This window comes from Podarcis filfolensis (genome assembly GCF_964270895.1).
Source record: "Podarcis filfolensis genome assembly, chromosome: 4".
Lineage (NCBI taxonomy): Eukaryota > Metazoa > Chordata > Lepidosauria > Squamata > Lacertidae > Podarcis > Podarcis filfolensis.
In genome coordinates, this window is record NC_139607.1 from 66,947,200 (window position 1) to 67,235,557 (window position 288,358).

Consider the following 288,358-nt stretch of genomic DNA (forward strand, 5'->3'; position numbering starts at 1 on the left):
TGACCCTCAGCATCTCTTCCAACTCTACGATACTACGATATTCCACAACCGGCTGCTACCACCAAGAGCATCTTCTTCCCGGTAGTCACCTGCCTCACTTCACTTGCCAGAAGCATCTGAAGAAGCACCTCTGAAGAGGATCTCAAGACTCAGGTAGGTATATATGGGAGAAGGTGGCTGGTCTCAAATGGTTTAGAGCTTTTAAGGTCATCTCCAGCTTAGAACCACCCTTTGGTGTATTTTTAAAAGCATCCTAGCATCTTTCCAAAAGGCAAAGCAGAAGCGTTCTACCAGGTTTAGATACCAGAAAATAGGGAGCAGCCCTGGTCACTAGCAAAGGTGGGAGTGAATGAGAATCATCTATTTTTTCTTTTCTTATTATGATTCACCAATATAACATATACACCCAAGCTTTCTCAATATTTAGTGAGCTGTTTTATTGTGACTGCCTCACATATATACACATGATGTAAAAAGGTTCAATGAGTTTCCTTTTTCCCTTAATGGTCTTGAAGTATTTTGATATGTGTTTTCCATACATGTCACCTCCCTTAACCCAGCAACAGAATCAGAACTTTATCTTCAAGCCAGTCATGTCTGTCTCACTTTTATCAGATGGACTGAGTCATTTTTCATTTGAATTTCCACTGCATTTTTAAGTGTCACAACAGCAAACTGGCCCTCGGAGTTCACAGTTTCAGAATTCCAGTGGCCACAATGCATAAAATATGTAGCAAATAAATATGTTCTGTTTTTATTATTCTAGTCTATATAAACAGATTTTTCAAATAAATAATCATAATATTGGGCAACGTAGCTTAATTCCTGAAGATCCTACTGAAGATTTTATATGAACGTAATATAGAATCCAGCAGGCAATTCTCTGTTCACACAGAAACATTCTGAGTTCACATTCTAAAAAGTCTGGTGTTGTTTGTCCAAAATATATTTCATCTGTTCAGAGGGCTTTCTTCAGGAAATGGTTCCACTACAACGTGTTCCTGAGTATAGGAATATCTTGCACCCATCGTGCATCCAGGACATACAGGAAGAACCTATCAACAGAGACATATTTTACTTTAAAGATGGTGAACTAGATGGGCAGTTCTAGAATGCTGACTTTTGCACGTAAATGTGTTTTCTTCAGAACCTGCAGCTGAGAAATATCTTCTCACATTGACCATATATTGGCTTCAAGCCATGGGCAAGTATGATGACTTCTAAAGATGCAAAGGAGTTTAGTTTTTGCAGCAGGGTCATCCCTACTGTTACACAGAGGACCTCAGAGAGCAGGTGCTGGTAAGAACTGGTGGCCTGCTTCAATGTTCCCCTTTTTTGGAGTTGCATGTACTACATAGTCTACCCTTCAGCCCCTAAGCTAGTCTGCTGTTCCATCACCAGTTCTGAAATCAGATTCAACTGCGAGTCCAGTAGACTTCTATACACGGAATGGAGAAAGGGCACCATCTAGTATTGCAGTTTAGGATGGAAAGTTTATGAACTATTCCTGCTGTAAAGCTTGTACCAATTTTTCTCTTCCTTCTCTGTCACTTCTACAGAATGTTGCAGCATCACAAACATTCTGAGGGGCCAAGTTACTAGTGAACTTTATGATGGTTGCCACCTAAGGATGCTCTGTAGGACAGCAAAATCAATTGCCTCAATATCTAGACCATAAAAGAGGCTGGATGGTAAACTTTTGCTACTAAAGTAGGCATTACTGTGCCCAGATAGGCAGTATAAGCTAGTTTAGAGGTTTTTAAAACAAAACAAACAAAATGCAGCAATATTTCAGAATTCAAATTCAACTTTTGAATCTTATTTTTTGAAATTGAGTTTTCTGGCTGTCTAGAAGCCTGAAATCTTAAGTCTTGTGGATATATATTTTTTTTTTTAAAAAAAACTTTTTTGTACAACTTTGTCAAATTCTTTCTTACTTTCTCAATCAGTCAATATATTTACCATGCATAGAAGGCCTTGCTTCTCATTGGCTGGGTGTAGCCTCCTCCAACGGTACCAGATAAAAAAGAGCAATAGACCAAGGGAAAACATGGCCACCAAAATGCAAATTGCAATAGTGGCAGAAGTTCCTGGCAGCAGATCTTCATTTTGAACTGCAGAAATAAATGAATAAATAAATAAGAATTGCTACTGAAACAGCATCAGAAAAAGTAGTGGAAAATAGCTTGATGTCTATACATAATAAGCTCAGCAGATGTATACCAATAGGGAGGAATTTCAATTCACTTAGTAGTTTCAAAACAATACATGAACCAAAACACAGCCACCCTTCAAAAATTACACTTATCTGAATTTTGCAATGTCGTTCTCCAGCCAAGTAGCATGTGCAAAGGTACATATGTTGGGGAAATGTGTGCATAAAAATGCATATATAAGTGAAAATAGCATACTAAAACACATTATTTTGGGGGAACTTGCCTTGTAAAATGTGTATATCATGCAAATGTGCATACAGACATTTGTACATTACGAGACATTAGCACTAAAATGCTGTTGAAATGTCACGAGGACTTAAAAACTGATGTGGAAAAATGTATCTCAGACTGGGAAAATGAGAAACTGAGAGAAACTGAAACTGATAGATTTGTCCCTCCATTTCTTTAACTGATCCCCAAGATCTACACTGTGTGTCATGAAAGGTGTGCATTTTGGCAGCACTATAACATCTGTGCTGTAGGCAGGTGTGGATGCTGGACATACAAGTTGTTGTTGCTGTTGTTGTTACCACTGGCATATGCACAGTATCTGAGGAAGTGCCATGGCATAAGTACCACCTTGTTTCCTAACATGTCATTTCTTTATAAACGCACAGTGGTACCTCGGGTTAAGTACTTAATTCATTCTGGAGGTCTGCTCTTAACCTGAAACTGTTCTTAACTTGAAGCACCACTTTAGCTAATGGGGCCTCCTGCTGCTGCCGCGCCGCCGGAGCTCAATTTCTGTTCTTATCCTAAAGCAAAGTTCTTAACCTGAAGCACTATTTCTGGGTTAGCAGAGTCTGTAACCTGAAGCGTCTGTAACCTGAAGCGTATGTAACCCGAGGTATCACTGTATGTATTTTATCATGGAAAGATTCAAGATTATATAAACAACACAGCCAGAACCACAGTCAACAGCCAAGGACATCATTTTATTTTCACTCCCCATCTTCTGTCCTGGATTTTAACACATGTAAGATAATGATTTGTGAAGCTGCCTTTCTTTCAACCAACCAGGAAACAATGTCTCATTTTTAGCTATTCCAAAAGTGTAGTACGGTCTTCAAAATCTCTTTCGTACACCCCACCTCCCAAAAAATCCATGGTTTGTGGGATTGGTGGTGCATTTAGAAGATGCATATTCTACAGGGTGCTAAAAAATATTGGGAGTGCCAAGTAAAAGAAATGTTATAGAACTACTGATTTGGCCAGTTGCAGGACCCTCCACTCATGGGGAAACCTGTGCCCAACAATGCGGATCACAACAGGCCACAAAATTGCAAGCACCCTGAAGAAAGGTGGCTAAAAGACGAGAGGTGATGGGCACACCCTGCAATCAAGTTGTCTTCTTCTTTTTTAATGTTCTATGCAATCAGCTTTTTTAAAAAAGTAAGTAAGTTAAACCCAGAATCATCAAACTCACCATGTATAATCCCAGGTATAATCCCAGGCAAAGTCACCTCTTGTTCAGTGTTTAAAGATGGATGATGAACAACGCAGCTTATTGTGTTGTCCCAGACATCTTTGAGGAAGACATAAGAAAAATTGCTGACAACAGTCACTGTCTGGTTTAGGTGCTGGGTGACATACTGCTTTGGCTCCACCAGAAGAGGTTTGGTGCCCTTCCAGGTGATCTCTGGAGCTGGTCTCCCTGTTGCTGTGCAGCTTATCTCCAGCACTTCTTCTTCAGGGTTGCCTGGATCCAATACACTCCTCACCATCACTTGGGGTTGTGTTAGAGCTTTAAAACAAAAGAAGCTAGTTAAAATGTCTTTGTAACTGCTAATTAAAAACTAAGAAGCCTGAGAAAGCAGGTACATCTTTCACTTGGTGCTGAAATGGCAAGAGGTCTTGGTATACTCATAAGTATAAGGCACCACCAAGGGAAGGCTGTATCTGTCATTGCCACTGGATGTAAGAAAGAGAGGGCCCCCTCTGCTGATCTGAGAGCATGGGAAGGGTTGATGTAGGAAACGTTGCCCTTTCAAGTACAAATGTGCTTGCTGAAAAGAAATAATATGGCATTGTTGGCCTTCCTCTAAGATCATACGACTCTTACCATAGACCTTGAGACATGTCCTGCCTGTGATGGGTCCTATGGGAAATACATTGAAGATGCACTTGTAACAGCCTTCATCCTTGAGTGTAACAGCATGGAAGGTGATAGCAGAAACCATCAGTCCACTTTGGGACATGTGGACATTTCTTTTGAATTTACTCAGTATTGTAGTGCCACCAGCCTCACTGTAAGTAGCCATGTTGGTCTCTTGTTCCCCCTGCTCCTGCTGCCAGGTAATCTGAACAACGTCGTGCTTTTTGGCCAGACGACATTGCAAAGTGACATTTTCTCCTGCTGTGATGTTCCGAAACCGCTCGTGAATCACCTGTGTTGCACCTGCAAAAGAAGCCAAGACTGCTTAAATCCTTGGGAGCTCAACAAATGCTTAGAACATAAGAAAAATTCTGCAAGGTCCATCTGTTCTCACAACATCCTGTTCTCACAATGGCCAACCAGATGCCTACGGTATTTTCATAAATAAGGATGGTCAAATTTGGCAATCTCAGATTCTCATTTCTCCTATCTTAAGCTCAGTTCTCCAAATTTCCACATCTGTTTTTTATAGCCCTCAAGAATAGCACCTACATTTCCGTGCTCACATAATGTACCTGTTTCTATGCAGATTTTGCCTAATACACCAATTTTTGCAAAATAATTTCCCCAAATGCATTTTTATATCTTCCTTTCACTAATATATGCATATGTACACACACTATACCCTAGTATGTGCATTTTTGTACACACTACTTGGCTGCAAAACTGCACTGCAAAATTAAACTGATTTCCGTTGCTGTTCATGTCCTGTTTTGGTAAGAGCAAATATAGTAGGTCCAACTTTAAATGTGAACTGGATCTTAAATGTGAACTCTTCCATCCCTAAAAAATAATAAACAAAGCATCTATCATCAGCTTTAGCAACACACTGCAAACTTCCCACCTTCTCGATAGTCATGTGGAAACTCAAGGCTGTGTTGATGTAACATTCTGTGATCTGGAAATATTTCTCCATAATCACTGATGTAAGAAATGCACACTTCACCTGCTCAGAGGTACTTTTTTCATTAAATCAGAGAATCAAAGAACTGGAAGTGACTTCGAAATATGTTAAGCTTCATTTTAAAGCTACACTCTCAGCAAGCAACATGTATAAGAGTGACAGAACAGGTACAATAACAAAAGAATAGATGCATCATATGATAAGTGATAAGCTGCTCTGGAGACACAACCTATGGTCAGAAACAGCTGAAGGCAGCTGTATAGAGAACAGCATTCAGGGCCCACCTGAATGACACAGAGATGATGCATTAGTCCCTAGAGTTCATCTCTAGCCCAGACATATAGTTCTGTTATGTAGACTTGTTTTAAAAGTGTTTCTGATTTCATCTGAGTCTTTATTGATCATTATTTTATAATCATTTTCTGTACACCACTTATGATATTTACCTTTTGTATTTAGCAATTCATACATTTTCCTGAATGAATGAATGAATAAAGCAGCCCAACCACCTTCTCAGTGCAGGATCTGAAATGTGAGATGCCTTGTCCCATATGTTCTACTATGTTCCAAATTTGAACCTTGAATAAAAAGTAGGTGGCAGGACTCAGCCCTGTTGCTCCGTGGCACAGATAATTTTCATTCACTACAGGGTCTAGTTCACTACATTTATATTACATTTTTGTTACACGTCAAATGGTAGTCTTTGGAGCACCAGTGGTCCATGGGCTTCGATCAGGTTGTCTGTGGTGTGTCTATGGATTTGCGGTTGAAGATGAGAGATGGCACATCCATCACATTAAATATCCATATGGATTTTCAGTTGTAATTTGTAATGCTTCTTCTATTTCTTCTGTTGTGTTTTATTAGATTACAAGTGGAACTCAATGGAATTCAAATTGTTATATAATAAAAGTACAATACATGAGAAATAATAGAATGAATAAAAATACAACAAAATTGATGTGGTGTTGCAATGGCTACAAAAGGCAGAAAGATCATTAAATGGTCTTCCAAGACTCACAGCCATTTTCAAGTGGGGGAAGGTTTAGGAACAGCTGTGCTAGAGAATCAGTGGCATTTTCACAGGGATTTTGCAAATACAGTAATTAAACTACAGTACAGTGGTAACTCGGGTAAAGAACTTAATTCGTTCTGGAGGTCCGTTCTTAACCTGAAACTGTTCTTAACCTGAGGTACCACTTTAGCTAATGGGGCTTCCCACTGCTGCCGCACCGCTACTGCGCAATTTCTGTTCTCACCCTGAAGCAAAGTTCTTAACCCGAGGTACTATTTCTGGGTTAGTGGAGTCTGTAACCTGAAGCATCTGTAACCTGAAGCATCTGTAACTAGAGGTACCACTGTATGTGCATTTATCTGTAAATAAAAACAGCATACAGTAAGGGTAAAACCAGGTCTGAGCTACCTTCCACCGCACTACACTGCACTGCTCTCGACAAACAAAGACAGCAGTGGCTGCTGCAGGCACTTCAGCTGATGTTTCTGGGCTGAGCACCAACACCCATTCCTGCAACCACTCCCTGCATAAGCTAATGAGCAGCAGTGGAGATGGGCTAGCTGCACTTTGAAAACAGCTGCTGTTGCAGCAACCGCTATATTACCTTAAAATACCTCCAGGAGCAATGGACAGCTGCCGTATAGCAGCAAAACCACAAGTTTTCACTTGGAGTCCTGACCAAAAAATGTAAAAGGGGATGGTAGCATCAGACCTAGTGGGACCAACAGTTGCCCTACCACTCCAGGCACTGACATCCCAGGGCCTGAATTAAACTAGCTTGCCATGGTGCAGTACTCACCAGATAGCACCATCATGCAGAATACGAAGGTGAGCCGAAACGCAGAGTACATCTTGCCTCTGTTGTCTGCTGTCCACTGATCAGTTCTGCATTGTGTATTCAGAAATATAGCTACTTCTGCTTTGGATACTCCCAGGAGGAACGGCTTTCGTAACAGCTACACTTTGATGGTAATTGAACACACACACACCCTGGCCCATTTTAACTATAAACAAATTAAATTAATCGGTCTTATCTTTTTCCATTTCAAAAGAGTCTGATATTTTCATATCTCAGGACTTTGGATAGTGAGAAGAGAAACATTTCCATATTAAAGCTAAAGGAAGCTTTGCATTCCTGAATGTTATTGTCCCTGTTTTGAATGTGGGACACATTCTAGCCAGGCAAAAGCACTCAAAAAGGGCCTGGCCTAGAGAGAGAGAGGCTTAAGCACCAAATAGAGAGCCCTGGAGTGCCATAATTGGCCTTTGGGTCTGAGATTCCTCACACTTGAGACAGTAAATAAAACCACTGAGCACACTACAACTTTGACCCATGACAACACTTATTTCTCTAAATCTTCTTTCCCCCCAAACTTTGTGCTCTCAGGCAAGGCCGCCACATGTGCCTATATGCACCTATTTCTTTCACATCTTCTCCAATAGTAGGTAGCAGGGCAGTGCTGCTTACCTCACTTCTCCACTGTCTATAACCAAGAAGGAGAGGCGGAGGGGTGAAATGGCAAAGGAATCAAATTTCTAGTCTGCTTATCTTCCCAAAAGAGCACAAGGCATCAAACAACAAAGTAGTAGAAACAGGATAATTAAAAATAAAAAAACCTATTTAAAACCTTCAGAAATAATAAAGGACATCTAAAAATCATTTTTTAAAATACCAACTAAAATCTTTTAAAGCTATCCTCAGGCAACGCATTGGCTCAAGACTTTAGCCCAAGGATAGCCAGGTGATGCTCTCTCGATATTCTTGGACTCCAGCACCCATCAACCGCAGCTTGCATGGCCAATGGCCAGGGGTGATGGGAACTGTAGTTCAGCAGCATCTGGAGGGCACCGTGTTGGCTACCCCTGCTTGGCCCCTTTCACCATGAGTGCTCACATATTTAATTGTGGGGACAGATGCCCAGCCAATTAGCCTTGCACTTTCTTAGCCTTTATACGCCCAAGTTAGTGTGAGATTCTACCAGGGAAGGGCCATATCTCAGGTAGAGCACCTGCTTTGTATGCAGAAGGTCTCAGGTTCAACTCCAACATTTCCAGGTAGGGCTGGAAGAAAACCTTGCCTGAAGAGCAGCTTCCAGTGTAGACAGTACTGAGCTATATAGACTAATGTTCTGACTCTGTATAAGGGAGCTTCCTATGTTCCTACAACAGCATAAGCTCCTCGTAGGCCAGACACCAAAAGACTAGTAAGACCAAATACTGTTTATTGCACTGAATTTAATCATGTTTTACCCTGAGCTTCTATGGACTCCAATGCTCAGCTGGTTCTACAGACCCAAGATGTCTCATACATAGCAGACAAGGTCAATGGTAGTGTTGCCATATTTCAAGGGGTAAAAATCCGGACACAAAAAGTTGTTGAGCTTTTTTAGAGCCAAGCCAGAGCCAGAACCTGAACCAGAGCTGCCCTTGCACACACCCCAAAAAATTAAAAACCAAAAATCCTGAACATTTGCTTTAAAATGTAAAATTCTCTCCATGTGGGCATGTAGGACCCCCAAAAAGAAGACATGTCCTGGAATTCCTAAACGTATGACAACCCTGTCAATAGTGTTACATCCATGACACAGAATTCTAAAGAAGAAACATTTTACTAATCACTTTGGCTGCATAATTCATCATACTTCAAAACCACATGTTGTCAGTTTACAATATGTGCTATAAAAGGAAAACACCCAGAAACCACTAGATAGCAAAAAGTTTACTGCACACACAGTTCTTTATCCCCAAGAAACCAACTTCTTCTTATTTATTTCCTTAAAACACAGTTTTTGTAAGATGATTGTTTAAACCTTCTTCCAGGATTTATTTCTATTTTTGTGCTTGGGGACACTGGATGAAAAATGAGGAGGTGGACATCAGGCTGCTTTGCAAACGAAAGAGGAACAACATTGTGTGGTATGTTTTATGAGCAAACTTCTCTTATGCTATTTTATCACGTGGGCAAAATGTTTAGCCGGAGATAAGGTGATGCACATTGAAAGTCAGATGATGAATCATGACGATCCCCCAAAAAGAATCCCAGCCATATCACCTGGGTCTTTCCTCTCTCGTTACTAGAAAGCCACAATTAGCCTGTTCTGACATATCACTTTGAAGAAGTGACATCATTTATCTCTTGGGCAGCTACACACCTACCTGTGATGTAAAAGGGGAATTTCTTTGCTGTGTCATTTTACTCTATTGATTTTGGTTACGGAAACCATGTGAAAGAACGTTTATACCGTCTGACGGGATTTCACTCTTCTCACGTTATTGGCAGAGCAATTACTATAACACACTCAAAAAAGGAAGGAAAGGGAAGTTGAAAACTCTCACAGAAGAGATGGGGAATAAAGGAACCAAAGAAAGGTATGTCTAGTGTTACTTCAAGTGGGAGGGAGTCAGGTTATCCCAGCTCCAGATTTAACCTTGGACTTTCCCAGTTCAAGCAGATAATGGACCAAACTTCTTCAATGGTTTAATAAAAGCTGTACTTATAAAATGATGTCGGGAGACAAGGCTTCTTGTATACTTGGCATCCTATGTCTGCATGCTTTTAATCTATAATATATAGCTATAGATATGTAGATATAGTTTTAATTCTATTAATATTTAAATGTTTTTTTTAATTATTCTTTTTCTATGTTTTAACTGTTCTTATTTTATCTGTAAGCCACCTTTTTTCCCTGCCAGGGAAAAAGGCTGGGTTAAATAATGCTTGAGGATCTCAAACCTAGATGTACAGAAGAGGGATCCTAAACCTGAAGGATTGTGATGTTCTACCATCTTAAGGCTGGACTTCCTTGGGATGAGGCTGAGGTGTTGGGGATAAGCCCTCCATCCACTAGATGATGCCGTCCAATTTGGCTTTCATGAACTCTATGCATTTTTCTATTAATTTCTATTTATTAATTTCTATTAATAATAGTTATTTCTATTAATTCATTATCATAAGGTAGCTTCCTATGTTAAGTTGTGGGCTCTCCTCATTATACTGAAACTTTCCCTTTTCCCTATTAGCAGGACCATTTCATATCCAGATGGGGTGTGGGCATTATTTCATATAAAAATGGACACCAATGCAAAGAAAGACAATTCCAATGTCTTGTGTTTGCTACTGTGCCGCGAATCACTTCACACACCCATTCATGTAAGAGTTTCTGTATGTAAGATCAGTTTATCTCTCTTTGACATGCCTCTGCCTTAGTAAGACACCCAGATGAAACAAGGAGTTGGAGAAATGGGTGCTAAGGGAAATAGGAAGCTGCCTTGTACTGATCCGGACCATCTAGCTCAGAATTACCTACAATGAATAGCAGCGGCCTTCCAAGAGTTTTAGGCAGAGTACTCTCCCAGCCCTTATTGGAGATGTTTGGGATTGAACCTGAAACCTTCTGCATGCAAAGCAGATGCTCTACCACTCAGCTATTACCCTGACCTGGGAGAGGTCTTCCCATCTCAGGTAGGGAACAGATATTCAGAAGGGGAAAGCATTTACAGTACTTGTACACTGTGGCTGAACTCCATTCTCAAACAGCTTCTCTGGCTTTTATGTTGCAGCAGAAAGCCTTTGCCCTGCCCGAGGAGAAAGAAATGCTTTCACATCAGAAGTGAGTGAGTAGTTACGTCTTTAAGCCGATTGCAGAGCCTGGCTAGGGGGGCTTCTGGAGCATCGCTAGTTTGGGGCGGCATTCAATCACACACTGGCAAAGGCAGGTTGTGCAATTAAATTTGGTTTGGAGGTCTTGCACAACAAACCCATTTCCCCCCAATGACTGGCCTTTCCCCACATGATGGGAAATTGCACAGGAAAGTGTGGATCACAACTCGCTTGACGCAACGAAGGAAACCAGAATGAAATATTGATAAACAGGCTGTGTAGAAGTGACCTCCGTCTCCAGAAAATGACAGCACTGCAGCAGAACTTCGGGCTTTACAGATCTACCAGAACCCCAAGATCTACAAACTAGAGCCTACCATAACTGATCAAATTAAAGGACAGGGTGCCTCTGAGCAAAGGGCTTTGGGGTTTTTTCAGTATTAGAAATGAGGTGATCTTTCACAAAAAAGCCCACTCCTAGTTACCATAAGCTTTTCTTATATCTGCTGCCTAATTTAGGTGGGGAAAGGTAATTTTGTTGTTGCTATTGAAAGTCAGGAAGCCTTGCCCACTGGATCCTGATCTACCTTCTGCACACTCCTGCAGTAGGGATTTGATCAAGTGAATAGTTTGAAGATGCTTGATGTTTCCATGCAGCTGAGCAGAGCAGGATCTATGATATTTGTAGTTTCTCATGCCTACCTCAATGTCGTCGTCGTTATTTTTACACTCAAATCTTATTTCTGCTTCTTCTTCCAGTACAAGCTGAGGACGTTTCATCAGTTCATGATGAGGTACTGAAAGATTTTTCCTGTCCTCTTCAAGATTGTGTTTATTATTTATATTTATATCCTGTTTTTTCCTCTGTGGCAATAGTTATTTCCCTTCCCATTTTACGTTCCTAGTAAGCAAACCCCTCTTCGCAGGAAACCTGAGTATTGTAGCTTTGTAAAGGGAACGGGGTCTCCTAGCAACTCTCATTACCCTTAATGAACTACAGGATGCCTTGGGGGAAGCCATGATTGTTTAAAGTGGAGCAATGCTGCTTTAAACATAGCACAGGTCAAGGCCGTATTGTATTTATTAATTGGTAAAAGCTGCCTCTTTTGCTGTTTACTCTAGAAGGCAAGATATAAATGCATGAGTTAAATAATTAAAAATCATATTTTTAAAAAGACAACAAATTCTTTAGGTTTACAAAATGTTGCTTCAATATCTTTTAAGGCATATATGAAAACTGACAGATTGTAATACCTAAGGTCAAGCTGATAAATGAAAAAGAGGCTAGAGCATAATTGTGTTACACTAACACTAATTATGCTAGAGCATAATTGTGTTACACTAACAAGGGATTATTTATTTACTTGCGTTCTGAACTCTCTTGTCCCATTTGGTTCCTATTCTGGTGTCATGCTCTGAGGCAAAGGAGTGTAAAGAGAAGTTTGGGTTTTGCATAAGGATGAGTCATAAATTCTGTGTGAACTTGATGGCCTCATACGAACTGGGAAAATTTACAGTGTTCGACAGAGGTAACCACTGAGAGAATTTTTTGTTGTTATAGGAATGGCTGAGTTATTCTGGGAGACTCATATCTCATTATGCTCAGGTGAATGCCAAGCACAAACCAACAAAATATATTTGTGACTGAGCCCTGCTGAAATCCATGATACTGAAGTGTGGATTTAAATACTTACAGGGACTCCAGATGTTACAGGACTCCAACTCCAGCCAGTCACTCCTGGCTACTGGTCATGTATATAGTTGCTGGGAGTCCAATAATACCTCAAAAAGAGTGGCTAAATGAAGTTGGGAGTAAATAATTAATGGCACCCCTCCCATCAAACAATTTTGTGACTGGGGTAGGGGAGTAAACTCTTCAAGGGAGGGCGAAGCCAAATTATTTTGCATTAAAAACAAACAAACATGACTAAGTGTGGAAACCTGGAAAACTGAAGTTAATATAGATAAAATGATAAACGGGGGGGACGGGACCAAAATTGACAGATTATCCAGTTCCTAGCTGCACTACCAATGATTGGTAACAGTATTAGGCAGAATAATTTCATTTACAGACTCCACACACAATTGAAAGCTGCATTTTTTTTGTTAAAGTTGATTTCTTTCTTCCCAGGAGAACACTGATGACAAAGTCTCTGCAGAGCCCTCTGAAATATGCTACGCTACCCTTGACCATATTATTAGAGGAAATGACATTAAAGGACACAAAACAAGCACTACCACCATCTATGAAGATGTCATCATTATTCCAAAAAGAGTGAGCTCTTCCAGCTTCCAGTACAACAGTGACTATGATGATGTTGTGAAAGATTAGTTCTCCTCTTTGGGATAAGAAAACATTACATTTCGTAGCATAATGACGAAAATTTCATTGCCATAAATATTTCCCACTACATCAGCTATAGTGCCTCAAGTTATTTGGGGTGGTGGTGACACATGCATTGCATAAGCACCTGCGCTCAGAGATCTGCACTGGTTGCCAATTTGCTACTGGGCCAAGTTCAAGGTGTTGCTATTAGTATATAAAGCCCTTAACAACTTCAGTTTACCTATGAGATTTCCTCCCCTCATATATGACCACTCAACTGCAGTGGAACTGACATGGCTGCAGGTGTCAAATGATACTTGTTCTGCACTTGTAAGAACTCGATCTTTTCATGTGGCAGCACCTCCACTTTGGAACTCCCTGTCTATTGATATCAGGAAGGACCCCTTCACTGTACTCCTTTTTGCACCTGCTAAGAGCATTTTTGTCCAGACCAGCCTACCAAGATGTTTAGAAAGCTGGGGTGGGTTTTAATTGAATTTTGGTCTATTGTTATTTTAACTTTTCCAGTATCTTAAATGATTGTTGTTAGTTTTATTGTGATAAATTTACTGTTTACTGTGCTAGTGATAATTTTATTTTAGCAATTTATTTATCACTAATTATTATTGTAGTTAGTGATAATTGAGGTTTTTTAAGAATAATAATAAAGTGGTGTATAAATTTTACAAAATAGATAACAATAAACATCCCTCTCAACCAAGCATGGCTGTTGTAGTCATTAGGACCTTAAGACCTTCATAGTGCAGTACAGTGGTACCTCGGTTTAAGAACAGCCCTGTTTATGAACTATTTGGTTTACAAACTCCGCAAAACCAGAAGTAGTGTTCTGGTTAGCAAACTTTACCTTGGTCTATGAATGGAAGCCGAACGGTGGAAGGGCACCGGTGGTGGAAGGCCCCATTAGGGAAAGTGTGCCTCGGTTTAAGAACGGCTTTGGTTTAAGAACGGATGTCCGGAATGGATTAAGTTCATAAACTGAGGTACCACTGTATAATGACATCCACACAGATCCAGAGGCACCAGAGAAAGGTTCATAGGGAATAGGGAGAGAATCTAAATCAATGCCTTCAAAAGATATATACCATATTTTTTGCCCTATAGGACGCACTTTTCCCCCTCCAAAAATGAAGGGGAAATGTGTGTGTGTCCTATGGGGCGAATGCAGGCTTTCGCTGAAGCCTGGAGAGTGAGAGGGGTCGGTGCGCACCGACCCCTCTCACTCTCCAGGCTTCAGGAAGCTCTCCGCAAGCCTTGGGAACTCTGCGGGAGTTCCCGTTGGGCTCCCAAGGCTTGCGGATAGCAGCCTGCATCCCGAAGCCCCGGGCTTCATGCAGATATCGGGCAGCCCCACAAGCTCGGGGGACAGCGGGGAGGCGGAGCACCGCCATCCCGCTGCTCCCCGACCTGGTTTGGATTCCCTGACCTGGTTTTGGGGGGGAAATAAAGGGGGGAAATTTCCTTTATTTCCCCCCCCAAAAAAAAAACTAGGTGCGCCCTATGGGCCGGTGTGCCCTATGGGGCGAAAAATACGGTATATATATTGGGTTAGGATTCTTTCTGCTCTTTTGATTGTAAATTGTTTTACCTGGTTTTCTTGTTGCATTTTTATATTGTTATCTGGCAGTTATGGTGAATGTAGGTCATCAACAATAACAGCAGCAGCAGCAGCAGCAGCAGCAGCAATAAAGCTCAAGGTGATGAGTGGAAAGGAAAGAAAGCTTTGGTCAGCGTGGCTGGTGTCCACTGCCACAGTCTGTCAGTCAAAGGCTGGATCTGATCACATCCCAGATCCCAAATGGAATTGGGCTGATTTAGGTCAGTCTGGGATTTGGTTGGCTTCAGTGGACACAGCAGAGTTTTAATGCATGGGAGAGAAGTAGCCAAGTTTTATTTTATTTGACATATTTATCTGCTGCTTAATTACCTAAGTATCTAGTAGTGTACACCAAAATTATTAAAATTTATACATTGGATGAAAGCAATCAAAAGTAATCATAAAAGCAGAAAGCTCCCTGAAAAATGCCTGCTGAAAAAGAAAGGTATTTGTCAGGCTCCTGAAGTTGAATGGTGAGGGCCCCTGCTTAATCTTAACTGGGAGGAAGTTCCACAGAATCATGGAAACCTATCTAAGAGTTTGCTTGCCCATGATGGTCTGTCTCCTGGGCTTCTCCTAATTTGGGGTACTTCCTCATCTGAAATAAACTTTGAAGAAATAAAAAAAAGGTGTTTTCTCTCTTTAAATGTCACAGTGTAATGACTGATGATTGTGATGGGCCTAGAGCTGTCACTGTAAACCACCCTGGAAATTATTCACATTGAACGATGAGCTACAAATCTATTGAATAAAGAAACTAACACCTACTGATTCCTCTCCTGGGATCCCTTCATAAGAATTCCTTGTTGGTTTTCTTTAATACTGTGATTTGTTAATTATGAACATATCCTTGTTAAGGTGGCTCTAGTCATTCTCAGAAGGGTAGTTTCAGAAAGGAATACTGGGGAAACTCCTGTTGCCTATGATCCATCTTGTCCCTCATGATATTTAACACATACATGAAATTTCTGGGTGAGGTCATTGGAGGTTTGAAGTTCATTGGGTTGGCTCCAACACAGCCATCCCACTTGCACAATGAAGGTTCATTCTGCTCTCTATCCCTACAGTTCCTTGTACACCCTCATAATCTGCCCCAGAGGGAGCAGATTGGGGGGAGGCAGGAAAGGAGAGGAAGGGTAAGCCCTGTTCCATGAGTAGAACACCAAACACACTATGTTGGATACAACCCAGAACCATCTCCTTCTCTTTCCATCTAAATCCAAGGGAGCTGTTCAAGTTCTGAATCAAACTCCAGTTATGCATGACATTAAATATGGCTTTGCATTGAAAATGTAGGGGTTTCTTTAAAAAAAATGCAAATAGCATAATTATCGCCATACAGCAGGTAGAGAAGAGTGATTTAACTCCTTAGCCACCTGTTGCAGTTCTGAGGGAAAACCCTCCACTGAAGCAAACATTTGTATTGGTAGGAAATCCCCCATTGGAGCTAATGGGGCTTTTCCTACCAAAGCATTACTGATACCAGAAGAGGGGTTTTCCTCAGGAGGAAAGAGTTAAATCCTTCCCCACATGAAAGCTCTGATACCATTAATTATCAACACCACTGATATAATTTGCATTTTGAAAAAGCCAGCACAGTAAATACAAACATGTATTTAGTGTCATGTGAAGTCCTCAGTGTCTGATCTTATGGATGTGAATGAACAAACTGAAGCTTTATCTAGGAGAGTTAGAAGTGCTTCTGGTCAGTAATAAGGCAGATCAGAGAAGAGGGGCTCAGCCTATCTTGAATAGGGTTGCACTTCCTCTGAAGACTCAGGTTTGTAGTTTGGGCGCACTCCTGGATTCAGCCCTGAAACTGGCTACCCAGGTATCAGAAGTTGCCTGGAGTCAGTGGCAAAGCTGTATGCTCTGGCACCGGGGGCGGAGAGCAGGCAAGGGAATGGCTGGTGCATATCCCAGGGGTGTGATGCGCATCCTGGGGGCGTGGCACACCACCCTGTGGGGAGGGGCGCATGGCACAGTGGCATAGCACGTCGCCCGTGAGGAGCGTGACGTGCGTCCTGGGGGCAATGTATGTCACCTGTGGGGGCGTGGTACCCGGTGCAGTGGGGGGTGCATGGTGCATGTCTGGAGGGCGGCCGCGATGGTAACCCCCTCCCCGATGGTGCCAGGGATGGTGCACTCCCCCCACCCCACCCCTGTTCCTCCTCCAGTGCCTGAAGTGATTTTATACAGGTATCTGCCACTGCTTCTGTTCCTCAAAATGTCAGATCTGGATTCAGTGAGACCTGCCTTAGTTATATCTCTGGGCTTGCCATTCAAGAGTGTTCAGGAACTCCAGCTGTATCAGAATATTACACTCAGACTATTGACCAAGGCCAGTGATAGGAAGCATATACCTCTCATGTCATGTTGTAGCAGCTTCAGTGACCACCAACCTGTTTACAGGCACAATTCAAAGTGCTGATTATGATCTATCAAAATTAAGATATCTGACTAACTATTCCCTGATATGAGTTTCCTTGCATCTTAATATCTTAAAGATATTATACATTTCAACTTCTCAAGCATGTTTGGTGGGAATTTGAGTGGACCTTCTCAGCGTCAGCTCCCAGGGTTTGCAACCTCTTGCCATTAGATGCAACGGAGGAGAATTCAGATTTCAGAAAACAAAACTATCCTTGCAGGGCCAATATGGTTTGCTTTGCCCATTCACTAAACACACAGATTCTCACTCCAGGGTTTTGAAACAAGCATACTGTACTGATGGCACATTTCATCCACCATAAGAGGAAAATGAAGCAATCAACATTAAAAAAAATTGGTTAATTAATAAAATAGAACTTTGTTACTTAACATTTAAGGCATTTTAGCACAATCATTTTATTATACAACAACTGAGCTTTTGTTTCTATTTGTGTCCCTCTAGATGTCCCTTTCATTGCACATTCATGATAATTTATGCCTCTGATGCTATTGGATCACACATGATCCTGCTTACCATACTATTTATGCCTGCACATGTTTTGGGGTGGTCATACTACTTCATTGCCAACCAGAGTTTATCCTGTAACTTTTCATACCACACAAATGTCTGGGGTTTTTTGTCCTGATTTTGTCGCATCATAGACCCCTCCAGGCAGCAGTAATGTGGATGCAAGAATAACAGAACAACTAACAAATCAGAATATATGCACCACTAAAACACTCTTATAGTGTCATAACACACCCACAATAAAACATGAGTCTGGACATCTTAATACACACAGTCCAGCAGTCTGCTGAGAAACTTGGAAAGACTTTCATAAGTAACTTTGGGTTCATGATACTAAGGAGCAGCTCAAGCTTGAATGAAGCCTTATGTGTCTATGTTCTGGAACTCTCCTTTCATCAAGCTTCAAACAACCAGATTTGGTTGTGGTCAGATAGCAGTCCAACAAACTCATATGTTCTTCTAAACGGGCATCTATAACATTGCCAGGGGCCACCATCTTATCCACTTGACTGATGCAGTCATATTCTCCTGAAGTTCTTGATTTCAGTAAGAGGACTGAAGACATGCTGGAAATGATCCATAGTTCTTTGAACAAGATGTCATTGTTTCCATATATGACCCTTCCTCTGATGACATTTTGGAGCTCCACCAGTCTGCTTACTATTCACGCTTCCTCGTACTATTCGCCAGTCTGTATTTCTTTAGAAACAAGAATATTATTACTTTTAAAAAGAAGAAAGAAAGCCATTGCTAAAACTAATAACTGATTGGCACATCTCCCCTAATTTATATTCTCTAATTTTCACTCATCCACAAATATACAAACATATAACCAACTGTTATATATGTGCCATACACACAAACACACACAAACACACACACACACACACACACACACACACACACACACCACATAACCCAACACATACACACACAGCCTATTTCTGGATCATAAAGTTATTATCTATGCAATATTTGATCAGACATAAAGGCCACATCCACACTGTACATTTAAAGCACTATTATACCACTTAAACAGCCATGCCTTCCCTCAAAAGAATCTTAGGGGCTGCACTTGTTTGAGCAGGTTAAGCAAGTGGTTATTAACTCCATTATGTAAAACCAATGACAATACAGTCGTACCTTGGAAGTCAAATGGAATCCGTTCCGGAAATCCATTCAACTTCCAAAATGTTTGGAAACCAAAGTGCAGCTTCCTGCAGCCAATCGTAAGCCGTGGAAGCCCCATTGGGCATTCGGCTTCCAAAAATAGTTTGCAAACCAGAACAGTCACTTCCGGGTTTGCGGTGTTCAGGAGCCAAAACGTTCGAGAACTTAGCTATTCGAAAACCAAGGTGTGACTGTACTGTTGTTTTCTACTCTGGGAATTATACAACAGTAAGGGAATCAGAATATTCACAGAATCTGCATATAAGGTTGCATAGAGCAAAGTTGTTCCATTGGCACAAGAATGCATGCCAGCACAACAGGTCTTCCTTTCCCTGCATCCCCACCTTCAAATTTTCTCCAGAAGCTTGGAAGACACCCCAGAACAGATTAGGGTTGGAGGAGGCACATGAGGAAAGGGAGTCCCATTGTGCAGGTGTAAGTTATTGTGCTAATCAGATAACTTCCCTGGGTATATGCTACGGGAGTGAAATATTACAGAGAGGTTCATTCACTAAATACCCTTTCTAGAAAATTCACACTTTTAAAAATAAAGAGTACAGTTCTTCATTGCATGAGGTACTTACGCGTTACTGAAAGGGAAGTTGGATCAAGCGTCATGTTTGTGCAATCAGGTATATTCAGCCCATCCATTTCTTCCTTGTCATAAATATTTTGCCTTAAAATATTCATCACAAACCCTTCACTCATTCTAGACTTCATAAACTCTTCAGTCTCAGGCGGCACTGTGAACCATAAAAGGTAGGATGCGGAGTTGTTTTCTTTACTGTAAGAAGGAAAGAAACATTGTGGAGATGAGAAGTCATTGGGTTATACTGCTATTCTTCCCTCTACTTTTGATACACTTCATGAGGTAATGTGATAAATGCACATTTGGGAGCAAAAAACAAAGAAAGACTGGAGTGTTCTCCTCTGCATCAAAGGAATGTAAGCTGGCAGTATAAGAATAAGAAAGAAGAAGAAGAAGAAGAAGAAGAAGAAGAAGAAGAAGAAGAAGAAGAAGAAGAATTTAAACCCTGCCCGTCTGGCTGGGTGTCCCCAGCCACTCTGGGCAACTTCCAACAGAATATTAAAAACGTGATAAAACATCAAACATTAAAAGCTTCACTGAACAGGGTTCCTTCAGGTGTCTTTTAAAAGTCAGATAGTTGTTTATTTCCTTGACATCTGATGGGAAGGTGTTCCACAGGGCGGGTGCCACCACCGAAAAGGCCCTCTGCCTGGTTCCCTGTAACCTCACTTCTCACAGTGAAGGAACCACCAGAAGGTCCTCAGCGCTGGACCTCAGTGTCTGGGCTGAATGATGGGGGTGTAGACACTCCTTCAGGTATACTGGGCCAAGGCTGTTTCATGTTGGAGTGGCTTTTTTTAAAAAAAATCTCACTGGGAATGTGTACCAACAACTTCTTAAAGCCCCAAAGCTATATTGTAGGGCTCCTGCACCCTTAATCATTGTGGAGAGGAATGAATGTAGCTTGCTGGGCAGACTGATATTGCATCGGCCATCCTTAATACAGTGATACCTCGGGTTAAGTACCGTACTTAATTCGTTCTGGAGGTTCTTAACCTGAAACTGTTCTTAACCTGAAGCACCACTTTAGCTAATGGGGCCTCCTGCTGCTGCTGCGCTGCCGGAGCATGATTTCTGTTCTCATCCTGAAGCAAAGTTCTTAACCTGAGGTACTATTTCTGGGTTAGTGGAGTCTGTAACCTGAAGTGTAAATAATGTGAAGCATATGTAACCCGAGGTACCACTGTACTTTAATAGCAACAGGTTAGGGCTGTCATACAGCCGGGTTTTCTCAGACACGTACAGGAATCACTGAGAAAAATGGCGTCCTGGCAGATTTTTGCTGAACTGGCAAGTGGGGCTAACAAAAAAATGAGGGGTGTTCCCCAAAAAAGCTCAACAACTTCAACAAAAAAAAGCCTCCGTCCGGATTTTCACTTTGGGGGAAATGGTAACCCTACAACGTTGGTGAGTGCTGAACGAAGTAGAGCCAAAACAGGGCCACCAAGAAACAATTAAAAAGGGGGGGGGGACTGAACATTTTAAGAAATCAAATATGGACTGTGTTAAAATTTTCTCAACACACTTTCCCCCCATTCAGTTTCAGGTGTTCTAAATCACATAATTGAATCCTTGGAGCTGACTCCCCTTTCCTACCTGAAGGAAACAACTTCAGCCATGACGAAATACCGTCCAAGTGCAGGTGAATGACTGTATACATCTGTAAGCTTGAGAGAGAAGGCATTAATTACGGACACATGTTATTCACTTATCTATTTATTTATTGCATTCATGTCTCTCTAAGGAGCTCCGTGTGGTGTACATGGTTCTCATCCTCTTAGTTTATTCCCCACATCAACCTTGTAAAATAAGTTAGGTTGGGAGACAGGGACTGGCCCAAGGTCAAGCATTGGGCTTCATGTGTTTTCATTTTGTATTTTTATGATGTGAACTGTCCTGTGATCTTTGGATGAAGGGTGGTATGCAAATTTAACAAACAAACAAACAAAGGCTATGAACTCAGGTCTCTTCCAGGTCTTAGACCAACACACTAACCACTGCACCACACTGGTTCCTGATATTGCACATTGCATTGATATTATTTAGCTATTCTCCATGACACTCAGTGACATTATGGGTTATAACATTTCAGAAATGTCCGCTACAGAGTTACAAATTACTTTAGATAAATAGTAAGTCTCCTTCTGACATTTTGCTGGCATCCTGCCTTCCTTCCTTGAAGGCAAAAGTACACCTTCCTATCACTTTTGTTTCCCAACTAGTTCCCAAGTAGCGATCCTTCCTGCTTTTCTAAGGGGGGAAATGTTGTCTTAACAGGGATGCACAATAAAAATACCACCATCAGTTGGACCAGGCTTTGTGTAGCTTAGAAGGCCCTGGTGCAATTGTCACTGCATCATATTATTCCCAGGGACATTCCTGGAAGGGGGGGGGGTGCAGCTGACCTGTTTGGGCAATGAGAGGAGTCATCTTCTTCCCCCAAGAATGATCCTGGGAACTACAACACCAGAGATGCTGACTTGCACCCAGGATTGAGGGGCCCCAGTGCACGGCGCCCTTGTGCGCAACAAGCATCATTGGGAGGAGGCTGAGTGTGGACCCCAGCACGACACAGCTTCAATGGCTGGTGGCTCCTCCTCTCTCGCACTCAGGAGCCAGCCACTGAAACTGTGCCATGCTCAATTCAGCACTGGGTCTCCTCCATCCCCTCAACACTGAGGGGCTCCTAGCAGATATGGGGGGGGGCAAAAACACCTTGGCCCCATAGAGCTGGTGCTTCTGGACAACACATCATGACATAAGAATGATCTCATTGGAATATTCTATTCAAAATGGAGACCTTGTTTGGCTCATTGTTGCCACCTCAAGCAACAGTAAGGATGGATGGCTCACCACAGAGCCATTCTGAACAGATTTCATTGCCCCCAGAACTGGCTCCATGTTCGCTTGTTGATGGATGGACAAATCCACCCACTTTTACAAAGAGGGAGGGAGGTGCTTAGGGATTGGTCCTAAAGCTGCCTCCTTATTTCTTCAACCTTTTAAATATTTTGGTTTGTTTAGAGCAGCTTTGTGGCTGCACAGTCTGTGTGTGTGTGTGTGTGTAAACAAACTTCCAAGAAATGACTGCACATGATAATTTCCTACCTGGAGATTGTATGTGGTGGAGGAGATGACTGTCCCATCTTTCCCTCCTTATATTGACTGGCAGTAACTCTCCAGGCTTTCAGACAGAGGGCCATTCTCTTCCCTATCTGGAGATGCCTGGGATTGAACCTGGGACTTTCCACATGCATGACAGATGCTCTGTTATTGACCTATGGCCCATCTCCTAAGGATGAGGCTCTTGTGCCTTATAAGAATGGGACAGAAAATATGTTCATGTGTGAGATCATGTGATCATTTGAGTTAGAAGGACCTTGAAGGTCATCCAGTCCAATATACTGCTCAATGCAGGATGAAGTAGCAGAATGAATAAATACAGGAGGAGATGTAAAGGAAATTCTATTGCACTGCCAGAAACTGTTCAGTTTGTGCAATGATGTCATTGGATACCACCATGGGACTTTAGCTGGAAAACTTACCCTTTTACTAAGATTTTCAAAAATCAACTTAAATGCTGATTCTGAGAGCTCCAGGTCAGGATTAGTACAGTGAATTTTTAATATCCCTGTGAAATTATGAAGACTGCCATTTGCTATTGATTCAGGGTCCCAGTAGTCATCTTCATCTATGTAAACTGCTAGAATAATAATAAAAAGTATTTGTAGTAACTCTCACAAGCTAGCCAATATATTTTTCATCATATAGTGATTCTAAATAATAACAACAATAACAATGACAACAGTAGCAATAACAATAACACCTTCCTCTCAATGAGATGAAACGTATGTCTATATTTCAATTTCATTAAACCAAGATCAGTGGTTTGGGCTGTGGGCTGTTGCAAAATCATAGGAGATTAGAGTTGGAGGACATCTAGACAAACTTCTTGCTCAGTGCAGGAACCTTGCAAATACAGCCCATTCTATCCCATGTACCTGTGGACAGCAGTGGGTGGGCAGAGAGTAGAATGATGGCTTTATGCCCAGTCATATACCTGCATTCAAGCACAGATGACTCTATCTGCATACAAACTGCACATGGAAAATTCAATTCACATGATCAAGATTCTTGAAAAAGAGGCATGGAAAAAATGTGAAGCAAATAAATAAAACCAGTGACCTTGTCTTTGAAAAGTTTTCTAAGTATATGTACAGTCTGTACACATTTAGGCTCTTTCATGCTCTCCCCCTTTTACATTTTTAGTTGAATGTTCAGTGAATGTTCAATACACATGCAGATGACATGTTTACATTTACTCCCAGGGCCAATTTCAAAGCAGAAGTAATGCTAGCATACCCAGACACTGGTGGTGCCTCTTTTTCACAGCATACAGACACAGCTATCTCTTGGGACCTAACTAGACACAGTGCATAGGATGAATAGCATAATGTGCTCTGTATAAATAAAGCGGCTGTGGTGAATGTTCAGACTGGGATCACAGTGCTCAGGAGGGGAATTTAAATTAACACTTATCCGTTTTATGCAAACACACACACTTTATGTGTAATAAACATGTTTCACTCTTAGTGTTGATCTATAACCCCCCAAAAAATAAAAATGTGTTGAAAACTGAATAAGTCTGAAAGCCATTTTTAAACCAACTATAACATGTTAAATTTTGAATGTTTTGTCAGTTTTGCCTCATAGTCAAAACACAGGCATAGGCAAACTCAGCCCTCCAGATGTTTTGGGACAGCAACTCCCATCATCCCTAGCTAACAGGACCAGTGGTCAGGGATGATGGGAGTTGTAGTCCCAAAACATCTGGAGGGCCGAGTTTGCCTATGCCTGTCAAAGCAGCTTTGTGAGGAGGAATCCTAATTTTTCTTTCATAGATGGAGAAAGGTGAAAGACATTGCCCAAGATCAAATAAGAAATTCAAGGCAGAGGTGCGCCTTGATCCAAGTCTTCAGATAAATGTCTAACTGCAGGGGCAATGCTGGTTTTAAATTCTTTGCCATTTCTAATCCACAGCAGTACCCCCTCCTCACATAGAACTATCATAGAAACACTGTCAGTATACACACTCTACATTTAAAGCACCCCCCCAATAATCCTGAGAACTGTAGTTTGCAAAGGGTTCTGGAAATTGTAGCTCTGTGGGGATAAACTATAAGTACCAGGATTCTTGGGTATGTGTGTCCTTAAAACGTATGGTGTGTACGCTGCCATAGAAGTCCCAATCTAGATGACTACATTAAGTCCCATTGCTTTCCAATGGGAATTCAGATTCAATCCTATACCCACTAACCTGGAAGTAAGGCCCATTGAACTCAGTAGGACTTACTTTAGTGTAGACATCATATAAGGACTGCCCTATTAGTCACAAGTAACTTGAGATGGATTGAGACCATGGTGGGGAGTAGTTCTCCCCACATATCTTTGATGTGATTTCATATCGGAAGAAGGGTACATACCTGAATAGAAAACCAAACTTAGAATAGTCACAAGAATCAACACCAGAAAAGCGGAAGTTAAAATCATCCACAGCTTGCATTTCCAAAAAACAGTTTCAAAACATGACTTGAAGTAAGCTGGCGTCTGTCACAAAAAAAGAGTAAAAGGGGGAAAATATGTTAATAAGTTGTGTGAAAGATTGAAAGCAATCTCTAATTGAATTATTCCAACACACATGTATTAGATTTGACCTTGTAGATCAAGGTAACCAATGTCTCTAGATGTTGTTGAACTACGGCTTCCATGATCCCTGGCCATTGCTCATGCTGGATGGGACTGACAAGAGTTGGAGTCCAACAACATCTCAGGAGCACCATTCTTCCTACTCCCAAGTCTATAACAATATTGGAAACCCCAAAAGGAGATGTTGGAGCTCGGAACTCAACAAGTAGAAGCTGTCATACTAAGTTCCTAGCTTGAAGAGCTGTTACACCTTTAGTAAACATCTGTGTTTGCTAAGCAGGATGTTTGCTATCACATGCATACTTGCTTAAACCAGCACCTTCTTTGTTGAGAATAAATAGCGATAGGGTTACAACAGTTTCAGGTGTGAATAGCTGTAGCCTTTGAAATCCATGTTCTTGCGCCATAAATATGATAGTGAGCACATCACATTACAAAAAAATTAGAGTTGCAACATGTGTAGGAATAAATCACATGCAGATTTAAACATTTTATTTTAACAACTGAGACCTGCAATGAAATGTTGCAGTGTTGAGTGCCTGAGTGCACTGTTCACACATTGTACTGTTGACCGTATTGTTTGCTTCCCCCACAATACTCCATTCCATCCCTCTTCTCACCAGATTCCCGCCTTTCCAACATGTTAGGTCCCCCCCGCCCAAGATTTGTTTGTACTTCAGCAAGCCTTGGGGATCACCTCAACCTGCTGATAGCAACATCTTGTTTGTGTATTATTGTTTGCTTTATAAGAAGCAACACTTTGAGAACTGAGATTGTTGTTAGCATGTTGAATTTTAATATCTGAACTTGTAAAAGTATAGGGTATATCTTTTATTTATGTGCAGATTCTTCCCCCCCCCCCACTCTAAGAACTGTTAATGAATGGCAGCCACCTCAGAGACATTTACCTGTCCCATTGAACTTGATGGCTCTTGCTTCTGAGCAGACATACATAGGGCTTAATTGTAAACTAATCACAACCCACCTTGGTTTTACTAGTCAAAAACCATGTATACATAAGATACATAAATGTAAGACTTTTCACACACGAAATTCACACACGAAAATGCTGGTGAATTTTCACAACAACTTTTTAAAAAGTTGCAAACTGATGCGGAAATGTGGCAAGATTAAGATTAGAAAAATGAGGAAGTGAGAGAAACTGAAACTGGCTGATTCATGCATCGCTGCGCCCCTGAAACTGATATTTTGGTAATCTTAGTGAGAAACAGGTGTTGTATCTGTTAAATGGGGGTGTTTCACACTGAATTTTCCAATTTCTCTGTGTGAAACACACACACACACACACACACACACACACACACACACACACCTTTAAAACTGTTAAAGTCAAAGCTTGTCCCAAGAGAATTCTTTATTATTCTGAAACAATGCAAATTAATTGTAGTAACACACTTTTACCAAACAGAAAGTGAATAATTCAGTGGCTTACCTCATTATGGGCTTCAGGATTAAGAGGCTCATGCTCCCGTTCTTCATTGCTTAATGCTGGTAAATCAATGGTCTCATGGCCATTCATTGCTTCTTATTCCCCGTGAAGAACTTTTCAACACAGGACATGTGAGCAGGAAAAACTAACTTCCTCTGCATTTTCAGCCCTGGGTATGTTTCTGATGATAACACGCCAGAGCCGAAAAGTTTCTATTGTTCCCGTGTCCCATATCCTGTGCCCCTGAAACAGGACGATAGACTGGAATGCTTCAAAACAAAAACAAAAAATAGATTTCAAGTGAGCGCTTGGAAAAATCAATATGTAAAAGTTGAGAAGTCCCAGTTTTATCAGCGTTCGGGAAATGCAAAGTCTCGTTCGAGGGTTGTGCAAAGAAAGGCTGGATTTTCCAGTTTGGTAAGCCTGCCTTCTGCAGACACAAGCAGGTAATATAACCTGAGGCAGCCCAGCCCTTGCTGGAGTGACAAATAAAAGCTCATGCTTGTACAAGAATGAAACTAGATCCTTGACAGGGATGGCCTTATTAGATATCAAAGAATGCTAGCACAAAAAACCGTGATTGTAGGTGAGAGCTGGAAAAATTCAAATTATATACAAAGCTTCTTTTGTCTGACAGTGGCTAATTGCTAGACTAATAACTACATATATCTAGATAATAATCTTGCCTAAAGGACCCCAGGAGAACCCTGGCATTTTCAAAGAACATTTGATCATTAATTCCTTGAAGGAATTTTGTAAATATAGACTTGGACCTACTAAGCCAACTGGGAAAGAATGAAATATAATATTAAGACTGAACTCCTATGCAGACTTATTTGAGTCGCATCAAATATGATGGCACTTACAGTACCTCTAAATAAACAAATGCAGAATTGTAACATTAGAGTACTGTTGCAAGGGTTCATAGCACAATATTCTGCATGTCTACTTAGAAGTAAGCCCCATTGACTTCAGTGGGATTTATTCCTGGGTAAGTGAGTTTATTATTGCAACTTTAGTGTCTGTTTCTTACTATTGAGATATCACACTTGGTTTCCATGGCTGTAAAGGTATGTCATCTGAGACTATAGTTATGCATCTTCAACTTCACAGTGACTAGTTCAAGCTAAACTTAAAGCATGTCCACCCAGCAGTAAATAAATAAAATAATAATAATAATAATAATTTGTACCCCGCCCATCTGGCTGGGCTTCCCCAGCCACTCTGGGAGGCTTCCAACAAAGATTAAAAATACATTAAAATGTCACATATTAAAAACTTCCCTGATGTCTGTAAGTGCCATCATATTTTATGTGACTCAAATAAGTCTGCATAGGAGTTCAGCCTTAATATTATAATCGTGCTCCGGTGGCACGGCAGTAGCAGGAGGCCACAGCACAATTTCTGTTCTCATCCTGAAGCAAAGTTCTTAACCCGAGGTAATATTTCTGGGTTAGCGGAGTCTGTAACCTGAAGCATATGTAACCTGAGGTACCACTGTAATCACAATAGTGCAATCAGAAATATGTATGTGATTGCACTATACCCTTCCTGTTATCTTGATCGTTTCAGGTGGTCTTTTCCAGGGGTCCTGTGAGAATGAATACGATCACCGCTCACTCGGATCACTGGTGAATTTGCAACCAGCTTTCTGAGAAACATTAGACATCCCATGGCAGGTGTAGCATTGACCTAAGTGCATTTGTGTTTGTTCTCACCATGCACTTGGTGGACCCCTCCAAAATGAACAGTGATGTTAACCAGTCCTTTCATGTAATGAATATGAGTCACTTTTTGCTCAATTCATTTTATATTGCAATCCAAATGAGCACATTTTATTTACACAACTCATGGTAAATAGTTTCCTGCTCCCACAAAAGCCCCAGTTTGAAAATGACAACACTACTCTTTAAGCTGAATAGGAAACACGGAGTTTAAATTCTGTCATAGCCATTTAAAATAAACCCAGTAAGAAATGTCATATACAACAGGTTTCTGTTTTGTTTTTGCTTTTTACCAAAATTAGTTTTAATTCCAATTCCTCCAAAGGGCTTAAAGTTTTACAGCTTTAAAAGCCCTGTGGGGATCTTTGGGAACACATCTGTAGTTCCAAAACAACAGCAACCACTACCACCTGTGGAGCAAATGCAGACTTTGGAATTTGAAAGCGCTGGATAACATTTTATTCATTACATAATTTATTTCTTTTAGATTCCTGATTGATGCTATTCTCTGAGGTTCAGACTCAGAAGGAATGAAACATGGTGTGTATAGAAAACAAATAGAACTATGACATAGTTGCTGTTGATGTGGATGTTCATGCTGTTTCCTCCAGAAACCGTTACCAACTCTGGGCATTTGCAGAATGGATTGAACTAAAACACACACACACACACACAAATACAAAAAGGCATTGTTACGGGGAAATATGCTTCGTAGAAATGTGTATATTAGTTAAAAATGCACACAGTTTAAGCTGTAGCCCTATGCACACTTATCCAAGAGAACTCAATGGGATTTACTTCTGAGTAAATGTGAGTAGGATTACATTGTTGGTCCTTTTTTGCATAATATACTTAAGTCACTTTTCTGCATCCTTGGCTTTCATCTAAACAAGAAAAGTCTTGCATCTCTTCCCAGAAGATTCTCAGGCTTTGTCAGACAAATCTAGATTCTGATACAGTGGTATTTTCACATGGAAAGCACCTTCCATGACTCAGGTTAATTACCCAAGTTCACAACACACAATATTGTGTGGGTGGGTTGTATCCAACTAAGTTCTATTCAGAGTAGGTTCATTGAAATTCTTGTTTCTTTCAGTGGGCCCACTCTGAGTACCACTGACTTTGGCTACAACACTGTGTGAGCGTACATGTGAGTTTATAGTAATGAGCTGTGTAGATGTAACACTACCTAGGGCATCAAAGCTGTACTATATTGAATTAGACAAAATAGGTCAAGTTAAGCAAAAGGGAAAATTGACAAAACACAAGGATATTATAAAAAATAAAAAAGCATTTGTCATCACATTTATTTGAGTATACATGTAAAGGAAGAATCTAAATGCATACCTTAAGTTTATGCAGTCCAGCAGCCTGAAATTCTGAATTCACTTTGAAGCTGCAATCTTTTAATGTGTGCCTGGAACCCATTATCTTTCCAATGGAATTTTCTCATGTTTTCTTTTAATGTTTAGTCCCTTTCACTCTCCATTGGTTCTTTCTTAACCAGACAGGGGAGAATGTGGGAATATTATGTGTTATCGCTCAGGAGGTGAAACTGCAGATGAATCATTAACTGTGCTAGTGGGTTGCTTCACTTTTCCACATAACCCGGATGTCCAGAGTTCATTCACGGTTCTTTAGCTTCAGTATAATTTAGTATATCGCTCATCTGTTGTTTATCTGTTTATTGCTATGTTACGGCTCTACATTTTTCGTACTCACCACTTCCTGAGCAGAAGGAAGTCACAGTGGCAGGTGTTTACAAGGTTAATGTTGACAAATCATGTAGTGCTCCTGTAATGCTTGATTTTATTTTATTTTAACAAGTTGAATGTAGAGGAACAAGCAGATACTTAGGCAGCCTGTATAACAAGGTCAGGTAACCTTTGACCCTCTGAAAGCTAGAACTGATGTGAGTCCAACAGTATATGGAAGACTACAGATTAGCCATACTTATTGTATAAGTACTTATTGTATAAGCCCTTTGAATTCCCCAAAGTAACTTCCATCTCAAAAAAAAACCAGACTGTTTCACTTTCATTAGCCCTATCCTATCACCAACTGAAAAACTGTTTTTTTCCCAACACCAGCCTTGGAAGATAGGTAGGGCATGCGTTTATTTGGAAATATTGACTGTTCAACTGTTTAGAGGTGCTTTTGAAATCACCGCTGTCCATGGGGGTTCCGTTGGCCTCCATGGTGAAGAGCACCTACCCCCAGCTTTGGCTGGTGTGTCAACTGTGTCATTTCCCAGTCAGGAATAATGTAGTCACTGTGGCACATGTGTTGGTGTCTTTAGGTTTAGTCTATTGCAATGTGTTCTATGTGGGGCTTCCCTTTTGCCTGGGGCAGACTGTGGCTGGTGCAGAATAATGGTGCATGTCACACACCATTGCTGAAGGATCTCCACTGGCTGCCTATTAAAACCAAACCACTTTAAAAATTACTTGCATTTAAAGCAACTTTGCAACAGGGTTACCCGAAAGACCAGCAAAGACCACCCCACCTCTCACCTTCCACTCTCCAACATAGTTACGGTGCCCCCTAGGCTCCATGTCTTAAATCCACCTCTACTTGCAAAGTTACTGAGGTGTAAGAGTGGGCAGTTGCCTCTTGGCATATTCAGTATCATTTAAAGCACACACAACCTGAAGAACTACCCACCCTTAAAGGAAAGGACAGGACTACTAGCCATGATGGCTATTCTCTGCCTCCACCATCAGAGACAGTATACTTCTAAATATAAGTTGCTGGAAACCACCAGGCAGGAGAGTGCTCTTGTACTCAGATCCTGCTTCAAGGTTTCCCGCAGTCCTTCAGTTGGTCACTGTGAGAACCATATGCTGAATTAGATGGGCCTTTGTCCCGCTCCAGCAAGGCTCTTATGTTCTGAAGTATGTGTACATTGCTTTGCATTCTGTGGTGAAAGAAAGGCAGGTTATAAATAAACATTTACAGCCACAGTCCTCTGGTGAAGTCCTTTTGCTTTTATTTTCTCTTGCTTTGCTTCTCAATCTCCCTTGCTTTTGTGTATAAGGCTCCCAGGTCGTTTCCTCTCCAGGAACTGACCACATTCAGATCTACTTATCTTCAACAAGCTTGCTGCCTCCTATGTCTTCAAATCATGGAACATATCACACTGGCATTCTAAGAGCTACTGGTGATTTAGATTACATTTGCCAGGCCAGAAGCTGTGCTTTACATACAAAATTAAAAAGAGGGAACTTAAATACAAGGTGTCATGTGAATAGTCTCAGTGAAATGAAAGTGATTCTAAATGCTAGCAGGAAGGACATAGTTTGATTGTACAAAAGGAACTTGACAAAACAAGGATGCTGAACAGACTTTTCACTCAAACTGATGGAACAATCTCTTTGGCTTAGCTTGTTACACAGTTAGCTAAAGGTCCTATACAATTCATTGTCTAACCTAACACTCATATTACCAGGAGTTGATGATGGGTGGGTGAATAGATGGTTAAAAAGTCCACTGAGAAGAGCAAAATAATACCAGGAATTCTGAAAGAGTGAAGAATCTTGTGGCACCTTGAAGACCAACCATTTTACTATGGTATAAACATTTGTAGGCTCACAGCCCACTTCTTCACTGTATCAAAATGTTAGCCTAGGTAACAGGTGTAAATCCACAGTGGCTTCAGAAGAAAATGAAATGTAGGAAGAACAGACAGTGGTAACTTATTAAAATAACTCATCACTGCATTTCTGCATTTCATTTACCTTTGGCCTCACTGTTTATAATCCCCTTCTTCTTCCAACAATTAGTATCTATAGACTTGTAACTCAGGATAACACTTCATGTATCTGATGAAGTGGGATATTATCTGTGAAACTTTATACTTGTTAGCTGCAAGGGTTTTTGACGTTTTTGCTGCAGCCAACCAACACAACCACCTTCTGGAAACTGACAGAGAAGGGAAATTGAAGCTTCATCAGTCTCTAACACCCATCCCAAAAATTAAAGCATCTTTTATTTTCAGCATATTTGGTATCTTCCAAAGGTCTTCATACATCTCAGAAATGGACAATTTTTGTTGTCAGGGAAGAAGAAAGCCTGCATGCCTCTTAACAGCAAATCATCAAAAGCAAGATCAAAGCTAATGCAAAGCAGAAGCTGCATCAAAATACTTGCAGGCAGATAGTGATCAAATGTGCTACTCCATTTACCCATCCCTGTTGATGGAACACCAAGAAAATCAACAAAGACAGTGAAATAAACCTTGTGGTTGCGTTCATATTGCCCTTTGCAGTGGGAAACATTCACTGATTTTTGCCTGCTAAAATTTTATATACATTCCATATGCCCATACAAAATATATCTGTAATGTCTCTCCTTTATCATAGTATAAATCCTGTTTGGTTCATCAATAAGAATGTGGGCATACTTTTGGCTTTCTCCAGAACTCATCTGTCATTTTGTGTATTGACGAATCCAGTCATAAAGTGTTGTGATCTTGGTGTAAACGCCAGGGCGATTCCGTCGAGCACAACCTTCACCCCAGCTGACAATGCCTGTAAGGTACCATCTGTTCCCTCTTCCTAAACAGGCTAACGGACCCCCAGAGTCACCCTAAAAGGAAGGACAGAAGCCTCACTTTTTGCTTCATTGCATAACTAATGCATATTTGCAGTTAGGATTGTGATATGATACACACTTTCACATTTGTGCTGTTTTATCAATTCTTATACAGTCATTCCCAAAACCCGTAAGTCACCATGTGTAATTGTGGTCTGACGATATATTGTCTATCAGGTTCACATGGTGTTAGATGATACTTGTTCCCTGATGGGTGTGACTGGTTAAATGAATGCTTGAACTCCTGTGATTAGTGTTGTTGTTAACACTGTTTGGCACAATGTGTCTGATTCCCAACTAACATACTACTGCAGTCTAGACAATATGCTTTTACAGGTACACGACTTGAGCCAGGACTGGGAAGATAGTCACCATGACGAAGCCTGCTTCAACATAGCCTCAGAGATCCGGGAGATTAGGTTAATATGTAGGTGTATGTTGCATGTGCCTCAGATATTATTTTATTTTACTCCAACATCAAAGGCAGAAAGGAATGAGGTTGAGGTTGATATGGCTCAAGAAGGCATATGTCAGTACAAATTGGTACTCATTTAGGATTCAAATGCAAGTATTCTTGAAATTAAAAGTTAAGAACATAATATTTAAAGAATCTTTAATGGACACCTCAGATAATTTTCTAGTCATGCTTGGAGTAGGCCCATTGAAATCAATGGGACTTAAGTTAGTTGCTACTAACTTACTCCCATTGATATCATTGTGGTTACGTTTATTTAAAAAACTTCTATCCTACCTAATTTTCAAAATAAACTCAGTGGGTCTACTCTGACTAAGTCTGGATCCAACCCAGAGATGTCTAATGTCTTTTTTTCTATGGGAATAAGAAAACATTCCTGGAAAAAATAATTTTGAAAGGACTGATGTACAAATCAGTGTCACTTTTCACAATCATTTTCCACTTTACCTGACATGCGTCAATGCCACCATTAAGGTTCCCAGCACACAGCATCCGAGAAGTAATCAGATCGTCATAAAGCTTGTTGCAAACGCTCTGATCAATTATTTTCACCTTCGCTTCTTGCAGTGTTTTTGCAAGTTCACCTACAACAACAGAAACATTGTATGGGTTGAGTATGATGGTTCTGATTGCAAAGTGAGAGGTGAAAAAAATAATAATCAAGATCTGCCTTAGATCTTTTAACTTTTCCTTGCCTATATGTTCCCAGAATAAAAAACGATTGGCACAGCACATGGTGAATTAAACTGAATAAAGGTTAATCTAATTGAACATTTCCAAATCTAAGCATATTACCTTCCTAGTGGCTTCCTAAGTTTACTATCCTCTAAGAATAAACTAAGATTAAAGAGTTCCACCATTTGTCACTGAGGATATGTATTTAGAATTGCCACAAGTGATATCCAATTGAGCTAGGCCATATACCTTAAGTTCTATTAATGTTATTTATTTATTACATTCATTATACTCCACTTTTTAGCCAAGGATGGATCCCAAAGTGGCTCACATTTACAATCCACAAAAAGGTACAATATATTAGGATGCTTGGCATTTGCAATAAACATATCCAGAAATGAACATACTATTTTCTTTTACGGCTCCCCAGCCAGTTACATAGCAGACAGTTCCATAAATTAATAGTCTACGACTGCTTGGTAAACATATGGGCTGTACCAGCTCATTGAAGAATACTGGTGACTCCATTTCCAACAGGGCAATGTCATAGTCTGAGATATATTGGTCATAATGTGGGTGAACAATGATCCTTTTGATCGATCTCATCGCTACGTGATTATCATTATTTCTGTTAATGACCTTTATACCCATATATGCTGTCCAGCCAGATGCTATAGAGTATCTGAAAAACAACAAAACGTGCAGTTTTCCATGTGCTCTTCTTATACGGGTCTCATTCATTTGAATGGCAATTGCATAATTTATTCATTTTATTATTTGTATTTATAGCTCAGCCTTCACCAAATTGCTCAAAAGGCAGGTTACTAAAAAAACAACAAACCACCCCCCAAAAAACTCCACATAAAACACATACAAGTTCTAATAAAATCATAAAATAAAACAACAAAACTAAGAAAATAACCAAAGCGGGCAACAGCACAGTTCACCAATCCAGCAGGAAGGAAGACTCCATTCAGCCCAAAGCCTAGATCTTGATCAATCATTTTTTGAAAAACCCTCAAGCTATCACAAAATACACCTTTGGGGAGGGGTCATTCCACAACCTAGGTCACCACAGAGAAGGCCCTCTTACGTATCTTCGTCTTTCGGTCCAGGGAAGGCAGCGATACTGTCAACATGGCCTCTCCTGTTGATTTTAACACCCAGGCAGCTTGATGCAAGAAAAGGCACTCATTCAAATATTTGGGACCCAAGTTGTGTATATGTCGGTGTTACCACCTTTAATTGGGCTCCATACTGCATCGGCACTTTCAAGACTGATGAAATGGGTTTTGCATAGCCTCCAACATCCAGGTGATCCAAATTGTAATGCTTGGGGGGGTTTTGGTCCCGAGCTCTTGCAAGAGCCAGCTGACAAGTGCCAGAGCACCGGACCAAAAAAGGGGACATTCCAGGATCCAATAAGAAGCTGGTTTCTGTGATTTCTGCAATTCCTCCTTAAATCAGGATGGTTAAGTTGTATGGTGTCGAGCCATGAACAACCACCAGCAACTGTGCTCTGCTGCATTCTGGACCAGGTCACAGTTTTCAAACCCTCTTCGAGGGTAGCCCCACTTAGAGCACATCGCAAAAATTAAATCTGGAAATAAAGATTCTAATCAGAACAAGACAGAGAGGATCTGAAACAGACTGGGCTGCCTCCAAGTGCTACAGACATAGAAGGCAAATCTTGTGGTTACTGTACGCCCCTAGTGATTATTTATCAGTAAAGAATGCTTCACATTATATAATGCGTACCTTATCGAATCGGAGTCCTGAAAGCAATGGGCAGCAGATACCAGCCAACTATTTGAAATAATAGATGCACCACATATATGGCCATATGTTTTTAGCTGCAAGCTGGCTTGCCAAGGCCACTTTCCATACTTTGCATCTTCACCACCAACAATTCTGGGTCTTTTTACCTGACTCCTTCCACATGCTAATAAAAAAATGAAATACATATGGAGGTTATGTATGTAAAAACAAAACACTCTACCAGTCATGCACTGCAATCCTGAACAGACTTTCTAGGGCACAAGTCCCATTTAGTTTAACTAGATTTTCTTTGGTAAATCTGCTTAGATTTGCACTGTAGAAGTGCAATTGCACATACACGGACAAAAGACCTACTAAATATATTGGGACATCTATCTTTCATGTAAAGGGTTTGTGACAGGGTTAAGTTCCTGAAGCCTTCCAGATGTTGACTTCTTACTCCTGTCACTTCCAGCCAGCATGGTCAATGGTCAAGGATGATGGGCAGAGGGCATTGAGGGCAGCATGACTGATTTTGACACACTACGCCCAGAGCCTAGGGGGTGTCACAGGGCAGCACAAGTAGGATGTAGTGAATTGAGCAGAATGGAAGATGAGAGGCAGGGAGAACTAAATATTCACCTCACACAGGGCACCGCTTGAAGTCTGCCCCTGTAATGGGAGTGGTTGTTCAGCAACATCTGGAAACCCAGAAGTTATCCACTCCTTATTGAGGAACTAGCTTTATAAATTTTTATTTTTTATTTATACCCTGCCCATCTGGCTGGGTTTTCCCAGCCACCCTGGGTGGCTCCCAACAGAGGACTAAAAACAGAATAAAACTTCAAACATTAAAAACTTCCATAAACAGGGCTGCCTTCAGATGTCTTCGAAAAGACTGATAGTTGTTTATTTCCTTGACATCTGATGGGAGGGCGTTCTGCAGGGCGGGCGCCACTACTGAGAAGGCCCTGTGCCTGGTACCCTGTAACCTCACTTCTCGCAGGGAGGGAACCGCCAGAAGGCCCTCGGCACTGGACCTCAGTGTCCGGGCTGAACGAAGGGGGTGGAGATGCTCCTTCAGGTATACTGGGCCAAGGCCGTTTAGGGCTTTAATGGTCAGCACCAACACTTTGAATTGTGCTCGGAAACATACTGGGGGCCAATGTAGGTCTTTAAGGATAAACCCTAATTCAGAGCCATGTATGACTTACAGTGGATGCAACGCTCTCACACTTTGCCGATTCTTACTTCAGCAGAGAAATCACACATGTCAACATATCCCTTTGAACACATAGAGCTACTCCTTCCAATTAAATGATGAGAAATGTTATGACAACTCCTAGAGCTCCTTTCCCCCATCAATGCAGGGGATTTCTCCTGTGCCTTCAATGTATCATTGGAGCAAGGCACTGGTTTTTTATTTCAGATAAAGTTTTCCTCTTCAATTGATTTGAAATAAGGTTATTTGGTCATGGTAGCTGGGGCTGATGGGAAATGTAGTCCAAGAACATTTCAAAGGCACTATGTTGGCTATCTCTGATGTAAGGCCTCTGTGAATGATGAGAACCTCAGTATAATGGTCAGGGAGGAGATGTAGGGACGTACACACGTTGTGGTAGAGCTTGTGGCCTGTAGAAGAGATTGATAGCAACTGGAGTGAGACATGGTAATGGCACCCTTTCTTCTTCTCAATCTCCCTAAACTACAACCCTTAGGAATTACTATATGAGAACCTCTTCTCCTTACTGTACAGTACAGATTTTGAGCTCCAGTGTAGGCCTGGGCCATCAGGACAGAGCATAGAGCAAAGAGATAATATAGCAGCTATGTCACTGATGAAAAAGTACCATATTCCTAGATAATGGGTACCTAGGAGCTCCATGTGCACATTAGTGTGTACATAGTCCTGATCTGAAATACACAGACACATTTCAGCTCACTTTGTTGTTCACTCATTATTGACTTACCACAGTTCATTTCATCAGATCCATCTGCACAGTCTCTTATTCCATCACACTCTGGGTTTTGCTTTATTGGACACTTTCCATTTAGACATTTATATGCATGCTGTGAGCAGCTTCTATAGGCTGAAAGAATAGAGTGACAGAAGAGAAACATAGCAATGATGCATTTCATGGTGCTGCCTCATAGGTCATACAGCATAATTGAAGCAATGTATTTTCTAAAAATACATAGAATCACAAAGCTGTAGAGTTGGAAGGGACAATGACAGTCATCTAGTCCAACTCCCTGCAATGCTGGAATCTTTTGCCCAACGTGGAACTGAAACGCACATTCCTGAGATGAAGAGTCTCAGGCTCTACTGACTGAGCTAAATGTATAATTTCATAGGTGTCTTGGCAATATGTTTGATAACCTAGACCAGGGCTATCCAACATGGTGCTCTCCAGATGTTGTTGAAACTTCAACTTCCATTATCTATTAGCATTGGCCATGCTGTCTGAGGTTGTCTGAAGTTGCAGTCTAAGAACATCTGTTTTCTATCCTTGACTTCCACATGCCAAAAGTTCCATTTTGCCACTGGAAAAGCTGTTTAATGTAAAGATATTCAGATCTGATTCTGAAACCTTGTGCCCAGTAAACAATGCACACTTCATCTGTGTGGGCACAGTTTGTTGTGTGGCTAAAGTGCACAGGGGAGCTAGTCTTCTTTTAAAAAAGATTTCGGCAAGAATTTTCTGCTTGGCAATTGTTTGCCCTTACGTAAACTTTTTGATTAAGTAAAACAACAGTTCACAATGTTTAAACTTTTCCCCACTTGCAGAACACGTTCTTCAGTATTCTTGAGATACTACTCTCAGGCAGTCACTATTTCATTGCTTTCACTGCCATGTCTAAAAGATGCTTTGTGCTTATCCTGGACAAAATGTCTTATTGTGGAGATTTAAAAAACAGACTGTTAAAAAACATCCTTGCAACATCTTTGGGTACTCATGCATTTAATAATTTTAAAAGTATGAATATTAGTCTTCAGAAAAGCACACAAATGGGGTTTTTTCCTGTGTGGTGGGAACAAATATAATGTATGTTTTAGACATATTGCATTAAGCAAGCATAAGATAAATCAGAAAGAGCTGTCAGGAAGGGGCAGTGCACTGCACCTGGCATCCCATCAGTGGCATTCTTAGTGCTTACTGAGAGAGGGAGGGATGCAGCAGCAGAGAGGTCAACATTGTGCAGATGCACCAGTGAGAGCACTGGATTAGCTCTGCTAGTGTGCCTGAGCTACCAATCTCACCCATGCCTTGCTCCTCCCCCTCTTTCTCCCATAAACACTAGTGAGACCACTGATGGTAGACCAGATGGGTGGCAGCATCCCTCCCTGCCAACTGTTCCTGCAACAAATAAGAGCATGGTGCATATCAACATAACCATGAGAAAATGATGCAAGAACGCCCTACGTTGCTGGCATTTTCGTAATTCCCAGTCTAAAATTTGTTTATGTTGTTCTTACCGCAATTGTCTTCCTCCTCATCACTCTCACTTTCACAGCTGCCATCTCCTTTACAAGGCCTGGAATGGTGTTTACACTTCCCATTACCACAATTAGACTTCACGGGATTGCAACCTAGGGAAGAATTTTATCATCAAGACTGTGGTGTTTCATTCAACAGCAGATGTCCCCAGAAAGCACATATCCACTGCCGTTGCTTCTTTTAAGATGAACCCTGGGAATTGTTGACAACCTTAGAATTCAGTTAGAGAGACCTAGTCCCACCTGAAACAAGTCCAAATCCTGGACTGAAAACTAGGAAGTACTATTAAACCAATATGAAATGAGAATATGTCCCAATAAAACATGGTCTTCTCATGCAGTAGACGAGGAAAATTTACTTTCTTTAGCATCACCACTGCTTAGTTTGCTATTCAAAGTTCTTTATATGAAACGAATCTCAATTCTTGACTGAGCTGTTAAAACACTTCACAAAATGAAAGGTATTTTTAATAAACGAATGGGTTAGGGAAGGGTCTGATGACCTGTAATGATATTCAAGCTCTATATGCTTAATGGCTCTGATTTTATTTATTTATGTCATAAAATTTATAAACTGTTTGATTGTTTAAAACCAACCAACCAATCAACCCTGCAAGCTGTTTTCTTTCCAGCCAATACATTACCAAGCTATATTTACAATATTCTAATTAGCTCACGATGAACTCACCACAGTTTACCTCATCACTTCCATCGGCGCAGTCTTTCCACCCATCACATCTACTGTTTAAAGAGACACATGTTTTGTCGGAACATTTAAATTGCCTAGGACAAGCTGAAAGAATTGAAAAATATCAGACTACCATAGATAATCATGATGACACTGAGTCACAGAGTAAAATTCTGTACTGTTATGACAGCTGAGTAGGATAAGATTTGTCCCAAACCCGCTTTGGTGACAGGGGAAAACATATTAGAATAGCTATAACCTTGTACCAGAGGACCAAAGTCAAATGGCAATGGACATACCCCTTATACTTTCCCCATCTCTTCCCAGCATGCTCCTATAGACTCAGCAGAGGCTAGAAGTTCTGGCTAATTTTGCAGCCAATAGCAGCACTCTACCAGAAGCATATAAGCACTAACAAGGTAACTGCGATCTTACAGTATCTCAGAATCTGAAACAAGGGGTCGTGTGGTGCCTGTTGTTGGACTACAGTTCCCATAAGCCCAGCTAACATCACCAATGGTCAGGGATGGTGACAGATTTCATGAATCCCATTTCCACTGCTGCAACTAGATACAGGGCATACACATTGATAGATCCAGGTAGGAATCCCATATCTCCAAGTGAGACTACTCTGACACCATCCATCTCTTAACCCAAGCAGAAGACAGCAAGGATTTTAGCTACAGAGTGTCCCACCTTTGTCTCTGCACCTAAAATATGTACCAGCTAGACAATGTTTGGTGGCATGACCACTGACATGGAGTCACAGAAAGGTTATGAATGCTGGTGAGGTCCCTAGTTCAGACACCTTTGTTGGTGAATGCAGAGCACTCCACTGAACTTATTGGTATGGCTGGTCAAGCATTTATTATTTATCCTTCCCTGAAGGGTATGAGTCAGCACAAGGAACATAACAGTCACTGGAGACAGAGTTTCAGTGCAATTTCTTATATGGGATGGATGACTAATGACTACACTAGATTTTCAAACAGGTTAGTAATCCAATACAGACTTTCGGTCTGCCACTAGGAGAGAGGGAGCTTGGTTGGGAATGGAATAGTATCTTGTTGATAACAGCCCTTTTTAAGTCATTCATCACACTGCCCATGTCTTTCTACAGGCAACCAAACAGTCCTCCATCACCCACAGAGATACCAACCCACTGAGATCCAGTGTGGTATAGTGGTTAGGGTGTTGGACCTGTAGGACCTGGGCGACCAGAGTTCAAATCCTCACGCAGCCATGAAGCTCATTGGATGACCTTGGATGACCTTGACTATTTGTTTATTCACAAGCCCTCAACCCACATGTATACCAATCATTAGGGGTAAGCATTTTTCTAGCAAACCAAAAAATCAAACATTTGTTGAACTTTCAATTGTAGCCTCAGATCTACTGACTCCTCCTGCTTCATAATAGGGATAGACATAGGTGTGAAGGAGGCACATTTGGGACAAGCTAGAAGAAATGTGTTCATACTCAATCAGTAAATGACCACGATAATGCTATTAATACTTCGTACATCTGTGTCCACTTACGGTCTGTGTGGCTGAAAGCTCTGAATTCAATATAAAAACCCCTGTGTGTGACCAGTTCATCTGAATGGAAATGGATGGCCACTGAATAGCCATATTCCTTGACCCTGCTGCCTTCCCCAATAGGTTTACAATATCTGATATGAATAAAACACAACAAAATTACAGATATATAATACATCACTATAATAGAACTAATCAAAGAGTGTATTTACAGTGCGATTCTACAGTGCATGCTTACTCAGATGTGAGCCTCATGGAATTCGATGGGACTCCCAGGTCAGTAAGTATAGGATTGCAACCAAGTGGAGCAACCATAAGATGGTGGTGGAGAGATTCTATAGTGGACAGTGTAGAAGTAGGGTCAATGAAAGAAAGAAACAAAGAAAGAAGATTCCACCTAAACATTAGGAAGAACTTCCTGACAGTAAGAGCTGTTCGACAGTGGAATTTGCTGCCAAGGAGTGTGGTGGAGTCTCCTTCTTTGGAGGTCTTTAAGCAGAGGCTTGACAACCATATGTCAGGAGTGCTCTGATGGTGTTTCCTGCTTGGCAGGGGGTTGGACTCGATGGCCCTTGTGGTCTCTTCCAACTCTATGATTCTATGATTCTAATGGAAGGGAAAATAAGTACCCCATTTCCAAGGCTGGCAGTGAGAAGGTGATGGAGAAACCAGGAGGTCTTTGGACCCAAGGCGTCCCTTTTTCTTCCCACTGCCTTCAGCTCACTGACAGTGGAAGAGTAATAGCAGTGGAGCTTTCTGTGGAAAGGGATGTCCATAGCATCCTATGGTCTCTCAGCCTCCATCACAGGCAGCACAGGACTTCTCCTCTTTAATTGCATTCATCATAACTTGTCGTTTTGACAACTTCTCATGACTCAAGATTGTGTTACAGTTGTCATTTTCAGAATTCCAGTCCAGATTAAGGACTCATCTGTGCTATACATTTAAAGCAGTATCATGCCACTTTTATCATTCATGGCTTCCCCCAAAGTATTTTAGGAACTGTACTTTGTTAAGGGTGCTGAGGGTTGTTAGGGGACCCCTGTTCTCCTCACAGAGCTCCATTTTTCAGAAGTAAGAGGGGGTGTCTGTTAAACCACTCAGAGTCAGTTGAAATTTGGTCCTATTGTGGTAGGGTTGCCATGTGTCCTCATTTTCCAATACACATCCTCTTTTTCAGGGGCATAATTTCTGTCTCTGGGTAGATTTTTTTAATTTGCCAAAATGTCTCCGGCTATACTTGCTGGATGTGACATAGACATAATGAATGGTCTTCTCTTCTCCTGCCCCCCTCAGCAATATATCACAGCTTCTATAGCCTACATATAGTAGGGGTATTTAGTCATCATAGCGTCCTCTTTTTTGCTCTTAAAAATATGGCAACCCTACATTGTGGCAAAATGTGGTCAGTTTTTCAAATTTTATTATTCTAATTTTACTTACAACCCTTTCCTTTTTTAATTATCTATAACCATAAACGACTCTTCACCTATGGATGTCAACAGAGTTGTTTCAAGAAAAGTAGCAGAAAAGGTTGTAGCTCACCTAATTCCATCAATTTCCAACCAATCTTTATCACATCTATTGGATCCAAGGGATGGTTCCTGAACTTGTATTACAAGAATTTTTAGCAGCAATCTATAGCCAGGCAGTGGTGCCTAAGATATAAAAAAGCATTTAAAAAAATAAAAAGCATGGGGAAGAACATTTATTGTACTTTTAATACTTAAAAACAACCTGCCTCTTGGTCCTAAACACATGAACAGTGCAATCCTGTCTGGTCTACTGAGATGTAAGTCCTACCAAGTTCAGTGGTACACCCAGGGAAGTGGGCATAGAAGGTATGGGAAACTTGTGCGGCCATCCAGATATTGTTGGACTACAGTTCCCATAATTCCTAAGCACTGCTCAAGTTGGCTGGGACTGATGGAAATTGGAGTCTACTAACATCCAGGGGACCACAGGTTCTCTACTGTAGATTATAGAATGGGATCCATTACACACATACCTGGAACATACCCTCTCCCCTGTTGGTTTCTGTTGGGAGACGGATGTGATGTTACTGGTTTCTTGTTCCTTTGTTCTTCGGTTGCTCTCTGCTTTCACAGAGAGAGCATGTATATCTCTTTTCTGTCTGCCTAGTGAGAAATAAAGCCTAGCAATGTAGCTCATATTTCTCATCCCTTCTGCTGTTTTGGATACTCTGGTGAATGGGGAACGTGCCTGGAGCCTTATCAAAGGCTCAGGTCATTAATCATCATCGAAGGAGATTCCGGAGGGCTCGACCAGAGGAGTAGCTTGGTCGTAGCGGAGATTCCGACATCCCCCCCCCCAACTGAACATAGGCTGGATGATAAGGGAAACAAACCCCCATTCTTTCAATGAGCATGAGATTGCAAGGTGTTTATGTGCCCCGGTTTTCCCACTGCAAAAAGTACCATATTGGCCTGAATATAAGCCGCACCCGAATATAAGCCACACCTTTAAAATTGGAGGGGGGAAAGAAAAAATACCCGAATATAAGCTGCTCCATTCCTCGCTGTTCCTGGGCATACTGGGCAGGGAGGTGGGAACTGCACTGTGTTGCTGGCGGCCTTTCCCCTCCCTCGTTCTCTCCCTTCCCGGCCTTGGGGGAGAGGACAGGGGACTACATGCGGGGTGGGCGCCGCTTTGCTGCGCTCCTGGCTGCATACTGTAAGATCACGAATATAAGCCACACTTTAACTTTTCATGGTCGGAATTTGGGGGAAGGGAAAAGTGAGGCTTATATTCAGGCCAATATGGTACTTTTAAGCTTTCTGCCTTGCTTACCAGGCTCTTGGAAAATCTTACGTTGGCTCGCAAAATGTAGTGATATCTCAGATGGCCCAGAGAGATCACACAAGGGCCTCCTGAGCCTGTGAGAGATCCCTGAGCCTGGTAAGAAAATCTGAGAGCTTTTAAGCTCTTCACCTTGCGTGTGTTTCATTTGTCCAGTTGCAGCTGCCCAGCTGCCAAGAGCGTAAAGCTGTGATCGCACACGTTACATGTGTGCAAGATGTGAGTTGACTGCAATAGAGAGTGCAGTAGGGCCATGAATGCTACCCTAGTCTCTTCGAGGAAGATTAGGACACAATGTTATAACAATCCAAAATCCATATTAGGCTGATATAATGCCTATTTCTCCTCACCACACAGACGATAATCACATGTATGTAAGATCTGTCATTTCATTTAAAATTATTTCCTTCTGTTTTTCTGGTCTCCTTGTTTTAGAAGAGCTTATTTCTTTTTTGGGGGGGGGATCAAGTTTTTAAAAGATTTTCATTAAAAAGTTCCCTGTTACTTCTAAGAGTACATACTCTAATAATCCAGTGGCAGTCAATATTCGGTGGATAGTAACTTGGGTAGTATGGAGAAATTACAGTCCCATTCCAAGAGATGTATCGACCACCACATACTAAGGAGAAAATAAAACAAAACATTATTATTCTGAAGAACTGCTCATCTCTTGTTATGGAAAGCATGGGAAAAGCTCTTCTTGAAGTGAATGGGAGGTTTTTTTTTTCATATGCAAGTAGCTGGTACGAGGTGGTGGAGCAAAAAAGAATTACTATAGGTGGGTAGTATTAAATTCACCACCACCACCAAATATAGATCAGGTGTTCTGCGTGGGCAACCTGATTTTAAAAACCTGCATCTAAGTGCACAGTTGTGGAGCTAATAGATCATCTGGCTTTTCCCTCAGGAAAGAAAGAATGGCATAGAAATAACTCTCTCTACTCTGCTAGGCCAAAGGGGTTCTTCCTTTCTCATTGTGCAAGGAAAAACACATACAAAGTACGATGATTCACTTATTTCCCCCTATGCATCATACAACAAATGACATTTGGAACCCCCTTCACTGACTTTCAGAAGCTGGTTGTTTTGCTGCTCAGAGAATATGCTTTCACAGTGATGATATGCGGAGGCAGCTCAGTTCGCCACTATCCGCTTTGAGGAAAATTTGCAACAGATTTGTATACCTTTGTAATAAGAAGGGTGACAGAATTAGCATTCCCCCCAAAGCATCTTTCATCACTTGGCTCACTCTTCTCAATGCCATTGTGAACTTGACAGAGCTACTGTCCCAAGTCACTTGAATCACGAGTCATTAAATACAGCCAAAAAGTGGATCGTTTCACTCCAGCACTTGTGCACCCCATGTCAGTCTTAGAAAACCCTAATATTATTATAGAGTTGGGTCAAAATAATCCTTGAATCCATGTCTTATTCCCCATTTTAAATCCACATAAATATTTCAAATATAACACAACTACATGTGAGCCATCAAAAGTTGTTCACAAACAATGCTTGGCATCTGGCAACTACATACCAATTTTAGGAACTGCTTGAAAATATGCATTCAATATATTGCTCTCTTTTCTTCGGTCCAATGAGAATGTGACCAACATGACATTACTCGATGAAGTTAAACGTATAACTGGGGACGTCCAGGCCCCGGACGACCCACACCATCTGAAATACATTCAGGCAGATTACAAAGCTGATTTGGAGAGCAGAAAGTCTCTTCCACTACTATACGTACCACCCAAGGGGCCTTGGGACACAGGGTGCTCTACCCCATGCAGTGGCGTAGCGTGGGGGGTGCAGGGGGGGCCGTCCGCACCGGGCGCAACATCTGGGGGTTAGGGCAAATCCACGGGTTAGGGGGCGCAAATCCACGGGTTAGGGGGCGCAAATTACTTGCCTTGCCCCGGGTGCTGACAACCCACGCTACGCCACTGACCCCATGTAATGAGAGAGAGAGAGAGAGAGAGAGCGCTGCTTTGTGTCTACGGAGCAAACTTTTTATTTTTATTTTTATATATATAATTTTCATTACATTTTCTAATTTACATTTCAAAATATTCATTTAAACAACCTTAAACCAATGACTTCCCTTCTTCTCTTTCCATGGTTCATTTCACATACCTTAAAGGTAAAGGGACCCCTGACCATTAGGTCCAGTCGTGGCCAACTCTGGGGTTGCTGCACTCATCTCGCTTCATTGGCCGAGTGAGCCGGCGTACAGCTTCTGTGTCATGTGGCCAGCATGACTAAGCCGCTTCTGGTGAACCAGAGCAGTGCACAGAAACTCAGTTTACCTTCCTGCCAGAGCAGTACCTATTTATCTACTTGCACTTTGACGTGCTTTCGAACTACTAGGTTGGCAGGAGCAGGGACCGAGCAACAGGAGCTCACCCCATCGCGGGGATTCGAACTGCGACCTTCTGATCAGCAACTCCTAGGCTCTGTGGTTTAACCCACAGCGCCACCCACGTCCCTTCGCATGCCTTACATCCCTGCATATTTTACATAAACTAAACCATTCCATAATCCATTGCTACATCCATCAAAACTTATTTACACTGGTGGATTTATCTTAATGCCACCAGCATTTTAAAATGAACAGTTTTCACCCATGTATACCGTAAACATTTTCCAGTCTTCTTTAAACATGCATTCTTCTTGTTCTCTTATTCTAAATGATAAAACTGCAAGCTGTGCGTATTCCATCAGTTTAAATTGGCATTCTTCTTTGGTTGGGACCTCACTCATTTTCCATTTTGAGGCTAGGAAAACATGGGCCGCAGTAGTAGCATACATAAATAGTCTTTTTTGACACCTGGGAATTTATCCCCAACAAAAAGGACCCTGTTTTGTTTTTTGAAAGGTACTTTTAAACATTTCCCCCCAGTTCATTATACAGTGGTACCTTGGGTTACATACACTTCAGGTTACATACGCTTCAGGTTACACACTCCGTTAACCCAGAAATAGTGCTTCAGGTTAAGAACTTTGCTTCAGGATAAGAACAGAAATCGGGCTCCGGTGGCACGGCAGCAGCAGGAGGCCCCATTAGCTAAAGTGGTGCTTCAGGTTAAGAGCAGTTTTAGGTTAGGAACGGGCCTCCCGAATGATTTAAGTACTTAACCCGAGGTACCCAATACTCTTTTACAAGTCCACCACATATGATAAAATGTACCCTCAACCTCATTAGATCTCCAGCATGGAGCAAACTTTGTAAATGCTCTTACCTTGTAATGATCTTATTTTGCAGAGGGAGAAGGAAGTCATATGCGGATAGCCTGTGAGATGCACAGCTCCCAGGAGTCACGCTATGCAAGGGAACAACCACTAGTCTCACAACGTGGTCCGATGGAACTCGCAGCCTCCACTGATAAAAAGATCTCTTAGGATTCATCAGTGTTAAGGTCCTATTATTACCAGGCTTTGCATAGAGGTCAAAGGCCACTGGTAGACAAAACCAAAATAGATCAGTGGCTGAAAAGCAGAAAAGCAGAGAAATGAATCCAGACCCTGTCGGCCCGGATCCCAGGAACCAGTTGTCTACGCCACAAAAGACAGGCTTGTCCATCACATCAGACAAGGACTGAATACATTATGAGACAGCTCTGTGCTATGCTCTCACCCCATGAAGTTGTCCTCCTTTGGGACAAGGCGGAGGCACAAAGGAGATGAAAAAGGATCTACACTGGGCACCTGATTAGTGGCTAGAAGACTTGAATTTCTCTGTACCAAGCCAGCACCTTTCACCAGATAACTGAATGCAAAGCAGCTCTAAGTGCATCAACTAATGGAAAAAGCAGGTGAAACACATCAGCTTAAGTAGAGCACACAGTTGAAGACAATTCCTCTTTCTTACAGCACTATCTTAAGCACAATTGTTCAGAAATCTTACTGAGGTCTATGGGGCTTACTCTCAACTACAGCTGTATCCTTAAGGTAAATGCAGCAAACATCATTTGTATAATATCTAACTCTTCCAGCATTAAAAAGATCATTATGAGCTTCACCATAATCATTGTGCGGATGAGGAATCATGACTGACTTGTCCACAGCTGTTGAGGCGAACAGTTTAATTGTTAGTCCACTAAGCCAAGCCAGCTCAAAATTTCTCAGATTCATAAACCATGTCAGCATATTGGTCGTCTTCTTTTTACTCTATCCAGAGGTTAAGACCATATTGTGGCCCAGCCAGCAGGGCAGGACTAAACAATTACGGTTCTTCTCACATATCATCCCATTAATTACAGTCATATTGTAGGGACAAAACAGCTCAGAACTGATCTCCTGTTATCATGCCATAATCTTTGAGCAGCATGCTTCAAGACACAGCAGCAATTTCCAAAAGAGAGGGAGATTTTTGTTCTTATCTTTGGTGAAGGGCTGGAGCAGAGATCAAGGCTTCTGGCCCCTTCCAGAGATCCTACTCAGATGACATATGTGGGGGTAGCAATACATGGATGGAGGGAATAGTACTGGTCTTGCTGCCCTCATTTTCCCATCTGCTTGTTCACCTAAAGCTGTGGACAAAGCCTATGTGTGCTCTGTTTACTACTTCAAGATACAGGAGCTGGCCAGCAGGTGCACTCCTGATAATCTATTGCTGCTGCCACCACCACTGTATTCCACATGTCTCTAGCAAGTTCTTATACAGCCTTTATAAATTAAGCAAATAACTCCACATACCTCACATTTTGAGAGTGCAACATTGATTTAAATTGGCCAATTATGCAACTGACAAGTGGGGCCTGTAAGAAAAATGCTGCAGTGTGGAGCTCTCCAGCCAGCCATGTCCTCTTCTAAGATAGTCCATTCCATTCCCCCTTTTCCTCAGTTTTCAGTCACAAGTACACATAACTGTCAATCAGCTCAGTGCTCATTTTGGGGTTCAGTTCTCCTTATGTCCCTTCTCCGCCTGTTGTATGATTATTATCCCTCCCTCTTATGCATGGATAGTGCTATTTTGGCAACATAGGGATCCATACACAGACTTCAGTTTGCCACTGTTATAACACCATCTACTGAGAAACTTTGAATGGATTACAGTCCCAGATTTAGAAGATTAGGAGAAGGCCCTTTGGAAATGCTTAAATAGTCTGGATTCATTTTTATAAGCTGAAAATAGGGATGCAGAAGAAATTTGATTTTGTTTGCATTTCAACAAGGAACTATATAATTTCCATTTCTCAAACCGCAGGGTGAACCAAAACACAACTATCCTTCAACATTCTCACTTTTCAAAATTTTGCAGTCCAGTTCTCCATCTGAACTCTCTCTCTCTCTGGCATCTGTTAGGGGAGCATCTATGCAAAATATCTTTATTAGTGAACATAACATACAAAAAAGGGTTTTGTAAGGGAAAATTGCTTGCATAAATATGTATATTAGTCAACACTGGGTGCAAAAATGTGTTTATTAGGATAAATTCATGTCATGCTAAAGGGCTGGTGAATTTTCATGAAGATTTCGCAAAGATTTTTTAAAGTGGCAGATTGCTGCAGAAATGTGGAGAGCTGAAACGAATAGGTCCATCCATCTTTGCAGACAATAGTTGCAAGTGACTCAGAGTGCAATACTTTTTTTCTGCAGAAGCAGCCTTGGAATGAAAATGAGTTGCATAGGAGTGCAAAGGTGGTCTTGAGCAACCCTGTTCATTTCCATGACTCTTGAGCTGGAGATGTTCCTCTTATTCACTGAATCCTTTAGGTTCAACTTAAGAGCAAGCACTGATGAAACAAAAGAAAGTTGTGCTAGAGCAACATTTGAAATGGTGTGCCATTGGACAATGGGGACACACATAGCTCTTACCTGCTTTCCATGTCACATCATAGTCCATAGAATCTGAAACTAAAAATGATGAAGAATCCTCAAAATTAGTGGCATATGCATTCCTATGAATTATTGGAACTTCTAAAGAATATAAAAAATAATGTTACCAAAGAGCTCCATAGTAATAACATCAAAATCCTCCTCCAAAGAATATACTTCAGCCGTGCTGTTTTCAGTTGCAGGTGCCCGTTTACTGAGTATTTGCTTTTGCTTTGTCGAAGACAGATTTTGAATAGAAAGAACCATATCTTGTGGGGCCCAAAATGTACTCCAGTAATAAGCTCGAAGGCCACTCTTTCCTTCACTGGAGGAAGATGACAAAATAAGATTGAAGAAGAGCATCGGCTTGGAGAGGGATGTCTTCTTCCTCTCTGCCTGTGCTCAAGGGTATCAGGGCAGATTTGCAGCACATAGGGAGAAGTTTGTGAGTTAAATGGGGTCACACATTCAAACTACAAGCACCAATCAATCAATGCTCACAGAGACCTCTTTTTTTTTCTTTTTTCCTTCCTAGGGAGATTCCTGCTCACGTGAAGATGGTTGTTTACTATTCAGATCCTGCACTTCACCATAAACTAAGGGTGAAATGCAGTCACTAACGATGTGACTATGTACATCTGCAAAGAGCTGGTGAACTGGGAAGTCCTTGGTTCACATTTAACCTCAGTTGCACAATATTTATGTGGCATTATACATGGCTGTAGACCCGTTCCTGTCTATTCTGCATCTAGCGTGCTCCCACCATTGGTTTGGGAAGTGGTATAAACACCATTTTAGCCACAATCCTTAGGTATCGTGCCATTTCTTATGAAATACTATGCTCTGATATCCATCTCCCCCCTCAAACAAACAAACAAAAACAGCTTTGATCCAAACAGAGAAAAAGAGCAACCTAGCTTCATTTTAATCTGGTAATGTATACCCAGCCCAAGTCACCGTCTCTCAGCCTCATTCCTCTCATGAGGCAGAATGCTCATATTGAGGTGGGAAATGTCTTTTGAATGTGTTTAAAATGTATATTGCGTATGCAGCAATGACAGAAATGAGCTGCAATGAACTAAGTTTCATTGCTTTTGTATATGTTCTTTGACTCGGGCAGCAAATAGTCTTAGACCAGCGCTAACCATCCACTGACCTTCACATTCACTTCCCTGGCTTAGACTATTTCCAAAAGGCTCATGATTCATCTGAGATGGAATGGGAAGTTTATTTAGGATTCCAGCCAAAGTCTAATCTGAACTGGAATAAGACTAAATTTCTAATGAGATCCTCTACTTAACTTTATTATCTTCTGAGTCTTGAGAACATGAATAGAGAAGACATCAAATGCCTACAATCAGAAAAAAGGGGTTTTGAAATTCTGGTACTTACCTGAAAGCAGTAATAACAGATGTCAAGTAATAATTCCCTAAGGCAGAAGATCCATACAATTCTGGAAACTGAGAGTTAAACGATTAGAAAACTAAATATAAAGAACAAGAAAAAGTCTGTAAAATATACAGTTTTTTAAAGTGTTCCAAGTAACAAAAACATTTTCTTGCCATTGTTTTATGTCTAGCACAAATAAGTAGGTAGCCAGCGGTGGTCGATTCATTTTTACAAGGTAGCATGATACTGATTCTTCATGAAATAGTAGTTATTGAATGACAAGAATCAGTATTGATTTAGACTATTTAAGATCTCTGTCATTTCTGGTTTCTAATCAGGTCATGGGCCACTCATGCAACCCATGCACAAAGCAGCTTTGAGGTACCCGGTGAATTCAGTTGGGAAATGCAAGCTAACAGAGAGATGCTTTGTATTTTCAAACCTTCTGTTAGCAAGGAGCTAGAAAAGTGTTTTGATCTCACAAATAGAGTAAACTTGGGAGAGAAGTGCAAGAAAGCAAGTATTGTTGTGCTGGAAGAGGGAATTTGAAAAGGGGTTTGCTTTAAATATAAACTAATTGTCCAAAAATCTCCACAAAGAAATGCACTAAGGCTGCAATCGTATACAAGATTACTAGGGGCTAAGTTGTATTGAACTCAGTGGGGCCTATTTCTGAGTAGGCAGAAGATATATATGAAATATCTACTGTGTAAAGCAGAAGAAGACACAACTCTGCTTACAGGAAATGGAACCAGAGACTGTTTTTTTTCTAATTCTAGAAGGCTTAAGATATTTCAGTTCCTGAAGCATAACGTCAAAGTGGCACCCATGTGCAACAGCAAAAATATGAATTGACCACTTTTTGGGTGGGTGTGAAAAGTGCTGCCCGTACCAGGTTGTCTCGGCATGCTTAGTGGTAAGACTGACATTGGTAATGGTCTTCAATTTTGATCAAGCCACCACAACCCTCCCTTTTAGGCAACTCAAAAAAGATAGGCACATGTCCCTTAACTGTGCCTCAGCAGGTCTAGTTTCATCAGCAGCATATCCCAAGTAGAAAACCTATCAAACGAAATTTGAACCAAAATGTAGTCCCTTATATTTTCCATAGGCAAACTCACACAATTCTGGACAGCTTCAGCTTGCAATATAAACGTATGCGATTTGGGGTGCATTAGGTCATTTGTGTAGGTCAGGTTAGGAATTTCTAGGCTTCCACCAATGTAGATGAAAGAGAATGCAGGAGCTGAAAAGAAGGGAGGGGAAATATTAGCAGAACAAAAACAGGTTAATTCATGCTGGGGGGGAAAGGTTGCTTAAAAAGGCATAACTTCTGTGTTAATAGGAAGACCCTCCCTTTTAATACACAACATCAAATCAAGGTCCACTACAAAATTTTATTCAAAAAATACCATCAGATGATCTTCCGTATTCAAATGGAAATCCACTTTCACTGGATTCAATTGAAGAAACAACTATCGGATGAATCTGACTTTTGTCAGTGCCTGCTCATAATATTCTCAAGTGATCAAGAAGGTGTATGTAGGACTTTCTTACACACACTATGCAAATGTTTAACTTTGAGATGTTATTGATTTTTATCTGTATGTTTTCTAACAATTTTTTTTTAAGGTTCAAGCTAAATTCATACCCAAGGGGCAACACTTTTAAATGATTTGGCTTTGCAGATAGTGTAGGATTAGCAATATTTGCAAGCCATAGATCCTGAGTACAGAGTGTTCCCCCAATGCATCAACTTTTTGCATTAGTGGAAAGCAGATTTGTTAAAGGAAAGCCACCCAGAGTGGCTGGGGCAATCCAGTCAGATGGATGGGGCTACAATTAATAATAAGAATAATAAGAATAATAATAATTTCAGCTCATAGGTTCCTTTTTGTTGTATTGGGACCACTATCTAATGAGTTTAGGCCAAAAACACAAAAAACACAAGATTCTCATAGTGTGCCAAAACTAGTTGGTTATGAATATTTGTCATAAACACGATACATCATTGGCATCCTGGAACTAAATAAAAACCCAATGAAAATAGTTTTAACATTAACCTGCTTGAAAAGCAATGAAGGCAACCTTTACATGCTTATAGAAATTAAAAGCTTGCAGTAGTGACACTTACATAACGTATAGTACAGCACCAGCAGAATCACAGTGACAGTCAAGGAAATCACAGGTAACGTTTGTAAAAGACATCTTTTCCAGAAACGAAAATGCACTTTTTGGCCAAAAGAATGCTTCCGACTCGCAATATCTTCTTGTGAAGCCTGGCTGTGGTGAAAAGGCAGACCCTGTTCAAGAAGGAAGCAAGGAAGGAAGGAATCAGCAAGCAAATCGAGGAAAATGATTCTGCCTTTGCTCAGCTGACAAGCGAATTAATCGTTGCATTATTCATGAGCAATTTACAAGCGTGTTAGGAAACCGAATTGCAATTTCTTACCAGTCCAGAGAGAAAGTGTGAGTCGCAAGGAGTAGGTATGCTGTATATAACAGAGAGGCGCCTGGATGGGAAAGACCTCATGATGATGCTTCCCTGGTTTGTTCTGCCGTTCTACATATCAAAATCCTAGAAGCAACTAGGGCTTTTGTATTTGGAACCTCAGGGGAAAACAATGTCTTTCCCTCTTATTGTTGTCCTTGGTTCTCCTTTGCTATATGACTAAACAGCCTCCCGGCTGAGCACCTGTGGTTCAGGTAGTAGGTGGGAAGGAAAATAAGCCATCCTGACTGTAACTCTTTCTTTTCCAAACCGGGCAGATGGGATCAGGTTTACACAAAAGGAATCTCGGGTGAGATAGCATCTCCTTTGAAAATGGACAAATGAGACAAACCCCAATGCTATTCATGCAAAAACTCAGTTTTTGATAGCAGCGCTTTACAGCATGCGCACCAACATTTCTTAAAACAAAAGGGGGGGGGGAGAATATCGGCTGTAATGAGCAACTTGGACAATGACTGAAATAGCCTGAGTGAAATCAAAGGAACTTACTGACCCTTTTAAAATGCTTACATCCTTGCAACAAAACCAAGTGAACTGAGAACAGTAATTAAGAACACAGAGGGATTTTGTTACAGCATGGTTACGGTTGAGGGACGTATTTAAAAGTCTGAAAACCTTGCACACACTTTACCCTTTTGAGTAGAACTTCTTGGCTTCTTTGTTTACAGGACACTGGGGGGAGGGGTATTTAAATGATATAGGGTTTTTAAAAAAATATAAAAAATCTGCTTCTGGAACGATGTTATTCTTAACCTCGCCCCACCCCAAATAGAAAAAGAAAATCTATCAACAATTTAGTTAAATTAAAAGCCTATTATGAACATACTAAAACCCAAGGTTATCTAATATATAGCATAGTTGCCCTGTGCATCTTTGGCATGCTAGCATGCTTTGATGGTATGATGAGATGAGAATCGCAACATTTTACTGGCATTTGTCGGTATTCTTCACTGTGCTGTGTTGTGGACTTTCAAGCAGGAGAGGTAGTAAAGCGGTTCCTCGGTTGATGGTTTAATAGCAGGTCATTCACCCTGAAGGTAGTGAAGGGTAATAATACACACCATAAATTTGAAACATGTTTAAAGCATATTGCTTCTCCTGGGATTTGTAGTTTACCCCTCACGCAGCTACAGTTCCCAGCAACCATCGCAAACTACAGCTCCCAAGATTCTTTGGGGGAAGTCATGTAAATATATGGTGTGTATGTGTAGCCCAAGTTAACTCATTTTACTTTACACCAGAGTAATAGGTGTACTTTGTCTTGTGTCCTGTTGTAGTGGGAATGTGGTTCATAAATGTGTAAAACAACCACATAAAGTGGTACCTCGGGTTAAGAACAATTCATTCCAGAGGTCCGTTCTTAACCTGAAACTGTTCTTAACCTGAAGCACCATTTTAGCTGATGGGGCCTCCTGCCGCCGCACCGCCAGAGCACGATTTCTGTTCTCATCCTGAAGCAAAGTTCTTAACCCGAGGTACTATTTCTGGGTTAGCGGAGTATGTAACCTGAAGCGTATGTAACCTGAAGCGTATGTAACCTGAAGCGTATGTAACCCGAGGTACCACTGTATTAGGATCCATGTGGTCATACTTCTTCTCTGCCCTATTTTAGAGACTCAGGATGGCTCAGATTCTATTAACACCAATCACTGTAACTAGTCCAAAAAACGGCATAAATGAAACGCCAGCAAGTGGGACCTGCAGCAAAATGTTGGTGCCTTCTCCAGCCAGTAATTCTTTTCAAGCAGCGTACTCTACTTCCCATCTCCCCATTTTCTTTTCCAACTAACAATCTACATTATGTGGCTATTGAGTATGCTTTGTTATTGCTGGGCCATTTGTTTGATTTTTGCTGGCTGATGTTTTATGTTTTTTCCTTTTTTTGTGTATTTCTGTAGAACTTGGTATTCCCCCAAGCATGCTTCTGTTTTCTTCTTTCCCAGCAGCTCTTTGTTGTCTGCAAATCCTGGCAGCCCTCTGAGCTGAAGTCACTTTCTGCAGAAATGATACTTCATTTATCCCGAACTGCAACTCATCCACACTTCTGCTTGTCCCATGCCTAGAAAGCACATGTCCATACTGTTTCCCACTTGCCCCATGCTTTCTAGGCACGGATCTGGGCTGTTTTGCCTTTACCTCAACACTTTCCCTCAGAAAATCCACTCTTCAGTGCTAAATCATACTGAACATCAGTCCAGAGAAAACCTGATTGATGTTCTCTCCAATTCAGAGATAAACAGCGGGTTTTCCATGGGGAATGTGGTCTGGGCAAGCAGAGGTGTGGATAAACCCTCAGAATAGTGACATGAGGGGGAAAGAAGTCCTAGAGAACATTTCTGGCCTCCAATCATATCATGAAATGAGCATGTTCTAAATTGCCACTGACGTCTATCCCTTGCAGAGAATTCATTACAGTGTTTTAGACGTGCACTTATGTATGAACTATTATTTGGTTTCTCAGCACTATGACATTGGCATCTGAATCTGGCAGACCTTTCCACTGAAAAGTATTGCACTTGAGGTGAGATCAGATGATGTGTTTCAACTTGTGAGTAATCTTTCACATCTGCAAGTCATCCATTGAAGTTGCATTCATGCGGGTGTATAAACCAGGGAGGGGTGCAAGAATTGTAAATTCTAACTTTGTAAGAAGATCAAACCTATCCATTCTTAAAAAAATCAGCCCTGAGTGCTCACTGGAAGGACAGATCCTGAAGCTGAGGCTCCAGTACTTTGGCCACCTCATGAGATGAGAAGACTCCCTGGAAAAGACCCTGGTGTTGGGAAAGATTGAGGGCACAAGGAGAAGGGGACGGCAGAGGACGAGATGGTTGGACAGTGTTCTTGAAGCTACCAACATGAGTTTGACCAAACTGCGGGAGGCAGTGGAAGACAGGGGTGCCTGGCATGCTCTGGTCCATGGGGTCATGAAGAGTTGGACACGACTAAACGACTAAACAACAACAAACTTTGTATAGTAAGCTAGTTTCTACACATAACCATCTCTATCCTCTGTCCAGTCAAACAAGAAGCATGATCAAAGTTCAAGGACAAATTTCAGCCCGGTAAAACACCTGGGGAGGTTGTGAAGCAGGTCAGGTGAGGTGTGTCGCTGGGGAGAAGTGTGGCCTGGAGCAAGTCCTGAGAGCCGGACAGAGAAGCTTGGAGAGCTGGATTGTTTCCATGGGCTTGAAGTTTCCCACCCCTAGTAAAAACTGGAAATAGGCAGTCAGGTCTTGTATCTGCAGCAGTGGCCAGAGGAGAAATGACTGATGGGTGGAGCTCTTAGAGATGAAACACCATGGTACACCTGTAGCAGCAAAACTGGACACCTTCATCTGCTCCAGCTGCAATAAAACATGTCTCTCCTGTATGTTTCTTCAGCCACAGCAGGCACTGTAACTCTCCAGCAGTTTGACTTCATCTCTGAAGGCACTCCTTCATTGTCTCCTGAGACAGATGGATGCCAACAAGAAGTATAAGCTATAAGAAACACAACTGGTTTGTCCTAAGGCATTTTGAAATGAGTTATGTCCTTTTCCATGTTGAATCCCTGAATAAGGTTCCACTTTCAAGTTTTGTCTGGGGGAATGACCCAACTACATGCAATTTGAGAACCCAGTGATTAATCTCCTAGCTGAAATGAAGCCAGATGGCAGTGTGAAGAGGAGGTGGTTTAGGGAAAGGGATACTTAAATTTTCCCCCATAGAGTATTTCCCCGCCCCCAATCAGCATTGCCTTCCTCAAGCAATATTCAAAGATGATATCTCCCTCCCCATATTTTACAGCCCCTGTGGTTGAATGCTGGAAATATAATAGTCACAGGCAACCTGTGTCATGCTGCCAGGGACTGGGTAGAGGAGGAATGGTGGAGACCGCCTCCCCATCCTGACCCTTCCAGAGAGGAGGAAGAGGAAGACAGTATAGATTTACAACAGTGGTTTGTGGGAGGTCACAGCTCAGAGGCAGATGAGGGGAAAAGTTGAGAAATAATAGGAGAGGTGAAGCAGGCAGAGCAGAAGCAGCAGCTGGCTGACATGGTGTCATTAGAAAGCATCCCAGACCCTCCATCTCCCAGAATCCAGCGAGCCTTAAAAGTAGGAGAGCAAAGAGCTCAGAGACAGAGGGCATGTAGCAGCACCCGTAGAAGTGGCAAATGAGGAAGTGGAAGAGACTGGGGTGGAGATTCACTCAGGACAATGCCATTATCCAAGAGGTTGGGTTCTATAGCTTCTCTCTGTAAATATTGAAATAAAAAGGATGGTAAGAATTTTTTTCTTGTCTTTATACTTTCTTGGGCAGCCAGCCAGGAGCCACTGACAACATCCTGACACATGCCTAGTGTTGTAGTCTTATAAAATATCTTTTCCCCTACATTTGATGCAAATAATCATTAAAAATATACCAAAAATAAAGTTTTTGTGGCATCACTTGAGCAAGAGAAAGCTGGGAACCTAGACTTTTCAAGACCTCTGTACAATTCTACTTACTGAGCATGTGGTCGTGCCATTCATTCTGAGGCCATGGGTGTAGCAGACACAATGACAAACTGAAAACACCGCTAATCATTTAGTAAATGTGGTTTTAATGAGGACATTTCAGAGCTGACTCTGTTTCAAGTGTAGTTGCCACTAAATTAAAAAACTGAAGGCACATATTTGTGTATCCATGTAGCAAAATTTGACACCCTTGTGTATACTCCGGGGAAATTGGGTCTTCCACAGCCATAGCCCCAGCTAACGATTCCCATCAAGAACCACTTTCCATCACTTTTGCTTCGACATGATAGGGGTCCTCCAGAATCTCCCTAAAAAAAAGACATTGTTTTCAAAAGTCAACACAATTTGCTGTTTTAGATCATTTCTGTTGATAGCATCAATTATCTACCAGTGTGGATAAAAGCTGTCCCCAGGTGTCAGGGACAGACAGGGCTCTGAAGAGTATGCGGCAGAGGCATGGGGAATGACCCAGGAGAGGAGGCCAGTGATTTATGGGGATTGGCGCCACCCACAAGGTAGGAGCTGGGGGGGGGGAGAGTCAAGGCAGTCTGAGATAGAGGAAGGTGCACCAGATGTAGCAGAAGAGGAAAAGGCTGTTCAACCAATAGATGGGTCAGTAGACACACTACCTTCTACCCCCCACCCCGTCTCCCAGAACCCAGAGGTGTATGAATTGGGAGCAGCAGTGGCGCCTTCCATGCAAAAGAAGTCTCAGGTTGCAGGAGCGCAACCTGTCAGGAGAGGGTATATAACATGGGTAGGCAAACTAAGGCCCAGGGGCCAGATCCAGCCCCATCGCCTTCTCAATCTGGCCTGCGGACGGTCCAGGAAACAGTGTGTTTTTACATGCGTATAATGTGTCCTTTTATTTAAAATGCATCTCTGTGGGGCATAGGAATTCATTCATCCCCCCCCAAAAAAATATAGCCCAGCCCCTCATAATGCTGAAAAAGTTTGCTGACCCCTGGTATATAAGATCCAGTTGAGTCCAGTGTCATTAGGCTTCCTAGCACTGACCTGAACTGGAATGCAGTCAAAAGTCAGTGGTAATATTTTGGGGGGTGGGGATGAGGACTAGTAAGCAGCGGTGGAGAGCAAGTATAAGTGGGGCAAGTATGTGAGAGAGCAAGGTACCGTATTTTTCCCTCTATAACACGCAGATTTTTTCTCCTAAAAAGGAAGGGGAAATGTCTGTGCGTGTTATTGAGCGAATGTGTGGTCCCTGGAGCCAAATGGCAAAAAAAATCAGGCAAAAATCAAATCGCGCCTCTCGGAGAAGGGAAACCTGAAAAGAGGAAGTGGCTGCTTTCCTGCATTCTGCCTCAGGGTCTTACTGCCCACCCTCCTCTGTTTCCTTGCTGTGTTTGCTCAAACGGAACAAAGAGCAGGGAAAGCCCCTCCCCTCCAGGCAAGCAGAGGGGAAAGCAGAGTGTCGTCTCTGTGCTCCGGTGCTGCTGAAAACATGCAGGAGGGAGAGAGAGAGAGAGAGAGAGAGAGAGAGAGAGAGAGAGAGAGCGAGCTGGCTGGCTTGGGTGGGTAGGTGAGGGAAAACTTTTGCCTTCCTTTCCTCCCTCCCGTTATACCCCTCTCCTGCATTCTTAGCCAGCTGCTTCTCTGCACACCCCTCTCGTGCTCCTTGTCCATTCTGTATTTTTCCTTCCTTCCCCACTTAAAATGTGGTTAAAAAGCATGGATCCACATGGATCCTCAGGATCTTTGCATTGGGTCACCCCAAATTCACCATCAGATCACATAGCATGTCCATGGCTACAGCCTGCCCCCCAAAAATCACACACGCACTGTTGCCTGGGGCTGCAATGGTGCAAAAATGTGGTTAAAAAGCATGGATCCACATGGATCCTCAGGATCTTTGCATTGGGTCACCCCAAATTCACCATCAGATCACATAGCATGTCCATGGCTACAGCCTGCCCCCCCCCCCAAATCACGCACCCACTGTTGCCTGGGGCTGCAATGGTGCAAAAACGTGGTTACAAAACATGGATCCTCAGGATCTTTGCATTGGGTCACCCCAAATTCACCATCAGAGCACATAGCATGTCCATGGCTACAGCCTGCCCCCCCCAAAATCACACACCCACTGTTGCCTGGGGCTGCAATGGTGCAAAAACGTGGTTACAAAGCATGGATCCACAGGGATTCTCAGGATTTTTGCATTGGGTCACCCCAAATTCACCATCAGATCACATGTCTGTGGCCACAGCATGAAGCACAAAAATGATACATCCACTGTTTCATTCAGAATGTTTTTTCCCTTGTTTTCCTCCTCTAAAAACGATGTTCGTGTTATGGTCAGGTGCGTGTTATCGAGCGAAAAATACGGTACTTACTTTGCAGCTATCCCTTTTCCCAGACAGCATCCCAGCACACAGCATGCGGGCTGTAATAAGCCCATACGTTGAATGACACAGTGTTTGATCAACAATCTCTACCTCTGCTTTTTGCAAAACTGCCGAGGTTTCATCATCTGGAAAAGTTTAATAATTTAGGCAAGATGATAATTCTCGAGAACCTGATCTCTCACTCCAGATCCAGATAGCAACCCTTATAGCAACTATGCTAAACCTGGCTCTTATCAAATCTAAGAAAACCAGCAACATCTTTATTTATATATCTTATGTATAGAAAGTAAGTTATACTGAAATGGGGTTCTCTTCCAAGGAAAGGTGATGTTGGCTTCTGTCCTAGCTCTTATTGTTGTTACTGTTATTATTTATGAGTTTAGAGGGATCAAATCAGTGCTTGTTGTTTCAGTGATCTTTACAATAATCCCGTGAGGTAAGTGAATATTACCGTCCTCATATTGCAAGTGGCCAACTGAGGATGACAAAAAGGGCTTTCTTTTACACTGGTGCCCTCATGATCCATCATCACCAGTAGAACCATTACAGAAAGCATGTCAGTGACAGGGAACGTGTGGCTCTCCAGGTATTGTTGGACTACAACTCCCATCATCCCTGACCCTTGCCCATGCTGGCTGGAACTGATGGGAGTTGGAGTCCAAGTATTATAGGCTCCTCCTCATCCCTGGCATGGATGGCACAATGCTTATGCTTCCTTCAAAAAGTTCTACCTTGCTTGTCAGAGTTCAGATGCTGCTTAAAATGAGCAAAACAAGTCACTTTTATTTTTTACATTTATATCCCATTTTTCTCTCCAAGATGCTCAAGGTGGCATATATGGTTCTCGCCCCTCCTCATTTAATCCCCACAAAAACCCTGTGGCTGTGGCTCTAGGCACTGTCTGCCCCGTGAGTTTCATGACTGAGTGTGGATTTGAACCCTGGTCTCCAAGCTCCGAGTCTGGCACTCGTAACCACGACACCACATGGACTCTCTTTGCTTCTGCTTTGTCACCTAATCCATTATCTGTTTCGAGAAAATATGATTATGCATTGATGTTACAGATACAAACTCTGTGCGAAACATAAAAAAGTGAAGCAAAAAATCTCTCATTGCAATTCCCGGCATGTTGGCAAAAAGGAGCAGGAAGCTCACCTGTTTCTTGCTTTTGCCCCCATCCTGTTACCCAGCACTTCTCCCCAGTGTGAACTCTGTGTGTGATGGGAGGCAGGCAGATTGGCTGAATTAGCCACCTCATTGTGTCCAGCCACGGTGTGCTTAATTGGAGCAGGGCAATGTCGTAGTCATAATTCCTGCTGTTGTAGTACTCGTGCACAATAATCCTTCTCACAGTAGAGACAAATTTGGCTTTTCCTTGGGTGCGCATTCCCAAATGAGCTGTCCAGATTCTAGGATCAGATAACCTTAAGGAAAGCAGATCACCACGCAAGCATCAGCAACCAGACTTCTAGAACAAGGTATGAAAACTCTGGAGTACACACACACACACACAATTGTGAACCATTAGAGCATCACGTCTCTTTCCCTAAGCCAGACAGAAGCTCTGGACTTTGGTAAGGAGATGCCAGGGGAAAATTTAGGGACTAGACTAGTCCCCCATGTCTACTGACTGGTCACTGCTTCCCAGAATGTCCCAGGGATGAACTGGCAGTGGTGCCACACTGTTGTGTGAGTCAACTGACTTAGGCAAGGGCACAGCACCAAAAGATGTGCGTCTTTTGGTACCATGCCCTTGTGCCCCCATTTTCTTCAGGGGAATGCTGGAGGGTGTGCAACTGAGGAATCTAAAACAAGAATGTGGGACTAAGATGGGAGCGGGGAATTTTGTTCAGCCAAGGACCACACCTGCCTGAGACATGTACCGGGGTAGTTGGGCCTTGAGCACAAAGTGGGCTCTGAGCAGGGATCTGCCATGGACAGATGGAAATGGGTGAATATTGGAAAAGCCAAGCACTAGGCAGCCTTGTGCACTGACCCTTCGCCTATGCAAAGGGACACCAGGCTATTTTTCAAGCTGCATATTGGAAATTTCATAATTGCAGTGCATGGTTGACTGTTACAAATTAACAGGAGAAGAAGGAGCGCATTGTGCTCCATGTCTATCCCATACATGCCACTACTTTGGAGTTATGAGAAAGGAGAAGCTATGGATGAAGGGATTTCTAATTACTCACCTGTTCCCTTGAAAACAATGGGCAGCAGAGAGAAGCCACTCCTTTGATATCACAGAGGCTCCACAGTAAGCAACTCCAGCAAAATGGAGGCTGACTTGCCATGGCCATTCACCTTCGTGGGCATCCAGCCCTCCCACAATCCGGTGGGGCATGTTGCGGTATTTAGTGCTGCCACAGCCTTTGGAAGAGGGTTAACAGTTCAACATTTCCCTTGCAGTAGCAGCCATGGCGGAATACTGATTTTCCAACTGGATGATCTGTTAACTAATCCTTTTGAACTTGAGCACTCTAAATATAACTAGTTCATGTGCAAACTGAGGTCTGCCTATTTGGAGTGCCAGGAAATACATGACAGTGGTCTTGATTCCGGTGCAAATTAAGGGTTTATTTATGCACAGGAAGGTTTCTGACTTATGTTTTTGTTTTACACAAGGCCTTTGCATGGGGGCACACAACTTTTAAAAAACTCTCCCCAAGTTTCAAACACTGTGTACAATTGCCATTAGGAAAAAAGTCGGAAGTCCCACTGTCTGTATAGAGACCGACACAATATCCTCTGAATTTGTTATGCAAACCTGTGGCTGGTGCAATGAGAGCCTAGTTAGGGATGGGAATCCATGTAGCACACCATTCATTGGCCTTTATCACATTGTGGGGGATGGGGAAGAACTGAGATAAGCAAAGTCCTGTTTCCTGCAGGAGAAGCTTCATGGCTTAGATGGGCAGAGACCCCGTGACACTTTGATTGCCTTACAGAGACCACTGGTAATTAATGCAAATGGTAGGTGTCGTTATCTCTGATTCTATACTGAGTTAAGATCTTCTTCTATTATTAGGGATTGAGGATTTGCAGATTAATTCATGCAGCTGTTAGTTAGGCCTAGGAATTTTCTGTGGTGGATCAAGCACCATAAGCTATTTACATTCAGCTGGAAGAAGAGTGCCCATAGCTTCCGTTTGCTTCCTAGGTTCAGTCTCTGACATCTCTAAATAAAAGCATCAGGAAGCAAAGGATGTGAAAGACCTCTGGCTCAGACCCTCGAAAACCACTGGCAGAGTTGACTATCATGAGCTAAATGAGCAGTTTGACCTGGCATAAAGTATCTTTCAGTATCTATGGACTAAAATATGCTAATGAATACCTACTGTGTTGTACAGAGCAGTGTGCATGGGCTGGGAGAAGCATGTGCAGCTTTGATAAATGAAGCCAGTAATTCACGTGAACCGGAAAGCTGTTTTTGTTTCTGTTTTTAAATGGAGATGTGACTTCCCCATTCAGATGTGAACATTCCAGCTGAGTTTTTCTTATGAGTCATGTTCCCATCAGCTTTGAATAGAATTTCTGCCCATGTTGTTATTGAAGCCACCTGTGATCCTTTTCAAATATTCTCAGAATATTACCCAATAACTGATAGCTAGTTAATCTGAATCAACGAAACAATGGCTTTGAGATTCTCTGCCTTATCTCTGCTCCCAGGTTGGGGCTAGTTTGGAAGGAGAGACTCCCTTGATTAGGCTCTGGCTGGTGAAGGGACTGAACGCTGCCCAGGCCAACAGGATGGCACAACACTTGCCCCACCCTGGGCACCGGCAACCCACACTACACCCCTGTGCCAAGGACTTCCATGCATGCAATGGAACTTCCTCTCCCTCTCCTGTCCCATCCAGCCCCACCCTCAAAATCTGAAACAGATTGGAGGTGGAGTGCAGCAGAAGACCATTGAACGCAATGCAGTGTATTTGATACACCATAATACTGTAGCACAGCTTTCTACAAACTGGTCGTCAACAGTTATTTTGGACTGTAACTCCCATCATCACTGACCATTAGCCATGCTGTAGACTGATGGGATCTGTAGTCCTACAGCATCTGGAGGATGCCAGATTAGGAAGGGCTGTCCTAGTAAGCATTTTTTTTTTTTTTTAGGATTGCAGCCTTGAACAGACTTACTGCAATTGTTTTCGTCACTTCGATCGAGGCAGTCTACAATCCCGTCACATCTTGCATTCTGCTTCCTGAAGCAAATATTATTGCTGCACTTAAATGTATTGTTGGTACATGGAATGCCTGAAAAAGAACCAGTGACAAAATACATGCTTCAGCAGTTTCTGTTTTATTCATTTTTTTTCATCAAAATGATTCAGTGCTGGCTCAGACACTGAAAATTTGGAACTGTAGTTTGTTAAGTGTGTTGAGAGTTGTTATGAGACCCCAATTCCCCTCACTGAGCTACAATTCTCAAAAATGTTTAATGGTCAATCCCTATTCTGCCTGAGCACACCTGCCTGAGCAAACTTCCAAGAGACATAAGCCAGGGATGGTTGGGCCTGGAGCAAAAAGTGGGAACTCTGAGAATTGTAGGTCTGTGAGAGGAATTGTCACAGATGCCAAACAGATGCCTATCAGAATCTCACTAGTTGGGCATTATTGATGCTCAATAGCCTTCTCCCCACTTGTGTTCCCCAGAAACTGGTATGCAGAGGCCTATTGCCTTCAGCTGTGGAGGTAGAACATAGCCCTCAAGGCTAGTAGACTTTGATAGCCTTATCATTCATAAATTTGTCCAATCCTTTTTTTTAAAGCCATCCATGCCAGTGGCCATTACTTCATTTTGTGGTAGTGAATTCTTGACTTTAATTGTGCTCTGTGAAGAAGGACTTCTTTTCATCTGCGCTGAATCTTCCGACATTCAGTTTCACAAAAGGTTCACATCCAGACGAGGTGCTACCAGCTCACTTTTGACACCAGTACTTGGTGTGTCATTTTAAGCCAGAGGCAAAGGGCTGTATCCAATGGTTGCATGAATGGAAAGCAGCCCGTTCAACAGATCTTTCTCCTCTCCTGATTAGAAAAACCAGAACCAAAAATGATGGTCTTGAATTGGTATCAAGCCCAAAGTATTGTGGATCACTCCAATAACTAGAATGAGCAATTTGTAAGGTGAAACTGTTGCACTTAACAACTTTTATGGGGTGGGACTCACTTTCAGTGCAGTGTCGTTCGTCTTGACCATCTTCACAGTCATTTATTCCATCACAGAAAAGGGAATGGTGCTGTGTTAGGAAACTGGTGTTACAGTTTTGTTTGGGAACACCTAAAATGAGAAGAAAGGCAGCAAGTCACTAACAAAGGTAACTTTAAAGAGTGGTCATAATATTTCAGGGCTCATCTGCTACGGATACTTAACCACAAAAGAGCTCATCGCTTTCATCAAAGCAGTCATTGATCCCATCACAGCGCCGAGTTTGTTGAACGCATAAGCCTGTATGGCATTCAAAAGTTCCAAGTGGACAAGCTGAAGGCAAGAGGGGAAACAGTTAGGACCTCTAGCTTTCAAAGTAATTTTGGTTCTTACACTTATACTGTGCTGAAGCCTCCACTCAACTATCTCAAAAGTTTTCTTTTCCTGCCATATGCTCAGGGCACTTGAGAATTTCTGTGGAATGTTTGTAGGTGTGGTGGCTTTGAGCCTACCTGAGCATTGTGAGGTGTCCAAGTGTGGTATGTGTGCATGTCTCTTTCCCCTAAACATTTGCCCAGTAACTCTGCTGCATTCCTGGCTGCCTGAACTTCACGATCTTTAAAATCTCTTGGAAGGAATTACTTCATGATGTCTTCCCCTGGGCTTTAACCAAAGCACGGGGACCTGGGAAGGCTGTGGAGTACAGACCTCTGGTGAGATGATGTGTTGAGTGATTGGGCACCTCCAAAGTAAGGTAAGAGCAACACAAATTCTGCACTGCAGTCATGAATATTTCATTAAATATTTCACTATCTGATATTTTTCAAATGCAATGCCTTTTCTTATAATGATGGGAAATTGTAAAAAAAAAGAAGAAGAAAAGTTGGAGAAATTAATGGCATAACACCAGTTAATGACACAGTTGGTTCTCCCAAAATGAAATGTGCTTCATAGGTGCTTTTGCATCACTCCTATTTATTACAAAGGGTTAGGAATGCTACTTGGCAGGTACTGCCTTTTAATAAAACTCAATGAAATATTATTTCATGAGTTACTCATAAACCTGTGATAAAATTTAAAACTACCAATTTATCAGGAAAAGAAGATACTGGTCAAAGCTGAGACATAAATTCTAAGAAAGATAGCATACAAGGACACATCTCAATCTCATGCCATGCTCTACTAGGAAGGGTTAACTCAACAGCTGAGTTGCCAGATCAGCTGAGTTGCCAGCTTTCCCTAATCTGGTGATCTGAATATATTTTGGACTACAACTTCCATCAACCCCAGCCAGGTCAACTCTGTAGATTGGGAGGTAATTGGAGTTGTGGTCCAAAACATCTGGAAGACACCGGGTTTGGGAAGTCTGATTTATCAGTTACAATTTCATGTTTCAGCATATTTAGCAAGTCATGTTGCTTAGCCTGCATTAGCAAGTCATGCTTTTTTAAAAAAAATAATAGGAGCGGCTGCCATCTTATTCACATGTTCTTAAAACCATGTCACATCAAGCTTATATAGCTGAAATGTGGATTATAACTGTTGGATAGAAAGTAGAAAACAGGAAAAAAAAACCTTCACATGCAAAAACTGAGCATTATCCTGCATGCCAAAGATGGCTTCCAGTGTTTTTAGTAAAGATGCATTCAGGTGGTGTTCCAAAAGCTATAAAGGAAAGTTAAAATCAGTCTTACGTTGGCTGATATTGTAGCTTCCATATTCTACAAGCAGTGGCTGCTCTGAAATTTTGGAACTACATTGAAACTCAACGTTAACTGCAAAGCTTGCAACTCGGAATATTGTTTGATGATCAATGTAATAACCGCAATACCTGTGGGATGAATGTATGTTAACTTATGGGGCATGGAACATCTTTCATCACTAAAAGACAAGAACAGTCATAGTTGTAGTATATTTGAATTCCTCAATGTTTTTAACAACTGCATGCTAAAATCATCACCTGGTACAAAAGAGTAAGAGTAGGGTTCAACTCCTGCTAGCACAACTGGGCTTTCCCACCCTCTCCTCCCTCTATGTGCACCCCTATGACTTCCCCCAAATCCACTCTGGAGGGTCAAGAGAACTGCCAGAACAGCACATAGAGGAAGGAGAGGAGAGGCTGTTCTGTCAATGTAGCAAAAATGCTTGTGCTGGTTGAGTACTACATTGAATTTCACCCAAAGGAAATTTGTACCTGTGGAAATAATTGTTCTGCCCATTGCCTTTCCACTGGTGTATCTGATAGCCCCTTTCAGTGGACATTGTGGCAATGACACAACTAAAATTGGCATCTGGAGAGTATTGTTTGGGCCATTGTTTGTGAAACATAACCCTTCCATCCTAATCAATCTATTCAGATTCAATCTATCCATTTTTTACATGGCGAAACAAAGTGATTCATAGGTTGCTGCCTTCTCTGTAAAGCTTTCTTATGTGATCTCAGTATTTTAATATGAGGCTGTATGTTTGTTGTATGCTTAGATTAAGGAATTTGCTCAGTGACAGTGACGGATGTGCGTTGCATTCAAAAGGTTGCAGGTTAAATTTCTAATTGTCTCCACAGTTAAGCCGGGCAGTAGATAATGGAAAGCATCTCTCTCCACACACCTGACCTGGAAAGTTGCTATCACTCAGAGCAGACAGTACTGGGCCAATGGACAAATAACATCATTAGGTATGTTTCCCATGTTCACAAGTTTCTGAGGTCAAATAATTTAGGGTGCTGCTGTACATTTCCACGCAGACACACACACCAGCATGTTCTGTATTTGCTCCTATAAATAGCTGGGCTTAATGTCAACTGGAATGGAGAATGATATCCTTCCAGCTTTTGCCTTTGCCCAACTCATCAGTGGCATGTGGCCCTCAGAACGTTACCCAGAAAGGATTGTGGCCCTTGGGTCGGTCAGTAGCAGGCAGTGTAGCAGGGCGTCATCATTTATGTTACCTTATGGCAGTAGAGTAGCTCCAACTTACTGGAAGCCAAGAGAGAGCAGGAGGAGCAAGATGTTGTGGAGGCCCAAGATGAGCAAACACATCAGCTAAGTCAGTACGGAGCTCCTGCTGGTGTATTCGCTCAGCACCAACCTCTCCACCATTTAATTCTCCCACTCTCCCTCCCAGTAAGCAGCAGCGACCCCACTGCTGGGAGGTCAGGTAAGCACTGTTGTCTCACTACACCATCAGCTACTGCCTTGGGCTCGAAAGCCTTTTCCATTCTACAATTGACACAAGCCAGACAGGATACCTCGTATCCAAACAATGCTGAAGAATGAACATGAAGCAAATGAGAACAGTTTGTATCTTGCCTTGCGCATTAAAATAAAGGCTATCAGGATAATGTAATGATCACATGACTACTTGCTATGACAACTTCCTTAATCTGCTGCCTACCTCCTCGAGAATATATAGCCTATATTCATATACTTACATGTGTTCGTTAATTTTCCACCATCCGTGCTCACAGCCTTTAATGCTTTTTTCACTGATAGTATAATTATGAAATTTCAACGCTATGCCAAGATTTTTCAGGGGAGTCTGTTTTAAGGAAATAAGGGATACATTTTAAAAATATTTTTAACAACTGTGGACAATTCAGCTTGATATTACTCCTACTACTCCTACTCCTACTATAAGATACATGCAAGGGTTTCACTTGTCCCAGAGCTATCAAGATTCATGCAGATACCAGTTACAATATAAAATGGAAACACATCTGATGAGAGCCACATTCTGCAGTAGGTTAAATGTGTGCTAACGTTTGCTACCTCGACAAAAATCACCCGGCTATTCCTGCAGTATGCTTTGGGTGGAGGCTCTGACAAACTAGGCACCAAATGTCTACTAAGGAATTTTCTCCCTCAATATGTATGATCGGCTCCCAACTTGGATGGCTTTAAAATAAAATTAAACAAGTTCATGGGGAATAATGTTCTACCTCCACCAGGGGACTGAGCCCTTTTGGGCCCTGAAATATTTTGGGGGAGGGGACCGAGCCCTCCAAAAGGCCTCCCAATGAGGCTGAGCACAGAGCCACACATGGGGCAGCCTCAATGCTCTGGCTCCTCCTTCTCCTCCTCCTCCTCCTGCTGCGGATGGGAAGGAGTTTGGAAGCAGCTCCAGGCTGGTGGTGACAGCAGGAGCAGGAGAAGCCATGGCCATTGAAGCTGTGCTTCTAATGCGCTGCTGCTGTGCTAGGCTTCACTTCCTCTGATGTCATGACATCACATGTACAATAAACACACAAGACGTAACCGGCTGTACGTTTGAAAAAATAAGATATACTATTCGATGTATTGAATTGTAGATTTCAACAGAAGTAGCTTATAAAGTTCAATGAAAAAAGTAGAAGACCCAGTGGATCAGTTCATTCTCTAATCAATTTATGCCTTGTTTAGCCTTGTTTTGACGTCCTGGGCTTCATCAGTAGTACAAACTCATATATGATATCACTACTACTATGCTATAAGATACACTGTCCTGGCTAATATTCTGGAAATCCTTGTCTTAGACTCTGTGAAAGGATTCTGTGGAACTGTAACAACCTTTTGTGTGGACTGTTGGACTTTATGAACAGACAGGTGGAATAGACACTTTTTTTTTTTAATAATTTTTATTAACTGGCCAATCACATCAAATTAAATCACATCACATAGATTCCAAATTACAAAGCCAAATTTTTAAATTTTGTTGGGGGAACCCATACTTCAAGATCCAAAGGGGGATTCAGATCATCTTCTTATTACTGCGTTAATGTCCAAATCAGTCCCAATCAGTCCAAACAAAATTCAAAATTCTATTCAGTCTTATCTTGGTGTTTCCACATCATATCTTGTTCATATAATTTCTATTTTTCCTTTACGATCTCTTCTGTTAGTCTCCTTAAGCTGATAAGCAAAATAATAATCCTGTGTGGATTTCCCGTTCCTCCACTAAGTCCAGATGGTTTCCATATATCTCCTTCGTAGATAACATCGCTCTTTCCATCATAAATTTGGCATTTTTCGCTCTTGAGTCCCACCGAGACGTATGTAAACAACTCTATTTCTCTCTTTCTCCTCCCAGACCCAAGAGCTCCAACAATGCCTCCCAAAATGGCGACGGCATTTTTAACTGCGTCATTCCAAAACTCTTAGCTTTCCAGCTTCGTCTTGAAACATTGCTTTGGTTCGAAAGTTTATCTCCACACAGCCTTAAATCCACAGCTTAAGTCCTTAGTTCCTGACTCATTTGGGGAGGGGATTCTTGTTAAATCACATAATGAAGGGCAGGTTGTTGTTTTTTCCCCTCCCCCCTCAAGTCATACCGTATCTTGACGTATCTTCTCATATTTTATTCTTGTCTTGTTATCAGAGATCTCTTCTGTCAGCAGTCTTTACTCCCCTTTTTCCTTGAAGCATGTGCAATTTATCTCGTCCAAATTGTTTCTTTTGAAGATGCTTGCAACTAGCGGCGCGAATCAGGACGGCGTCCAGGAGTGCCGAAATCCCACAGGAGGGCTTTGTGCCTAATGCCCCCACCCCCACAAATTCGGGGGTGGTATAGGGCACAGCAGGCAAGGGCCGTCCCCCCCACCATCCTGGGGGGGTTAAGGAGGCTAATTACCCCCATCATAGCCTCCAAATTACCTCGTGTGGGTCGGAGAGATGTTATTGTCAGCCATCTTCCGATGCGCCACCTAGTGGCCCCCCGGAATAGACACTTTCACATATATGGACCTTATGCATAAATTGATTAGAGAGTGAACTGATCCACTGGGTCTTCCACATTTTTCGTTGAACTTTATGAGCTACCAGTACTTCTGTTGAAATCTACAATTCAATACAATGAATAGTATGTCATATTTTTTTCAAACGTACAACCGGTTACGTCTTGTGTGTTTATTGAATATGTTTCACGTAACCAGAGGTTTGTTGTTGTTTTATCACACATACAATGTCAGGATGTCATGCATGTGGCATCACACACTGTGCCACCATTCTCACTCAGATGCTGGTATGTGTGGCCTCCACTGTTGGCTTGTAGGTTTCCTGTATACACTTGGTTGGCCACTGTGAGAATAGGATGCTGGACTGGATGGGTCATTATCCTGATCCAGCAGGAGCCTGCTTATGATCTTATATAATAATAATAATAATAATAATAATAATAATAATAATAATAATAATTTATACTCTGCCCATCGGGCTGGGTTTCCCTAGACACTCTGGGCGGCTTCCAACAAAAGATTATAAATACATTGAATAAACATCAGTCATTTAAAACTTCCCTAAACAGGGCTGCCTTCAGATGCCTTCTAAACGTCAGATAGTTGTTTATTTATTTGACATCTGATGGGAGGGCGTTCCACAGGGAGGGTGCCACTACCGAGAAGGCCCTCTGTCTGGTTCCCTGTAACTTCGTTCTCCCCACTGATTAGCTACATCGAGGTCTGATACAGCTGTGAATAAGGGCTTCCAGATCTGAGCAGTGACACCCAAGTTTAAGCACTAACATTCTGCTGGTTCAAAACTGACCACAGGCTCCTCATCACAGCAGTAGCACTTTTGTTTTCCCTGTGCCAGGCTACAGGGAGCAACAGCACTTGCCGCAGCTCAGATGCCAACTCCTCAGAGCCTTGGGAAAGAGGTCACACTGGCAGTGGCCAAGAGGAAGTGCAGCTTTCCATCCCCTCACAAGGGAACCTTTCATCTCCCACTACAGCTACTTGACCCACAAAGAGAGAGAGAGAGATCCAAGCTTTGTGCTGAGATCAAAGGGCTCAGAATCTTGCAAAGAGAGACTGACAGACAGAGAGCCCTGTTTCCAACTGACACGAAACACACCAAAGGGCAGTTGCGAAACACCTGCACAATGGGGTTTCAAAATTACCTGGAAACTCCATGTACAAATGCATTTTGGAGGGTAGTAACTTGGGTAATAAGGACTCATGATTCTCCCTTCAAATCGAGGACTTCCCAATGCCAGTATAGCTTTGCCGCATTCTGAGAAAAGAAAGATGCATTTCCATATTATTGCACAATCTGGAAACCAAGAATCAGCCAAAAGAAGAAGTCATTCCTTCCAGTACAGCTTTCTTCTTTTTAAGTAATACTTTGTTTGTTTTAGGATTTCTGTCCTGCCTTTTTATATATGTTTCAGGGTGGTGAACAATGAAAACAAGGCAAAACATAGTAAACAGCAGACACAAAACAAGGTGCATAAAAATTAACCAGGGTAAGCAATATCAACTTTTCCATCACATGGAGGACTACTTGAGGACATGATGGAGACGTAGGTCTTTTTTGCTACCATCGTCACTTCGCTTCATGGTGCATGTGGTTGTGCTTCCTAACCACTGTGTTATACACTGTGTTATACACTGTGGGGGTATACTGATGCTGCAAGCCCAAACTTGACTAGGGATCTAACCATGACAAAAAGATCAATTCCATCCCTCCAACATCTACTCCAGCACTTGCCCAGAAGTGAAGACTAAGTCTAGTGCATGCCCTGCCTTGTGTGTTGTTCTGCCCCCTGATTGTCATAGAAGCTATGAAGTCCCAAGCTGAACTATAGATAGCAGCCTTGGCATGAATATTGAAGTCATGCAGAAGTATAATCATGGAGACCACCTCCAACAGCTTGGTCAATGTGGTCATTGGGCAATTGGGTGGGTGGTTAACTAACAGCACTCCCACAGTGTTTTTCCCACTGACCCAACAACTGTCCCTATTGGAAAAGATGTGACAGATAAAGAAAAAAGGGTGAAATGGACCACAAGGACCCATAATGGGGAAGCATGTCAACAAGAAAAATATATACCTGGTTCCAGTGACATAATGACCTTTGTTATTTTGAAATGCCCCTAATTGTTTGGGAAGGGCCATCACTCAGAGCCCCTGCTTCACATGCAGAAGATCCCAGATTCAGTTTGTGGTAGGGCTAGGAAGGTCCCCTATCTGAAACCCTGGAGAGCCACTGTCAGTCAGTGAAGACAATACTGAACTAGATGAATCAGAGGTTTGACTTCATTCAAGGCAGCCTCCTATATTCCTTTGTTACAGAGAAACTAACAACAATCTCATGTCATATGTGTATTTGACAACTACTCCATCTGCTGGCATAATGGAGTAAAAGGGATACTGGTTATTTCTATAATGAAAATGCAACTGATGTTTCACGTTGTGGTATCTGCAAATGGTTGGAGCAGCAAGGCATTTTCCATGCTGCAGAGGTGCACTGCATGATTTGAGACCCCAGAATCCCTTGCAGGGTCACAGAAGATGCTGAGGTGCAGTTCTTAGATTACATGCTGTTGCTATGGAAGAAGGGTATAAATAGGTAAAAAAATAACTAAAATGGTGTTGGATTGGAAATAAGTGGTATTAGCAACAAAGTTAATAAGAATATGCAAAAATGAATTGATAATGGACGAAAATGCTGAGTTATAAAATGTTAAGTTATAGAGATAAGATAAATGAAAGAGGGCAAGGATTTGTTGATTTGATTATTTAAATGGGAATACAAGAAGGGGAGGTGTGAGGAAGTCAAAGAAACAAGCCAATGAGTTTTAAGTTATGAAAAATAATTGTTTTTAATTTTTCTTATTTTTTTCTGTATGTTTACTTATTTTTTATTTTTTTATTATGTGTTTTTGTATATTTGTCTTTGTAAAATCTTAATAAATATTTCTTTTTTAAAAAAAAATAGATTACATACTGTTGCAATGGCACCTGAATAAACTGCCCTTCCATGCAATTACTTGAATTACTTATACAGCTGGGTCAGCCCTGGAGACTGAAGACATTGAGAAGCAAGCAAACAAACAACTGGTTGTAGAAAGAGCTGAAGTTAGGCAGGTCATGGGAAAGATGAAAGAAAGAAATGCTATTAAGGTGACAGAAAACATAAATTCAAATAGGTATGTCTCACATATCTGATGCAGGATGTGTACTGTTTTTGATGGTAGGGGGAGAAACTTAACTAATGGTGAGTCTACAACTGGAGAACACTTACTTTCTTGTGGGATGACCTCAAAGTACCCATGAAATTCCTTCACTTTCTTCACTTGCGTGGACTTCAGAGTAACCAGCATCAAATTATTTGTAGAAACGAAAGACAGGAATGAATTGGTTGGTTCACAAATTCTGAAAATAAATTGATTTTTCTTCATGTGTAGAAAGTATGGGAATTACAATGCATCATTAGCCTCGTTACTAGATTTGGCCCTTTGGCTAGCCAATAGTTTAAGGAAGCCACACTAACTGTGATGGTAAACTCATATTAGACTGTTGTCACAGCAGATCCTATAGGGGTGTTCAAAGCCCCATCTGCTTCAATCAGTTAATGCAATTCAATAACGTGGACAAGATGTTTGCCAATCACATGCCTTTGGGACCCCTGTCCCAATCTATCCTGCCCTTCCTCCCAAATGACTTCCAAATGGACTGATAACATTGAGGGGGATTATTGCAACACACCCTTTTGTGGGTCTTCCCATAAAGTTTGGTCTGCAAACTGCTGTTAGGAGCAACATACTGCTAGCAAGCAATACCTTGCTAAGGAATCTACAGTGGCTGCCAATGGACAAGTTTAATATACACGTTTTTTGTTTTGTTTTTTAAAAAATGAACTTCTTTTCTGCTTGCAGAAACCAAAGAAATTGTACTGAAAAGGCATACCTACCGATACAGTATCTTACTTTTGATTGGCATCAGGGAGTCATAAATGGTCAGCGAATCAGTGATGCAATTGTCTGCTTCAATCTGAATGGATGCTACGGAGAGGCGGATTAAGTAGCCGACCAATGCAATCAGTTTGAAATAGCAGATCATCCTTCCAGATGCTGTTGAAATGTCCAATGGAAAGTGCTGGTGCAGCCGGTCTGCATGCAGATCATATATGCAACTTGAACCTACAGTAAATGGCGATTAGTATCATGGAGATTACAATGCTTGGTAAAAGACAATGCTTAAGCTTTACGGAGAGACAAGATAATATTTTTCACATGTCACTAATAAAATATCAATTGATCCTACTGACATTTGCAACCAGATTTGCCCATTAAATTTTGGATTCAACCCCCCCAAAAAATGTATTTATGTACAGTGGTACATTGGTTCTCAAACTCAATCCATTCTGGAAGTCTGTTCGACTTCCAAAACGTTCAAAAACCAAGACACGGCTTCCGATTGGCTGATTGGCCCCAGAAACAATGCCGACAACCAAAACAGACATTCGCTTCCAAAAAATGTTCGCAAAACCGGAACACTTACTTCCGGGTTTGCGGCATTCAGGAGCCGATTTGTTCGTTAACTAGGCAGTTCGGGAACCAAGGTACCACTGTATTAAAAAAACAACAAACATTAACTGGATTTAAATGCCGCTCAGTCTAAGCAGTTTGCAAAAATCAATACATCATATAGATTAAAAATGCCAATAAAAACAGATGTTAAAACCAAGTTTCATGTGATTTCAGAGAGATATCACCAGAAATTGGTGGCAGAGGTTGCAGAGCAGGTGAGGTGTCCACATGGACGCCCCCTATGGGAATTCAGTCACCTGAGGCAATGGCTTCACCCCACCTAATGATGCTGCAGCCACTTTTCTAAAAAATGGACTTTTGAAAAGTGACAGGAAAAAATGTGCTGAAAAGTGTAAGATAATAAGTGCTTGATGTGACACCATATAACCTTCCCACAGAAACCGCTCAAGACATTTTACTGCCTGAGGCAGCAAATATATTCCCTACCTCCCCATTCCAAAAAGCTAACCAGGTTGGCAGCTTCTTACTTCAATAGTCAGGAGATGCATTGGAGGGGAAGACACCAAAGGAGCTGTGTGTGTGTGTGAGAGAGAGAGAGAGAGAGAGAGAGAGATGGAGAGAGAGAGAGAGAGAGAGAGAGAGAGAGAGAGAGAGAGAGAGAGAGAGAGAAGAAGAAGAAGAAGAAGAAGAAGAAGAAGAAGAAGAAGAAGAAGAAGAAGAGTTTGGATTTGATATCCCGCTTTATCACTACCCGAAGGAGTCTCAAAGCGGCTAACATTCTCCTTTCCCTTCTTCCCCCACAACAAACACTCTGTGAAGTGAGTGGGGCTGAGAGACTTCAAAGAAGTGTGACTAGCCCAAGGTCACCCAGCAGCTGCATGTGGAGGAGCGGAGACGCGAACCCAGTTCACCAGATTACAAGTCTAAAATTACGAGAAATTTTGTCACCTGAGGATCCTGCCACCCAAAGCAGTTGCTTCACCTTGCCTCACATGTGGGCCTGCTGTGCTCCCCACAAACCGAACGAGCACTCAGTAAAGAGCTGGCGTTCCCACAAAGTTGTGCAAACGATCAGAATGAATATTCAGTAAACAGGTCATCTGGAAACAATGAGACAGGAGGAGAGGGAAAGACAGAAAGAGAGATGTGTGGTATGAATGTATGTGTGGGAGAGTCGGTGAGTAGAGGAATAAAAACTATGTTCAGATTGAAAGAAGCAGACCTAGAAGAAGCATTTGCTAGCAGGAATGGCCAAATCTATCGATTTCAGTTTCTCATTTTTCCAGTCTTAAGTTTAATTCTCCATATTTCTGCATCAATTTACTTTAAAAAAAAAACCACCTCTCATTAAAATGTGGCAACATTTTAGTGCAGATGTCTCCCTTTTTGCAAACAATTGTCCTGATATAATGCATATTATATATATTCTCATGAATATATGCATTTTTATCTATACTTCCTGTTAATAAACACATTTCTGTACACATTATTTGCTTGAAGAACCACATCAAAGATGTGCAATGTGAATTTTGAATAATAACTGTGCTTAGGCTTGCATAATGGTTTGAAGGTGAATTTTCCCCTCATCTCTAGCTGTGAAATCAGGAACATCTTGGGGTCTTGGGAGATCTGATGTGAGGGCTGCACTTCTGCTGTCTGATATCAGTGTACACACTGATTGTCCCTACTGATTCTCTACTTCTACAGTTGCAAACAAAATATTTTTGAAATATCACAAACCCCTCCTCTAAAGAAGCCCAAACCCTGGTAGTGTCTCCTTCTGAAACTCATTATCTCCCAGGGAAACAGGGAGCATTTCCCAATACTGATTTCCCTTTCAGGTTGTTGTAAGAATGACATCTTTGAACACTCAAAAGCATGATCTAAATGCTAAATTACCCAACAGATCCCATGTTTAGCCCTGGACAAAGCCTACATTGTAGAAGGTGATACAGATACGGGCAGGATTCAATTTTCACCACATAATATACGTTTGCCATTTTGAAATGTGTTAAATGGGAAAATGTGTTTTAAAAAACCTCAGTCATGTACCTGTTCCTGTTGTTGAAGAGTAATCTGATCGCAGCCCAACTGCATGGAAGGAGAAAATACAAATGACTCTGTACATATTTAAACAAACAGACCAGCAGGCAACATAGGAATGTAATACAGTATTATCACAACCTATGTGCATTTTACATGTGCGATTTCAACATGAAGTGGCTGAAGTCTGGCCAGTAGTAATCACACAAATGACATGCAGAGAAGGCAGAGAGCTTAAATGTTCTTTCTGTGCAGGGTTTTCTCAGTGCAGAAAGAATCACAGTAGCATAGTTGGAAGGGATCAGAAGGATCATCTAGTCCAACCCCCTGCAATGCAGGAATCTTTCACCCAAAGTGGGGCTTCAATCCACAACCCTGAGGTTCAAAGTCCCATGCTCTATTGACTGAACTATTCCTCAGAGCATTTAAGCTTTCAGACTTACTGGACTCTGGGATGCACTTGAGATATCTTGCTGGAGCTTGAACAGTCCCACAAGATATTGTGCGAGCATCCCAGAGCCAGGTAAAAGCTCTCTGCCTTGCTTGGGGGACAGGCAAGGCCCACATGGTGTACAACTCTGGAAAGGTAAGGATGCTCACACTGGGTAGCTCCAAAGGGCTAGTTGAAGTATACACATTTTTGCATATAAGCGCCATCTCCGGAATGTAACCACCACACAATATGAGACTGCACTGCATTGCAGTGTTAATTTGGAACTTAAGAATAGGGACCTATTGATATGACAATAATTCATGTGAATTTGTGAAGCCACCACGAAAGGATGTTTTCCAGGATTTTATTCAGACTTAAAGACTTAAAATGCATTGCAATGAACTTGCAGGGAGAGGGATACAGGATCCTGCCAGCTGGTTTCACTGTGGAACTCCACATAGGGTTGGCCAAAAACATTTCTTATTGCTTCAAGCACCCACCCACCCACCCCCACACCGCAAGGTAAGGTAACAGTCCCAAGGCCAACCACCTGAGCTTGAAAATCCCAGGAGCGCCTCTCACTTCTCCCTGGTGGTAAAAATAATACATTAATTCTCCACTCTGTTGAGTTGAGGATTCCAGCCTGTGGGGTTCAGGGTGCTTCTTCACAAGCTCCTTCCCCTTAGCAGAGCCACTTGCAAAGCACCCTGCAGGTGGGAACCCCCATGCTCTTGGTTTAAGTGGGTGGAGATACAGCATCTCCTTCCCCAGTGCTTCTCCTGGCCGTATGTTTAATGAGGGTATTTTAATTTATTTGGGGCTGAATCCAGGGCAGATTTCCCTGGTTTGGATTGATCCTGGAGGCCCAAATTAGGCCAGGCAGGGGCTCTGTGCACAACCCTATCAAAAACTAGCTGTCTGAAGTAGACACCTCACTCTACTTAATGTAGGGCTAGCTCTGACACCATATATAAGGTATCAAAGCAGACACATGAGCACATTCCTATATGAATGGATTGAATTCTATAAGAAAGTCATTAAGAGTGAGGACGTTCCAATGACACATGGCATCAACTGATGATAAACACAAAGGGACATAAATCCAATTATCACCATCCCCCTGTTGAGCGAAAATTGGATTAGCACCATTAGGCCCAGTTCAGATCTTCACATAGCAATTCTCCTTTTCCAGTTCCATGAGGTGATTATTTCAGAGGCAAAAGTTATGGATTCTAGTTTTTTTCAGTACAGCAAGCTATTAATTGTGTCAGAAGGTTCACTTTCTTCAGAGGAAAAATAGCAACTGCCAAGGGATACCAACCGCTAAGCACAATGGAGTCCATATCGACAGCAAGGCCTTGAAGACTCCCTACTGAGGTTCGATTGATGATGCTTGTCTGAATTGAGTCCTTTAAAATAGCAGCTACACAATCTTCACAAAACACTTGGCCTTTAGCCTGTGGCACCACAAACACAATCCAGAAATGGACAAGAAGACCCCCATTGTTGTTGTTACTGAAATCAAATGAAAAAGCAAATTACATCACAGTGTTTCTGAGACTCGGGTGCTTGAAAATCTATAGCTTTTCTCATCGTTGTTGTTGTTGCTGTTGTTGTTTTTAATGTACCAACATTTTTAAAACGTAAGATACTTTATGGGACATGGGAGTGCTTTCTGTGTTTGGATTTGGTCACATATGATGAGGCTTTTGGTTTGCAACAAGAGTCAGTACAGGGATAGTAAATGCTGCAACATGACATTATTTCTTGCTAAGACCCCCAGCCACAAATGAAATGGAAAATATGTCCCACCTGACATCTGAGACAATGGATTGCTTATAGAATTTGGAGAAAGCAGATTTGGTATATACCAAGTTCATCTGAAAGAGAAGATGCACAGAATGGTTGGGCAATCCCACACAGACTAAATTAAAATTAATCTTGCTGAGGGCACTTCCAGATCACTGGTTTATTGAGTATTCATCCTGATTTCTTTGCAGGGCAATTAGACAATGTTGGCTGTTTAATGAGCATTTATTCTGATTTCTTTGTGGGGAGGTTAGACAATGCAGTGTCAAGGAGGTGTTACCCCCACAGTTTCTGGTAAATTCCCCCATTCCTTTTCTTATCACAAAAGAGTTGATCTTTAGGCGAAGGAAATAGGTCATGCAAGACCTTCAAATCAACTTTAATTGTGCAACTTGAATTTGTCTGTATGTGATTGATTCCTGCCCCAAAATAGCGAAAGTCTGGAAGCACCCTGAGAGTTGCCTGATATGCAGTACAGCAGATTCAGCAGCCCTGTTTGTTTATAACAAGGATATCATTCTCAGCTTTGAAGGAGGGAGTACTGGAGATTTATGGAACCTTTATGATAAGTTATTTAAGTTGTTGACTGCATTATTCATATTAATGCCAATATAGACTTCTAAGCAAGATTACACACACAAAAATCCCACCCAGTTATGCAAACATTTAAATATAAGCATCCATATTTTAACTATGCAATAAATCAATATAATTAAAAATTAAAATATGCACATCTATAAAATATGCAGTAAAACAATTCTATCAAGAAAGCACCATGATTACGGTAAATCAGAAGACTCAGACTGAGAGATTGAGGGAATGCCTATATAAACAGGTGCATCTTCAATGTAAAGCATAATGAATCCTTGGGAAGTGGTGCTTCCCTGGGAATCATGTTTTTCTTCCAGCTCTTGGCTGGTTTTCCAGTGCACAGTGAATAATCAGTAAATAACAGAGACAGTGAGTTAAGAGAAAGGGGAAATACAATGAAGACCAGCAAACAGTGCTGAAAGTTTGGTCAGTTAGTTTTGAGCCATCCAGTCCACCAAGACCCATTTATTTTGGGGATGTGGCTGTACAAGTTGCATGGGACCTACTGGATAGTGACTGTGCAGCATAACTCATGCACACAGACACATCTTGTATTTTAAGCATATTAATTAAAGACTGAGACTCATGCTTTTGCTCTCCTTTGCACCATTTCAAGCACTCATTATTGGAGAGAATGCACCAAATTCCAACAAATATTGAACCCCCACCCATAAGCAGTGCCCTTCCACTTCCCTCTTTCTATTGAAATTAGTTCTTTGAAAGCTGCGTACTCCTTCAAGAAGCCACATTAGGGCTGCAGCTCAGTGGTTGGGCATCTGCTTTGCATGCAGAAGGTCCAAAGTTCAATCCTTGGCATCTCCAGGGAGGGTTAGCAGAGACTCTTGCCTGAAATCCTGGACAGCTGCCACTAATCTGTGTAGACAATACTGAGCTGGATGGACCAATGGACTGACTCAGTATAAGGGGGATTCATTCTCTGCATGTGTGTGCTGGTCAACCACACCTGGAGTAGTGTCCAGTTCAGAGTACCACAGTTTAAGAAGGCTATTGACAATACTTGACATGCACAGAGGAGGGTGACTAAGACAATCAAAGGTTTGGAAACCAAGCCTTATGAGGAACGGTTGAGGGAGCTGGGTACGTTTAGCCTGGCTAAGAGACTAAGAGGAGAGAGGATAGCCATCTTCAAATATCTAAAGGACTGTCACATGGAGGATGGAAGAAGCTTGTTATCTCCTGCTCTGGAGATGAAGACCCAAACCAATGGATTCACGTTACAAGAAAGGAGATTCTGACTCAACATGAGGAAGATCTTTCTGGTGGTAAGATCTGTTTGACAGTGGAATGGATTCACTTGAAACTTTTTAGAGTCTCCTTCCTTGGAGGTTTTAAAGCAGAGGTTGGAGGGCCATCTGTCCTGGATTCTTTAGTTGAGATTCCTGCATAGCAAGGGGTTGGATTGGTGACCCTCAGGGTCCACTCTTCACTTCTATGATTCTGTTATTCCCTCCCTCCCTCCCTCCCTCTCTCTCTCTCTCTCTCTCTCTCTGTTTTCCCTGGGAAGACTACATGACATTGTGGCATTGTAGTGATGGCCATCAACTTGGCTATAAAAGAGGATTAGACAAATCCATGGAGGATAAGGCAAACAGTGTCTACAAGCCATGACGACTATGTTCTACCTCCACAGCCAGAGACAGTATTACTCTGAATACCAGTTGCTAGGAAACGCCAGCCGGGAGAGTTCTGTTGCAGGCCACTGTGAGAACAGGATGCTGGACTAGGTGAGCCTTCATCCTGATCCAGCAGTAATCGTTCTATGGTACTACAAATACGACACAGAGAGAAAATTCCAGAATGTGTTATCTCCCTTTATTGACACACTACAAAAGGCAAGGCTTGCTGGGTCCACACAACCAGCTGATTATTGCATATGCTTTGGTGATAATGTGGAACACAAGGGTTGGCGTTTTTTCCTTACCACTTGCTGCACATTCTGTGCAACAGAGAGAAACTCCCTGGATTCCTTCTGCCGATACTCTGGGAGAAACTCAATGTTGGCAACACGAAATAATCCAACAAAATACAATGCATCTTTGTTTTCTGCCTGAACTGTAAAACAATAAAAAGAACACAATAAAATATCAAAACAATGCATTTTTAAAAGTTTAAAATAGTAACGTATCCTAATAGCTAATAATAATAATGTCAAGGTTGCCAGGAATAGTATCTTTCAGCCATCAAATATTTGGATGAATGTTTTTCAAACTTTCCTTAATGTTAATAATGAGGGAGACAGATACACCTCACCAGGGAAGGCATCTCACAAATGGAGAACTGCTACCAAGAAGGTTCTGATATGGGTCAACACCAACCAGATAGCACACAGTGGACAAAGTACTACTTTAAAAATATTAAAGCAGCATATATCTATTCATGTGTCTGTCCATCCTTACATATAATGAAGACTTATTTTAAAAACGAGTAAACTGCTTTGGGAAAAGTATCTTGTCAAGGGCACAGACACTAGCCAATAGACCCCCACATGATAACCAGGATTTCCTTAGTATGTTGGAATTTCACTACATAATAATATATTAGCATTTTGCCCTTTAAAAAGTTTTTCACTATAGAGCCAGAAAAATAATGCAATAGCCCAGTCTCAATCATGAAGCAAAACAAGGAAGAAATGCATTTATAGAAAATCACATAAAGCACACACACAAACTTGGGTTTTGGTTGGTTATGGTGAAGGACAATTCATTAAGAAGAAAATAGCTAATGGAGACCTTCCTATCACTTTTTTGCTGTGGGTGCACACCTTATAGAACCAAATTCTCATCCAGACTACTCTCCTATATCTAGTTAAATGTTGGGCTCTGAGGAACAGGTTTTCCAAGATGCTGCTAGGATTCTCTTTTAACTGACATTCCGGCATACACATCTTCTGAAGGATAAAAACAGCCTCCATTGTAAATAGAAAACCTTTTTCTAGAGCCAATAAAAAGCAACATAATAGAAAACGATTTTCTAGAGCATTGTTTATACCTCTGTGAGTGTTCTTTAAATGTAAATATGGGGAAAGGCCTCATAAAGCATTGCCTACAATGGAGATACAGAAACTTACCAATAAAGAGCCACAATAGCGTCCAAGTAATAACACCTACAATGAAGAGGACCACTGTAAACAGGATGATTTTATTTTGAAAATTCCAGAGAGACTTGTTTCTTTTGGCTTTCCTCTTTGATTTTGCTGACCTATTGAGTTTCCTTGCAATTCTTTCCCACTTTTCTTCTGAATCTGCCATTTGTACTGATACATTTGATACCTTAATCAAAGAGGGGGAAAGAATCACATAGATAAATGTCCAGTATCTCTCAATTCAGCATTTCCCAGAGGCAAACATATTCATTCCACACTTGAATGGCATACCTTGCCTGCCATTTCTGCCGTCGGTGTGGTCATGAGTGACTCTTCAGTGCTCTATTGCTTCATCAAAATGCCATAGCAGTTGTGATATCCCACACAAATTGCTTACACAAATGTAAATCTCAATGAGTCTTACTTTTCAATTAGGACCACCATACACTCCTAAAACTGTTTCGCATGGTCTGTTTATTATTTTACTACTGTGTCCTTGGTGCACTATATAAAATAACATACCAGCAGCAAAGAATTTCAACACAATCAGCAGAGGTGACAATCTGGAATCTGGTGAAGTGATAGGCTTGAAGCACCCTACACATGCAGCACTAAGGTTGCTACTTACAATTTGTAAATAGTACTACCACTACTACTTCTACCACTACTACTAATAATAATTTTATAAATGTTTGCAAATAATGCCACACCTGCTTCCCCCTCCCTTTACTTTTCTGGTTACAGCACAAAACGTTTTTCTCCAGCCCAAGCAGGTGAGGTGGAGTCAGTACATAGCAGCCACCAGACATCAGCTGTCATTACTGCTCAATTTTCCAGCTATCAGTAGCCATCAAAGAAGCACCTTTTGCTATTGAAACACTCAGTTCAAAAAGGGCCATCTCCCATATCCAAAGTCTCCTGTGCTTCTTTGTGAAGAAGGGCAGGATATAAATCAAATCATATTATAACAGGGTTTCACATTTTTCCTGGTCAACCCTTTCTCCCTTTAAATATTTCACAGGGACTATAAACTCTTTTGAACTTCTTGCTTTTCCTTCCATCATACTATTTGGTCAGACACCAACAGCAGAACAATGCATTTTCAGCAAGGTTACTTCATCCAGAGTAGCAAATTTCATAGTTGACTGCTACAATTTAAGTATTTCAAATTATTCCTTTAATCGGTTAAAGAACAATGTGTCTCCCCGCCCCCTCGCTTGTGCCACCTCTGATTATGCATTGTAGAATTCATTCCCATTAATAAAGCAATTTAAGTATCACAGAACACTGAATTATTTAAGTCCTCCTCTTCCTTTTAACCACCTGTCAGCAGTCCAGGATAACAGTTACTATGCCAACTAGCTGAATGCGAACTATATTTAGATATGTTGTATAATTAATTGATTTGTTTTTCAAAAATTGCACCCAGGAATGAAATAAGTTTTAACAGAACTTCACTCCGCCTCCTGATGCAGATCTCCTGCCATCAGTTCTCAAGGGCTGATCTCGTGCCCTATCAATTGCATGTAAATAAATGCACATCATATTTCACCAAAAAAAAAACCAGTTAAAATCAGCTACAGCATTGACAGTGCCAGTTAATTCCCAGATATTGCTTTCATAATTCATGGGCTCAGCAAGTATATGATAAACAGAACACATTGTTATTTCAACCAGGCACAACATTGCAGTGCATTTAAAGTTTACTTACTTACACTTAATTCATCTTCAGGATTAGCAGGTCTTTCACTGCCTTGCTCGTCCATTGTAGGAGGCTGATTCTTTGCAAGCAAGCAAACAAACAAATAAACAGAACTCGCACACTGAGAGCTGCAGGTATCTACTGCCAAGGACTGTTAGAAACTATGTTTGAAGAAGAACTGGCAACACCGTCAAAGCAGACTTTCCTGGGGTGGCATCAATTTACATCGAAGAATTTCCATTGGTAATTTCATCTGCCCTTTTCTGCCGCTGCTGTGAACATTTCAAAAGAAACAAAACATTATCAAGCAGCACTGGACTCCAAATTTGGCTGCTCAAATTATCTTCCTACTACTACAGTACATTAAAAAATATTGTATTTGTATATTATGTATACTTTAACATTGTTAGCAGCAAGGCTTAGACACCTTTCAATGGCAGCGCCTCTCAGGGTGCCTGCTGGTTTAGGTAAGGATAAGTAATTAAAAGTAATTAAAACAGAACAGCAGGGAAAGAAGAGGGAATGGGGTGTAACGAAGTCTCACAAAGTTCTGTTTTTGATGACTACTTCAATGTTGTTGTTTTTGAAATATCAGATGTTAAATTCTATTTTTAAAAATCTCCTTTTTTGGTGCCCCCACTTCGTAGGTGCCCTAAGGAAGTGCTTAGTCTGCTTATTGGGAAACCCAGTACTGCGCCAAGGATGCCAACTTGAATAAAGTATTGTGGGGGCCCAGGAAAGCCCTGCCCCACATAACTGATCACATGACACAGTGCACACACATCCTTTGAATGGGAATGCCCATCAACTTTGCGGGGTCCAGGAAGTTGGTTCCCATGCACTGCACATGGCGATGCTGGCATTGCAGCTGGGCACCACTAGAACAGCAGAGTTCTGCATGTCGGTTGCATAAGATCTTTTTGCACTAACCTAATTCTGAACCTAGATGGATGTGGCCTTTTGATACCTTTTGCCTCCTCTTAGTGATTTATCCCTTGCTTCTTTCAATTAAACAGAACATTCAGGTTCACACATCAGTCTAAGAGTATAACTATGCTGTAGACTTTAAGTAGTTTAGCAGTCCTGTTTCAATATAACAGTAAACTGTGGCAGAACATTGCAAGATAATCAGGTGTGAGCCTGTGCCACCATCCAAATCTATTTCTCTAACCTCTTGAGGCAGATGGGGGTGAGGTGCAGGGGGTCACATGAGGATAGCAGAGGGAGCTCTTTTATAATAACTGGTATGTAACTTGTATAAAGAAAATAAATGGTAACAGATGACCTGGTTGTGTGGTTAGGGTATACAACTCAGGTCAGAGGCATGCATGAAGCTGAGACTCAGTCTTACCACATCTCCTGCATATAACATTAGGGCATTTTGACTGAATTTTTTTACTTTCAAATTTTAAAAATGAGCAGTGCTAAAAAGTTGTAACATGACTTGGGAATTCAAAAGTTATTCTGGTTAAATTAATATAATTTAGCTTTGCTTGGTAAGTAGAGCATGCGTAAAATTGCATAGAAATCATTAAAAATGATTGCCTAGCACTTGCAGTTATATTATATATCAGTATTATTTCTTATTTCTTATTACTATTATTTAGCATTCCCTGACATTTTCAGAAGGTGAAATTAAATTTCTTGGGTTTCTGAAAGCAGTTCATGTCTCCTTCATCAAACCTTGACCAAGCTGAGTGTTGTCCAACCACAAAACTTAGAGCATATTTGAATTCTTCACACCAAAAAACATGTTTTTAAGACTCCTCACTGAAGTAAATGGAAAAAACTACGTTTCACCCCCTAAAATGGCATGCCCTAATATGTCACACAGAGTGAACTGCTGCTCACAAACAGCATAAATTCAGTGTTGTACAGTTAAAGCAAACCCAAGAAAACTCTTGTCATTACCCCTAGCCCTTTCCAAAAACAGATAAGGAGCTATTCCTGAATGTTCAACCATCTTTGTAAACTCTCCTGTGAGATGCTGGGAAAGGTAGCAGAGAGCTCAGCGGTAGAGTACATGTCCTGCAGGTAGAATGACCTCTTCCAGGCAGCCTTGCAGCTGGTCAGAGTAGCTAATATGTGGCTGACCAATGGGCTGGCCTGGTAGAAGTCAGTCTCCTGTGTTAATTGGAACTCACAACCACTAGAGGACACTGTGGCTCTTGTCTGTCACACCAGCTGCAAAGATAATTCAGCCCAGCTGTTTCTTTGTACTGCCTTCATATCCAACAAGACCATCCTGCATTGTAGAAGGACCAGCACAATATTAAAGAAACCCAACATCATGGGGAAATGGTCCCTTACCACTACCACATACAACTAGATTTCAGTTCTTTTCTTGAGGGACATTCCTCACAGTCAAACACATGGGCAGCTCAGATCTTTGACTCTTATGGCTGGCAGTAGATTCTTTTGTTGATTAATATCCAGCTTGTAATTGAAATCCATCGATTTCTGCTGAATTTCAACATTTGACTTGTGAAAATTAAAGACTGGTGGGGGGGCGTTTCTTAAAAAATAAGTTTCATAGTGTTTCCAGACCCAATCTATAACTGTCATCAACAGAGAATAAAATGTCTGGCTTATAACGCAGTTGTAACAAGTGTAATCCAGCAAATTGAAATGAATTTATGTAGATGAAGTTAGCATATTTCTTCTCTATGATAGGCCATGGATATTGAAAGGGTAACAGAGCACATATTATAGCTAATCATCCATTCAGCTCCCTGTGACATTTTAAGGACACAGAAGACGCATCAATTCCTATTGGCTAACATTTTTGCTTCATTACCCTTTCATCCAAGTGACCAAAAGAAAGTCTCATCAGCTTCTCTTTCCATTGATGTGATATATCAACAGTCTCTTGAACAGTTTATCTTGGAGTAACAGATGCTAAGAACAGGCAGTTGATGGTTGGAAGATGCTGTTCCTGTCAACTTTGAAACTGTTAGCGGTGGAAGTGTGAATGTATTTTTTCATCAACTGGTGCTAATTGGCTTACCAGTGCCAAAATGTTTGTGTTATTACCAATGCTGTATTTTCCACTGTCACTAGTCTGTTTCCTGCTAACTGCTGTACTCTTCTGTTTTTGCCCTTCATGCCCCCTGACCTCACTCCTCTGCATTTCCACCCCCTATGGACAGGTGCTTGCCAATTTAGGATTACATCATGCATCTGGTGAAGTGGACTGCAGTCCATGAAAGCTTGCCCCATAACAGGTTTGTTAGTCTTTGAGGTGCCAAATGACTTTTTGTTCTCCATAGTTCGTATCACAAAGAAGACAGACAGGGACACTGCCTTCAGTTTCATTCAATCAATAATTTCCTCCAAAATTAGGAATATGTATCCCAGGTGATTGAACCATTATTGTATTTAAAGAGAGGCTCTTAAATGAGCAAGGAAGCTTAGTCATCAGCTCAATAGCTTATTTTTAGATGTAGAAGTAAACCCAAACATTTCACTTCCATTAAAATTATGTAGCCTATGACATCTTGAAAAGCACCTTTTTGCCAGCATAGAAAACAAAACAAATCAAAAACTACTCCTATACTTTGCTGGAAACAGGTATTCCATATATATTGAGATTTACTTAAGGAATATCCTGCTTTCCCCCTCAGCGAGACAGATTTTAAAAAATGAAATCAAGAAGATGGAAAGAGAGTATAATATTAAATTTAATTGTGCTAAAGATATATATTGACATCATTGTCTCTGGCAAGCATTATATTCGTCTAAATTTTTTTTTCCATAAAAAGGGAGTGGTCTTTCCCCCTGGAGGTTTTTGTACACTCTACAGAAAATGGATTTGATTATTATTTTGTACTACTTGTGACAGTCCCATTCTGCAGGAAAGAGATACAGATACAGATTGAAGTCCTACTGAATTCAGTGGGGCTTTCCCCACAGGTAAGTAGGGCTAGGGATAAAGCCTTAAATAGTAAAAAAAATCCTTGTGCTTGGAATTAGTGGACTCTAAAGCAACGTAGATCTGAAATTGGGCTTTAAATGTTGGGTTCACTTCCTTGGAATAATGGCCCAAAAGTCACCTGTGATTCCCAGGGGCTGTATGGTGGTGCAAAAATTATGCTTGGCTTGGAGAAAGGAGATGCAGAGATATTTCTTTCCCTCTCTCATAATTCTAAAACCCAGAGTCATCTAACAAAACTGGACTGCAAGTGCCCAGCATGAAAGGTCTGAGATGGCAGGGTGACTTTCATCCAGTCAGCAGAACGAGCCACACCATGCAAACAATCTGGCCATGTGGTATCAGCTGCTACTTTAAAACAGCCTCTGTGTAATGTGCCATACCAGTGGTAGGCGTTTGACCTCCAGTTGGGTGTTTTCCTACTGCTTACTGGCAGGGGTGCCAACTTGAATAAAATATTGGGGGCAGGGGAACAGGTAAGCCCCACCCCACATAATCGATCACATGATGTGGTGCAAACACACCACTTGAATGGCAATTCCCATCAACTTTTGGGCCCTCAGCCCCCTCAAATATTTTTTTGGGTTTGCTGAAGACTCCTCAAACCCTAGGAGGTGGCTCCTATGCATACTGGGTAGTAGAGGGGGAGGTGGTGGCAACTTCAGTGCAGTGCGAATGCACTGGCAGAGCCCATCCAACACTTCTGCTGGTGTATTTGCATCACAACAACCTCCCCAGTGCCCCCTGCCTCCCAGCAAGCAACAGCAACATGACCAACTGAAGGTCAGGTCTGCGGTGGTGCCCCATCATGTCATTTGTAAAGCTCAACAAACTGAAGGACACCGTCCTCTTTCTGTGCTCCTCCTGATGGAAAACAGGCAGATGGGGACAGATATACCCCTGCTTTAAGTCGTTTACATACTGTCTTCTCTTGTTTATTATGTACTACTATCAGTGGCGTAGCGTGGGTTGTCAGCACCCGGGGCAAGGCAAGTAATTTGCGCCCCCTAACCCGTGGATTTGCACCCCCTAACCCGTGGATTTGCGCTCCCTAACCCATGGATTTGCCCTAACCCCAGATGTTGCGCCCGGTGCGGCCCGCCCCCCCTGCACCCCCCACGCTACGCCACTGACTACTATCGATGACTAAGCTCTCTAGTGATGAAACGTCAGATTACCAGAATGATGTCCAAACACTGAACCACTGTTATATCACACTTGGACTCTCTATTACTACATTTGCAATTGTTCAAGATAAAATCTATTTTGGAAAGAGAAGAAATGAGCACTGAACCACTGATATATTAAAAGTGAACTCTTTATTTACTGTGCTTGCTATTGTTTAAGATAAAACCTATTTGGGAAAGAAACTACTTTTGCCATTTTATGGACGTTTATTGTTTGTTTACCGATAGTTGCCTTGGTGATATTATCTTGTGTCGATTCCATTACTGAATGTCAAGTTCATCTTGATATATGTCATAAGCGTAAAATCAACTTAAAGTCGTGTAAGTGATTTGCCAAATTTGTAAACTAGGTCCATTTCTCTAGACACAGTTTCAGAAGGTCAGGCATCAGGGAGTATCACAATTCTTTGCTATACGAATCCCTAAAGCTGCTTTTATTCAACTGAAGCCAGCAATCTCTCATTGCTTTGTAAAATGCTACCTTTATCTACGTCTGTGGATCCAGTTTGCCTGCATCAACCTATTCCAGCGGGAATTCAAGGTACAGAAAATCGTAGATTCAAATTCTTAAGGGACTGCTCACATTACCCAGTTGCTGCTCTCAAAGCACAGCCTATTGTGAGTGAGAGGCACATGTGGCACTTATAGCAGTGGCCTTGCAATACTGACAATGGCAACCAGACAGCATTCTTTCTTCTGAGCTCTCTGTCAGAATTCATGCTTAGCACATAATACACATATCATGTGAACAAGAATCCCTTTAAGACATTGCTCTTGTAGTTGTGTGCCAAGGTAAACTGTTGAATGGTTGTCTGGAAAAGGGACCCTATGCATAAAAAGAGGGAGCAGCAAAAACAAACAGTATAAACAGTTTGGAATATATTAGTTTATTGATTTACAGCATTGTCTTATAGGGCAGGGTGAAATTGTGCTATGAAATTGACTGCAAAAGCAATTAAAAAGGGGCTGTGTATCCAATGCTGTACCAACAGAGTCATGCAACAGGACTCTCATTTCCTCTCCTCCGCCTCTGGATGGCATATTATTATTATTATTATTATTATTATTATTATTATTATTAACAGCAGCAACAACAACAACAACAATAACAACAGTGGCCACACCCTGGAAACATCTTCAACTGGCCAGCAAAACCAAGTGAGGGTAGTCAATGGGTCTCAAACCCTTAATGACTTAGGGACTTCCCCTGCATGCAAATACAGATTCTGGTAAACGGAGGAGATGACACCGATAGTGGGTTCAATGGTCAAGAAGGCAGTTTCTGCATGTGCTTCAGAGGGAAGTGAGGGGCAGATGGGGCTCAAGAACCTGGGAAGGTAGTCCATCTAAGAGAATGAAAACTCTGATCCTAAACCTCCACTGCCTTGTGGGCTATAACTGCCTTGTATGATATTTAAAGGCTCTAACTCAAGATATGTAATCTTCACACTGGAAATTTCTTCTTTTGCTGGGATGGTGTTCTCTTGCTCTATAGAGTTAGGGAACGTTTCCATCCTTTTTATTCTGGCAAGGCTCCTGTGCCTTTCAACAGCTGCATGACGAGCAGAAATTGAGCAGCTGATTCTTTTCCAGGCATTCAGATGCTTAACCGAATTCTCGACCCGTTCCTTGTGAGAAATTGGACAGCTCAGCATTTCACAGGGATCAGATTCACTGTCCATCAAACATTTAGGGCAGTCTTCCCGCTGTAGCACAAAAAGCATTCTGGTTGAATGTTGCAGTTTAGAAAGCGACTTCTGTTCCAACTATTATGGCAGCCACTCCAGATTCTTGCCATCTTTTGAGAATCCCACTTACGCGAATGAGTGATTATACTAGCAATTATTCAGCCTTTTCACAAACCATCTGGAACCTCGCAACATTTTACTCTTTCACTCTAATTCTTAAAACCATCACTGTTATCACAATTAGCAGCAGCAGCAGCAGCAGACAAAACTGCATTTTTGCCCCTTTGTTGTTTAGCCAATACCTTTTAATTCTCACATCTGCAAGGAATGGGATGCCATCAGTTTACACAATATGCTAATCCTTTCATACTAAACTATATTTATTATTACAAGCAGTGTTTCATAGGAGCAAATGGGGCTCTGCCCCACCAGCTTCAGCCAGACCCACACCGCAGGAGTGGCAAGGCCTGTTAGCTTCATCCTCCTTAGTCTGCATTGCTGCTCATGTAGAAACCAGCAGGGAGGGGGATGGGGGCAAAATTAGAATTTGTTGTCTACTCCTGTCATTGGCTCTGACTCCATCTGCTGTCAGTCTCCCAACCTTTCACCCTACCAGCCATCACTGGTTGCAAGATATGTGCACACTCTTGTGTGGAGTGGCCCCCAGAAGGTTCGTAAAGGGCAAATGTGGCCCTTGCATAAAAAAAAAATAGCCACCACAGACCAGAGTGCCCCTGTTGTAGAGATGATGCTGTGATGGACAGTTTAGGTCACCTGAACTGTGTTGACTAACATCTCTTTCCAGTGCTATCTCTGTTACATGGAGGGGTTTTTTTTGAAAGAGAGGAGTCCTTCTAATCTTTGGTTGACCTACACACCAGTGTCAGTACTGCAGCAGACAACAAACCACACTATACAACCCAAGGAGCTGAAAGGGAAGGAACCAAAGCACAGGGAGATTACGTGGCATCCCTGGCAGGAGACAAGACAAGTTGGATGGTGAAGGAGCAGGACTGCAGCAATGGGAGGAAGAATAAATGGGAAGGAATCTCCTCTCTCCACAGAACATCCCATCCTTCATACCGCCAGTCTTAAAAGCTAGGCGATAATAATATTGAATAGATTGGTGCACCCAGAAACTACTAAGATCCAGGTTGGCTCCTTCAGTTTGCTGCTGCTCAAGACTGAGAAATGATCTTCAAAAAGTGAAATCCCAGTGGATTGCTCACTAGCCAAGACCTATAGTATATCTTAGGAATTATAAGAATTCTACCTAAAACAATAGTTTAATCACTTCTAAAAGCACCGGACTGATAACCAAACTAAATTAGCATTTCAGGCCTCTGTTTGCACCTTTATAATTTCCTTTACCCATCAACAGAAACCAAGCAGTCATGTGCAAACCCATCACACTTCATTGCATTTCACACATTATTGAACAAGCACTTTAGCAAGAGATAGCTTAGGGACATGGACATGTGGCTTTTAGAAACTGTCCTCCAAATGGGAAATGTTAACCAGTTAATAGCTTACAGTTCCATAGACATAATAAGCCCCAAAGATTATAAATATATTGCCATTTCCCTATCATCTGTGAAGCTGTGTGACTTGTATATTCCCCCCCCTTACAATCCAATCCTCCTTTGATATGCATGATTTATTGAATGAACATTATCAATAGCAAAATTTGTCTTTGTCTAGCTGTCTCAACTGCACACGTAGCAACAAGGCAAATATCTGGGGAAATCTCAGAGTCATTTATATAATCAACTAAATCATAAATCACTAAAGGTTGATTTGTATGAGCAAGCTCTCATTCAGCCTATCCTGATTCAGCAGTGCTTGTTTATACAAACCAGGATTGCCAAAGTATAAGAATTCATTGCATGCACAGCTATTAAAAGGTTGGCTGCAATAGGTCCACAGATTACGTTGTATCTGAGATTTTGAATGATACACATTTTAAATGGGTTATTTATGTATACCTGTTATTGTTTACATGCTTACTAAATAAGACAGAACAGAAGAGAATGAAGATGCCCCAAAGCAAATACTGTATATATCTTCCTTTCTTTTTCCTGATTTCCCTTTGGTTGTTGACCATATCAGCAAATATTAAGACACTAGACAATTAAAGGATTATATTTTGTTGATTCTTCTTCTGAGCAGAAGATCTGCCTGCACTCCAGACTATACAGTTACAGGCCTCAGCTCCAAAGCATTGTCTATCTGCTGCCACGAATAATTTTCTGCTAGGATTGATCCATTATCAGGGCAGCAAGAGAAAATTTCTATCATGGGGGCCATTCCAGAGAAATCTCATTAGAACTAAAGGTCACAGCACAGTATGCAGTACTAAATTCATCACAACTCTAGCCATATTTATTCCTGCTGCTCCAACACAGCAGTAAGTCTCTATTTTATAACATTATTTAAGGTCACAGATGATGCATTGACAGAAACCTGAGGTTGCAGCCCTGAACAACTATCGTCTGGGTGTGGGTGAAATACACACGAAGCTGGAAATGTTAATTTTCCAGTCACCTGGAAGGATGGGAGGGTCACTTTTCCATTCAAAACTGGCCAGTGGAATGGCTGTTCTTACAGGTTCTGAAAGATCTCCCTTACAGACACAGAGCTGACTCATGGAGACTCTACTTGAGGTAGATTGGCAGGGCTAATCCATGACTCTGCAGATATTGCTGCATGCCAGTTCCCAACATCTCTGTCCATGCTGGCTGGCTGGCACTGCTGGGTGTTAGGAGTTCCCCAGCATCTGAAGGCAGGGCTGGCTCAAAACATTTCACTGCCTGAGATTAAGGACTAGATGGTGCTCCTTTTCCCATTGTGCATACAGAACTGATTATAGACTGCCTGAGGCAGCTGTCTCACATTGCCTAATGATAGGACTGGCCCTGTCTGAAGGGTCACAGGTTTCCCATCCCTGATGCAGATTCTCTCAGAAAACTGTACACTGAGAATGTTTACTAATCGCTTCTAAGATAACATCCTTCACATCTGTTCTGACTGAGATGTCACTCTGAATATAGTATAGCCATCAATGATTCCCAGCTAGCTGCTATTGCTTGGATAAGTTTAAGTTACTGCAGCTTGAGGATATAGGCATGAATCTAGTGGTACCTGAACACATAAGCCTTTTCCTTTTTTTAAAAAAAGGTGCTAAATTCAGACAAAAAATACTTTGTTTTTTCAATATATATTGGACCCATGATGAATAAATAAAATTGATAAATAAAACACAATAAAACCAGTCATCTTTTAAGATAATAAAAACTGCAGCCAACAATAGGATACTAAAATATCATCAGCACAAAGATTATCTTTCTCTTTTGCTGGATGATTAAAAAAAAAAGATTAAAGTAAAACAGTGCCAGACTTATATGGGGATATATCTTTATATCTCCATAGGAACTTTTATTTTTAGTGAAAGCTGGGCATTTAAAGGAGGAAACTTGAATCACTTCAATGGCCAGGTCCCCAAAAACCTCCCATGGCTACAACCCATCTTGAAAGATGGGGATTTGAAGAAGAGGGAGCAGATGAGCAGTAAATGGAAGGGGTGTGTGGAAAGGCCTGTAGGAGATCATTTCAACACCATTTCTCTCGCTTACTTAGTAACAGTGGGTGACAGGAACAACTGAAATGTTTCACAATAAACCAGCCACATTTGCTAATGAGCAAACTCCCACAGTGTGTGTGTGGCGGCAGCGGCGGGTGGGGGGGCGGTGGCGAATCCTTCCTTCCATCTTTCCCCCTCCTTTGTCAATTAAAGCTTACTTGTATTGTATTACTGTAATGTTCCCAAGCCTTGATTTGATTGAACTGGCTAACTGGATATCCTAGGATTTATTGTGTTTCCTGCCTGTTGTAATAAGCTTTGCTTGGGCTGACGCATTCAGAGCAGAGCAGACCAGGCTGGATGTAGGAAGAGAGAAGCATACTGGTTCTTGCTTTTGTGGGAGGCCATTGTCTGACCAAAACTAAACCGGAGGACTGCTATGATCATGTGACTTTGAGCAGCTTCTGTTTAGTATGTGCCATCATCTAGCAGGCAAAGCATGCAGCTTTACGGATTATCGCTGCGGCCATTCCTACCATTAGGCAGAGTGAGGTGACTGCCTCAGGCAGCAATGCTGCATGTGCCAGGTTCAAGGTTCTTTTGCTAGTGCGCAAACCCCTGAACAATGCAGGTCTGGAATAGCTTATGATGTGTCTTACCCTATAATAGTTAAGAAACCTTTTCAGCGTTTGCCATTTCAAAAAGTGTTCTTTGAAATATAGCAGGATATAGGTATGACGGATGATGTTTTAGGATCCTATTGTCCATTGCAGTCTTTATTATCTTAGTTGTGCCTGGTTTTATTGAACCATAATTCATCATAGAATCAGTATATAGAGAAAGAAGATGGCATCACATTTCTCTAAAAATGGAACAGGCTGAATGGTGCCAAATTTAGACTGATTAATGCTAAGGCCAGGGATGCTTGTGTGTGCACAGTGCAGTATTTGGGTCTCAGATGCCTTCCTGCAGGCCTGTTGGGAATCACACAGGAGCTGTGTGTTTACTCTCTATATTATTTGGGAGAAGGGCACTTCCAGATGTAGACAATTTACAAGCATGCTTTTAGAAATTGAATAGCTATTCTCCTTCCAACCCCAGAAGTTGGGGGACAATTTTCCTTGAGACCACTGGGTGTAGAGAGATGTTTAAATGCTCCCTCTAAGCTTTGTAGGACTCCCACTCCTGCCTACTTTCCGCTGCAATGGGAAGGGAGGAGGAGAGAAAATGAATTAGAAAGGTAAGTCATAAACCAATAGAGTTGGTTTCATAGTAAGTGCCCATGGTGGGAGCAGCCTGGGACTCTTATGTTCAGGATAATTTGGTGTCACTGTTAGTGTTCTGCATGTTGTCTGACCATATCACCAGGCTGGCCAGCAAGAAGCCCTCTGTTTCTGGGCAATGTGGAGGCATATTCCTGCTCTATCAGACCACACCCGGAGTACTGTGTCCAGTTCTGGGCATTACAATTTAAGAAGGATATTTACAGCCTGGAACATGTGCAGAGGACAACAACCAAGATGATCAAGGGTCTGGAGACCAAGCCTTATGAAGAATGGTTGAAGGAGCTCCATATGTTTAGCCTAAGATGAGACTGAGATGAGATATGATAGCCACCTTCAAATATCTAAAGGGCTGTCACATGGAACAAGCTTGTTTTCTCCAGCTGTGGAGGGTAGGATCCGAACCAACAGCTTCAAGTTACAAGAGAAGAGATTCTGACTGAACATCAGGAAGAGCTTTCTGACAGTAAGAGCTGTTCAAGAGTGGAACAGACTCCCATGAAAGGTGGTGGGTTCTCCTCCCCTGGAGCTTTTTAAGCAGAGGATGGATGGTCATCTGTCATGGATGCTTTAGTTGTGATTCCTGCATTACAGGGGGTTGGACCAGATGATTCTCAGGGTCCCTTCCAACTCTACAATTCAATGAAAAAAACATTATGGCCTATCCAGTCACAGAATCATAGAATCACAGAATTGTAGAATTGGAAGGGACCCTGTCTAGTCCAACCCCCTGCAATGCAGGAATCCCAGCTAAAGCATCCATGACCGATGGCCACCAAGCCTTTGCTTAAATACCTCCAAAGAAGGAGAGCCCACCACCTCCCGAGGGAGTCTATCCTACTGTCAAACAGCTCTTACTGTGAGAAAGTTTTCCTGTATGTTTAGTCGGAATCTCCTTTCTTGTAACTTGAAGCCATTGGTTCGAGTCCTACCCTCTAGAGCAGGATCCTGTTCCAGCATCCTGTTCTCACAGTGGCCAACCAGATGCTTTCAGGAAACCCACAAGCAAGACAACAGCATCCCCACCCTCATGGGGCATCCAGCAACTGGCATCAGAAGCATTACTGCCTCTGGCCATGAAGGCATCACTTCCATCATGTCTTTGGATTCCATGGATCCACCATACCCAGCAAGGTTCTCAAGGATGCTGTTGGTGTATTTCCAAAAAACAAAATTAAAAACTGGGTGTGTGGTGGGCCTGCTTGGGATGTGCCTGCTGGGTGTGTGGCTGGCCTGGGATTCTTTAAATAAAGATTTCTTCTGTGTTTCTCCTTCCTTTCCAGGGCTAAGAATATATTGGATGAAGCACCCATTAAGCCAGTTTAGCAACAGCAAACATTCATACCAAGCCTAAAATAAATATAGGATTGTTTGGCTCATTCAACCTTTCCTGTGTTAGGTCAGCCCATTCATTTCTTCTAGGTATAGCACAGGCTTGTCCAACTTCCAAGAGACTGCGATCTACTCCTGCTATAAAAAAAGCTGGCGGTGATCTACCCACTGGATTGACCAAAGTTGTTGGGCTTTTCTTAGAAAGTCAAAGTTGTTGAGCTTTTTGGGGGAGCTCAAAGTTGTTTTTTTGGGGGGGGGAGTGGAAGCAGTCCCCCGATCTACCGTGATCTACCACAGGCACCCCACGATCTACCAGTAGATTGCAATCTACCTGTTGGCCATCCCTGGTATAGCGGATCTGGACATATAGCACCTGGTTGAAGCTGCAGGTTTGGTGCCCCCCCCTCACTGGGATCATCCTCATCAGCATCACAGCCCATGTTAGAGCTCAAAGTTAGGCGCATTCTTCTCATTGGTATCAAACACTGCAAAACATATTCTCCCTCCTTGCCTCTTGGAACAATTAAATCAGACCCTGGCTTTGCTCTACAGAAAGCCTTGTGTTTTTCTCTTTACAGAGCAAGTCTTTTTCCAGATTGTTTTTTCCCCTGATTTATTTTTATTTTTAGAAGAGCAAATTATTTCACCAGTAGAGTGGAGAAGAAGATTGCCGAGGTGCAAGAGAGCAAGTTCAATAAGACACAAGTACAGAAGGTAACAAACTGCAAATAAATACAGAAAAACAGTCTTTGCATAGTTCAGAAACGAACATCACAGGGCATCAATGTGCTGTGCGAAGTGGTACACATCAAGCACACAGGTCCACATTTCAGGTTGAAAGGTTGCAGCTGGAAAAAGAAATCCAAAAATCTTAGAAGGGAAACTTAGAAGCAGATTTTTTTTTCTTTTTAGCATGAACATTAACTAGCTATATTTTTTTTCCCAGTCAGGCCATGCTGTAGATTGTGTGAGTGTGTGTTTAAAGGTGGAGAATGTGACCTATATGATCTGTCTTGGCATGCCGTATCCCGTCATCCCAGACTGAGACGCTCCCTTGTTGCTCCCCATTTGGAGACCGATGACATTCTGTCCTTGACGAAGCTGCTCTTCCGAAAACCCTCGCCGGTTCTTTTGTGCTTTCCTGTGAAGAAGAATTTGTAAATGTGACAAGCCTGAAGTTAGTTCTCATTTGCACATCGCTTTGAGCACTTAGGTGGATTGGTGAAGCAGATCAAAAGTGGTACATGTTCTGGGCTTTAATTCCTCGCATTCATTTTCCTTAAAAAGGAACACAGGTACAGTAAGTGCTGTAGCTCTCATCCAGAGGACAGCAAAGGGCAAAGCAAGTGGGGCATGATCAGAGAAAGACTCCTACTAGAGCGGCCTTCCTCCTACCTGGTGTCCTCCAGATGTTTTCAATTGGACTACAACTCCCATCATCCCTGACTAATGGGCCAGTGCTGAGTCCCAACGTATCTGGAAGGCAGCAGGCTGGGGAAGGCTGTTCTAGAGTTTAGACAGCTTCTGATGCTTCTTAGAAAGGTTCCCATCCACCCTAAAGATCAGAAAACTAGATCTCCTGGGTTTGCTGCTGTTGATGCATTAGCTATGCCCACAAAATAGAGGGGAAAAAATCTTTTAGCATGGCCAAATCAATATAACGCTTTCCCAATGGCTGAGGTCTTAAGTAATCTGGCCACCATCCAGCAAAACACTTAAGTGGATGCCCAAATGATCTGCTAGATTAAGGCAAGAATGTTGAAGACTGAGCACCATTGTCCCAGGAGCTGGTGTTACAAAATGCATAAAATGCCAACTCTGCAATGAGTTGTCCAGAAAAGTTGGCTCTCTTACACTGGTGTATATTTGCTTTTTTATTTTTTTAAAAAGGTTTCATTGCAGGTTCTGGATGATTTAGTCACAGCTGCCGATTAATTTGCACAAATCGGATAACAGAGTTCAACAACAAAACTTTGAGGAGAGGCTCCATTTTTAAAAGCACACAGCATGCAATACATTTATTTGATTATGAATACAAATGTCTTTGGAATTATCTTAGGGGGATGAAACTGCTTATCAGAATTTGAAAAAGGGCCTCGTGTGCCGTAATTCTAGCAGCCTTTTTATGACAATCTTTCATAGCACTCTTCCTTCATCCCACCTCCAATATTCAGTCAGCCTCTGGGGTATTGCCTCCTCCTCCTGGTTTCACATATGAATACAGTGGGAAATTATTTAGAAATTTATTTAGAAGTTTAGAATCATCTGTAGACAATTAGATGACTATATTATGTGATGCAATGGGTCAGTTAATGTAGGGTTGCCATATGTTCGGAATTTCCCAGACGTAGCCGAGATTCAGCAGACTGTAACAGCGCCCAGGCAGAAATCACTTAAATGTCCAGAAAAATCCAGATGTATTGCAACCCATGTTGGAAATGTAGATTTTGGTGAATTTCCCTAAAAAATACCTCAAAAACTTCTCTTTTTTGAGATTTTGCTAAAACATAATCCTGCCCACAGCAGCCCCTGGATAGGCTTGAACCACCAACCTTCTGGTTAACCCATTAACTAGGGTTGCCATATTTCAAAAAAAATTGGCCAAAGTTGTGGAACTTTTTTTTTAGCAAAATCTCAAAAAAAAGAGGGTCCAGCAAATTCTGGACATATAGCAGCCCTAGTAAAAATACAATTTAAGGCCATACCTCCCAGTGCATTAGAATTCCTCCAACAACAGAAAAATAATTAAGAGGTCCACCAAAACTCTCAGCAATTTTCATGTGACCCATTGGGGTGGGTGGGGGGTGGAGATTTGGGAACCACCCTGCTCAAAGATTGACAATATGAATTCAGAAAACGGTGAATTTGGTGCTGATTGACACATTTAGTCTACACCCAAAACATGGCCCCAGGGGATCCAGGGAAGAGCTATAGATCCTTACCTATGAAACCAGGCTGGATCCCCTCTATAGCATCCGTCATCCCTTGTGACGGCTTCACTGCCCAAAGCCATTAAAGTTCTTTGTACAGCAGCCATGTCCTTCCCTAGAAAGGCAGAGGAAGAGAGAGATTCTTTACTGCTACGTAGTTCGGTTGTAGTTTTGGCAGTACTGTATAGACACCAGTTCAATCCCAGAAATCCCCAAGGCTTTGTTATCCCATTATGTTTTCTGTTTCTCTTCTGGTCTCATGGGCACCATCAGGGTTTCCCTCACCCAGAACTGCTGCTTCTTTCACCTTGCAAACTGCATGGTTTGCAGTTGACACTGGGGTAGTTCTGCAATTCCCCCCAATACAGTGCAGTTTGGGGTGTTATTTTCACCAATATATACATCCCCCCAACACTTTACACTAGTGTGCACATCTCTGTGAATGCTACCTGACATTGTAAAATTTGGAGAAGTGTGAATTTTGGAGGATGAATTGTTTTTGGAATTAGATAAGTTTGTCTTTAAAGGTGAATTGAATCAAATTTCTCCTTCATCCCTAATTCCTAAAACTATAAATACTGAAGTCTGGGCCTGCCCATTCTGTGTATAGCTCTGTATACAGCACACTTAACTTAGGACTGCTCATACGCCTTCTCTGCTTATGCCTCACACTTTGCTCCATGTCCAGTGAACTCATTGCCCTTCCACTACCAGTCAGATCCCTTCCTTGTGTCAAGACAAGACCCTACACTGATCCCTCGGTCTCCCCATTTTAGCAAGCCAATCCTTCCACATAAAAATGCTTCCCTTTGCAAAGCTTGGTGTTAGTCTGCATCTCCACCATACATCTCAAGCTGTATCATACCTCTTTAAACAACCGTGCCTCTCCCAAAGAATTCTGGATCCTGTCTTTTGTTAAAGGTGCTGAGAGCCCTGTTCCCTTCACAGAGCTAAGATTCCCGAAGAGGTTTAACAGTCAAACCCTCTTCCCAAGGAACTCTGTATAGTGCAGATGGGGCCTTAAATTGACCTAATTGCAGAGAGACTGATGCGTGACCCCACTTAACCTCAAATCTAAAGTGGCACAACAATATTGAAAACCATGGAGCACAGTGTGTGGAAAGAGAACTCACTGCTGGAGCTACTGCAGAGGAAAGTGACTGTGTTTATTGTGGAAATAGGCTGCCGCTGATTTCATACCAATCCTTGTTAGAAACATCATTCAACTCATTAATCTTCCCAGCAGTCCCAAAGTAAATCAGCTTTGCTATCTTCATTTAACAAAGGCAGGGAGATGGTCTGGGGCAGCAGAAAGAGGTAGCATTAAAGTAGGAGGCGATGGCCTTTGATGGCTAGATTCTACAACCACACGATGCTTCCAAATATCCGTGTCCCATTTTAAGCAGGCTATCCTGGATCACAGAAGCCAATCCTGGCTTCAGTTTGGATCCTGGAATATCTGGTTTTTTGGTCCAGCGCTCTGGCACAAGGACGCTCTGGTGCAAGCCTGTTGACAATCGCCAGAGCACCAGATTGGAAGTCATTTTACCAATAATTGGTTAATTACATTATATGATTTATGCTCTACTTGTGAGGTTCTGTTCTGTTATTGTTATTTATCATTTGCAAGCAGTTTGAGGATTTGTTTGAATCTAAAACAGGACACGGGTGGCACTGTGGGTTAAACCACAGAGCCTTGGGCTTGCTGATCAGAAGGTCGGTGGTTCGAATCCCCACAACAGGGTGAGCTCCTGTTGCTTGGTCCCTGCTCCTGCCAACCTAGCAGTTCGAAAGCACGTCAAAGTGCAAGGAGATAAATAGGTACCGCTCCGGCAGGAAGGTAAACGGCATTTCCGTGCGCTGCTCTGGTTCGCCAGAAGCGGCTTAGTCATGCTGGCCACATGACCCGGAAGCTGTACACCGGCTCCCTTGGCCAATAAAGTGAGATGAGCACCGCAACCCCAGAGTCGGCCACGACTGAACCTAATGGTCAGGGGTCCCTTTACCTTTACCTTTACTTTTACCTTTAAAACAGCATAGGAATACAGCCAATTGATCAATTAGGCTGTTGTGAGAGCCAGGAGTCTGAGCTTTAAACTGGGAAGGTGTCTTAGATCAAATCTCACCCCAACCGTAAATTCCTACATGATTTCTTAATCTCAGCCCCAAACTGAATCCCCACTCAGCCATGAAGCTCACTGGGTGAGCTTGGGCTGGTCACCATCTCTCAGCCTCACCTTCCTCACAGGGTTGTTGTGGGGATGAAATGGGGAGGAGGAGACCCATGTAGACCACCTTGAGCTCCTTGGAAGAAAGTGTGGTGTATAAATGTAATAAACATAAAACACAAACACAAAACACGTACCAGAAATATGGAGGGGAGAGCATCATAGCAACAAGCTCCTCCTTCCATCTAACACATCTTCTGTTGTTGAATGAACAGGAGGACAGGTGCTTTAATGAACACACAGAGTGGAGCCTGCACCCACAATGTTCCACAAACATACACATATTTTAAACTCCTGCAAATGGCCCAAGCAGAAGCCTTTTCCAGCCCTGCATTCTGTTATAGCACACTGCAAATCATGGCTTGAAAATGGCTGTCCCAAGTAGTTGATCTCAGTACAGTTCAGGAACTCAGAACTCCAGATCAACAAATGATGAATAAATACACCCAGGATCTTCAAGTTCTGTTCTAAGCTTTTCTTGCAGGGCTGGGGGACCTGTGACTCTCCAGACATGGCAGGACTGCAGCTATCATCATCTGCTGATGCTTGGCCATGCTGACTGGGGCTTATGGGAGTTGGTGCCCACCACTATATGGTGGGTTACAGGTTCCCTACCCCTGTTCTATAATTAGGTAAAGGTAAAGGGACCCCTGACCATTAGGTCCAGTCGAGGACAACTCTGGGGTTGCGGCGCTCGTCTCGCTCTATAGGCTGAAGGAGCCGGCTTGCAGCTTCCATGTCATGCAGCCAGCATGACTAAGCCGCTTCTGGTGAACCAGAGCAGCGCACGGAAAAGCCGTTTACCTTCCCGCCGGAGCGGTACCTATTTATTTACTTGCACTTTGACGTGCTTTCGGACTGCTAGGTGGGCAGGAGCTGGGACCGAGCAACGGGAGCTCACCCCGTTGCAGGGATTTGAACCGCCTACCTTCTGATTGGCAAGCCCAAGGCTCAGTGGTTTATACCACAGTGCCACCCGTGTCCCTTATAATAATTATAATTAGGGAAAGGCAAATCCATAAATTTTAGCTCTCCCATTTACTCATTTTCTGAATCTTAAATTCAGCTCTCTATATTCTGTGTCCATTTGCTCAGCCAGGCTCAGCTGACATTAAGTTTCCAACCTTGGCTCAGTCAAAGATACGCTGGCATAACTTGCCCGTCCCAAATGAGGTGAAGCTCACTGATCTGAGGCCAGTGTAAGTCCCCAAAAAGGGACACTCCAAGGTCATGGTAGAGGAAGCACCAGAGAGAGCAGACTTAGGCTGGATCCTAAGCCTGTTCCACTCAGTCATGTAATCAGGCAACCTGGCACAGAACACAGGTTTAATGGCTCCCCTCTGCCAGGGTTTGGCAGAGCAGCAGCAGCAGCTCCATTGCTGAATGCAGTTTGGGTATGGTGCTACTTTATGTGAGCTTGTTTTACACCTGCATGTTTTTCACCAGCTTCCAGTAGGATTATTCCCTATCTTGCCCCATGGAGGCAAAAGGGAAATGAGAGGGTGGGCCATATGTCTTACTTTACAGAACACAATCCGCTCTTTGAGGAGGTCCAAGTTTGGTCCAAGTTCAGCTTACAGATAAAGATCCTACACGAAGGGAGGAGAGCAGCGTCCTTGAAGTTTCACATCAAGATTTAGCACCTGGACCAAGCAGGCAAACAGTCACCTATTTACCCTATTTTAGTATTGTAGAGGTAAAAGTAAAGGGACCCCTGACCATTAGGTCCAGTCTTGGCAGATTCTGGGGTTGCGGCGCTCATCTCGCTTTATTGGCCGAGGGTGCCGGCGTACAGCTTCCGGGTCATGTGGCCAGCATGACTAAGCCGCTTCTGGCAAAACAGAGCAGCGCACGGAAACGCCGCTTACCTTCCCGCCAGAGCGGTACCTATTTTTCTATTTGCACTTTGAGGTGCTTTTGGACTGCTAGGTTGGCAGGAGCAGGGACCGAGCAACAGGAGCTCACCCCGTCGCGGGGATTCGAACCGCCGACCTTTTGATCGGCAAGTCCTAGGCTCTGTGGTTTAACCCACAGCGCCACCCACACCCCTTTTAGTATTGTATTTCTGTGTAAATTATAGTCATTATTTGCAAATACATAAAAATTAGCACATGCAATTTGCCTTTTTTTGGGGGGGGGGGGCAATGTGTAAGTAAGCCCAAGAAAGGACTTCAGCCACAGGAAGAAGAGCTTGCTTCAGCCTTCTCCCCTGAGAGCTAGTAGCCACATTCTTTAGGGCTTTCAGCTGACGCTGTCTCAAGCCTTCCTGGCCATTATCGTCATTACATATCTATAAAAGGACTATGGATGCAAAAGTCACAGTAAATGGGTTAGACAAGCCTGCAGGCTCATAATCTAATTTAAAACACAGAATGAACAGAAAGGAGGGGAAGTGGATGGTTTGTTGATTGCTACATAGGACTAAGAAATAGAAAATAATCAAAACCAAAGAAAACGGAAGAATGAGTTGGTTGTGAAAACTGATTTGTGTTTTTGTCTTGAATCATGTACACAGATTAGACAGCTGCTGCATGCATGCTTTTTCTTACACAGGAATTAGCTCCATGTGAGAAAAATGTCATGCATGAAAAGATTTTAACATGGCTACTTTTCTGGAAGGTGTACATACGTAGACACCGAGTAGAGGTTCTGGGAAACAACTCATTGTGTAAAGTGGATTCAAATCATCACATGGGTTGACGGTAACTCTAGTCCTCCAAAGAGAGAGAGAGAGAGTTTTAGGAAGGGAAAACAAATCAAAGATGAAGGGAAACTGTTGAATTAGATTGTGAAAATGAAAGATGTTGCAGTCTTGAGCTCAGAAAACAAGCAAAACACTAGTGGCCAAATCACTGCATCCCCTCCTTGCGTCCCACTGACTGGGGTTGAAATGAACAGAGATGTCCCTCTGCCCAGCTAAGCCAGCCTCCTATCACCTGCTGGATGTGTCAGCTGGTGGGTAGGCCGCTGGCAAAATTCCTGCTGGTGGGAGCCAGTGGAAAGCCTTAAAAGAAGGCATTCCACGGGTGACTGAGAGAGACTGAGCCAGTGTGGACCCTGGATGGGTTGGACCCTGAGCTGATTTCACTGCTGTCATGCAATGGCTTAGGACCTGATCGCTGCACCAACTCCCAGACTGCTTCAGTGATCTGCCTGCTCCCCACCCACTGTGCATTGCAGGAGTACAACTACAGATGTGGTGGTGGTTTCGCTGCTCCATACAACCCCACCGGCAAAGGGGAGGGAGGTTTGGATTGCAGCCTAAATCGCAAACGACTCTGAATCCTATCTTCTAACCCAAAATTCTGACCAAAGCTTGAAGTGTTAGCAAAATTTAGTTCAAGAATTCTCTGTATGCTGTACATGACTACGTACAACTCTCTTCCTTTGAGTTTCTGAGTTATAATATGATCAGACAGTTGGGCAAACATCTTCAAAATGCGCACATGTTGTTCATGGTAGGAACACATGATGCTGTCTTCTATTGAGTCAGATCCATTGACCCATCTTGCTTAATATTGGCTGCACTGACTGACAGCAGCTCTCCAGGGTTTCAGACAAGAAGTCTTTCCCAGCTCATATCTGAAGATGCTGAGGACTGAACTCAGAACTTTCTACATGCAAAGCAGTTGCTCTACAACAGAGCTATGGGCCTTCCAGAAAGTAATGGACAACATGCTTAACAGTTTGGGCTTGCTATTGGCAAGAAGAGGATTAGTAGTTGATCTATAAGTTGTTAAAAGAAGTCCTGTACTTTGCTAGTGGATATTTCCCGTGTGAGTATGAACATTCAAGGTTACTAGATGTCCCCTGGCATTTAGGAGCATGCTTTAATTCCAGAGCATAACAGCAGCATAGAAATGAGACAGTGTTCCTTATTTCAGAAACCTTATTGTGGACCATGCTGACTGGGGCTGATGGGAATTGGAATTCAACAATGGAGAGCCATAGTCTCCCTATCTTTGGCCTAAATGCTAGCTGGGAATTGCCCCATCTTCCAGCAATGGAGTAAGACCATGTAAATTTGGAGTTCCAGTCCAGGTCCTGGTCCAGGCCCGGCCCAATCCAACAGTTTGCCCTGACTGGGTTACTTTAGATAGCCTCCTCTGCCTCACTCAAGCATGAAAATGGACACTGTTGTGGGAATACTGTTCATAGTGAAAATTGGATATTACCACAGTTTCTGCTGAACCTTCTATAGAAACTACCCTTTCTCTTAGATTTGATTGGTTTCCATCAAATTGATATATTTTTCAGTTATGGATTAGTACAAAAGATGCCATAAACTCCTGGAAAAAATATAAAATCTCTCAGAGAAGATAACAAGCTGGGAAAAACATGGTTGTGACACAACAGAAACAGAAGAGAAAGATAATGACATCAGGGAATTTTCACCCTAGAGACGCGCATGATTAGCATCAGTCTAAGTAGCGTAATATAAAGAAGGCAATTGTCCCTTCAATAAAAGCTCATATAAATGGATATTGGTACCTTCCCATAAATCCACTGTCTGGAAAATATCTGTTGTTCGTATTCCATAGATTTCTGCCGCTTTCAAGAATTGGGAAATTTGCTCCATTTGCTTGAAAGCCATCTTTGATTCTGTGATCTTTGGAATGGGTTCTTTCCCCTTGGGATGTAAACTGTTTATTAACTTGCACAGCAGCTGGGAGATTAAAGATAGAAGCAGAAATGAAGAGGGGGGAAAATCAATTAGTTCCAGCTGACTAAAGACAACATGTACACGCTATTGAGTTTATGGTGTGGGTGCTCTGGTGCCACTCACGGAAGGAAATCTTCTCAAAAATCAAATAAAATAACAACTGAGAATAATTCTGAATGTGTTAGAAGCAAATAAGTTTTTTTTTTAAAAAAATGCAAGCCAAAGCTTCCATTTCTGCAGCTGGACCAAACATGCATGGATGTACTCAGGCGGACAAAATCAAATCATTCGCTAAAGGTTACATAACAATTGACAGTTGTGTGGGAGAGCAAAACGGTAGCTGGAGTCCAACTGTAAGTGCTTCCATTTGGTATACTGTTAAAAACACAATGCCAGAGGCTCAATAATTTGCCATGTCTTATATCTCCAGGGCAAAGGACAGCATCTTTGTGCTTATTTGGTTTAAAAAAATAAATCCAACACGTCATTTAAAGTCTTCAGGATGTTTACAAAACCAGATCAGGAATGTAGCATAGCACATTTTACTTTTTCTTTTCTTTTTAAAAACCAACACTGACTGGTTTCTAAAGAAGATAAACCTGGTATTAAAAGCTCAGCTAAAAAAAAAGAAAAGAAAAGCAAATCTGTTCTTCTAATTGTCAGAGAAATAGTTACCGAATTATATAATCTGCCCATCTGTCTCTATGCACATATACTGGCTATTGTTTCTAAAACCTCCTGATCATAATAAGCAATTGTTTTAAATATTTTAATTGTCCTAAAAGAGAAAAACTGTTTAGAAATGAAATTGATACTCTTGGTAAAATGTAAAGTTAAATTCCAATCCCAAAATATTACTTTGTTACCTAATGATTTCTACAGGGTTTATATGGAAGTAGGGTTGTTGCCGGGGGTGGGGGGTGGGGAAACACTGTCCAAGGTAATTGATTAGCTTTCTCCAAAGGAGCTGCAGAGGGCAAAAGTTAAGGAGCAAATCTTAAAGCACACATTATTATTATTGATGCAACATCAGACTATTACTTACTGTTCCATCCATTAACCATTTCTGGAAATGTTGCCTTCCGGGAGGGGGATGCTCTGTGTTTTCACCACACTGTATGATAATCCAGTCCACCAGCCGACTCTCCAGTTCTGTGTCATATTTCTGTTCGATCTTTTCCTGGACTTCTCGGCTTAAACCATAGCTGGGTCCTCTGTTGGCCATCTCTAGGAAGAAGAAAAACCACTTTATTTAATTTGCAAGAGGTGCAAAGCGCTGAGCATCTATTACCCAGCATCTATTCTGAACATCCTGGAAAGGGATTACTACACAATCCCAAATGCATTACAAAAAAAATCAAAATCAAAAGCCTCATAAACTGTGATGCCAGTAAAGGGTTTGTGTGTGCTTGCATGAAATCATCAAAGCTGACATTTCGGCTGCAAGTGAAATTTCTGTCGTTGCTAGGAAGAGATGTAAGCATTTCATATTAACATTGCAATTGCCAGCAAATCCAAAGGAATTAAAAGCAAAAAAAAGTCTATTACAGGACAACTTGGAATAGCCTTTCAGTGACGCAGGTGATCTGGTGATTTTCAGCAGTGATCTGGGTCCAGAAATGCGGAGACCATCGAAGCAAGAAATGTTGGTAAAATTTATGAAGAGTCGAAGGCTGCTGCGATGCTCTGCTGCTTCTGGAACTGCTGCTGTGGGAGCATCGTGATCTGAAGAAGGCTGTATTGATTTGATTTTCCTCACAGATGAGGAGGGTCAAAGCAGGGGCGTTGCTAAGAGCTATTAAAGAGGCCCTCCTACTCTGTCATGGCCAGAAAAGGATCCCTATTCATCTCAATCCTCTGCAGCCTGCTCCTCTGCACACACTTCTGCTGCTGTCACTCCTTGTATTCTAGGCTTTGGTACTCACTTCTACGTTCTTATGCTGCAGCCGTTGTCATGGTGCCCAGGAAGATTGCTATTAAAAATACTCTCCCGATTACATCCGTTCGGTGTTGGCTTCTTTAAACCCAAGACAAACCTGCAGAAAATGCATGGAACAGAGCCCGTAAAACAGCAGCAAAGACGTATTGTCAATAAACAGCAAAAATCACCAGTGTAAATTCAAAGAAGGTGACTATTTTCATCTGCTTCAATGGAAATAAGAAAGCTAAGCCGCTAAATGCCATCTCAGAGGAGGACAGAGTTCCCCATCCTCCACCCCAATTCCCTGCAATGCAGTGCCGGACAGAATATTCCACATTCTTCAAAAGTCTAGAACTTTTCCAGTTCTGACTAAGCAAGCTTTGTCATATGCAGAGCTGTGGGTAGCAAGCAAAGGTGTATGGTGGGCCGTGACAACAGCTGTTCAAGACCAGCCCAAGATGCTTTGCTGCCTGAGCTGAGACAGCAAATGGCGCTCCCACCCCGAAGGCAAGATGCACAGCACCGAAGGCCAGGACATCAAATGAACAAGTTGTTTTGGCAGCTGAGGAAGAAAAGCCCACCAGCATCTCTGTCTGCAAATGTAATGGTATGATAATAGTAATTCAAATAGCTAGCAATTTCTTTGCCTTTCATGATACCTAAACTGAGGTGACCACCTCAGTTCTGCTTATCTATAGTAAAGGTGAAGGGACCCCTGGCCATTAGGTCCAGTCACGGATGACTCTGGGGTTGCGGCGCTCATCTCGCTTTATTGGCCGAGGGAGCCGGCGTACAGCTTCCGGGTCATGTGGCCAGCACGACTAAGCCGCTTCTGGCAAACCAGAGCAGTGCACGGAAATGCCGTTTACCTTCCCACTGGAGTGGTACCTATTTATCTACTTGCACTTTGGCGTGCTTTCGATCTGCTAGGTTGGTAGGAGCAGGGACCGAGCAATGGGAGCACACTCCGTCGCAGGGATTCGAACCGCCAACCTTCTGATCAGCAAGTCCTAGGCTCTGTGGTTTAACCCACAGCGCCACCTGCGTCCCGCTTATCTATAGTACCAGCTCATTATTCAATGGCCTTTGACACCACCATGGGCTGTGCCTGCTGAACTTGGACCAGAGGATCTCATTCTATTGCTTGCATGGCAGGCATTACACGAAAACGTTGGCTTGTACTGGTTCAGATGAAAGCTTGGAGAATGATGCTTTGAAGGCTCCCATGTGTGTTTTGAAAGCTCCTGTCATGCAAAATTAGCAAAGGGAGAATTCTTCCCCACAACGTCCATTTTGTAGGTATGTGAGTGTGTTTTCCTCCCTTGCCTATGGGGAAAGCATTCAGATATCCAGTCCTGAAGCGAAGGACAAGGCAGCACCTCCTTTTCAATTACAGAAGCCCACCAACTTGGCAATTGAAACTCTGTCCTTCAACATAAGGAAAAGGTCAGCATCTTCAGGAGAAATGATGAGGGTTTCCACTTCTACACAAACACAGTATCTGCCATTGAGATGACTCAGCTATCTCACTCTGCCTAATGGTAGGGCTGGTCCTGAGTCCAGCAAAAGGTTTGTCACATGAGTATGCTGATCATGTTTCCTTCTCCCTCCTTTCCATGCCGCTTGAGAGAACTGCCGTCATGTACTTCATATATAGTCATTCTATGTTGCATCTTTTCAGATTTGCAGCCAAGCCTGTTCCATACATTCCCGACTGTTCAGATACTCAAGATGTGAGCTCTCTGGTTTATATAATTCTCAGACTCTCCTGGCTTGACTTGAATACATGAAAAATTCAGTGGGTGACCTCATTTCCCTGCAAGATTTTATATTGTGTACTGGTATGCATTTATTTTTAAATATGTCGCCTGAAAAATTTTCTTATGTAACTCAGCTCTCTTAGAGCTCATCCTACTGCACACACAGCATGCTGTTCGTGATAAAGAAATGAGGCATCTGTGGATTTTTTTTTTTTAAAGTACTGCCCCAATCGTGTACAAACAGCTAGGTTGCATATACTGATAAAATTCAATTTTTTTGTTCTGGAAAAGAAAGCTATGAAGAGGGTCTATTATTCTAGTATCCCTGTAATACAAAAGGGGTTTTAATGCACTGCATTTCCTTTGAATTAATTCATACAACTCTATAACATGGCAGTGGAAGGTTATTTGTCACTTCAGATCCACTTCCAACAGAATGAGTCATACTGTAAGGATTGTAGTCAACAAACGAACAGTCATCACCTTATCTTTTATGTTGTGAACTGCCCTGTGATCTTTGGGTGAAGGGTGGTATACAAATTTAACAGATAAATCAAAATACTTACTACAAGCATTTGGAAGAGCCACGCCACAGTGGTAGATTTCCTTGCATGCAATAAGTCCCGTGTTCAATCCTTGCCATGTCCAGGTAGGGCCTAAAACGCTAGAGAGCCACTTGCTCTCCGTGTAGACAATACTGAGCTAGATGGACCAGTGGTCAGACTCAGTGTAAGACAGTTTCCTATGTTCAAGGAAAGAGCACTCTCTCTCTTGGTGGGGAGGGCTCTATAGCAGGTGTGGAGGACCTTTGGCCCTCCAAAAGTTCTGAATTATTAACTCCAGGCAGCTGCAGGAAGCAGGGCCGATAGCCAGGGATGATGAGATTTGTAGTTCTTTAACCAGTGCCAATGCTAAGTGGAGTGTGGCGCCTCTGCAAATCAATGTTCCAAGCTGAAATGCTACTTTCTTTTCCTCCCAAGGCCAGACATACTGAATATGTACTTTAAAAAAGAAGAAGGAAACAGAACGTGAATTTTATATATGTGGCTGTATATTGGTGACAGGGGCAGAAAAGAAGAATTCTGAATTCTGGCATACTTGGATTTGATATCCCGCTTTATCACTACCTGAAGGAGTCTCAAAGCGGCCAACATTCTCCTTTCCCTTCCTCCCGCACAACAACCACTCTGTGAGGTGAGTGCGGCTGAGAGACTTCAGAGAAGTGTGACTGGCCCAAGGTCACCCAGCAGCTGCATGTGGAGGAGCAGGGAATCGAACCCGGTTCACCAGATTACGAGACTACCGCTCTTAACCACTACACCACACTGGCTTTCTCTATTTTTATTTTTATTCTACTTGAATAAAAATTAAATGATTCTGGCAATGCACACAAAAAATGGTACTCTAATGTAGATAAGCACGGTATGTTTTACAGTTAGCATGTGCTTATTTCATAGTCACTCTTTCCTCTAGCAGTGCATAATCAAAATCAGCCATTGAAAACTGTTCCCATGGGTACACAATGGGCACTATTTTCTGCTTTGTAGACAGATGGGGACAGCACAAACAACAGATGCAATATAGTCCAATATAGTTTTATTGAAAAATTGGGCTTCAGACAAGCCGTTCATGTCAAGAGCTTTTCAGTAAGACCAGAAGGATTGTTCAGACATCTTAGTGCCCACAGTCAAATATGCATCTTTGAAACCCATTGATGATATCACATCACATGCACTTTCAAGAACTGTGTCTTCTTTAATACAAAGGCAGGATGGAACAGTGAATGTCACCAGGTCACAGGAAATTATGTAGGCAGAATTAGCATAGAAATTAAAGGGCAGGAAGCAGGTCAAGATCTGGGAACCCACCCCCCGGAGGTGCTATGAATAGCAGTTGTACAATTCCTAAGGTTAGGGTGAGTTAAAACAAAAAAAAACCAGGCTTTTGAAATGATAAATATTTTACTCCTATTTTTGGGGGGTGGGGTGGAACATCTTAAAATGTAGGAGAAAATATGGTGGAAAATGGCACTGATAAATACACATGGCCAATATACACAGAAGTAAACTGGCACACTTGAACCCTAAATGCATTGGTTTCAAATTCACAAGGGCCACCTGATTATATAAGCTGCTACAGCGTAAAGCTGCATAGACAAGAAAACGAGACAGTTGCAAGCTGATGCCTGAAAAACAATGACCACCACCTATTTCCCCATATTGATTGTGGTACCATGAGTCAGCAACCAGCCTTCTCCCCAGTCTTCCAAAGGACATGGTAAGAGGTCATGTGGTCCAGCTGGTGATTCCTCCTTCTTCCCTTGGAAACTGAGCAGGCATTACAGTGATCTAGTATCTTAAAGAGAAAAACCCAGTGGAGACTTGGATGTGTAAATCAAGGGAAATGAAAAATGTTACTGCTTCACACTCTGCTAAAATCAACACAGTAAATTCAAAATATGGGTTTTGCTTCAAAGAGCCCCATTAAATACACCCTGTGGCCTGGGCATGGTTTTAAGGCTTTTTGACTGCCATTGTTTCTTCGAACAGCAGGCAGATCCATGCCCAATCATGAGCTGCTTTTGCAAGTCTCCTCAGTTTCAGAAAGGGGTTGCCATATGGTACAGCAGACAGCCGTTGGAGAACAAAGACGGAGCCCAGATGCCCCTCACGTGCGCAGAACTCTCAGCTACCAGACAAAGCTATGAATATCTGCATGACTGATTTCATCAGGCACCTAGATTTATTTCTTAGATTTATTAGTTGCTTGTTACCTTCCATGGTCTACAAGCAATTTACATATAAAAGCATAAGCGTATGTACATTATACCAATGAAATTAATATTAAATACTAAAATTCTCAAACACCACACACACAAAAAAATAAAAAAACAAAACAAAAAACAAATGCCCCATAAGTGTCACTGGAAGCTTTGGCAGCATGTTAACAGCAGAACAAAATCAGCTCAGTCCATCAAAATTACATCCCTTGATTGGGAAACTAGGCTGATGCAGCCTAGAATGGCATTGGCTTCTTTTTTTGCTGCTGCATCATTAGTCTGTGGTCTACTAAGATCACTAGATCCTTTTCATATGTACTACTGGAAAGCCAGATGTCCTACCTAAGTGTAAAACCTTTCATTTGTCACTACTGAAATTCATTTTGTTAGTTTTGGCACAGTTCTCCAATCTGTTTGGGTCAACCTGAATCCTGTTTCTGTCTCCAGCGGCAGTGGCTACTCCGCTGAGTTTGGTGTCATCAATATGAGAATACTATGTTTAAAATAAGAACTCTTAAATTCCAAATTTTAAAACAATAAAAGCAGTACAATGAGAACTATGGCTGGTTGTGGCAGAATATAGAAACTGAGCTGAACATCTATGAAATATCCACTGCATCTCAATTAGCCTTCTAACTGTTCAAATCAAATTCCACCCATTTCCCCATACACGTTACCAGCTTATTTCGTTCATGACAGCTGGGGCTGTTTTATTTCCCAGACAAATCTGTAGGGGGGGACAATAATGAAGAGTTTTAGCACTACAAACCTAATCAAACCTGCCACAGCAAGAGGCATTTCAAATTAATTGAAACCTGGCGATTAGAACAGGATTGTCTTTATTGACCATGAACGTTAAAATAAATTTAACACTGCAGTTGTGAGAAGAGAAATGTCTGCCCTTAAAGTCATCTTCCTTTGCTCAGGTGTAGAAAAAAAATATTAAAACAGATAATTCATTTCTATTTTAAGTGCGGATGTCCTAAAACAAGACAGTAATGGCCAACTTTTCAAATCGCACAGCAGAAGGAACTATAGCTTTGGACATGATGACATCTGAGGTGAGGTCAAAACAGCATCAGTTTCATTCCAGCTGTTTTAATGACTGAAAGGAAGGCATCACACTCCTTTTTGCTTCTGCTTCTTGAAACTACTGTTTCACAGCATGTCTGATCCTAGGTCAAAAGGCTGTAATAATTGGGTTTACACAACAGCTTTTACATGCTCCATATACATTGCCCTCATTTCCTGCTTATGTGCACTTCTCAGGCAACTGGCTGGCCACAGTAGAGAAAAGGATGCTGAATTCAATAGGCCTTTGATGAAGTCCAACAGGGATCTCACATTCCTCTCACACTAATACAAAGTAAAGCAAGCTAGTATTATGCCACTAGTTTAGATAAGGATATGATTGTGAGGTAGCAGCTTCCTCCAAAGACTGACTCACAGATGTTAAGTATCACCTTTTTAGCTACTGCACAACACTGTGATCACTACACAAGGATTCTTAAGTCATGTTAATTCAAAATGCATTTTGAATTGCAAGCTTTATTTCTAATGAAGAAAAGAATATATTCAGCAGTTATTGACTGCAGTAAGCTTTGACCATGCCCACTCTCATCTTCGCTCGCTGGGATGAAATGCCAGCTGGTTTCTTCACTCCTAGAATTGTCTCTTGCACCTTTTCAACAAACATTTATGTAGTTTTATGAAAAATTATTGTCCAATTTTGCTTCCCTGTCCTCTCCCCTTTCCCTGCCATAGTCATTCGGATTATAAAGCTGCAGGGAAGAACTATTGCCGATAATCTGCATATAGAATCCAAACCACTTTAGGATCTGAATTTTCTGAAGGAACTGATATATAGGAAAGCAACATACTATCAACATACTATCAGGAGGATAAGATTAGATCTACACCTTTGGAACATGGTGATTTGGTTACTCAGTAACATTTTATAGTGGAATAAGCAACCAGGGCTGCCTCAGTTTGCCACTGAACTTGCTTCCAAGATAAGTATGAAAAGCACGGCCATACTCCAGGCCCGTACTAGGTGATCAGCTGACTTTTTTCTTACTATTGGTTCAATGGTCCAGTCATGAGCATTGCATATACACTACGAAGGACATTTCACTCCTTTACAGTCTGCACCAGAGTAAATTTTAGCATGGCTATTCGACTAATCCAGGAAACCTACTATGAAAAATGTAAGCATGTTGTAAGTCACGGAGGAAAGAAATTCAGAGGACAAAGTCCTGCAGTGGTTTAGCTGCTTGAGGAGTAAAACATCCCACTCAAAACTCTTTATAGATAAGCCATTCAATTGTCTTGTTGGATAGTGTCATATATTGTATAAAAACACACTTCAGAACAGCATCTCTTTTTATTATTAAACGTATTGAATAATTGCATAAGAATGTTAACAAAGAGCTACTTTTTGTCATTACAGTTCAATTCAGGTTATAGTTTAGGCAGCATCATTTAATTCCTTTCAAAGCCCATTCGGTGGATTAATTTCTAGCACCTAAAACAAGTTTCTACTACACATGCACTTCCATATATATGGCATTTCTTTTAGTACAAATTTGAGATAACTGTTTTATCATTGACTTTCTATAGTATGGGACCATTCTCTATGCTCCAACCTCTCACCAGCACAAGTAGCTGTGGAGATGCACAACAGCAAGATAGAAGAGACCAAGAGCTGGTACTAAATCTACCCAAATTGAAAAAGGCAACTCTTCAATTGCATAAAAGGCTATGATAAAAGGCTTTTTCTTGTACCTCAGAAGTATTAACTGGCTGTAGTCAAATACAGAAATTATCAGCGACAATTCTCATATCAAGTACTCAGAAATAATAATAAATGTCCTCAGATGTACTTATGCAATATTCTTGATTACAGGAAGGTACAATGTCAACCAGAAAACTACAGGTGCACTACAAACTTATGCTTATGTTATTCGACAGGTTCAAACTCAGGTCACCCAGGCTTGTGTTGACATGTAGCATCACATTCTCAAGTTGCAAAACTACGTTTGCAACCTTGCAATTAAAGGCATTCTCCTCCCTAGAGATGTGAAATGCTGTGCTGCGAATCCTTAAGGTCTACCACTGAACTCCAATTGCTGAAGAGTCTCAGTGGGAATAGCACCTTCTGAGATGGTAGGATTTCCACATGTAAGAACTTAATGTAAGATCTGGTTAAATGCTGCAAAAAAACCACACCATAATTTAGAACTTATTTCTTCCATATATTATTCAGTAAAAGTTTTACTTTTCTGCATTTCACACACTGGTTAAAATCCAGTGAAGCGGCCCTCCGTGTGCACAGGGAGCATATCCTTTGAAGAAATGCCATATAGTCAAGGCAATTCTACCTGCAATAACCAGCAACATGAACCAACCATTAAGGTTTTCGATTATAACCAAGAATTACAACAGAATAGGTCATCCCACATTTGAACCTTTAGTTGCATGATCTAGTAATACTGCCTTTCTGCTGCAGAAATGTGGCTTCAAGTATAAATCTTTTAATATTATAATGAACTTTATATAAATTTTTTTTATTAGGAATGAATGATAAAAGACCTGCTTCCCCTCACCTAAGAAAGGGTATGTTGTGTAGTCAAAAACCAAGAACTGTGAGAAATGTTAACCTTAGGATTCAATGGTGAATGTCTTCCTCAAGACTACATGTCTAACAGTATTATCTAGTAACAATCTTATAACTAGCACAGAGCAATTCCTATAACAGAATTTTATTTGCAAACCAGGTCTTCTGTTTTGGAAAACCTGACGATCTCACCACTGGCAAATGGAAGCACTGACAACCACAAGATCAGGCTTGTGAAATTACACAAAAGTCCACATTACAAATCTGATCTTCTTTGGCAGACTACCCACAGAAGTTTATCAAAAAGGAACAGCAATCTTTGACTTGTTTGGATGTACTAGGCCCTACACACAGTTGGAATCAAGCCCCACTCACTGTAATTTCCGGTTGTGTTTAGGCTTCTGAACGTGAAATTCCCCCAACACATGTTCCTTCTTTGGTGGAAAGATAATTGTTTTTGCTTTTCCTTTGGTGACTGAGTTAAAAAATAATAAGGAACAGTTCCAGTGGCATGTAACTCCTTTATAGGAAGTACATCAATAATTGAAACCCATTTTAAATAATTCAATATTAAGCATGCTTTCTCCTTACATTCTCTCTGCACTATGAAAACCAGGTGCATTCATTCATGCTAGAAATAACAAACATTGCACATATATTTCAGGTACATTTCTAGAAAGTTTGACTTGTCAAGTTATATTTCACAACTCAAGTGGGAAAACTTTACAATGCATATTTATTTTTAAGGTGTACAAAAGGGTGAAAAAGTCACACCATACTGCAAGTAGTAATCATTGGCACAAAAATACCTGGGTACAAAAATATAGGAAATGTATGTTGCATAAAAGGGTCAGTGGTGATTTGCATTGAGCAGAAGGGTTTAAACAGCAGCATTTTCTTCACATTATTATTTGTGCAAATGCATCGTTAAGAATATTTACAAGAAAGAGAAGAAAACTAAGCAAGGAAACCATGGTAGGGCTCCAAGTGCATCTAGCTGACCAGTTACCCTCTGAAATGTCCTGCTGCCCCGACTGAGCAACAGGGCCCATGTAAACTTCCTCTGCTTCTCTCAGTAGGGAATTCATGCTAAGTGCTGAGCTCCTCAATTAAGTCTTCCACTGTGTATATGATAAGTTTGATATCTTCCTTCTCTTTCATCCGATGGTGACCAGCTTTGCGGAGAATAATATCCACATCTGTGCTAACAACGCGTTCTGCAATCTTCATAGAAGTCTCCCACGGAACATCCTCATCTTTTATGCCATGGATAAGCCTCACAGGACATTTTATGGGAAGAGGGCTAGTTAACACACAGTGATTTTCTGCTTCCTGGATGAGTCCATATGGCACAGAATAAACCCCTTCTTCGTTGTGCTTGGTTGGCACCTTCCATTCACCTTTTTCTTCAATTTCCTTTTTTAACTAGGAAGTAAAAACATATATCTATCTATATATATCTGTTACAAACTAAACTCACAAGGCGGGACCTGAAAGTCACTCTCCATCCTAAGGTGAGTTTCTCCAAGTGTTAACTGATATCAGCACCTCGCTATCACGTAATTATGGACTTGCATCATCAAAGGAACACCAAGAGTAGGAGAGGAAGTTCAAAACAAATCTTTTTCACAGCTGGGATAGGCCACATGTAAAGTAGTACTTTTATCAAGTAAATAATTGTTACAAGCTCAACCTGCTGTTATGTACCGGTTAAGAAAAAGGGCTACAAAAAACTAGGAAGGACAAAGCTTGATTCTGCTGTCAATGCACTATGAAGATTCTTCAGTTATCAATGCATCCAAAAATCATTTTCAGGTCTTGTCACACCAAGCACCAGCAGAAGAAATAAAACTCAAAGTAGAATATTCAAGTGAAGGTGCAAAGGACCAGATCTATTCTTGATAATTCCCACTGTGATCTAGTTGGGAAAGTTAACAAGTTACAATCTGCAACAGTTGGAAAGTGAACAAACCCAGATTTTTAGACAGGGTTTAGATAACGTTATTCATCAGCTTTATAGAGATGTTAAATAGCTTAGGAGAGCCTTGCTCAGTGGGTGGAGCCACAGCAATAGACCTCCCAGAAACAGCATCGCTGATGCTAAGGTTGTGGCAACACAAACACACTGGCAGAGCCAATCTAACGTTGCTGCTGACATACCTGTGAACCCCAACCTCACTGTCAAATCCACCGTCACAGAAAGTGGCAGTGATGTGCCTGCCAGGAGGCTACTGCTGAAGCTCTGCCCCAACGAGCACTCCTTTAAGAGCCTGGGGGACACGATGGAACCCTGTAGGACCCTGTACTGTTAATGCCACAGGGCCGATCAGCTGTTGCCCAGTCATGTAAGTGACATTTCTCTACACACATGCTGTCTATAATAACAAAAGTCTTTTCAGTAGTGAAGTAAAACGTACAAAAAAAGAGGGCTACTTAAAAAATTAGCGAAGGCATCCTAAAAATGTCAAGTGTTTATTTGACAATCATCAAGAGGCTTGCAAAAGTTGGAAGAATTGTTTTCTGTGGTGCTTTTTCTGTCTGACATACACTGTGTACTCTTAAGACAGAACACTACTTCTACATGAAAAAAAAGAGTGCCTATTTCAATCAGGAAAGCCTTATTATTCCTCCTTACCTCTACAGGAAGCTGTTGATAAGTTGATACCAGATAGTCTGCCGCTGCAGCTACTCCAACTAGTGCAGCCACCTTCTCTGGACGAGCAATTGCAGCATGAAGCATCAACCATCCACCCAAACTGGAACCAACTAAAATCTTAATGTGAGACCAGTATTAGTTAGTTTATTGCGAGTTCATTAATCAACTGTGCCACCATAAACGAAAAGGGTCAGGATATAAAGCCACTTTAAGTGCTATGAGGACTGTCCAGGAGAATATGAACACCAGTTGACATGGCAAGCACATTTGCAGTCTTGTACCTTCTGCACTTCCATCAGTACCTTCGGGGGATGTTTTTACTTAGCATAGTTCTTGGATGGTTTAAATATGTTGGCTCTATTGCTCTAAACATATTTTAACATTTTTATTTTAGAGATGTGTAACACATACGCTTAAATATGCTCTGAAATGAACTTTTTAAAAAAGCAGTTTTACTCAATTGTCTTATGAACAACAATTACCCAGGAAAATGTTATCAACCAGAAGCCAGATTCCCAGCAGCATTGTGCAAATCTGGGAACGTGAGCGATATCCAGTTAGGCAAACTAAGGCCCGGGGGCTGGATCCAGCCCAATTGCCTTCTAAATCCGGCCCACAGATGGTCTAGGAATCAGCGTGTTTTTACATGAGTAGAATGTGTCCTTTTATTTAAAATGCATCTCTGGGTTATTTGTGGGGCATAGGAATTCGTTCATTTATTTTTTTTCCAAAATACAGTCCGGCTCCCCACAAGGTCTGAGGGACAGTGGACCGGCCCCCTGCTGAAAAAGTTTGCTGACCCCTGAGTTAGACTCCTCCAGTGCAAGGAGTTTTAGCTGTGCCATGCAACTTCCCGCTTTCTCCTCGGGTGCTCCTTAAATCTGTTGTAGGGGTGCTCTCATCTCCCTGGGGCATATTTATAAGGCATGCAGGGAGAGGGGAAACTCCTTGCGCTAGTGGAACTGTTTAGTTGCATATGTTTGCTTCTTTGAAAGTTACACAGGCTGAAAATGGCAACATATTCAACAACTTTTATTCACGAAAGAGGGCTTGGACTACATTCACAGGGGCTGCCAACCTTTCCGGAACTGTGGGGATATTTAGGCACCACAAACCCTGCACAACCAATTCTACGGGCTACAGCAGAAACCTTTTTTTTAAAGAGGGGGAACTTAATTTCAGGAAGCAGAACACCACACTAGCAACCCCTGTACTTGAACCTGAGAGAAATTTTTATGCTAGGTTTAAAAATAAAGACATAGTAAACCTGTGGTCCTTGTGTGAGTTCATCCAATACAGCAAGTACATCCTTCCGCCACTTTCCCAATGTACATTCTTTAACATCGCCTTCTGAACTTCCACAGCCTCTATAGTCAAACCTGTGAAATTAGGCAAGAGAGGGATCTCAATAAAAGCATAGCTCTGCGCAAACGAGACTTAACAGGGCCACAAAATGAAAAGTCTGGAAAACATTAACAATACAAAGAGCTGGAATACATTTCATTAACATTTACAGAAGGTTCAGAATAATAATAATTTATCAATGTAATTTATTGAACGGTGTTTGCATTTAATTAGCATATACTTCTAAGACATACCTTACAAAAGCGTGGCCCACTGATTTGCAGTAGTCTTCGAGCGCAAGTGCCTTGTTACCATTCATATTTGAAAGAAAACCTGAGAGGAAGACAACTCCAGGATTCTTGCCTTTTAGCTTGTGATAGGCTAGGTTTGGATTATCAGGACGGCTAAGAAAACTGTGTGAGGATTTTTGTCTGCAACCTAAACAGAAGACATTTCTAAGCCATGTATGTTTTGCTTATTGACAGTATTGATACATATCATTTGGAAAAGCTAGCAGTGGTCTGATGTCAGCTGGCGAACAGTCCTATCTGCAACTTTTCACTATCATTGTTTTCAAAGTAAAAAACAAAAACAAATCCAGAGAGCAGAATGTGCAACACACATATCATATGCAAACATTGTCATCTATTGAGGTAGATATTCATAGAAATAAGAATCATATGAATGTTTTAAAATTATATGCATTGATTTGACAAACACTATACAATGAATTAACGTATATACAGAAAATAAACAAACCATTATTTTTTAAATTTACCTTCCACACATCCATCAACATCAGGGTGGATTTGATTTAAATCAAATTGATTTAAATCATGATTTAAATTATGATTTAAATCACTAGTCAGTAAGACGATTTAAATCTTCTTTTTTTAATAGAAAGACTCATTTTTACTGGTATACAGTGGTACCTCTGGATACGAACGGCATCCGTTCTGGAGCCCCATTCGCATCCTGAAGCAAACGCAACCCGCGTCTGTGTGTCGCGATTTGCCGCTTCCACGCATGACGTCATTTTGAGTGTCTGCGCATGCGGCAAAACCTGGAAGTAACACGTTCCGTTACTTCCGGGTCGCTGTGGAGCGTAACCTGAAAACGCTCAACCTGAAGCAACTTCAACCCGAGGTATGACTGTAATCTTAATATTCACAACCAGAAGAACGTTTCATTTTTGGAATAATAAATTTTCATTGTAGTTTTTACAGTTATATCAAAAGTTATTGATTTGGTTATACTATTAGAAATACATAGACGTATAATTATGAAATTATGGTGAGGTTTAATAAGTTAACTGTTTATATTTGGACAACTTTTCTGCTATACTTTATTGGAAGGAGAAAAATAATCATTTCCCTTATAACAATTTAAACAATTTATTTAAATAAAACAATAAAATTATAGCATATGTATCCATGCAGACCTTTAAAGCCCTAAACGGCCTCGGTCCAGTATACCTGAAGGAGTGTCTCCACCCCCTTTGTTCAGCTGGGACACTGAGGTCCAGCTCCAAGGGCCTTCTGGCAGTTCCCCTACTGCGAGAAGTGAGGTTACAGGAAACCAGGCAGAGGGCCTTCTGGGTAGTGGCACCCGCCCTGTGGAACGCCCTCCCATCAGATGTCAAGGAAATAAACAACTATCTGATTTTTAGAAGACATCTGAAGGCAGCCCTGTTTAGGGAAGTTTTTAATGTGTGATGTTTTATTCTGTTTTTAATCTGTTGGCAGCAGCCCAGAGTGGCTGGGGAAACCCAACCAGATGGGCCGGGTACAAATAATAAATTATAATTATTATGGCCATCTTCTGAAGCTAGGCAGGTCTGGGTCTTCTGGCCTGTTCTTTGAAATGAGACTACTTGAGAAAAACCTTCAAACCTTGCATCAGCTTTATGGTAGAGTGTGATTTCTTGGGCGGGAGGAAGGGAGGCTTAGTCTGCTCTTTCCAAAAACCTTGCATCAAAAACCTTGCATCAGCTTTATGGTAGAGTGTGATTTCTTGGGCGGGAGGAAGGGAGGCTTAGTCTGCTCTTTCCAGGGACTCGCATGTCCCTGCGAAAACAAAACAGTGCGGTGGGAAGTGGGTGTGGCTATCTGTCCACACCACGCGCAACACGAGTGGCCACACAGAAATGACACAACAGTGTTCAATCCGGAGTGACAGAAGAACCCCATGGCCTTTCTTTAAAGCCCCATGGCTGCCCACTTCTCTTTCTCTTCCTACCTTTTTCTCACCACAAAGGCAGCCTTCGTAGTCCACCTCTGGCTGGGCAGGCACGAGGCAGTGATGGCTATCAATTCGGGTGGCTTTAAAAAAAAAGCCGAATTCATGGCGGAGATGACCACTGGCGGCCACGATGGCTACTGTTTGTCAGGGTTAGGGTTAGGGACTGGAAGAATCCGTGACCAGAAAGAATAGGGATATCAAGAAGATTGGAAGAAATTTAAGGACTATTTGAATAAATATTGTAATATAAATAATTAGAAGTCACTTGAAGACACCAAATAGGCCTAGGATTAAATTAGGATTTAATTGTAAGTAAATTGGATTTAGAACAGTAAGAAAAGAGAATAAGATAGTTAATTGCTGGATATAATTTTAGTTTAAGAATGATATTGGAGAGCTGTTACATGCAGATATAATGAAATTCAGAAGGGAGGGATTTGAGGAAGTCAATAAACAATGTAAGAGAAATTAGGTTTTCACGGGTTATGTGTTTAATATTTCTTTTTTGCTTTTCTTTTTTAATATTGTATTGTGTTTTCTTTTGTGTGTTTTCTTTTCCTTTTTTATTTTATAAATTTTTATAAAATAAATTTTTATTTTTATTTGTTATAATTGTGGAAAATTTAATAAAACATTTTTTGGGGAAAAAACAAAAAACGATGGCTACATTTTGGAGCCAGAGGCGCTTCTGAATCCTGCTCGCCGGCTTCCCTCCGGGGCACCTGGGTGGCCACCGTGAGAGAGGATGCCCGACTAGGCGGGCCATTGGCCTGACCCAGCAAGGACGCGGATGGGGCGGGGGGAGGGAATTGGCGGCCCGCCAGTTGCCGGACTACAACTCCCATGATCCTTCGCCACGAGGCTGAGGGGAGATGGGAGTCCGACAACACCTGGGGCCACGCAGGAGCCTCGTCCGCGTGAAGCCTCGGCAGGAACCCACGGAAAGAAGAAAAAGAGGCGGCGGAGGAATGGCGCTTCCATCGCGCTACCGTCCAGCCGAGCCACGCCCCCTCGTACTTACCCGGCAGCTGAGGGAAACCCACCAGCGCCGTCGCTCGAGCGGCCTCTGGGCCCCAGCAGCGGCGGCGGCGGCTCTCCCGCCACAGGACTCTCGCCGCCCCCGCCATCGCCCTCAGACACGCGAGTGAGCGCCCTTTCCCCTCGGGCCGCTCGGCGAGGAAGCGAGTGCGCATGCGCCTGGCCAGGTGGTGGTGGGTGGAGCCTGTCGGTTTTAGACTACGCATGCTCGGAAAGCCCGCTAGGGTTCTGTGGGAAACGCGGGAAAGGTGAGGAGAGCCGCTGGGAAGGGGAAGCTGGGCTTGGAAGGAGGCAGGATTTTGTTGTCCGTCTTCATGACTGCTCGCAGTAAAAATGAACACTTGAGAGGGAATAGGAGGGAAGTTTGGGGTTGGGCTGGATGACCTTTGGGGGACCCTTTTGAAAACCACTTCTATGGAAACTGCCCGTTGCTGCTTCCTCGCCGTCAAACCCCGGTGACACTAGTTACGGTGTATTAGATTGTCCCAAATAATAACACAATAACCGGCCTATTACGAAGCTGATGTAAACGTGTTTATTATATTTATTTTTTTGCTTTCCCCTCCCAGTCTTACCTCCCTGTGAGGAATCTTATGCATGCCCCAAGAGTGGTTTAATTATTTTTAACTCATTTCCCTACTCTATGGACGGGTGCTTTGGAGTTAGGGAGGGAAAAGTACACCTTTTCCCCAGAGCAGTATAGTTAGTCTGCATTGAGGCTCTTTAGGGAGTTAGGCAGGGAAAATTCTCAGCCCTGTGTAGCGATGCTGGGGATTGAACCTGGGAGCTTCTGTGTGAACTACACAGCCTCTCCCCAGTTAGGGCGCAATTCCCCCACATTCGTGTTCAGATATCCAACTTATCCTTAGCCTTAGAATCTGCAAGTTGTAGGAGACTAGCTCAGGTTTGGGACTGGGGGTCTGGTGTAATATAAGGGCTTTGGAAGGAAGGCCAGAGAGAGACCCAAGTCCTGCCCGGATGCTGCTCCACCCCATACAGTGGCGTAGCGTGGGGGGTGCAGGGGGGGCCGGCTGCACCGGGCGCAACATCTGGGGGTTAGGGGGCGCAAATCCACGGGTTAGGGGGCGCAAATTACTTGCCTTGCCCCGGGTGCTGACAACCCACGCTACGCCACTGACCCCATATGGTGCCAAGCATATGAGTGAATTCAGTATTAAATTTGAATTTATTAAGGAAACAACATATATGTTCAAATAGCTCAATATGTTTCTTTAAAATAAGAAAATTCAGTATTGTGAAAGACGCAGCTTTAAAAGATGTGTTGGAATTGATTTTAATGGAGTACAAACACTTAGCTGCTTAGTGTTATTATTGGAAAGCCTACAGACAAATCTATCTTTAGATACAATCTTTCAAATGATCATCACATTGGTTTATGTTTGCCCCATACAATTAGGTCAGAGGTTTTCAACCTTTTTGAGTCCACGGCTCCCTTGACCAACTACATTTTTTCTGTGGCACTCCTGTGGGCCTCAGGACCCCAGTTATGTCACCCCTTGCCTGCAGAACTGGCAGCCCCTCAACCTTTTTGAACATCCTCCCTTGTGGAGTGTTCTCTCAGCCTCCTCTCCTTAAGAATCCTTTGGGCAGCCACTGCCCCTGGTCTCTGACTTCTCCCCTCCCCCTCGCCAAAGAGAGGTACCTCCTGCCCTGCCCCACAAGGGCCTGGGAAGAAGATGCCCCCAGCCTTAGTGCCCCAATGGAGACTGGCCAGAGGTGAACGTGAAGCTAGCACCTTACCTTGGGAGGCAGCAGTGGCAGCAATGGGCACTCAGCTCCCAGGCAGGCCTTGCACACAGCAAGCACAAGGCCAGTGCAGCACCTGCCTGCCTGGTATCCCACTTGTCTATCCATTCCCAACAGCAAGGTCTGGTGGATTAGGTGGTTGGCCCCGTTGTCTTCTTGCTTGCTTACTCTGAGGTCGCCTCAGCTCCCAGCAACCAGTACCCCCTGGCCCCAGAGGCACCACTCAGCTAGGGAGCTTGTAGCTGGGGCTGCTGCAACAAAAAGCCATGCAAGCCTTTGGGAGGCAGAGACGAGAGGGCATCGGAAGAAGAACAGGAAGGACAGAGGCTCAAGGTACCCCTGACCATCCTTCAAGGCACCTCAGGTTGAAAACCACTGAATTAGGTGTTTGAAGATTGTGTCTTGAACGGTTTTTGTCTATGTTCCCATACCCACAATAAATGAATGGGGATTTAAAATAGATTCAAGGTTTTCAGCCTGATTCTAACCAGGCATGTACCTTATGTCCTACTCTTCAAGAGGGCTTGTGCCCTAGAACAGGAGTGGGGAACCTGGGAGTTTAATGCAGCTCTCCTGTCTAGTCCTCAAGTTACAGGTTATCCTTACCCACACTATCTGGCTGGCCCTGTCCTTTAATTTTTGTGGGTTTTTTGCTGGTCACAATGTGTGTCCTTGAACTCTGTTAATGGATGACAGATAGAGTAAGACGTGTAGAAACTAGCCTTCTGTAGAAATGTAAAATGTGTATTTATTACTCCACGAAGTTTTGCTTCTGTTCCCACCCAACTGCGGCTCCCCAGAAGGTGTACCCCAAAGGGAATACAGCCCCCAGGCTGAAGAAATGTTCCCCGCTCTTGTTGCAGGAAATGTGGCTAGGATTGCATGAGGTGAGCAGCATGAGCATATAGGGTGTGATCAGCCTTGTAAACATGGCCAGAAAAGTTATGTATCCTGCAGCAAATTTTGCTAGTCTGCTAAGGGCTGGGGAGCTCACCATGCTTGGTGCATGCAAACAGAAGTCCTAGCACTGAGCTAAAGATCTTCAGGGCTGCACACTGATTAAAGCTTCCTGCTGTAAGAAACCAGACATATTATTTGAAAATAAAAGATCAGGTATTTTCAAACATTTATTTGAATGTTATTACAACATGGAAGATACAAAAAGATTAGAAAACCTGTAAAACGATATAGAAGTAAAATCAAAATACATGACAAAAATTATATAACCCAATGCCACTCATTTCTGGAATTTATCCTCAAACATTGCAAACATCATTTGTTTTCATTTATGGGAATTTCTATACTGCTTAATTTTTATTTTTTTAAAAACAATCCAGTCTTCTTTTTTTAAAAAAAGAGGATTTTAATTAGGCTTTGTGATGAGATCATTTCTTTCTATTCACAATGAATATCATTTATACTGCATTCCTGAAAAATCACTTACATCACAGTAGATTGAAACTTTAATCAAACTTAAGCAAATGTAGCCTTAAACCATGCTTGTCATGCTGCAAGTCAGAGCTGGGGGAACTCAGGCCAGGAAGCCCTTGAGGGGACTATGCAGGCCACACCCCCTCCACAGGCCACACCCCTCACCAGTCCTGTGCCACGCCTTCCTGGAGTGTTTTTGCCTCTGTTCATGCCTCTTGTTTGCCTGGATGGTGAGCTGTGTGGGCTGCTTCTGTAGAAACCTCCTGCAGGGCTGTAATGTAGCCTACTGAAAAACATTCAGTCTCACTCAGTGCTCCGCCCACTTTGCCTCTGCCCCACCCACCGTTGTCATGTGGTCCCCAGTAGGCTGGGGAGCAATGGAATAGGGCCCTCATCTTGAGAAAGGTTCTCTAACCCTGCTGCAAGCACACTTGGATGTAATTTTTCAGGACTGCGGCATTTGTGAACTATTGTAACCACATTATTGGCCATACCATATTGTGTGATTTTTTTTAACAAAAACAAACAAACAGCTCTTTTCATGCAGGATATATTTAAATCTAAACCACTTCTGTGAGTGTGATTTATTATCTATATTTTTCTTGAACATAAACAATGATTTTCATTTCCTACATTAAAAAGCATATGGCACTTACAAATTCAGGTTATTAAAAGAATATCAAACACAGACTTGAACTTAAAAATTCAATCATTCATCTGAACACAATATTCAAGGATTAAAATGTGTTTTCTTTTAATGGAAAAGATCTTCAAGGAATATATAATTTTTATGAGAGAGATACAGTAATCTCTTCAATTACACAAACACTTCAGACTATCTTGGGCGAATGCTTTGTAGCAGCCACCTTCAGACTACTGAACTTTAACTGATCCACTGGGTTTAAAACAGTTTTCCATATCACCATAGGAAGCTGTCTTATAGAAAATTAAGACCATTTGACCACCTAGTCCAGTATTGTCTATCATTCTGACTGACAGCAGCTCCTTAGGGCCTCAGGTAGAAGCCTTTTTACATCACCTGCCTGAACCTTTTTAATTGGAGAGGACACGGATTGAAACTGGGGCTTTTGGCACGCAAAACATCTTTTCTACCACTCATCTACAATCTCCCATATCAGTTGCTTAGAGATCACAGGGCACAGAAAATATTGTATTCACTGTATTTCGGCCAAGGGGAAATGTATTATATTTTTTACATTTGTTGTATATTTTGTAAGAAAGTTTCAAGTATGTGGGAAAGAAAATAATTTGTTACATTTGTATACTGTCCTTAATCCGCAGATCTCAGGGCGGTTCACAAAATAAAATACTTGTATTGGGGCTAATTCACTCTTTCACTTGTCCCGTATTTCGCTCAAACTATATACCGATGGATTCATCCAGGTCCAAGAACTTTTATTGTTTCATGGCTGTGCCTTGGGAAAATCCAGTCTTACCCACTGAATCAGAAGCTTGGTGAGCAAAATCTCTCTTCAGCTTTTTCACGCAACTGGTAAGGTCCGATTCAGCGGGCAAAATCCGATTTTTGCAAGGGAAACTGCAGAATGGCGAGAAAAGCCCTCGGACCTGGGAGAATTAATAGGTACACAATACGATCAAAATACAGGTCAAATGAAAGTGTGAGTACAAATGCATGTGGTAACTGATGACATAAGGCTGTGATGGCACCCTGGAGGGTTGGATTGGGAGCGTAGCAGTAAGACAAATGGGCAGTGGAACTAGCAGCAGCTGCGTTGTTTATCATGCAGGGTAAGCTGACATGGCTTCTATTCAGGCACTGAAACATAGCTGCTGGTCCTGGTGAAATGCGATAGAAATACTCCTACCCTTCTTCACCAGTACATATAAAATTCTGGTCAGACTGAAGGAGTCTGGTTGATGACTGGTCTCATGTGCGCCCAAGAAAATTGCCCCAGCTTCTTGTTTCTGTCAACCGACCCTTGGAGGGTATTCAGTTACGCTGAAATCTGTCACAGTCTTTATGCGAAAGGGTTGAAATCTGTGAACTTTTCCAACGCGAATACAGGGTATTCCCTAACCCATCTGTGGGCTGATTGTATATCCCCTATGTGAGGTCCTGGGTATTCTGAACAAAGATTTCTCTGTAGCTATATACAACAAAATCTTGCATTTGGGGAAAATTTCTGCCTTTGGGGGATGCTAAAACCACCAAAACATAATTTTGAAGTCTTGGCTTTTTAGCTGCAGTTCTTAGCTCTATCAATATTCTTTACCCACAAAATTCTTTCTTCAGTTTTAGCAGGCAGAATGTTGTAATGTTGCAAGAACTTAAATAATAGCCATTGATACTGAAGAAATGCAGGACATGAACCTCTCTACATACAGATTTTCAGCTGATACTGCCCTTTTAGTGAAATGAGTGATGTTTGGAAGTTACTCAATTCATGTACAGTATTTCTGCTCAGTATTTTCAAAAGAACAAGATAATGGTAATATTTTGAAACACCCCAATAATATTGATGAAGTGTTTTAATGCTTTTCCATCACATGAAAGCTAAATCTCATTATACAGTGTGAATCTTTGGTTCTGCAATAAACTAAGACAAAAACATCGCACACTGTAGTTTTAAAAATTTGTTACAAAACCTATAAGGAAATTAAAATTGTACAGAATTTCTGTGCGTTAAATACAGACATCATACCTTTCCCTTTCATTTCTTAATAGTGAAATACTGATGAGTATATTAACACTTTTATGCTATGAAGTTTCTTTTTATTAGGAAATTTTGCAGGAAATTGCCATAGAATCTCTGTGCCAGGCTTATGGCGATCTGATTATCCATTTTGGAGCACTACAATCTTTTAAGCAGCTTTTCTTTTCTTCTGCTATGTCAGTGATTAACAAATCTAAGAATTAATGTTCCCGTACACAGCATGTGTTCCGTTTCTGACCTGTGGCTTCTTGTTTTTGTGTGTGACTTGTCCAACATGATTAAATATGGCTTCTCCCCACCTTCCCCAAATGTGAGGCTGTTTATTGCATTATGCCCTGCCAAAGAAACTTTGCCCCATTTTACTATAACATGAAGTGGGTATAGCCTTCTGCCCCTGTAACTATTACATCCATCCATATCCGCATAGCTTCTGGTGTGGGGGCCACCATGTAATATATTCTGTCATGTGTCTTAACGCTGAAAGTAAGCAATGGATTAGGACTCTGGAAGGAAAGAAAAAAGAATACATAAAGTCAATTGCATAATACAACCTGTGTGCTGCAGAGTAAGTTTACATGCATCAGAAGTTCAGGTCTTAACTTAGTAAGCTGAAATATGAATGAGCCCGTGGCCATCCACAGAGACCTTTTGTGCAAGCTAGGATACAGACCAGTAGATTTTCCATTAGTCCAGGGAGTACAACTGCCATCACCCTTAACCACTGGCCATGCTGATGGAAGCCGGAATCAAAAAATATGGATACCCACAGATTAGCCACTCATTTAATAGCCGCATTTACCTGGTTTGGTCAAACTGGGAAGCTATAGGTTATAGAAGACGTCTTGGTTGCTGTGCCCGCATGTGCAAAGGGGCTGAAAAGACGTGTTTGTATATCAATTTACTAAGTTGGTGAGTGTTACCGATTCTGATTCTCTGCCTTCCACAGATGACAGTAGGACAGGAGTGCAGGATTTTTGAATCTTAACTGTTGTAGGCAAGGGAATTTCCACAGGCACAGCTTTTCTCCCACCTGACAGACTTCACCTGTCAAAATTTTCTCTTCTGCCCAACTATGAAAGTTCTGTGAATTCTGTTCTTTGCATCTGTGCAATGATCTGTGCAGTGGGAACTAGACACATCTTCAAGTTTTCCGTGCCACGGCCTGCAAGTTTTCACTACTCCTCCTTAAAAGCCACTTAAAAACCTGTAAAAGCACTTGGTGAATTTTTGAAGGAGCACTGAAACAGTATACTGACAGTATACTTACTGAAATGACAACTCAGCTTGACTTGATTTATCACACACATGATAATGAGTAGTAGTGGGATTTCTAGCATCAAAATCATGTGCCTCACTTTTTCTGTCCGTTGTATTACTGTACATACTTGAAAAATTTAAAGTGGTGTTTTACATCAAAAAATCTTGGCAGCAAATAAGTGTTTTACTAAAACTAGGTTCTAACCCACTTTAGGCACTATGATACTTTCAAAGAGTAAATAAGTATATATTTATAGGAAAACATTTTTTTTACCTTATTAGCATTCTTTAGGTGATCATAATAGACTTCTTCAATGGCTTGAAAATAAATTACTCCTTTTAACTTGGTTTCGTGTTTGTCTACAATAAGGAAAAGAAAAGTTGAAACTAACACCCCACCATAGGGATTGAAGGATCAACCTATACAACATGTTTTGCCAACAGCAATAGAAGTTTTAAAAAAAGTTTATTTATTAACTATTCCAGGAAAACCTCTACTTCTTTCTTCACTTAGATTACCTTTATTGTAGCACACAAATTCAGAGTGTACATGAAAGGGAAATATAGGTACAGTACTTCTTATCTGAGTGCTTTGTAAAGGAGAACAAAGCATATGCAGGCACATATACACATATACAAAACTGTATCCATGGAGCCTGGCAAAGACAGGGCCAGCACAGGGTCAGCTGCATCCTGAGAAAGCCATGCAACCAGCAGGTGACAGCAAGGGGCATAATCTGCCTCTGCTGTGCCAACCTGGTAGCTGGTGCAGTGATGGAGCATTTCTTCCTGCTCTCTCATCTTCTGCCCTGGTTGGCATAAGCAGTTGGGCTGTGGCTGTGGTGCTAGCTGTGCCACTCCATAAAGCCCAGCCACAGGTTAGGATTATGCATACATTCCTTCTTCGTATGCAGGTGTCCATCGACTCACATCCAGTGGAGCTGTGGGCACGCTATTAGCCATCAGCATAGTATCAGCAAGAAGCAATTGTAGGTATTTGGCATCGCAAAAGCTTCTTTATTTACAGCAGATCAAAACAACAAACATGGCTGAGTGTGAGCAGCAGCTTCACACATGTCTTCTCTGTCCGAAAGCAGAGAACAAAGAAAGTACAGAAGCAGATAGAACGGAAATACAGTGTCTGAATTCTGTTCCCACACTCCTATCACTATGGAATGTAAACAGTGGATCGCGAGATCCAACAGCAATGAGAGAATGAAATTACTAACAAGGATTGTAGTCTATATGTGGTGGAGACAGCAACCCAAATCATTACAGTCGTACCTCGGAAGTTGAACACCTTGCAACTTGAACGTTTTGACTCCCGAACGCCGCAAACCCAGAAGTGAGTGTTCTGGTTTTCGAACGTTCTTTGGAACCCAAACGTCCGATGCGGGTTCCGCGGGTTCCAGTTGGCTGCAGGAGCTTCCTGCAGCCAATCCTTGGTTTCCGAATGTTTTTGAAGTCGAACAAACTTCTGGAACGGATTCTGTTCGACTTCTGAGGTACAACTGTTTTACCAAGAGTTAAGTCCCACTGGTGAAAGTTCCAAACAAATAGGATGACTCAGTTTGCTAAGAAGAGATTTACCTGCATGTCTTTATTTGAGTCATGTGACTAGAAGCATCAGAGCATTAGGAAGCTCCGTGAGTTATTACAAGATAAAATGTACAGTGGTGCCTCGCTAGACGAAATTAATTCGTTCCGCGAGTCTTTTTGTCTTGCGATGTTTTTCGTCTTGCGAAGCACGGTCAGTCGCAACTGCACCTCTTCAAGTGGTTTTAAGAAAACGGAAACAAATTCGCAAGACGTTTTCGTCTTGCGAAGCAAGCCCATAGGGAAAATCGTCTTGCGAAGCAACTCAAAAAACGAAAAACTCTTTCGTCTTGCGAGTTTTTCGTCTTCCGAGGCATTCGTCTTGCGAGGTACCACTGTAAACGGGTAAGATTAGGCAAGCAACAAGTAACTTAAATTACAAGTAGCAGCACTGATGTAACTTAATAGACAAACCATAGGAAGGCTCCATACAACTTACCTGCATAATAAGAAAATGTTCTCTTGTTCCTATCAAACACAAACCATCGCTTCTTCCAGGTTTTAATTTTCCCTCCCATCTTAATAAGAAAACCTCGGCAGGTCTTCTCTGTGAGTGAGACATGGTAACAGGTCTCTATATTGTGTCCTGCTGTCTCTATGTGGCTGCGTAGATCAAAATCTTCCTTTCTGACAGGTAAATAACGAGTCAAAGGGCGAGACTAATGGGAACAGCAAAAAATAAAAATCAATCTTTTTCCTTTCTCCGCTTATATTTAAAATATATTCATGTGCATTCAACACCTGAAATAAAGTACCCAATCTGAAACTTAGGCTTTTTATTGCACACTTACACACAGAGTGCTTAGTCACAACCTTAAAAACCAAATGTCGACAGCCCTCATGATATACAATCTCAGTCTTAATTATCTGACAAAGGCATCAATTTCATACATTACATTTTGAAGGTGTACATACCCCTCACATATTTTAAGTGCACGCGTAAATATGTGAAGTTGAAATAGATAAATGTGTGTTTTCTCAACCTTTAGGTGGAAGTGTGAAAGAGTTATAAACCCCACCACTGAGTGCCATAGTACTGAAGAGAACTGGAAGGGAGGAGAGAGTGGCTGCTTTTTACAAAAGAGTAAGGAAACATCTGACCACAGATCTCTGTCACTTTGTCTAGTTTGGTATTCAGTATTTACCCTGGGAGATAAAGGAATGACAGGTAGCACAGTGACCTCTGCTGGCTATATATTACCAGCAGCCTAGTTTTAAGCTGACTGCATCTGTCTCATTCTAGAAGAAGCCTTTGAAGGCTTAATATCATTTCAAAGTCTGGGTGCTTACACCCTCTTTCCTGCTCTTGAGGTGGCTGATCCAGGGGAGAGGGAAAAACACAACCAGAGTGGGTGGCCCTCACAGCAGTCACTCATAACCCAATTGCTTTCACAGGCCTAAAAAAAGTTGGCACAGCCCCTGCTTTATCTCTTGGGACTCAAAGCCCTTCACAAGTGAGAATCCATAGCGTCTTGCAATTGGGCTTCCCTCCCATCTCTTTAATATTTGTCTTCCCATTCAGTGCCTGCATTTTCTTACCTGTGACCTTTGCTTTTCACGTATCTTAACTTCTTTTTCAATTAGTTTTTGTCGTTGGCTAGTTTCTTCTTGCAGTCTTTTTTCAAGCTGTTCCCTGCGACGCTTTTCTTCTTCCAGCGCTCTTTTTTTAGCTTCCATTTCTCGTTCCTAAAATCCGCCCCGTACAACATTGTATTATAAATGTGTTGTTGTAAAAAAACAAAACAAAAAAAACCCCAACCCTATTAAATACACATTAAGCTCAAACACATTCCCTACCAATTCATTCATCGGTGTGCCAGTTCTACAGTATTGTACTGCCTGATGGCAAATCGTAACTAAACTCTTATTCTAATGACACAAACATGGCCTTTACACATATATATTATTACTACCCACCCACCTTGTGTCTGAGTCTAAGATGTGCCCATAAAAATGAGACTATGAAATAGTGCCGGAACCGAACATAAATATAAATGATGAGGCCTTGGCACAAAATGAAAAGTAAATATTTTTTGCCTCAGTGTCAAGGTTTTTACTTTTTAATTATTTCAGTTAACACCTGTGTATAGAGGTTTGCAAATGACAACATGTGGCATATTCTCAATCACTCAGCTATAATAAACAGAGGCTGATGAAAACATCTACTGCCCACAGTGGCTACATTCATTATGCTAAGGATAGAATTTTTCTTTTGCTCATGTGCAAGGTCAACCTTATTGAAAAGTGGGTTCATGGTTCAGTCATAGAGCTTACATATTATGGTACTTAGTTAAAAACTCAGTAAAAGCATTTCATCCATGAAAGGCTTCTGCTTCAAGCTCTACACAAAAATCTGTCAGAGCCCTGTTCCCAATGCTAAAAAGAGAGACATGAACCGACTGTATAAAGTGGCTCCGAAAACAACACATCTACTAGTCAAAGGGCAAAGCTGGTGTCTATTTAAGCTAAGCTGCAAGGTTAATCATTTTCAGAACTCCAAATATAGGCGGAAATCCTACAAAAGAACTGGAGGTACATATGAACATATGTACTTCAGGGGATTTCATATAAAGATTCAATGTTTAGATGTGATGAGGTAACACATCTAAATGTTGAATCTGTATTTCTTTGAATTTCCTTGAAGAAGGACCCGTAGGATGCAATAATCTCTTTTTTGTCTAACCCCTTATTTTTTAATCCTACTTCCAGTTCCTCTTAGAACAAGCAAGGGTGCAATTGAGTCAGAGGCAGCTCAATACATTTTGATATTCCCTGGTCGCAATGTCCTATTTCATGCTGCTAGGACTTCTTGGGGTGCATATCTTAGACAATGTCCTGCTTTATTACTGGCCCTAATACCTGTTTTGTTCCTCTAGGCCAGGCTTCCTCAACCTCGGACCTCCAGATGTTTTGAGACTACAATTCCCATCATCCCTGACCACTGGTCCTGCTAGCTAGGAATCATGGGAGTTGTAGGCAAAAAACATCTGGAGGGCTGAGGTTAAGGAAGCCTGCTCTGGGATAACCCTGAATTTAGAGCACAGAATCTCTTTCCTTTACTGCGTATTTCTTAGGCAGAACCACCAAATATTTTTATATTTGTGGCGAGTGGATAAAATTGTAATTTTAAAAGGGACTGAAGTAGGAGCAAAGAAATAACTCAAAACAAATTCTGCAAAAACGGAACCCTTTCAAACCCCTGCTGGAGATACAAAGTCAATTTGTACTATAACAATGTTTGCTAATGTTAGATTACCCTGGATTCAAGTAATCGAGTCTTTTCAGCATGAGCTTGTTTCAAAAGTCTTTCCATTTCTTCTATTCTTGCAACATTTGAAGTACTGGCACTAGTAAAGGAGAGAGAAAAGAGAGTCTGACTTTCAGAAAACAGTTCCGTATTAGAGATGTAATTCCAGTCTTTTTGTTGATAAGTTTGGATACAAGATCTGGGTATGCTCTGGTTACCTTAACATGTGCAGAGAACTAGGCACAAACTCAGCGCAAACAATATATATTAAGATTGTGAATTTCCCTGTAGCAAAACTACAGGGAGAAGTGCAACTTCTGCTCTGTCAATGAAACTATCTATGCATGTACATGCCTGAAAAATACTGTTCTGTATGACCCTCTGCAATCCACTAAATGTGGACTAAGGGTGCCTTTAGAAATAATGTTAGGATGCTGGCTGGATAAGCCCTTAAACTGCATATTTTTTTAAAAAAACAATATTTTTAAAGTGTCAAATTTACTGGAAAAAATTATTTACCTGGAGATATTATCTGGGGAGCAGGCAGAAATGCTGGTCTCCATACTGTCAGAACTGTCTAAGCTTAGAGTATCAAAGGCATGGTCCTTGAAATTATGATCAGGATAATGGAAGGCGTTCAGATACACATTTGATTCAGAAGCAGTTCTGCTGTAGAACTGGGGAGATTTCTGGATTTGATCTTCACAGATATGTTGGTTGTTATAACCTAGAATGAGAAGCAGAAAAATATGAGTTAATTTTCCTACTTTTTATATTTTTTAAAATTCTTTTTTTAAAAAAGAGAAGCATTTTGAACACTGCTGTATTCTAACCGTGATCAAAGCACTGCAAATGTTCCTTACTACCATCTTTCTTAGTAAAACAGCAGCTAATTGGATTATGTATCTGACATATTTCTGATCAGTATTCTAGTATATGTCTTTTGTCGGTCCTTGTCTCTTTTTGTAAAATGAGATTTCAGATTACAGGGTTGGCCATCTGGCCAGCGTCTAATGATATCTGCAACATTGTTTTCTAGAAAAAGGTGTGCAAGCAGATGAACACTGTGTTTAAGTGGCTGGAACTGGCTGAAAAATGATTTATTGGTTGGCTGCATATATATCTTATTGGTCCTTATTCTGATGGGATCTGATAATTTTAGCTTTTGTTTTGCTGAGTTCCTCTTTTTGTATTTTTTTTTATTGTTGTAAGCAGCCTTGGATAGGTCTGGAATGGTGACCTAGAAATATTTTATAAGAAATAAATAAATCACATTGGAATAGTTTGTAACACACATAAGTTTATATAAAGCCAATACCAGTATGACATGTAACTTAAAGGCAAGCATTAATGCGCAAGAACCTTTTATTGTTAGAACACTGGAGAAAATTAGGAGGATATAATTTACAACAATGGATAAAAATTACCTTTAATACTTGCACTTTTGGAATGATTAATTGCTCCTTAAATTTTTTGTAAGAGAGAGAGAAGAAAAGAGAAATTACTATCATTTTGCCATTTAGGGAATTTGGGTTAAAAAATCCAGATGAGAGCATTTAAAAGCACTTAAGCACTGACTGCTTTTAGCTAGCAAATCAGTTGCATTCTTACTTTAATTCCTCTGAGGATCAATTTAAATTAGTTTGCCATATGACAGCTCTGGACACTTTCAAAACACAAACTAAAGCATGTGATTTGTTCTCACTATGAAAAAATAAGGTAAAATTATTCCTTCCTTAATTATTGCCGAAGAACAAATGCAACTCTTAAGACCACGCACCATCGTTATTTAGGTACTAGAGTTACAGATGAGTTACAGATTCTTATTGGCAAACCTTAGAACTCTACATTCTTTTTTCTTCCCATACAGAAGAATACATACAACTTAATTTTTTTCTCCTCAGTGCCTACATTCCTAAATAACTGAATTAAACTCTGGGTTCAGTAGAAAGGGAAGACATTAGAAGGAATTGTGAGTCCTGAGTCGGTGAGCACTGAGGCTCACTGTTGTCGCAGCATGCCAACACTAACCACCATTTTGGAAAAAGGCACACACACACACACACACACACACATCCTTTAAAAACCATTGCACATGCCATAGCCATAATTTTCACATTTTAAAGGCTCTGAGATATGGTCTGGTGCTGAAAAGAGTGTATCCCATCAGCTCCTATAGCATGGGTAGGCAAACTAAGGCCCAGGGGATGGATCCAGCCCACTCGCCTTCTAAATCTGGCCTGCAGACAGTCTGGGAATCAGCATGTTTTTACATGAGTAGAATGTGTCCTTTTATTTAAAATACACCTCTGGGTTATTTGTGGGGCATAGGAATTCATTCTTTTTTCTCTCTGTTCAAAATATAGTCCAGCCCCTCACAAGGTCTGAGGGACAGTGGACCGGCCCCATGCTGAAAAACTTTGCTGACCCCTGTCCTATAGACTCATGTTGAGTGTTGTGCATGGAAAGGCCCTCCTGGCAGCCCATTATGAACTGAAGGAGAAAAATGAGGGTTGTGCTACAGGGACTAAACAAGAAAAAGCAGATAGAAAGATTGAGTAGTAGGAGAGATAATGTAATGAAGTGGATCTGGGGAAAATAAATTTTGGAGGGGAAAATGCATCTGGAGCTTGCGAGGAAGTGACGCCATTATCTTGTTTGTAGCATCTGGCATTTAAAGATATACATCTTTTCCCTATTTGGCTATTCCCTATGAATTCAGCCAATCCCTTTAAAAAAGCTATGTGATGTAGTGACCATTACATACATGGTGATCGCAAATTCAATATATTAATTTTGCGTTGGTGAAAAAGTAATACATATGTGTAACACTATTTGGTGCAATCAGCTGAACTGGCTTTTCTGTTTGTCTCAGCAAACATTCAAAGTCTTGAGCGCAGGAGGGAAGAGTTATTCATAACACGTAGCATCGCAGCACTGCAGCACGTGTTTGGTCGGGGGTGGGCATGTCTGGGATGGGAGGAATTATTTTGGAGGTTTGTTCCACCTCCAACAGCATTTAGCTGTTTAGGAGTGCTGCAGACACTTAAGCACCAAGGATACTCTACTAAATCTGAAGTTATTAATCCAGAGGAAAACTACAGCATTCAGTTTAGTTTAGCTTTAATCCAGGAAGACATGCAAGACTACATCTGATAGAAAAGCAAACTGGGTTAAAGGTTTTTAGAGGTAAACAGGAAAAAAAAAAGATTACTAGAAGTACACAGAAAAGAAACAAAAATAAATTTTAAAAAGCAATGCCAGTTATTTAAATGATATTATAATAACTTTTTTGAATGCAGTCTATGTTGCAATCACAATTATTCATCTCAAAGGTTTTGTTTTTTTTAATAAGGAACACAGTCAAGTAAACATAAATCCTTCAAAATACCCCCTTTTTATTATTTTGGATCAGTGTTATACAGACCAGTCTACTTCTCCTATGTGCTGCAAACACAAATAATTTGTCACATCTTTCTGAAGTTGCCAACCCAGAAAACATGGAGATGTCCAACTTTATTGTCAATGTTTTGTCCCATTGCTGCTTCTTTATTATGCTCGATAATCTTTTTGCATCCTTCAGCACAGAAGGGCAGAAAAGACTCGTGTGTTACAGGAAAGCAGGATGCTGCACAATTTTGTGGGTTAGCACATTTTCTAAAACTGGATGGCGTGGCTGTACTGCCAAGTGTGTAAACAGAATCTTGAATCTGTGTATTCTCTTATTTATTTTCATGCAAATCCTCTGTTGCTGACATATGAACCAGATTGACTCTGAAGAAACATCAGGTTTATATGTCAGCAGCAGAGGAATTGCATGAAAATAAATATTTGAGACTAGACAATACAGAAGGAATCAGACGGTTAACCTTTATTGTGTTTCATTTCAAGTTTCATTTGCAAATCCAAGCTGGCAGCAGCAGCCGTGGCCAAAGTTTATTTTCAAACATTCATTCTTTAAAGCCCTCTTCGGGTGTTTCCCAGCATGAGATTGTATTTTATAATGGGGATCGTGGAGCCATGCTGTCTCCATTGTCTCATCCCCTGCCATTGACATGTTAGGGGATTGACTGCAATGGGGAAACTTGCTGAAAATGCAGTTAAGCTCTCTCTGTGATGTGGATCCCTGACTCCACAGGGTTCTAGATCATGCAAGTCTTCACACATGCAGCAGACTTCTCCATTGCAGACATTTCCCCATCACATAGATAGGCAGACAAAATGGTAGAAGCCAGGCTGCTTGCACATGAATGTAGCCTGAAGGGAGCTACAAAAATCACCGCAACCACCAGAAAAAAATTAAAGGAACTTTAGAATTTCCACATTTGCTGGTTCTGAATGACTTGATGGTGTCCCTTTTTTCAGTGACAACCACAAAAGCAAACACATAAAGCCACACAAAGAACATTACTCATACCTTTTCTGCCTTTTCCTGATTTAAATAAGACATAACAAATAAAAAAGTGTTACGCTATAGACATTTAAAAGCAGGATAAAATAATTAGATAGGCTAAAAAGAGCTATAAGCACAGAATGCAGACATGGGAAAGATAAGCTGGCTAATTATGTCTCGGGGCACAATTTTATTTAGTACAATTTATTCTGGGCTACAGTCCTATTTGAACTTAATTTCAAATAAATGCACATGTGCATCAGTTATAAGTCCCTAAGAAATAATTTAAAAGTTACCTAGCTCTCTTGCGAGACCACATCACAATCTAAAAGTCTGAATTATTTTTAATAATTTTAAGCATCAGTTTTTCGGTTGCAATCCTACAGGCATTTCCCAGGAATAAATTCCATGTTTAGGATTACGCTTCTTGATTACTACTGCAGATGTGAAAAGCCCAACTCACCTTGCCTTAGTCCACAGACAAAAAGGCAGCTGCAGAAAAAAAGGCTTCTAAGGTTATGAGGTCCCATTTGCCTTTATGTAGTTCTCTTTAGGTCCCTTTAATGTGCATTAGCATAGTAGTAATGCTGCAATCATCTGAATGGTTGCAGAAGATTCACAGCTAAGAAACAGGTTTTCTCCATTAATGGTTTAGTTCAGGGATGGGGAAACAGCGGCTCCAGTTGCTATTGGAATACAGCTGCCATCGTCCCTGACCATTGGTTCTGCCAGCTGAGGCTGATGGGAGTTGGAGTCTAAGATCATCTGGGTTAGTCCAAATATTAATTAGTCACCAACTCATAAAACTTTGCTTAGCCAATAGTTTCTGTAGTAAGTAATTAATGTCAAATGAAGACTCATTAAGACTCAACACAAGTACTGCAGTAGTTATCTTAAGCATTAAGAAAGAAGAAGATACTATAGTCGTACCTTGGTTTTCAAACAGCTTAGTTCTCAAACGTTTTGGCTCCCAAACGCTGCAATCAGAAGCCACGCTTTGGTTTCCAAACGTTTTGGCAGTCGAACGGACTTCCGGAACGGATTCCGTTCGACTTCCAAGGTACGACTGTACAGGCATTTTGGAGCGTCTAATGGACCAGTCATAATGAAGGAAAAGGTATTTAAGGTCCAAGCTGTCACTTTAAATTGCTTTATATTATGCAATATAAATGCATTATATAATGTGCACATTGTAGTGCACAGGGACTGGATATGCACAAATCTTCCCACACAATAGACTGAACAAACACATCTTAGGTAAGAGCATCAGGCTCTGGAAGGCTGGTACGCTCAAGGACCAGTCAGAATAACATTCAGGATAAAGAACCATGATGTTTCACAGGATTATCCGTTTTCTAAACAGGGTGCCCAGCTTTTAATCAGTCTAAAGCTATAATTCTATGCACAGCGCAATCCTAAGCATATTCAAGTCCTACTGTATTCAAAGGGGCTTCCTTCTGAGCAGACACAAACAAGGTTGCACTGGGAAAGATATTGCCCACTTGTTGAGAGTATTATGCACACACTTATGCAAGAACAGAGTGGTTTGTGTATAAAATAATTCAAATAGAATCATGCCATTTCCCATTTTGGTGTGTAATCAATAATTATATTAAGAAAACTTAATTAATCTAAGACTCAAAAAAACATTGCAGCTGAATGAATGCATTTTCCACTTATCAAATTACAAAGAAAATCTGATTAGTGTGAAATGGGATTTCCTTTTCAATGGCATTGTGTTGCAGTGTGTGAGGATAATTTTTGAGCAGCCTTACCTTTATGCATCCTCCTTGGTTCAGACTCTTTGGTCATAGTTCCCAAACAATGAGGAAGTACGCTGCCACAGCTGTTGCTTTGTCCAAGTGGAGGATGACCCTGCATAAAACAATAGTGATTAGTATTCACAAATATCAGCCATCCATGCTGTCCAATGGTGGCTTTGCCTTAGCTGAAAACTGTTTCTGCTCATTTCAGTCAGCACACCAAGTCACGCTGCAGTACAATCAAAAGAATCTGGGCTGCTCAATCTCAATTTAAGACAAAGAGATTAATGGAAGAAATAACAAAGAAGTAAAACAGGAATAAAGTAAAAGGAATCACAGACTACACAACGGGATGCAAAAATTAAAGCAAATTGAGAAATTACATTCCTGCTTGTCTTTGATGAACTAAATACTTGTGTTCCTAGATATTATAATCTATAATCACCTTAACACTCCTTCCAAGAGTAGAACTGCTGAAATGGGGAGACACGGATGGAGCTGGTTTCTTGCGTGGCAAAGTATCACTCATGTATGGGCCTTCTTTATGCTGCTTCTTCCTCTCTTCCAGATTTCGGAAGTGCTTAAAAATATGAAATTGCAGTGTGATCATATGGGAGCCTGCCGGCTGTAAATGTTGGCGTTAAACAAGGTGCATTTCACAAACAAACCTAAATGCTGTTTGAAAACACAGCCCAAAACAGGACAAGGAAAAGCCAGTAGGGGAGAGTTTCTCTGTTTAAAAATTCTTAAGTGCATAGGAATTACAGCACACACACAAACCAAAAAGAGAAATGTTATACAGTTTCACAGATTTAAACTAAGAGTGCCTTAAAAAAAATTCAAGGGTGATTTAATATAATTAAATTACAAGGAAGATTCCCTGGATTCAATGAAACTTAAGGAGATTTTGAATCATTTGGGATAGTATTCAGGCATCCAAGAGAACATGCAAGGGCAGAAACTAAGGAGTAGGAAGGGGCCATGTGCACTACTCCTGCCCTAACATCAACCTTCATGCATTGAGATGAAAACTCTGTAGGGGGATTCTAAGTGTGTTTGACGGAGTGCTTAGACTCTTCCCTGTGATTGGGAGCCCTGCACAATCAAGGCTCCCAGCTGTGTATAGGATTCTATGTTCAGATGAAGGCACTTAGAATAGTCCATCAGATATTCCTGCTCATGATGGAACAGTAGAGGCAGACAGGACAAGCATGTACAGCCTCATTCTCATGGCCACCCCAAGTTGGCCACTGTGGGAACAGGATGCTGGACTAGATAGGCCATTGACCTGATCCTGCAGCCTCTTTTTATGTTCTTATGCAGAGTTTGTGCCCTCTTGTGTTCTGAATAGGACACTGGATACAAATCTTACTGATTGTGAATCAGCTGTCCCATTTTAGGATGGTTAAAAATCACCAAAAGTTACTGTGACATTTTCACTAAAGTAAAAAGATTAAGCACATTGGACATGAAACAATGCTACAGAAATGATACATAATGCCAACTACTGTTTGAACAAAAGGACAAAGTTATTTGGTCTAATTGTGGCATTGTGAGTTGATTCATAGTAGGGTTTTTTTAAAAAAAATACACAGCTTTATACAGGCCAACAGGCTTCCTTAAAACAAATCTGATTTAATCCCACAAAGGGAGGTCTGCCTGCAGCCTTATACACCTTTAGGTGCCAGGTGAAAACACTCCTCTTCAACCAGGCCTTTGGCTGACTATATCCTATATCCTTTTAAATATGTTTGCGGGAAAGTGAGGGGGGATGTAGTGATTGTTTTGTTGTTGTTGTTACTGTTTTTATTATGTATTTTGTGTTTCTATATTGTATTTTTATGCTGTGAACTGCCCAGAGATCTATGGATCAAGGGCGGTATACAAATTTCATAAATAAGAAAACTTCGATGTTACAGGTTCCGTCTCCTATATTATGTGTTTCATCCGAACAATGCTCCACTCATGAAAGAAGGTTCCACTTGTAGAAAGGCTCTCTGCGTCCACAGAATTCTTCCATGAGCAGAGTGCTAGGTTTGGATCCAACTAATTGTCCTGCAGTTTCAGTTTAGTATGATCTCAAACTAGCTACTACTACTTTTTAGAAGCTTAAGCCATACATGGTACTGAAAGAAAATAAGCAACTCCTGTTCTATTAAAATAAATGTTTTAAACTTGATCTATCACTGGTATTCCGACTGTTGTAAACTATTGATTGCAAATGCCTCTCTCAGTTGAGATTTCTGAAGCAACAGCTGTAGTATTTCTACTTGCCATAAATACAAGACCAAGTTGTTGAATAAAACATTTCACTGTTAATATATTTTTCTGTGCGGCTCTCATTAACAGAAAATATCAGCTGGCAAACATCAGGAAGATGCAGATAACTTTTAAAAAACCTTATACAGATATTCAAATAACGACTGATGTCCACAGAAGCAAGGACAGATTGTAAGTGGATCTCTCCCCCCTTAGGTACTGAACTCTGCTAGTTTGACCTAGAAACTGTGAGATGAACACCGTGACAGAGCTCAGGGCACTATGCACGTGTAAAAAAAGGCTGCGGGGGGCGCTGTGCATGCAAAGTCCTTTAGAAAATGTTAGAATTCCACCAATCAACTGTAATGGAAAGGGAATGTGGTGTTGAATTCAGCCGACACCCCCCCCCCCCGGCGCACCCTCCTCACTCCCTTCCAACACCTGATTGGTTGGCAGGATTTTATGACTGCCTGTTTTGCATGCACTCCCTCAGACTGAAGCACAAAAGTCCGTGCAAAAATAATTACATGGTTATCAAGGCAGTCAGCCTTCAGGCAGGTTACCTGTGACTGCCTTCGGTGTTTCTTAGCTGGAAGAGGTGGTGGTGTGTCGGGCAAAGGAAAAGGCTCTACATTTGCAGCCCTGACCTCAGACCATTGGGCTGGTGAAAGTTGTGCAAGAGGGCGAGGAGAAAGGGAGTGAGGAAACACAAATCCAGAACAGAGAGGCGATCTTAGCTTTATAGGAAAGAGAGAAATTACGTTCAGAGGCTTCTAAACAGGATGACACACAAGCTGACAGCAATACACACACAGAGAGAAGCATTTTATGGTAGTACAAAGCAGCCTGTTCCAACCCTGTGTCCCCAGATGTTGGACTACAACTCTCAACATCCTTGACCACTAGCCATGCTGCCTGGGTATGATGTTGGATGTAGTTCAACAACATCTGGGGAATCTGGGCTTGCTTCAACAACATCTGGACTTGCTTCATCAGCCTACGTGATGAGAAGCATGAGGTGCAACCCACAGGTGATAACAGGCAGGTGCAGAGAAAGCAGGCAAGCGGCATTTTCTGTCGAAGGAGTTTACTTAAGGGCTTGCGGCATTCTACTGGGTGAAAGCAGATCTGGGGCCATCCAAACCAAAGCAATAAAATGTATGAATGCTGATGGTGAAATGAAAAACACATGTTTTTACAGATTTAACTGCTTTTGTGGCTGAAGTGTTTAGATTAAAATTAGATATACCAGGCTCAATTCCTGCAGCTAATGTACATTATGTATGTATTATTTATGGCAGCAGTTAAATATTTCTGGATATGGAATTACTTCTTTTCATAGCTAAAAAGGTGCTTCTCCCCCACCCCTCACACAGTCACAGGAAACAGCTGGGAAAGCAACCAGGGAACAGTGTGAAGAAAATAGCATCTTGGGATATACTTAAATTTGTATAAATTAATGGGACATAAAGAGCGTAAAACGTTCTACACTCACAATGTTAAATTCCACCAAGTGATGCTTGAGTGAACTCCACAATTTAGTAAAACCAAATTTATGTGGTTTAAACATCATTCCACAGAAGTCATACCCAAGTACTTGGTCTGTTGTCCGAATGTCATATGATTTTCAGCTTTCTAAAAGGCTGACTCTACAATGTCAATGTACCTTTTCAGGGTTTGATGTATCAATTACTCAGTTTGGGCAGTGCTGCAGAAAAGGGGTGGGGTTCGTTGCAAAACGTTGGCACAGGTTTGGAGGAGGAGAAACCAAATTTTGGGGATCCATAATTAATATACCTCCTTTTCTAAAGCTTGTCCCTTATTTCAGCCTGGTATACCTCTGAAACATCCTTTCCCCTTACTGAAGAGAAAGTAATTAGTTAACTGGGCCTTATCTGAATGTGAATCTGAATCTTCCTGACATTGCTGTTATCCCTGGAAACTAAGGTTTGTGTGTGTGGTTTCACGGTGTTGTGTGCTTCATGGAAGGCCACCTGCAAATGAACACTGTACAGTTGTACCTTGGTTTTCGAACAGCTTAGTTCTCGAACGTTTTAGCTCCTGAACGCCACAAACCCAGAAGTGACTGTTCTGGTTTGCGAACTATTTTTGGAAGCCGAACGTCTGATGGGGCTTCTGTGGCTTCTGATTGGCTGCAGGTGCTTCCTGCAGCCAATATGAAGCCACACTTTGGTTTCCAAATGCTTTTGAAGTCAAACGGACTTCCAGAACAGATTCCGTTCAGCTTCCAAGGTACGACTGTATAGAGCTCCTGGTTCAGTTGCAGTATTCTTCCCAAGGTGTGGAGATGTTTAGATGGCCCCAAGTCTTAATCCTGAGTTTTCTCCCTGAAACAGACTCTAGGTATAAAACTAAATTTAGCTTTCTTTTAAATTGGATATATGCAGTTTTACCAATGACCTGCAAAAACCAAGGGAACAGAACGTTGCAAGCAAAATGCATACAAACGGGAAATGTCTCTCAGAACAAACCTCTTTATTTTGTGTCTGGCTCATCAGGCCAGCTGTGGAAGGAACAGCCTCAGCAGCCGTGGGGGCTTGAGTGGAAGGGGATATATTCGTGGAATTGCCATACGGCTCACTAATGTCATTTACACTCACATAACCCTAAAGGGAGGAATTCAGAAGTTAAACATAAGAAGAAGCACAAGCTAAACGGCATGCAAGAGTATTAAGGTTTCCAGTGTGCTGTGAAAGTTAGTTTAGAGTGATCCAGCCAATTTCTGTGGTATTACAAAAACGTTTCATTAAAATATTTTTTAAAAATCATCAAAATTACAAGCACTGAAAATCTGAATGCTTTAATTTACTGTAAACAAAATTGTTGTTATATCTGAAGTGGTTTTCATAATGAGGTAAAGGTAAAGGTAAAGGTACCCCTGCCCGTACGGGCCAGTCGTGTCCGACTCTAGGGTTGTGTGCCCATCTCACTTAAGAGGCCGGGGGCCAGCGCTGTCCGGAGACACTTCCGGGTCATGTGGCCAGTGTGACGAAGCTGCTCTGGCGAGCTGGCACCAGCGCAGCACACGGAAACGCTGTTTACCTTCCCGCTATAAAGCGGTACCTATTTATCTACTTGCACTTAGGGGTGCTTTCAAACTGCTAGGTGGGCAGCAGCTGGGACCGAAAGACGGGAGTTCACCCTGCCGCGGGGATTCGAACCGCCGACCATGCGATCAGCAAGCCCTAGGCGCTGAGGTTTTACCCACAGCGCCACCCGCGTCCCTTTCATAATGAGGTAGAACCATTATAACTTAATACGTTTGGTTCAATACGTTTAAATGTAAAAATACTGCTAGATTTTCCAAGGTAGCTCCCACTATTGCCCCTCACGTGGCTATTTCATGTACCACAGATTACAATGTGGTAGCTTTATGATCTACAACCATGGGAGGGCAGTTCTTCAACAGAAGATGTTTTTGAAAAATTGGCTCCCAGCACAGTTTACAAACTATCGGTGTGCCGGAGGATTGGGGGGGGGGGAGAGAGAGAGAAAAATAAAAATTCCAAAGGAATGGTAAAAATCATTTAAGAGCATGAATCTCTGGCAAAGGGAGGCTGCCTTTATTCCAGTGCATTTCAGTGAGTTACTATATTGCAATTAGATGCAGGTTTTTGTTGGTCCTAAGCAACACCCTCCTTGCAAATGTCACTTTTTTTGGTTAATATCAAAATAGATTACTGACATGTTAAGGTCATCAGAGTAGCTGCAATTCTCTGTTAAAAGTATAAATAAGTCTAGGATTTCATTAGCAGCAGCAGTAGCAAAAGCAGCAGAAGGGTTTTAGGCAAAAGCAAGCTGCAGGAGGATATACTGGAAGAGAATGTGCTTTCTAAAAATCCTAACTGAATTTAGTCCCTGAAAAGTACTCTTGCAAGAACACTGCCAGAATTGTTCCTATAGTCTAGAAATGAATGATTGATTTGGGGCGAAATACTCTGGAACAGATGGAAATATCTGGACATTTTAACTCTGGTTTTGAGGAACTATATTTTGGAAGGTATTAGAATGGCTTCAGAAAAACACTTAATACATCTGTAGGACTTAGTTTTCATTTTTTTAAATTTTGCATGAAGGGTGAGACCACCATGTTTGCATGTGCACACTGGAAGGAGTCATTTTGGTAATTATCTTCAACACAGGAATACCACGCCACCATAAAGTAGACACAAGGACATGTGCTTATATGGAAGCTGGGAAAAGCACAATAGATGCATATTTACAGACATACACAAAAAAACCCCAAACCTGACAAAAAGGGATACAATTATGTCAAATTTTATATAAATCCTGCATGGCTAAGCTATCTTTAAAAACGTATATGCAAACCATTTACACACAAAGGAGACTGGACCACACGTCATTTCACACTGAATATTATAAAATGTGCAGCTCTAAATCACCATCTAATACAGAGAACAGTAACTGCTTTCTCTCTCCTTCTCCCAAGTTTCACATTTTTACCTCTTTTAGACTGCTGGGACTTAGGGGGAAGCCTTTTCCTCCCGATAGTGAAGAGTATTTCTTTTCTAGATTACAAAGGTTCTCCTTCTCCTGTTAGCAGACATAAGTTATATTTCAGATACAAATGTTGGCAGTCACTTCTATGACAGAACACACACAGAGGATCACAAACAGTCTCAGGCTTTGTTTGTACACTTCAGAAATAACAAAACTAGACTAAAAAAATTAACGAAGTGATGAACAAATGTTTCTGGGTGATACTCAAGTAGGTCATGGAGAGACCCAGTGAAATTAATGGACCCAATTTTGTCATCTTCATTAATTTTAATAGGATTACTCAGAATAGGATTAGCTTTGACTGCAACCCAATGTCTTAAATAACTGAAGCCGTTCATTTCAATGGGTCTACACTTGAGTATACTCACATTGGATATCAGCCTCTGTTTGGAATTGTTCACAAGTAAATTGCATTGTATCTCTGTTCATTCCTTTCAACCCCCCCCCCCCCCAATCATCAAATCATATCCCAGTATACAGTTATCTTGCCATGTGTTTAGGGTAGCTTGACAAGCATCTTGGTTTTTGGCATGTGTTGACCAGTATTTCTTATGGCAAGCACATAAAATATGGATGGATAACATGCACATGTGTGTTGTGTTTATGCGCCTGGAATCCTGAGTGGGCCATGTGCAAGGGCTTGTGAAATCACCTGTACAAACAGGGATGACACCCACAACAGAATGGCATCAGTTCCGTTTAGTAAACATTCTGCAAAATGACAGCACAGTTTAGAGCAATTGTCAAGAAAATCTTCCGATAATTGTAGCTGTACAATGATGTTGCTAGATTCAGGTAGGTAGCCATGTTGGTTTGACACAGTCGAAATAAAAAATTAAAAAACACCTTAGAGACAACTAAGTTAATTCTGGGTATAAACTTTCATGTGCATGCACACTTCTTCAAGATACACTGAAACAGAAGTCACCAGTCCCTTATATATAGTGGGAGGGTGGGGTGGGGTTTTTCTCAGAAGGGTAGTAGGAGATGGGTGATTGACTCAGTGGGTATGGTAAACCTGTTGATGACTATTAACGACTGCAATTAGTCCTGCAGGAAAAAGCAAGGGATAGTATGCAGATGAACAACAATAGCTTTAGCGTGTGTAATGAGACAAGAATCCAATATTTCTATTCAGACCAGGTCTCACCATAGTTTTCAGTTTAGTAGTACAGTAAGTTGTAATTCAGCAACTTCTCTTTCAATAATGTTGCTGTCTTTGAATCAAGGAAAAGTGCTTACCCTCTGCAACATCATTAGGAGGTTATTCTTCTCTTTCACAAAATGATCTTGTTCTCTTTGCGCCTGCTGGACAATATGATTGGCTTGTTTTTTGAGGGCAGAAATTTTTTCCTATGGCAAAGATGGCACCAAAACATAGTCAATATGAGCTTGGGAGTATAATGTACGTATGCACTACTGATCAGGAAGACACTCCCAGGAAGGAAACTAAAGACACTTCTGCACCAGTAACTCTTGGCTGTAGTTCTTGTTGTTGCGTATATTTCATACAACGACCATTTTCACAAACAATATATAGAAATGTTAACTTGCAGTGTAGATTACAACATTAGCTGGTGCAGATGTACTCAATCAAGAAACACAAATGAAAGCACTTGAGGATGGATGCCAGCTTTAATTGCAGAATCTAAATTAATCTGAGCTGAAAACTAGTGGAAACCTTTACTTTTTCCTGAACTGGAACAACCCAAAGCAAATCAGATCACCTTGTGGTAGGGTTGCCATATTTCAAAAAGTAAAGACTGCATGAATTTCCCAGTATTCAGGCCTTAAAGGAAGCAGTTTCACAAGAATGTAAGCCTCCGTAAATGTGTTTAGGATTGCTCTGTAAACATGAACTTGTTCAGCCACATTTTGTGAATCTTCACTGTCCTATGAATAGTATTTACATTTTTCAACATGAATTTGAACATAAATCCATTACTGAATTACTGAATTGGCCAGTAATTGGCCAGAACAACATCTCACGAAATGGAACCAAGCCACAAAAAAGCAATGATATTACCTACTTTATTTTTAAAGCAATTTTACCTTTCTACTGACAATGTTGCGTTGATATTCAGCCACCTCACGCAGGAGCTGCTGTGTTAAGTTCTCCTTCTCCTCATCTAACCTGCTCTCATTTTCAAGCTGCTGAAACTCCAGATCTTCAAAGTGTTTGCTTTCTACCTCCAGCAGGTCAGCATCCTTTAACAACAAAAGTCAGTGTATATATATATTTTTAAAAGTTGTATATCATAAGCAAAAGTAGGCATGCAGCACCATCCCAAACAAAAATAAGGCTCAGGAAGTTCAAGTTATTGTGCAGAAGATCACACTCTAAGACCTTTAAAAAAGAAGACAAAAAACAGCTATTTATGACATTTACATTGTTTTTTGAACTGTTGCCTGGATGTTAAAAAGGATCATGTACACCCTCAAATTCGCAATATTGAATAGCAGATCAATCTGAGTGTCCCCCTGAGTGTAATGATCTTTTGGTCACAGTTCAGCTCAACCAAAAGATGATCTAGCACTATGCAGATGTAAGGATAAAAAGTTAAGAAGCAAGGAAAGGGACACCCAACAGGCTTGACCTCACTTCCCTCTTACCTCATTCTCCAGGGATGCTAGTTCTGTGCCTCTTGATGACCAAGTTTAAGATGGATGAAAAGCAGATGAATGGAAAGATAGTATGCAGCTCTCCCCCACATACCCTTCCACCACTGTAACCTCCAAAAGCTACATTAGCATTAAAAAGTGAAGTGAAATTTATACAGAATTCCACCTAATGTGGAATTCGTGTCTTAAGTATGAACTGGGAAATTCAGGAGATGCTGTTTAAAACTCTGGTCTCCCTTAGTTCAAGAAAGCAGCTTCAATAATAAAAAGGGGAAACAGATCTAAATGGAATATTGGGAAAGAAATCTTGTTTTGGTCTATGGATGGTCATCACCAAGTGTCTTATAATGGTGAGCCAAATCCTGGATAAATAGATGAGTGTTCTTTTGCAACAATATGGCAAGCAAAGCTGTCGAAGGACAGAATTCTCTGTCTATGGCAGGGATGGGCAGGCTGTAGCAGGACCACAATTCAAATCTTCTGTGAGTATTGGTCATGCTGACTGGGGGTAGATGTTGGAGTCCAACAATATCTGAAGGACCACATGTCTTCACCTCTAATCTAATTAGCAGAACTCAATAAAGAAACACTTAATATGCCAAGCAGCATGCCTTGAATATGTAGCTAATTTCCATTTAGAATTGTTTTATTCAACATGGGGGTGAAAGTGTAATGTTTTACACTAAGAATGCGTCTGAACTGGAATTTCTTCTGGCATTGTATTCTAGTTTATTCCTTCTCACTGTCCCAAGAATGCTCCCATGTCTCAGTATTGCGGGGGGTGAATTTTCCCAAAACAAAACAAAACAAAAGAAAGCCCACTGAATGTGGGTAGGTGAACTTGCATAGAACTTGCCTAGCTATAATTTTGAAACAGCATCTATGCCAACAGTGATTTTTTCCCCTCTTTTTTCCTTGAAATTTAATAAAGAATTAAAAAAATAAAACTGATTTCGTTCAACAGGTAAGAAACAACTTTGAAGGAGGAAACAATTTCATAGTGGTGGCAAAGGGAAACTTAAAAGCAACTGCAAACATAATGAGGGCTAAAATTAGATAGCTAAGTGCAGTTATTAGACTCAATAATTTATCCAACACGCTTACAGCGAATTACCCTAAAGCTCAACTAAACATCACAAGTACACAAACACAGGCACACACAACTCTGATTTGCCAACAGCCAAAGGGTGCTAAACATTAACTGGTTGGCAACTTCTAAAGTATGTATCACAAACCAATTTTTAATCCAGCCCTTTGCATTCTGTTTATTCATCACCATGCAACAATCCTGTTAGCAGTGCAGAAAACCAGTAAACCCTTCAGATGAGAGGCAGTCAGCAAGTCGTCTTTCAACACTTGTGCTTCCACAAAAAAATAGAGGAATCCATGCTACTGACCCTGTTTAGCTGCTGTTGCAATTGTTCCCGCATGGACTCAGGGCAATTATCAAGCTGTGTCTTCTGCTCGGTATAAAGCTCCTGAAGCTTTTCTAGTTTTTCCCTCTGAGCATCAAGCTTTATTTTTTCCTGGAGTTTGAACCAGAAAAATAAAGAACAGAATTACCTTCAAACCCAAAGCAGTTGTTAGTGATTCTGATGGCACATGGAGCAGGGTTGAGTGGCGGGGATAGGATCGGTCCTAAAGGTTGCAGCAGGGATGCTTAAACATGCTGGAAGGCTGTGGCTAATTTTCATGTGCCACAGCATAATCTAGGTATCATATTAATAAACCTGGCAGATGCTAAAGAATGGTTAGTTGACATACGTTAACATTTATTGATTACGTCTCAGGTGCACAAAGGTGGGTTCTCCATTGCGAAACAGAGACTGTGAAGATGGATTCAGAAGACTGGATAAGCGTCACTTCAAAGCTTCCTTAAAAGTGCAGAGGGATGGTAATGCTAGGCTAAAAACTGTATGGTTGAAGGATACAGATGCCACATGGCAAACTGTTAAGCAACGACCACTTCGCTTGTGGCAATTTGCATCCATCCTCAAACCTTGGAAACTGAAATAAAATATAAAGGTTTGCTTGGTCCGAATTATTTCATACTTCTCTCTACCATCCATAAAGTTCAGCTCCATTAAGGCTGGAATTTTGCCTCTGTTAAATTTGGACCTTGGAAAGATCAGGTACTACACATGTATAATTTGTGGGTATACTCATCCCCACTGCACAGTAAATTCCATTAATTAAATTTAGATTTTTCAGAACATGTTACTGGATCTAGGACATTGGTTAGTAGAAACTAATCAACTTAAGAGGTGGGTTTGTAATTTGACTGCAATAGTCAGTGTCGCAATGCTTATATACACACACACACACACACACACACACAAGAAATGGCATCCTTTAGTACTTTCAAGATCAATGGGACACTAGCTATTTAGAAATGAAATCAGTAGTATGTTAGTCTCCAAATGAGAGAAGGACAGAAAAGGGTGAGATTTTACAAAGCGAACTAAATAGAATACTATCCAGAATGACACAGAAGTAATAGGCAGAGGGGACAAGAATAATGGTTTTTAATAGTTTATAAGCAGTGAAAGGATGAACTGAGGCACAGCGTATCGGTTTGGAACAGGAAATTCTGTTTCAGAAATCAAACATGCTGAATGAACAGGACTGGTTCAATTCACCCTAAAGGGAATGCTATAATGACCTCCAATATAAATTTGGCTCTCAAGACATCCAGTCCCTATTTTGAAGATGAAAGGAATTCCATAGTATGCCCTTTTCTTTTAATGCAGATTAAAATATGTTAAATTTGTATCTTGCTGTGTTTCTGATAAGCATGTCATAAGACTCTTGGACTTATCCAGAACAAAACCTTTTAGACACACAGATCTAAAAAAACATCAATCACTCCTTCTAGTTATAGGACTAGATCCTGTCCTATATCTGAAACCATATTTTCAGTAAACAACTCATGTAAGTGTTACAGTTTCAGTTTTTAAAACGGAACTTTTACTGCAGAAGAACAACATATTTCAGACCACAGCATTTTGTTGGAAAAATAGTACAGTTACCAAAGTTCTGCAATTTTTCAAGGCTTTTAAACACACTAATGAAAGAATTGCAGATATGACTCAAGTTGCCAATAAGCAAGCTGTATCAGCTTACATGTGCGCTGCCAGCTGTTTAATACATGGTTCATGGAATCATAGAATTGCAGAGACGGAAAGGGACTGTGAGGATCATCTCGTCCAACCCCTTGTAAATATGCTAGCGGTTTTATTGCTGCACCACTAGCCCAGATTGCCTCATGCAGTGCCTAAACAACAACTGGTTCAAAATTGATATACACATATATAGAAGGACATGTTCTTATCCTGAGCGCCTCCTCTGAAACAACAAAAGGCACACTGTTCCACTTGTGGTGGACAATACAATGTGCACAGTAATCTTTCACATGAGTTCAAAATTAACCTAATTGTTCATTGTTTTGCTGCAACAACTGCTGGGCTTCATACAGCTGCAACATCAATCTTCGTAGCACATCCAGCTGGATTCCACTCTTTTCATTCACTTACTGTGTTTGTATATTAAGGGGTATATCCATCCTGTTAAACTACAGATGTCCTGGAAACTTTATAGGAGTTGGAAGCAAGGAGCAACAATAGGATACTTTGTCACACGTACTTTCGGCTGCAAACAACTGCAGTTTCATGCGCGGAAAGTATTTCTTGGACTAGTAAGAGCAGTTAAGATTTTCCAGTGCACATAACATTGTTTTGGGTTTAGGTCCCATCTCTTCCCCACAGACCATTCTAGGTTATTCAGCCCCAGCTCCTGCTAGCATATGGGTGCATGTAAAAATTCATAACAAAATGAAGGAAAGTCACACACTTCAGTAGTTCTGTATGATCATGCAGGAATTACTCTCCACTAGACATCTCTTTTTTTTGCACCAAGATTTCTATAATTTAAAGAATTCTAGGTATCACCTATCTGTATTTACTCCTTTATTTTTCAGATTAATAGTCTAGCATTCTGCCATAACAAGCACAGAAGGCACTTCACAATTAAAAGCTGTCATCTTAATTATCCTAACACTGGGCTGCTTTAACCTTGATACCCTTTTTTCTTTACTTGTTAGACCTAACATTGACAAAGATGCTCTAGACATTCCTCTTGCATTTGCCCCACTATGACTAAATCCCACCTGGGTGCTTTTTGTCCGAAAGGAGGAAAGATGCAGGCATTATATAGGAACCTATATGTTTGTCCTATAGGGCAAACAACAGCTTCAGCAAAGAAAAAAAAATAGATAAGTAGTGTATGACCAAAAAAGAAAGAAGGTAAATACCAGTAGCTCAACGCCTCTTCACATTCTGCTTCTTCCCATGAATGTGCTATTCCTGGCACTGAAGCCAGCCCTATACAGGGTCAGAGCGGGGGGGGGGGGTTGAATCATGCCAGTTCCAGCCCCCCTCACAACCCCCAAAGTCTAGGCATTCCACACAGGGACTTCCACACAGAGATGTGAACCACGTATTTGGTATGCTACATTTTTACACAATGTTCCAATTACACAATTTTCATAAGGATGTGTAGCGCCCCCCGGATTGCTGTTCTTTCCCATGCGCCAAGGGAGACACAAGCACCATTCTCCCTATGCTCATGCTGAAATTCCGCATAAGGTTTTAATGTCTAGGCTGTCAGTGAAGAGGCTAGCAATGGTACCAGCCACAACAACTATGTTATATCTCCACAGTCAGAAGCCACTTGCTGGGAATCACAAGTGGGAAAAGGGCTATTGTGTTTTGAAGTCCCGCTGCCACGCTTCTCATAGGCATCTGGCTGGCAGCCACAGTGAGTACAGGCTCTTACGTTCTGAAAGTTTCACAAGTCCACATCTATACTGCTTTTGTAAGCCAACTGGAGAACTTTCCTTACTGAGTGGCATTTGAACATGGTTAATAAATAAGCACACACTGTTACCCATACTGATTTATATCAGATGTCCTGTGCAGTATAATTCCTGGCTAAGATGAAAAATCCAAAACAAGGAAGAACTATTTCAGACTTTTATTGCAGCATCCTTATTGAGGTTGCCAATGGGTTTCTAAGGATATTTTCAGCCTAGCAAATAGCCTAGCATATTTGATAATTTAAAAAAGGAGCCAGGGAGAGTATGAGGATACTCCTTCAGCAATTACAGTGCACAACTGCCCCACTGAAAAAGACAACAGAGAGAATATGGCTTATTTCAAGAAAGAAGCAACCTATTTATCACTCAAAGTGACAAGATGTCCACAGTTTGCTATTCACTGCATGGGAACTGAGGCTATCTAAGACAACCAGTACTCTTTTAACCACAGCAGGAATTGATATATTAAGCATTTATTGCTGACAAGCGTTCTGCAAACAGTCAAGTGACCTTGACCAGTGCTATTTGCTACATGTTGGTTTGGTGCCTAGGACAACAATTACACAAGATAGATGCATTATTTTTGATCTCCAGTAAGCTTGTATCTGAGATCATAAAGGTCCATTGAAGCATGGCTTACATTTACAAGACCAATAACCTTATAAACTGGATTACTGCAATCCCACAGATGACTGAAGCACAAAAACTAAACTGCTGAGCAGCTGAATTGTCTAAACTGTCAGTGGGGACTCTTCTGGGTCCTATCCTTAAATTGCAATAGCATACTTACCCACAAGGAAAAAGCAATTCTGGAGCAAGTTTTCAAAGGCAGCCAGACAAATATACATTACAAACGCAAATCTGATTTAGCGATCAATGAAATTGATCAATGTTTATGTAATATAGCCACTTTTGTCAACAAACTTTTTAGTGCAAAATGGGTTCTCCAATTTATTTAACTATATTTATATACTGCTTAAACAAACAAAAAACTCTAAGCGGTTTATATAACATATTCATAAGAAAATCCCAATAAAGTCAACACATAAAACACATATAGACATAATGGAGTTATCAAATTGTAGCTAAAGTTATCAGTTTTAAAAACATACATACATACATAATCAAATTACATGTCTAACTAGGCTTGTCTGAACAAAAATGCTTTTAGCGGGTATCAACAACAGTACAGTGAAGGCGCTTGTATTTACTAGATTGGTGCAACAAGTCTTGCAAGTCAACAGCTTCTCAAACCTAAGCTTTGCTATTCCATTAAAAGGGCTGAGCACCACTCACGATAAAAACACTTCTACCTAGCATTCCTCTAATGCCAGCTGATGTTAAATATTAGCAGTAGTTTATAGCAGCAATAGGAGTGACTTTCCAGCTCTGGTCTATCAGTAGCAGGTTGACAGCTGTGCATATACAATAAGGGAAAGCCAAGTGTAGGCAACCTTTTCTGTTTGCTATATGCAGCTATTTCCATTACATTATGCAAATCAATGGAATGATAAAATTGATTGGATTGGATTTCCTGCAGCTCCTGATCTAGACAGTTGTACTCCCAAAGGAAACTAGAAAATATAATAAAGATTCTTGAATATGCTGGAAAAGAAAATACAAGATTTTATGCCTTTGCAATGAAATCTGGGATAAGGGTTATGTCACCAGAGATGTCACTGTCCAATAGGTGCCCATATATATTACAGAGCTCTGCCAGTTCTGAAGCTAGAAGGTAGTTCTTTATATGTTATGGCTTAAAATACATGGGAAATGGTTTGAACAAAGACTGCGATGGGGCAGGAAAGATGAACACATGTACCATAGGCAATGGCAGAGCTAAATACCACTCTCTGAACAGCTACTGTCTATTCTGTCTTATGTATAGCCTTAAACACTTTTTCTGCATTTCCAGAGCTTCTATTTCAAACACTCTTCTTTGCTGGGATAACAGGGAAGCTACAGAGAAAAGCTAGCATAGTTTATTGCACAGTGGTGCTAAATACAAGGCTGTTATTGAGCTCATCTTACAAGGGAAGCAGTTAATTTGGGAGGCTAACAGCTGCATGCTACGGATGGAGAAGGAAACCTGAGACTAAGTGGAAGAGCCATTTCCTTTTTCTTTTTAGGATGCAGTGTCTCAATAAAGAGAGGAATGCTTTTTCTTAAAGCCAAAGCAGCATCTCCTATGGACTCTTAAAAAAAAACCACCAAGCACAAAATAATTTGAATCCTCTCTATTAAAATATTCACCAGTGCAAACATTTGTACTGAATGTGTTTTGTGCTATTCAGCTATGAGTGTGATGCATGTTGATATGTGCAAGAACTATGTTTTATAGAACAAAAAAGTGCAAGTGGAAGACATATGAATAATCAGCAGCTGGCTCTATCCCTTACCTCCAAAACCTTTCACAATTTCCAGACAGAGAACTATATAATGTTCCAACTTTGCACATCACAGTAAACTGTGGTTTGTGGCTTACCACAAGCAAGTAGTATGCTAGTGCACACTATCCAAATTGCTGCCACTTTGCTCCTCTTCTGGGATGGAGAGCAAGCCATGAAGCTTGGCTTATCACTATGCACAAATTCAGAATCATGCTTTACTTTTTCCTGATCAAACCATGATCACAAAGCCAAGGTTTGTTCTTGGCTTCCTGAGTGTCCGTCTTCCTGGCCTGTTGCTCATGATCATGCAAGCTAAGGTGTTTATGCAATGAGGCAGACTAGCATACCGCTTCTGCATGGTAAGCTATGATCTGGGCTGATGTCCAGTTTCATGATTATCACATGGAACAAGCAACAAAATGATTCATATCCCCCAGCCTGTCAAATTAGATCTCGACAGGATGCTAGGACTTTTGCAATATTTTTGTTTAAAGCAGGGGTGAATCTCCACACCTCTTTAATACATTTGTCCAGCATTCAACCAGAGAACAATAGTTTCCTATATCTCCTCTTTATGTTATGCAGGACTTTGTGTTTTTTTTTTTTTTTACTGACAACTACATCTGCAGTCCTTTGCACAACTTAGGCATTTTGTTAATGGCAGGAAAAGACTCAGATTTAATGGGACACACCACGCAGCTATAAACAAGTAACACGGGAAGTTGTAAACGAGACAGTTACAAAACCCTGAACAGCAGTTTGTGATGCTAGTAAAGAATCAGAATTTTTCTCTGGCAGTTAGGAAGTCCTAGAATGCATGCACATGCGCAGTTTAGAGGATCTCGTGGAGCACCCAATCCCATACTGACTACATACCCTTTGATGCCGGAAAGGAACCCACAAGCTTAGCCAAGAATCCAGCTGGGAACTGGCCCAGATCAAACTCCTGTTTCTTAGTGCTGCCGCCACCATCCTCCATTTCCTTCCCCTAGTCACGAGAGGTCTTTTTCCACCCAGGTGAACATGCATGATAGAGACTGCAGCTCACTGTTTTCCTTTCCACTAGATCTTTGCTATTAGGAAAAGCTGGGAGATCCTGACCGGGAGATAAGCAGCAACAGAGAAATGGAAGCGGCAGAGGTCCAGCGGCAGGGGGAAGTTAAGAGCCACAACCCATCCTGGATACTCTTCCCTTCCTCTCTGGCAGCTGTGACCGTGTCAAATATCACCGTCAAGAGTCGCTGCTTGGATTCCCAGCTGTAGCTGGAAGCTGTGAATCCTATCTGTTCCCTACACATGCACAAACAAGGCAAGGAACTTCTTTCCTACAGGGGAAATTCCACTTAGTACACCTGTTTTCACCAGTCTCATCTTATATCAAAGCCATTTTCCACTGGGAAGATAATTCCACTATGGGAAAAGGGCATTTTATACATGTCTAAGAAATACAACCTGTATAATTGCATAGAGCCTAAATATAATTTTAAGAAAGTTCTGGAAATATGAAAGTCGGTTCTGAACTGCAAAAAAAAATGTCACCCCAAATAAGCTATAACTGAGATGGCTGGGCTAATGCATTCTGTCTCCTGCCTTAGGGCTGGATCACGTGAAGTTCAGGTCTAATGTTTTACATTCCCATTAGCAATATGATTCTATAAACTGATATTAAATTTATAACAGAAGCACTCAATAAGCTTACTACACATTGGCATTGTCAGATGGTTGGCCAAGACTTCATAAACCATGGCTTATAAACTGGTTTATAAACCATGGTTTATAAAGCCAGGATGAGCCCCATAGACATATGCTCCTCCCTCACCCCTCCTTTCAGCATCAAAATACAGTGGTACCTTGAGTTACAAACACCTCAGGTTACAGACGCTTCAGGTTACAAACTCCACTAAGCTGGAAGAGGCCCCATTAGCGAAAGCACGCCTTAGTTAAGAACAGTTTCAGGTTAAGAACAGACCTCCGGAACGAATTAAGTTCGTAACTAGAGGTACCACTGTACTGGCTTACATTAAGCCAGAGTTCCCTGTGCATTTGAAATGGGAAACTGTACCTTAATTACGGATAACAAACCAGGAGAATAAGCTTAACTTAGGCCCCATGTGAAGCCCTCTAGGATTCTCCATCTGGCCTTCAAGATTCCTCCCAGGCCACACCTTTCACAAACACTGCTCGGCACCCTTCCTAGAGTGCTTCGGCCTAGCTGGAATGTGTTCTTGATCTCAGATTACTGCATCTTGTTTGTCAGGATGCAGAGACGCATCTCTCTGTGTAGAAACTTCCAACTTTTGCATGGCTAGAATGTGCAAAAGTAAGATTCACATCTATTGCTCTGGCCCCTTCCCACCACTAGCATGTGGGAACTCTGCCCCATGAAGGAATACAGTCCACAGCCTGGAAAAGGTTCCCCACACCTAGGATAAAATATTATAAAATTATCCATAATGTGAAGATTTAAACACTCAAGGTCATCCAAAGAAATAGATTAACGACAGATTCTAGGCAGACAGAGCAAAGTGCATATAGCCCCACCACCCAACTTATGGAACTCATTGCCACAGGTGCCACAGTGATGATGGCTACTAGTTTAGAGAAAGTCATGGAAGAGGATATGCCTGTCTATATGGCTGTGAGGCACCTCCATGTTCAGGGAATGTATGTTGCTTTCATGCCTTGAATGTGGACTTGCCAGAAGCATCCCAGAGGCACTGTGTTGGCTCTATGGACCTTTGGCTTAATGCAGCGAAGCTCTTCTTTTGTACTAATTGTCTGTCCTACGAACATTTATCCAAGCTCCACTGATCCTTCATCTTTTATTCCACATTAGCAAATAGTACACAGCCTACATTCAGCAGTAGTCTCATAATGCTGGCATTTTTTTACTGATGCTGTATTTAGTCTTCCTGCAAATTAAGGGATCAAGTAAACTAGGTACAATTTTATTCAAAACATTTTAACTTAATATAACCTACTCAGGTGGTTGTGAATGTGCAGTTTCCTTTTCATTTGCTGCAGAACAATAGGATTTGCTTTGCAGTAAATTACTGTGAAAGCCTAAGTGGTTCAATATTCTGCAGCATGTTGTATCGTGTCTATGGTCTTTGAAGTAGATGAGTAAGATTACAAGTAATATGAAAATTCTCCCTTTAGTCTATTTTAAGCAAGCAGATGGAAAGCTGATTATGTTTTCATTCTTGATATCTCTTAAGAATTTCACAAGCTTCTGAAGCAGGTGCCCTTAAACGCTCAGATGACTTTGCATAAGACTTCCTGTCAAACAGGTGCCTAGATCAACAATTAATTCCAGTCTTAACTCTTTCCATAAACATCAAGCTATCACCACCGCAAAACAGACCTGCCATCATTTGTGCAATATATTTTTATGAATGAAATGGTTTTGTCTTTCATAAGTTGTACACAGATATCATTTCACTATTCACAAATCTCCAGTCACTGGTGGAAGAGATCAGAACAGCTGTTCAGAAGTGAACAGCAATACCAGAAAACGGAATACGAGTGGGGAAATGATACCACATGGGCTTTAAGGCTGAAGGAAGATACTGAAGGAGTCAAAATGATACAGGGGAAGGATGCAGGTGTGAACTACAGCTGCTCCTTACAACTACCGTATTTACTCGAGTGTAAGGCACACCTTTTTTGGCCAAATTATGTCACGAAAATTAGGGTGTGCATTAGGTTTGATAGCACATTAGATTCAATCGCAAGCTTGAAAAGCACCGCTGATGCAGCAAATACTTTTGGGGTTCATAGGTTTTGAAAACTTAGGTGCGCATTAGATTCAATGGCGCATGAGATTCACGTCAATACGCTATCATCAAACCATTTGTAAACCACTAGAAACTAGAAGCTACAAAACCATTTATTCCAATGGTTCTTTCAGGAACAGCGTGTTAAAAAACAGAACTCACAGAGCAATCCTAACAAGTGCATTAAGCTGCAATCTAAATATGTTGTTGTTGTTGTTGTTTAGTCATTTAGTTGTGTCTGACTCTTCGTGATCCCATGGACCAGAGCACATGAGGCACTCATGTCTTCCACTGCCTCCCGCAGTTTGGTCAACTAAATATATACTATAATATATTACAATACAATAATACAATACAATACAATACAATACAATACAATAATATATATAATAATGTATAAATAATGTATATATAATAAAATTACATTATTATTTTTATAACTGCTAACGGTTGTGAAGGCAGTGTAAATCTTCTCTCTGTTGGGTGAATTTTAGTTACAGGCACCCTAATTTGGCCCATGAAACTGTCTTTCCACAGCCATACACACTGAACCTCATAGAACATCAGGACAGATGTGGGGCGGCTAACGCTGCAGCTGCAAATGAACAAGCAGAAGCCTCGCAATGTGCTCCAGATTGTTTCTCTGCAAGCAGAGCTTGCATTCAGCAGCTTTTAAATTTGATGCCAAATGCCTGCTCCATTGAGGCAAGTTCCATACAAGAGTTCCCAATGGGAGGACCGATGTAGGAGGACTGCTGAAAGGGTAAAGCATATACACATATGCACATCACTTCTCGCATTCCTAAAAGCTATGGCCATGGGATATTTTTTTTACTGGCACACAACTTTGGACCTAATTTAGTGATTATGTGGATTCTCATTTTTACATAATCTTGAATTTCTGAAATGTGACAACATTTCATTAAAATGTTACAGTATTTGCACATTGGCTTCCACGTTACACAAAAAATGATTTAATGTAATTCCATGTTCAATGCTCTTTTGCAATTTAGATTTTTGTTTCCTTTTGCCCCCTCAGTATTCTGTAGTAGGTTATCAAAACATTATGTTTAGGAGAGCAAATTACAGGCGTGCAAAATTTAATGTACTTAAGCTAAAAATATGTAGCCATGAGAGGTAAATAAAATTCTCAAGTTTTTCACTACTATGAAGGAAACCCATTGCAGATGACATTATTAAAGTTGCTGAACATGCACAATAAGAAAAAGACTGTAGACACCACATTAAAGTGCAGAATCCCCCCTGCTACGCCTTATTCGTGTCTACTCAGAAGAAAATCTCACTGAGTTTAATTTGACTTACTCCCAGGAAACTGCAAATGATTGCAGCGTTAGTTCTCATTCTTCATAATTCAACACATTGTGTGTTTTCTTAATAACTGTGTGTTTCTTCAATAAGTAACTAATTATAGCATCAATGCCCAACAAAACCCATACCAAGTTCAAGTTATCTTTCTTTTTTAATTTCCACAACTCTAGACAGCAGCCAGCAAGTGGCTTCTAAATTAGTTCACATAATTTTTTATTTCATCTTACAACAATGCACCATGACACACTATTTTCTTTTTAAAATACCAGTTACTGAAATTCCAATTCTGAACAAAAATATAATTAAAACACAGATACCATAACTTTATTTACCTTGGTCTTTTCACCAATGGCATTTCTCTCCAGCTCGGCTATCTTCCTGTTTAAATGATCCAGTATTTCCTTCTCCTTGAGAAGTTCAGCTGTTTCAGATTTCTGCTCCCCATCCAATAGGGCACATTCCATATCCATCTAAGAACACGAAAAAAAATTTCTCAGCCTCAATCCAGCTCACAAAGAAATACTGACACACACTTTTTGAAGGTCTATTCATGCATGCTGCATATTTTAAAACACACTGTGATGCAAAGCCACATTAACTTCTCTTGAGATAGTTTAAGACATGTACAAAAACAGCATGCTATTGAAAACGGAATCCAAAGTTGGCAATTTTTCAAGAACTTTCTAGTGCTTCTGCTTCTGTCAGCTTGTAGTATTTTCACTTCCTCGTGGCACTTTGTTATGTTGATCCCTTTTGCAACAGCTGCTCCCCCTTTACTAAGGTTATTCACTAGGAACTGAGTCATTTGCAGGTTGTTTTTGGCAATGTGAGATCCCAAGTAAAGCAGAATTCAGAAGGGATTTATAATTTAATGGTGCCGTTCATTTCCTTACGCTTTGGCTATGGCAGATACCTCTGCAGTACTCCCAAGTAATACTTTGCAGTTCATATTTGAAAATTTTGTAGCATTCATTACTTACATAACTCTGCAATCCTAAACACACTTACTAGAGGGTAAGCCCCCTTGAATATAGTGCAGATTATAGATTAGACACCAAGATCCAAGCTGTTGTCCCAATGAGGATCACCAACCCCCACCCCAAGCTGCTATAGCACCCTTCACTTGGATGTGCTATTGGGCTTTCGCATGGGACTAAAAATAAATGCTAACACCCAATGTGCTGGTACTAAGGAGTGTGGCCAGCAGGTATATCAGCATCATGAGTACAGCTACTGTAAAAGGCACATTCTTGCTGTGCCTTCCATAGCTGTCAACTTTTCTCTTTTCTTGCGAGGAATCCTATTCGGAATAAGGGAATTTCCCTTAAAAAGGGGGGAAAGTTGACAACTAACATTTCAGTAATCAGATGAATGTGTTTTATGTATACCTGCAGCTTCTTGCAGCAAGACAGAGGCTCAAATCTAATCAGATAAAAACAAAGAAAATACTTTTTATACCTCCCTAGAGGACTCATCCATCTGATCATTTAAATCTTTGACCTTCTGTTCAAGTTCTTCCAAGTTATTCAGTATTATAATGCGCTGTTCTTCCATCTGATTAAGCTCCAGTGATCTTTGCTCATCACTTATGCACTCTGGTGTCTGAAAGAACAACAAGGAAGTGTTGTTACTTTAAAAAAATACAAGTTCCCAAAATGTACGTTTCCTCATTGCTCCACCCCCACCCCAACAACTGCCCTTAGTATTACCTAAAAATACCAGGCCCAAAACGTTGCTTAGGCCAGCAGATTTTTAAGAACAGCAGCAGCAGCATTGCACTGTATAAATCAGATATTCCCCCTCCTTTGCTAATACTGTTTTCTCATATTCCTCAAAGGTGCTGTTTGAAAACTCCTACCCATTTTACCTATTGGACAATACGGGAGATACAAAAACTAGTGTCAAGGCTATTTTCTGAGCAACTATTTTCTGCATCCTGTGATTTTTTTCCTGGGGGGATGCAGGGGTACACATACTCCTAAACAGTTTGTGAATCTTTGTACTTTTGTCCATTTACTGTATTTATTTTTCCCGATTTGAACTATAAAATGGTGATTTTCTTGAGTCAAAATGAGAGTACCCCTAAACATTTTTTTAATAGGAAAAAAAAAAGCGCTGCCTGCATCAAACTGCTTTAAACCCTAGCACAGGCAGAGACTGATAGTACAACAATCTATTCAGGTTCATTCACACATTGCCTGTGCTTAGGACTGCATCCCTGGTGTCCTGACTATGGCTTTTGTGTTCCAAGGGGGGCTGGTTAGTCTTCAGAGGGCAAATTAGTTGCATAAGGTCACAAGAGTATTTCTCAGTATCAGAACTACACCCAGGACTCAGTTCCTATTCTCTGTCCTTTGCCTTAAATTACTAAACCATATGCCCTTCTCTCTCATACTAAACCATATGTCTGTTAAGCAATACAGTTTTGGAGCTACAACTCTGGCATTTTAGAACAAATAATGAATTGCATTCAAGTGATCACTGCTATTGCTATTAACATAATATAACAGATTTCTTTTTTTATGAAATGTACTCCTTACTAGCACTAGTAATCCTAACAGGAAAGCTCCCTTTTCACAAGAATCCCTGCTTAGCTATTTCTAACACTGCAGCTTGGGTTTCACCTTCCTAGCGGAGAATTAACAACAGGGCTCCTCACTTATAGGAGGCAAAGTATAATCACAAGGAAGAGATGCAAGACCACAATCCTGTAAAGACAAAGGGGGGCACATTATAAACAAGCAGAGGGGGCACATGAATAAGGGACTAGATGATTACTGCAGGGTGTGGGTCAGTTCATATAGCAGTATAGTGAGCAATATAGCCCATCACCCCAGGAACAGAACTATGTGCTTTGAGAGGGAAAGAAGTATAAAGGTGACATGGAACAATTCCACACATTTCTCTCTCCTTATGATATATGAAGAATGTACCAAAAGGGAGAAACTAACAGGACTGTCCCTCATCTTCAGCCTAACCCAGTTGGTCACTGCTGCAACAATAATACATTTTTTCTTATATGATTCCCTGTTCACCAACAATACACAGCAGCATCTGCCTCCTGGGAGCTCTGTGCAGAGCGTTTTAACTTCTGAGAAATTAGTATGCTGATCCCATGATAGCACAACACTTCCACTAAGACCTGAAGATTCAGGGTTCAATTTTTCTAAAAAGTCAATTCCCATCTCTTCGGGGTGTCAAAAAAACTGCAGCCTGGATTCCCCTCTCTTTCTGCCCTCCCAAAACCATTCACAGTCTGCTAATCATAGCTCAGTGGGATGTGCAGTGCTTGTGTTGATAGTTCCAGGCACCATGCCATTCTCTAGTACAGGATACTATAAGGTCTAAAGGGCTCGAGGATGCGAATTCACTTTTCTCATCCTAGTTTTCCTTTACCGGCTGACATTCAACATTCTGTGTTTCCTGGAGGCAACTGAGCACACCAGGACATCATGAATCCTCTCTTTCGAATAGCATCACACCACACTCATGGACAAACAGTTAAACGAAGACCACTTTGAGAGAGACAAGAGTCCTTATTGCCCCCCTTTTTATTTTCTCTCTCTCTAGAAAAATGTAACGTCCAGAGGCATAAGAAAGGTCTAACTGACAGCTACTTGTTGTTTCATTTGGACCATATGTCAGCATTGAAAAGAAAAGAAGTCACCAGCTTTTATTTTTGAATACTGATCTGGTTGCGTATTTTGCAATGGCTTCACTTCCCATCCGTTGCTCTGATTGGTGCCAAGGGGACTGTGCACTTCCTGGATGCCGCCACAGTGTGGCAGCTTTGAATGTAGCCTGCACTACTATATGAACTGGGCTCTCTTTCTTTGGTTGTCCAACAGTGATGGCAGCTGAAAATAAAGTAGACCCACCCCCCCGGGCAGTGGCAGTCAGTCACTAACAAACAGCATTGGGACCTGTCCGTGAAGAGGAGGTTGGTGCTGTTCAGAAAAGAAGTTACAAGGTGTTAGTTTGCACTTACCTGAACTGTGGCCTCAAAACTGGCATTTCTAAGCTAAACATATATATAAATGCAGGTTTGCAACTGAAACTTGTGGGGTTTAACTATTTCTCATGGTAACTGTTCTAACACAGAACGGGATCCCCAGCCAGTTTGTCTTATAAAGTATTTGCCATTACCTTGGACATGATGCTCAGGTATGATGATTCATTGGCACTCTTCAAGAAGGGAGAAGAAGGTAAGGGTGATGTTGTCCTGTTGTCACCTAAATGTTTATTTGTTCTCATCCCTCGGGGGGTAAGGAATCCCATAGCATTTTGACCTAGATCACTGAACTCAGAGAAGTCGGAATCTCCAGTTGGCATCTGCAAGTGATTTCTGAATCTCGTTTCAGGAGTCATCTGAGAATCGTCAAAGACAGAATCTTCTTCAGATACCTGAAGCTTTTCAAGTTCTTTATTGATTTTCTGAACATCAGCTACAGTTGTGACAGTGGCGGGATCACTGTCTGGCTTGGAATATTCTGCACACAGGTTAAGAATGGTCTCCAGTCGCTGACGCTCCTAATATTTGAAAGAAGCAATGAAAACCATTAAAGGTGAGGGCTAGGATACATGCAGAAATTAATATTAGCATCAAACTGAATGAAAAAGGTACTTAAAAACTGGCACATTGATCCTGAATCCTATATCCTGGAATGTAGACCTCATGGATTTCAATCTAACATTCTTCTCATTAGCAAGCAATGCATGCATACTTTATAAATTTAAGCAAGCAACATGCAAAGGTCCTGCAAGGCATAAACTTTCAGTAAAATATGAACACTCACAGAAAACAATGGACTTCAGAAGGGCAAATCTTCTAAATGAACATTCGTAGTAATGCAAACATTAGGATCTAAGCGTACTATGAAGGATTACGACTACATCAACATCAGTGATTGCTGAATCTCCTCTTGAGAAACGCTGCAAACCACACTTCATGCTTACATTTCAACATATGAGTACTCTGTACTTGTGCAGTTCATGTGACTGCAAGGCTGAGGGTTTGGCCGAATTACACCACCATAGGCTTGAGAAAGCTGTCACCAGCACATAGCTTTACATACCTTCAAGTACAGTATAAAGTCAGTTTTAAAGGATGGTTCTCCAGGATGCAAGTTAAACATGTTACAGTAGCCTTAACCTTGCATTCAAAAGCACTGTACATGACAACTAGGGCAACTAGAGTCTCAGCTGCCAGCTACCTAATTTTCAGTGTTAAGAAGTGCTCCTTTAACCTTAATCTTAACCGAGTACTCAACTTCAATCTGTCTGCAAACTGAACATAAGAATAGGCACAAAAAATAAGATCCAGTCCAAGCCTATGATTGTAAGGCCTGCTGAGTCCAAGGGAGCTTACTCCCAAGTAAATGTGCACAGGATTGCAATGTTACAGCACAATCTGATGCATGTCTATATAGGAACAAGTCTCGTGGAATTTATTCCAAGATAAGTGTGTCTGCACCCCCTGGGTGATTTGCAAGCAGGTGGTATACAGATAGTTTTTAAAATAAATAAAAATGCTTAACAATGTTATAGAAAGGACTCATTCCTCCCCCCCCTTTTTTTTAATCTTGGGGGAAAGGCAAGTGGAGTTTGTGAAATCAAGACTTTCTGCATATCCATGAAAAACATGCAAGTATATGAAAAAAGAGCCCGATGCTATCCCGAAAAAGATAAGATTATAAGAAAATTCTGTACTTGCTTCTGAATTCTACCTTCTAGTGAAGGAGAAAATATCAGTATAGTTGAGGTAGCATAGCTAGTCAAATGCATTCTTGAATTATCTTGTAACCTGACTTCCCCTCTTCTCCCCTCTCAAGACAGTAAACTGAAAAGACAAAATGACAACAAAATCCTTGCACCTCAAAACTCCTTTGCTCCCTCCATGCATTTTCTCCACAAGCCTCCAGCTCCCTCTTCATTTGCTTAGCCCGTATTTTCTCTCTTCCTCTTAAACCCGTATTCTTTGAGTAGCCAACCCATTTCTGAAAGCATCGTCTAACTGCTGGCCAGGAACATTTATCCATCCCTTGATGCTGCAACAGGCTACTGTGCTGGCACTTTTGCTACACCTTCACGACAACGGTTGGGATAAACAAAACTCCACCCCCACAGAGAGCGACAGGATGTGTTCGTACTGGCGTCTCTCCTCACCCACTCTTTGGAAGACAGGACATATCAAATGGAAGCCTGCGTGGCTGCTGTTCACCTTAGCCTTTCTCAAATGCAACGGGGTGAGTTTTGCTCTCAATCCAGAACTGACAACACAGTCTAGAATGCACCAAACTTTGGAGTAAACGGGTGTTTTTTATATTTATAAAATGCAGAAAAAAATCTTGAGGATATCACCGTTTTAAGAACTGATTCTCAACCACTGAGAATGCAGAGAAAAGCTTCTTTCTGAATGCAACTGCTGATACTTCAAACATACAACTCAAGATGTGGATTTTAAATCTGGGAAAGCTGAAAACAGGTAGGTTCAGCGAGAAACCACAAGCCCCTAAATGCCTATATTTGCAAGAAAGAACTCCTCTATGGCTAAATAACAAACATAGCTTCCTTTCGCTACAGAGGTAATAGGAGACTATGTTGCATTGCTTCATTTCTATTTTGACTTGCACAACGTGGTATGAGAAAGCTTATGCACAGGAAGTTCTGTCGGCTGCTATTCTGTGCTGTCTGTTCATATCATCCTATTGGCTGCCAGCTAGTCATGGTTTCATTGCACCTGCATTCTGTTCATGCCATAAATTTAATTTCTTTTTGCAACTCAGGAAAACAGAGAGGCAACCAAGAGACTCGCAGGAATTAACAGCGCACACGTAGTCACAAGTTTCTTTTTATTACCACAGCATATTTCACAAAATATGACACTCATCGCATTACAGTGGTACCTCAGGTTAAGTACTTAATTCGTTCCGGAGTTACGTACTTAACCTGAAACTGTTTTTAACCTGAAGCACCACTTTAGCTAATGGGGCCTCCTGCTGCTGCCACGCCGCTGGAGCACGATTTCTGTTCTCATCCTGAAGCAAAGTTCTTAACCTGAAGCACTATTTCTGGGTTAGCGGAGTCTGTAACCTGAAGCGTATGTAACCCGAGGTACCACTGTATAAGACAACTGCCTATTCTATGGAGATTCAAAGGGTACAATCCACCATGAAATTAAGTAGAGAAGAAAAAACACAAAGAGATTATTAGAGAGGGTGGTATTCAACTAAGCATAATCAGTGTAGGCCCATTAAAATGAATGAACATGACTAAATGAGGCTCATTAATTTCAACAGATCTAAGCTGGGTAAAATGCAGTTGAATACCACCCAGTATTCAGTAGGGTCCAAGTACTTCCCATTAGCCTGTGAAACTTTATGCATGCTGTATTTTCTGCGAATGATCTACCTTCAGGTGAGAAAAGGGGTTCTGGGCCTATGGTTTGACACTATTAGTCCATGGCTGGCCACAGAAGATGTTCTGTGTCCTTGGTTGTAGCAACTCCTCTACCTCATAGTTCAACAACAGGGTCACAACCACCTTTCCCCCCAAAAGAAATTTGTGATGAAATCTATGGTTCTGCTAAGGTGGAACAGAGTGCAAACAGACTTGCATATCTCCAACCCTTACAAGTTCTGTCTGTTCCATTTGTACTGCTGCTCTCTTACATTCTATGGTGCTACATAGATTCAATATGTTATTGCACATGTAAATCGGAGCTTCCCTACCTCCTGAGTTTTCTAGTCTACAGGTAAGAGCTGGAGCAAGTGTAGTAACATGTGAACTGGAAATCTTTGTGTCAAATCTCACCTCAGGCATGAACTCACTTGCTGCCTTTAAGGTGTCACTACTTCCCAACCTCAACCCACAATATGAAATATGGGGATGGTAAGATTAACCAGGCTTTTGGCACATTCATAATTCAGCATTTCAATATATGGATTTAGTTTAAGAGTATTATTATTATTATTATTATTATTATTATTATTATTATTATTTATACCCCACCCATCTGTCTGGGCTTCCCCAGCCACTCTGGTTGGCTCTCAATAGAATATGAATAATAATAAAAACAATAAAACTCAAACATTAAAAACTTCCCCAACAGGGCTGCCTTCAGATGTCTTCTAACAGTCAGATAGTTGTTTATGTCCTTGACATCTGACGGGAGGGCGTTCCACAGGGTGGGTGCCACTACCGAGAAGGTCCTCTGCCTGGTTCCCTGTAACCTCACTTCTCACAGTGAGGGAACTACCAGAAGGCCCTTGGAGCTGGACCTCAGTGTCAAGGCTGAACAATGGGGGTGGAGACACTCCTTCAGGTATACTGGGCCGAGGCTGTTTAGGTAACGTGTCATTGTTTTGCCTGTTATATTCCACCACTATCTGCTAATCCCACATCTGTTATGTGAAATGGCAATAAGATTTTAATTTATAAATTATTATTATTATTATTATTATTATTATTATTATTATACACACACGAGCAGCACAACCAATGGCCCCTGAGACCATCCTGAGTAGCACAATAATAAGAAGAGTAATGTGATCAATGTCTCCTTGAGAAGCACTGGCTTTGACCTGTGAAGACTTCAGTGGCTCAGCACCCTAAGGAAACTCTCTTCTCATATGACCCTTAGGTCATCAGCAGAGACCATCTTCCGAGTACCCTCTCTGGCAGTAAGGTGGCAACGAGAGAACCTTTTGAATTGCAGGTCCCTGACTATGGAGTGCTCTCCCCAGAAAAAACCACCAGGTGGCAGCATTACTTCCTTTTTTAGTGCCAGGACTAGGGAGCTTTCTAACCAGCTTTTCAACTGAGCATCCATGCTAACGCGTTCATACAAAAGTTACTGAGCATTCATCCCAATACATTCATGCAAAGGTATCTGGCAGGCACTGGGAGACAATAGCTGTTATCCTGCACTTTCCAGTGCAATTTTCTGTCACTTTTCTTACTGGACCTTTTGCAAGCAGGAAAAGTGATAAACTGCACTAGAAAGAGCAAAATAAGAACCCCATTTTACATGAATACACAGCCTCTCCAGCAGCCAAGACTTTTATCTACTCCCAGAGATTGGATTTTAATTTTTTTTCTCTGGCTGCTTGGTGGTGGTTGCTTTAACAGTGATCCTTCTGATGTTCTTGGGGAATGAGGCTTTTTACCTGTTTGTGTGTGACCACTTGCATCCTGGTGTGTGCGAATTCCTATATTTTCCCCTTTTTTGAGATCTTGAGATCTTTGTGATACAAGGAGATGAGCAAACCTTACTATTCTCTTTGCTTTGCTTCAAGGGTCTAATCAAGATGTAGCACAGATCAGAACATTCTCCTTATATAAAATGAATAAATTTCTATATTTTCCAACTCTGTGATTCTGTGATAGGGTAGTGATTGAATCTTTTTCAGCCCTAAGGTCACACTGACAGCCACATGCCTCTCTGTGGGCCACATGAACTAGCACATGTACACACACAGCACACTCACCAAACATGCAGGAACACAGCACCCCTTCATTCACACATGCAGATGCATAAACACATAATCAGCATTTCTAACCCTTTCCACTCCAATGCTTGGGGAGCGTGCCATTTACTCTGCACAGAAAGCTACGTGCAACATGAAATGAACATGTCCACACATCCTCCACTCCAGCCCTGAGGTACAGATGAAATACTGACTCTTTACTGTTAAAGAGCAGGCAGAGGGCTTTATCTCTCCTCTCAGTGCTGCGGTGCTGAGCACTGAGCACTGAGATCCGCTGCTCTTTAGTTAGAAGATTTATGTCAGACATAGGCAAACTCTGACCCTCCAGATGTTTTGGAACTACAATTCCCATCATCCCTAGCTAACAGGACCAGTGGTCAGGGATGATGGGAACTGTAGTCTCAAAACATCTGGAGGGCCGGAGTTTGCCTATGCCTGATTTAAGTTCTGATCTTAGTGCTCTAGTGGAATGTATATATTAGATCTTAGTGCTGTACTGGAATGTATATATTAAATTTTTATTAAATTTTCTGTTTTACAATTTTGAATACTCATTTAAACATCCTTAAAATACCAATGACTTCCCTTCTTCTCTTTCCATGGTTCATTTTGCATACCATAAATCCCTGCATATTTAACATAAACTAAACCATTCCGTATTCCATTGTTACATCTATCAAAACTTATTTACACTGTTGAATTTATCTTAATGCTGCCAACATTTTCAAGTGTACACAATTTCCCCACATATATTCAATAAACATTTTCCAATCTTCTCTAAACGTATGTTCTTCTTGTTCTCTTATTCTGTTAGGTCTGCAAGCCGCTCATATTCTGTCAGCTTAACTTGCCATTCTTCTATGGTTGGCACCTCGCTCGTTTTCCATTTTGGGGCTAACAAAACATGGGCTGCAGTAGTGGCATACATAAATAACCTCTTTTTTTTTTGCTATTTTAATCACTGAGATGGGATGCAAAACAATTGAAACCAACCCTATGTGTGCTTTTGCGTGTCTATTACAGAATTTTTTATTAAGTAGCACCATCTAGAGGCAAAACTGTGCACGTCCTTAAACTGCAGACTGGTTTTACTCAATTTGGACAGCAGAGGCAGAGCTGTCCATTTCTCTACAGCAGTCCATTCCCTAACTTCAACATCTCAGCAGCCTGAGGCATGAAAGCATAACAGAATAATAGAACCAGACAATTGTAGAGTTGAAAGGCACCACAAGGGTCATCTAGTCTAACTTCCCTACAATGCGGGAATCTTTTTGCCTGACGTGGGGTTCAAACCCTTGACCCTGATTTTCAGAGTCTCTTGCTTTACCAGCTGAGCTATCCCACAGCCCAATGCTTGAACACAGAGAAGCAAAGGCTAACCAACTGGGCCAAATCATTTGGCCTCGTGTCGCTGAAAGATCCCAGAAGATTCAGCACTGCCTCTTGTCAGACACGCAGAAGAACCATGTTACTAAAAATATGCTAACTTGCTAAAGGGGTCAGTATCACGATCAAGCATCATGTTCTGATATTGACTACTGTTCCTGAATTGATGTGCCAACAAGGAAGAAGAAGAAGAAGAGTTTGGATTTGATATCCCGCTTTATCACTACCCTGAGGAGTCTCAAAGCGGCTCACAATCTCCTTTCCCTTCCTCCCCCACAACAAACACTCTGTGAGGTAAGTGGGGCTGAGAGACTTCAGAGAAGTGTGAGTAGCCCAAGGTCACCCAGCAGCTGCATGTGGAGGAGCAGGGAATAGAACCAGGTTCACCAGATTACAAGTCCACCGCTCTTAACCACTACACCACACTGGCTCTCAAAAGGAACTAGTCATGCTATGAAAATGGAAGGAACTTCGGTTTTTATGAGTTAAATCTATGTTTTATCTATGCTTGGTAAACAAAGGATCTATGCACAATTCCAGAAGCTGGAATTTTCTCTGCTTGCTAGTCATTTATCTGCCTCATTGGAAGTGGAACTCACAGGGGCCTAGTACTGCATTGGGGGTAAGTTGGATCAGGAATATAGAGCAGGAGAAAGAGTCAAAAATTCCTCCTCTGGTGCTGTAAAAGTAAAGGTAAAGGTACCCCTGACCGTTAGGTCTAGTCGCGGATGACTCTGGGGTTGCGGCGCTCATCTCGCTCTATAGGCCGAGGGAGCCGGCGTACAGCTTCCGGGTCATGTGGCCAGCAGGACTAAGCCGCTTCTGGTGAACCAGAGCAGCACACGGAAATGCCGTTTACCTTCCCGCCAGAGCGGTATCTATTCACAGGGATTCGAACCGCCAACTTTCTGATTGGCAAGCCCTAGGTTCTGTGGTTTAGACCACAGCGCCACCCAGAAAGCCAGCAACCCCACACTGTCACTATCAAATAAACAGCCCTGAATTATATCCAGACGTTGGACATTTTATGTTCTTGCAGAGAAATCTTATACATACCAACTCAGAAGTATTTCCCATTTGCTTCAATGGGGCTTACTCCCACATAAATTGGACCTAAGATTGTAGCCTCAAAGTGAGACACTAATATTGCATATTATTTCATTGTTTTCCCTGAAGAGGCAGGGAATCCTCCATGGCATACTTACAAGGTTCCTGGAAATGTAACATCCCTACTTGTGCATTTGAATGAGTTCTCAAGAAAACAGAATAAATTATTGTGATCTGAGAATAATTAATGCTGAACACTTTTTTTTTTAAGTAAGGAGGAGAAGATGCTAAAACTAGCTTCATATTTATCCACTGGAAATGGATCTAGATTGTTCTTTGCTTGATTCTCCACACACAGAGCAGAAACACAGAGCGAGTCTGGCGTCACAGCTTGCCCTGTAACTAAGCACAACACCAAGAGGCTCCTTTGAAGGATAGTACAATTAAAGCTGCAGAACAGCTGACCTTTTGAAAAAAGCATTAAGCCAAGGATGGAAGGGGTCTGCCCGACAAATACACGCTTCCTTCCAGAGCTGTTATTGTTGGTTCTTAACGCCCTTCAAAGGTTTGAACACAAAGTCCTCAATCCCAGCCCTCTGAGTGGCCAACTTGAAAGACAATTACCCTTCTAGAATGCTAAAAATGGAAAACTAAATTAAGTGGGAGGAAATTCCTTCATATGTAAACACCGAGGCTCTTTCCACATGTCACAAACCAGCAGGCCTACATCCTATTACAGGATGAAAGCTGTTAAAAGGGAGAAGAAAGTGCTGCTGTAAGGGAAACAACAGCCAAACAAAATCAGAAACAAATATTTTGTCATTTTATCTTTATGATAAGTACTATTCCTCAAGCATTCACAAGGGTATAATTACCGATTCCTCCAAATCTCTCATTAAGAGATTTCTCTTTTTTGCTCTATATACCCACATCAGCACTGAAGTATCCTCTATCATGTGGGGCCACAGGACACCTAGTATGACTCTCTAATGTCCCACTATGCCTCTGAAACATGTTTCTCTGCACATTCTATAGAAGAGTTTGGACTTGATATCCCGCCTTTCACTCCCCTTCAGGAGTCTCAAAGCGGCTAACATTCTCCTTTCCCTTCCTCCCCCACAACAAACACTCTGTGAGGTAAGTGGGGCTGAGAGACTTCAGAGAAGTGTGACTAGCCCAAGGTCACCCAGCAGCTGCATGTGGAGGAGCAGAGACGCGAACCCGGTTCCCCAGATTACGAGACTACCGCTCTTAACCACTACACCACACTGGCTCTCACTGGCTATCCTTCAAGCAGAACGCACTAGGAACAGGAACCACCAGAATACTTGCTGACTGTTGCAAACCAATGACAAGAGGCTTAGAGCCAGTGCAGAATGCACACACAGTTAGATTTCTCATCACTTACGGGCTTGATGACTTACAGCTGCATGTATGAATCCCACTGTTATTTGAGGTATTCTGTTTCTATGGAATGGCTCATTCACACATTCAAGTCACCACTTGATACTTACTGCAAGTGGTGCAGTGATGAACATGCATGTGTGAACTCTCCCTGGGAAAAAAGCGCTTTGAAGGTTAGTCCTGTGCTAGCTCACCATTTTTTAAAGCTGCCTGGCACAAGCTATGATGCCCCCAAATGGAATTATGCTCCGAGAGAACAATCTATTTATTTATTTTCTTGCATTTACATTCAGCCTTTCTTCTGATATAGAACGTGAGGCAGCGTACATTTGGTTCCCAGGTGGCCACCCACCCAGACCTGTTTAGCTTCAGCAGGTAAAAGGTAAAGGACCCCCAGACAGTTAAGCCCAGTCAAAGGTGACTATGGGGTTGCGGCGCTCATCTTGCTTTCAGGCGTTTGTCCACAGACAGCTTTCCAGGTCATGTGGCCAGTACGACTAAACCACTTCTGGCACAACAGAACACCTTGATGTAAGCCAGAGCACAAGGAAATGCCATTTACCTTTCCGCCACAGTGGTACCTATTTATCTACTTGCACTGGTGTGTTTTTGAACTGCTAGGTTGGCAGGAGCTGGGACAGAGCAACAGGAGCTCACCCCATCGTGGGGATTTGAACCGTCGACCTTCTGATCAACAAGCCCAAGAGGCTCAGTGGTTTAGACCACAAGGTGGTGCCATCACATGCCTTCAGACCATACTCTGGTCTGCATGCTGTCACAAAATTTTCCAGTTTTCTCCCTTCAACAAAATGCACACAAGAATGCCTCCAAACAGCTTAGACTGGAGACATGAGTTACTTACCCAGCCACCACAAAACAATGACATCAACTTTTTTTCTTTAAGTGCTGTATCCTTGCAGCCTATAATTTGTGGCTTTTAAGTATATGGTCATTTTGGCAGAATGCACAGGATGAATGGCTGAAATTCCTATCAATTTCCTACATCATACATATGATTTCATTAGACCGCCCAGATTTCAAGGCAGGACACTACATGGCCAATTGACTTCAGAGGTTGACAGAGTAAACACTGTCTCACCCATGTACAAGGTCAAACACCCAAATCTGAAAACACAACAGCAGTGTGTGAGTGTGCGCGCACACACACACACAACTTAATAATTTTAACTTGGGCAAAGGCCTGGAAGCAGAACGTCTTGTTAAAAATTAACCAGAAAGTATCATTACCAGTCGTTCCATCTCCTGCTCTTTCAGCCTTTCTTCCCTCTGCCTCCTGTGGTAATCCATGAGGTCATCCCTTCCGGAAACAGAACTAATGCTATTCTTTCGCTCCCGGGTGGAAGGGGTCTGCCTGAGGCTTTCCAGCTCCATTTCCTCGAACTCCATGGAACTGCTGGAAACTTTCCTTCTGATAGGGAACGCTCTCTCGGGATCCACAGGGGTGAAAGAATTGATCGGGCTGGTCCCGGAGAGTCCAATTCTGTCAAAGTCGTCGGGCCCGTACGGGGAAGAAGAAGCCAGGAGCATTTTCCGAGCTATGCGGGGGCTGGCAGGAACACTGAGAGTTGAATTCACATAGGAATTGGTTTCAGATGCAAAGTTCGTATGCGGCAAAACCCCTGAGGTGTAGGAAGAAAAGTTAAGGTAATTGTCAGCATCCAGTATACTCTGAGGTAGAAGATCTTTTTCCACAATCTTTTTTCTTTTGGTGTTCCCAAGGGAGCTCCTTGGGGGTAAACTTAGCGGCACCAGCTGGCTTTCTGACGATTTGTAAAGCCTGGGTAAAGAACGGCTATAAACTCCCATATGGCTCAGGGAGCCTCCAGAATACTTCCTGGTTCTAGACCCCAACATGTCCACGGTTGGGTCCTTCTGTTTAGCTGGTCTGGTCTGAAGTGAAAGGAGATCTTGAATATTCATCCTCCTGCCTTGCTTTGGGCTGGAGGGCATACTAGCCGCTCCTGAGCATCCGAGTGGCGAAAGAATTATCTCATTCCCTGAGCTTCCATTCCACATGGCAAGAAGAGACGCAGCGTTTTTCCGCCCATCCAGCACTCCTGGGAAGTAGACGTTATCGTAAGATTTATTCTTCTGACTATACTTTGAGTAGGGAAACTTATCCAGATGTCCAAACTGTTTCTCATTTTCTCTGGCAACGTAAATATCAAAGTCTCTCTTCCCTAGGCTGTACCCACTTAAGGATGGAGACGTGCCTGAAATGGAGCCCAGATGTTTCCCAGAGATGTTCTTTTCTGAAAGGTAAGAGCTCTCACAAGCCAATGGCTTGCTTCCTTGGAGCTTGGAAGCAGACGACATACTCTTAACGCTAGACGCAGGGCTGGATTTGGGTGGCAGCGGCTGTGAGAGTGTTAAGTAAGAACCGGCACAATCACCGTTTGCCTTGAACCTCAGACTTGGGGAATTTTTTTTCTGGTTAAGCCTGTCCATTATATCCTGGAGATCATTTTCAAGGGAATTCATCACACCCTCCTTCCCTAAATTGGGGTTTTGTAATTCCACCTGGTTTTGCACGTGACTGTACTCTTCCATCATTTTACTGGCATCTGAAAGAGAGAGGAAGAGAAGGGGGGGGTGAAAGTTTCAGCAAGTGAATTATTTGGCATTAAACTGGCAATCAGATTACAATTCATGTGCAGAAATTTACATCACATGAAATCCATGATGCCTTTCTAGTAAATATGGTCATATAATCCAATAATGATCATTGCTTTCAGAAAATGTGTTTCAAAGTACTTTACAAAAATTCAGGGAGGTTTCAAATAACCATTTTGTAAGAAAAATCAAGGTGGAGAAGAAGGTTATCTCAATGTAGTGGAAGCAATAACTACACCAGACTTGCCCAGCATGTGTTTCTACCAAACCAGCAATGTACAATGACCCACCAGGGACACAATAACCTGTTTTAGCTGCCTGCCTGCCTGCCAAAATGGGGTACAAGGGCTGGATGGTTAAAGATCTGACTGGCTACTGTATATGGGTAGTAAGTTGCATTAGGCTTTGCTGGGTCACAGGTACCATTGGCCTGTCTAAATCTTCCAGATTACCCAGAATTTCTTTGGTGATCAGACCACATTATTAAATTTATTACATTCATATTCCACTTTTCCTCCACAAAGCAAAAGGGAGCGTGCATGGGTTCCTCCAGCTTCCATTTTATCCTCACAACACCCCTGAAAAGCAGGTCAGATTGAGAAAAAGTGACTGGTCCAGCGAGCTTCCTGGCCGAGGTGGGATTTGAACCCTTGTCTTCCAGGTTTTAATCCAACACTCTAATCACTTTATAGCCTCCCCTAGTGAGGTCCCTCATCTTGCCGAGATAGCGGAATTATATGGGATTACTGGCAAAGGTCATAGTAGCATGATTGGCAATCTATGCTGTTCCTTTTCCAAAGCTCTCTGGATTCAGCTGGCAGTTTTAGAAAGCTGGCAAACTGACTTCGAACAAAAACTCATGTTTTATAGTATGAATACAGTTCCAATCAAAACACTATCATGGAGAAATATTTTATTTTGCACCTGCCTGCCAAGAAGCACAATCCAGCCTGAAGTCTCCAAGTTTCTCATACTTAATGGGATGTCATTTCTAATAAACGGTACAACAGGAACTACGTAGTGCAATCCTGCCTTTATCAGGGATGGCAGCAGCTAGTTCTCAGAAAACACAGAATTAGTTATGCCTGAGAAGGGTTAGAATCCCAGACAATTCTAGGAGACACATTAGGCTAAGACTAAGATCCTAAGTACATATACCTGGGCAGGAGTCTCATGTCTAGAATCCTGATGGAAGCCATGAGATTAATTTTAAAATATGGGGCTCTTTCCAACTAAATCCACACAGGAACTGAATTCCCCTCCCTCTCTTCCCCCATCACACCACCCCCAAATCTGTTTGGATGTATATGTGGAAAAACCCACAGCAGATTTGATGGACACACATCTTGGTTTTAAATGTGCTGTGTGAGGAGGCAACAGGCTTAGATTAGGTGCTATGCACATTTCAGATGCATCTAGGACTGCCTCAAAGTACTGCAGGGACAAATATGCATACAGTGGTACCTTGGTTCTCAAACACCTTGGTACGCAAACAACTTGGAACCCAAACACTGCAAACCCGGAAGTAAGTGTTCCAGTTTGTGAACTTTTTTCGGAAGCCAAACATGCTCCATTTTGAGTGCCACACTTCCTTTTTGAGTACCACACTTCTGTTTTGAGTGTTAAGCTGAGGTCTGTCTGTTCTTGCTATTTATTTTGAGTTTTTGTTTTTGCAGCTCTTTTTTGTTTGTTTTTGTGACTGTGTGGAACCCAGTTCAGCTACTGATTGATTGATTGTGCGTCTGCAGTACATTGTTTATTGTTTCCATTTTATGAATCAATGGTCTCCTTAGATAGTAAAATTAATGTTAAATGGATGTTTTAGGGGTTGTTTTTAAAAGTCTGGAATGGATTAATCCATTTTGCATTACTGTCTATGGGAAAGTGTGCCTTGGTTTTGGAACGCTTTGGTTTTGGAACGGACTTCCTGAACGGTTAAAGTTTGAGAACCAAGGTACCACTGTATACGATTTTACATATTTTGAATATATATTTTAAAATTCCTATTCCCCAGGTCTCTGTCTCCATCAATAGCAAAAGCAGACAAGTTCCCTGGTATATGAAGTTTCTGTATAAACATAGCTGAAGCTTACTACTTTTTTTTAACCTAATAAACAACCTAAAACTGATCTCCAGTTCGGTTTGTATAAAATTTCTTTGTTTCTCTTTATTTCTGTTTTCCAACTATAAAGGAACCTGTTTGTTTTGCCTAAGCATGGCCTGCAATCTTAGATGGAAGGACCCAGGTTTTCAAGTTAACAAAACACACAGCATTTCCCCCTGAACCCCTGAAAGTTTTTGTCAAACACAGTTTAGATTTATCAGTGGTGATACAAAAGACTATCCATCTGTGAAAGGGAGTCAAAGCACATGGAAAAATTTATTCATTGGCAAGTATCTTCCATTACTCCACCCAACACGCACAAGAACAATTTGATTCAACTGCTAGAGTTATTATGTGCAGCTTCACATACCAGCCACCTAAGGACTGGAGCCTGGATGTTTAATATCCCAGCAATCCACAACCAGATGCCCATTGCCTAAGAAAGTTTCTGCTACTTCCCTTCTTGACCAACCGCAGACTTAACTTTGACAAACATGCCAGCAAACCCATAAAGATCTGGAAAATTGCCCTGAAATGGAAAACTCTCCCACTTAACCTCAAATGTGGTAGATGGTAAAATATATGTTCAGAAAAGCACATCATTTGTTCCAGAGCTGAACTAAGGTTGCCAAAGCAGGTTTATGGGACTGAGATTTGGTTCCAGCTAAACACTATGGATTTTTCAAGACTATTTAGGAACACAGAAAGTTAATGCAATATTTCCTGTTAATAAGTGCACATTTCTCCTTACCACACTGATCACAAATCCACATTTATTTTTAAATTTAGACTCCATTTAAGCTGTTTCTGATATGGAGTTCCCTGCTGAAGTATGACTTCTGAGATGGTTTTATTGGCACTCCCAACGTAGCACAGATAAAACAGTTTGTTTTCATAGGTGCAAGAAGAACCTTTTCCAGCTGAAGGTCAGCCAGAGTTGAAATTGATTAGCTTTCATTACAGAGTGCCTGTCTCATCTGTATAGGCTGGATTTGCTAGTTAAAGCTATACGGATACATTGTCTTTTTCCTACTTGTCCAGTTTCTTAAAATAGGTAGCTAATTGGGAGACTCAGCATTATTGAACAGAAAGACTAACCAAATGAAGCTTGTTTTCCTGTAGCAGACCACAGTTGCATACGTGAGGTTGCAATACTAAACACATCTACTGAGGAATAAGCCTCACAGAGTATACAGGACTCACTTTTGAAAAAGCATGTGCAGGTTTATTTTGTGAATTACTGAAGTAACCTGAAGAAGAAGAAGAAGAAGAAGAAGATGATGATGATTTATTATTTCTACCCCGCTCATCTGGCTGGTTTTCCCCAGCCACTATGGGCGGCTCGCAAGAGAATATTAAAACATCAAACATTAAAAACTTCCCTAAAGAGGGCTGCCTTCAGATGTCTTCTAAAAATCAGATAGTTGTTTATTTCCTTGACATCAGATGGGAGGGTGTTCCACAGGGCGGGTGCCACCACCGAGAAGACCTTCTGCCTGGTTCCCTGCAACCTCATTTCTCGTAGGGAGGGAACCACCAGAAGGCTCTCGGAGCTGGACCTCAGTGTCTAGGCTGAATTATGGGGGTGGAGACAGAACTGTACAGCAGAGTTGGGCATCAACATTTAAATAGTACCAGAACCATTAAATGTTATGACCGGGGTGGGAAACATTTTGGTCACAGAAGCATATGCCAGTGGCAGGTGGGTCTGAAGCCAAAACTGAGCTTGGCTAGAGTCTGAAGTGTACATCAATTCATTTCCACTCACACATAAGCACATCTCACTCATCCTCCCATTCTCTCTCTTTCTCTCTGACTCTCACATTCAAAAAACATGGGTACACACACTGCCAAAAAAGAATCCATTCACTGCAGCGCTTCCTCCCCTGTGTTAAGCAAACATCCCTCTAAATATAAATGACACAACTCATACCTGTCCCAAGATTCTGGTAAGTGAGATTATTTCTATCTGACATCATATCATTTGCCAGAAGGAGCAGGCGGTCAGGCTGAGCCATGTAAATATTGACACCTGTAAATAAAACGAAGAGTGTTACTTTAATAAACCGATCATCGTAATGGTCACAAATGCTTTGAAAACATAAACTGATTTACTTGTTGAAGCATTATACCTGCCATTTGAAACTATGCAGATCTGCAGCACAACTGATAAGCGTAAAATCCAAAAACAAGTTACAAATAAAAAATCTGAATAAGACAGAAACAGAAGCTGGGAGTGGGCTGGGGCAGAACTGAAAGGAAGAGACCCCAAAGCAACAGCCAAATCAAGAAAAAGATTAGCTCTGTGGAGTCAAAGGACAAACACACGCCCTGAATAGAGGTTGCAAAGACATTTCACTGATATGCATCAAAGATTTTAACATTCAAACAATGTCCTCCAAAGTTCCCCATTCTCTCCAATCTGCATTCGGAGGACACATATGTGTCACCAGTCACATTCATGATGACAGAAAGAGTCAATCCACAGTCATTCCTCTTGCATACGCTGTTTGGTCCCCTTCAGTGACATAAATGGAGGGGCAAATGGCACCTGTGTGCAGCAGTTCCCACAGTGAATATTGTTTGACTATACATTAGGAGGACAGAGGGTTTTAGGAGAGGGGTAGGACCTCTGGTAGGTAGCTTGTCCACCTTTGGTCTGCTCCCTGCACTCAGCTCTGGTCTGTGGCTCTTAGAAGCTGTCAGCATGTGACAGTGGTCACACCCAAGCTGGTGCCAAACAAATTGCTCTGCTTTCCTTCGGACCACATCAGTGAGTCCAAGGCGGGTGGGTCTTGTCATCTGGACAGCCCAGGACTTCCATACACACTGCCCAGGCTTGTGCTCCAGCGAGGTAACTTTGGTGCTGCTAACACAGCAGCTTGACTTCACCCCCGGAGGCAAACTCCATTGTCTCTAGAGAAAGATGGATGCCAACAATGCTTTCCACTCAGTTATATCAGGGGTGGGGAACCTCAGGCTGAGGGGCCAAAAGCAGCCCTCCAAGGCCTCTCTCTCACACACACACCCTTGGAATTCTTCTCAGGCCACATTCCTAGTTCCAGACCAGAACTAGCCCTGTTTTCCACCGAATTGTTTTTGTCTGGTAGAAATGTGTCCTTGAACTATGATAATACCTCTTGCCTGGATGGAGGATAGAGAGGGGTGTGCAACCTCTTTATTTTTTAAAAAAAAACTTCCTTGGAGGTTTTTAAGCAGAGGTTGGATGGTCAACTGTCATGGATGCTTTAGCTGAGCTTCCTGGACTAGACGACCCTTAGGTACCTTTCAAATCTAAGATTCTATGGCCCTATGTTTTTGTGGAAACTAGGCAACTGTACAAAGGTAAAAGTTGTTTGCACTGCTCTGCTCCCTTTTTCCTCTGGCCCTCCTACCCTTGGCATGTGGACCTCGGGTGTCTGAAGAAGAGTTTGGATTTGATATCCCGCTTTATCACTACCCTAAGGAGTCTCAAAGTGGCTAACATTCTCCTTTCCCTTCCTCCCCCACAACAAACACTCTGTGAGGTAAGTGGGGCTGAGAGACTTCAGAGAAGTGTGAGTAGCCCAAGGTCACCCAGCAGCTGCATGTGGAGGAGTGGGGACGCAAACCTGGTTCACCAGATTACAAGTCCACCGCTCTTAATCACTACACCACACTGGCTTCAAAAGGGAATGTGGTCCTCAGGCACAACTCATGCAGCTAATGCCTAAGCACATTTTCCACCAAAGATCATTAAGTGATCTGTTTTTTAACATATATTTATTCATGTTTAGTCTGCCCCATCCAAAAGACACACAGGAGATAACTTCTTTAAAACTGACACAAATAAGGTAATTTGTACTTCATCATGAAGCAGAAGAGTGGGAAAAAATATTTAATAAAATCAGAAAGGATCATAATGAGGAAGAGCTCATTTATTTTCTTCACTGCGTTTCACTGGCATACCACACACAGGCAAGCTATTTGAGGACATGCATAAAAAATATTTTGATCTCGGCAAGCAGCCTTGTGTGCAGGTTCTTAAGACATGGATGTTTGAAGAACATTCAAGAAAGATCAAAGGTGCCGCACAAATATTATTGGTATAAGAAAACGGGAACGAACTTTAATTCCAACGGCTCTGCCTTCACAAACAATCTTCCATCAAAATGAAGCCATGAGCCAAGTTGTCGAAAACACAGTGGGAGAATGATTCACTTTTGAAGCGTCTAAAGAAATAATACCAAAAGAAAATAAAATAAAGATTTTTTTTTTAATCCAAGCTTACAGTTTCTATTGCCTTTTATGAACAAAAATAAATAAATAAAATATTTTAACCCACAAGCGGTTTAGAAACAAGCTAAAATAAAGCTGGTAAACAGCAAGTAACTTTCCGGATAAACCCTGAAGGTTTAACATTTGTTTTTGCTTTACAAATGTATACTTTGGATCCCGAATGCCCTGGAACTCGGACATTTTGGCTCCTGAATGCCGCAAACCTGGAAATGATTGTTCCAGTTTGTAAACGTTCTTTTGGAAGCCAAACGTCTGATGGGGCTTCCGCAGCTTCCGATTGGCTGCAGTCAATCAGAAGTCGCGCTTTGGTTTCCGAATGTTTTGGAAGTCGAACGGACTTCTGGAACGGATTCCGTTTGACTTCCAAGGTACAACTGTATTGTGCTTGCTATAGAGAGCTGATAGGTGAGAAAAATCTGGTAGAAGGTTAATATAGGGAGATGCCATAACTCAAGATCCCAGATTCATCTTTTTCCTTGTCTGAAACCCTGAATAGCTGCTACAAGTCAGGGTAGACAATGGATTGAGCTGCATGGACTGAAAGCCTAGCTCTCTATAAGGTAATATCAACTTCTTGTGTTCTTATTTAGGAATCTCAAAATGTGGCATGCAAAAATAGGGAGTTTAGGGTCAGACAAGTAAGCCAATGAGGCCCAGTGGAACTGTTTCCAGTATGAACGCTTCAGTGGAACACTCTCCACCCGCTAAAAAAAGGGGGGGTGATCACTGAGCACTAGAAATGAATGGACCCATTAAAGTCCAATGTGCCTCTTCCTGCTTCTGTGCAGATTTCTGAAGGTACATGCTTAAAATACGTAAGGAAACACAAAAGCAAAATTTGTTTTTAAAAAATAAAATAAACTTACATAAGGTGGCCAAATGGCTGCAGTGGTGCCCTATCTCTCCCCCCCCCCTTTACCTTTTTGAAAATATATTTCACAATACCTTCAGCTAAGTTTTTCTTCAAGAGTTGACTCACTGAAATCAATGTATGTAACTTATTAACTTCATTAATTTGAATGTGTCTACACTGAATAACGCTGAATACCACACAATGGCCAACTTGGGGAGTTCCTTCCACCTTCCACCCTTCCACTTCCCCAGACTGACAGGACTTGATAATATGTCATTGCTCTTAGGCAGAAATGTCCCCCCATCACTCCTGTGGTCTTCAAGTATCCAAAGGCAGCTATAATATCTCCTCTCAGTCTTCTCTTAGCCCACTAAACATACCCAGCTCTCTCAACCTTTCCTCATAAGGCTTAGTTTCCAAACCCTTGATCATCTTGGTCACCCTCTTCTGCACACGTTCCAGCTTGCCAATAGATTTGTGGAGCATTTTATTATCCTTTTGTTTTGTTTTTGTTTTAGCTCCTGCTGGTAACATTTTCTGTTTAAATCATTTCATGTGTTACTCTTGAAACATTTTATTATGAAAAAAGAAGAAATATTGCTGAAAACAGGCAAGATATAAAATGTTACTAATCCCACTGTTAAAAATGCAGGATAATATTTTGTATAGCATTTATTGTTGGATATTTCTCCAAATGGAGCCCTCTAAAAATCAAATGCAGAAAACTCCATACAACGGTTTTATTATTTGTACTCTCTTGCCATTTTGTATCAATGTTTCCTCTGCCTGACAAGGTTCTCTCCACAAAATACTGTTTTTTAAAAATATATTTTTAAAAATCGCTTCTGCACCAGTTTACCTCACAGCATTTGACAGCTTTCAACCCTAACATTTTCATCTGAGATGGAAAAGAACAATCATCATTATATTTGGACAAGTATGCTAACATGCTGAGTAAACCAAAATCATTCTGATCACATAATAAATTAACTGTTCATGAGATCCCCCCCAAAAAAAGACTTAATCTGTCCTGTCTAAAAATCGGAAGGTAAATGTACAATGTAGAAAATCTGTGAAGTAGTTTAGCCTCACTAAGAATTTGTCTGAAAGAAAAAGCAGCCTCTTAGGGCACATTTCAAACTCCGGACAAGTGGCAGCAGGACTTAGCAGCCCATCAACTCACACAGGCCAGGGGCAGGCAAATTGATGCACCATTCCAGAGCAGGCTCAGGAACCAAACCCAGGCCTATGCAGTCATGTGATCCTGGACCAACACAGTCTCTCTCTGCCTGGGAATGCCCTCTGTCAGGGCCACCAGCAGCAGCTGTTTCATGAATGCCAAGGACTGTCCTGGATTAATGTTAACTCCTTTATTTTGTGAAACTGATTTTACAGCAGCCCTAGCAAAATGCACTAATGCAGACCTTACTTGTGCTTCAGTCCTAGTTTGACTTTCCATGCCGTGCCGTATAAGAAACTGCCTGTCTGTTCAGGACCACATTTCACCACATCTGTGAGATGACACCCACGACACTTCTACCTGTTGCAGCAATGCAGAATAGGGAGCTCCGCACAAACAAAGAGTCACAGGCAGACGCCAACGGGAGTGTAAAGCCAGGTCTGGATTGCAGTATCAGATCAACACTAGCTTTTAACCTTAATTTAAAATCTCATTAAATGTTTGTTGTTGTTGTTTAGTTGTTTAGTGTTTAGTCATGTCCAACTCTTCGTGACCCCATGGACCAGAGCATGCCGGGCACTCCTGTCTTCCACTGCCTCCCGCAATTTGGTCAGACTCATATTAGTAGCTTCGAGAACACTGCCCAACCATCTCGTCCTCTGTCGTCCCCTTCTCCTTGTGCCCTCCATCTTTTCCAACATCAGGGTCTTTTCCAGGGAGTCTTCTCATGAGGAGGCTAAAGTACTGGAGCCTCAACTTCAGGATCTGTCCTTCCAATGAGCACTTAGGGCTGATTTCCTTAAGAATGAATAGGTTTGATCTTCTTGCAGTCCATGGGACTCTCAAGAATCTCCTCCAGCACCATAATTCAAGGTTTAGCTATGCTAAATTAAAGGTTTAGCTACGCTTAAAATATTTTAAACAAGTTAAATCCATATTTTCTCTCCTCAGCTTCCCCACTCTTCACACCTGTGAGTACAGTAACAACACTCTGAGAACAAAACTAACATAACTCGACCCATTTCCTTTGTGCACTGAAAGGAAAGGAATTGTTGGGAAAGAAAGGGTTTCGTTACAAATACTTCGCAGAATGAGAGAAAGATAACATCGATTAATCAAAATTAAAACTTTAAAATTCACATTATTACTAGCATCATAGGATCAGAAGTTCAGTGTTGGGCAAGTGGAATTAGTTCTGTTTGTGAAAGGAGAATGCTCCCCATTACCTATTTCTGTTGAAGCACCCCCATAACATAATGTCATTCTGTTCAGAAGATTCCCCCCACCCTGTTTCATGTTTTCAGGGTACACAGAGAAATGCGTAGAGTCTGTTAACAGAGCCCTGTTAGGTCCATGGAAAGGAATTCAGGATCCAAGCCATTAAGTTGTACACTTAATTCATATATATGTACTGAAAGTGATATGTAGCTGTGAAGTTATTTTCTTTCAAGAGTAGGAGATGCAGTCAAGAGGGAATGGACAACAATTTGGTTGGAGGAAGCAAGCAGCAACAAATCATGTTGAAGGGCCTTCTTTGCTTTTTCTTTTAGATCTTGGAATCAAAAATTACAACACAAAAAAACCCTTCCTCAATGAGAAACTAAACATTTCATGACAGGGATGGTAAAGTATGACCCTCCTGATGTTGTTGAACAGCTCCTCCCATCTCTGACTGTTGGCCATGCTGGCTGGGGCTGATGGGATTTAGAGTCCAACAACTTCTGCAGGGCTGAAAGTTTTCCCTCCCTGCTTTATAAAACAGAACTTAAGGGAAATGAACTTCTCTGTGAAAATAACAGTTGTGTCAATGCAGGTCTATTTATTCAGATTCTCCTTGAATCGTGGTGTATTTGATACCGTATTCTGCAAAACTTTTAGTTCATTAAACTTCATTTTCTTAGGAACCTTAAAGGTAAAGGTACCCCTGCCCGTACGGGCCAGTCTTGCCAGACTCTAGGGTTGCGCGCTCATCTCACTCTATAGGCCGGGAGCCAGCGCTGTCCGCAGACACTTCCGGGTCACGTGGCCAGCGTGACAAGCTGCATCTGGCGAGCCAGCGCAGCACACGGAACGCCGTTTACCTTCCCGCTGGTAAGCGGTCCCTATTTATCTACTTGCACCCGGACGTGCTTTCGAACTGCTAGGTTGGCAGACGCTGGGACCAAACGACGGGAGCGCACCCCGCCGCGGGGATTTGAACCGCCGACCATGCAATCGGCAAGTCCTAGGCGCTGAGGTTTTACCCACAGCGCCACCTGCGTCCCTAAGGAACCTTATCTTCACTTAATAAGCAAAATGCGGCATATTCACATCCGAACAGCAGAAAGCCAAGTTTTATACCTTAGAAGCAAAGAACATAATAAATGCAACTGTGATGCCAGAAAGAGCTGACGATGATAGAAAGGCCAAAAATTCCCCATATGGCACACATCTGAACACTTCACAAGTCTAATTGCAATATGCATTTCTGCCTCCCAAAATGAATTTTATGATCACAGAAACGTCACGCAAGGTTTTCACATATTTACCATCAAAATCAAATCATGCGATCAGAATGATAACGCAGAACAAAGGTCCCTTTTCTAAAGTTGTGGGGGAAAGGTGAGAGTCCCAAATTTGCAACTACAAAATCTGTAATCTGATTCAGGACTACTGATTTGTGGCATCTGTTCTACAGATCACTTACTAAGAGGCTGTGTTTTGACACATTCGACAGCTACTAAGTTCTGAAATCCTGAACTAAGAGAGAATTTGGCAGTGAGAGAGTTTAAGGACACATCCAGCAATATGTATTTCAGCAAAAAAGAAGAAGAAGAAGAAGAAGAAGAAGAAGAAGAAGAAGAAGAAGAAGAAGAAGAAGAAAAACCTTGGTGATCCAGATGTTTCAGATTAACCCTTCCCCCAGAGAAGTACACTTATAACATTGTCAGAGCCATTTAAGAAGTCAAAGCAATGCATCAAATCTGTGTGGATCCTGTTTTATGCATTTCTCTCATGGCCAAACATAGAATCATAGAATCATAGAATCATAGAGTTGGAAGAGACCACAAGGGCCATCGAGTCCAACCCCCTGCCAAGCAGGAAACACCATCAGAGCACTCCTGACATATGGTTGTCAAGCCTCTGCTTAAAGACCTCCAAAGAAGGAGACTCCACCACACTCCTTGGCAGCAAATTCCACTGTCGAACAGCTCTTACTGTCAGGAATTTATTATTAAAACACTGCATTTTTTTCTTAATTGTCCCAATACCGTTATTCTTTTCAAAACCATTCCAGGTGAAAATAAAGCTGTTTGAGACACACAAACATCTGAAAGCTACTATTACCATTTAAGGTCTTATTCTGCTTTGGAAGATGGAGGGCAGATCCTGTGGCTGAAGGGACTTTCTGAGGGAGTCTGAGGAACTGAGGCAAACAGCAGCCACATCACAGATTTAAAATGAACAAATCGCAGGGTCCAGATGGCATCCACCCAACAGCTCTTAAAGAACTTAAATATGTGATTGCTGCTCTTTTTAAAAAAGAAACAAAAATAATTCCCGACCCCCTGTAACTGGTCCCTAAGAGTGGTTTCTTTATCTGAGCACCAGGAAGTGTTCAATGTAACACCAATTTTAAATAAGGGATTCAGGGAGGATATGGGAAATTATCTTAACTTAATGTATGTTCTAGGAACACTGGTAGGAAAGCACATAGAAGAAGAAATATTGATGAAGAGCCAGCATGGCCTCCAAAAATTTGTCATTTCTAACTAACCTCTTGGAGTTAGCTTTTTCAGTAAGCATGTGGATGAAGTTATCTGGACTTTCAAAAAGCTTTTGGTACAGTACGACACCAAAGACTGCTAGAGCAGTCATGATATAAGGAGGCAGAAGAGGAAATGAACTGTTCTCACAATGGAAATATTAACAAAAAACCAAAAACCAGAGTCCCCCCAGAATCAGGACTGGGATCTGTGCTTTTTAACTTGTTCATAAAATGACCTGGAGTCAGAAGTAAGCTGGCCAAGTTTGCTGATTATACCACATTATTTGAGGTGGTTAAAGGAGGGTTGGGTCATGGGGAGTTTCCGAAGGATGTATCCAAACTGCATTAAGGTGTATGAAAATGGCAAACTCAATGAAAGAAGTGTCAAGTAATACACATTGAGGTAAAAATTTCTAATTTCACATACAGTGGTACCTCTACTTACGAACGTGATCTGTTTCGGGGTGCCATTCGCACCCCAAAAAGTCTATAAGTAGAGTGCTGCTATTGCGCATGCGCGGAGCGCGATAGAGTGCTTCTGCGCATGAGCAAAGCGTGCAGATCACTTCTATGCGTGCGGCGAACCCACAAGTAAACACTTCCGGGTTTGCCATGTTCGTAACCTGAAAAGCCGCAATGTGAAGCAAATGTAACCCGAGGTATGGCTATATATGTTCTTGGGGCCTGAACTGGCAGTGGCTGACCACAAATGAGATTTTAGGGCCAACGATGGATAGTTTGATTAAAGTGTTGACCCACTGGGAAGCTGCTATGAAAATGGAGATTTCCATGTCATGGATCATTAGGAAAGGAATTGAAAATAAATAAAACTGCCATTGCCATAATGCCATTATAAAAATATATGCTGTGAGAACACTTGGAATACTGCACCTCAAAGAGGGTATTGTAGAGATGGAAAAGGGGCAGGAAAGGGCATCCAAAATCATCATCAGCACTATCACTTTTAATTTGAATACCGTCTTTCTATTTTTACAATACCTAAGGCAGTTTACAAGCTGAAGAAACAAAGAATGTACACCTTATAACAATCTAATCCAATAGAGAAATGTGATAATAAAACATAACTTTAAAATAAGCAACTTATATCAAATGAAGTAATATTCAACAATAAACAATGGCCTGCAGCAACTCAAGCAGTGAGGTGAGGTGACATTAAAAAACCTGGAGCTTTTCAGTTTAGAGAAAAGGCAAGTAAGGGGGGGGACATGTACAGCTATATATAATCAGGCATGGTGTAGAGAAGGTGGATAGAAATACATTTCTCTTCTTCTCTCGCTAGACTAGAAATTGGTATCATCCAATGAACCTGAATATTCACTGAGGTTGTATTTCGGTAACATCTGGGGTATATGTATTAATGAAGTAAGATGATATTGGTGTCTGTCAGACTGTTGCATGTTAAACTTTCTGGTAGGGGTTAGTGTCAGAGAAGAGTTATAGAAAGAACCTGACATATAAACCACAATTTACCACTGGAAAGTACTGCCCTTGTAACACTACAAATGTGGGGAAAAACTGGCAGAGGAAGCTCTTATGACTTTTTCTTTTCCTCAGAGGAAATCATGTGGAACATTGCAAGAGCAGCATCTTTTAACAAACGGGTAGTATTACAGTAGTTTGCTAGATAATCTACACTTCTGGTGACTACATCTATTGAAAAAATATTTTTAAGGCTGTCTTCAGGATGTACATAGGTAGGATACACACGTACAGATGAGAAAAGTTTTGCTGGCTTGAAACAAAACCCAACCAATTCTACATTGAAAGGAAGGGTATCGTTGTTTGGTTTGGTTTACAGTCATCATCAGATAGCTCTGGTGTTAAGTCTGTTTAGAAATCTACTATTAGTATTCTTGGGAGAAAAATCAGAAGTTCCACAGCTGAGGTTAGTGCTCACATTCTCCTTTTCAAGAAGCTCACACACCTGAAATGCAAAGTCCATACAGTCTGATTTATCATTGTTATGCTTACTTGCAAATAAGTTGTGCTGCATTTCATGCAGATCATTTGTGGAAGTAAGCCTCCCTCTATTTAATGGAAAGATTTGATTTGATTTTAATTAAGGTAGTTATAGGACATTTTCAATCCCAGGGCAGTTTATACAAGAGTAATATATAATCCCAGCTCCAATAAAATGTATCTCACTTGGATGAGTGTTTAAAATTGCAGCCTATATCCAACACTTTATTGAAGGGTATGGGTGTGATGAGATGAATTGATTTTTATTTTATTTTCAATAGGGAAACTGAGGGATACGACCTTCTTCAGCTTGGCGGCCACATTCCCTTCTAGGGCCAAATGCCAGCAGCAGGTGACAAATGCAGCTGAGCAACTGTTGCAGATTTTACCTTTGTACAGGAGACCGAGTTTCACGCACCCCTCTCTGTTCTCCATTTAGAGAATCACAGTGTTTTTATCAGAATTCAAGGACACGTTCCAACCAGGCAAAGCCAGGACACAATGCAGGACCAATAGGGGATGTGACCTGGGGAGGATTCCAAGGGCCAGATAAGAGAGGCTTGGTGGCCCTGAGGCTCTCCACCCCTGTGTTAGTGGGCTTCCACCTACCAGCCACTGCTGAGCTGGAATTCATTTGCAGACCTGACACCTATCCAACGGGGAGCGAAGAGAGCCTGAGAGCAGATAGCTCCCTCCAGAAAGGAATTCTTCCTTATCCAGTGTTTATGTCAATGACTCATCTTGTTTTGAAGGTTCCTTACAAGTCGAGAGGGCTTCCGACTCATTTGTCATTTCCCCTTTTCGCATCACCTTGCTTCCATTTGACTGTCAATTGCAACAGGACACACCTATCGTTTGCATAACATCCTTTACCCACTGACTATCATCTGTCTAAATCTATGCATATATGTTTATGCTAACTAAGGACAATACTTCATACATATGAGTGTGTCGCAAAGCAAATGTGCTAGTCTTTCACTTTGCTGGTTTTGTAGGCAAAGCTGTAGATCTCATGGGTGCATGAGGATGAATGGGAGCTTCCAACAAAAACGAAACAAATGAATTCAAGATTGTATAAGCCAATCAACCTAGATTTTATATTCTCATTTTGTTCTTTTTCTCCTGGTTTTCAGATGGAATCCTTCCCAGCCTTACCAGAATATTCTGAAGAACCTGGCATCTTCTGCAAGCAAAGCCAATGCACTACCACTGAGCCACAGTGCTGGGACCTCATTTAAAAGGTTAATAATCTCGGAGGAGGGGAGGCTTAAAAACCATACGCTCTGACCATATGGCAAGGAAATCATTTCATTTCGAGTGAAATTTAGAACAATGACCTTTCAGTCCAAGAAACCTCAAACCTCAATGAGTGGACCCTGTCCCCGTGCAATGAACATTATAAAAGTGTTGTTTTTGGCTTAAGGCAAACTAACTCTGGATGTTGGGAAGCAGACAGAACTGTATTAAAGCTGTCCGGAAGCAGGCTTAAGATTCTTGATCCCCGAAAGAACACATGAAGTACCAGAGAGTAGTATATATCACCATTCCTGTCACTGCAGGATCCTCAGAAAAGAGACAACCGGCACTCACATGCGGTTCTGTATTTACTTCACTGGCACAACAGTGGAAATAAAACATACAGGAAGAATAAGAGCATAATAAAATGCATTTGGGACTTCTAGTTGCTCTTGCTCTTTTAGTCCTTGTAACTATTACATCTTCATCCTCATCTCCTCTTTTTTACTTTTGCCACCTTGTTTTAAAAACAATCCTGTTTCGAATGCTAGTATGATTATCAATTTATTCTTTCCCTACACAAAACATTCAGTAATTGGTTTTCTCTGAAGAACCTGTTCAAAACATGCAGCCTGATCCTACACATTTCCCCAGAAAACCCTACTCAGTTCATCCATGCAAGTGTGCCTATGACTGCAGCCTTATTCCATCTTGTTTTTAACTCATAATAGTCATCTATACTTGGATCCAACTACCACCTCCTCTTCTTTTTTCTCTCCCTAATATGCTCCCTCATATGCTGACAATGTATTCGAGGTAACAACTAGAACATGTTTGACTACTTCATAGCTCCATATGGTCAAAGCATTTTAATAAGAGCAAGAACTACAGCATCAGTGTTGCCAAATGTGAAGTAAACCTCATCAGCGATGGAAGTGGCAAGCAGCAGTTAACATAACATACTGTAATTATCAAGGTACTTATTCAAGAATGTCTGAGTGCTACAGAATGTTAATAAGACAATCCCAGAAGAAACTGCTCTTAGTAGGCAGTAGCCATATATTTCTATAAAATAGTTTCCCTTCAGTTTTCAAGCTCACACCCATTTTCTAAAACTGAAGAACATTTATTCTTATTAATCATGACTTGTAGTCCGTCCTATCTCAGAGGCTTAGAGCACATCTAAAACCAGCACACAGGTTTTATCTACCAAGCACATAAAGCTTTAAAGTAAATTCCACCACTATAAATAGTGATATAAGCCAACCCAAATAATAAGGTCCTCCTACAGTGCTTACAGTATCTAGAAGGTAAGGTAAAGGTAAAGGACTCCTGGATGGTTAAGTCCAGTCAAAGGCGACTATAGGGTTGCGGCGCTCATCTCACTTTCAGGTTGAGGGAGCCAGCGTTTGTCCACAAACAGCTTTCTGGGTCATGTGGCTAGCATGACTAAACAACTTCTGGTGCAACAGAACACTGTGACAGAAACCAGAGTGCATGGAAACGCTGTTTACCTTTCCCGCCACAGTGGGACCTATTTATCTACTTGCACTGGCATGCTTTCAAACTGCTAGGTTGGCAGGAGCTGGGACAGAGCAATAGGAGCTCACTCCATTGAGGGTATTCGAACCGCCAACCTTCTGATCTGCAAGCCCAAGAGGTTCAGTGGTTTAGACCATAGCGCCACCCATGTCCCATCCATCTAGAAGGATAGCTGTGTTAGGTCACATCTTTGCCATACGTTAAATGAATATTTAAAATCCCCAGTGCCACCACCTCTGTATTGTATGGCTTCAGTTCCAAGGTCATAATTTGACCTTGACCCCAGACAGTGATTCAGAAGAGAGGTTTCTGCCCCTAGAGCAGTGGAGAATGAGATGAGTGGTATTACCACGCTCTACTCCGAACCTTTGGCTGCTTGCTATCTTTCAACAAACAGAGCTGGTAACAACAAGTGCAGATATGATCACTAAAGAATCCCACAGGTTATCAACCAGGAAACTCACACATGTATTCAAGGATAACCCCTGTATGCTCACAAAATAAAGATTTTGGTTTATCAATATCTGGACATCAATAGTGTGAGATGGTCCAGAGTGGTCAGAAACTTCCTAACTTAATCTCGAAACAATTGAAGCAAACTGTGTCCCAAAGCTAGAAGCAGGATTGAAAAAAGGACAAGGCAGAATGCCTAGATGCCTAGAACTGTACGCCAACTACATGCTGTAACAATTTCCCCAATTTTCCCACAAAGGAGGAGGCAGAATGAAAATGAGCTTTTTGACATAAAGTAAATATTTCTAACACAGTAGCCAAATGAACCCTGTGTTCAGCAGTTGCAAACTTCCATTCTTTTCATGAACTAAAAATCACCCTTGTTATAAGAGGTCCAGCCTTTCCCATGTATTTTAACCACCCAGGAAGGGCAAGAATTTAGTATGGATAGGACTTCCGGGTTGGCGCCATCGCCGAATGGCGGACTCCCTCCGAGCTCCGGAGGGAGCCGGCTCGGCAGGGGCTGGGTTTTACCGCACCGGCGATGCGGGGACCCTTAGAAACCACGGCCACGGGGGCCGTGGACTTGGAGACTCGGCTAGCACCGCTAGCGCCCTCCCGACTCGTGAAGGAGCCTTTTTAAAGGCTACGGATCGGGTGCCGGGGAGAAGCGTGGTGCTTTGAGTCCTCTGCCATCCCTGCCGAGCGAAGCCGCATGCCATCCGGCGGAGAGCGCTGACTTCTTCCATTGAGAATTTGGACTTTTAACAACAACCCGTGAGTAAATTGGAAATCGGGTTTAAAAGAAGAAAAATTTTTTGGATTTGAGACGAGCGGGGGGGGATCTAAAAAGGAAGTCAGTCCCCCTCCCTATTGTAGACATTTTAAAACAAGGATTGGGAAGCCAAGGCCCAAAAAGAACGGTATCTTTGCTAAAATCAAGAATTCCATGATGGGAAAGTACAAGAATTGTGCTGGAGGAAGAATTGAAGGAGAAGGAAAATGCACCCCCCTCCCTGGGAACCGGGGCGATTGAGGAGTGAGCCTGGTGAAAAGAGCCGGTGATTTTGACAGCTGTCAAAGTAGCTGTCAAAGTCGGAATTTTAAAGAGGATTTTATTACAAGGACCTTGCTGGTCAAATTTGTTACAACTTGATATAATTTGTTAAGACTTGAATACAAAATGGCGAAAATACGGAGAACAATCGGATTTTTGGAAACAAAGTTACAACAACCCCCCTAGAGGAGCTTCGGGACATTACAAAGATGGGCGTAAGCCGGGAAAAATACAACACTTCGGAATTTCACAGAACTGGTTATCTCCTGGGAAAGCTGCAAAACTGAAACTGAATCTCGTCTACAGGGTGTTTAGACTAAAAGGAGACAACAGAATACTTTACTGAAGAAGGAAGGGACTGAACGCAAGTTTTTGTTCCTGAATAACAACAACCCATGTAGAGTTACTAAACTTCTGAATAAGAAAGTTTTAGCAGCGGAACAAGAGGAAGCTGGACTATAACCTTGAAAGAACAATGGGGGGAATTTTATAATTTGACATTTTTAAAGATTTAGGAATTAATTTTTAAAAAGTAATCCTAAAAATGGGAAATAATTCTGCAAGGAGTTGGGGGAAAAATGGGATTGATGGACTTAAGACTTCCAGGCTGGAAACATAGATTGGAGGATAAGGGAAATTAAACCGGGGAAGGGGAGGGAGAATTAGAATCCAAAGGCTTGCAACTATTTTCTGAATTGGTTTTCTTTTTTCTAATATATTTCTTATTTTTTTATACTTTTATTCTGTGTGCTTTTACTTTAATGGGAAAAAAGGGGGACATTGTGGAAAGAAAAGGGGGCGGGCTATGGGGAGAGATTTTTTGCTTTTTTTTATCAAGGGTGTTGCATAAGGTTTGTATAAATTTAAATTTGAACAATGGGGTATATAAATTGTGCTTTAAATCAGAAACAGAACTTGTGGAAACAACAATATGAAAGGGGAATACGGTAGGGGTGGGGGAAGGGGGGAGTCCCAGAAAGTGGATGTTTGAAAATAAGGTTCTGAATGTATCTTCATAATTTCTTTTCTTCTCTTTCTGTATTTTGGAAACTTCAATAAATATTATTTAAAAAAAAAAAAAAAAAAAAAAGAATTTAGTATGGATACTTCCTCTTACCAAGCAATCTGTCAAAGGGGAAACAAACTGAAAATAATCCCAGGACTTTGGTTCAAATATGTTATCAAAGTCAGAATGGAGATTAGCGGATTTTATCTGTAAAGTACCTTCCAAATCCGTTGCAGAAACGACAGATAATTTGACACCCAGGTGGGAAGAAAGAAGTCCACGCAGTACATGCCAAAGTAATATTATCAATCTCTTTATTACAGCCAATGACTGAAGGATGATACTATGCAATGGTGGTGATGAAGATCGTTCCACTGTCATCACATGGTCCTTCTAAAGAACTTTATGCCAAATTGGGTAGAAGTCTTCTGCAACCTTAGCTTTTGACATTTATTTTGTACTTCAGGGCTTCCATTTACCATAGGAAGATCCACTGCTGCTTCAGCGGGAGAAGGAGTTAAGAGTCCATAGCTCCCTTGCTTCAGAGATAATACAAGTCAACATATCTTCCACCCCTGTGGGAGGAGAAAGCCTTAAGAGAGTTCTGGAAACCTAGTACCTTGGAAGTCGAATGGAATCCATTCTGGAACTCCATTCGACTTCCAAAATATTCGGAAACCAAAGTGTGACTTCTGACTGGCTGCAAGAAGCTCCTGCAGCCAATCAGAAGCCATGGAAGCCCCATCAGACGTTCGGCTTCCAAAAATAGTTTGCAAACTGGAACAGTCACTTCTGGGTTTGCGACGTTCAGGAGTCAAAACGTTTGAGAACTAAGCTGTTCAAAAACCAAGATACGACTGTACATCACTTCAATAGAGGTTTAGAGCTGCAACATCTGAATCTTTATGGGTTCTATATTACCTTCCATATTACCTTTTTCAATTTCAGGCAACCTGTTCCCAGGTTAGAATTTCCAGTGAAAATATTATAAGTTCCTAAGTGTTCTCACCAAGTGCATTTTTCATTCTCATTAGATTTCCTGGAATCTCCCAAACCTCACACTGAGCTGTGAAAAGACCTTTGCCAACAGCAGACATTGCCCTTCTTTGTAAGGTCAGTGATCCCTTTGCCTTTTTCTAAAGTTAAATCCATTTTAAAAGCAATGCAAGCTGAATATGCTTTATTTCCCCCTTGATTTTTGAGTGACATTGTCATAAATGCATTAGGCTGCACTGTACAGAGGCCAACCACCACCAACAGGTTTCATTCCACAGTGGTTCTGTGGTTCAGGGAACCACAGCAAGACCAGTCAAACTAAACTATATAGGAGCCTGTACCAGAAGGGCAAACAAGATCCCTTATCAAATAGAAGATGCATCAGTGCAAACTAATTAGAATTAATTATGTCTCATAATTATCAAGAAGGAAAAAGTACAGCAAAGCAAGTTGAAAGCATGCAAACATTAAGTCGATTTCACAGGTTGAAAACCTGCAAATGTCTTTGTTTCAGCAGACTGTTGAGGCTTAAAGGAATAGGGGATCCTATGCTAAACCAATCAGTCGCCACCCATTATTTTATCCCTGCTGGTCCTGGAATATAAATTCAGATTCACACAGCCTCCTTTCCTTCTGCTCAGCCTCTGAAATTGTCTATAATATAGTCAGCATTCTACCCCCTCCAATTGGAAAAGCTATTCATACCTTGACGTTTTTCCTAACTTGAAAACATTTATTCCGTTCCCTAATTTTATGAAGAAGCAACTGCTATATTATGAGCTTTAGAATATTCCGAGGTGCAGGCACAGTCTTAACCTCCCATATAGCTAATCACCATAAGAACCAGAATCTAGATGGTGGCGCTACACTGTAACTTGCTTCCCATAATAGTCAACCAGTCCCAACCAGTTCTCTCATGTCAGATGTTTGACATGACATGAGGTAATAATGTTTGAATTCCAAGGTCTACTCATTGAAGGTGACGCACTTCACCGAATCCCACACCTGCAGAAGACAGCTACTAGAGTATAACTTAATGAAAGTTACTGCTTACATCTATACAACCTATGCACATAGCCTTTATGTTCTGTAAAGAATTTAGCAGTCTTTCTTGTCTTCACAATAGCTTTGAAGTGGGTTTCCATTATTTCTGTTCAAAAGATGATCAGAGATTTACCACACACTGTGGCAACTTTGGATGATACCAGAAGTGCTAACTAGCAAGTGAATGAACTCTCTGTGCTCACATTCTCTCTGCAGTACTTGCACAGAGATGTGCAAGCTGTATGAGTGACCTCCAGTTTTGCACAAGTTTCAGTGGAAGAGCAAAAATGCCAATGCAAGGAACCTGTGCACTCACTTAAGGCAGAGATGGGGACACAGCTCGCCTCCTCCCAGAACACTGGCTATGCTACCTGGAGTCTAACAACATCCAGTGGGCCAGAGATTCCCCATGCCTGACATAAGGGTAGCACTGATTGTATTATCCAAAGACATTCTGTGTTTTTGACACAACTGAGACTTAAACTCCAGTCCAGAAGATCACAGTTCAGCAACCTATGCCAGGCAGAGCCAACACATTGTTCTCCAGGTGTTGAACTTCAGCTCCCATCATTCCTGGCCATTCACCCCATACTGGCTTGGGCTGATGGGAGATAGAATCCAGTAACATTGGAAAGACCTTATGTTGGCTACCATTCAGTCTATGTACTGGACCAAACTGCGGTGAAGGGGCTATCCATCTCTTGACCACCCTGATTGTGAGTTCAGCATGTTACACTTTGATCACAAAAATGACAGAGTCTAGTGACATCTTAGAGAAAACTTGATTCAGCATTTCATAAGCATTTCTGGGTAAATTATCCTACAGATTTAAAATACATGAATAGTCTACCATGACTAGCACTTTGTGTGTCTGACGAGTCCGCAAAAGCTTATGCCACAATAAATCTGTTAGTCTTTAAGACACCACAAGACGTCTCTCTCTCTCTCTCTCTTTGTGTGTGTGTGTTTGCTGTAACAGACAAACACAGCTATCATTTTCCAGGCTCAAGTTCTGGATTATGTGATCTGAAGCACATGTTTCAACTTCTGTCCTGTGCTCTCCTGACAACAACCAATGAACTTTGCTTGAATAAGAGCAGTAAAATCACATCTTCATTTGCTTAGAAAAACTCTACGCAAAACTGAGGAGAGCATCACCAAACAGATCCTATTTGTGAATGCACAGATGAAGTCTTTGGGCTTATTAAGAGAAAGAGAGAGAGAGAACAGAACACAAAAAGCTTCCTTTAAGAGACATTTTTAAAGGGCAACAATCATCTGGGATAACATACAAAAGAGGGAAACCCTACAGGAGGAAACAGCAAGTGGGTGAGAGGAAACTGCCTAGCTGTGTTTGTACAAAGTCTCTTTCAAGGCAAGCACTAATCCTTCAGCTACAGCGGGTTCCTAACCAAAGCTTTGCTGAACGATTCTCAGCGGAAGGGAACAGTTTACATTAAGTCAACAGTGCCCTGGACTTTCAAAAAAACAAAACAAATGCTGTGCTGTCCCCGTTTCTTCTCAGCAGAGGCTTTTAGCCTAATCTAAGCAAGCCCATTAGCAGAAATTTGTAGAAGTTGAAAAACAAACGCGCCACAGTTTGCAAAAGCAAAAAGCCCCGCAAGATTAAAATGCATGCAAAGCGACCAGTAAATCTTCCCCCATGAAAGACAAAACAAATCTGTCTGCCACGGAGCATAAAAGAGCAGGGAGTCCTAGTGGGCAACAGAGACAGGTTTTGGGTTGTTAAGTAGGTGCCTTTTCCGGAGATGCCCTCCAAAATTCATTCCCTCCAAAAACAAAACTTCAGGGCAAAGTTTACAATCCTCTCCTGGGTTTTGTTTAGCTTCCGGACGGAGAGACGGACTTGCCTTTCTCAAGCAGCGCTCCCTGCCCGGCACACAAGCTGCCTGGTGCGCGCTTTCTGCGCTCCTTCTCCCCGCATGTTGCGCGCTCCGGCGCGCAGATACCCAAAACGCGCGCGGGACAAAAGCAGTTGCTCCAGGCAGCGCCTCACTCACCTCCTGGCGCTGCTGCCTTTTGTGCATCCTTCGCTTTCCCCAGCCACTCCGGAGACTCCCATCGCGGGCGCCTTACCAAGAGAGACACCCCCCCTCCCGCCTCCTTCCTCAGCCCGACAGGATCCTCCTCCTCCTCCTCCTGCTGCTCCTATTCCTCCCCGCGCAGCCGAAGCCAGTCCCGCCCATTAGGGTATCCAAGCTCCAGCCGAAAAGCACCGCCACACAAGCTCTCACACACCCCTCCCGGCTACAATGGTTCGTTCCCTCCGGGATAACAGGGAGAGGGAAGGATCGAAAGAGGAGGGGTGCGAGGGACGCGCGCAGAGTCAGGAAGAAAGAGGATTTTTCCGAGCACTGGAAAGCTAACGAGCTGGGAGAAAGGGGAAAGGAGTGGGGGGGGGGACTTCCAAATACTTCGCTCTGCATGTGATTGCACTTTGGCCCCCAAAGGTTTAGGATCAGTGGCTGTCTCTCAGCCTATCCTACCTGGCAGGGTTATTGGGAGGATAAAGCGGAGAGGGAACAACCACCTGCACTATCTTGAGCTCCTTGGAGAAAAGTTGGAATAAAGATGCAATACGAATAATAAACTGCAGTTTATTTAGGAAGGAGGTCCGTTGAAGTCAGTGGGATTTTCTTCTGAGTGGACATTTATTGGCTGCGGTTGTAAATCCGTTATGTCTTTAGAAGACTCGGTTTGGAGAAGAAATTCAGGTTGGCCTTCTAGAATCCAGTTCTGGAAAAGAAAGCTTGTATTTTGGGAACAAGGTGAAATCCCCCCTTGAGGCTCTTGGGAAGTAGATTTCAGTGACTACCCACTTTAGGACAGGATGGGGGCAGAAAGCCAATGTGCCACTCAGCATTGCAGGGGGTTAGACTAGATGACCCTTGGCGTCCCTTCCAACTCTGCAATTCAATGAAAGCAAGATGAGCAGGAAGGCATCCAAAAGCAGCAGGGCTGGATTGTCACTTTTTAAAAAATAAGGGTTGGATCCAGACCTGTTCATACTTGGAGTAGCCCAATTAAAATCAGTGAGGCTTAAATTAGTGGGGTTTACTTCCAAGAAAGTGTGTCTGCTGTCCTAAACACACTTAACCTGAATGAGGCTGCAATTCTAACCCCAATTACCTGGGAGTAAGAATGCCCATTGGCATGGTTAGGCTTACAGTGTAAATCTGAATCTGACCTATTACCATCTAAAGAGGAAGGCCACATAAAAGCATTAGCTCTGGAGTGCAAAATTATGTCATTGCACTACTGGTGCCACACTTCCTACTCTCTCCCTTGGCTGACTTGTAGGGCGCAAGTTCCTCACTGCTGCTGGAGAGCACATTGCAGATAGAGCCTTTGCAGGCTAAAGTCCTGGATTGCAGCAATACAATTCCCCCTTTCCAGGACTACTCCCCGTGACATCATGCTAGGAGCAATGTGCCTGGAGCACTTTAGGGGAGCTGGTTGAGAAATCTCTTGTAAAACTTTGCACAGATTTTCTGCAAAAGGGCAGGCTGTCGGGGAACAACAAATAGTTATTCATCATGAGTCAGCTTCCTATCTGTGACATCAGCAAGAAAAATAGGAGGAGAGCCAGAAAGAGGGGAGGGGAGGGAAAGGAGTCTAGTCTCAGAAGACTCCCCCTTCTCCTTCTCCTCCTCCTGTCCAGAGATTGGACTGGAGTCAGACTCGCAGGAAAAGGATGTCTGCAGCCGGACTCTCTCAGGAATCCAGCTGTGTTTATTCTCCCCTCTTGCACAGAGACTTGAGGACATTTCAGAGGGGGACTGTTTAGCATCCACCCTTTGGACTGCTTAAGCAGCAACCCTTCAATATCACTTCCTTAGAAAAAAGATTGGGATAAGTTAGCCTCCTTGAAACTCTTGCTCTCTAAAGGAGCTCTGGAGAGCCCTTTCGAATGGCTTGCAAAACAGTTATAGCAACCCCACACACAAAAAAGAGGGTTTGTTTTGGTCATGTGTGACCTTACACAGGAAACGCTGAGGGCCTTTTCTGTTTTGTCATTATTCATTTAGTTGGCCCAGACAATGTTGTGTTGAGTTCAACATAATCCTTTTAAGTCTGTGCCTACATTGGCCAGAGTTTCCTCCATTACTAAGGCAAGAGGTTGCCTGTAGCTCTTGCTTCTGCTCCAGGCTGCTATTTTATTGCTTTGGGTGCATTCTGCAACCTCTGGCTTTGACAAAATCCCTTTGTTTTCAGAAAAGTACCATCGCCGTAGATGCAGCTTTCCTCCCACAAATTGTGCCCAAAGCGACTCACTCACAACATATAAAATGAACAATAGCTTTAAAAAATAGAAACAATTATAAACAATCTTATCAATAAATATAAAATCAAAATGATGCCAATATGAAAGTAGAATTGTTGCACAAAGGGCCACCATGGTCCAGATGATGTATCTGTAGTTTCGATCCAAGACTCCATCTTCAAACATCCATAGATTCCACCCCAACTTTCAACTAGGGCACTGTAGACATCCCATCCTGGCTCTCACCCAGAAAGTGGTCTTATGCCCACCGTTATTGTACCTCTTGCCCCACATGGTGGCCATCTGGCGTTTTGAACACAGCAACAGCATCGGCTCAAAATGCCTTCTTTGTCAAGGACAACGAATACACTCTCTTCCCTTCCTCTCTCCCCATTTCCCATTCTAGTCCACACACCAACATCTGCCGTGCAAGCAATACTCTGATTACTGTTTATCAGAAGCCATTGAGTGCTGCGTGCAAAATGCAGAATCCAGCAAAGAGGTCCAGTAACTGCTGGGAAATTAGGTTTCATTTTCTGGTAAGTGTCTTGTAAATCGTGTCTAGTTGTTAGTTAGTGACTTGTTAATTCAAGATGATATCTCATGTGGCTACAAAACAACATGGTGTAGCATGGCAGTTTAAAACTAGTCATAAAATTCCTAATGTCTAGACAAAAGTCAAAAGAACCACAGTTATCATAATATTTACTGTAAATTATATAAATAAGATTATAAAAGATCCCTGACATGGAATGTTAACTGGCAAAAGCCCACATATCTTGTTCTTTTATAACAATTCCACAGAGGCATACCTATTTAATATCCACAAGAACAAAACAAACATTTATTTTTTTAAAAAAACAACACCACCACCTCTAGTATATTTTAAAGTACTGTTGTTATATTGCTGAACAAAAAGAAATACTTTGTCATGCCCTTCTCTACTGCTTTTTTTGATCTTTTTAAAATAAAATAAAAGTGATACTCAGAAGGGAATAGGTTTTGGCTATGATGGAAATCCTGAAGCATCAGTAGTCTTGCCAGCTCTTAGAACTCCAGTGAAGAAACTAGGATGAAATATGCCAGATTATGCACACTCCAAACTTCTGTATAGATGCCACATTTACAAGGGCATGTATAACTTCACTTGGGCTGCAGCTCAGAGTACGTCCCATTGAACACAATGCAGCTTACTTCTGAGTTCACATGTATCGGATTCTGATGTTAATACTCTTTGAAAACTGTGTGTGTGCCCCCCCCCCTCAGAACTATTTTTAAAATGGCAGATCCATTAGCCAGCTGGCATTTCATCAGCATGGTAGCGATGATGACAGGACAATTGTGCTGAAGCCAAGCATGCCAGTGTCCATTCCATTTGATCCTCCCATCAACACAGAGTCATCATTCCTTGCTTACTTGTTTAGTGTTTAGTCTTCACTGAGCTGTGTTGGTTTTCCCCTTTAGTATTTTCCTCTGAAGAAATATTGGACTTCTGTCAATTTTGGGGCTCCTTCATGCCAGCTGATACTTCCTCTTTCTTTACGTAAGGATCCACGTTCAAATTACAAATGTGCTACTAGCTTGTAGGATTTGAGAGAGTTTGATATGCTTCACATATACTTTCATGGTGTGATGGTTACAACCTGGCAAGGCAAGCGCCAACTTCAATAAAGTTGAGTGAAGCCTTCGTGAAGACTGTTTACACCAGGATTCTTTGGGGGAAGCCATAACTGTTTAAAACAGCATAAGAAAAACATTTGCATCTCACTTTCCCTCTACAAATCTCAAGGTAGGAATTTCCTTCCCCATTTTATTCTGTGGTATGCGTTAGGGTGGACGCAGGTGGTGCTGTGGGTTAAACCACAGAGCCTAGGGCTTGCGGTGGGCGGTTTGAATCCCTGTGACGGCGTGAGCTCCCGTTGCTCGGTCCCTGCTCCTGCCCACCTAGCAGTTTGAAAGCACGTCAAAGTGCAAGTAGATCAATAGGTACCGCTCCGGCGGGAAGGTAAATGGTGTTTCCGTGTGCTGCTCTGGTTCGCCAGAAGCGGCTTAGTCATGCTGGCCACATGACCCGGAAGCTGTATGCCGGCTCCCTTGGCCAATAAAGCGAGATGAGCGCCGCAACCCCAGAGTCGGTCACGACTGGACCTAATGGTCAGGGGTACCTTTACCTTTATGCATTAGGGTGAAAGGTAGTGACTAGCCCAATATCACCGAGTGATGCTATTTTTAGCTTGTAAATGTGAATGATACTCAACAAAGTTTTACTCATCAAAGACCCACTGAAATTAATAACATGACCTAACTTTGCAATGTTAATTTATGCCAATGAGTTTCCTCAGAGTAAAACTTAGTTAATAAGCACTCTGTGTGTTGTAACCTGCCCTGAAATCTCCAGTAATGAGGGATGGGCCATAAATGTGCCAAGCAAACAAATACATAAAATATTAAAATGACAGTGATCAACAATGACAGTGTGTGTGTGTGTAAAGAGAAGGGATGAAAAAGAGGGAGTTGTGTGAGACAAGGAACATAGTAACTGATAACTTGAAACTGCTTAAGTAGGCTAGTGCATAAGCCAGTCTGCAGCCACAACAAAATTGTTGTCTTTGTTGCTACAGCAATCGTATGTGTTTTCCATTCACTTAAGCCGCTAAGAGCTTCCTGAAAATAGTCAAAACATTCCCTTAATCAGACTCCTGATTAATGTAAATGACCAACTACCTGGTGCTAAACATGTTGACTCAGAAGAAAAATATGTCACTGACTTAGGATGGTTTTTTTAAAAAACTATTTAGAATAGTAGGTGATGTTCATTAGCACCAAACACTGAAAGGCCATTCTACATTGTATCAGACACCAGTGGTTGTCCTTGCCTAACCAGTAAGAGAAAAGTTTTTGCATTGAATTTCTGATGCTTGTGTTTTACAAGTTGCTTCTACTGGATGTAGCCACTTACAGTTGAGAAGAGGTGGAGTGTGGGGTCCTTGACATTTATAAAATACTTTCCTAGCATAACATTCCATTCTAGGGGTGCAGCTGATTTAGATCTGTTCTGAATTCCTTATGTCAGCCTGGTCTGCAACTGTAAAATCAAGGATTATTTGGGGCCAAGGCTTACCCAGACTTTGCTTGGTTCATGTGAAGTAACCAGGGGGAAAACAGACCATTGAGCATGTGCAAAATGCCTTAAAGAGGAGATTAAAGTGTAAGAGGATCAGACCAAAGGCCTATAGAACAAAAGGCCAATAAAAATGAAATAAAATACAAACTCTAAAAACAATAAAACTATTCTTACAGATGCACATTTAATATGTACAATTGTCCCCAAATAGCTAGTATTCCATCACCAACCACTTACCAGACATGGTTACGGCTCAATTTGAGACAATGCTTATCTTATCATCATTCATTCATTTTATATACCACCCTTCATTCAAACATCACTGAGCAGTTTACAATATAAAAGAACGTTATAATATTTGTTATGCATAAATATTGAATATATAAATAATGTGGCTGTAAAACATATTAGCCTGGTAGCCTCCAAACCTTCATTTCTGACCTTGAGGTACCGTTTTTCTTCTTCCTCAAAACATAAATTTGAGACAACCCAAACAAGAGAGAACCTTTGCCAATGTTGACAAGTTTTTGGTGTGGTTTCTTTAATATATAAGTGGACAGAGGCTGTTCCACAGAAATAAAAATATTTTTTCCTGTCTCCTAAACCAAATATTAAAACTATTCTAGGTAAGTGAAGGTGCTTTATACAAGCTGTGCAAAAGCATCCTAAAGATATACCCAAACTAGCCCACACAAAAACATATTAGACTGAAAAGGTGATTCATCAAGTCACACGTCAATCTTTATTTAGAGTGTGTTGGCTGAAGGACTAAAGGATTTGGTAGAAGCCACACCTTGCCAGGGGAATTTACGATATGAGACCAGCACAAAAGATATACTGGCAGAACGATTCCAGGCAGCTAGAGCTCCTCCTGAGGCCACTGTTCTCCTAGCATTAAGAACATAAAAGAGCCTGCTGGATCAGGCCAGTGGCCCATCTAGTCCAGCATCCTGTTCTCACTGTGGCCAACCAGATGCCTGTGCGAGACCCACAAGCAGGATTCAAGCACAAGAGCACTCTCATCTCCTGTGGTTTCCAGCTCTTGGTATTCAGAAGCATTGCTTTGAACTTCTAACCTCTCCCTGGAAGTGACAAATAGGCAGTTAAGACACACTGAGAGCCAGTGTGGTGTAGTGGTTAAGAGCGGTAGACTCGTAATCTGGGGAACCGGGTTTGCGTCTCCGCTCCTCCACATGCAGCTGCTGGGTGACCTTGGGCTAGTCACACTTCTTTGAAGTCTCTCAGCCCCACTCACCTCACAGAGTGTTTGTTGTGAGGGAGGAAGAGAAAGGAGAATGTTAGCTACTTTGAGACTCCTTCGGGTAGTGATAAAGCGGGATATCAAATCCAAACTACTCTTCTTCTTCTCCTTCTTCTTCTTCTTCTTCTTCTTCTTCTTCTTCTTCTTCTTCTTCTTCTTCCCTTGACATGGCATCTATGGCTAAGTCTAGCAGCTGGGTGGCAAGACAAATGTTCCACAACATGTGTCTTTCATGTTTGCTGCTGCTGTGTGGCTCAGAGGTAAGTGCAAGTGTCACCAATATGGCACCTACAGCCGATGGTGTTCCTGCCAGGACCTCCCAACAGTTCCCACAAAAGATCTCAGGACATATTCCCTCAAAAATTTGCATTGCCCAAGAGACAGTCAACATAATTGGTGCTCCACGTTGTAATATTTAGATTCCCCCTTCCTTCCTTCCTCCACAAAACCTTAAATAAATATTTTAAGCAGAGAACCCTTGTTGACCAATGAATATAAATACTATCAAATTATTTGGAGAAGTTTATTTGTAGTAAAGTGAACCCAGCACACATTTTGTGACTGCAATACCATTTTTGTGTTGGGGTCGTGTATTGAAAAGGGCATTGTTCAATGTGGGATAAGCTCCGACGTTGAGAAAAACAGTGGGTTATTTTATTTGCTTTCCTTCTTTCTGTCTGCTCTATTTTATGCTAGTTCATGTGAATATTTTAAGGCCACTTAATTCTCCACACCCTTAATAAAATGAATGAACAAAGCATGACCATTTCACAGCAACTGCCTTACACGGAACCAGCCCTGAATGCAAAAACACTCCCATGTGTTGTTGAACCCACAACTCACCTCTACAAAATATTTAGCAGGAGTTATTCATGTACAATGCTTGAAAAATATCTGGATGTATTTATCACCAATTTACATTTCAGAAAGTATTAAAAACAAAAAAACAAAATTGGTGGTGTATGCAGCCTTGCACGTGTCGGCAACTGCAAATGTTACCAGCTACGGATATTTGTTATTTTACTCCCATCACAAACACACAGGCTGATTACATGCCTACCAGTACTGTTGAGAGCATCAAGAATGTAAGACAAGTTCTTCTCTGTCAGACAAAAGGCATATTCAGTCCCGCACAGTCGCCAAGCAGAACTAACTTCTGGAAATGGATCATGGACTTCATTTACGAAGCAAAATTACAAAACCAACATCTGATGGTAAAAAAAATAAAAATTAAAAGGCCACACTTAACAGTATGTTAGTTTTGTCTAATGATTATCTGTGGGCTTTTGTTTTGTTTTCGTTGCTGTTTCAAAATTTGTTTTACTCAAGATTATTCAAGATTATTTAGCAACTGTATCCTCCATAGGCAGTATCATAAAACAAGGGGGGAAATAATAGGATAGGACCCACCCACTTCCTCCATCTGCACATTAAAATATGACTTTGGAAACCTAAGCAAAATATAACATGAACAGCACAGAAGGGGAGAACTTATTGCAATAAGCTATAGTCCTTTCTGATTTCAGGTTATCTCCAGATTAAGTTCCTTTTGGTGGTTTACTTCTACATGTCACCGCAGCTAACAGAAATCACCAGGACTGGGTTGTTCAAGAGATAGACTGAGGCAGCCACCCCACCAGGGCAGAAGTGGCATCAGTTTCTGGGTTCTCTCACAAGATCTCACCAGAATCCGGATGCTGCCACTGCCACACAACCGAGGGTTCAGGAGTGGGGCAGTAGCAGAGAGGAAGCGGCACCTCCTGTTTACCTCAGATAGCGAAACATGACAGGCCACCGCTAGGAGTCCCTGCCACAGCCATTTCATGGTCCTTGCAATATATTGTTACACACCACCCCAATCTATTGCCGAGTTGGGGTTAGCGTTTACCCAGGGTTAGTGTTTTCTTTGGGAATGAGGCTCAGCAGAGGCTAGTGTCTTTATGATATATGGTTTATTACTGGAGCTTTCAGTGGAGGGGCTCACGGCAGCAGCACCCCAAAAAGTGCTAATTTGCTCTATAGCAGAAGCAAAGCAGCATAACAGTTCCTCTCTCTGCTTCCTGGTTACATCAGTCCCAACTCTAACCCCATTCCTCTCCCTTACCCTAAGTTCTGGTCTCTTTTATAACTCAGGGGAAGGTCTCTCCTTTGATGTGCTAAAACTCATTACAGTGGTACCTTGGTTTACGAACTTAATCCGTTCCGGAAGTCCGTTCTTAAACCAAAGCATTCTTAAACCAAGGCGTGCTTTCCCATAGCAGCAGGGGACTCAATTTACAAATGGAACACACTCAACAGGAAGCGAAACAAATCTTTTCTCTCTCTTCACTTTCTCCTATAGGGGTGTGGTTTTGAAGAGAAAAAAAAGGCTCCAGAAATTTCCTTCAGATCTGCCACATGACATAAATCCTATGCCAGAGACTTCATGTGGGCCCAGTAAAAAGCTATGTGGCATATCAACATGCAAGGATAGGATATATAATTCCTTTACTATCAGTTCCTAGGAGGCAGGAGCACTTCTGCATTTGTCTACCTTTTTGGTATGCACATGTCTATGCATACATATGAGATTTAAAATAATGGTGCAATGGGTAATGCAATGGTGATGAAAAGCGGGTGAGCAGGAACTTAGGCAGCCACGCTGTCACCAACAACAGGTGACAATTAAACTCAGCAACAGCTGGCTACTGCCTCAAACGTCAGCTCTAGCATCTGCGCAAAGCCCTAATCCCAGAACAATAATGTACACACAGACTATGACCATTAGACTTTTTGCTGGGTCACAATCCCAGGAAAACATGATACATCAGCTACACTGTGTACTGAATTAAATGGGCTTCTCCACAAATGAGTGTGCCTTAGGCTTCATCTCTATCATGCTTTCGCGATGGCTCTGGGTTGGACAGTTGTGATCCAGCCAATATTTGAGGAGCAAAGTGAGAGTGCCTGCCCTTTCCATCCATCTGGAGTACCTTCTTTGTTTTCAGTATTCCAGTATGTCATCACAGTGCTAGTCCTTCTTCAGGGAAATTCGGAGAATTGAAGCTTAAACATTTAGGTGTGCTGTCTGTCTCTCTTCTTTTCATGCTGTTGCCCCCCAAAAGGACCAACCAGTAGGGTCCAAAAATGCATCAGAATAATAAACCTCCTATCCAGCTTTTTGCTCTTGTAAGCGGTAAGTAAACCATTCTTTAAATTAATTAATTTAAAAGAATTAATTGGAATACAGCGCCGGCCCACGGTTCTTCACCTTTTTGGAAGAAATAACAATTCCATCCTTTTTCTCACACATTTTTAATCAGCTTTCCCCCACCTGTTTGTGAGAGAACATATGGTTTCAATCATGTCATGTTATCCTATAGCCAAGATTCTTATATGCTGACGCACAGAAAGAGAAAATAGCACATATGCTTTAAATTACATTTAGTTTTACATAAGTAGAACATTAATGCACATTGCTGTTTTTCAATTTATCAGTTCAAGATTAAGGGCCTTTTCACATAATCAGGTTTATAGCATATTAAGTGCACATTTGTTTCTCATTTATTGTGCAGACTCCTCACATCTTTCTTGCTGCGCTTCTGTTGTGGAGCATTTTCGAAGCTCACAAAGAGCCAGTAAGTGAGATAGTATAAGGGCATGGACAAGGAAGACCTCAGTTCTTGCCCATGAAGCTAACTGGTTAACTGTGCACCAATCATGATCTTTCAGCATAACTACATCATAGAGTTCTGAGGATGAAATGGGATATTTGCCATCTTGCACTCCCCTCTAGGCATCATCATCATTTCTATGGCTATTTGTACACTTTGTTTTGATGTTGATATTGTTTTGTGTTTATTTAATCATTGTTCTTAGCTATTATGGCACTCGATTTTTAAAAGAATCTCATGGATGAAAGTAGGGTTTTAAAAAGGAAATAAAACTTAGACCCAACAAAATATTTTAAAATAATGTTTCATGTTTATACGTATGAAAGTTAAGGAAATTTTTACAAGTTGCTAATCCAGTTAGATTGAAATATATATACTAAGAATATACTATTGTGAGTTTGGAGGGTGGGTAGGCAGTATGAGCCCCCTTCTAATTCTTGAATTCAGTACAGATTCAATTCCTGGAACAACCAAAAACCTCTCCATCACAAGTTCAGGTTATATATATGTGTATGTAAATAAACCATATATCCTAAAGACCACATTCTCTGCTGTCCCTCATTCCAAAGGAAAAAGGAACATTAGGTGAGCGTACCTGGAACCCTTGAAATTTCACACCGCTCGGAGATTGGGATGATGATCAGCAACAATACAGACCACTGTTGTAGATGCAACTTGCCAGGAGCTAATGTAATTCATATTATGTGGCACACACTAATATTCAAGTAATCTGGGATTTAGTTATATCAGAAATGGTGATGGTGGTGGTGATGATGATGATGATGATAACAACAGCAGCAGCAGCAATAAATACTGGGTTACCATCGTCAACAAGATCCAGGGTGAATGGAAATGATAACCTATTTGTTAGCAGCTCCCAGAATGTTAATATGCCAAAACTAGGAAAATGTCACATGTCTTCCTCTAGATTAGTAACTAGTTAAAATTCTGGGAGATTTGCATGTATTGAAAAACAGAGTATGTTTATTCAGGACTGGAACAATTAAGTAAGATTCAGCTAGGATTCATTTAAAGGTGAACATAACCAATTCACACATTCAAAACCAATATGCAAACACTGTTGAAATTCGTATTTCTCTGAATTTTGCAATGCAGTTCCTCAGCCATGTATTATGTACAAAAATGCATATGCTAGGGTAGTGTGCTACCTGCTGTCTCACCATTGTGTGATCCTTTAGTTTAAGTTTTATGTTAGTCTTCAGCTCTTTGGAGGTTTTTGCAGTTTGCAAAGTGATGGGGAAATGCATTGAAAAGTTTGTGCCAAATGAACATTTCATGGAAAGATGTGTAAACGCCTCACAAGCAAATCCGGACAGACACAGGGTGCACTCTCATATAACCTCCCTGTAAACAAATCAGAATGAACACTCAGTGAAGATCAGACATAGTCTAATCACTGCATAGGCTTTATGCCAGAAAATCAGAATGGATGTTGAATAAACATGCAGGAGCCCGCAGTTCACATCTTCCCACTGACTTGGAAGTCTGTGACTTCAGCTCGTTTTGGATATGTAAAAGACATAATTTAAATATTTGCTGCAGCAGATACAAAGGTTGTGAGCAACATCTAAAAATGTTGCTGTTGACCACAATGGAACATGAATTTCACTCAAACCCATTTGGACTACGGATAGGGTATAAATATCTGAAATCTCTTGCAGAAATTCTCTATCACTACCATGTCTGGATTTAATCTTTGGTTGTCTGCTTTAAATTTGTCCTCGATGCAATTGCAATATTACAGTTGGGCCTGACAGTAACCAGAAATTGGACAGATACGTTATTTTTCTTTCAACAATTCTCTTTTGGGGATTCCGAAACTGCAACTGATGTCCTGGAACTACAGAAGACTCTATGTGCAGAGAAAGGGCATCTTGGGTAAGTTTATTTAGGTCGGCAGAATGCTTTGTGATCTGACTGAGGAAACTGGGTAGCACATCTAAGTGAAGAAACATCTGAGGCCCTAGTTTTGCAGCCTTTTTGCTGCTGAGAAAGACATCTTTGAGGCTTCTTTTTAAAAGAACCCCCTCAAATTGCAGTTATTTACTTACCGTATGTTGATTTTGTGGTTGTTTTGTAATTGTCATAACAATAATACTTAGCATTTAAATAGCAAGTCAAGCAAGGAACTGGCTAACAGTGGCAAAGTGAAATGGATACATGTTTCTCACATTTCTGTGGTGTGTGCACATGCATGGATATGTTGCAAATGGGAACATATTTATATCAGGGTGCACATTATATCATTATGTGCACATGCATGGATATGTTGCAAATGGGAACATATTTATATCAGGGTCTATATCAGGACTAGGGTCACATCCCACACTATATGTGTGCTTAAGAGGAACAGCATAAGGGTCTGAAATGAGCTAATCTCTTTACCACATAATATGCTCTGAACACAACAATGTCCCATGCTAGCCCGATAATGTGAATTGGCCCATTGTCCTTTGTGTAGAGAGACCACGGAAATGGGAAATAATTGTATACATTTCCTCCCCTTTCCAAAAACCATACTGTTGATTTTTAAAATAAAAGTCACTTCATTATGAACTTGTTTATGACAAAAAAGAATGTATTTCAAACTGGTTCCCCCAAACACCAGCCCAGCTTTGTCAAACATTTCCTAAAGCTGAAGAGTGCGGTCTCGTTTGTCTCTCTCAACATATGGAGTACTGTCAAAAATGTAACAAACAAACAAACAAACAAACAATCTTTATATTTATCTTAAGTTCTGCAAGAAAAAATACACCCAAAAGGACAGGCCAGATACAATCCTGGACCACAGTGGAGGCAGCCTTTCAGTGACCCAGTTGGCATGACAAACTTGTTGGAGTTTCTGAAACTTGGAACACACATTTGGCAGGAATTCTGGAGTTTTTCCATTCAAAATAAAGACAGAAACTTGTTTAGATACAGTTGCCAGTGCTTTTTAAATTTATTTTTTAACATGAAGAATGCAGTTACCATGTCATTAAGTAAAGTATTCCTCTGCATGAAGAGGTATTAAAGCTGCAATCTCATATCCACTTACCTGGGAGAATACATTTACAGGATTGCTCCAAAATACAGAGTTCTCTATCACACAAGCATTGTTCTTCATGCTGCTATTAGATTATTTAACCATGTAGGATGCCTGGTGACACAGCTACTTCTATAATTACTTTGCAGTCATATATAAAATTTGTTCTGCAAATTTTCCATGCACATGGTCGCAAACTAGAGCCTGTGTGCTTATCCAGAATTAATGCTTCTCCACCTGTCCCCACCATTGCTCTAATGTTTAGCTTGTCTGCAGTGTGAAGCCTGATCCTGATTGGCCAGGGTTCAAAATCACAGATGGAGCCTCCAGTCACTGTGAAGACCTCCCACTGCTGATGTACAGTGGTACCTTGGTTCTCAAACACCTTGGTTCTCAAACACCGAAAACCTGGAAGTAAGTGTTCTGGTTTTCGAACGTTTTTTGGAAGCTGAACATCCGATGCAGTTGTCGGCTATTGTTTCTGGGGCGCCTGCACCAATCAGAAGCTGAGCCTTGGTTTTCTAACATTTCGAAATTCAAATGGACTTCTGGAATGGATTAAGTTTGGCACTTTTGTTTTTGCTATTTATTTTTCATTTTTGAGGCTTTTTCAGTTAATTTGTTTTTGTGACTGTGTGGAACCCAGTTCAGCTACTGATTGATTGATTGATTGATTGATTGTGTGACTGTTGAAATGGATAAAAGCCCCCATCCAAACAATGACTATCATCAGTGCAGGTAAGAAAGAAAAAAGTTTAAATTTTTATCATCTACAATACTGTCTTATTTATTTTATAGTACAGTACATTGATTATTGCTTTCATTTTATGGATCAATGGTCTTGCTAGATAGTAAAATTCATGTTAAATTGCTGTGTTAGGGGTTGTTTTTAAAAGTCTGGAACGAATTACTCCATTTTGCATTACTTTCTTATGGGAAAGTGCACCTTGGTTTTGGGACGCTTTGGTTTTGGAATGGACTTCTGGAATGGATTAAGTTTGAGAACCAAGGTACCACTGTAATGCTGAACCTGATGACAGCAACAGGGGCAGGAGGTGGAGCATAGCCTTGGGGGAGGAGCTAAATGCACTGTGTCAAAATCTCTGTCCACACCTCTCCACACAAACAGTACAAGAGGAGGACTTATGTGCTACAACTTAATTGATGCATAGGGCCTTCAACAATGCTCTACAATGTCAGGCTGAATTTTTTCAAAGTGATTTTATGAAAACAGAAAGTAGAAACTTCATACTGTATATGGTGGCAGTTATCTATGGGACTTCACTGTTGTGGAAAGCAAGATAGAAATACTAGTTTGTGTTTCTCAGGGACAAACTATAAGGAGATGCTTTCAGAAAACATAACTTTACTTAAGTTGTTGTTGCTTTTTGTATTACACTGGTTCCCCCCACCCCTGCAAATGAGTATTAACTTGTATGTGATGCAAGTACAAAATTCCAAATCACTTAATTTTGTGTGTGCGTGTGCCTGCAGGAGCATATGATAGCCATATACCTGCATGAACATATGATACCCATAACAGTTCTGCTACTTTCTTTAAGACATACTTTATCTAGGTAAAAATGTGTATCTAGGTAAAAATGTGTACCAAAACCTGATGAGACTTTTAAAGTCTAAATTGAAATGGCATATGCTTGGTGCTGAATTCCAAACAAAATGGAGTCATGCTGAATATATATAAACTGGAAACTTGGCCTCGGCAAAAGCACTGAAAGAATAACTGACAGGTTCCCATGCAGATTTTCTCAATTCCTTCCTATGGTACGATGACAGCACTCGACTCAAGTCAAAAGTGAATCAGCAACAGCTCCAGGCAATTTATTCTACATTGGCCAAGGCAGATCTTGGAACGCTGCAAGGCAAGTACGGCTTCCAAAGTTTCTGTTTCTAAGCAGAGAAACTCATATTTCAAATCTACACACGCACACAAACATGAAAGTAAAAGAAATTGCCTTCTACAGTTTGCAGTGACTGAAAAAAACTGTGAGTTTTGCCCCATTAATAGGGATTTGTTATACTGTCTTTTCCACTTTTGGAAGGAAGTCTGTAGCTCAGTGACAGAGCACACGATTTGCATGAAAAAAAGTTCTAGCATCAGTTCTTGGCATCTCCAGGTACGACACAGGAAATTTCCGTGTCTGGAATCCTGGAGAGCCATTGCCATTACAGTGATACCTCGGGTTAAGTACTTAATTCATTCTGGAGGTCCGTTCTTAACCTGAAACTGTTCTTAACCTCAAGCACCACTTTAGCTAATGGGGCCTCCTGCTGCCACTGCGCCGCTGGAGCATGATTTCTGTTCTTATCCTGAAGCAAAGTTCTCAACCCGAGGTAATATTTCTGGGTTAGCAGACTCTGCAACCTAAAGCGTATGTAACCTGAAGCGTCTGTAACCCGAGGTACCACTGTAATTGACAATCCTGAAATGAATGCAAGGCCTTTTTTTTCAGCCAGAGTTCACTAGAGCTCAGCACATCTCAGGTGGGTGCCATTGCCATTCTAAGAGAACAAGAGAGAAGTTCATGGTGAGCTCTGGCACCTCTTTTTCTAGATATAGAGCACTGGCTAAATGGACCAATGGTCAGACCTGATATAAGGCAATTTGCTGCGACTTTTAATTTTATGATTTTTAATAATAGTCTGTGAAATGGTGCCTTAAGGTTTCTGGAGTCACTGATTGAGCTGCCAGGTTTGGGTATTAATACTGAATGTCACTTGAGAGGTTTTTTAAATATGACCAGTATTTTATGCTATGGTGAATAACAAATTTGCAAAGAACAGTGAGTTATGGCATTAAGGCCCCCAAATTCTGTACATCTAAATTACGTCCATTAGAAAAGGTGGGGTGCACTTATTTCTCTCTGTGTTACAATAATAAAAACCATGTTGAGTTCATAGAATCATAGACTTGTAGAATTTGAGAAGACCACAAGGCTCATCTAGTCCAACCCCTTGCAAGGCAGGAAACTTTTGCCCAATGTGGGGCTCAAACCCTGAGATTAAGAGTCTCATGATCTACCAACTGAGCTATCTTACTTCCATTCAGTCCAATTTGTTTGTAGAGAGGTTAGACAATGTTGCCTCCAGCAAAAGTTATCATACACTTTTCTGTGCATTTCCCATTATATGAATTATCTCAAAAGCTCAGGAAGGGGGTGAAAGTTGCAGTGTGTGTGTGTGTGTGTGTGTGTGTGTGTGTGTGTGTGGCTTTGTTGTGCAACAACTCCAAAGCAGCTTTAACTGAACAACCTAAGTTTGCAGATGTATGACTGAATCCCACCCCCAAATAGCAGTGGTCTGGAAGCATCCTTGCTGTTTGAGTCAGCAGATTTTTAAACTGCGCACAAAAAATGTCCCAGAGGTGTGCCAATTCTTTTGTGAGCTCCATTTTAGGTGTTGTTTGTACATAAAGGGAAAGATGCCAGCTTTCTCATCAGTTCTGGTTTGATTTGCTACTTTCTGTATTAATGCCTCTCACATTAGGGCTTTTTCTTTATCCTCTACAGTTGTCACACTCGGCTCTGCTCAAAACAAGCTGAGATTCAAACAGCAATCATGGAACAAGTAATAAGACCTTCCCCGAGATATATGATACACGTGACTTTCTTGGGTTACCGGCATCAGACTACATTGTAGCCCAACAGTTTACAGGAAGGTAGAAATAAAGCCAACGTCGTTATTCATATATGCATCAATACTTTTAGCTCATCTCTTGATGGCAGAAACTTCTGAAGGCAATTCTGAAGAAGTCATCACTTTGGGGAAAGTGGCGTTTGAATCATTAGATGTCTTCAGTACAAAGCTCCATATTTGGGGTGGTGGTGAAAATCCTTTCCAGGAAATGACCGCTTCACCCTCTCTCACAAAAAGACTTGGGAATGTGACAAAGCAAAGGACGAACTGTTGAACTGGAGAGGTGGTGCGATCAGAACTTCAAAGTGTTCTGCATGCTTAAGAGCCAGAGTTGTAATGAAGACGGGAGGCAGGCACATCCTGGTCATAAACTTAAGCTTTAAACAGCCTTTTAAAGACATATCTCTCTGCCTCTGATTCCTAATTCCTAATATTTTCTTTTTTCTGCCCTGCTCAGTTTTATCTGCCGTATATAGCTTTTGCCTGCTTTCTTTTAGCTTTAAAAGGATACTTATTTGAATATTGTTTTTGTTGTTTTATATGGATTTTTATTGATTTCCCCAATTGTATTTTATGAGACAAATAAATGAAATAGTCACATATAGGTATAAATGTAAAGGTGAAGGACCCCTGGACGGTCAAATCCAGTCAAAGGTGACTATGGGGTTGCAGCGCTCATCTCGCTTTCAGGCCGAGGGAGCTGGCGTTTGTCCACAGACAGCTTTCCGGGTCATGTGGCCAGCAGGACTAAACCGTTTCTGGTGCAACGGAACACAGTGACAGAAACCAGAGCACACAGAAACACTGTTTACCTTACCACCTCAGCGGTACCTATTTATCTACTTGCACTGGTGTGCTTTCAAACTGCTAGGTTGGCAGGAACTGGGACAGAGCAACGGGAGCTCATCCTGTTGGTGGGATTTGAACTGCCAACCTGATCGGCAAGCCCAAGAGGCTCAGTGGTTTAGACCACAACACCACCTGCGTCACATATATAAGGCCCTGAACTGAGGTCATTAAGACAATGAGTATAGCTGCATGCGGTTCTCTGTGATGAGGTCTTGAAACTTACTTCTGAGTAAACAGGATGCTGGGCTAGATAGTCCAATCCAGCAGGGCTCTTAATCTGTGATTCTGCCTCACGTAGTCCAAGTGTGCAAAAATCCTGAGTTGCAAAGTAAGCAGCTGGTTGCCAAATCTGGCTTGATTTTTTAAAACTGGGACTTTTAGTTCAGTAGTATTTGTTTTATATTGTGATGGCTTACGGTTGCTTATAAACAGTACATCTGAACTGACTGAACTGAAATGTTTCATTGACAGTACTTTCCCAGGGGAATAAGGTGCTATTTATAAAGTTTATAAATCGAGAAGGGAAATCCGGTTCACGCAGTGAAGAGAAACTTCACTTCTGGCATGAGGTCAGTGCCTCTATAATTAACATTTCACAAACCCGCAAGCTTGGAGCACCTTCAGGAAACACATTTTTAACATGGGAAGAATATTGATCCACATGGTTATTTAAACCGGGTGCTCTGTTTCCTGTGGAGTGCTCAGTCACCTATTTCCGAGACACAGGTGAGGAAAGCAAGAAATAAAAAGAATTTCATTGAGATCTATATTTGCAATCATAACTGCTGTTTAAACAGCAACCACAGCAAATGAACAAGAAGGCAATCAGAACACTCTTTCACTGCAAGGAATCAATGAGCATATAAGGTACATTTTATACATGTACTACTAAATGCAATACTAGAAACAGGAAGTCTTTCAGCCGTTTTGTATTTACTACCATTACAAAATGCACACAAATGAGGGTGGGTGAGGTCTTTTTTTTTTGGGGGGGGGTTCCAAACAAGAAACAATTAGACCATTTTAAATGGCCTGGATCCTAAGATCGCTTGAACACCATCATGTTTCTTTGAATGTTATACTTTTTATGTTTGACTACTGGATTATGTTTTATGTTTCATACTGGATTGTTTTATTTGATGTTTTAATTTGATGTAGGTTGTAAACTGCTTTGAGATTTTTTCCCTTTAAAATATAAAATGGTATAAAACTGAACGAATAATATGAGTAAGAGTAACCAGACAGCAAGTTTCTCTTTTATACAGGAATGCTTAATCCATATCAGATTGGAACACTCTTCCAACTTCCAGCATTCTCTGGTATCAGATACCATTTGCAGAAAAGGTCAAAACACAGCAATAAAGTGTACAGATGTCTTGCGGTTTTAAATAACTACTTCCAGAGTTATTGAGCCCCACTGGGCCACAAAATGTTTCTTATTTTACTCTGTTAATTCAAGGCCTCTTGCTGCATAGTTAGAGGGGGTAACTTTAAAAAATAGATTATTCATGGACGTATGTGTCTTTCCTTAACAAGAGGCACACAAGACTCTGCAGATGTAACCACAAGAGTTATAAAATGATCAGAACAAAGTGAAGGGATGTAGAACATGGATTTCTAAAAGGTTTTTCCTGGCGAGATATCTGTGGGGGAGGGGGAGAGAGGGAGAGGGGGAGACTTTGATCATGTTGCAATTTAGCAGGATATATGTCTTTGATCTAAGAAGTTTAATATTCCCTGAATACTGGATTAAGACAATATTCCTAACTAAAAACAAAACAAAAAACTTTGGGCTTCTTACATGCACACACACCTTGTTGCTTGCCAATCTCTCTCTCTTTTTCTCATTACTTCTTTTCACTGTTTTTCCACTCCAGGGTGAATTTATTCCAATCACCAGACAATAATAACTCGACTTTCTCATTTGTGGCATAAACCTTAAGCCTATTAAAGTTGCTTGGCCACAGGCTATACACATGTCTTGCTTTCTGCCTCTGTAACCCAACTGGCTCGAAATAAAGGAACTAGAGTAAATTCAAAGCTAATAAGTCATGTTACCAAACTGGACGCACACAACCACCTCATCCTTAAAGGGCATACCCATGGAGAAATAGAACAAATTACCTGGACAGAAGTTGCAGATAGAAGCTGGTTTGTGGGAAAAACACTTCAAAACACAATGCTCAAAATGTCAACATCCTCCATGGTTCTACGTTGTGAAGAGTCTGTTGCACCGATACACCAGCTCTACCCATAGTTTGATGCTTTTCATACAAAAGGTTCTGGACCCAAAACCTAGCATCTCCAGAGAGAGCAAGGAGGAAAGACTCTTGTTTGATACCCTGAGAGTATCAACCATATTGTGTCAACCATATTGAAATGGATCAATAGCCTAATTTGGTGTGAGGCAGCTTCCTGCACTCCTAAGGCCACAGAAACCTTGCTCCGAGCCATTTGGGTTCTTGTTTGACTGCTCCCTGGTTGCTGGGCCTGCGGATTTAGGTCAGAGAATTTTGCTAGAATAATGGTTTGATTTCTCCATTTAAGGTCGAATGAGATGGATGTCATGGTGGAGAATGGCTTTCTCTGTTAGACAAGCTTGACTCTTCTCCTTAGGGATTCCACCCACTTCTCCCACAGACACTACACTGTTGTTCCTCAAACATTCAGCTACATTACTTAAGCGTGCACTGCTCGGGATATGTACATATTAAATGCGCTTTCCAAATAAGAGTCACTCTACTTGGAATGGCTATGCTCGGTCGCTGCTTTTAATAAAACAAAGCCAAACCATTAAGGAAATATAAATCAAAACTAAAAGGTCCATTGTTTGCTTGACTGAATGTAAGCATCCCTTGGGAAGAGGAGTGCATGTTAGAGAAATCCAGCTGTTTCAGTCTGCATGGCGTCAAACTGAAATAAAACATGTGTGTGCATTGTAAGGTTATTCAAAGAGACACAGGGTAGAGATACTGACGTTTGCCACTGGTCAGGGGACCAAGGACCATTGGGAGTCTGTGCATCCTGCCTCCCAGGAAGAACATCATGGCAAAGGGAAGATCAACCTGGGCCAAGTGTTGGTTAGAGAAGCAGCAGCTGCAGAGATCTTCCTTCCCCCCTCCCTGCCAGATAGAACACTCTGCCTCCAACTACCCATTTTCCTCAGCCTGCAAAACAGACAGAGAAGATGTTCTGGCCCGATCCATCAGGAATAGCTGCTGGGAGCGCATATGCATGAGAGAGACTTTTTTCAGGGAGGGGGTTGTAAAAATAACCTGTTGTTTCTAAGTCACATTGAGAATGATTTGATTGGAAGCTATAGTATAAATCTTCAAAATATATACATGCATGCACACATTATGGCTTTTGCCACGTATCTGTAGGAAGCCACAGTTGGTGAGACATAAGAAGAGAGGACGCTAACAACAGCAGAAGACGATGATGATGATTGGGAACTGAATAAAACTCAATAATAATTGAAATTAATGCACGTAAGTTAGTTGCATCCATTGACTTCAATAGGTTCACTCTGAGTAGGTTGCATGAGATACCACCCACTATTTATGACTACTCTTAAAAATTGATTGTGCGTGTTTTTCTGTTTATTTCCCTTTCAGTTGTTGGAGGACTGCTGTTTCCATCATCCTTAACCACCGGCCATCCTGGCTGCGGCTGATGGAAATTAGAGTCCAACACCATCTGGAGGACCACAGGTTACACACCCTTGCTGCTATCAAGGCTCAGAAACAAATGTTTTGCTGATAAGCTTGCAAGAGGGAAAACCTTCTTAATTGTAAGTGTTTAGGACTCAGCCCACATAACATCATTGGGAGGGATGTTTAAATGTCCCCCATGCTCTGCTGGAAAGCATGAGTCATTTGTCACAGTCTAAGAGTGGAAACAATTACTTCTCGTGTGTGTGTGTGTGTGTGTGTGTGTGTGTGTGTGCTTGCTGAAAAGGAGAGATGCATTAACACATACAGATTCCATCCTTTGGAAGGCATGGAGGGGACCGATCTGATATTAAAGAATTTCAGGAAAGATTACAGTGTTTGAGCCTTGATGAAGGAGCTTTTAAAGCATCTCCCATGCTACATGGGGACGCGGGTGGCGCTGTGGGTAAAACCTCAGCGCCTAGGACTTGCCGATCGCATGGTCGGCGGTTCGAATCCCCACGGCGGGGTGAGCTCCCGTTGTTCGGTCCCAGCTCCTGCTCACCTAGCAGTTCGAAAGCACCCTTAAGTGCAAGTAGATAAATTGGTACCGCTTTATAGCGGGAAGGTAAACGGCGTTTCCGTGTGCTGCTCTGGTGCCGGTTCGCCGGAGCAGCTTCGTCATGCTGGCCACGTGACCCGGAAGTGTCTCCGGACAGCGCTGGCTCCCGGCCTCTAGAGTGAGATGAGCGCACAACCCTAGAGTCTGTCAAGACTGGCCCGTATGGGCAGGGGTACCTTTACTTTACCTTACCCATGCTACATATGGCTATTTGATATCACCCTGATATTCCTTGAGGCTGTCCTGAGACAAATCTCTCAGTTACATATTATAGATATATGTATATATTCTGTTACAAAAAACTTGTAGATATTTGTATGAAAATCAAGCTTTGTTCAATTGAATATTGTATGTTTGTTCCTACCAGAGGCAGCTCATATTTACATGGCCCATTTGCTTGCCAAATAACTCTGGGCTCCAAGCATCCTCATACGCTCTTTGGGGGATGTTGGTTAATATGCAAACACAGAATGCTATTTCTCCTATTGGCTCTTCCTGTTCCAACCACAGCTGTCCTGTTGTACACAGTGTATTATTAAACCTTCTAGGAAGGTTGAAGTTAATAACCAGTTTCCCTAAAGGAACATTTTTCCCCCTACAAAGGGATTTATTATCTGAAGTCACACAGACAGCAATTTTTTTTACAACCATAAAATAAATAAGCCTGCTGTCATCCGGAACGTTTGGGCCAAACATTTAGCAAATGTGATGGTGCCCTAAAAGACAGAAGATTTGCTACTAAAACAGTTCCAAGGTCATGCATGCAGTGTTAGAGAGTTTTTGACTCATCTTGCCAACCTTTGACCCAAAGAGGGCTTATCCAACTTTCACTGCTATTTGGCTAGGAGAGTTTTGTCCAGCAAGACAGTGGCAGAAGCCACACGCGCCAAACCTTTCATTGCTGGTTTGTTCTCTAAAGGCATAGGAATTCCTATCAAATGCAATCCATTTGAAATTCTCATTCCTAACTACCAACCAAAAAGAGTTGGCCATATTTCCATGACCAAAGTGATTTTAGTGGTGAAAATAAGAGCTATGGTATATTCATCTTTATGACCAACAACAGATAGACTCAGCCGCACACCTCATCACTGGCCAGGAAATTGCACAGAGCTTCAATTTTCTACCCAGACCTTGCAATTTTATGATGCTTAAAAATGTACTGTGCTGCATCTTGGAACCCTCCTGACCAAATATATAACCATCTACCCATGCAGGACAACCTCCCTGGTGCTTGCCAACCATACTGATTTAAGTGCCTGCAGCACTGGATTGCCAAAGCAGAAGTCTTACTGAGCACATACAGTAGATGGCAGGTCACAGCACATGGCTGTTGACCTACACTTGGTTTACCACAGAGATGGGGAAACAGTGGCCCTCTAACTCCCATCACCCCTGACCATTGGCACTGCTCACTGAGGCTAATGGGAGTTAGAGTCCAACAGAACCTGGAAGGCCACGGATTTGGATGGTCACAGGTTGTACCGGAAGAAGTTATGGGGGAAATGGCAGTTGCTTGTCAGCTGAAAGCAGAAGAGCAAGATTGAGAAGATATGCAGACATTCATTTTTTGTTCTGGAATAGTTACAGCAGATAGTCCCCACTGAATGTTTGAACAATGCATATTATAATTATAATTATAATAATAATAATAATAATAATAATAATAATTATTATTATTATTATTATTATTATTATTATTATTACCACCGGTATTTATTACTTATACCCCACCCATCTGGCGTGGCTTCCCCAGCCATTCTGGGCAGCTTCCAACAAAATATTAAAATACAGTAATGCATCAAACATTAAAAGCTGCAAGGGGCTCCATTTCAAGGGCTGCCTTCAAATGTCTGAAAGTTGCATAAGCTAAGGACAATAGTTTCTCCCCACCATCTGCCTTTAATTAGGTCAGATTTTTGTTTGTTTGTTAGGCTAGTATTGTCCTCAGGGTCTCAGGTGAGCTCTTTCTGATCTTTTTAAGATGGAAATGCCAGGGATTAAATATAGGACCTTCTGCAAATAAAACACACACTTTACGACCAAATTCCTGGTATTATCTATAGTGTTTAGATGCTGATATGAGCATGTGTTGCTGTATTTTGGCAAATATGATCAACACATCACACCATATGAGCAACCAAGAAGAACGTGTAGATTCCACTGGATTTTATTTTACTGTTTAGCTATTTTTATTTCGCTTGGCTCAATTATTTTGTTCTTCAAGCAGCCACCAATTAACTCTGATGGCTGTGAACTTCACTGAAGCCTGACTCCATTACAAAGCATCAGTTTGACTTTGCCAATTAAAAGTCTAGAGAAAACCAACTGCAGTGCAGCTGGGTCTGTTTTCTTCTTTCTGTAGCAAGTGCAATTTTGCATGGTTTGGCCTTTTATGGTGTATTGTTATCCCAGATCTAGCGGTGATATGGACATTAAGGTTCAAAGGAAAGAATTTGAGGCTGCAGAGCTCCCAGAGCTGGTTTAATGGATGTCCATGTCCATGAGAGGGCAAAAGTGAATACAGTTACTTCTATAAATGACTTCAAAATGGAAACTTTTATAAATTATAACCAGAATTCCATGCAAATTTTAAGGTGGTTATTTTTAGTTTCTTGTTGTCTAGTGTTGTCTAGTTGTCTTCTTGTGGCTTTGGTTCAGTGCTTAAGCCTGATTAGTACTTCATCAACATTAGAAGAAAATGAAGTAGTGATCAAGGCCAATTGTATACCGGTTGAATGTAGGATGTGAACACCCCTTGTGAGACGGCACACTGTGGTCACGTCTGTTTCCTGTCTGTTCCTCTTCACATTTTAGCCCAAACTTATAATGCTGACATCAACCTTTCAGTTCCAGCCCTGGAGAATGGTAATCACATTTCACACTTCATGGTATAAGCAGATCAAGAAGTTAGAGAGGGAGTTATTTTGCCTTCTCTGCATAGCCAATACTGGAGAGGGTTTTCCTGCTTCTCAGAAACTTCTCGAGTTGTCGGTGTCAAGTTAGACTGAATATTCGCAAAGATCAACTCATAAAATAGACTGTTTTGAACTGGCAAAGGAGCACTCTGGCCTGTCTAGGTTGCTCATGACACCAAGGGGTTATATAAAGAATACTATTGTCCCTGTGTTGTTGTTTAGTCGTTTAGTCGTGTCCGACTCTTGGTGACCCCATGGAACAGAGCACGCCAGGCACGCCTGTCTCCCACTGCCTCCCGCAGTTTGGTCAAACTCATGCTGATAGCTTCGAGAACACTGTCCAACCATCTCGTCCTCTGTTGTCCCCTTCTTCTTGTGCCCTCAATCTTTCCCAACATCAGGGTCTTTTCCAGGCAGTCTTCTCTTCTCATGAGGTGGCCAAAGTATTGGAGCCTCAGCTTCACGATCTGTCCTTCCAGTGAGCACTCAGGGCTGATTTCCCTGTACACCCAGCCAATGATGCAGTCACTGTACACCCAGCCAATGATGCAGATAGCTAGTACATGTCAACAGATGCTAAACTGAAGGGTGGCGATACAAATCTCACAGTTCCTCAATCATCATCATTCTTAGGACTGGACAAAAGTCGGGTAAAGAAGGAGGTATTACGATGCATTCCCTAGTTTCCCCCCAGTCAAGTGTCATGGACTGGCAGGCTGCAGGGGTGGCACCAGCTGGGGAACCCCCAGGAGGAAAGGTCTCAGAGAGAGGGGATCGGTGGTGGGATGATGATAATGTAATTGGAAGTCTACTCAATATTGATCCAGAGTAGATTCCAATGTATAGTTAGCAGTATTCCCCCCAAAATAGACCAGAGGCAATTGTATTTCATCCAGCAGAGCTTTACTGCTACTGAAGGCAAATGAGCATAATGGTCACAAATCCAATACAATCAGGATTGGCACTGTCCATAAAAAATCCAGTTGCAGCAGACTTAATAAACTTACAATTACTTATAATAAGTCTAAACTTTAACACTATAGCATACCATGTACAGAACACTACACCAGAACAAAAAGAGAGACAGAAACATAAAGTGTGTGAAACCTAGGCTCCTTCTGGCCTCACTATTATAATCAGCATGGCCTTGACAGAAAAATATAACAGAACCAGTTAAAACCAGCTGCACTCAGCTCCCCAGAAGGTATAACCCAAACATCAGGAACCTTCTTGCTTGTCTCTTCCACACAGAGAAGCTTCTAGCACTTTCTTGAACTAATCAGAACGGAGGAGGGGGGAGTCTACACATCAGAGCAATACTTTTTGCAATAAGAAATGCAAACTGACAGATAAATGGTCAGAGGGAGAAGAGGGAGCAGAAAACAAGGAGGAGGTGTTGGAAGCTGAAGAGGCAACAGGGTTTAGTGAGCAGGAAGAGGCTATGACAGAGAGCGGTCCAGAATCAGAGACTGGAGAAGAGGCGGGGCAGAAGACAGAGAGGAGTTCAGCTGCTGAAGTATCTAAGGAGCTGAGGCATAATTTCTATGAGGCTGAATACTGGAACTGGAAGGCAATAAAATGAGCAAAATGCTGTTAATGAATCATTGAAAAAAAGTTAAACAAAAATCTATTTCCCCTGAAAAAGAAGATATGCTGAAAAGCATTGGGCATGTTGCATTTTGTGCTCTCTTTCCCACATTTTGAACTTTGCCCTTTTGTTTTCTTTTTATTTCCTCTCTCCCTTTCCTTTCTGTGAACTGAGGAACTGCAGTGGTGCAGTTTAGGATTTGTGTCCACTCCAGCGAACCTCTTCGTGTGCAGGGAAAAACTTGGGTTCACATGCTACAGCTTCTGACGTATTTCCCCCCTGAAAGCTGCCCTTCCACACTGCATTGCAAGCTGCTTTGAAATCATTCCGCTACATTTCAAAAGCCATGTGCAATGTGTGGGTATGCAAGGGGCTCCATTTCAAGGGGGGAAAGTGGGAAAGGAGACCTATATAAGGTATGCTTTTCTTGACTCACAGCCTAGATTTGAAAGCAGAAAATAAAGAAGCTAAACTTGACTTTTAAATCCCCAGAACATACTGATTAACAAATGACACATCCTTGTAATTAAATATAGTACATTCCTATGAGTTATACTTGCTCTTTCTTTTAAATTCCAAATTCTGCACATTTAAGGCCAATGTATTTTCGTTTGTTGCTGGAGTTTTACCAGCAATGCAGTGAGAAACTTTCACTGACTTAGCTACGCCTTCTTGCCCCCCCCTTTTTTAAGTAAAGTAATTATTTCAGTGATAAATGACAATGTTACTGCCTTCAGAATTATTTCCATTCATATCTAACTTTCCCTTGAGGAAAATAGTTTTACTTTGGATTGATCTGTGCAGCTAAAAGAAAACCACTGCATGTGAAACATGGAAGGCATTTAGGTGGCTGAAGCTTGGCTCCAAGTCAAGCATTTGGTACGTAAAACAAGATTATACAGCAGAGACTAATGCGTGTGCTCCCCTGAATAACATGCCCTTTCTCAGGCCCTCAAAGTTTAATCCACTCTCCTAATCTACTCCAAAGCATTTTTTATGGCTCCGGAAGGTCTGTTAAGTACAGGAACCATAGCCTAAGCCATTGGATCAGTGTAGGAAGGCCCAATATCACAGCTTGGACAGTTTCTGCCATTTTAAGGATGTGGGAAAGGGCCATTGCTCAGTGGCAGACAATTTGCTTTCTTTGCAGAAGTTCACAGGTTCAATCCCTGGCATCTCCAGATAGGACTGGCAGGGTCTCCTGCCTGAAACCCTGGAGCCATTGCCAGTCAGTGTAAACAATACTGAGTTAGATGGACTAGCGGTCTGGCATAAAATAAGGAAACTTCCTTTGTCCCTAAAATGTGGAGCACCACCATTTCTGATTTCTCTTCCTAGGGGATTTTTAAAGACAGTGTCCCCTGAAATTCTGAAATCTGAAGCTTTATTGGAATTAACACCAAGGCCAGTTTCAATCTTCTTTTCAGTTTGTGTGTGAGGAATAGATCACTATAATCAAGAGTAATTCATTGACAATCCCGAAAACTTCATAAACAGCTATGTGCCAAACCTGTGCATTATTCATTGATATATCTGATTTGCTGTGTGCAGCTACCTTAATTTTCAAAAAGAATTAGCCCATTTATCCTGTCCTTGGCCAAATGTTAAATGGGGGGGGGGGAACCCCCAAGAAAAGTTTCACTAACTTTTATCAGTGTTTGGAGAGAAACATATGGCATGCTTATAATTCTTTTGAAAGCCCTTTCAAGCAGTAGATGTCTGGGTTGCAAAGTCTACAGTGCAATTAATAACATGAATGTGTTTTGCATTCTTTATTTTGTATACTAATAAAGGTTCAAGACTTTGCATGTTTACGTCCTGCCCTAAATCAGCTGGAGGACCCTGGAGAGACTGATTTCCAGCACTGGCACTAACTGGCAGAGCAGAGTCATGTTCAGGAGAGTCAAGATACGATACATGGGATCACAACAGGCAAGACAGAGTGTGTCAGGACCCTGGTCAGATCACTGTGGCAGATGCTGGCTGGAAGTCACCCAAAGTATGCAGTTGTCTCAGCAGCATGCAGAGGTCTGCTGCTGACCCTGGCCTCTCTGAGGAATCAACTGTTCTCTGCCCGGTTCTGCAATAGGGGATTGAGATAAGAAAATATGACAGCCAAAATGGCATCACATGCACACGGGAGGTATCAGAAGACTTGGGGTTCCCCCAAGATTTGAAACCTTGTGGGGGATATACTACCCCCAACAACCCAGTGTGGACTGAGCATGCTCAGTGCCCATGGAATGTTGACTAAGAGGTGGCTATGGAAAATGATGTGGAGGAGTGAATGGAGCAAATGAGGATTTGTCCCCAGGGATGGGAGAGAGAGCAGCCCATAGAAATCAATGGGGAAATCTAAGATTTCAATGTGTCCGGTCAACACTTTCATCCTGTGAAACAGCCCATGAAAACTGAACATGCTTATTGGGTATGCGGTGCTAACAGTTGCAGAAAGGAAGGTGCACTACAACTGCTAAAGGGGAATGGGCTGGGGTAGCCGAAACCATAAACCAGGGGTCAGCAAACTTTTTCCAGCAGGGGGCTGGTCCACTGTCCCTCAGACCTTGTGGGGGGCCGGACTATATTTTGAAGGAAAAAAATGAACAAATTCCTATGCCCCACAAATAACCCAGAGATGCATTTTAAATCAAAGCACACATTCTACTCATGTAAAAACACCAGGCAGGCCCCACAAATAACCCAGAAATGCATTTTAAATAAAAGGACACATTCTACTCATGTATAAACACACTGATTCCCGGACCATCCATGGGCCGGATTTAGAAGGCGATTGGACCGGGCCTTTGTTTGCCTACCCATGCCATAAACAGAAGCACCTCAGCCTGCAACGTTTTGTTGTGGAGGATGGGGACACGGACACACACACACACACACACACACACACACACACACTGGCATTCAACTAAGTTTTATTCCCAGTCAACGTATTGAAATTAATGGGCTAAAGTTTGCCATGTCCATTAATTTCTGTGGGTCTACTCTGAGTAGGACTAGTGTTGGCTTCCATCCATTGGGTGGGATTCATCTAACAAGTCCCATTTGTGGAAGCCCTGTGGGATAGTTTCTGCTTGCACAACAGGGCTTCCCCAGCTCCTTTCCTTGCACCCCCTACCCTATTGGCTCTGTGGGTATTGGGAGATCCCCCAGAACAGCACACATGGGGTGGGGGGGATTGTTCAGCTGGCAAGCTATAGAGGTTGTACTGATGTGATGTACACCATAGTAAGACATTGAATTCCACCCATATTTACTTTTAGGTTGGAATGCCAAGCGTGCGCAAATTTACTTCTGAGAAGATAGCATAGAAATTTGCTGTCAGATTGTGCAAGAGTAAGGATTGTTCTGTGTGAATTGTTGCTCTGCCTAAGCATCCTGATTAGGAGGAAGCAAGGTCACCACAATGACTTATGCAGAGTACAACTAGGAATTCCCTCTGAGGGCAGGCAATGCGGCCGCTTCTCTGAATCAGCAGGGATCTGATTATGCAGTCCCACCTCAGGTAGAGATACCTCAGGGGGAAAAGTGGGGGTGAGCAGTGAATTGTTAGGAGATGTGATTGGCAAACAGCTCTAGCAGTGGGTGTTTTGGGCACAGAGGACTTTCCTGCTTACCGTATATCATATATTGATTTCTTGGAACGCATAAACAAATGATCACACAGCACAATCGTGTGCTCCAGCTCAGAAGGAATTACTGATTTGAAGAAAGGTCCATCTACACTTTGTTGTTTAGTCATTTAGTCGTGTCCAACTCTTCGTGACCCCATGGACCAGAGCACGCCAGGCACTCCTGTCTTCCTCTGCCTCCCGCAGTTTGGTCAAACTCATGCTGGTAGCTTCAAGAACACTGTCCTACCATCTCGTCCTCTGTCGTCCCCTTCTCCTTGTGCCCTCAATCTTTCCCAACATCAGAGTCTTCTCCAGGGAGTCTTCTCTTCTCATGAGGTGGCCAAAGTATTGGAGCCTCAGCTTCACAATCTGTCCTTCCAGTGAGCGCTCAGGGCTGATTTCCTTCAGAATGGATAGGTTTGATCTTCTTGCAGTCCATGGGACTCTCAAGAGTCTCCTCCAGCACCATAATTCAAAAGCATCAATTCTTCGGTGATCAGCCTTCTTTATGGTCCAGCTCTCACTTCCATCTACACTAGTTCTAATCTAACCTGTAGACAAATGACATAGAGAGGAGCACAGGGAAAGAGCTGGTTCCAGTACATAAGAAACCGTTCTATACTAGGTCTGATCATTCCATCTGCCTTGGTTTGGTCTACTCTGGTTGGCAAAGGTTGTTCAGAAGCCTTTCCCAACACTTCTGAGATGATCCTTCTAATGGAAGGTCCCAGGAATTAAGCCTGGGATGTCCTGCATGCAAAAACATGCATGGAAACCTAGGATGCTGCCTTATATACCAGTGTAGTGTAATGGTTAAAGTGTTGAACTAAAACCTAGGAGACCTGGGTTAGAATCCCCACACAGGCATGAAGCTTACAGGGCGACCTTGGGATAAATCACCATCCCTCAGCTGAACCTACGTCACAGTTGTTGTGAGGATAAAATCAGGAGAAGGAAAACCATGTACACCACCCTTCAGCTCCTTTGAAAGAAAGGTGGAATCAAATTGTAATAAATAAGTAAATAATAAACACCAAGTCGGCTCATTGGTCAATGAAGCTCAGTATTGTCAGCTGACTAGCCGTGATTCTACCTGGACTGAACCTAGGACCTTTGGGCTGCAAGGCATATTGCTCTATCACTAAGTGACAGAGCAATATGCCTTGCAGCCCAAAGGTTCTTTATACTCTGCTATTGAGAAATGGGCTTGTGATCTCATGACTAAGGGCAATCTCATGTGCTGCTGAGAGAGAGAGAGAGAGAGTTGCCCTGGCAATCCTTGCCCCTTCCTTACTGCATTGTTCCTGCCACTGCCATATTACTTTCAGCACCCGCTGCCTTGGCGGCCAACTCGTCCGAGAAGACCAGATCCTTGCCTGCTGCTCTTGTCTCTGGACTCATGCCAAATGTCCCTGGCAGCCTCCAGGGAATATTGCTGACTTTATCGCTTCTCTCAACAGGGAGGAAAAGACCAAAAAGAAAAGGAAAAAGAAGACTCTTTCCAGTGGACTCCTTCAAAATAGGAACTGTGGTTTAAAAGTGCTGAGCTTCAGGCTCCGCGGGACATTGCATGTGGATGAATAAGGCATTCAACTCTGGGAGGTTTTGCAAGCCGGATCCAGTGTTCTATTAATAAATATTTTAAAGCCGCTTCAGTGTTGTTATAAAAGAGCATGGAAACTGCACCCTCCTAAGCGTTCTAGGCTATGCACAGCCTTGCAACACTATTCCTTCATCCAACAATGCTCCCAGCATTTTATTATTATCATCAGCCGTTGAAAAGAAGGTGCATTCCACCTCATGAATATTTTAGCCAGAAACAATTAGCTTGCATGCTTATCAGAGGCGGGGAATGGCCCTTTGGTCTACAAGTGCTTTCTCCAAACAAGTCTGGAGTGGGAGTGGGTGGGATGGCATGCTTAAAACATTCCAGATCTGAAATCAGGCATTGTCTCATAGCATCTCAATGCGTGGGCACGGCTGAGCTTCAGAGAGGAAGACTGCCTAAGTGTATCTCCAGACAGCTAGGAATGCCAGTGGTGCCATTCAGAAGACTGAATGGAAGCCCTCATGAATTATGTCCATAGCTCTAGCCAATAGTGAAATGGTTACAAGGTTTTGAGACTCCCACAACATGAATCTGAATGGAGCGTCTTCCTCCTCTTTGCAAAAGTCATAAGTAATCAGTCCAACACACACACACACACACACACACACACACACACACAGCTTCAGAATAGAACTCGCAGTAGTTTTCCCCCCCTGAAAGCAAAGGTAACTGCGTTGGTTCATAAGAAAAGTTCCAAAATCCACAATAGGGCAAAATAATTAGCAGCTTGACTGAAAAGTCACAAAATATTGAGCAAGATTTTGATTTCTCCAGGACTCTTCATTTGGCTGAATATTATACAAGGTGTGGGAGAAGGAAGAGAAAATTGTGTCATAATGTTAAGGCCGCAACAGCTACACTGAAGTCAGTCTTAAGATGGAGTGCAGGAAGAAGCCATAGACTTAATAATTTTAGACCTGGGATGAGGAACCTGTGGCAATCCAGTTGCTGTTGAGCTCCAACTCCCATCAGCCAGGGGTGGTTGGAGTTGGAGTTCAACACCGGGAGAACCCAGATTTGCCATTCCTAGATTGGCTCTCTTTGGACTATGTAGGTTTCAGGTTACAGTTGTGATCCTAGCATGAAGAAACACACAATGGCTGATCCCGTACTTCTAAAGATCCAAAATCTAGCAGTTCCTCTAGACCTGTCTCCAGTCTAAATTGAGACACACAGGTTCCTTGGGGTAGAGAACAACAGGAAAGAGAAACACTATGTTAGTAAAGCCGAAGATTCATTTTAGGTGGTGGTACTATACTTTTTAAAAAATAAATAAATAAGGCAATGGAAACCAAATTAGGTGGTTGTTATAGAACACATAGAACACAGTCCCATCTTTGGGTGGCAAGCCCTTTTTTCATGAGAAGCTTCCAAGTATAACATTTGAGGCTGCTGTATTCTGTATCAAAGCACCTGCCCACAAGCTGCCCTCTCTGAGGCGATTTTTGTAATGAGGCACTCCCAGGGTCAGCAGTGACAAAGAATGGGATCCCAAAGGTCAACACAGGACCTTTTTACAAATTTGTCCAGGCAAACTTCCCGTTAAAACTATAGCAGTTCTCCATCTATTTCTACAAATGGATAGTGCACTTCTACATACCTTGCAAGCCCAGATGCAAACACTACTCCTAACATTTTCTTACCTGGGTGAAAAGGGATATATGGAAACCTGGCATCATGACAACCGCACTACAGCCCTGTGCCAACTATGTAATGTGTTTATCTTGTAGCGCACAGTCAAAATAAATAAATATTTTAACCGTCAGTGTAAATCTTGTAAGTATATTCTTAGTATCCCCCAGGGCCCATTTCTACTTCTGGCACTTCAGCTACAGAAGTCAGTTTGGTCCAGAGACTTATTTTAAGCATTTTTACTGAACAGAACATACAGCGACAAATTCTGAGACCTTTTTCAAAGAGATAACTTAAATTGCTTTTTCTCCTGGCTAGACTTTTTCAACTGGAATGAAGAATCTTTGTTAACTAAAAGATGCTTTCAGTTTTATAATGACCTCTTCGGTACTGCAAGCCACATCAACGGTATTTGGCACATTCCAAAAGCATCCTTAGCGCTTCTTGTGCTTTGTTCAGTGGCTTTCAACAAATGATATCATAATGTATCTAACAGCTGGCATTCATCTAGGGATACAGAAATTTGTTCAGTCCACATTTTAAAATGAACTGGTCTAACTTGCCAGTTCTTGACTTATATGCAGATCAGAATGCAGCCGCCATTAAGATTATGCCTGTCTCCAAATTCTGCAGTGCACTTTTGGTTAAAAAAATGTATATATGTATTTTTAAAAATGTGTACCAAAAATTGTTGTTTTAGAAGAAAACACACTGGAAAATGTATAAAAATGTGGAACATTTAAGGGAAGAATGTGTACAAAAAGTGAGCAATTTACGGTAAGTACAATGCAGTGTGTGTGTGTGTGTGTGTGTGTGCGCACACGCAACCTGCAAAAATGAGAAAATGGACCCATGACATGTGTAAAATGGACATGTGTATCTTACATCGATCAGAAATATACAGATCCATGTATTCATACATTGGCATTGTCAGCATCAGGTACACACACAAAAATGAAGAACTAAGTGTTTAGAACAGTGCAGTAGCTAGACTGCTGGATTTGGGAAATTCATGTTCAAAACCTTGTTGAGCTATGAAATTTTCTGTGAAGTCTTGGGCAAAGTCTTGGATGTCTCAGCCTAACTTGCTTTTCCTTCCTAGTGAGTGAGTTTAGGCTTGCAGCTTAAACCATTTCCCTGTCACTAAAGCAGAATAGTCCTATTTCTTTCTCACTTCTGGTTCTGGTTCTGTGTTCCTGAAGACAAATCCTTACATATAAATTAGTAAACATCATACAAACTTTCTCATTGAGTCCAGATGGCTAGGAAGGCCAGGCGAAAGAAGAACATGAGTCATCTGGTTTCCCATCATATGGAAGGCACCTTCACAGGCTCATGGTTTCATTTCTCCAGGGCAGAGATGACTTGGACATGACATACACAATCCTCTTTGCATCCTCATTCTCAGATTTCAGCCAGACTATCAGTGCAACCTGTGTGTGTTTATTCAGAAGCAAGTACCATACAAACTTATTCCCTAAGAAATCTGTTTAGCGGAAGGTTTCCACCATACCCTTATCCCAGGATAAGCTCCATTGGACAGGGTCAATACTTTATGGGCAGAGTATCATAAAGCAGTGGGGGAAATCCATAGTGAAGAAACCACCACTTCCTAAGCCCTTTTGGCTTGTGGAAGGTGGGAGGGAGCAACTTTTCCTTCCATTGTCTGGTTTAAAATCTTTTCCTCCCATTGCCTGCATTGGCCAGTTTGGGTGTATTATGTTGGGCAAATAAGGCAGCACAGAATCTGCTGAATGCACAGTCTCCCATGACACACTGCCAGAGAACTATGTTTCTGGCCTTCAATGCAGGTGGTGTTGCAGGACCATGAGAGAGCTTGCTACCACACCAAGGCATCTCCAGGATGCATGTAGATCTCCTTCTCCACAAACAAATCTCCCTCTCTGCCCGTGGAGAGGGAGATCCACAGGATCCAACAACCACTCAACCCTCTCTCTGAGTTCCCTTCAATTCTTTATCATGTGCTGATACCCCAGATTCCTTATTTTGCTTAATAAATTGCCCTTTTGGCATTGCTGAAAACACCTTCTCTTGCCTTCCACAATTATCTGTTGGTTGAAGTTTTGTTTACTTCAGCTCATATTTGCATAATTCATGTTATTTTGTGCATTCTGAGATAAAACAATGCAATAAAGTAAAAAGAAAACCTGGCAAAAGTTCATATCAGAAGTGTAACTTTCTGGGCTTTTTGTTTTATTTTAGCTGCAACCATTTTAAGAGGAGATTGAAAAAGCAGCTTGACAAATCTCATCTCCAATCTACATAATTCTTGCTGGTATAAAACAGCAATCTTGCTTACCCAGTTGCACGCAGTATTAATGTTGTTGCCACATGTCTTAGGATACGCTGGAGAAATTTTCCTCAGCTCTGCCAGTGAACTGATTCATTTGTTATTAATGCAAGCCATATTTAGCAATGTATCTACAGCGAAAGAAGAATCCCCTTTCATCCCAGTGAGACTCCACCTCCATACAGCTGAATCCCCAAAGCCCTCTGGATTCTATTTTGTATGACCAAATGAGGTAAAACAAAAACAAAAAAAAAAATGTAAACCTGGGCTAAAATCCACCCCCCAGAGCCTCTGAGCAGCTATTTTTAGCTTTGAAAGGGCTTTTGTCTGAGGATGCTGCCTGATTGTATCCTTGTGTCTGCTTTCTCAGTTTTAAACAAACATGTAGGCAGAAGTAGGCAGAAGAATGGTAATAAATAATGCTAATAAAATCCTTATAGAACCATCTAATGGAGTTTCAAAACAGATGCCTGCTGTTCACTCTAACAATGTCAAGAACGTTCAGATGTTCAAGGATCATTCAAGAGGGCAATTATCCTCAGTCCCAGCTCCTGCCCACCTAGCAGTTCGAAAGCACCCTTAAGTGCAAGTAGATAAATAGGTACCGCTTTATAGCGGGAAGGTAAACGGCATTCCGTGTGCTGCTCTGGTGCCGGTTCGCCGGAGCAGCTTCGTCACGCTGGCCACGTGACCCGGAAGTGTCTGCGGACAGCGCTGGCTCCTGGCCTCTAGAGTGAGATGAGCGCACAACCCTAGAGTCTGTCAAGACTGGCCCGTACAGGCAGGGGTACCTTTACCTTTACCTTTTAACTTTGGTCTGGTAAAGAAGGTTAGTAGCTGAATTAATAGTATTCTGTAAACCATTGCAGTAGAAGATGGGTCACAACTGGTCTGATCAGTTGGTTAGAGCGTGGTGCTGAAAATGGCAAGGCTGCAGGTTTGATCCTTGTATGGGACAGCTGCATATTCCAGCACCACAGGGGGTTGGACCAGATGATCCTCAGGGTCCCCGCCAACTCTACAATTTTATGATTCTATGAGGCATAGGTGCCAACTCCTTGGGGGTCTGGGTGCCCAGACACCCACAAAATTCCACATGAAGGGACCCAGCACCCACAAATTTCAGTGTCAGGGCCATGCAAACTGCATGGCACTCACGGCCCTGACGTTCACAGGGCTAAGTTGGCACTCCTGCTATGAAGGCCAAAGGATACAAAGATGCACGATAGTGGCTGTGCTGCCCCCTTCATCTATGGGGACCTGCCCCACTAATATGCAATGTACAGTAATGAATAATAATGATATTTGTACCCCGCCCTCCCCAGCCGGAGCCAGGCTCAGAGTGGCTAACATCATATAAATAATACAATATGCATAAAAACAAGCAATCAATTGATTAAAATGCACCCCAAAATTAATTCAAATAAATTTAAATTAAATTAAAACTGGACAAATGACAATCCTCAGGTTAAAATTGAAAGCGGTTAATACTCGCCAGGACCAACTGTTTCCACTGATATTATAAGGACCTGTGAGCGGGCTGGGAAACCTCCTTCATGCTTGTTCTTACACAAAGAGAAAATGAGTCAGACTGAACCGTGACCAAAGGCCGTCTTGCAGGCCCTGCAGAAGGATATCAAATCTCGCAGGGCCCTGGTCTCTTGTGAGAGAGCATTCCACCAGGCTGCGGCCAAGGCCAAAAAGGCCCTGGCTCTGGTCGAGGCCAGTCTGACCTCCCTGAGGCCCGGGATCTTCAGGGTGTTGTTATTTGCAGACCATAAGGTCCTCTGTGGCACATACCAGGAGAGGTGGTCCCATAGGTACGAGGGTCCTAGGCCAAATCAATCCCACATGCATCCTGCTTATTACCCATCCCCTCTGAGATTTTTCTCCCAGCTTGATCCATTACCAAAAGGAGGTCCAGCTGGAAGGAAACTGGTTGCAGACATGGATGGTAGGGGGAAATGAAGAGAGTATGCCCTCTCAACTTCTTCTGGCCCTTTAATTTGTATATAACCCATCCCTTTACGTGTGAATGGGCAAATCCATATTTAAAGAGATGGGTCTGCTGCCATCAGTCATGCATAGTTGGGTGGAAGATGGTCAATGGCTTGAGGTTGAATCCCAACAATGCAGAAGTACTGTTTCCTGGGAACAGGTGGTTGACAGGTGTGGGGGAATTCCTGGTCCTGAATGGGGTAACTGCCCCTGAAGGACAAGCTGCACAGCCTGGGGTGTTTTTTTTGGACTCACAGCTGTCCATGTAGGCACAGGTTAATTCTATGTTCAGGGCTACCAGCTCCATCTGGTACATTGGCTGAGACCCTACCTGCCTGCGCACTCTCTTGCCAGAGTGGTACATGCTCTGGTTAGGGGAGTTTTGTTTAATGTTTGATATTTTATGATGTTTTTATATCTGTTGAAAGCCACCCAGAGTGGCTGGGGAAACCCAGTCATGTAGTCAACATATAAATTAATTGTTGTCATTGTTGGGTTTAAGAGAACCAGACTTTAAATACTTTATGCATAATTGTACAACTGTCAGACAATAAGGAACCCATGTTTACATGGTGTTCCAATTGTGAAGTTATATCAGCACCGGGGGGGGGGGGGGAGTCTTGTGTGAAACAGTCCTAACAAGAGAACCTTAGGTATTGGGTAGAATCCAGGAAAGACTTTGCTCAAGTTTGGGCCATAATTTTTATTGCAGTTTGAAATTCATATAAGCCTGAATGCCATACAAAGCTCATCTCAAATGTTAATGTCCTTCCTTCTAGAGGCACAATATTCTAGATGCTATTTTTAAATTGGAACAGTTTGAGTGCAGTAAATCATGCCCATAAGGCACCACAATTCAATAAACAACCTGTTTCCTTGTTAATCCAGTCCAGAATTCAGAGAACCTGTTTAGTGATGACATAAGCCTACATTTAGATGAAAAGATAAAAGCTTAGAGCCATTGTGTATATTGTCTGTGTCCCATATGGTTTTCTGTTGCATCAAGAGTGTAACATATATTATGAATGCATCAAGAAATAGGAGCGGGTGAAAAGTTTTCCGCTGCTGGGCAACCTCCAATTCCTTCTCAACTTTAGAAACAAACTGGCACAGGTAGGGCTCAACTCTTCCCAATCCACTTCAAGTTTATTTGTGTTTCCAAGTGCCTTGCAATTACATGGGGGTGTTTACAAGGTCCTGGATTGTGGTGGGGTTTCTGAGCACAATTCAAAGTGTTGGTGCTGATCTTTAAAGCCCTAAACAGCCTCGGCCCAGTATACCAGAAGAAGCATCTCCACCCCCATCATTCAGCCATCATTCATGAGGTCCAGCTCTGAGGCTCTTCTGGTAGTTCCCTCACTGCAAGAAGTGAGGTTACAGGGAACCAGGCAGAGGGCCTTCTCAGTAGTGGCACCCGCCCTGTGCAACGCCCTCCCATCAGATGTCAAGGAAATAAACAACTATCTGATTTTTAGCCCATAGTCATGTTTAGGTACCAAGCGCATGGCGGCTCGTGAGAGGTCATGTTGAACTATCTGCAGCAGACATGTAAGCAGCACTGGGAGAATTTGTTTCCCATTGTGCTCATGGTTCAGTGACTAGACCATTAAAGGCAGAAGTGGTTGAGATGGACTTGAGTACCCAGTTACAGTGCTGTTACACCTGACCTCTGTAGCAGCGATGACTAATCAAGTGCTGGGAGCAAGATTGACCAAAACGAACAATTGAGCTGATGCTGTGAGACTTGTAATTTGGAGCTTATATTTCCCCCCTCCTTCCTGTCAAAACAAACAAGAAATCTTTTCCATCTTAGCTTTGGATCTGTGGAGAGTCCAGCAATCCATAATTCTCCAAAAGGAAGTTCATCCTCTTTTTTAAAATCTCCCACATGGCCCCAGCTGCTTTAGCTTACTGTATCACATGTGCCTTAATCAGCAAGCGCACCAGCCTGAGCTAAAATGTTGCTTTGTTGTAATGTTTTAAACAAAGGCACAGTTGTTTTAATAAGGGAGCTTTCCACATTTTGAACCACATTTTTATATTTAAAAAATTGCAACTGAGAATCTAGTTTCCCCAGAGGAGGCAAGCTAATAAGGAAAAGAATGCTGTGGTGACCATCTGACCTCAAAATATTAAGAATGGGATACCTTTTCAAAATAAGGAATGCGATTATATCAGACTTTGCAATAATAACGCCTTGAGAAAGTTTCAGACCACAAAACCAAGGTCTAGCCACTCTTTATTTAGTTGAAAATTGTAAGATTGGGGGGGCGGATTTAAAATTCCTGTTCCTGACAGTGGATGTTAACTTCTATTTAAATGTATATACTTGAGAGCCAACCTGGATGTGATATTAAATCTGCGTCTAACTTGTAGCTTTTTAAAACCGCAAATCGCACAAGCTGTGGGTGTGCACATCATTATTGGGATCACAGCAGCTGTGGAGTGGGGATTTAACTCTTTCCTGGCACCAGTGGATTGAATCTAGCCCAAGGGGTGCCAATGAAATCAGTATAAAAAGTGAATTGTGACTTTAAGACCCAGTGATTTCAGTGGGAACTAATTGCTGCTAGGATCCAAACCAGTCAGGAGTTTACTAGCAATGCAAATTCGGGCTTTATGGGAAGGATTTTCCCAAGGAAGGGTTCAATTGCCCCTGCTGTGATCTTAATAATTATCAGTTTCTCTAGCTGGTGCTATTTGCATTAAAACAACACCATAAAAACCATACTTGTTAAATGTAAAGACACATTTTTAACATGGCATGCAGAATCAGAGCCTTGGGGCATTTCAGGTATCAAGGACGCAATAATCCTCCTGTTCCTGGATCCTAGCAATCAGGCTCAAGATCTCCTGATAGCACATGACTCATTTCAGGCCTGGCACCAAACAAGTTCTTTGTATACCAACCCTGCCCACTTCCTGTCTCATTCTAGCAAAGGTGCGCCCTGAATGAGATAGCATTGATGTATGGCCAAGGTTAGCGTCTGACGTGATACTTTGTCATCTACATGTTTTTTCCTTGGGATTTTACCTTCTGATTCAAGGTTGTACTAATGTACCCTTAGGGCTTGTTCTCCAGCTCTCTGCTTTTTAAATGACTAATTTCCATTATGTAGCATCCTTACCTATAACTGAACAATACTATTTCACAATTTTTTTTTCTAAAAAAACCCCCCAGACAGTACGAACCAAAAGCAAGTATCTGATCTGCGCATGAAGCTTCCTTCTTCTTGGCAAGGTTCACTGGAAGGAAAGGCAGCGGGGTTAAGACTGTATCTGTGGTGCATTGTAATTGGCTTGCAGAGGAGATGTTCCTATGAGGACTGTGCCCCAACATGCTTGGAAGCAAGTTTATAAGGCCACTGTATCCAAAAGGAGCTTTTAAAGAAGCACACACATATGTGTGCAATTTTATACACTAAAATGCAATACTAAACTTTGGAATTTTAGATAATACACACCCCCAATTCTCATTTTAATATTTGAACATGCTATTTTTTGGGGGGTAAAATAAATATTTTGTATAATACCCCACCTTTGAAACAGATTACCAGTGCAGCATACAATAAAAGCCATATAGGTCACACCTGGGCAGTCAGTAGAGCAGGAGACTCAATCTCATGGCTGTGGGTTCAAGCCCCACATTGGGCAAAAGATTCTTGCATTGCAGGCAGTTGACAAGATGACCCTCATGGTCCCTTCCAACTCTACAATTTTACGATTCTACGAATGTGGCTTATTTCACATAGCTTCCTGTGGCTCCTTCCTATGTGGCATGCAGCAAAACAAGGGGCGCATAGGTACCCCCTAACCAGTCAATGTGTTTGCAAATTCCGATTTAGACATTGCAATTGCTGGCTTGAGAAATACTGAACATTCTCCTAAACTGTTCCAAACAGTGCACCCAAATATTGCTACTGCTAAGGATTAGGTAAAAGCTTCTCTTATGAAACTAAAATAGCAAATAGTAGTAATAATATGGCTACTCTAGTTCAAGTATTTTAATCCACTTGTTTGCTTTACTTTTTTGAACAGTACTTTGGACTTCATCTAGTGGATTAATCTGAAATGTTGGTTTGAGAGGATGAACACCCTTTTTTCCAGCTCCAACAAAGGCAAGTGCACTTCAGATTGTTTCCAGTTAACAGAGACCTCCCGCCTTAGGTGAATGATTGACCTTGTTTCCAACTGAATGTGGCTGGAATGCTAAATTAGTAACCAACATTTACTTAACTCTACAGGTTTCATATGCGGTGCTTACCTTAAGAGTAAAATATGTGCAACAAGACCTGCTGGCAAACACTCCACGGCCCCAGCTGGCTTTCCTTCAAAAGGCATTAAGAGAGCATTTTCCATCCCCGGCCAAGGGCTCTGTGATGCGTATTTCATAAGAGGCAAATTCTCTGCCATGTGCCACTCAGGAATGTGGCTGTCTTGAAGCAGCAACCAGGAGGCTTATCACATTGCCAGAAAGCCTTTCCACAAGGTAAATTAATGAGCTGTTGCACAAACCAAAGTACTTTGGGCTGCTCTGTAATGAAGCTTAACTCTTTTTCTTAAATGCCTTTCTCTAGTCAAAAAGTGGATAACTTTCAGTAATAATAGTAGTAGTAGTAGTAGTAGTAACATGATAGAGATATAATGTTGTGGTGCCCTCACAATTTTCCATCCTCGTACGGTGTCCTCACAATTTTTATTTTAAAAATGAGTGGGTTTATGTTGTTGCTAGGAGGGGTTGGCCTGCTTTTTTTGTCTGTTTTAATTATTGTGGGGTGTTTAGTCTTTCGTTGGGGGAGGGCTAATCTTTACCAGATTTTCCCATAACAGTTTCTTAGCTTCCCAAAGGTAACTGCCTATAAATGTAGGCCTATTTAGACGAAGTCATGCTTCTGGGACAAAATCCAAATCAAGACCCCTTTGACCACATGACCAGAAATATTGGTCAGCAATATTTGGTAAAGGAAACTGGTAAAGGATCCACCAAGCTGAAAATGCAGCCACTCTTAATTTTGCATAGTGATCTGTGTAAAGTCATAAGCAGTATGACTTTTGCACTACTTTTGACCTTTCTGAGTGTTCTGCCTGATCAGAGAGATAGGGCAGGGCTCTGCACATTTAATAGCTTTGCAGAAGGGTAAATTTTCAGCAGGTCTTCCTCTACAGAACTGTTGAAGGTGCTGAACCCTATGTCTCAGTGCGTTCATGCAGAATACCCAGAAAGGTTAATAGCAGTGCAAAAGTCATGCTTTCCTTTTCACCTGGTGGCTCACTTCAAAGGCAGGATGTGTCCATGGAGGACTGGTCCTTGTGACACTCTTTGTTTGTGTACTTTGCCCCTTACCAGTTCTGCCCCGTCAAACAAACAAACCTGGAAGCAGGTTTGTTTGAGTACGGTACAGCTAACCTCAGCATTTTCCAACAGCTAATGGCAAATCATCATGGGAGCGTGGCAGTTTTGGTTTCCACCAGACCATTTGGGGGAGAATAGAAATACAAAGCACTCTGGTTCTGGGCTCCTTATTGCATTATGCTACACTGGAGTACTCTATAGTGGGAATTGTCTGAGAGGGAAGAACAACACCTCCGTCCCTTGCTCAAAAAACCTGACCAATATGCTCTCTAACTTGGATGTACCTGCTTTTATTAAGGAATCTTACAAAGGATTCCTTATAGCGGGGCTTCCAAAACATGGGTCTCCAGCTGTTTTTGGACTACAATTCCCATCATCCCTGACCACTGATCCTGCTGGCTAGGAATGATGGGAGCTGTAGTCCAAAAACAGCCAAGTTTCTGAAACATTGCCTTATAGTGCCAAAATGAAGTTCTACAGAGAATCAAATGTAATTTCCCAGGTTGAAAGACAAGAAGGTGAAGTAGCTTCTTCTAGATGAAAGGAACAGTAATAAACCTTGGCAATGAACTATGACATCAGGGATCACTGCTGTGGACCACAGGCAGGCTTGTGCTCACAGAAGCCATCCCTGGATCCCACAGGGTCCTGTCCCACTGCCCCTGCCCCTCCCTCTGCTGAAATCACACTTGAAAGAAGCCTCCCTTAGACAACAGAAGGCATTCCCTACCAAGTCTAATAGTCTCATGAAGGGCAAGGGGTGGGGGGTTTACACTTGGGATGGAGAGTGTTATGGAATGTGTGTGGTGCCCATGACATTTCCTCTGGTCTGCACATGCACCCACCAGGTCAAAAAGGTCAGCTACTCCTGAATTAGATAGCACACAGATAGATAGATAGATAGTATAGATAGAAATCTATACAACAAACTTCTTTCTAATGCGAATACATCTGTTTATTGTTATCTGCATTTATAAGTTGTTGGAAGAAAAGTTGTACATTTCCTGCAATTGTTTCGCACAACAATTGAACAATTAACAGAATAATTCCATTGTATCCAGTCATGGTGCGCACACACATATAAAGTTAGAAATTTCACGATTAGAAACAAAACAGCAAGTAAATGTGAAGAACAGATGTAGCCCCAAATTTTACGTACAGAAATAAAGTGAGGTATACTGGCTTTACAATACCCAGGAGTTTTGAAATAGAAAACGTAAGGTACAATGAACCATTTCGACTTGGAACAGTCAACATTCTGGAGAGGGGGAAAAATGAAATGTATACATTTTCAGGAAAATAATCAAGGACTATTAAAGAAAGACATCAGACATGAAAAAAGTGTAGCTCACATAAAGTCAGATATCAGGTACTTATAGGAAATAAATAGTCATAATAAATACGTGACATCCTAATAGACCTTTGTATTCTTCTATCACTTTTGTTTGTAGCAAAAAGTATTAGCTGCTTATGGACCATAAGGATATATTTCATGGGCTACACTGTGAAAATCAAAACAAAAATCTCTCATGTTTTCTGTCAAATTTTAACCTGATAGAGCACAAATTCTTACAGAGTCTTTCTCATATCAGCATTGCATAGTAGAAGCAAATAGACTCCAAAACCAGACAGCACACTTCCTAACCATGTATTGGGTTCCCAAAGAGAGAGATTCTGCACACAAATATGCTTTCCCTTTAGCTGAATCATAGCTCTTTCCCACCTGATCTGCCTGTCTGCTTCAAAATCAAAATGTTTCTAGCTGTCTCTCTGTTCCACCCCTGCAACTTTGATGGTTGTCACATTTCCAAGACTGCAAAGGAGTTCCAGGACATAAAAGATCATTTGAGCACTTTGGTTAAGTGTCTGATCACCCATTGCTTTGGTCAGCCAGAACCATAGTGATAAGCGTATTCATGCTAATTGAGACAACCAAACTCTCACCATCACCCTTGTATATTGCTGGCTGCAGGAATGCATCAAGTTGCCCCAAGTACTAGGGCTTACTGTGCTAGGCACTGGACAAAGTATAATATTTATTCTGGTTCATTAAAACAACATTTTATGCAGTCCATAACAATTCACAACATAATATGGCCTATAACAATTCCAAATGCAATAATTTACAGAAGCCTACAGAATAAATTAACAGAATAATAAATAACCATTTTTTTAAAAAATCTAATCCCTTTATACCACAAGGTCTCATCTGCACAACGACTAAACTGCACAATAAAATCCCAACCTAAAGTTTGTAAGAATTGAAATAATATTGACATACTTGGCCTTATTTTTCTGCCTTTGATACCTTTGCTCTTAAATGTATTCTGCGTGACTCTAATGGCAAATGATAGATATTACAAACCACATGAGTGGTCCTAGTTTTGAAAGCTTCCTCTGAAAAGGGAAGTTTCCTCTGAGGGCAGCTTCCTCTGAAAAGCTGTTGGCAACTCACTGTAAGGTCCAGGTGAGTTTTAATCATGCCAATATACCCTTCCCACCTCCACAAGAGAGCCAATTCACACAGTTGTGTTGTGGAAATCTGCACTTGTGCCATTGTGGTACAAGCAACCATGCATGTGCAAATCAGCCTTAAATGTTCTTTCTGAAAAGGAGTGGAGGATAGACTATGCTCAAGGGACACTTATTAAGCCACAGGAATCAAATAGATTAGGTCCTTCATAAACCAGAAAGCAGCCTCCTGTTTTATGTCTAGTTGCTATGCTTCTGATCACTGAGAGGACTTGTTTTATTATACACCAAGCTCAAATGAAAAGGACAGCAAATGAAATTCACAGTAATTGTTCAAGTTATATAACCCCTTTCTCAAGAAAACCGATACAGTCCAAGTGCAGATTTCTATGTAGCAACTCACCTTCATGCACTGAGGCATGATATTTAGCATGCCAGGTCTAACTTTAATCAAATTAAAGCCAACTTGCACAGGGACTGCATTTGCCCACAACATCAAACCATAGTTTAAACTAAATGGTAGCTTTAGATGTATGCAAGTACTTTGTTCCTTCCCTGCTGCTGTCTGGGAGAGGAAACAAGGCAGAGTCTGGCTTGTTTTCCCAGGTTCACACTAACACCATATTCTGCTTTGCATCCTCTGCTGTGCAACACAGAAGTGGAGGAGGATCAGATTGCTCATGTACATTAAAAGCACCATCTTAAACTATGTTTCAACACTGCATGTGAACCAGGACAGAGAGAACCACCTCTCACCAAACACTGAGGAAGCAACCAAATGAAATATTGATCATGCAAACAAAACATCACAAAAATCACCATGTGGTGACTTTATCATGTGAAAAAGTTTAATGAGGCCCCACACTGAGAATCTTCTGGCATTAATATATGGTGCTCTGACAGAGTTCAACTGGCCATATCAAAGATATCAAAATATACCTTATATTTTCATTTGCTTTAAATTACACTTTTGCTCTGAAACTTGCATGGTAGGACTGAAAACTCAAATAAATACAAAATAAATAGAACAAACTCGCCATCTTAATAACAGGCAGCTATCAAACCCAACTGCATACATGTCTGTTTCAACCCCACATCAAAGTATCCCTATACATGATCGAGAATCAGAGGTCATTATCAAGTCTTTTCTCAGCAACTGCCTCTGTCTACACAAATAGGTAATTCCAGGCAGTTTCAGTCACACCACTGTGATTCGTTCGCAGGTCACTTCATTTTTACTGAAAGGTGAGATCATATAGTCACATATTCTGAGCAAATCAGTGTTTGACTCTTCCAACCACTGATTCACTTCTTGAATGGTATAAACAAGTTCAGGTGTGGAGTTGTCTATTCAAAGGGTGAACTTGTCTGAACTTGTCTCTCACCCTGAGACTTGCAACAAGTATGTCCCCTCCATATGATAATGGAGATCTCATTAGGAATAGACCTCAAAATCTTAAGCACTTATCCCTGACCATCATTTTCTCTTTACTGGTGACAAAACCATCAAATACCTTCAAAGTCCTGCTGTGCAAATGCCAGTTTTCATTGCTACACTGTATGCTCAGCAACCACATTTTGTTATATCAAACTATTATGTACAAATAAATATAAGCCAAGATGATGAAAGGGAGAAAACACAACCACCTATCAACATTAAATCACTACTATTAAGCCCAGTGATTCCATCTCAAAGTAGGTTCATAAAATGAACAAAAACTCAGGCTCTGTATACACCTGTGAAAGCCCTTTAGAAAGGCAGGAAAATAATGCCTTCATTTCCTGTTCAAACTAATTCACACAGGTTGAAATGGTTCCTAGCATGAGGAATGGACATAAAAGAAAACTCAAACCACCAGATTTGAAACCTGGATTTTTTTGGACTTCATTTGCAATCATTGCAAGCCTGAGATCTGAAGCTGAAATACCTTTCAGCAAATCTGCTTTTCCCTGAAGGTCCATTAAAATTATATAATAACAGTGGATAAATCTAACCCTTATGAATGCCAAGGGAAGAACTTCCAAACAGGAAGTTATCAAAGTCAACATAAATGCTTTTCCCCATCAGCACAAACTTAAAAAAGAGACAGTAATCACATATTGTGCATATGTGAAACTTAAAATAAATTAAGCTGCTACATGTTAGATATTGGGTTACAAAAGCAGCAGAGGTAGCAGCACCAGCAAACCTTTGGGTCAAATATTGGAGGGGTGACATTGACCCACCTGAGGTTCACAGAAACCCTAGCCTTCCTCTTATAAAGTTTTTTGCATACTGTCTTGGAGACAAACAATAAAATAAGCAAACTTCTGCCAACATAAAAGTAGTTTTGATCTTAGTCTTCCACCACCAAACTGCACACACATTATGTTGAAATGCAAAACTCATATGGATTCTGTAGGAATTGTCCATGAGAACTCACTTGGTTTTTTCCAAACTTCCGATGACCAAACTACACTTTAAAAATGCTAACACCCAAAAATGGGTACTTTCAGAGCATGTAAGAGCAAAGATTACCCATCTTCACCTTCTGATCTGGGTTCATCTTCTGACTGGAAGGAGGCCAGGGCAATGAAGCAATTCATGCAAAGATGTAACAGACTCCCCTAATAGTAGCAAATTTGCTCCAACTCTGCATAGGGGAGTATTTGAAATATTCTGTTACAGCTGGTGCAAAACTCACAGCAGAATTAACTTCCCTCAGAAGGTGGCTAATTGGGGAAAGCAAGGTCAGAGCAGTGACTTGCAGAGAGATACATAATATCTTCTTTCACCACTCACCAGATTGTGCTACATAATCTGGGAAACATTTCCTACAAAATCCACAAACTTATTACATTCCCGTTGTACTTCATACCACCATAGATATTTCAATTGCTACAAAATAAATATCATTGTATTTTAAAATGCCCATCTTTCTGCTCCAATAGTTTTAACTTACCACATTTTCTTAATAGATTAAAATGAGAGTTCAAGTAAAAAAAAAGAAAGAAAGAGGTTTAAAAACTTCATTTATACCTCACAATAAACTCTTAAAAACTCATACACGGTACTGTATTTACAAAAAGGTCACTCTTAGCAATTGAGACACTGTTTGTGCTTTGTATTTTAGTGACTGAGGTAGTTTAATATACAGTACAGTTGAAAGGAAGAAAGCAGGGCACATGCCTGACTTTTGTCGCCAAGAACAAAATCTTTTGGCTAGTCTGGTAAATGTGTACTTAGAGTTCAATAATTATCTTTAGAGTTGGGCTCCTGGGTTTCATAACATGCAGGATGCACACACTCAACAAGTCTAGAGAGAGGCTCCTGCTAATGATTTACAGATGTTGAAGTGTCCAGCCGGCACATATTCTGTATTTCAGCAGATGTAGGCAGAGCAGCCATACATGCAGCACAGGGACGAAGGAAGCTGTGCTGTGAGGACTGTGCAGTCAAATCAACACGTGGCCTTGTGCCTTGGCATTGTGTGAAACAGCAAAACCGATAGATGGAGAGAGAGCTTGAAAGAAAGTTCTTGATATGACTGGACAACATTCCCACATTAAAACTTTTCCCGTTGTCAGGATTCATTGTCTTCTAGGAGAAGCTCATTCAATGCAATTACGGTAGCTGCAAAGTCAACCAGTTCCACAAAATCTGATGTAATTATGTTAACACCCATGACGCCTGGTTTCTGCAGCTTCACCCAGTCCAGAATCGAAGGGAGATTCCTAAAGGGAAAAGAAAGGAAAATGTAACATGAACCTTCGTCGTATGCATGAGGCACATTGCATCCTGTATATAATCAACATGCTGGCACTGCATACAAATACAGCGTTCTCCCAAACTGCATTGCCTTGAATCCAGAGTTCTGTGAGTGGAGCTCAACTCACAGAAAGGGGAGCACTCAGGTCTCACCCCCTTCCTCCTGCAGCTCACTATGCCCCCATCTGCTATGGAGTTGGGGATGGGGGCTCTCCAGACCAGGGGCCTGCAAGGGGTTTTGGCAAAAATGGTCCTTTCTGTACTTCTATTAATGTAAGCCTCCTTTGGATCTAAGCCCTGTTTCATGAATGAAGGAACTTTTCATGAGTGGAAGGCTTTGGATTCAAACCATTATGCCAATAAGGAACTGTCTCTTTGAGAAACGGGGGTGGCAGCATCTCACCCACTATGAGATGCAGCAGAAACTCATAGGTGAAGTTATCAGTGGAGCAAGCCACATCTGATATCTCTCACCCATTCAAAGCAAAATTCTGATTGGCTCGGGAACAACACTACAAGATGTGTGAGAAGGAAATAAACAAGGAAATGTTTTCCAGCTTGTTGGAGCTATCCTTGTATCTGGTTTAGAGGCTGCAGCTAGTGCAGAATGAAACTGGCAGAGTACTTTGTTACATGTATTATACCAGCATTGAAAGATCTGTACTGCTGCCTATTTATTACCAAGCTAAATGTCAATTACAAAGCCTTGAACGTAAGGCTCTAAACAACTTGGAACCAGGTACCTAGCACACCATCTCCCCTTGCACAGACCAAGCCAATCTTTAAGATCTTTTGATTAGCAGGATGTCACCTGGTGACAATACAGAAACAGATGAAATCACCTGGCATCTGAAATGCCCCCCACCTTGGGTAATTTGTGAGGCAAAGCGAGTACTGACCTTTAAGCACTTCTTAAAACCTTATGTTTACCCAACCTATCCTAGACTCTGACTCTTCATTTTTATTTTGTTGTTTTGTACCCTGCTTGGCTTTGTTTGTGATATACAATTGGGTTGTGTTTCCTTGTGTTTTGGAAATGTTATTGAAAGTTGCTGTATTGTTATTGTTTTTATCTAAACTGCTTAGAGGTTATCTATCTATATATGCAAAAGAGAGGAACAACGTTGTGCAACATTTTTACATTCTAGCTAAGATACTAGGGTGAATGTATCAGTGTCCGAGTAAAGGATTCCTTTTCAAGGTCTAAAGGAAACCTCTGTAAATCACAGCGGCCTTGTTCTGGCACTCAAAATATATGCAATGAGTGTGCATGGAGGTGACAGGCATATGCTCACACATTCTTAGGGAGCCCCCATGTGTATGCTGAGCAGTTTTTCACCCAAGCTTCCCTTAAAAATTAATATTGCTGTGTGTTATTCTTTCAAAACTCTATCTGAATGAAACAACATGGCAGTAACAGCATGCCATGACAATTTTCTCAGGAAAGCTGCAAGTTTAAAAGTTGAGATTATCTGGTACAGTTAGTAAGTCTTTATAAATGTAATGTGGAAGTTATTTTTTTTTTGAATTGCTTATAAAATATGATGTATTGGTTTTAACAGTGGAAGGTATTGTACTGAAAGGAAATTCTCTATTAAAACTGTGTTAATAACATCTTTATGTATTACCAGGTTTTGCAGTAATTTCATTTTCGCTCTTTTTCCTAGAAGCCTCCTTCCCTGCTAACAAAAGACTACCTGGGCCATTATGTACACATTTGGCTTACATCCAGAAATTTTCAGCAATGGCTTAGTTGCAATGCTGGATTAAACCATGCGGAGGCCCCTAGGCAGTAGAAATCTTGGCTCTCCCCCCTCACACAAGCTCTAGTGGGATAGCATTGAACTAATAAAGTTTGATTGTACTTTTCATTCAAGATCAAATCAATATTATTTTGGTCCGTTGTCACAGGACCTCTAAAAGGGCCTACCCTGCCTATTTGGTAATTTGGTACTGCTTAGCTGGGTGACAATGAGGAATTACAGAAGGAAAAGCTAAGCAAAAGTGTTAGTCACTGGGTTAGACAAGACAATGTGTTAGTCCTGTCAATGGAATGACTTGATTTCAATGACCCATAATATTTGGTTGAACGAATACCATACAATTTATAATGGGTATTTTGGGGTATTTGTATCATTTCTGAATTGGCATGATGGTAATCCATTCTTTTTACATTTTTGCTATTAAACATTTTAGTAAGGGGACGAAATGCACAAAAGTTCTTAATCAAATACATTTGTTCCCGAGAAGGGGGGAAAAGCCCTTTAGCACCATCTAGTGTCTTATTACTGCAGAGACAACTACTTTGGAAAAGTGGCATTGACAAGTTGTGGATATGAGCTCCTCCACAGAGCCTGTTTGTTGAGAATTCATTATGATTTGCTTGTATGTAGCTCATGTGGAGGTTAGACTATATTTAGTCTTTATTAACCATTCATTCTGATTTGTTTGTGGGATATTCAAACATCTTCCTGTTCATCGTTATCCCACACTTCTCACTGCTTTCTCACACTTTTCTCATCACCCTATCAACTGCAAAAGCCCCCTCCCTTAAAGCGGATTATACTAGGGTGACAGACTGATTTAACCCATTTTAACTGCACAAACCTAGATTTCCTGCCACTGCTTAGGTCCCTCTCACAAAATAGTGCCAGTCTGGAAGCAATGTATAAGAAATGTGTCAGAGATGAAGATACGGACATCCTAACCCCATGTATGATTTTACTGTTAAAATTATGCATTTTCCACTTGCAGCCAGTATTGCTAGTTGCTACATTAGCACACCATGCCACTGTAGCTTTAATAGATTGATAGCTGTGTTGAATTAAAAGTTGCCCTGCATTTAAAAATATTCATTTCAATGAATGCAGTGCTTTCTCATTTCATTCAGAGAGCATTCTGAAAGTAATTAAAGCTATTTTATACATGGCTATTTTAAATTTGATCCGTTAACCAAGAAATGAAATGAAAGCCATCACTACTTACTAATATGTTAAATGAATGGATATGTAATATAGTGAGGAGAAATGGGCTCAATTACTTACTCTGGTCTGTAGGTGGCAGCAACTTGCAACAGTATCGGCTACAGTTTCTAATCACATCAACAGAAATAAGTAAGCCTACTTATTTCAGCAAAATGGAATAAAGTTTTGAGCACAGAATTGGAACCCATGGCACCATCAGTGAGAGAGTGTGTGTGTGTGTGCATGCGTGTGTAATGGATTTTTGCCTTCTTAGTGAAAACATTTGATCTGATTCAAACTCCGAGCAAAATAGCTGCAGTTTAATTAAAGTTTGCCATCCTTTGAAATTTGCACTGTTCTGAATTTTGCAAAAGCATGCAACATGTGCCTATCTGAGGAGAAATTGCACTAAAATACTGATGAACTGTCATAAAGACTTTTTAAAAATTGCAAGCTGATATGGAAATGCGGAAAACTGAATTTAAAACTGGGGGGAAAAATGAAAAACAGAAAAAATGAAATTGGCAGATTCACCCAAACCTACTTCCAGTTAAGTGTGAACAGGATTGCACCCTAAGTAAATTTATTCTTTCTATCATCTATCTTCTGTTGGCTGGAGGTTTGGGAGAGGACTCTTTATTATGTTTATATGCATTTCAAGTAAGAAGGACAAGGCTACCATATCTACTCAGAAGTAAGTCTTATTGAATTCAGCGAGGCTTACTCCTAGGTACCTGGGTTTAGGACTGCAAGCACAGGTTAACAAGGTTTCTAAAGAAAGCTAAAACAGGCACTTACTTGTGAACAAGTGTGTTTTTCAGGCCACGGATGAGATTCCGTGCAATGGTTTTGACCCTTGGTGTAAGAATAGCTTGAGAAACGTGAAAAGTTCCTTGTTTTGCTCGTTCCCCACGAGTAGTGTCCAAGAACTGCAGCAGTTTATGTACGTTGGTCGTATTTGCCCATGGTGCTGGGATTTTATTCCCGGGCCACAGAAAGGGATGTTGTTCATAGAAACAATGATGGTAGAAAATGAGAACCTGGGATATTGAGAGAGAACATATCAGAAGCCTTTTCCCCCACACAAGCTCTTCTTTCACTTATATTCAGTGCTAAAAAATAATTTCACACAAAATGTTGCTTTCTATGCACTGGGCAAGCAGGACGACAGCATTATTGGTGTCAATATTTGCCACAAATAGGGCTTAAACAGAGGTTAAAAGCAGGAGCTGGGGAGTTCAAGACTCACTTCACTTCGCAAGGTGACCATAAGAACGCAACTATTGCTCAGTCTGCTTTTTGGATTTCATCTTTGGGCTGTGAGGAGGTGAGGATACTTCCCTTGGGTGATTGTGGATGTTCTTGCTCCTAGGTGAGAGACTGTGTGTGTGTGTGTGTGTGTGTGGTACCTTGGCTTCTAAGCAAGAGCAGAAATGCTGGCTGCATCTGTGGTAAGTGCATGAATGCAGCTAACCAATGTATATCCAGTGTGACTGATGGTTTTTCATAGTGTTTTGATTAGTATGCTGTATTTACTGTAGTCTTTTTTTGTATTACTATTCCATTCACTGCTTTGGGCCAAACAGTATATAATATGTATACTGTAACATAACATGCAGAAAGAAAGAGGATTTGCAATGATTTGTTGTTGTTGTTTCCGTAGTTATATGTGGCACAACACTAAGTACATTTGCTGAGAAACAAGTCCCTACCAATTCCATGAGACATGCTTTATCAGGTGTGTTTTAGGACTGCACCTTTAGTGGCACTAACCCCCATATACGCCACCAGGAGGAGTTCCTTTAGCACTGACTGCTGTGCTGTCAGCCTGATTGGTTACTGAGAAAAAAGGAACTGAAAATCAAGTGGAAGAGACAAAGACAGTTTCAGGGGGTTGGTGCGCTGACCTTCTGGAAGCGGTGGGGTAGGTACAGGTGACCATGTCTGCAGCAATCCACAGGACCAACAGAACATGATAAGTTGAGAAGGGCAAGCAGAAGCAGGGCTGTCACCACGACTAATAAACTAAAGAGACTGAAGGCCACAGTAGCTCAGGAGAAGAGAAAGCATGGGGTAACTGCATCAGACACTTGTTCACAGGAAAGGCAGTGATTAAGGAAAGCACAAGAGCCCTGCTGTACTAGAACACATGTCCATCTAGCCCACCTCTTCTCACAATGGTCAACCAGATGCCTAAGGGAAGCCCTAACAGCATTCTCCCCACCTGCGATTTCTAGCAACTGGTATACAGATGCATAATGCCTCTGATAGTGGAGTAGAACATAGCCATATCCAGCCTTTATGAGATGTGGATTTCAGACTGGAATGACACAGCCAATAGGAGCAGAGCAGGGTGGGAACTGGTCACTAGGACAGTGGGGTAGCCAGATCATGATGGGTAGGGGATCTGGAAGGTGGTGAGATACCAGGTGCTTCAGAGCAGGAATGGGGAGCCTGTGGCCCTCCAGATGGACACTGTGGACTCCCAATCCCCACATTCCTGCATACTAACTATGCTGGCTGTGGCTAAAGGGAGCTGAAGTCCAACTACCGGCTTCCCAGCCGTACTTTAAAGAACAGCATTTCAGTTGCCATACCATGAGATAAGTTTTAGTTTCATCCAGGCCCCATAGCAGTCTTTAAAGGGGGTGAGGGCCCAATAAGGAAGCTATGAAAGATCGCAACCCAAAAGTAATCCTAATAGTACTGAACACACAGTTAATGAATGTTATAGACAGGAATCAAACTGGGGCTTGCCTTACTGGCCAACTAGAGTTCTGTTCGCAAAGGGACAAGGTATTATGCTATGCTTCTGAAATGCAGGATGAACTCAGGGGGAAATCTTCTGCTCCTTTCTCCAGCTCAGAGCAAGAAAGGTGCACTGCATGCTTGCCTCCCCATTCCAGCTTCAGGCAAGACACTTTCAATTCTAAGAGTTCTTTGAATTATAGAAATTTGTTGCCAAATGAGAAACGCTTTCCTACCTGCTGTTGCTTTCCCCAGAGGTTTTGTAATGTCACGTTTTCCACACACTCCTTTGGGCAGAGTCTTGATCCAAAAACCTCTTGGATCCTACTGATCAGGTATGCATGGTGGTTGTTATCCATTGCGTAGAAATGGTTGAAATCCAGGAAGATCACTTCCTTGGGGTGGTGTTCTAGGAAGGTGTTGATCTCCATCAGCCCATCCCATACTTTGATTCCAAACAAACCATGTATGAAGTAGATTTCTTGACCTGCTTCGCCTGGTTTGGAAGATACACGGAGGTCAAAGTAGCGGATTCCACCTTCAAGCTGCTCCTTGAACGTTAGGTTTTGTGTCACTGACCATTTCTTCATGACCTTCCTCACCAAAGAGATTTTAGCCAACCGCTTGATTGCTGTGGCTTGATCTGGTCCCACAGGAGATTTCTCATCAACCCAGTAGCTGAAGGAATCATGTGACCCTACAGAGAAGAAAGACAACATCATTTTAGTCCTACAACTTGGGGTTTGCCAAGTGCTCTTCGCTGAAGCAGATTCTGGAAAACTGGATTCCATTCTTGTATTGCTCATTTTTAACGCTGGGAAAATCACTTAGGGCCACTTGTTAACACTTCTAAATCACTACACACAGCTGTAAATGGGGTTATAAGACCAGATGGAGCTACTGCTAGGATGAGTTTGGTTCAACAGAAATGGAATACCGCCAGCCAGGCTCACCTCTGATCAGGATTGTTGGGGGGGAGGGAACAGTTGCAGTCACTGACATGGCATCTCTCTTCACATGTTATTCAATTCAAAAGATTTATATTCTTCCTTTCTATACCAAAATGCCTAAGGCAGTTAATTAAAATCAAAACAGTAACAGTCACTGTTTTGCAGCATTACAAAAACATAGAAATGTTACTAACAATTCAAGAATTAAAAAAACCCATCATATAGAACAGCTGCACATATCCGCAGTGGAGGAATTTTACAGCCTGAACTGGCCCTTAGTTGTGGTGTTTGTTTTTGTAGTTGCGTTCTGGAAGCCAGGATTTGGAGAAACAGAAGCTCCAATGTTAGATGTTTTCCACCTCCGTCTCCCCACCCAATATTTGGTGATGAGCAAATGTCATCCATGGGTCATGAAAGGAAAGCCTTTGTCAATCTGCTGCCCTCTAGTTGTTTGGGACTACAACTCTCATCAGCCCCAGTCAGGACAACTAAGGGCACCAGATTGGTGGAGGCTGCCTAAGGAGATAAGCAGGTGACCAGACTTTTGTGTAGATTCCTTGGAAGAAGAACCATGCACACAAAGGAGAAAAACAGATGTTTCCAGCTTGTAATGTCAGGATTCACACACACATTTACCATCCACCAATTCAGCATTTACCAACTCAGAATTTAACAAGACCTTGAACTTCATGTTTCACTGCCAAGACACTATTTTCTGTAAAAGTTACTGATATCCCCAGATAGGACCTTGTCTAATGAGAAGTGGTCATACAGAAATATTAGAAGCTGACAAGCAATAACCCATTACAGTGGTACCTCGGGTTACAGACGCTTCAGGTTACAGACTCTGCTAACCCAGAAATAGTACCTTGGCTTAAGAACTTTGCTTCAGGATGAGAAGCAAATATGCTTCAGGATGAGAAGCTGCGGCAGCAGCGGGAGGCCCCATTAGCTAAGTGGTACCTCAGGTTAAGAACAGTTTCAGTTTAAGAACGGACCTCCAGAACGAATTAAGTTTGTAACCTGAGGTACCACTGTATTCAAATGTCATTTTTTGTAATACAAAAGTGTCTTTAGGAATGCAGTTAATGGGTTAATTCTCCTCAAGTCAGCAGAGACAGCTCATTCCCCACAATGCATCTGCAGGCATCTTGCTACTCTCTTATCTGTGTTACTTGGTAAGTCACTTTGTATATAAAGGAGCTCAGGTTACAGCATACTGTGTGGGTCCTGGTGGGAGATTGCAGGAATTGTTGATGGCTCTCTGCTGGAACTGTGGATTTGAGTGAGGACTTTTTCAAGAGATTTTCTGAGGAGGGAGTTGGAAAACTGCTAGACTTCAGAACTTGTGAGAATTCCACCAGTTGCAGGACTTTCAAAGCAACTGAACTAAAGACTTTAACTATGGACTTTAACGCAGCAAGCACTTTGAAGCAGAGAGCCCTCTCTAGGTTCAGAGAGAGAAGACTACTTATAACATGAGTGCCGCAACCCCATAGTCACCTTTGACTGGACTTAACTGTCCAGGGGTCCTTTACCTTTGTGTGTGTATGTATAGTAGTGTATGTTGGTGTTGACCTAGTAAAGACAACTCTGCTAAACAGCTGTTTTCTGGGGTGAGCTTAATTGCTTGACTGAACTTCCCCACAGTGTATACACCCAACACACCCAAATAAGGTGCTCCAGATGAAGCCATTCATTCCTGTGATGGTTTATCCTCTGACACTGTAGCCTACCCTGGCCTAAGAAGGCGACATCCTATGTCTGCTATGCGATTGTGTTAGGTGAGAGAAATGCTTCCTAGATGTTTTCAGATCAAAGGCTTTAACTGCACATTTCATGTGCTAATATTGGACTAGTCTTACACTGGACAGTCTTCCAGCGACAGGCACCTGCAAACAAGTCAGAGATAGGGAGTAGCAAGCAGTCAGTTTACCATTAGCTTTTCCCTCTGGATTACTTAGCCTGCTGCGTTGAACACTGATACATAATGTATCACCGTTGCCTTGTTATCTTAAGAAATATCTTCTTGTTAAAGGTACATCGTATGCTAAACACTAAAGAGCACATGCTGGTATGATGGCACTTCTAGGCTGCTTCAGCATGTCATGGAAAGGCATAAATCATAGCTTACTGTGCATGTGCAAAACTGTACTCACTTCGCTCCTCCAGACTCACAGAGGGATGAAAGGAAACATGATCTGTAGCCAGAGTTTGTTCTTGGAACATAGTCATTGTAACTAACATGATATTTTATTTTTAATTTCACCAGTTGTTTCCTTTAACAAAACAAAACAAAACAAAACACCAAACAGTAAAGTTTACAAAAAAGGGTTCCTTATTTGCAAAGAGTTATCAGACATATGCCATTTGCTAGGGGTTGGAATCCACCTAATGTGTTCTCGCAAGCAGACTCTTCAAAAACATGTCTCCTGCCATGCCCAGTTTGAGCTGCAAATGAGATGAAGGTCTTAAATGGATTACCTTGTTAGTGGCATTGAATCCACCTGGATGCCCATACAGTGTACAAATCAAAACATCAATGTGCCGCATTCTGAGAATGCCAGCAACAATCAGCATCATGAAGGATTTACCCTCCTCACCTCTTTGTTTAGGACTTTTTTATTTTTACTTTACGAATTTGTTAAAAATTGGTTCTTTTGCTTTACACATGGAATTCTTGTTCAAAGCACTTCACATATTTGATCTTCAGAGACCAAACAACAGAAGAAAAATAAATGTTGAAGAGGTAAGAGCTTCTTTCGCCTGAAGCCAGAGCAGATAAACAAAGAAGAATTTCTTCCTCTGTGACTGAATATAAATGACAGTGAGCTGGCACAAAACCATGTAAAAGGAAAGATGCCAGCTAATGAGAGTTACTCATACTCTGATCATCCAGGAGGAACTAAACTATGTCTCATAAGCAGAACAAATCCAGCTCCCACACAATTCAAGGAAGTGCACAACAGCTTTTCAACATGCACTTATCTGGGAGCAAGTCCCATTACATAAAACTATAAGAAGAACCTGCTAGATTGGGCCAATGGCTCACCTCAACCAGCACCCTGTTCTTACAGTGGCCAATCAGATGCCTGTGGGAAGCTTGCAAGCAGGAGCAACAGTACTTTGCCCATCTTCAAGTCCCCGTAACTGCTATTCAGAGACATACTGCCGCTGACAGTGGAACATAGTCATCATGGTTAATATCTAGCTGAATACTCAGATGTGAGTAAACATGTACTGTATTGCACTGAAAAGTTTAGAAAGCCACCAATGCACATGTGCCCTTGGAATGCAACATAGCAGGGGCAAACAACTGTTCTACAACCTATTTGTATGTTTCAAGCCAAAAAATTAGCATATGGGCATATCACACCCCTATTAAGCTCCCCCCCCCAACCCTCTTATCTTTTTAATCATAGAAGGTAACTGCAGGTGCACAATTGCCTTTTTAATCTTGTTGTTTAGTAAGTACCACAACCATTCTAACAGTGTGATGGTAAAAGGCCTTGTGAGAGGGTTCAATGTTAATTTTCCTTCATAGCTACCCCATGCTCTTCAAGGCTATGAATGCACACAGATATTCCCAACCCACCCACACATACATAGAGCTTGATAGCAATATGCATGCATTCAGATTCTTCTCAATATACAGTACTGGTCTCCATGGAAAAGTTATTATTCCAATGAAAACCAATAAATGTTCCTCAAAAAGAAAGAAAATTAATGTTGCCATTCCTCCCTTGCAAGAATTTCAGAATGACAATGGAATGAAGATGCATTAGCTAGCAATCAGAGCACAGAGTTAAGTACAAAGATTTGCGGGCCCTCGTCATGACTATAAGTACCTCCAGTGTGAAGTGAGGCTAATCCCTTATATGTATATTGGTTTTTCCATCTGTAATCTACCTAATTCATTGCACTGGAAGAAGCTAATATTCACAATCCACAAAAGCATTTTAGAGCCAGCTGATTCCAGCAAATCATGCACACTGTCAGTCAAACTGTTGTATTCGAAAATCTAAGAAAGATTTGCAAAATGCCCTCTCCCAGTTTTCCAGAAAATAAGCTTCTTCTTTTTTTAAAAAAAAGACTACAATATTCTGTACCTTCACGGCAGAAGTCCTGTCATTTGTAAAAGTACATATCAGAAGGGAAAATGCACGTTAAAACACACATATTGAAACTACTGTATTTTTCGCACCATAGGACGCACCGGACAATAGGACACACCTTGTTTTAGAGGGGGGAGAACAAGAAAAAAAAAATCTCTCCCTCTCTGCCCAGTGCCCCTTCAGCGAAGCGGCAGGAGGCACTGCACAGAGAGGGGGAGAATTTCCCCCCTCGTTTTCCCCATCTAAAACAAGGTGCCGTTTAAGGTGCGTTCAGATGCCTTCAGGCGGCTACCTTGGAAGCCTGGAGAGCGAGAGGGGTCAGTGCGCACCGACCCCTCTCACTCTCCAGGCTTCAGGTTCCTTTCGACCTGCTCTTTGAGGCTGGTGGGGGGAAGCCCACCACCAGCCCCAAAGAGCAGGTCGGGGAGCAGCAGAAAGGCGCGCAGCTATAGAGGCTCCTGCCATAGCTGCGTGTCACCTCTCCAGCCGGGAGAGGGTCGCTGGGGGCTTCTCTAGCCCCCGCGCGCTCTCCCAGCTGGAGAGGTGGCGTGCGGCTATAGGGGCTCCTGCCATAGCTGCGTGTCACCTCTCCAGCCGGGAGAGAGTCGCGGGGGCTTCTTTAGCCCCGCGCACCCTCTCCCAACTGGAGAGGTGGCGCGTGGCTATAGAGGCTCCTGCCATAGCTGCGTGTCACCTCTCCAGCTGGGAGAGGGTAAGCGGGGCTTCTTTAGCCCCGGGTGCGCTCTCCCGGCTGGAGAGGTGGCGCGCGGCTATAGAGGCTCCTGCCACAGCCGCGCGTCACCTCTCCAGCCAGCAGAGGGTAGCGGGGCTATGCTGTCTTCGTTCCATAGGATGCACACACATTCCCCCTTCATTTTTGAAGGGGAAAAAGTGCGTCCTATGGTGCGAAAAATACGGTAATATTTCTCAGCTTTAAAAAAAATACTGATTTGTCTTCCATATATTTGAGAAGAAAGTAAAAAGGCTGGGCTAGTTGTGTCAGTTGAGTCAGAGAGAGGGAGAGAGGAACAGGGGAGAGTGATTGACTTTGCTTAATTTAACATGTCGTGCCCTTTGGATAATCTCTTTAGCCTTCCTAACATTCTTGCAATTAGCCCAGCCAATTGCAAACCCGTCACTTGCCCATTCTAGCACCCCTTGCTATGCAGTCACTATGTTGAATAACAACAGTAAGTATATACAGAATATTTCTAAATTATTTCTATCATTTTCTAAAGGAGTTACAGGATCCTCATTTGAGCTTGCTGTAGAGTGTATGGGTTATTCTAAACACATCTGTCCAGAAAGCAGAAAAGGAACTACACATCAAGAAGCAGACAAGTCTATCTTTGTGGGTCCTACGTTTGGGATGGAAAACTGGTATGCCTCCATATGTTGTTGGATTCCACATACCTTCAGTCCTGGCAAGCATGGTCTGTGATCGGGAGAGCCATCAAAATCTAGAAGGCCACAGTTCTCCATCCTTGTCCCATGCAGGAAAACAATGATTCCCAATCTTGGGTCTCCAGCTGTTTTTGGACTACAATTCCCATCATCCCTGACCACTGGTGCTGCTAGCTAGGGATGATGGGAGTTGTAGTCCAAAAACAGCCAGAGAGCCAAGTTTGGGAAATCCTGTGGTAAAAGGATAAATATTATTTTGGTCCCAGAAAGCTGTGGTTACTACCCTCTGCAGTATATACTGTAATTTCCAAACACCACCATACATTTTCAGAATAGCATGTGCTATTAAAAAAAAAGTCTATATGAAAATATGTTGCATTTTGTTCTCAAATAGATACACCACCATAAATCTTCATAAAATGCCCCCCCACAGGTCAACTGTGGAAAAGTGCTTTTTTATTATTATTTCCTGACTGCCAGTTTGGCAGTGCACTAGCATGGAAGCAAAGCTGACCTAGTTGGAAATGCACCCAGTAAAACCTCATGAGGCTTGAGGATTCAAATCATTAACAAGCCGATTAGTATCTTTAAACCAGCCTTTAAAATACAAGCTAACTGAACTGCTCATTTTGCTTTGGTTGTTAGAAGGCTAAGGGCTGGAGGAAACATTATGTTGACAAATTAAGCCAAATGAATAACACAACTGACCTCTCTTGACAAACACACTCATTTAATAGAGTTCTCTTCAGTGCTGCAGCAAAGAGACAAGGAAGGCCATCAAGAGCCTTCTTAGGGCCAACTTAAATGTTCTGAACAGTTGGGTTGGGGTTCTTGTTTACAGCAGACTCAGTGGCAACATTTGAGACTCGGAGAAAGATGGGGCAGAGGCTGCTTAACCATTTCCCTTCTTGCTATTTTTTCCACTTTAAAAATGCAGCTTCTAGGGAGATTTTTCTCTCACATGTCAAAGCATTTGAATGCTTAGGGGGTTCTGCTGAGTATTTTTAGACCATGTTCTCATAGCCACATAGGGGCATAGTAGCCGTGGGATACATACTCATCTTCACTCCTAGCCCTAACATGCACTCACTGCCATTTCCTGAATCCTGTTTTCAGCACCCCCTTCACTAACCCACATTAAGAAACGTTTGCAGACATGGTTCAGCAGCAGAGATCAGCATGATGTGACGATGCACACAAGACAGCAACATGGAATTCTGCTTAGCATTCACACATGCTCTCTTTCTAAGAGGTCATTTTGACACTGAATTGGATCTTTTGAAATAGATGCTCAGTGGTTTTCAAAACACTTATTCAAATTCAGCCCAGGGTCATTTGCTGTTTGAAATCAGCAGGTCTAATGCATGCAACCATTTTTTAAAAAATAAAAATAAAAAGATCACCATGATCTTTCTGGGATAAAATTGAAAATGCCATACACAGCAAAAGTGGCAAATACACAATACTAAGAAGCTAACAATATTCTGGATACTGAAATTTGTTGCTTTTCCAGGGGCAAATTATTTCAAGATGGTGAAGATGATGATGATTTTTACAGTGGCTCATCCACATCCATCTCCTTTCTCAGAGATATGTTCTCATATCTGCTTTTAGATACTGTCTCTGCAGGTGTGATATAATTTTGACTTTTGCGCACTTACTTCTTTCCCATATAGAAATCCAAGCAGAAGTTGTAGGCTATTGATAAATGTTATCAAATGTATGAATTTGGCATACTAGAGCTGAAGGCTAATCTCACAGCAAAGTCAGTATCCGCTCCTTTAGGGAAAAATCTAGCAATCTAGTAGGCAATTATAGACTGACCTGCCCACTGCAGCGCACTTTGGAAGCCCAATTAACCAGCATCGAGCTTTTAAGTATAATGTTTGTTCTATTCAAACTGTTTTGTGGAGTCATAATTATACTGCTGTAAATTAGAGATTAAATAAAGCAGATTTTTTTTTTGTAGTGGTGTTGCCTTCTCTAAATTTGCATCTCTGCATTTTCATGCTGACATGACCTCCAAGAAAACAGATGGTCAAGCTTAGCTGCTTTGCCCTTCAATGAATCTCTTCATCAGCCTATTCCAGATTGGTCCCCATGCCATAGGAGTAGAAATCTGTTCCCCTCTTAGCCAAGCTTTTAAAGGGAAGCATTTGTCTTTATGCTTCCTACATTTTTCCTGGGCTGTGTGTATCTTCATACTACAGAAAATGATTTTGCTGTAGGTCAGGGTCCAAGGTTCAAAGTTAAACCATGAAGTATTTTACAGTCGTTATCTGTAATCTTCTGTGAGTTCAGTTCCACATTGTACAAGTACATTGCAAGGTTATTACTTTCCATGAGTATGTATTACAAATGAATCACAGCTTGAGTAAATGAAATGACAATTGCAATAGCATTCTAGGCCCTGCCCCAAAGGTGACATAAGGTGACATGGAATCTTCAAATGCCTTCACTGTGTTGCAGAATCTTTATTTTGTTGATCAAGGGAGGAAAAATGTGGAATAGAAAATGCTGATGGCAGAATTGCAGCATACGTCAGAGAAGTCAGAGGTCGCCTCTTGTGCAACATTAAACAATGTTTTCATTTAACCAACTTTTGTTCTGATTTCAATGCTTAACATGGAATGCCTTCTGTCTTTTACTTGATGGTCATCAAGGTGCAAAGGTAATTTCAACTACGTACATGTTAACTTGGGGAAGTGGAAAATTAGCAGTGAGCACCCACTTCAAATATTTAGTCCTTGTCTCATCAATGCACACTTGCCCATCAACACCTGTCCTCTTCAAACTTATGCTCACCACATTCTCTGTCTCAAACTGAAATCCTGGAATTGCAAACACCAGAGATATATGACAAGCAAGTCTGTGATGGAATTTCCTCGTTACCACTGTCAAAGGGTTTAGCCCTCTCAAGATAACAGCTTCAGTTTTGGGGCGATTTCAATAGCTATTGAAAACTGCTATCTCAGGTGACACATGCATAATCTCACTGAAGGAGATCCGCATAGTAATAAGCCTACCACAGACAAGATCTTTTGATGTCGGTACTTTTCATAACAGGATGTAACAATAACATGGTTAGGGTGTGTGACAGTGTGTAAGTGGTATGTGTGTTTATGGTGTGTAAATACATGTGGATAAGAGTGTGGACCTTACCGCATTTTTTGGCTATAACCACTCTGCTATGCAGCTCCCAGAGAAAAGTAGCCCCTCAAACTGAAAAGGGATAGCCATCCCTGGTTTACTAAGAAGACTTAACACATCCAGAGTAAGACTAATATAGGTGTGGACAGCTGGGTTGGTTAGAGTGCGGCACTGATAACGCCAAGGTTGCAGATTCAATCCCTGCATGTGACAGGTGCATATTTCTGCATTGCAGGGGGTTGGACTAGATGATCCTTCCAACTCTACAATTTTATGATTCTATTATTAATGTGTGCAGCAGTGATTGATAAGAATAACCGTTTATACCAAGAGCAGATCAGTGTGTATTAAACATTAAACTGGTTTTTAAAAGAAAACCCAGAAATGGTTAAAAGCATTTGACAGACTTTTAGCTTTTTATGCAGCAAATTATTCAAAGTAGGGAAATAAACACGTGCAGTCATTATATGCTTTCCCCAAGACATAGCACCACAGGCTGTAAGAATCATGATTTTGCTAAGTGCTGAGGGAGGGACGAGAGCGGAAGGGCGTAGTGCAGGCTGTGAAGAGAAACAGCTGAACCTATCCTCATGGAAAGAATTGTGTCAAAACCCAGTGAAACTACTATCCAGCATGCACACAGAGAGATGAAAGGAAGGGAGGAGGGGGGTGGAACATAGAAGGGACAGTTCAACAGATGCCACAGAGATTAAAGGCAGCAGCTAGCAGATCATCATTTTCCTGGAGTTAGTTCCAATACTGGAAAAACAGTGCAGAAAACATAATTCTTGAAACTCGGACCATAAGCCACTCTTTCTTATGTTTTATCCTGTATTACACATTTAAATTTTTGATGAGTTATTTTAATATTTTGTAAAAAGCAATGGTAACGTATAATTAATCATTGTCATTTACGGTTTTCTAGTTGAGCAAGCAATCAAATAATTAAGCAATCAAACACAGACTTTAAAAGAACCTGTTGCTATTTGTGAAACTTCAGACAAATGTGGTACAGATGGAAAGGAGTCCAATGCAACTTATTTTTTTATTATTTGAACTAATTCATGCTGGTTCAAAACTATTTTGAGGAAATTGTAAAGAATACCTTATTCATTGCCTTCATACAAGCACACACAATCCTCTTACACCATTTCCCCAAATTAATTTACCATGCTTTACTCATGCTTCTGTTTAAAGCAGAGCTGGGTCTATCGACACACACAAGGGAGCTTTTTGGAGGGGCTGAAGATGTTATTAGACCGCTCCCCTTCCCCGGAGGTGCACCATTGCTGGTGGACATCCGGGACCTCGCGGTGACCCAGGTGTGGGAGGACAGGTGCTGCCCACGTCATCAGGGCTCCCGGCAGTGTCACACACCCCGGACTTGACGTTAATCTGGTCCCAGCTTTTGGAGAGGTGTTGCTGGCGGGATTGCCCTCATCTGGCGGCAATCAATAGGGCCAAGAGAATTGCTAATCGTGCGGTGGAATGGAAGGACTGGGTGATATGGCACCCCGCTATTATGTCCGACCAGGTGGCCTTGTTTCGTAACGATGGTGTTCACCTTTCTGATAAGGGTAATGATATTTGGCTGGTTGATATTGTTCAGGGCATTAGGTGTTGGTTGCAGGTGAGGTTGTTGGCGGCAAGCCTTTTGGCTTGAGTGGTGGTTAGGCATTGGGTAAGCCTTGTTTATGGGAGGGGAGGTTGTTGCCTCTGCCTGCCCCTGCTTGTTAAGGGTATCCCATTAAAGGGATCTGGGGGTGTGGTTCCTGTCCAAAGCCTGGGCGTGGGCTAGGGCCATGCCATGACCCCATCAGTGACCCTGGGGGGTGCTCTCAATTGATGTATATCATAGGGCTTCCCCTTATTGGTGGCTGACCCTTGAGAGACTTCCTGCAGGTGGGCAGGAGAGCCAGGATATAGTCTGGCTTCACCCAAATGCCTAAGCCAAACCGCTAACATCTGTAACCAATAAAGTTGTGGTCTAATTTATCCCATTAACTCAACATACTTGTGTCTGTGTGTTTATTTCTGAGGGGAACTTCAGGGCTCGGGGCCTCGTCAAGCAATTCTAACCAATCAGGACCACCTGCAAGAAATCCACCATTTATATTGCATTTGACCAATATAAACTTTAGTGTAACAATTCTGAATGAGTTAAACTAGCCAACTTGCCAAAATGAGTTTACTTGTTTACAATGGTAAGTTAAAGGACACCAGATGGCTGTCATCTAAGTGGCTAGAAATTTGGCTCAGCAAACAGACATACTGGTGCCCATGAATTTGAATGTTAAGAGCCAGTGACATAAAATGTCATGTGCTATAAGGAAGTAAAACATTTGTTCCTGGCGTATGCTGGTTAAGAAAAAGTGAAAAAGGCAAGTCAATAGCTTGTCAGCATTTCCTTGCATCTTCCTAAACTTGCTGCTAAAGAATAGGAACCTTGTATGTGCCATCACCCAATCCCACGTGTCTTGTTTAATCATATGCCAAGCTTGGATGAGCATCTATTAAACTTGATGATTTAACAAGCACCTACGTACTCAGCACACTATCAACTCTTCTTCATCACAGGGATTACACTTGCACAGGGTTCATCCACGCTTCTGTTGGTGTGACAATTTCTAGTCACAGGTTCATGATTTGTAGGTACAGGTCTGAGCAGTGGGGTGGGGGTGGGAGGTTGTCCCACTGTTTACTGTTAAATCATAACATGTGAGATAACCAGCCTCATATAACCAGCATGCTTAAATCTAATGTATGAATGGGTAAATACCATAGAGTAAGCTGTCCTGGCAGGCTTAGCAAGGTCACTTCCCCTTACCTTGGAAGAAAATGCATAATCAATCCTACTATTCAACCTCTAGTCTACCTGAGAAGCTCAACATGTGAAGAAGTTTGAGTTGGTTGCTCCAGCTCAGAATACATGGCTCTCCCATTCCATATTGTCACAATTTCACTGAGCAAATATTAACCAAGAAACAAGTGGTTTTTTATTGACACATATAGGATACGTAACTACTACTGAGGAATATCATTAAGGTTTGATGCATCCCTTCCACTGTGCCATGACTCATTACTAATATTCAGCAGAAGACAGCATGCAATTTCAGCATGATCAGTTATGTAAGGTACATCAAGTACTATAACATATTCATATTACACCATAGGACAGATAAAATTACAACAAGTAACTGAGGCTGAAGTCCTATTCCCACTTAAATGAGAGTAAGCTCCATTGATCTCAATGGGTCTAACTTCTGAGTAGATATGCATAGGATTGCACTGTTAAATAGATACACAGATGGCTTAAGTTGCTTAGTGTAAATGCTGCAAAGTATCTGGCTCATGATGTAATAGGAAATTATTTCAGTACTTAATGTGACTTACCAATGTACAGCATCACACAGAGTGAACTGATATGCTATGCTTACTGGAGAAAGAAAACAACAACAAAATATTGGATAGTATTAACTTCCAGGAGGGAGACTAAAGCCAGTAAAAGAAATTGGTTATAGTTCAGCTGTGAAAACTAGAGATATGGGGAGTTAGCCAATGTTAATCATACTTGAATAAGAAGAGATACAACAGAGGAATATAGAATGATGTGGAGAAATTGGATAGAGAAAAGTCCCTCCCTCCCCGCCTATAATACTAGAAAGCCATTTCCGACCTGGGAGGAGAGGGGGTTGCGGGCTAACCCCTCCCACACACGCGGGGGCTGGCCTTTTGCCCCCGCAAGAACTGGGAATCCCCGGGCGTGTCTTCGACCCTGCCCGCCAATCGGCGGGCCGGGGAGGCGGGGCCTAGCCTATTTAAGGCCAGGCACGCCCGGGGACCGCCCTCTTTCCCCTTTCCAGCTGAGCGGTTTTCCCATCCCACCCACCCTTTAGGCTTAGCTAGCTATGACCTTGCTATGGACTTCGGTTGGTCGCCGCAAGGGGCCTGGTAGGAATTTTTCCAATTTGGCGCACTTCTAGCCTTTTGGTTTTTCCGCCTACCTCGTAGCAAACGTCACAACTTCCACGGTATTGGCGGTTAGGCATTGGCAGGGGTTAATTGTTATGCAAATGAACGGGGGGGGAAAGAAGCGCCATCACCTTCCCCCAATGAAAAGGGTAGTCCGGTAGAGGACTTCAGGGGGCGTTGCCTTGTCCGAAACCTAGGGAGGTAAGGGCCTGCGGCATGCCCCCGAGCGGTGACACCCGTGGGATCCTAGTTGGCGTACTTCAACAGGACTCCCACGGCTTGTGGATAACCCTTCCCGGTCTCCATGCCGGGTAGTCGATAGGAGCCAATGCCTAAGGCCAATACCTTTCAATTCTGTAATCAATAAAGTTGTGGCCTTTTTATGCCCATTAACCTTAAATAACGTGTCCAGTGTCTTCATTTCACATGGGGGAGGGGACTTGCCACGCAACTCAAGAAGAGCCAATGAAGCTGAATGTTGGGAGATTCAGGACTGGAAAAAGACAGTACTTATTCACACAGCTCACAATTCCTCATGTTATCTTTATGATAAGGCACATCAATGGAATGACTAGAATAAACAGTAGAAATCATTTGAGCATTACTCATTATCAGCATTATGGCACGTGGCTATTTATGATGTGAGCGTTAATAACTAAAAGCAAGCCATACCTAAAAGTTCTCATTGCTAGCTAAGTTTCATTCCATATATGCTTTGACTGAAGACAAAGTCCTAAAGGACTGAAGTCTCAAGCAGCCTCTGGGGCTAGAAGTGCCTATGCCCAGCCAAGGCTAGTCTGTTAGCTATGGCTTCTCCTGAACCCAGCTAAGAGAAACACCATAGCTCAGTGGTAGAGCATCTGCTTTGCATGCAGTCCCTAGTTCAATCCCTGGAGTCTTCAGGTAGGGATTGGCAAGAATCCTGCCTAAAATTCTGGGAATGCTACAGCCAGGGAGATCTTCTTATCTCTCCCCATTCTATTCCATTGGCAGCATACACAAGGCCTCTCACAACTAGATAGAGGAACTAGATTGGCGTAGATGTGGTGCCCTCCACATTATTGGACTCCACTTCCCGTCAGCCCAACCAATCCAGCCATTGAACAGGGATGATGGGGTTGTGGTTGAACAATATATGTTAGCTATCCCTGAACTATAGAAGACCTGCAAATTTTGATAAAGATAGCCTCTTTTTGCAACATTATAATTATCAGTTTTATGGTCAATTTTAGATGTTGAGCCATTTTGGAAAATGCAGTAGCAGGATCTAGGTTTGGAGAAAGTTCTTTCAGTGAGCCAATCGACCTCTAAATTCAAAGCATGTTTTCATATCTCCTCAGTCTCACTAGACATTAAAATGAGATTAGTTTTAATAGGGATACACTCCGCATCCCTTATCAAGAAACATATGGAGGATTATGAGCAGACATTTACTGGAGCAGTTGTACTGTTATGCCCCAACAGGGCCTTTCATAGACTTATTAATATCTTGAAGAGCAGGGCTGAAGCTGTGGTTCTGCTGAACTGCGACATTCCTTGTTTGACAAGTGTCCTGCAAATGCAAAACATGACAAGCCAAATGCCAGGTCGTGTCTAGCTGTGCTTTGCCAGTTCTGGGAGATGAACAGACATGGTCATTACTACAGCAGAACAATGATTCATCTAGTCTGGTATCCTGTCTCTAGCAGAAACCAACTATGAATATTTCTAAGAAAAGGTCACCCTTCCTCAATAATAAGCCTATAATTGCAATAATACACAGTCTACCTAGGCTGTGTTGGGGAATGTTGTTTGACCTCAGCTAGTTATCCGATTACATCCTAAAGCCGGAGACAGTACTGAACATTTTATCCTGGTTAACCAGGCTCATTTACAGTAATGTTCAAACACCATTCTCTTTATCTTAAAAAAGGGGAAATTATTCTATCACACCTTTATGGGCAGAGAAGCGTATCATGCAGAATACATATGCACATGAGTATGTATGTACAGTGGTACCTCGGGTTACATACGCTTCAGGTTACAGACTCTGCTAACCCAGAAATAGTGCTTCAGGTTAAGAACTTTGCTTCAGGATAAGAACAGAAATCGTGCTTCGGCGGCACAGCGGCAGCAGGAGGCCCCATTAGCTAAAGTGCTGCTTCAGCTTAAGAACAGTTTCAGCTTAAGAACAGACCTCCGGAACGAATTAAGTACTTAACCCGAGGTACCACTGTAAATGTGTTTCCTCTCCCCACTCCCCAGGAAGAAACCAGGTATATATAGTCAATTTGTTGCCTGCATCTGTGATATTTGAATTCAGTTCAATAACAAAACATTAGGTCACAGGAAACCCCTTTAGAGAACAGCTTGACCCTATCACCTTTTTGATAAGACTTTGGCAGTGGTATCAAGAATGAGTATTGTCTGCAGTCAAATGTCAAGTTTTGTGCATATTTTCTCATTAAATCCTTCACATAAATAACTCCAACTTTCACTGGGGCAGTGACATGAAAGCTATTTAGGGAGCAGAGACTCGGGGGGGGGATTATGGGGTGTGTCCAAGTCCTCTTTTAAAGTGGACTTCCGCTTGTGCAGTGGAACTTTCTCATCCCTTCCTCTCCCCTTCCCACAACATCAAAATCTAGTCCAGACTGCCATGAAACCTTGCAGAGCAAGGGGTAATCAGAAAATCTTTGCTTTCCAGTGCTTAGCTGAGTTGCCCCCCATCACACACGCACCCCCAACAATGACAGATACAGGTGGGAATTCCGCCTCCACTGATGGTTCTACAGCAGTGGCTAGTAGTCCCCATTGGAAAGCTTCTTCACTACTGCACTAGTATGAATGTTTGAACAGGCCTTTACTTATTCAGAGGCTGTTTGAGGGGGATACAGGTTTGGGAACCTGAGGAACAAGCCATTTAGGTAGGTTCTTTAAAAAAGAAACCCAGTCTGTATCTGTACTGGACTTTTTTTGTTCTTTTTTCAAGAAAGCTTTTATTGTTGATTTTTTTTTAATGCTAACCACTTTTGAGATGTTTCACCAGAATTTATTCATAAATGAAAATGAGCAAATGGTAAATAACCATACTGTAACCAGGTACAAAGGCTACTGGTAAGGTGGTCCATTTCAGGTGGAAGATTAGAGGATGCCCTTAAACGGCAAGACACTGACAACTAGTTACTACAGATTTAACCACAAAGAGAGGATCATTTCTTGAATGACACCAGATTGTTTTGAGCCAGATTGTTTTGACTAGTGCTCAGATATTTAACGAATGAATATGTGATTGGGAGGATGGAATACCTCTGCACCAAAGAGGGTGAAACATAGAAGGAAAACACATCCAGGGCACTAAGCTCTTCCCAAGATATATATTTCAGAGTCAACACTTTCTAGCTGTAAATACATCTACTTCTTTGATCAAGCACTAAGCAACTAGGCTAGAGTGTTTTCCTCCACTTCCTAATGCTGCAGCCCTAGAAGCACCTTGTTTCCTTATTTTTTGAGGTTTTAATAACTTTGGTGATTACCCCAGTTTCCAAAAACTCAAAAATTATGCTGCGGATTGGTATTCTGAAATAACCACACACACACACATTCCTTGAGAAAAAATAATTGAAAAGAGCAGCTTCTGCTCACAAGCCTTCCTTTTGGGTACTATCCAAAAGAGGCCTTTCATTTTTTGTTGTCCTGCCTTGCCTGAAGATTGGTGAAAATACGTTAGGGAAACAATAGTATTCCAAAATGTTTTAGTTGCCTATGGAGTGTCTAACCTGTTTCAGTGAATATCATTGATTTAGCTGACAGCATAGAATAAATCAACAGTAAAATCTGAAACCCCATAAACAGGAAAGGAAAGACATCTTAACCCACCCTCATAAATAAAGATGCAAACAGAAGAACTATATGTTTGTGTGTTAGTCACCCCACCAAAACAGTACAATTTAAGATCTGATTTTCCTCATTGTGATAGTATGGTTTAAGATTGATGATTTACTCCACGAGTGCCTAATAACAGCAAAACTGTATTAATACTTGACATTTTGTATAGCACATTAAAATGTTTCACAAACATTATCCAACATAGCTCAGTTGGCAGACCATGAGACTTTATCTGGGGGTCGTGGGTTCGAGCCCCATGTGGAGCAAAACATTCCTGCATCACAGGGGGTTGGAGTAGATGACCCCTGTGGTCCCTTCCAACTCTTTGATCTATTATCACATACATCCGGTGCTTTTTTTTCCTAGGGGGGACGCATACCCCTCAAGATTTGTGAATCTTTGTACTTTTGTCCATTTACTGTATTTATTTTTCCCGATGCAAACTATAAAATGTGGATTTTCTCGAGTCAAAATCAGAGCACCCCTAAACATTTTTTTAAAGGAAAAAAAACCACTGCATACATCTCTATTCGTTACAACAAGCGAAGTCAGCGTTATCCCACGGGAGCGGTGGTGGTGCTGAAATAGAGAGTGGCTTCCCTGGGATTTCCTAACTGGTTCGGCTAAGTCTCTTAACCACTAGGCTACACCGCTTAGAAAACAAACAAAAACCCCTTCCTAGTAATTCGGCTGGATTCCCCTACACAAGCAAGCCAGGAAGGAGCAGGTGCCGGGAAACCCTGGAGGAGCCCAAAGCAGAGCAGGGTCCTACCTGGGATGGCCAGATTGGCCAGAGGAAGGGCGCTGAGGGCGGACGGCAGGGAGCCCATCCAGTGCGCGCTGCTGCTGCTGCTGCTTTCCAGCGCCATCCTCTCCGCGGCACTCCGTTGCCCGTCGCCGAGGCTGCTCTGGCTCGCCGCTTCCCGCTTCGCCCAAGTCCTCGTCAGCAGCGGCGGCGTCTCCTCGGAGGTCTCGTCCACCTGCCGCGTTCTGGGTCAGCCAGCGCCCGCGGCTCCCTTTCTGCCATACTCCGAGCGGCTGCCTCGCCGCCGCCTCTGCGGCTTAATCCCGCCTTCGCGCCCCTTCGCGCCAAAGGGGCTCCCTCAGGACGCCTGACCTCACGCTCCCTCGGCCAGGGGCTCGAGCGGAGGCCCCGCCCTCCCCGCTCACGTCACAGCGCGCGGGTCCCCGCGGCGCACCTGGCAGCGAAGGCAGAGGAATCCCGCCTTTGCGCCAGGAACAAGCCTGAGGACATCTCCCACGGGAGCGCGCGCCAGCGAGCGGTCAAAACAAATTATCGCTCTCCGGCCAAGCCTCGGCGCGCTGATTGGCTGGCGACGAGCTGATGGCACAGCCCTCCCTTCGTCGCGTGTCAGGGCCGCTGGCGCAGCCGGTTGGTACAGGAGGGCAGTTCCCAGCCAGCCGCCCATTGGTTGAAGGCTGGCTCAGCGCTAATTGGGCTAATTTTCTCCCCGGCGCGCCCAACGTGTGGGTTCTTTGAGGGCACGTGGCACTAAGGTGGCAGAATCATAGAATCGGAAGGGACCCCGTGGGTCATCCATCCCAACCCCCTGCGCTGCATGGATCTCAACTGAAGAGTTCCTGGCAGATGACCATGCAACTTCTCCTTAAAAATCTCAAAGGAAGAAGAGTCCGCAGCCTCCAGATGAGGATCATTCCGCTGTTAAACAGCTCCTGCTTTCAGAAAGCATCACCTGGAGGGGCCACAGGTTTCCTCTCCCAGTTTTGAAAGAAACATTAAAAATGAAACTCCAGAATGGACAGACTTCTGATGAAGTTGGTTCTCTCCTCAGCAAAAGCTTCTGCTGCAATAAACATGTTAGCTGCAAGGTGATACAGGCCATTATTGTGTGTGTCTCTGTAGTAGGAGTGTAGTAGCCAAAAGGATCTTCTGAATTTCCTTTATCATTTTTCTTTTAAGGGGGGGGGATGAGTCTCATCATCTGACTGTCATTTGTGAGAAAACACTCAATTTTACCCACTTTCTCCAGAAGTTGCCTTTATCTCTTTTGTCAAGATCCTTACTTTTTAAAAGGGTGGAAAAGCATTGGACAAAAATCGTTTTTGAGATAATTTTTTTTTAATTTTATCATTGTGTGTTATTATAAAAACAAAACAGGATCAGTACAATAAGGTTGGAATCCTTTACCAAATAAATAAATAGAAACTCTTCCTCTGTAATCTCATTTCAGCTGCCCTACTTATTTCCAAAGCCTCGACAACATGCTTCTACCATTTCTTTTCTGTAAAGTAGATCAAACTGGAGCAGCAGGATAAATAAAGCCACATTCTAATGTTTGTTGAAATGTGCTTAGTGGCTGTGGTTGCAAGTCTGCTTTGAAACAAATACTGAAGCACACTCACTCTGTTACTGCTTCTTTTTGATGCTGGTGCATGTAAGAAAGCTAAACTGCAAAACTGTTCTGAATAGCTATACTCTGTTACAAGGATGGGAGTTCCTTCAAATGTTGTTGAACTATAACTCCCATCATCCCTGACTTTTTGCTGCAGTGGCTGGGGCTGATGCAGTATAGAAGCAAACAACATCTGGAGAGACACAGGCGACCCACCCCCCTTCAGCACGAAAACAGGAGATTGTGCTACTGTAGCAGTAGCAGGACAGCTGAAACAACAGTATTTCCCATGGTTTCCACAAAGATTTTTGAGGCTAGGTCTGTATGCTACTATTCCTTCTGATTAGCTAAAGCAAAAACACAAAACATGCAAAATAAGAGGACTCAAGCAAATGTGCATTGTTTCTCCGGGTTGCAGAATTCTGCTTTTTTTTGTGGGATTTGGATTAGATTGGCACAGCAGTTTGATTATGTTTTGCTTAGCACAAAGAATGCACAGCTCTGTTGTCTACTCTGAGAGCAGAATGATGAACTGGACTGGTCTTTGGTCTGATCTTGCAGGGATCGCTTGATGTTCTATTTTCATGATCAAATCATCTGTCCAAACTGTTATGTTCCTCAGTGGTTAAAAAACAAAATACCAGTGTCTGTATCGTGCCTGTATTCTGTCTCTGAGATAGCAACATGCCAATCTTGTTCAGAAAAATCGTGCAAGAGAAAGGGTTATGTATCCCCCGCGGTCTTCATCACAATAACAGCCAATATAGCTGCATTTAGGATATATCTCACAAATGTCATAGCATAAAGTTTGACCTCTTTCTTGTAATTCCACCCTTTCATCTTACTTTCAAAGATAAATAAATGCACTTTGCTACCAATGGGCCAAAATATGCAAGACCCTGCATAACAAACATTCAGCTGAAGTTAACTCTGATTGACAGTGCAATCCTATTTATGTCTAATTGGGAATAGATATGCCTCTACAGTTTAGTTCAGCGGGGCTTATTCCCTGTAAGTAATCCTAACTCCCATACTCTACCCTGTGTGACTTTATGGAGTGACAGGGCTACTGCCACATGCGCATTCTTGCTTTTCAGAGGGCAGCAGCACCGGCGGGGTGGGACAGATCCATCCAATTCAACTTCCTTGCCCAGCCTGGCATCCCAGCCAGAAATACAGCTTCAGTTTGTTGCAACCAATTTGTTCTCTGAGGTGCAATGGAATTCAGTCACAAGAACTACATTTCAATGGGACAGAGCCCATCTTCTTATTCCTGCCATCCAAATCTATTAATGACGAAGCAGAGCTCAGGTTTCCAAAATACTGCACAGAAGCGAATTTTCTCTCTCTTTCATCTGTTACCTCTTGAGCTTAGAAAATAATAGGCACCGGTGATCCCTATCTTAACTAAAGCCCTATATCTCTGAGACACATAATGACTAATGTGTTGCTCATTCGCCTTAATTTAGGAGTGTTGGATTTGAAAAAAATGTCAGTGTTGAAGCTGAGCACATGAATTTTTGGTGTGACCTGGAGCAAACCTCTTGGCCGTTGCAATGAAGTCATTGCTTTATTAACCTTATGGAAGCAATTGGAAAATGCAAAGCCTTTATACAGAATCTGGATTGCATTCTGAGATGCCTAGAAAATTCTCCAGTGGCTTTACCTTATGTCCATAACCTTTGAGAGATTACAGTTTTTCATCATCAAATGTATTACGTGGTTTCATTGTCACTTCCAGAAAATACTTCATGTTCCTAATTCAGTAACCTGATCCCAGAGGCTCATTTTAAATATGTGTTAGACGCGACACTTTGGAAAAGAGCCCAGTCTCTGCAGACCGAACGCCACGTGTACTTTGCCAAAACATTTCAGGGTTTTATTTTCACTGAGGCATGCATGTCCACTATACTGACAAGTGATAGTGCTGGTTTCAGAGCTGGATCCTGCTGCAATGATATCTGTCACATTGCAAGGTTGAGAATGAATTCACAGGATGAATTTCATCCCAGACTGTGGGATCAACTTAAAACTGAATTACAGTGGAGCTCTTTGTTTGCCACACTTGTATGCAGTACTAGTTTTTTTGGCTCCCTACCCTTCATGTTGGCAAAAAGGCACATACAGAAGGGGGAGGGGGTAGAGATGAACTTCCAAATTAACTCTTAAGACTGTTTCACAATATTACAGATTTGATGCCAAAAACGCATGCCCATGAGCACATACCTGCCACTCTCACAGCATGTGTTAAAACACACAAAAGGTGTAAGTGATATACAGGCTGTTTTGCATGGGGGTTCCATTCCTGGCCCCCTCATGCATTGGGCAGTGTGTGCCGTGCCCCGTTCCTCCCCACCCATGTTCTGCCTTCTTTCATGTCCAAAAGGACCTGCGTGTCGGCAGCCGTATGTCAACTGGAAGTGCCAAATATGGTCACTTCCGGTTAGCGCCGGCGCTTAATGGCGGATCTCACCCGGAGCTCCGGGAGAGATCTGCTTCGTGGGTTCGGGTCCTGTCAGCTACGGCGAAGCGGGGACCCTTAAAAATCACAGGCGCGTTGCCTGTGAACCGGAGACTCGGCGGGCACCTTTGCGCCCCCCCGACGCTGCGAAATAGCCTTTTTAAAGGCTGCGGAGCAGCGGAGGGGTTTTGGAGCGGTGCTGAGAGTCGTCTTCACCCAGCCTGCGAAGCGAAGCCGCGTCGCCATTAGCGGAGAGCGCTGATTTCTTCCGGTGAAATTGGATTAAAAGAACAACTATCCGTGAGTAGGATTGACCGCTAAAATATAATTGGACTCTAAAATAAAGAAATTGGGCACCGAGACGGACAAGCACTAAAAAGGAAGTCTGCTTTCCGTTCTGTAGCAAGATCAAAGCGAAAGGCACTCTAGCTGTAACTGCTTGAGAGGAAACTTGTGGGAATTAAGAAATCCACCACCAAAGCAAAGAACTCCCTCCCCGAAGGCAGGAGGGGGGGGGAAGAAGATTTTAAAGTGTTTCCCTGCCAATTTAAAAGAATTGGATTAAGTACCGCTGCTCTTTAACCTGGGATCGGACTGCCGGAGAAAAGGAACCGGCTAAGGACTGTTGCTATAAGAAGGCTAAAAAGTATCTTAAATTGACTTTGGCTACTTCCAATTTGAAACATTGTTTTTGTGGCATTGCAAAGTTACTTACAGGACACTATTGATTGGGATCCCCTTGAAAGAGAAAAGAAAAATTGGAAGGGACTAGGAAAACTTTTTTTTTTTTTTTTTTGAAGAGTGTGGGATTATTTTGAGAAGTATAGAATTGACTCTACGCCCTCTAGAGGACCTACAAATTGTTTCAGCAACAAGTGGAGTTTAAAATCTGAGAACTTTTGTTTGATAGCTCCAAAGTGTGGGAATGACCTTGACTAAAAGACTTTGTTATGGCAGATGGTAAAGAGAAAGGGGATTTACAAGAAACAACCTTGAGATCTGGCAGACAATATAAAATTGACCCTTCCATGCAAAGAAGGGCTTCTGTAACAGGAGCCTCTGGAACTATAGTTGCTGCAAAGCCAAAAGTGAAAGCAATGTCTACAGAAGAATCATTTGCTAAGGTATTGGAGAAGATAAATGACTCTTTGGAGGAATTAAAAAAGCAAGGCGCAGAGACTAAATTGCAAGTTGCTGAAACTAAAGTACAAGTTGCTGAAACAAATAAAAAAATTGAAGAAATCTCTGGGAAAATTGACTTAAATACAAAAAGTATAACTGACCTTGGGAACAAAGTGAACTCAAATGCAGAAGCAATTGGGAAATTATTGGAAGATTCATCTACAACACGAAAGATAGCCGAGGAAGCTAAGGAAATTGCAACTGCTGCGGAGGAAAAATTTCTACCAGTTTACAAGAAATTGGACGAGTATGAGTTGGCACTCTCTATGCAGGATATGCAACGCAAGGAGAGGAATTTAAGGATCAGACTTGTGCCGGAAAAGGAAGGAGACAACTTGGTGGACTATTTGACAAAAGAATTTTCTGATTTCTGGAAGCAGGAGTTGGAGAAAGAGGACTTTAAGATAGAAAGTGCATTTAGATTGGGAACAAGACAGAAGAAGAATCGACCCAGAGATTGTCTTATTACTCTAAGATCAAAGGAGGAGCGAGATAAAATACTGAACCTACATTACCAAACAACCCTTCGAATTGAAGATTTTTTTATTGAGATCTTTAAAGACATCCCTAAGAGTATCTTGGACGCAAGAGGACATTATAAGGACCTGGTGACATTGCTGAAGAGGAACTACATACCATTCAGGTGGGAATTTCCCCAAGGCTTGTCTTTTAAATATAAGGGAAAGAAGAGAAGAATAAAGACTGTAAGTGATAAAGACAAGTTCTTGGGAGAACACGAAGAAGACCTACAGAAAGAGACATTTCCAGGACAAGGGCATCCATCACTGGACACGAACACGGCACCACCGACAGATGAGGAACAAAAACAGGGAGCTGTAGGAGGAAGGAGTAAATAATCCCATCATGGCTCTGCAACTTCTAACCTGGAATTGTAACGGTTTGAACATTCCCAGGAAGAGAAAAAGTATATTTCATGCCTTAAAGAAAGACCAATTGGACTTGATTTGTCTGCAAGAGACTCATGTGACAAGAGCACACAGAAAATTACTAATAAATAAAAGATTGGGACAGGAATTTATATCCTCAGACAGAGTAAAAAAGAGAGGAGTGGTGATCTATGCAAAAGAAAAATTGCAACCGAAACAAATTTTTAAAGATGATCAAGGAAGATATTTGGCAATTGAAATTCAATCCCAAGGAGAGAAGTATTTGATAGTGGGAATCTACGCACCAAACGAAGGGAAAGCTGAATTTTTTAAGAAGTTGCATGAAATCTTGATGGACCATATGGATTACAACTTAATTTTGATGGGAGATACGAATGGAGTAGTTTCAACAAATATGGACAAGGCACAAAGACAGATAATAACAAAAGATGGAAGACTACCAAAGACTTTTTTTGAAATGACTGACAATATGGACTTGATTGATATTTGGAGAACAAAACACCCACTAGGAAGAGAGGGAACCTTCTTTTCTGAAGCCAAAATGACATGGACAAGGATTGACCAAATCTGGGTGACTAGCAGTATGGCTCCGAACATAAAAAAAAGTAGAAATCTGCCCAAAAACTTTCTCCGACCATAATGCTGTAAAGATGGTGATGAAGCAAACAACAACTGGCTCTTTCAGATGGAGAATGAATGACAACTTATTCAGAGATGAGGAGATTTGCAAGAAGGCCCAAAAAACTTTGAAAGACTATTTCGAAATTAACTTGAGGACTAAAGTAGAAAAAAGAATAGTATGGGACGCAAGTAAAGCCGTGATGAGAGGGTTTTTGATACAACAAAATACATTAAAGAAGAGAAAGCAAAATGAGAGGAAGGAAAATTTTTTGGAAAAGATAAAAGAAGGGGAAAAGAAATTAAGATCGAAGCCGAAATCGCAAGAGATTTTAAGAGAGATTAAATTCCATCAAACACAATATATGGAGCTGATGAATCAAGAATTAGAGTGGAAAATCAAGCAAATGAGACAAAAGACCTTTGAATCTGCTGACAAATGTGGTAAGCTATTGGCTTGGCAAATAAAGAAGAGACAAAAACTCAACACGGTGACAAATATAGAGGTGGAAGGAAAGAATATAAGCAACCCAGCGGAAATTAGGAACTGTTTTCAGAACTACTTTAGACAACTCTACACACAAGGGCCGCAGAATGAAATGGATATACAACAATTCCTCGAGAAAAATGGGCTGAAAAAGGTTTCGCAGGAAAATAGAACAATTTTGAATCAGGAGATATCAGCACAAGAAATAGAAGATGCCATTCAAGGCATGACGCTGGGCAAATCCCCCGGGCCGGATGGATTGACTTCTAAATATTATAAAGTTTTGAAGGAAGGACTGATACAGCCTTTGAAGGAAGTCTGTAATGAGATTATGGAGGGGAAAAGGGCACCTGATACGTGGAGTGAGGCTTATATCACACTTATACCAAAGACAGAGACTGAAAAGACTCAACTTAAAAACTACCGACCCATCTCGTTATTGAATGTGGATTACAAAATCTTTGCTGACATTTTAGCAAAGAGACTGAAAAGAGTTTTGATGGAGGAGATTCATGGGGACCAAGCGGGCTTTCTCCCAAAAAGGCATTTGTCGAACAATGTAAGGAATATAATTGACATTTTGGAAAAGCTGGAAGTGAACATAAACACTAAAGCTGTTTTGATATTTGTGGATGCCGAGAAAGCCTTTGACAACATTTCTTGGAGTTTTATGTTGAAGAACCTCCGGGGGATGGGGGTAGGCCAAGGGTTTGAGAATGGTATAGGTGCAATATACTCTGAACAGAAAGCCAAACTAATTGTAAATAATGTGGTTACAGAAGACTTCAAGATTGAAAAAGGGACACGTCAGGGGTGCCCTATCTCCCCACTACTTTTTATATCGGTCCTGGAGGTTTTGCTTAAGATGATTAGGAGGGACCAGTTGGTTAAAGGGATTCAGGTCGGAGCTAAACAATATAAACTGAGAGCATTTGCAGATGACTTAGTACTTACATTACAAGAGCCAGAAGCTAGCACGAAAAGAGTTTTGGAAATAATTCAAGAGTTTGGTCAAATGGCAGGATTTAAATTGAATAAGTCTAAGACAAAGGTTTTGGAGAAAAATTTGACACAGATAGAAAAGGAAAGGTTTCAGAACGAGACAGGGTTAACTGTGGTTAAAAAAGTGAAATATTTGGGTATAAATATGACAGCTAAAAATGTGAATTTGTTTAAAGATAATTATGAAAAAACTTGGAGAGAAGTGAAAAAAGATTTGGAGATTTGGTCCAACTTAAAGCTTTCCTTGTTAGGCCGTATTGCAGCTATAAAAATGAATGTATTGCCAAGAATGTTGTTTTTGTTCCAAGCATTGCAAATAATTGATAAAATGGATTGTTTCAAGAGGTGGCAAAAAGACATATCTAAATTTGTCTGGCAGGGCAAAAAGCCCAGAATTAAATTTAAGATATTAACGGATTCAAAGGAAAGAGGGGGGTTTGCCCTGCCAGACTTTAAACTTTACTATGAAGCGGCAGCTTTCTGCTGGCTGAAAGAATGGCTACTTCTCGAAAACACAGATATTTTGGATTTGGAAGGTTTTAATAACATTTTTGGGTGGCATGCATATTTGTGGTACGACAAGGTTAAAGCACATAAAAGTTTCAAAAACCATATTGTCAGAAAAGCACTATTAAATGTCTGGGTCAGATATAAAGACTTGCTGGAAAATAAAACTCCAAGGTGGCTGTCGCCAATGGAAGCTAAGGCAGTTAAAAAGTTAAATATGGAGTCCAAGTGGCCAAGATACTGGGAAATTTTGGAAAAGGAAGGGGACAAATTGAGATTGCAGAGTTTTGAGAAATTAAAAGGAAAGGTGAGAGACTGGTTGCACTATCATCAAATAAATGAAGCGTTTAAACTGGACAGTAAAATTGGCTTCCAGGTGGAAAAATCAAAATTGGAGACAGAACTGTTAGAACCCAGTACTAAGAATTTGTCAAAAATGTATAATTTGCTGCTGAAATGGAACACACAAGATGAAACGGTTAAATCGGTCATGATTAAATGGGCTCAGGACATTGGTCATAATATTTTGTTTGCTGATTGGGAAAAGTT

The 288,358-nt window shown here is 41.7% G+C and overlaps 9 protein-coding genes and 3 long non-coding RNA genes across 38 annotated transcripts; 4 read left to right on the plus strand and 8 right to left on the minus strand.

Moving 5' to 3' along the window:
* Positions 1-419: 419 nt before the first annotated feature.
* LOC310761575 (OX-2 membrane glycoprotein-like) lies at positions 420-7,190 on the minus strand. The gene is made up of 5 exons (XM_083611721.1): positions 7,090-7,190; positions 4,279-4,614; positions 3,643-3,960; positions 1,963-2,114; positions 420-1,055 (listed from the first exon to the last, which is right to left on the minus strand). Exons 1-5 carry the CDS (start codon positions 7,139-7,141, stop codon positions 951-953), a joined length of 963 nt encoding a protein of 320 aa, XP_083467847.1. The 5' UTR covers positions 7,142-7,190; the 3' UTR covers positions 420-950.
* Positions 7,191-8,263: 1,073 nt separating this feature from the next.
* On the plus strand, positions 8,264-14,322 carry LOC310761417 (uncharacterized protein). Of its 10 annotated transcripts, none has more exons than XM_083611212.1 (6): positions 8,264-9,206; positions 9,571-9,659; positions 10,851-10,900; positions 11,650-11,684; positions 12,452-12,496; positions 13,022-14,322. In XM_083611212.1, the coding sequence occupies exons 2-6, from the start codon at positions 9,634-9,636 to the stop codon at positions 13,220-13,222; spliced, it is 357 nt and encodes a 118-aa protein (XP_083467338.1). In that variant the 5' UTR covers positions 8,264-9,206; positions 9,571-9,633; the 3' UTR covers positions 13,223-14,322. The 10 variants fall into 10 exon arrangements, 9 of the variants coding, with proteins under 9 accessions (XP_083467338.1, XP_083467340.1, XP_083467336.1 ...); XM_083611214.1 differs by having other exon boundaries at positions 10,854-10,900; XM_083611210.1 differs by lacking the exon at positions 9,571-9,659.
* A 3,215-nt stretch (positions 14,323-17,537) lies between these two features.
* On the minus strand, positions 17,538-29,978 carry LOC310761594 (TPA-induced transmembrane protein). 2 transcript variants are annotated; one of them, XM_083611752.1, is made up of 7 exons: positions 29,777-29,978; positions 26,709-26,974; positions 25,033-25,156; positions 23,095-23,252; positions 21,146-21,216; positions 19,545-19,744; positions 17,538-18,489 (listed from the first exon to the last, which is right to left on the minus strand). In XM_083611752.1, the coding sequence occupies exons 2-7, from the start codon at positions 26,793-26,795 to the stop codon at positions 18,470-18,472; spliced, it is 660 nt and encodes a 219-aa protein (XP_083467878.1). In that variant the 5' UTR covers positions 26,796-26,974; positions 29,777-29,978; the 3' UTR covers positions 17,538-18,469. The 2 variants fall into 2 exon arrangements, with proteins under 2 accessions (XP_083467878.1, XP_083467879.1); XM_083611753.1 differs by lacking the exon at positions 29,777-29,978 and having other exon boundaries at positions 23,095-23,249; positions 26,709-27,761.
* Positions 29,979-30,962: 984 nt separating this feature from the next.
* Positions 30,963-54,335, minus strand: LOC310761521 (suppressor of tumorigenicity 14 protein homolog). The gene is made up of 18 exons (XM_083611542.1): positions 54,134-54,335; positions 53,816-53,984; positions 52,803-52,927; positions 51,685-51,752; positions 50,421-50,617; positions 50,293-50,331; positions 47,715-47,931; positions 46,010-46,152; positions 44,997-45,094; positions 43,201-43,313; positions 41,656-41,789; positions 40,118-40,222; positions 39,409-39,522; positions 37,901-38,020; positions 35,931-36,114; positions 34,580-34,854; positions 33,945-34,081; positions 30,963-33,016 (listed from the first exon to the last, which is right to left on the minus strand). Exons 1-18 carry the CDS (start codon positions 54,212-54,214, stop codon positions 32,858-32,860), a joined length of 2,478 nt encoding a protein of 825 aa, XP_083467668.1. The 5' UTR covers positions 54,215-54,335; the 3' UTR covers positions 30,963-32,857.
* A 4,493-nt stretch (positions 54,336-58,828) lies between these two features.
* On the minus strand, positions 58,829-86,324 carry TMPRSS7 (transmembrane serine protease 7). Its single transcript, XM_083611798.1, has 18 exons — positions 86,155-86,324; positions 84,425-84,626; positions 83,279-83,409; positions 80,749-80,816; positions 80,258-80,451; positions 78,513-78,551; positions 75,881-76,109; positions 75,212-75,342; positions 73,085-73,197; positions 69,645-69,751; positions 67,909-68,045; positions 66,440-66,547; positions 66,236-66,346; positions 65,203-65,319; positions 63,252-63,429; positions 62,212-62,480; positions 61,045-61,181; positions 58,829-59,001 (listed from the first exon to the last, which is right to left on the minus strand). The coding sequence occupies exons 1-18, from the start codon at positions 86,203-86,205 to the stop codon at positions 58,831-58,833; spliced, it is 2,493 nt and encodes an 830-aa protein (XP_083467924.1). The 5' UTR covers positions 86,206-86,324; the 3' UTR covers positions 58,829-58,830.
* Positions 86,325-99,741: 13,417 nt separating this feature from the next.
* TAGLN3 (transgelin 3) lies at positions 99,742-113,640 on the minus strand. 2 transcript variants are annotated; one of them, XM_083611759.1, is made up of 6 exons: positions 113,211-113,640; positions 110,889-110,999; positions 110,009-110,190; positions 108,792-108,966; positions 102,085-102,187; positions 99,742-100,283 (listed from the first exon to the last, which is right to left on the minus strand). In XM_083611759.1, exons 3-6 carry the CDS (start codon positions 110,186-110,188, stop codon positions 100,142-100,144), a joined length of 600 nt encoding a protein of 199 aa, XP_083467885.1. In that variant the 5' UTR covers positions 110,189-110,190; positions 110,889-110,999; positions 113,211-113,640; the 3' UTR covers positions 99,742-100,141. The 2 variants fall into 2 exon arrangements, with proteins under 2 accessions (XP_083467885.1, XP_083467884.1); XM_083611758.1 differs by lacking the exons at positions 110,889-110,999; positions 113,211-113,640 and adding an exon at positions 110,512-110,868.
* Positions 113,641-114,012: 372 nt separating this feature from the next.
* On the plus strand, positions 114,013-118,983 carry LOC310761625. The gene is made up of 2 exons (XR_014547590.1): positions 114,013-114,739; positions 114,791-118,983. It is a non-coding gene; the product is annotated as an uncharacterized lncRNA (long non-coding RNA).
* A 773-nt stretch (positions 118,984-119,756) lies between these two features.
* Positions 119,757-126,560, minus strand: ABHD10 (abhydrolase domain containing 10, depalmitoylase). Its single transcript, XM_083611720.1, has 5 exons — positions 126,302-126,560; positions 123,294-123,477; positions 122,963-123,074; positions 121,675-121,812; positions 119,757-120,464 (listed from the first exon to the last, which is right to left on the minus strand). The coding sequence occupies exons 1-5, from the start codon at positions 126,522-126,524 to the stop codon at positions 120,129-120,131; spliced, it is 993 nt and encodes a 330-aa protein (XP_083467846.1). The 5' UTR covers positions 126,525-126,560; the 3' UTR covers positions 119,757-120,128.
* A 2,641-nt stretch (positions 126,561-129,201) lies between these two features.
* On the minus strand, positions 129,202-205,984 carry PHLDB2 (pleckstrin homology like domain family B member 2). Of its 15 annotated transcripts, XM_083611469.1 has the most exons (22): positions 205,717-205,825; positions 188,430-188,533; positions 186,256-186,354; positions 180,833-182,169; positions 170,406-170,789; positions 167,718-167,861; positions 166,592-166,729; positions 155,289-155,417; positions 153,322-153,477; positions 152,512-152,622; positions 151,213-151,302; positions 149,220-149,354; positions 147,291-147,464; positions 144,914-145,048; positions 144,481-144,580; positions 139,740-139,775; positions 138,832-139,039; positions 138,322-138,412; positions 136,605-136,751; positions 135,505-135,724; positions 133,744-133,829; positions 129,202-132,715 (listed from the first exon to the last, which is right to left on the minus strand). In XM_083611469.1, the coding sequence occupies exons 3-22, from the start codon at positions 186,338-186,340 to the stop codon at positions 132,575-132,577; spliced, it is 4,047 nt and encodes a 1,348-aa protein (XP_083467595.1). In that variant the 5' UTR covers positions 186,341-186,354; positions 188,430-188,533; positions 205,717-205,825; the 3' UTR covers positions 129,202-132,574. The 15 variants fall into 15 exon arrangements, with proteins under 15 accessions (XP_083467595.1, XP_083467588.1, XP_083467598.1 ...); XM_083611462.1 differs by lacking the exon at positions 188,430-188,533 and having other exon boundaries at positions 205,717-205,984; XM_083611472.1 differs by lacking the exons at positions 147,291-147,464; positions 188,430-188,533 and having other exon boundaries at positions 205,717-205,981.
* Positions 172,373-198,310, plus strand: LOC310761644. 2 transcript variants are annotated; one of them, XR_014547623.1, is made up of 3 exons: positions 172,373-172,743; positions 181,790-181,864; positions 197,495-198,310. It is a non-coding gene; the product is annotated as an uncharacterized lncRNA (long non-coding RNA). The 2 variants fall into 2 exon arrangements; XR_014547624.1 differs by lacking the exon at positions 197,495-198,310 and adding an exon at positions 190,894-191,091.
* Positions 205,985-224,012: 18,028 nt separating the features above from the next.
* Positions 224,013-225,542, plus strand: LOC310761675. Its single transcript, XR_014547659.1, has 2 exons — positions 224,013-224,136; positions 225,445-225,542. It is a non-coding gene; the product is annotated as an uncharacterized lncRNA (long non-coding RNA).
* Positions 225,543-249,813: 24,271 nt separating this feature from the next.
* Positions 249,814-280,109, minus strand: PLCXD2 (phosphatidylinositol specific phospholipase C X domain containing 2). The gene is made up of 4 exons (XM_083611724.1): positions 279,042-280,109; positions 261,048-261,508; positions 258,862-259,103; positions 249,814-255,066 (listed from the first exon to the last, which is right to left on the minus strand). The coding sequence occupies exons 1-4, from the start codon at positions 279,136-279,138 to the stop codon at positions 254,916-254,918; spliced, it is 951 nt and encodes a 316-aa protein (XP_083467850.1). The 5' UTR covers positions 279,139-280,109; the 3' UTR covers positions 249,814-254,915.
* Between the last annotated feature and the right edge of the window lie 8,249 nt (positions 280,110-288,358).

Excerpts from the sequence above, each read along its gene's own strand:
- LOC310761575 (XM_083611721.1), bottom strand. The coding sequence starts at position 7,141 with ATGTACTCTGCGTTTCGGCTCACCTTCGTATTCTGCATGATGGTGCTA. Across the intron at positions 4,615-7,089 it reads CTGCATGATGGTGCTATCTG|GTGCAACACAGGTGATTCAC; the intron begins GTGAGTACTGCA and ends CTTCTTTTGCAG. Across the intron at positions 3,961-4,278 it reads GACATGTCTCAAGGTCTATG|CTCTAACACAACCCCAAGTG; the intron begins GTAAGAGTCGTA and ends TTTGTTTTAAAG.
- LOC310761417 (XM_083611209.1), top strand. The coding sequence starts at position 10,370 with ATGCAAAGAAAGACAATTCCAATGTCTTGTGTTTGCTACTGTGCCGCG. Across the intron at positions 10,441-10,850 it reads CACTTCACACACCCATTCAT|CAGAAAGCCTTTGCCCTGCC; the intron begins GTAAGAGTTTCT and ends TTTATGTTGCAG. Across the intron at positions 10,901-11,649 it reads GAAATGCTTTCACATCAGAA|TACAAGCTGAGGACGTTTCA; the intron begins GTGAGTGAGTAG and ends TTCTTCTTCCAG.
- LOC310761594 (XM_083611752.1), bottom strand. The coding sequence starts at position 26,795 with ATGAATGGCCATGAGACCATTGATTTACCAGCATTAAGCAATGAAGAA. Across the intron at positions 25,157-26,708 it reads ATCCTGAAGCCCATAATGAG|ACGCCAGCTTACTTCAAGTC; the intron begins GTAAGCCACTGA and ends TTTTTGTGACAG. Across the intron at positions 18,490-19,544 it reads AACTTCCCTTTCAGTAACGC|AAATACAGACTGGCGAATAG; the intron begins GTAAGTACCTCA and ends TTGTTTCTAAAG.
- LOC310761521 (XM_083611542.1), bottom strand. The coding sequence starts at position 54,214 with ATGAGGTCTTTCCCATCCAGGCGCCTCTCTGTTATATACAGCATACCT. Across the intron at positions 53,985-54,133 it reads CACACTTTCTCTCTGGACTG|GGTCTGCCTTTTCACCACAG; the intron begins GTAAGAAATTGC and ends CTTCTTGAACAG. Across the intron at positions 39,523-40,117 it reads AAGTGATGAGGTAAACTGTG|GTTGCAATCCCGTGAAGTCT; the intron begins GTGAGTTCATCG and ends ATTCTTCCCTAG.
- TMPRSS7 (XM_083611798.1), bottom strand. The coding sequence starts at position 86,205 with ATGGACGAGCAAGGCAGTGAAAGACCTGCTAATCCTGAAGATGAATTA. Across the intron at positions 73,198-75,211 it reads TGAGGTCATCCCACAAGAAA|AATGCGGCAAAGCTATACTG; the intron begins GTAAGTGTTCTC and ends TTCTTTTCTCAG. Across the intron at positions 69,752-73,084 it reads TTTGTACATGGAGTTTCCAG|ACTCCCCTGAAAAATCTTGG; the intron begins GTAATTTTGAAA and ends TCCTTAAAACAG.
- TAGLN3 (XM_083611759.1), bottom strand. The coding sequence starts at position 110,188 with ATGGCCAACAGAGGACCCAGCTATGGTTTAAGCCGAGAAGTCCAGGAA. Across the intron at positions 102,188-108,791 it reads GACAGTGGATTTATGGGAAG|GGAAGGACATGGCTGCTGTA; the intron begins GTACCAATATCC and ends CTGCCTTTCTAG. Across the intron at positions 100,284-102,084 it reads GATCCAGCCTGGTTTCATAG|GAAAGCACAAAAGAACCGGC; the intron begins GTAAGGATCTAT and ends TCTTCTTCACAG.
- ABHD10 (XM_083611720.1), bottom strand. The coding sequence starts at position 126,524 with ATGCGTAGTCTAAAACCGACAGGCTCCACCCACCACCACCTGGCCAGG. Across the intron at positions 123,478-126,301 it reads GGGTTTCCCTCAGCTGCCGG|GTTGCAGACAAAAATCCTCA; the intron begins GTAAGTACGAGG and ends TCTTCTGTTTAG. Across the intron at positions 121,813-122,962 it reads AACTCACACAAGGACCACAG|ATTTTAGTTGGTTCCAGTTT; the intron begins GTTTACTATGTC and ends TCTCACATTAAG.
- PHLDB2 (XM_083611462.1), bottom strand. The coding sequence starts at position 186,340 with ATGGCTCAGCCTGACCGCCTGCTCCTTCTGGCAAATGATATGATGTCA. Across the intron at positions 147,465-149,219 it reads GCCAGACACAAAATAAAGAG|CTAAGATCGCCTCTCTGTTC; the intron begins GTTTGTTCTGAG and ends TTTCCTATAAAG. Across the intron at positions 135,725-136,604 it reads GTGAAAAGCAAAGGTCACAG|TCTCGCCCTTTGACTCGTTA; the intron begins GTAAGAAAATGC and ends TGTTCCCATTAG.
- PLCXD2 (XM_083611724.1), bottom strand. The coding sequence starts at position 279,138 with ATGGCGCTGGAAAGCAGCAGCAGCAGCAGCGCGCACTGGATGGGCTCC. Across the intron at positions 261,509-279,041 it reads GGCCAATCTGGCCATCCCAG|GGTCACATGATTCCTTCAGC; the intron begins GTAGGACCCTGC and ends TCTTCTCTGTAG. Across the intron at positions 255,067-258,861 it reads AAAAACACACTTGTTCACAA|GAATCTCCCTTCGATTCTGG; the intron begins GTAAGTGCCTGT and ends TTTTCCCTTTAG.